The 288,358-nt window shown below is 45.7% G+C and overlaps 4 protein-coding genes and 1 non-coding gene across 20 annotated transcripts; 1 reads left to right on the top strand and 4 right to left on the bottom strand.

Moving 5' to 3' along the window:
* Positions 1-4,879: 4,879 nt before the first annotated feature.
* LOC114701778 (PRAME family member 12-like) lies at positions 4,880-7,680 on the bottom strand. Its single transcript, XM_028881957.1, has 3 exons — positions 7,394-7,680; positions 6,312-6,902; positions 4,880-5,447 (listed from the first exon to the last, which is right to left on the bottom strand). The coding sequence occupies exons 1-3, from the start codon at positions 7,678-7,680 to the stop codon at positions 4,880-4,882; spliced, it is 1,446 nt and encodes a 481-aa protein (XP_028737790.1).
* Positions 7,681-77,748: 70,068 nt separating this feature from the next.
* Ccng2 (cyclin G2) lies at positions 77,749-87,336 on the bottom strand. 2 transcript variants are annotated; one of them, XM_028881946.2, is made up of 8 exons: positions 87,094-87,336; positions 86,137-86,274; positions 85,435-85,572; positions 83,829-84,079; positions 83,589-83,667; positions 83,399-83,497; positions 81,302-81,507; positions 77,749-79,339 (listed from the first exon to the last, which is right to left on the bottom strand). In XM_028881946.2, the coding sequence occupies exons 2-8, from the start codon at positions 86,272-86,274 to the stop codon at positions 79,216-79,218; spliced, it is 1,035 nt and encodes a 344-aa protein (XP_028737779.1). In that variant the 5' UTR covers positions 87,094-87,336; the 3' UTR covers positions 77,749-79,215. The 2 variants fall into 2 exon arrangements, with proteins under 2 accessions (XP_028737779.1, XP_037065079.1); XM_037209184.1 differs by lacking the exon at positions 87,094-87,336 and adding an exon at positions 86,760-86,915.
* A 56,876-nt stretch (positions 87,337-144,212) lies between these two features.
* Ccni (cyclin I) lies at positions 144,213-165,025 on the top strand. Of its 5 annotated transcripts, none has more exons than XM_028881941.2 (7): positions 144,216-144,778; positions 147,418-147,578; positions 158,334-158,462; positions 158,802-158,876; positions 159,917-160,057; positions 160,316-160,546; positions 163,544-163,987. In XM_028881941.2, the coding sequence occupies exons 2-7, from the start codon at positions 147,465-147,467 to the stop codon at positions 163,985-163,987; spliced, it is 1,134 nt and encodes a 377-aa protein (XP_028737774.1). In that variant the 5' UTR covers positions 144,216-144,778; positions 147,418-147,464. The 5 variants fall into 5 exon arrangements, with proteins under 5 accessions (XP_037065078.1, XP_028737774.1, XP_028737773.1 ...); XM_028881940.2 differs by having other exon boundaries at positions 144,478-144,778; positions 147,421-147,578; positions 163,544-165,025; XM_037209182.1 differs by lacking the exon at positions 144,216-144,778 and adding an exon at positions 145,512-145,532 and having other exon boundaries at positions 147,421-147,578.
* A 4,951-nt stretch (positions 165,026-169,976) lies between these two features.
* Septin11 (septin 11) lies at positions 169,977-258,627 on the bottom strand. 11 transcript variants are annotated; one of them, XR_003735872.2, is made up of 12 exons: positions 258,473-258,627; positions 212,335-212,449; positions 201,211-201,406; positions 194,166-194,352; positions 191,689-191,850; positions 187,641-187,737; positions 186,702-186,870; positions 181,363-181,495; positions 178,964-179,151; positions 172,871-172,938; positions 170,652-171,027; positions 169,977-170,413 (listed from the first exon to the last, which is right to left on the bottom strand). XR_003735872.2 is itself a non-coding variant. In XM_028881933.2 (11 exons), exons 1-10 carry the CDS (start codon positions 258,497-258,499, stop codon positions 172,914-172,916), a joined length of 1,299 nt encoding a protein of 432 aa, XP_028737766.1. In that variant the 5' UTR covers positions 258,500-258,627; the 3' UTR covers positions 169,977-170,413; positions 172,871-172,913. The 11 variants fall into 11 exon arrangements, 10 of the variants coding, with proteins under 10 accessions (XP_028737766.1, XP_028737768.1, XP_028737772.1 ...); XM_028881933.2 differs by lacking the exon at positions 170,652-171,027; XM_028881935.2 differs by lacking the exon at positions 170,652-171,027 and having other exon boundaries at positions 172,871-172,935.
* Positions 258,628-277,037: 18,410 nt separating this feature from the next.
* On the bottom strand, positions 277,038-277,171 carry LOC114701784. Its single transcript, XR_003735874.1, has one exon. It is a non-coding gene; the product is annotated as a small nucleolar RNA SNORA70 (small nucleolar RNA).
* Positions 277,172-288,358: the final 11,187 nt, after the last annotated feature.

Genomic DNA, 288,358 nt, shown 5'->3' with positions numbered 1-288,358 from the left:
TTTTGCATCGGGTATCGGCTCGATGGTAGTCTTGCTCCGGCATCTTGGGACATGGGCACACCTATGATCAACGCTAAGAATGCTTGAATAAATATATAAGAGATCATATTATTTTATAACTATGTGAAATTATATGTAACACATCCAAGTATATGGATATATACATATGGATATAGATGAGATGAATTTATACCACTGGGGATGATGACGTGCCACCCAAGAGCCAAAGATACCTAAGCAAACCGCAGTACCAACCATGAGAAACCTCTTCTCAACCTCCTAAGGAAGAGTCAAGAAACCTCTAGAACAGTACAGACTATTGCTATTGTCCTTGTTTCCCCAGGGAAGGTGAAGTTAATTCCCTATTGCTGAAGACACCACAGACATCACAAGAAAACCCACAGAATCAACTAACCTGGACTCATAGGGCCTCACAGAGATTGAACCGACAAGCAGGGAGCCTGCATGGACTGACCTAATCCCTCTGCATATGTGTGACAGTTGTGTGGCTTGGTCTTCTTGATGATAGGCAAGCACTCACAACAATGGGAACAGGGGCTGTGTCTGACTCTTTGGTAGCTTTTACTCCCTATCCTCACACTAGGTTGTCTCATCCAGACTCCATCTTGATATGCCATGTGGTTGATATCTATGGGAGGCCTGTCCTCCTCTGAATAGAAATGGAGGAGTGGATGGAGTGAGTGCTGTGGGGCGGGGGCAGAGGGGCGATGGGGGAGGGACTGGGAGGAGAGGAAAGAGGGGGAACAGAGTCAGGTTGTAACATCAATCAATCAAATACATTTTAAGAACTGCTGAGAGGGACAATCTGTCTGTCCTAGAGGTGAGGACTCTAAATGATTATCCAATACAAAGCACTAAAAGTATACATGCATACATACATTAAATGAACTCAAGAGTGGATTTACATATTTATTTGAATACATATAAAACATTAACAATTAAAAATAAGAGACTACAAATTTGAAACTGATGGAGAAGGGAACGAAAGGGAGGGATTGGTGTGAAGAGAAGTTATGTAATTATATTTTATTAAAAAATTATTTCTGATTCCCAAGAACCTCCATTAGTACAGTAGTTTATTCCATGTGTGTTCAAATTCCAAAAGACTTCCCATATTGTGTGTAATTTTTTTTCCACGAAAAACTAATCACACTTATGGCTTGTTTGGTTTTATGAGACAAGGTTTCTCTGTGTAACTTTGTGCCTTTCCTGGATCTCGCTCTGTAGCCCAGGCTGGCCTTGAACTCATAAAGTTCTTTTTTTTTTTTTAAGATTTATTAATTTATTATGTATACAGTATTCTGCCTGCATGTGTTCCTGCAGGCCAGAAGAGGGCACCAGATCTCATTACAGATGGTTGTGAGCCACCATGTGGTTGCTGGGAATTGAACTCAGGACCTCTGGAAGAGCAGTCGGTGCTCTTAACCTCTGAGCCATCTCTCCAGCTCTATTTTATTTCTGTGTATGTGTGTGCATGTGTATGTGAGCATATGCTGTGTGTTTGTGGGATGGCAGTGGGCAGTGGAGGGCTTAGGATCCACTAGAGCTAGAAATTACAGGTGGTTGTGAGCTGCCAGGCATGGGTTCTGGAAACCAAATTCTCATCCTCTGCAAGAGCAGCAAGTACTCTGTCGGGCTGCGCCATCTCTCCAGCCTAGACAGTGACTTCACACAAACACTTACCACTTAGGGGACTGACTAATTAAACCAGAAGAAAATGGAGAGGTGAGCATAAAACATAGTATCAGAAAGGCAGCCCTTGTGAGGCTACAGGATGTTACTGGACACACAGGATCACTGAAGTCTGCCATTCCTCTCCTGGATCCTGGAAACAGACACCTGGCACTACCCACTGATCTATGTCACCAGACCATTGGTGCTCATGTCACCAGATCTCCAATGAGCTCCCAGCTCGGCCCCAGGGCTGCAGTACAGCACGGCCCCCTGAGGACCTGGGACCACTTGAATCCACATTTTCCGATGCAGGCTCTCCTCTCTGCTCCCCTAGCCTGGACCCAGCTCCGCAGACCAACAGCCACTTTGGAACTGGGTGGCTGTCCTCTCGCTCAGTCTTTGCTCCTGGGTCAGCTCTGTTCTTGCTTTAGGAAGGTCTATTTGAGTTCCTGCAGTGTCTTTAGCTCTTAGTTGTTCAGAGAGGGGATCTCACTTAGTCCAGGCTGAGCTCTAACTACACAGCGAGGAAAACCTTGAACTTGGATCGTTCTTCCTCCTCCACTTTTGTGCTTGGATTAGAGGCATGAGCAACCACAGCTGGTGTCATGTGGTGCCTGGGCATGGGATCACCCAGGGGCTTCTTGATGATAGGCAAGCACTCAACCAACTGAGCTACATCCCCACCTGAGGCAGGAGGATGGCTGAGAGTTTCAGAACAGAATCAACTTCAAAGTGAGTTTCAAACCAATCTGTTCTATAAATTGAAACCATATCTTTAAAAATATAAGCAGCATCACTAACAACCAAAATACCCTCAAATTTTCTAGCGTTCTGGGGCTTGATTCCAAGGTAGAGCATTTGCCTTATATGTAATGATACCTTCGATTTTCAGTTTCTTGATCTCTGAACCAGGCTCTCAGTGTGTGTTTTATAGTATGTGTTGTAAGGAAATCAGAGTATGCCCTGTAAGCTGGTGACCCAGAATCTCCATGTTCTGGGTTGAGGGCCCCAGGATCTCCATGTGCTGGGTTCGGGGCCCCATGTAAACTGGTGACCCAGAATCTCGATGTTCTGGGTTCAGGGTCCCAGGTAAACTGGTGACTCAGAATCTCCATGTTCTTTCTTGGTTCAGGGCTCCATGTAAGCTGGTGACCCATAATCTCGATGTTCTGGGTTCAGGGCCCCAGGTAAGCTGGTGACCCAGAATCTCCATGTTCTGGGGTCAGGGCCCCAGGTCAGCTGATGACCCAGAATCTCCATGTTCTGGGTTCAAGGCCCCAGGTCCGCTGGTGACCCAGAATCTCCATGTTCTGGGTTCGGGGCCCCATCCTGAAATGTATCTAGAGATGAACCAGCAGCAGGAGGCTTCGATCCCCTCTCTGCAGACCTCCACCTCTGTGGCCCCACTGTACCTCACTCCACCATCACGAAGTGTTCTGCATAGGAAGACGGAGTCCCGGGGAGAGTCTGACATGAAGAACACAAGGCAAACATGCAGGAGGTCTAGTGTGCATTCTCCTCTCTAAGATGTGTTGCTCTGTGTAGACTGACTATAGGTAAAATGTAAAACTATTTGGACATGATAAAGCCTTGTGGTCAATGTGCCACTTCTTGTGATGTTCAGCAAGAGTGTGATGTGAAGTGAATTATATCAAACCTTGTTTTCTAGCAAGGGTCAATTCTAAGATTATGTCTCAAATGATACTGCCATGGCAATCACTTCATGTTTTTTTGTTTCCAGGGTGTACTTGATACAAAACCTTACAATTAATTGCTTTATGGAAGTCAGCTAACAACAGTGACCAATATTGAAGAAATTGATCTATATTTTAATAAACACAAATGAAATAAACGAGCGATACTAAATTATCTTGTGGCTGTGAGATTACACCCACAAATAGGAGAATAATTAGGGGCTCAGAAAATTATAAAATTAAAATAAAGATAGACATCATAATTGAATAGTGATAATGTAGTTATCTGGTGTAGTAAGGTCTTCAGGACAGTAGAGGGACTTTCTTTTGTTTTTTGGAAAAGGGTTTCTCTGTGTAGTTTTGGTGCCTGTCCTGAATCTTGCTCTGTAGACCAGGCTGGCCTCCAACTCAGAGATCCGCCTGGCTCTGCCTCCTATGTGCTGGGATTAAAGGTGTGCACCATTACCGCTGGGCAGCAGAGGGACTTTTGACCAAGTACTGGAGACTTATTTACCAGTGGTCACCTAGCTTTTAGGAGCCACGCAGCACGCAGGCTGGATAGGGTGGTCTATATGGGTAATCTCAGCCATTAGGAGGTGGAGACAGACCAGGAGGATTAAGAGTTCAAGGCCAGGATCAGGAGAGATGGCTCAGGACTGCAGAGCGCTTCCTCCTCTTCCAGAGAAGCCAAGTTTGACCTCTAGCATCCATGTCAGGAAACTGATTTAGGGATCCTATGCCTCTGGCACTGGCAGTAGTAGGCATTTACCTCCTCACCACATAAAGATAACTAAAACCAATGAAAAGTAAGTTTCATGAGGGTTCAAGGCTAGCAAGTTACATTCAAATATTTGTTTTGGAGTGACAGAGGAAAGAGCAGCAGAGGGCATACTTAAAACATTTGCTCTGTGGCTGGAGAGACGGCTCAGCGGTTCAGAGCATTGGCTGCTCTTCCAGAGGCCCTGAGTTCAATTCCCTGCACCCACATGGTGGCTCACAACCATCTAGAGTGGGATCTGATGCCCTTCTTCTGGCCTGCAGGCCACATGCAGTGATGCTGCTTATATTTTAGAGATATGGTTTCAATTTATAGAACAGATTGATTTATTATAAATATACTTATTTATAATAAAGAAATCTTTTTAAAAAATAAGTCTGGCTGGGCAATGGTGGCGCATGCCTTTAATGCCAGCACTCAGGAGGTCTACAGAAGTTCCAGGACAAGCTCCAAAGCTACAGAGAAACCCTGTCTCGAAAAAAAAATTTTTTTAAATAAAATAAACATTTGTCTGCATTGCCCTTTCCTCCTGCCATCATTGATATGCACACAGTGCCTCCTACACTGAGGTTCCTGGATTAAAAACCTCTCCAAATCCCCCACCCTCCTTCACAGAAGGTGTCTGCATTGTTCACTCTCTTTAACAGCTCTGCACAAAGCCCTCTGTGTAGCCACCCTGAGAAGGCAAGGACCAAAAGTAACAATCCCCTCTTTACTGCAAGCAGGGACAAACTCTGGCCTCCAGGTCAGACACATGGCCCTTCAAACAACCGTGGCAGAGAACTGTGGCGAAGGAGATGTCCTTGGGCTCCCTTATGGCCCTGAGTGTATCCACGAGCCCAAGGCAAAGTTGGACAACTAACTCTCTGGAGAGGTAACCAAACTCATCAAAGCACTCCAGAGGGATAGGGTACTGCTCCGTGGCCATCTTGGTAAAGTTGGCTGTGTGGCGGAGAAGGTCACTCAAGACATTCACAGAGAAGTCATTAAAATAAAAATTGACCTTAGTGAGCTGCGAGCATTGGCTGAGGGCAGGTAGGAGAACACTGAGTTGGGAGTCCTTTATCCCACACCCCTGAAATCCCAGAGTCTCAAGGGTGTTCGCCACTTTCTCTAGGAGAACTCTGAGAGGCTTCATCCGCAAACGGGACAGAGGAACGCCACACATGTCCAGGTGTTTTAGTTGATGGAGCCGCTCACACCGGGACAGGTGTTTCAAGTGTGACTGGAAAAGCCGGCAGTGAGTGACAGAGAAGGATTCCAAGGGCGTCTTCAGGTTCCTAGGCAGAGACCAGGGGTTAGTTCTGACAAATGATGCTGGAGAGCATGTGAGGTGGGTTTACCCAACAGCACAAGAGGACGTGTGTCCCCGGGGTCACATGGATCAAATGATGGAAGTCAGTATCTACGGTGCTGTCTGTGGGGTTCTGCTCACTCCAGTCACACCCACAGCTGCCACTAGCTCTGTGGGTGGCTCAGGGCACAGCTCTGTGGCAGCTTTTCCTCACTGAGGACAGAATTCCAGGGCAGCCTGCTGCACCCTAGGGCACATGCAGTCAGGACCAACCCATGAGAGCCCTGAGAGCATTTAGGCAGTTAGTTCTCACTGCCCTCTGCTCCTGTCACCTCCCCTGTGGGGATTCACAGTCCCCAACCCTGACACTGACCTTCCACCTCACTGTCAGCCTTTCCCATCCACTCAGCCCCTACTAGTTCAAAGCACTTCCTACATGGGAAATCAGGGCATCATGGTGGCTGTTCACACAATCTGAGCTCAGACCATCTGGGGAACTCTGCAGGCATCTGTTCCTGCACTCTTTCCGTACCCTGCTTTCTCTGTTCACTTGCCATTAGCTTAGCCAGGCTTCTAAGAGAGAAAGCACACCATTCTCACTCAATCTGACCCACACATCTGCGTTCGTGACATACCACACACACACACATTTCCTACCCCAAATCAGGCCCCTGTGTCATGAGGGCCTGGGAGACCTTGATTCAGTTAACATAGAAACAGGCCAAGCTTAGATATGCTAATGACTCACTGTTCACTGTGCTAGGACCAGAAGATACCAGACCCGCTACTCTTTTCCAAATATGGCAAAGTTTTGCTCTGGTAGCAGAGACAGCTCGCTCTCCATCCTTACCTGAGCAGGAGTTTCATGTGCCTACTGGCAAGAGAGAGGCCATTCAAAGAGAGATGCTGGAGACTGCTGAGTGTGGAGAACTGAGAAAGAAAATGCCTGACAGGCTCCTTTTCCTCTGAGCCTGGTAGATCGTCAAGCCCCAATCTGTCCGTGGGAATTTGCACTAGAGAAAGCGTGTGAAGATTTCTCATGTGAGCGAGGTAGGGAGAAAACTGTGCCAGAGTGGGCCAGCTCCAATCTATGCGGAGTTCCAACACCTGGATGTGATCAGGCTGGAAAACTGTCAGAATCGTGCCGACATTATCTAGGGACAAGGACTCAATCTTCATGTTCACACAGCAGAACTGTAGGGAGTCTCCTCTCTGCTGGGCCCACTCTAAGAAGTTTGTTTCTGCTTCATCCAGTTGGAACCGGAAGTAAAGGTCAGTTATCACCTGCAGAGGCTGGGTCAGCTCATATCTGAGAGGGGGCTTCACCTCCTGCTTCTCACTCACAGTCTCTGCTGAGCAGTCCCGATCCTCTGCTCCAGCCCATACAGTCCAGAATCTGTGGTGCACTCTCCGAAAATCGATTTCTCGAAGTTTCCCCCTCCTGTGAGTAAAACAGGTGACGTGTCACAGACAAGAGAAGACCTGACAGACATTCGTCTCCTTTCCACACACCTCTAAGGTCAGCTCTTCCTCTGTCCCGTGTGGATTTTGACAGTGTTTTGTTTGTTTTTCTCCCCAGCACTGAGTGCCCAACCAAGTCCTCATGGTGCCAGGCAACGGCTCTTTCTGAGCTGCATCAGTAGCCCTCTGTCTCACTTCCCTCCATTCAGTTACTCTTGACCTGGTACTAACTCGTGCCTGTGGGAGAGACAGGGACAGGCTCCTTCCACTCGGCCCACATCTTCCCTATTCCTCCCCTACACCCAACTGTCCTTTTCCATCAGAGCTCAGCAGAGGTCAAGGCTTCTGCAGTCTTCCAAGCTGATGCTACCAAAGGCCTCTCATCTACCTCTGACCCCATTCTCTGCACCCCAGATATCTCTTCCCTGTACCCCAGTGTCCTCCATTGGACCCTACATGGGTCTTGCTTACCTGGGGTGAATATTCTGTGTAAGTAGGACATCCAGTCCATCCAGCATCTCCTGGACCATCTCCAGGTTGAAGGTGTTCATCAACGCCCCCACAGGGAGGCAGGGGAAAGGCCAGGCTGCCACCATTGCCTTCACAAGTCTATTTAATCTGCCATGGACGGCCTCCTTGAACAGTGCTGGGAAGAGCATCCAGGGCAGGTCCTCCAGAGCAGAGATGGCCAAGGCCTCATTTCTCAGCAGCGCCTGCCTGGCCAGCTCCTCCAGTGTGGGTAGGGAACGGTTGCTCATCCTGTTGGATCCTGGGGAATCTTCCAAGAAAGACATCCAAGGAAATGTTAATTGATATATCACAAATCAGTGTCCAGGAAGTATCATTAAAAGGTCACAAACTAAGTAAGTTACAAGAAAGCAAAGCCTTTCAGACTTGCTCCAGCCTCATTTGTTTGTTTGTTTGTTTGTTTTCAAGACAGGGTATCTCTGTGTAGCTTTGCGCCTCTCCTGGAACTCACTCTGTAGCCCAGGCTGGCCTCGAACTCACAGAGATCCGCCTGGCTCTGCCTCCCGAGTGCTGGGATTAAAGGCGTGCGCCACCACGGCCTGGTGGCTCCGGCTCCAGCTTCTTGTGTGGATGAAGAACCAGAAGCGGGATACTAGACCAGCTGTGGTACTGGAGCACACCTGAAAACACACACACACACACACACACACACACACACACACACACACACACGCACACACGCACGCACGCACGCACGCACACTTTCAGGTCTGGTGGCATGTGTACTGAGGAAGCAGAAGCAGATAGATTTCTGTGAATTCTAGCCTGCTCCACATAGCAAGTTTCCAGGCCACCTAGGACTTCTTAGTAAACAAACACCAAAGTAAATTCCAATTCAACATCCTTTCTCTGTCAACAGCAACAAAGGAAAACTAAGTCATTTTAATGTTTTTCTCCCTTTAAAATGCTCTCACTCTCCAGAATTTCTCATTTCCCTTAATAGCTTCATTGTAATCACTGTAAATTAAAAAAAATAAAAGAATGGGGGGGGCGGTTTGCTGGTGAGATGGCTCAGCGCTTAGCACTGAGGACCCAGGTTCAATTCCCAGCACCCACAGGGCAGTTCACAACTCCTGTTCCCAGGGATTCAACACTCTCACACAGACATACATGGAGGCAGAACACCAATGTACATAAAATACAAATAAATGTTTTTTTAAAAAAAAAGAAAAGCACAAAACCTGAAAACTAGATACTGTCTAAGCAGGTGAGTTTTTGGAATGCTTGTCCAGCATACATGCGGCTCTGAGTTCTCAATCCCCAGCATCCACCCAGCTCTTAGGGAGACAGAGGGTTCACTATTCAAGGTCATCTAAGGTATGTATGGAGTTTCTAGGCTAGCCTTGGGTATAAAAATCCTTATTTTTATTATTATTGTTGTTGTTTGACACTGGATCTCTTTTACTATGCCTGGCTGTCATGGAAATCACTATGTAGAGCAGGCTGGCCTTGAACTCCAAGAAATCTGCCAACACTGCCTCCCAAATGCAGGAGTTAAAGGCGTGGCCCACCATGCTTGTATAACACTCTGTTTTAAGATTAAAACCAAGCAGGAGGTGGTGGCACACCCCTTTAATCCCAGCACTTGGGAAGAAGAGGCAGGCGGATCTCTGTGAGTTTGAGACCTGCCTGGGCTACATAGGCAGATCTGGGAAGGCCCAAAGCTACACAGAGAAATCCTGTCTTGGAAGAAGAAAAAAAAAAAAGTAAAACCAACTGGCCAGCATGGTGGGGCACGGTGGCGCATGCCTTCAATCCCAGTATTCGGGAGGCAGAGGCAGGCAGATTCCTCTGAGTTCAAGGCTAGCCTGGTCTATACAATGAGTTCCAGGAGAACTCATTACATAGAGAAACCCTGGCTTGAAAAACCATAAAGAAAAAAGAAAAAGAAAAAGAAAAAAACAGAAGATTGGAAGATCTCTGAGTAGCAGCATGCTATATCAGCAACCGGGAGCAGAAGCTGGGTTTCCACCTAGCCTGAGCTACTCAGCCAGTTCAGGACAATCTGGGCAACAGGCAAAACCTTGTCTCAGAAGTTAAAAAAAAAAATCATGAATGAATGTTGCTGGAGGGCTTCTCTCCAGGTTCCCCAAGCCCCGCAGTCCCACAATCCATGTATAAAATAATCACTCAGACGCTTATATCACTTATAAACTGTATGGCCGTGGCAGGCTTTTTGCTAACTGTTCTTTTATCTTAAATTAACCCATTTTTATAAATCTATACCTTGCCACGTGGCTGGTGGCTTACCAGAGTCTTTATGTGCTGCTTGTCCTGGCGGTGGCTGCAGTGTCTCCCTCCTCAACCTTCCGCTTCCCAGAATTCTCCTCTCTCCTTGTCCCACCTACTTCCTGCCTGGCAACCTACTTCCTGCCTGGTCACTGTCCATCAGTGTTTTATTTATATAGAGCAATATCCACAGCAAATGAAGAAGAAAAAAGTGGTGTTTGAGAATAAGGCAAAGCTGCATTTAGAGTCAAACCCAGTCTGCACTCTGCTCATCTGGAGACAGGAATTCCAACTCCCTCGCCATTTGGGGTCTAAAGTGGAGAGTGGCTGGGCTGGGTGAGATGTGGTGTCCTGATGGAGAGGGTGACTTACCAGAGCCTGATACTGGCGATCCTGTTCCTCCTTCCAGCAGGCCAGGCAGAGGCTCCCGACTCCAATACCCGGGTTATCTTCTGTGGCTCCTCTGGAGTTTTGCAGCGCATCCCTCCTCACTCCTCCGATTTGATTGGATGGTTGCAGCTCTACCCTTCTAATAGAATTCAGGATTTCGGGCCTGTGTCTGGCTCAGATCTTCAGCAGGAAAGGAAGGAACTGTGACTATGGTGGAAGGTGATGACCCCACTCTGTATTGACTGCACAAGCGCTACGATCTTTCTCTCTTCCCTCCTTCCTTCATTTCTTTCTTCCTTTTTTTTTTTTTTTTTTTCTTTTCCCTCCTGGTGGAATTCGTTTTCAGATAGGGCTTTTATATAGCCCTGTTAGGCCTAGAACTCACGGTGTAGCAGAAACTAGACTCAACTAATGGCCTTGCTTCTGCGTCATTTCCTGAGTGCTGGATTACGGGAGTGAACCTCAACACTCGTTTTATTTATAGATATTTTCCAGGCAGAGTCAACCCGAGGGGAACGGGTGCTTTGGTGTCCAGACCAGGGGATTAGGCATTCAACACTGGAAGGCACTAAGTGAGAAGAGTGGACCCCAGAGTGGGAATGAAATATGGTCAACATCATGGCCACAGCAATGCCATCTGTTTCCATGTTACTTGCTCTTCCCTAAGCACCGAGGAAGACCCTACCTCCCAAGGAATGAAGTGCCTGGGCAGATTGACACGTATCTTTAATCTGAGCAAACAGGAGGCAGATCCACAGAGAAGTGGATCTCTGTGATTTCAACACCGGCCTCATGGCATAGAGAATTTTGGGCCAGTGGATCTTTCATTTAAAAAAAAAAATCCAAAAAGAAAAGAAAAAAACAGACAAAAAAGAGAAAACACCTGAAGGCTGTAGTTTATTTTTATTTTTATTGGTTTTTCCAAGATAGGGTTTCTCTGTGTAGTTCTGGTGCCTGTCCTGGATCTTACTCAGTAGACCAGGCTGGCCTCAAACTCACAGAGTTCTGCCTGGCTCTGCCTCCCGAGTGCTGGGATTAAAGGCCCGGGCAAGGCTGTGGTTTATTGTTCTTACTCTATTTTATTGATACTGGGGATGAAACCCAGGGATGCACATATGCACAGGACACAATATACCAAGCACCACACAGCCGCCAACCCCTGCTCTCTTCCCTATAGCTTTACTTTTTTTCTTAAGATTTATTTATTTATTATATATACAGTATTCTATCTGCATGTATGTCTGCACACCAGATGAGGGCACCAGATTTCTTTACAGATGGTTGTGAGCCCCCACATAGTTGCTGGGAATTGAACTCAGGACCTCTGGAAGAGCAGTCAGTGGGATTCGTGGGAAGGAAGGTTTCCCTCTGCTGATGCAGAAACACAGCTTTGAGAAACAGTCTTCAAAGGAAATAAGAGATAGCTTCTTCTGGAGAATGACCATGTGCTGGAAACAGGTTCAGGTTACTTCAAAGTCCACATTTCAACATGGCAGCAGGTTCATGAAGTTTTTATGACAACAGAACAAAGAAAATCTTAAATTAATGCACTTTTTAGACACATAGGTAGAAAAGAGATAAATCAAAAATAAGCACATTATTGGAAACATTAATGGGTGGTTTCAGCTCAGCTGAGAAATCTCTTGATAGGCCTCAGGCGGAATCTGGGCACATTCTGAGCCTTTCATTGGTGGAACTTGGGTGTTAATACATTCCAAAAGTTTTATTCCTTAGTCTGTTGTGATGTTAGGTCTGACTGTATCTGTCAGTGACAGGATGTCACTAAGACAGAGGGGACAAGGACTGTCTATTTAGTAGACTAAGGAGAGCCCAGCATAAATCACAATTAGGCCTTGGGCCTGTGACAACCCAATCTCTCCAAATCACTGACCTCCATATTACTCATTTTCTGTCGGTCAATCAACCTCTGCAGATGGAGCTTCCTTCTAGGAATTCCCGTCAGACCTTGTACCATGAGAGGATGTGAAGAATGGAAGCAGTGCAGGAGGGAGCCCTAGGACCATGTACTGTAGTGTGAGAGGAGCACAGACAAGCTGTGAATCCCAGCGGGAACCAGGTGAGGGGCAGACAGACAGTCAGGCTGTCTTTAGATTCAGAGTCAACGGTGGAGGTCCGCAAGCACCATGGAGATACGTGGGTGGGGTCTTTTCTAGTTCCAGCCATTTACCTGGACATGTCATGATTTCCATTTTCTTTCTATCTGGATATTGTTCCATAGTGTATATGTACTACCTTTTCACTATCCACTTGTTGGTTGAGCCATTTAGGTTGCTTCTCTTGAGCATATTCCAGGCATTTTTTAAACCAGAATTGATAAACTAAGGGTGTGGCCAGGCAGCAGCGGTCGTGTAGGCCTTTAATCCCAGTACTCAGGAGGGAAAGCCAGGCAGATCTCTGTGAGTTCAAGGTCAGCCTGGTCTATAGAGCGAGATCTAGGACAGCCACTAAAACTACACAGAGTAACCCAGTCTTGAAAAACCAAAAGCAAAGGGCTGGAGAGATGGCTCAGAGGTCAAGAGCACTGACTGCTCTTCCAGAGGTCCTGAGTTCAATTCCCAGCAACCATGTGGTGGCTCACAACCACCTAATAAGATCTGGTGCCCTCATCTGGTGTGCAGACATACATGCAGATAGAATACTGTATATATAATAAATAAATAAATCTTAAAAAAAAAAAAAAAGTAAAGCTATAGGTGTGTCATTTGTAGTCAAGGCACAGCTAATGTTCTCTGGGGTCAGAGGATTGTTAGTGGAGTTGGTCCCAGGGTGTGTCAGGATGCAATTTCCAGGTTCTTCGTGAACTGCACATGTTAACAGGGAATTGGGGTACCCTTTAACCAACGAGACTAAGAACATTGCAGAAACTTTATAAAGAGACTTGGAAGGAGACTCTGGGCCCATTCTGTTCTAATTTCATAGAAAACCATAGACGAGACAAACTGCAAATCATTTCAGTCTTTGGGACTGAGGTGATGAGGACAAAGGGGCAGAGCTGTGCATTTGATCTAGGGACAGCATTGGGGTAAGCAAGCGCTATAGAAATTATGCATGGGGTCCTCAGAAAACCTACGAGCAACTAAGGAAGGCTGAGAAATGCATACTAAATCACCTCCCCAGGGAAGAGCAAGTCAAAACTAAGTGGAAATCCCTGAAAGGGTTTGTACAATAATATTATACAGGTTAAGTAATGTGTATTCATGTATTAATATCCATACACATATATGCATGTTACAAAAGATGAAGAAAAGAGAGGCCTTGAATTTGAAACATAGTAAGGAAGAATATTTGTGAGTGTTTGGAGTGAGCAAATAGGATGGGAAGTGATTATATTGTAGTCTCAAAATAAAAGAAGGGCTTTTTTTAAAAAGTTCACTTTAATCCCAGCACTCCAGAGGCAGAGGCAGGCGGATCTCTGTGAGTTCAAGGCCAGCCTGGTCTACAGAGTGAGTTCCAGGAAAGGCTCAAAGCTACAAAGGGAAACCCTGTCTCAAAAAACCAAAAAAAAAAAAAAAAAAAAAAAAAAAAAAAAAAAAAAAAAAAAAAAAACCACAAACAAACAAGCAAAAAATTAAAAATAAATAAATAAATAAGTTCAGCTGGGCAGTGTTTGGGCACACCTTTAATCCCAGCACTCGGGAGGAAGAGTCATTTGGATCTCTGTGAGTTCGAGGCCAGCCTGGACTACAGAGTGAGTTCCAGGAAAAGGCACAAAGCCACATATAGAAACTCTGTCTCAATAAATAAATGAATAAATGAATAAATAAATGAATGAATGAATGAACGAATGAACAAACAAATAAATAAATAAATAAAAAATTCCAAAACTGCCTCTTTCCCTGGGCGATTACCCTCACCATAGTATAAATTTCCACACCAAGATGTGGACAGCCCTGCTTGTCCCAGGAGCACAGAGCTAACATCTGTACGTCAACATAGTGTGTGCTCTGACTGGATCGTTTGCTGCCTCCAGAGCTCCTCAAGAGTTAATAGAAAGGGGTGGGAGACATGGCCCAGAGGTCTGAGTTCAGACCCAGCAACCACATGGTGGCTCAGCTTCCTGTAAGGAGATCTGGCACCCTCTTCTGGCCTGCAGGGACACATGCAGGCAGAATACTGTATACATAATAATAAAATAAATCTTTAAAAAAAAATAAAATAAAATAAAGAGTTAATAGAAGCCAGAGACCAATTGGACCATTTTCCTCAGTAGTTCCATTTCTACAAGACATAGATAGACCCATCAAGAAATTCTGAGACAAGGATTCCATTGGCTTGCACAACCTCCCCTAAAATATGACAGTAACCTTAGAATATATGTGTATCCATCTTTGTCTGTGGCCTGAAAGCACACCTGTTGCTCCTTCTCTTTCTCTCACTGGTGACCACAGCAACAGGCTCCTGTAGGTCCAACCTGTCTTGGTGCTCACTTCGTACAGGGCCAGCCAAGTCTAAGAACCCACTCATTCCCCAGCTCCAGCCCTAGACCAGCAAGGCCGTATACTTTCTTACTGCTCCTGTAACTAGGACTTGCCTGACCAGTTTTCTATGCCACATGCTATTCATCAATGTGTCACAGAAGGGAAAACAGCAGATGGACTCCACTTACGGCCTCTGTAACACACAGAAGTCTTCGGGAGCCAAAAGTGTGAGCTCTGCCTCTGAGCAGTTCCTTGACCATAGTCCCTTTGAGTAAGGTCTTGTGGTCATCTGGATACAACCTGCCTTAAGTCCTGAGGGAGCTGACAGATTAAAAGGTATAACGTGTTCCAGAAAACAGCACCCTACACTGTAAAGCACTACCATCAGATCCATTTCTGGAACCTCTAGCATGGGACATAGTTTCCATGCCTCTGATTAGGGACCCTGATCCAAGAGTTCATACGTCTTCCTAGATGGTTTTGTCATGCTGTTCACACAGAGTTCAGTCTAGCAGGACTCTAACCTGAAGAAGTGATTGGTCCATTTCATGAGCCTCCAGCATGTGAAGTCGTTTTCTTGCCTCTCCCTAGGGTTTCTGATGAAGACGCCCCAGCTAGAGAGCTCTTATGTCACCTTGGATGGGCCTGCCATGATGCTCACACGGAGTTCACCCTAGCAGAACACTAACCTGGAGATGTGTTCATCCTGTTTCTCCAACCTGTATCATGTGATACACATAAATTATCATTTCTGATAATTATTTCCATCTCTTTATCTCTATAGATAATAATTGTTTTATCTAAATCTGTGGTGGCCTTCCTGGTTTTGGATCCTCATGGAACCTGATAGAGTTTTTAATCTATCCTGTCCAAACACTTTATCTGAAATGCCTGAAATGCTTTGGCTTCCTAAATCAAAGAGAAATACTAGTGCATTGATAGGGCCATAAGCAGCTAGTGGGCAAGAACATTCTTCATATTCATGTGTCAAAGCAGAGGGCAACGCAGGGTTATCACTTGACACAGAGTATACAGACGTTGATTATTTGTTTGTTTGTTTTTCTATTTTGGCCCAAAATCTAAGACCTGAAGAGGTGGTTTTCTGTTAACATGAACTTGTGTGTAAGAAAAGCAGCAAAAACAGGAAAAAAAAAAAAAAAGCCCAGGAATTAAACTGCACAGCAGGTCAAAGTGTAGATGATAGCTAGGTATCCATGCATTCTCATTAGCACATAGGCCATTCTCTGGGTGAGGCTGTTGTAGGGCTTAAAACATTCTTTTTTTTTCTTTCTTTTTTTTTTTTTTTTTTTTTTTTGGTTTTTTGAGACAGGGTTTTTCTGTGTAGCTTTGCGCCTTTCCTGGAGCTCATTTGGTAGCCCAAGATGGCCTCGAACTCACAGAGATGCTCCTGCCTCTGCCTCCTGAGTGCTGGGATTAAAGGTGTGCGCCACCACTGCCCGGCTAAAACATTCTTTTAACATCTTTTGTTTGTTTTTGTGTTTGTGTTTGGTTTCGTCTTTGTTTTTCGAGACAGGGTTTCTCTGTGTAGCTTTGCACCTTTCCTGGAACTCACTCTGTAACCCAGGCTGGCCTTGAACTCACAGAGATCCACCTGGCTGGCTGCTGCCGCCACTACCACCCAGCTTCTTTTAACATCTTAATTCATTTTAATTAAAATATGAATAGATTACTTACCCCTTCCTTTGCGCCTTCCAGGCCATCTCAAGTCCCTTTCCTCTATCTCCTCCCTTGTCCCCCAAAACTCTCAAACTGACAGCCTCTTCACCCCTGATTATTATCATTACACATATGTATTATATCTATGTATGCACAAATATATAAACACAACCTATTGAAACCAGTTCGCCAATATTTTATAGCACTACGTACCTACATTAAAAAGTAGAGCCTTCGTTGCATGAGTTGGCTGTTTGAAACCTGGAGCTTATGCAGGGACACTTGGCTCAATCTGGGAGGAGGGGACTGGACCTGCCTGGACTGAGTCTATCAGGTCGATCCCAGTCCTCGGGGGAGACCTTGCTCTGGAGGCGGTGGGAATGGGGGGTGGGCTGGGGGAAGGGGAGGGGGGCAGGAAGGGAGAGAACAAGGGAATCTGTGGCTATTATATAGAACTGAATAGTATGGTAAAATAAATTTAAAAAAAAAAAAAAAGTAGAGCCTTAAGCAGGGTGATGGTGGCGCACGCCTTTAATCACAACACTCAGGAGGCAGAGGCAGGCGGATCTCTGTGAGTTCGAGGCCAGCCTGGGCTACCAAGTGAGTTCCAGGAAAGGCGCAAAGCTACACAGAGAAACCTTGTCTCGAAAAACCAAAAAAAAATAAATAAATAAAATAAAAAAATAAAAAGTAGAGCCTTGAACTCAGAGATCCACCTGGCTCTGCCTCCCCAGTGCTGGGATTAAAGGCATGCTCCACCACCACCAGGCTTGAAATCCTGTAGTTTTCAATATGCAACTGATATGATCAGATATTTGGATATCTGCTATGCAACTTTAAAAGGGTCTAGACCCACAGGTTGAGAACCACTGATTTAAGCGCTGGGCTGAAGGAAAGTGGGCAATAGATATGAGACATTTTTAAACAGAAAACCTCAAGGCCTGATTCTAAAGGCTTTTCACCAGAAAGGATTTGTGTCTGGAATGGTATTTTGGTCACACTCTCCTCTATACCTCCCAGGCATCGGCGTTCACACAGGAGATAAGTGACCAGTGCTCCCTCTTGGCATGAACCACAGGAGATAACCAAGGATTTTACTAGAACAGCTGGGCGGGGCCTCTGCCCGTCAACTGCTCAGTCCACGCGTCTCTCATGTCCTGATGAGTACTGCTTGTTTAATTGGCTTGTGGAGGGAGAGTGCTCACATCTGGCTCTGTAGAGCCATGGGTCTCAGGCTCCGACCCTGAGGAACCCCAGCAGCAATAGCTGCCACCGGAAACCTCACAAGAAGCAACTGAAGGGAGAAGGCTTTATCTGGCCCACTGTTCCTGAAGTGCAGCCCAGCATGGCATTGTGGGAAAGAGAGGTGCAAAGCGTGGGAGGGGCCTGGTCCCAGTGTGTGCAAACAGGAGGCAGACAGAAAAGAGCGTGGTGCTCACTTCGATTTCTCTTTTCAATCCGTTCCTGCCCTGTAGTCCAATAGATGGACCACTCCCATTGAGGCTGGTTCACCTTCCTGCTCAGTTTAACTTTTTAGGAAACACCCTCAAGACGAGTTTCCGTAGCAATTCTAAATCCTATCCATACAATTAGCCTTCACACCAAACCTAAATACCAAAGATAGACCAGCGGGTATTTGGTTGGAGGTGGGATGAGGCGCAAGGTCTTGCCAAAAGAGACCCAGTGTCTGCCAACTAGACAGGCTGCAGTCACCTAAGAGAGAAGTCTCTGGGATTTCAGGAGAGTGAGTTTCTGGGCTGCGTTAAGGTAGGATGGTGTGGTTGTTAGAGTCCTTGGACTCTAGAAAATGCAGCTTGCTCTCACTGTGATGACTTCGTCACTGGGCTTGCCAGGGTCTGATAAACAAACACTTGGAGGTTCTTAACGTCTTTGGCCAGAGCCTTGCACCTTACCTCCAACCCCAGTGAAAACACTCTCCGCTGTGTCTGGGTGTTGAGAACCGTTTAGGGAGCTGGGCTTGGTAGAGCACACCTTTAACCCCAGCATTCATAAGGCAGAGACAGGAAGAACTCTGACAGTTCTAGGCTAACCTGGTCTACAGAGTTCCAGGACAGCCAGGGTTACACAGAGAAACCCTGTCTGGAAAAACAGAACAAAAAAACAACAACACTAAACCAAACCCAAGAACATTTGTGTAAGGGTCAGCCTTGTCACCTTGGTGTGCTTTAGGCCCATCGAGGAAACGCCCCTGCTGCTGTTCTGAAAAGAGGAATCAGGCAGGAAGCTCCACTCTGAATGTGAGGTTCTGCCATAGACTGAGGTCCTCACCCCATGTGCTGGGGTCATGAACTAAGAAGAAAGGGAATGCGAACTGAGTACCACCCTGGCTTCCTCTCTGCTCCCTGTTTGTGCACACAGCCTGGCCAGTTGTCTGGCACTCTTGCCACAGCGTCACCCGTGCCGTGATGGACAGAATTCCCTTGAGTTGTCAGACAAAGGACTTTTCTCCACGCCAGTTGCTTCTTTTGGGGTATGTCGTCACAGCAACTGCTGCTGGTGTTATTAAGGATGAGGCAGAGGAATTACAGGTTGTTAAAGCATCATTAAAGGAAAGCTACTTTCTCCTGGCATAAAATAGGATCTGAGGTTGACCTCTGACCCTGGGAGAACACTGTTCTTGTAATCCGTACCAAGGATTAAAACATTATGTTGTATTATCCCGTTACCTTATTTTATGAGTGAATCCAACGGGGCCTGTCAATCACCTGGCCGAGGGAGGAGCCCACCCCTCAGGAAAGCTGGTTCCCTTGAGGCTCCTCTGAGGACATGGGAAGAGTGATTAACCCCTTCCTGAGAAGATGCTCTTACCGGTTGCTTAGTTATCTCCACTGTTAAACGTGCCTGTTGCCTGAGTTCTAACTCAAAATTGTAAATGTCCTTTCTAACCCTTCTCCCTTTGAATACCTGTGGAAATGGAATGTGCCTGCTGACACACCTCTCCGGCTCTTTTGCCCTTCGCCTCTGTAGACCCAACCTGTTATTTCTCTGGTGCTTGCAGACCTCCACAGCTGTACCTAACTCCAAAGACCTGGGTTTCTCTCAGTATCGCCTCCCTCATCTGGTTCCTGCTGGCATGTACAGCTTGCCCTTGTTCCTCTCACACTACAATAAAATGGCAGAGGGGCCTCCTTCTGAATGTCTTCATGAATTCTAGTCAAGGTAGTTCCCCTCAGGGGGAAGGCCGGGGAGGATTCCTGGGAAGAAGCTGTGTCTGCAGAGGCTGAATGGATGAGTCCAAGTGTAGGCATGTGGAGAGGGTGGACATGGCAGGTCCGGAGCTTCACTACAGTTCACCTTGGGCTATCTTCAGTTTACTAGGTAGCCATTCCAGGCCTCTGTCACGTGTCCCACCTACCATCCTGTCACTAACAGAGGAAACATGAAATAATACCCCAATAGATCTCTAAATCTTAGAATGTACCCAATTTTAAAACCCCAGTTCCACCAATCACAGGCTTTAGAATGTTGTCAGGTGGCATCTGAGACCAATAGAAGAGAAATCTCAGCTTTGCAGAAACCACACACTAACGTTTCCAGTAGTCCATGTGTTTTATTTTCTTATTTTAAATCAGTATATCCCCATTGGCATCAGAAGGGGAGAGTTTTTTATGAAGGCCCAATAGGTCTCTGCCACGTTGGGATTCAGCAGCAGCCACAGGGCGCACACAGCACTCAGGAACCCAAAGAGGAACCTCATTGTCCTGAGGAAAGACATAAACAGAACCCCGGGCCCACACCAACACCAGATCAGGTCCCCTCCAAGTGCCAGTAGAAAGATCCTTCCATTGCTCCAGAGGGTGATTTGCAACAGGAGCCCTCCAGTGCTTATCTGTAGCGGATACTCCAGCAGAATCCAATAAAAAATTTAAAATATATAAAACAAGGGAAAGAATAGAATGTGGAGAGGAATGATGAGTCCCTAGTTCCCCCTTTTTACTCTAGCAAAATATGTTTGTTTGATTTTGGGGGTTTTTTTGTTTGTTTGTTTTGTTTTGTTTTTTGAGACAGGGTTTCTCTGTGTAGCTTTGCACTTTTCCTGGAAGCTTGGTAGCCCAGGCTGGCCTGGAACTCACAGAGATCCGCCTGGCTCTGCCTCCTGAGTGCTGGGATTAAAGGCGTGCGCCACCACTGCCCGGCTTTTTTTTTTTTTTAATAGTTCAAATTTTTCTTTTCTTTTTTATATTAATTAATTTATTTTTGTATTATCAGCTTGATACAGTATAAATTCTTATCTTAATAGTGTTTCATTGAGGCCTGCCCAGTGATTGAGTAAAACCAAAACTTAATTATAAGCCACAGTCATCCTAGGGTCCCCCCTGCTATGTAGCCTCCCTGGTCTGTGGGTTAAAGTCTGATTGTTCTTTGCTTTATATCTAGTATCCACTTATGAGTGAGTACATACCACGTTTGTCCTTCTGGGTTTGGGTTACCTCACTCAGGATGATTTTTTTTTTCTAGTTCCATTCATTCGCCTGCAAATTTCATGCTTTCATTGTTTTTCTCTGCTGAGTAGTACTTCATTGTGTATATGTACTACATTTTCTTAATCCATTCTTCAGTTGACGGGCATCTAGGTTGTTCCCAGGTTCTGGCTATTACAAATAATGCTGCTATGAACATAGCTGAGCATGTTTCTTTGTGGTATGATTGAGCATTCCTTAGGTATATGCCCAAGAGTGGTATGGCTGGGTCTTGAGATAGATCGATTCCCAATTTTCTGAGAAACCGCCATACTGATTTCCACAGTGGTTGTACAAGTTTACATTCCCACCAACAGTGGAAGAGTGTTCCCTTTGCTCCACATCCTCTCCAACGTAGACTGTCATTAGTGTTTTTTATCATAGCCATTCTGACAGGTGTAAGGTGGTATCGCAGAGTCGTTTTGATTTGCATTTCTTTGATGATTAAGGATGTTGAGCATTTCTTCCAATGTCTTTCAGCCATTTGTGATTCTTCTTTTGAGAATTCTGTTTAGCTCTTTAGCCCATTTTTTAATTGGATTGTTCAGTATTTTGATGTCTAGTTTGAGTTCTTTATATACTTTGGAGATCAGCCCTCTGTCAGATGTGGAGTTGGTGAAGGTCTTTTCCCATTCTGTAGGCTGTCTTTTTGTCTTATTGACCATGTCTTTTATGCTACAAAAGCTTCTCAGTTTCAAGAGGTCTTTAATCCCAGCACTCGGGAGGCAGAGCCAGGCGGATCTCTGTGAGTTCGAGGCCAGCCTGGGCTACCAAGTGAGCTCCAGGAAAGGCGCAAAGCTATGTAGAGAAACCCTGTCTCGAAAAAAAAAAAAATTAAGAGGTCCCATTTATTAATTGTTGCTCACAGCATCTGTGCTACTGGTGTTATATTTAGGAAGTTATCTCCTGTGCCAATGCGTTCCAGAGTACTTCCTATGGTCACTCCAGTCCTGAGTGGAGGCTGGGCTTGAACCATTCCATTCCTCTAATTCCATCACATGGAGGTAGAGGCAGGAGATCACAGGAACACAGCCATTCTCACTACATAGCAGTTCTAGACCCGACAGGAACACGAGAGAGACTGTCTCCACAGCAACAAAAAGCCCCAAAGGAGCCAGTGCAGAAGCTGACTCCCTGGGTGTGGTCACTGCCAGGCCTCTAGGAGACTGAGAGCTCTGCCAGGCTGGTTCTCACGTGTCCACACAGTGAGCAAATGGGGAAGCACTCCGTCCAGACCTTTAGGCCATCTCTAAAGCTGGCAGACAGCCCTAGGTCACACACTATTGTGAAAGGTGTGTCCCTGAATTTCTCAGTCCATTTGTCATTTGTATATAGGTACGCTACAGACTTTTGTAAGTTAATTTGGTAAGTGCCAGAAACATAGGGGCCTAGAGGCATCAATCCCCAGGGCTGGGAGTGACGGACAGTTAGGAGCTGCCTGATATGGGGCTAGGAATAAAACTTGTCTGTGGGGGCCCACCCACCCCCACTTTCCCCCAGGGTACTCTTGAGCAGGAGCAGCAGGAAATGTTAGATAGAAATTGAGCTAGAGAGAGACAGAAAACACAGGATAGCCTCGGGAGGGCCTGGGTCCTTATCAGTCAGGCCCTGACTGTCTCTGCCAAAGGGCTTTTAAAGGAATACCAAGGGTGGAGCAAAAGACCTCGCCCTAGCACAGCCAAATCCAGATCATCTTAGATACCTGGTGACCATGAACTTGGTCAAGCCATCCCTAATGCAGCCCTGCTGTGTAAAGGAAGCTCAGAGCTAGTTAGGAAAACTTTGTGGGCTCCCATGCTTGACACTTGTCTCCTGGAAAAGAAGCAAGGACTCTTTTTTTTAAGTTATGAAAGCTTGGCCTTTAGCTTCGGCTTGTCTCAACTAGGTTTTGTTTTGTTTTGTTTAATTTAATTTTTTTTAAAATAAACTTTATTATAAACTTGCAAATGAATAAAAACAATCCTATTTAAACTATTTCCAAACCAAGCACAAATGTCCAACTAACCAGGTTACAAAGACTCAATTGGTATATTGTGTTTGATAATAATTGAGGCAAAAATAAACAATGCCAAAAAAAATAGAATAGGCATGATTGTGCCACCGGCATCAGGACAGTGGGCACTCAGGAGAAACTGGGAGAGGACAAGAGAAAGAATAAAGGGCCAATCAGACAGCAGTTATTAAATCTCGAAGAGAAAATCGGGTTTCGTATTTGAGTCCATAATTTCCAGACAGGTGCTTATGCTACCATGGAGCACTTAACATCAAAATGAAATATTCAAATAATACCTACTTTTATTTGCTTTTGTATTTATCCTTTATAAATTATAAAGGTGTCATTATATTTACCTGTTAATAATTACAAACAATGCCCTTAAAAAATTATTATTTATAAGACCTTTTTAAGATTCATGCTACACATGTATATATCTCTACTAATTCTAAGGAGCTATTTCCTGTGATTGCTTACTTTGCCCTGTGTTTTCTTCATAAATATTTGCAGAATGGCTGTCTACTTTTATACAAGAAAGTCACTCTTAAAATATTTTTCAATGAGAAGATTATAACATTGCTAGTTAAATTGAATATCTGCTCTGCTGTTCCTGAGTCACAACATCCAGGGAACTAGGCTATATAAATATATAGGTTAATGATAACAGATCAAATTTGAGGATCAAAATTTATTTTTATTCCCCCTTTTCTTTTTCTTCTGTGCTTCTAATATCATTGTGAAGCCACGTCAGAATAAAAGAACCCCCTAATCACACAGGCTTAATGTTTTCCCCAATTTATCTCAGTCCATAGGAGAAGTCATAATTTTATACTACTTATATATAAGGGCATTGTTTGTTTAATTTTATTTTATTTTTTAATGCTGAATGCTGTTTATTGAAGGAGGGAAGAGGCCTTGAATACAGGCTTACAGCACAATGGGAGAACCCTGGAGGGCAGAAGTTCGCTACCGATGTTTACAATCTAAAGCAAGTTTAGAGTCAAAACCTCTCTACCTCCTCGCCTTGAAGTCTTGCCACCACCACCGTGTGTGTGTGTGTGTGTGTGTGTGTGTGTGTGTGTGTGTGTGTGTAGGGTTGTTTTGTTGTTTTTCTCGAGACAGGGTTTCTCTGTGTAGCTTTGCGCCTTTCCTGGGACTCACTTGGTAGCCCAGGCTGGCCTCGAACTCACAGAGAGCCGCCTGGCTCTGTCTCCCGAGTGCTGGGATTAAAGGCGTGTGCCACCAACGCCCAGCGAAACAATCTTAATGCTTGCCAGAAACCAGAATTTGAGGTTATCTCATACTGTTTTCAAGCTGAGTATCACAGGCAGAGATGCACACTGATCACAAGCTATCTCGGCTCCATGTTTTACATTCCCCCCCCAGCAATCTGTCCTCACAGACCGACATCCTCTCAGGAAGGACAGACAGAATGGACCTATTGAACAGCGTCAACTGCTTTTCTTTTCTTTTTTCTTTTTTCTTTCTTTCTTTCTTTTTTTTTTTTTTTTGGTTTTTCGAGACAGGGTTTCTCTGTGTAGCTTTGCGCCTTTCCTGGGACTCACTTGGTAGTCCAGGCTGTCCTCGAACTCACAAAGATCCGCCTGGCTCTGCCTCCCGAGTGCTGGGATTAAAGGCGTGCGCCACCACCGCCCGGCCATCAACTGCTTTTCTAAGCTATTCATCTACAGATGACCCACAGGCAGGTTCCTCCTGCCAGGCTCTCACGGGGAGCTCAATCTTCATGTGCTGCCCAGTGTAAGATAATGGGGCAACTCAGGGCAGGGTTACGGAGTTCATTCTGGATGGAGGGGCCACATCCCCCCAACCTCTGGTTCTCTAGATCTAGAATTTCTGTGAGGCCCTGGATCCAGAGCATAGAGACCCTTGGTCACTAGCTTGGTCACAGGGGATATATCCCAATTTTCCTTCCATTCACATTTCATTCTTTTTTGATTCAGGGTCTGATGTAGACTAACCCAGCCTGCAGTCAGCTCTGTAGCTGAGGCTAGCTTGAATCCTATCCTGATGGACCACTACACCCAGCAATGAAACAATTTTCCCTGGAACTTCAATCTTTTGTTCCCTATTAAGGGGAAGTTAACATAGTTTTTAGGCTCTTTTGGGTGGGGACCCACCAACCAGCTCCAAAATCACACCTGGAGGATTATTCTTAATTATGAATGCTGGCCTCAGCTTGGCTTAGTTTCTAACCAGCTTTCCTTTATCTTAAATTATCCTGTCTGTCTTTTATCTCTGGGCCTTTCCTTTTCTCTAACTTCTGTAAATCTTACTCTTACTCCATGGCTTGCTGTGTAGCTGGGTGGCGGGCCCCTGGAGTCCTCTTCCTTCTCTGGCTCCTCCATTTTAGATTCCCCCCCCCCCACCCAGTTTTCTCCTTCTGTATCTTCTCTCTGCCTGCCAGCCCCACCTATCCTCTCTCCTACCTTGCTATTGGCCAGTTCTTCATTAGAACATCAGGTGTTTTACACAGGCAAAGTAACACAGCTTCACAGAGTTAAACAAACACAACATGAACTAAAGTGATACTGCTTAAAATATCCTACTACAGGAAGTTGTACAGAGAGCCCTTGGTACTGGAGCTACTGATTGAAATGGGAGGTTATGTTTTCAACCTTCACTCCGGTCCCGAGTGGAGGCTGGGCTTGAACCATTCCTCGATTTCCATCACATGGAGGTAGAGGCAGGAGATCACAGGAACACAGCCGTTCTCACTACATAGCAGTTCTAGACCCGACAGGAACACAAGAGAGACTGTCTCCACAGCAACAAAAAGCCCCAAAGGGGAACTGGCGCCCTCTTCTGGCCTGCAGGGATATGTGCAGACAGAACACTATACATAATAAATAAATAAATCTTTAAAAAAAAAAAGAAGAAGAAGAAGCCTGCCACGGCCATACAGTTTGTAAGCAATATAAGTCTCTGTGTTTACTTGGTTGGGTCTGAGCGGCTGTGGGACTGGTAGGTGACAAAGATTTGTCCTGACTGTGGGCAAGGCAGGAAAACTCTAGCTACATCACACAAAATATTCTTGAGCCTCAGCTACAGAGTCAGACTCTGTAAATACACCAGCTTACAAAAAATGAACAAAACATGCATGAGTTGATCAAGGTGAACTGGAGGTGTATCTCAGTGGTTGGGTGCTTGCTGGACATGTATGAAGCCCTGGGGTGATGTTTCCAGCCTCACACACTGTGAGAAGAATGTGGAGTTTTCAGACTTGATGGTTCAGCTCAGTAGTTGAGCACTAGGATGGCTTACATCTGGTTTCTCATCACCACGGGTAAGCTAAGGATTTGAGGGATTTGTGTATGGAAAGTGCTTGGAGATATAATACAGAACCACAAGACATCAGGTGGTTTGACATCATCAAAACACTGCTTAGGAATCATCTTTAACTTTTAGTTCTCAAGAGACTTTTTGTTTTCCTGTGTGTGTGTGTATGTGTGTGTGTGTGTGCGCGCGCGCGCGCGCACATGTGTATGTGTATGTGTTTTCACTTTCTTCAGAGAGGATCTCACTATGCACAAGCAATACCTACTAAGCACTATGCAGGATCCCAACCTCCCTCCAGAACATGGCTGAGTAACTTCAGTTAAAAGACTTCTCTAACATGCTTGGGTCTCAGGACCATGTGACTCTGGGCATTATAGTGCATCCCTGTAATCCAGTCACTTTGGAGATAGAGGCAGAGACTTACAATTCAAGGTCATCCTAGATACATAGCCAGGCCACCTGAGAACCTGGTTCAAGGATCAAGGAACTGAAAAGGAATAATTATCATTTTTTTAAAGATTTATTAATTTATTATGTATACAGTGTTCTGCCTGCATGTGGCCCTGCAGGCCAGAAGAGGGCACCAGATCTCATTACAGATGGTTGTGAGCCACCATGTGGTTGCTGGGAATTGAACTCAGGACCTCTGGTAGAGCAGTCGGTGCTCTTAACCTCTGAGCCATCTCTCCAGCCCTAATTATCATTTTTACATGCAAGGCAAATGCTCTAAAACCTCAGAGTTAAGCCCTAGCATGTTATAAAATTGGGGAAGGGGGTATTATTGTTACGGCTGCTTCCTGTTCCTTGGTTCTCTTAATAAGCTGGAATGCTTTGTCTCATCTGAGGGCTCCATGCCGGCATAATATGGCCTCTCTCCAGACACATAACGTTGGAACTTCACCTTCTCATGGAAATCTCTCTCTTTGTGAACCTCACTGGCCCCATCAGGAGACTAGATGGGTGGTTGCTTCATGACTGTGCTGGGGGCAGTGTGTTAAGGGAACCTGCCTCCAAACCTGATGACCGGAATTGGATCCCTGGGGCCCACGTGGTGGAAGGAAAGAATCCACTCCTGTGAATTTTTCTCTTAACCTCCACACATAGACCCTCTACAAAGTAAACTATGAAAAAACAGACAAGAAATAAAGAGCCAAAATAAATAACAATAAAACAAAACAAAGAGCACCTGGGCAGCCAGGAAGGCCACTGTTTACACAAAGTGAGGTTTCTCTGATTAAGGCTGAGAATCCCCTTTGTCTAGGGATGTATCAACACACACATAAGGACAGTTCGGTGCTATGTCAGCTTAGCTAAAAAGTTATTTATGTGTGATGTCATGCTCATGTTCTTCTATACTACAATCACTGGTTTTGGCGCTTGTTCCTCCAATCATTTGTACAAATTATAGTATTTGTGTATGTGTATGTCTTTTTCTAAAATATTCAGTACAATCATGATTGTACAAGTTCAATATGTTTTCCCCACCAAACTGTCATGAACAATTTCCAAGTCAGTAAATATGGTTCAATACTTCTTAAAACTGGATGCCATGAATGTCACACAATTAAAAATTATTTCCCATGTAATGAAGTCTTTGGTGCCAGTTTTAGCTCTTGTAACCATTCCAATGAAAGGAGTTACATGCTTATATAATCTTGTAGGTATTTTTGTTGACAGGTTGCATAGCATTAAATCAAGGAACTCAGGTCCAGAGGGCAAAAAACTTATCCAAGGCCAGACTCAAACCATAACTGATGCCAGTGTCAAAATGTCCACGATCCCCATCAGCTGCTGTTCTGCTGGGTCAGTTAGGAAGGATGAAGGACTCTTCCTTTATTAGTAGGATTGATACATTGCTTCAGATTAGTGTTCCAACCAAGACAGCAATTGTCATGGGTTTTCATTCTGTCACTATCCTCATAAATATGGTTCTTAAATGTCAGGGACATTTTTTTGGCAGAATGAACACTTCAAATATTTTTGCAGAATAGAATTGAGCTCCTGGGACTTCAGGCACTTTCTTTCCTCTTCATTTTTAATTCACTCCTCCCATACTCTCCAAAGACATCATTTGAGTGCCCTACCAATCTAGCCCATGACATGGAATGCAATAATACCAAACAATAGGGAAGTGAGGAAATAAATGTTCTGTTATAGAAATGATGCTAAATAAATAACAGCACTACAAGAAATGAATGTCAGGTCCATTTGGAGGTTCACATAGTATGTGATATGGAATTGGACTTGATGGGTGTGTAGCTATTCATCTCGTGAGAAAGGCAGGTATTCAGAGCGCTGTGTGGAGAAAGGCTCCGTGTTCTGAAATGATTGGTGTGCTCAGAAAGAATCTGTACCCAGACTGACAGAAGCTGCGGTGGGGTGTGAGGAGCCCACCACAGAAGGCCTGCCCTCTGTCACATGTGGGGTTCCTGTGCCTCAAACACGTCTTGAGTTACTGTGATAACCTAGATGAGAGATGAGGGCCTCCACGATGTCTCTTTCTGATGTCTTTGAGAGAGAAACAGATGGGACCAGCGCCAGCTGAAACCTATCCAGGGTCCTAGTTCTGTGGAGCCTCAAGCTAAGTGGGAGACAGCTGACAACCAGGAGATGGGAAAGTGGTAGTTATCCAGTCTCTTCTCAGAGTCAAGATTTCCTGAGTTGAAATTAGAATTTAAGTGACCCAGGGGCAATCAAAGATTTTTAAGTGTCCTGCTCATGTTTGTGGGTCTAGGCTCCCATAAATTAGAGCAATAGCATTCATACAATCAAAACATACAAACCACAAATCTAAGGCAATTAAAATAAAATTCAAGAGGCTGAGGAGATGGCTCAGTGGTTAGGAGTGCTCGATGCTCTTGCAGAGGGTCCAAGCTCCATTCCCAGCACCAGGACAGCTCACAATCATCTGTAACTCTAGCTCTGGGGGATCCAACAGGCACCTGGAACCTCTCTCTCTCTCTCCCTATCCCTCTCTCTTTCACACACACACACACACACACACACACACACACAGAGAGAGAGAGAGAGAGAGAGAGAGAGAGAGAGAGAGAGAGAGAGATTATTAAAAGGCTGGGAGGATTCTGCCTGTAATTTGTGTTCCTGCAAACCACCTATATTAAATGATGATTTCTATATTGTTTACAACAATATAGGAACTGAGATGTATTTGTGTTTCAAAGGTACATGGTATAGAGGTCTATTTCCTGAAATTTTCCCATACCTTCTCCTTCTGTAACCTTACCATAATGTAGTGGACTGTCCATACCTGCAGATCTCTGGCTAAATGACTTAGTTTCCTTTCCTGTTGCTGTGATAGCACACCCCAACAAGAGCAGCTTAAGTTTACTCTGGTTCACACTTGAGGTTTCAGTCAGTCATCACGGAGAAATCCCAGCTGGAGGAGCTTGAGGAGCCAGTCACATTTCATCTCTTTTCTATACAGTTCAGAATCCCAGCCTAGAAGTGGTGCCATCTGCAATGGGTGGGTCTTCTCACCTCAATTAACCTAGTCAAATAATTTCCCTCAGACGTACCCAGAGGCTCATCCCAGGTGATTCTAGAACACACAAGTGACAACTGAGATTAACCATCACACACATATCAAAGGATTTCCAAGTGAAGGATTTCCAGTTTCAGAGGGTGGGAGTATGGGCTCGATGGCCCATGTAAACAGAGATAAATGTTCTGTGAGAATATTTCCCAATTCATGGAATTATCAGTAGCAAGCAAAACATCCTTGGGAAATTTTTGAGTAGGAGGATAGACGGTAACTCATGAGACCTGACTAAAGACATCAGCACAAGAACCACACACAGCTGTGACGCCACCATCAAGGTTTGAAGCAAGCAATGTGAAGACACGAGGTGTGGAAAATTTGACTTTCACTACTAGATGCGGTTGCTCTCTAAGTCCTACACTCAAGCATTTGATCAGCTGGTCCTAGGCTTTTGTCCCACATGGACAAGAAGACATTGAAGACATTTTGGGGACTTCCAGGTTTTATGGCAGAAGAATGCCACACATGGGACCCTAGATAGAATGCCGTAAGGAGGACTTCTTACCCAACTAATCCTACATAGAAATGACAAAGACTTAGTAGCTCAAATCAACAACCATTGGGACTGAAGAGGTGGCTCAGGGTTAAGAGCACTGGCTGCTCTTGCAGAATACCTGGGTTTGATTTCCAACACCCACATGGCAGCTCAACCATCTGTTACTTCAGTTCCAGCGGATCTGATGCCCATTTTTTGCATCCACAGGAACCAGGCATATGCACAGACATATGCAGGCAAAACATCAACCAAAGAAAATAATTTTGCCCGGGCATGCCTTTAATCCCAGACTTGGGAGGCAGAGGCAGGCAGATCTCTGTGAGTTTGAGGCTAGTCTGGTCTACATAGTGAGTTCCACACAGGCCCCAAAAGCTACACAGAGAAACTCTGTCTCGAAAAACCGATGATGATAATAATAATAATAATAATAATAATAATAATAATAATAATAAATAATAATAATAATAAATAATAATTTTGGAAACCAATAGTCATCCCATACCAAATGGTCAGCCCTGAAAACATACATACAAGTAACATTATATAGATTGAACAGGTTATGGTTAGGAATATATATATATACACACACACACATATATGCATGTACCAACAGTTAGTGAAAAATAAGGCCATAATTTTGAAAGAGAGCTAGCATGTTGATTTGTGGGAAGGTTTGGAATAAGGAAAGCAAAGTTGATGTATTATTATAATTTCAAAAATAAATCCCAAACATTTATTGTGCTCTTATGATCGCTTCATGGTTCTGCTGAATTCTGCTGATCTTGGCTGGGGTCACCCTTGCAGTCGGCTGGCTAGTGACTAATGTAGGGTCGTCTTGGTTAGGATCACCATCTCCACTCTTTGAGTAACTCATTCCGGTCTGACTCTCTGGGCCCAATTATGATGGCAACACAGGTGTGTAATACCTGGACTTGAAACTGGCTTATTGTTCTGTGCCTGATTAGATTCTAATTGTGATCGATATGAGATCATCATCACCTTCCCTCTTGAGCCTGGACTTTGAAAGTCACTACTGCACAAATAACCTCAGTTCTCTTCCTCTCCTATATCAACATCTGCTTACACTCTGCAAGATGGACAAAGTCTCCTGCCCACCCTTTCACCTAGTTGTTGAACTTATTTTCTATTCTTTTAGTATTATCACTCCTGAAGTGTGGTTTGAAATGTCCTCAAAGGGCCCTGTGTTAAAGGACTGGACTCTAACCACAGTGCTCCTGAGCTCTAGTGGGATCTTTAAGGGGGGCTGTCGAGAGGAGGTTAAGTCATTAGGGTATCCTTTGAAGGGGAGAGTGGGACTTCACCCCCTCCCTACTGGCTCTCATGAAGTACGCAGCCCTTCCTGCTCTCTGGTCCCCCTGTGACGTCTGCGCCATCAGAGACCCAAACTACAGGATCAACAACTACAGATGGGAGTCCTGAGGCTCTTTTAACCCTTTCCTATTCATAATGTTAAGCAGCTTCTTCCCAGCTTCCTTTATCTGCAACAGAGGTGTGGGGAATGCTGAACTCAGCCCAGCACCCTTTGTCTGTCTGCAACATAAGTGTGGGGGATCCTGTGCACAGCCTCTTGGTCTGCACAGCCATAAGGAGGTGGTTTGTTCTGAGATCTGCCTTCCGCCGGTCCAGAGCCATAATGGCCTGCAGCCTAAAGAGAAAGTTATGGTTACTGTGAACCGGGAAACACCAAGCTAGGGTGAGAGAGAGTGTGACATCTTTTGTAAATGGTTTTCTGAAGGACCAAGCTATGCCACTAGGAAATGCAGAAGAGCCAAAAGAAGAAAATTGCTAGGATAAAATTGCTGTAAGGACCAGACAATACGCAAAGACTGAGAGACCTTGGAACACTCAGCCCTAAATGGGATGTCTCCATCAAATCTCTCCCCTCAGGGCTCAGGGAATGCTGTAGAAGAGGAGGAAAGGCTGTAATAGCCAGAGATGATGGAGGGCACCAGGAAACAAGGCCCTCTAAACACAACAAGCCTGGTGGTGCACATGTGAATTCAGAGACTGAGGCGGCATGCACACTGCCTCATGGGTCTGCATCAGAAGGAATCCTAGGGCTGAAAGGAGAAGTGGACACATGCCCCATCCCTAACCCAGAAGTCGTCCCCAGTTGATAACCACGCACGGAAAGAAACTGTAGTTTTCTTCAAGAGAGTCTCACGGGCTGGAGAGCTGGCTCAGAGGTTAAGAGCACTGACTGCTCTTCCAGATGTCCTGAGTTCAATTCCCAGCAACCACATGATGGCTCACAGCCATCTATAGTGGGATCTGGTGCCCTCTTCTGGCATGCAGGCAGGACACTATATACATAATAAATAAATCTTTAGAGAGAGGGAGAGAGAGAGAGAGAGAGAGAGAGAGAGAGAGAGAGAGAGAGAGTCTCACTGGGGAAACAAACTATCCTTAAGGACAGTCCTCTTGCCCAGCAGTAGACGCCAACCCAAAACAAACTCACTGGCATCTTTGGTGGTTTCTTGTCGCATAATGTTTGTTCAGGGCTTTTTCCTTTTCCTTTTTTCCCTTCCTTTTAAAAATTTTATCCTTTTTTACTTTTTACTTTGTTATTTTTTTAATTTTCATTTTCCCCTTTGTTTACCCTACAAATCCTTTGAGTATATATATGGAGTCCAGTTTGTGTTTTCATGGGATTCCTCAGTGTGAGAGCAAATGGGTCTCTGCTTTTAGACCAGTTTCTTGTGCCTTTTCTTGGGCTCTTTTCCTTCTGTTTCTTTGTCTTATCCTATTCATGTGTTTGTTTCTGGGGTGTGTGTGTGTGGTTTTTTTTTTTTTTTTTTTTTTTTTTTTTTTTTTTTTTTTTTTTTTTTTGGTTTTTCAAGACAGGGTTTCTCCATGTAGTTTTGTGCCTTTCCTGGAACTCACTCTGTAGACCAGGTGGTATAGACCACCACCGCCCAGCTTGTTTCTGTTTCATCTTATTTTGTTTTATTATTGTCTCTTAGAAATCTGTTTGTTGCCGGCGGTGGTGGCACACGCCTTTAATCCCAGCACTCCCAAGGCAGAGGCAGGCGGATCTCAGTGAGTTCGAGGCCAGCCTGGTCTACCAAGTGAGTCCCAGGAAAGGCACAAAACTACACGGAGAAACCCTGTCTCAAAAACAAACAAACAAAACAAGGAGGAGGAGGAGGAGGGAGGAGGAGGGAGGAGGAGGGAGGAGGAGGAGGAGGGAGGAGGGGGAGGGAGGAGGAGGGAGGAGGGGGAGGGAGGAGGGAGGAGGGAGGAGGGAGGAGGGAGGAGGGAGGAGAAGAAGAAGAAGAAGAAGAAATCTGTTTGTTTTCTACTGAGTGACAGAAAAGCTTCCCAGTTTAGTCAACAGGGCAACACAGGCCACCTGACCCAAGGACCATGAAACTTGCTGTATGTGTAAGTGCTGCCACCTGTTGGCCATTGTGCTGGTCTCAGTAACAGGGTGCCTTTCCAAACCTCCACCGATGACCAAAGCTAGCTTCCTTTAAGTAAAAAAATAAATAAATAAAAAATAAATAAATAGCCGGGCGGTGGTGGCGCATGCCTTTAATCACAGCACTCGGGAGGCAGAGCCAGGCGGATCTCTGTGAGTTCGAGGCCAGCCTGGGCTACCAAGTGAGTTCCAGGAAAGGCGCAAAGCTACACAGAGAAACCCTGTCTCGAAAAACCAAAAAATAAATAAACCAGCTCAAATGCTTTGCTTTTTGGACTTCAGTTGATCAAATAGACAAGTGACAGCTTCCACAGACACTTTGTAGCATTTGGGCACAGATCAGTCACCATAAGTGACTCTTCTACGGTTAGGTTTGGCCGAGGCTCCTAAGTGACAGCGCTGAAGATGGAGCTTCTGTGTGGAAACTCCCGGTACACACAGCTCTATTGACCCAGTGGGTTGTGATTCCTTCCCCCAAACAACAGAGGGACAGTCACATTTGTACTGCACACCTAGCGTCCTGAGTACATCACAGTCTTGGTCTCATCCACAGTCTCAGGGGATCCATCTGAGGTTAAGTGTGGCAGACATAGCTTTGCACAGAGTGTACATGACAGCATGTCAGTTTCCTGTTTCCTGTAGCACCAGGAATGGATCACTGGCAACTGACCCATGAATGGCTAGGTTATCACAGTTCAGTGACACAAGGCACTTACCACAATTCTGAATCAGAACCTTCTGGGAACCTTGCCTCGCAGGGGATGTTCCCAACTGCAGGGATCAGCACCTGATGCCCAACAGGTTGTGAACATAGATATGTTGTATGTTCAATGTATGTTTTTCAAACACAAGTACACTTGTACATTCCTGCTGTGAGCTTGTCTTGGCCTTGGGGATTTTATTGGAGGATTGGGCAATTGGCATTCATACCAAACTCAGGACAAAGGAAACTTTGTTACGACCTATGAAAACCAGAGATGCAATGTATTGTTACAACTCCTGTCCCATCCTGAAGACAGATGAATTATCAGTGTCCAGGAGGGATTTGAGACTTCTCAACTGAACAAGGAATTTACCTCTCCCATTCCTGACAAATCCCTTACCGATCATAAGAACAGCAGGTCTGCCGGGCAGCAGTGGTGGTGCACGCCTTTAATCCCAGCACTCGGGAGGCAGAGCCAGGCGGATCTCTGTGAGTTCGAGGCCAGCCTGGTCTACAGAGCGAGATCCAGGACAGGCACTTAAACTACACAGAGAAACCCTGTCTCGAAAAACAAAAAACAAAAACAAAAACAAAAAAGTAGGTCTGCCAGTAGGACTAGGTAGTACCAATAACTGTGCCTGATGGGCACATCCTTGCCTAGCAGTATCCAATGGTCTGCTTTCTGATCAGTTGGCTGCATGAAGAAGATCTGAAAATTCTCAGAACAGGACACCTAGAAAAGGGCATAGAAATGTACGTATAGATCTTTATGCCACGTCTGTGACCGTGTTAGGAGGTAGTGCATCCTCTAGAGCTGGTGTCTCTTAGGGTTTCAGTGTAGACTTCAGAAAACAGGAGTGTTAACACAACGTCCTGTAGATGTCTTATTAAATAAGAAACACAGAACCAATGTAAAAGAGAAAGCCAAGAGGTCAGAGCTCAGAGCTAAAACCTTACTCTTCCTCCTGCGGTGCTCCTACTTCTCCGAAAGAGAGCTACTTCCTGTGTATCTGTCTTTACATAGTCTTTCTGTTCTGCCTTCTCATTGGTTGTAAACCCAAACACATGACTGCCTCGTCACTGTCTGAATGTACAGCCCTCCAGGTCTTAAAGGCATATGTCTCCAATGCTGGCTGTATCCCTGAACACACAGAGATCTATGGGATTAAAGGCGTGCACCACCACTGCCACGCTCTTGCTATGGCTCTAATAGCTCTGACCCCCGGGCAACTTTATTTATTAACATAAAATGAAAATCACATTTCAGTACAAATAAAATACCACCATATTTCCCCTTTTCTATTTTAATAAAAAGAAAAAAAGCAAAAGGGTATAACTAACAAAAGAAAAACTATATACAAAAGTACAATAACTATATGCAATATATACAAGTAATAAATACCTAAACAATGTCTAGTCCATTTGTATTAGACAAATCACAGGAAATAATTCCATTATCTATCCTATTTTGGTAAGTCCAAAATGTATCTAATTCACTTTCTATCCTAATTAATCTTCAACTATAACTAACTAATCTTCAACTATAACTAACTAATCTTCAACTATAACTAACTAATCTTCAACTATAACTAACTAATCTTCAACTCCCTCAGAGACCCAAGAAGGGAATAATATTAGCTAAAAAAAATAAAAACAGAAAGTGCATGCAAGCAACTTCCAAAAAATTTGTGAGTTGACAGAAACAGCCAGCTGCCTGGACAGTCACCTGAGGTTTCTCCACAGTGTTGGGGCATCATCTTCAGCTTATAGGCTTAGCGTATCTGACAGACTCATTTGAGAAGTAGGATGTACACAAGGTCAACAGTTCAACCTCACATTGGGTGAGAGCAGTCCATGTACCAGAAACACCTGAATTCCACTAGTGTCATGTCATGATTCAGGATTTTAAATTCCGGAAATTGTTGACAGTTTTTGAATTCAGCTGTCCATTCTTCTTGGCTGTGTATATATGGCTTCATCTCAGCATCCCCTTCTCCACATCCCTCTATTAAATGCCAGTCTACTATCGAGAGGTGTGAGCTTTCAGCTGGTGTTCCATTGCACAACAGAAGCCATCGGCTCACTCCCTGTTCAGCTGCCTTCGAAGAAAAGGACACTGTACCTTTTCCGGATTGGGAAGGCCACTTCAACATCCTGAATGTTTTTTTCTTTTCTTTTTTTTTTTTTAACTTATAAAATGTATGACCATGGCAGGCTTCTTGCTAACTGTTCTTATATCTTAAATCAACCCATTTCTATTAATCTATAATTTGCCACATGGCTCATGGCTTACCAGTTCTTAACATCTTATTGTGGCGGCATCTGATAGCGTCTCTGCCTCAGCCTTCCTGTTCCCAGAATTCTCTTCTCCTTGCTTTTCCTGCCTATACTTCCTGCCTGGCTACTAGCCAATCAACATTTTATTTATACAGAGTGATATCCACAGCATTTCCCCTTTTTTTTCAAAAAGGAAAGTTTTAACTTTCACATAGTAAAATTACATATAACAAAACAATTACCAAGCAAGAGTTACAGTTACAATATTAAAGAAGATATCCTATCTATCCTTATTTGTGTGTCTAAGGTTTCATATCTAAATTATCTTTCATCATAACTAAGATAATTATAACTATCTAGTCTTCAACTACATCAAAGACTTCAGGAGGATATAATGCTACCTGAGAAATGGGAGAAGGATACAAGCAACTTTTGGGAATCTTGCAGGGCAGACAGAGACAGCTGGCAGCCTGGACAGTCACCTAATGTTCCTTTGTAAAGTTGGGGCATCTGTCTTCAGCCCACAGGCCTACATCCTCTCAGTCACTTCTCTCTGTGTCCTGTAGAATGTCTGGCAGTTTCCTCTGCGAAGCAGAAACCTGAAGGACCATTTTGGCAAGCAAAGTTCCTATGGGTCCTGCATGTCCAGTTGATACATTTTTAAAGCAGTCCAGGCAAGATCAGTTTCTTGCCCAAATGGCTATATTTGCCAAGGTGAAGATAAAGCTATATAGAGTGTCTTTGATGCCCATCCTCCTCTCTGAAGTAAATCCAGTGCTGCCAGAAGCAGACATGTCTCACTATCCAGAAAGTCCAAATTTTTAAAACATTTTAAATGTCATATTCTCTAGGTCTTTGAACTGTTTGAAGATTACCTATCTATCTGAAATATATCTATGTATACCTAGAAGACTTAACTAACATGGCTACAAGTATGATTATCATAGATGACTAATTATTAATCTATTTCTTAATTATCCATTACAGTTTTAAATGAGCTGTACAAATATAATACCTTAAACAAGAGTAGAAATATACACAGTATAACAAAATTAACTTTAAATTTGTATCAATAAACTAAAATCTATACCATTGTAAAACATTTCAAACAAGTGTTGCTCTTTAAAAGTAGGTTCATTAATCTACCCTTTCATCCTATCATATCTATATCATATCCCCTTTTTTCTTTAGAAAGGGATTGCATTTATAATCAACTTGATTTAAATAAAAATATTGGTTTTTCTGTCCCACACCAGAGGGCTCTTCTGATATGGGACAAAAGAATCTCTCAACAATTTTTTAAACAATATGTTTGGGTTAGAGAAGGAGTGAGCACATTCCATCTCCAAAGCCAGTTTGGTATATTTGGGAATTTGGGCATAGCTTCTCTTACTACTTCCTGCTGGAGGGGGGCACTGTATCTTATGGGGACACAAAGAAAATTTTAGGATTATGGAGTAGTCCGTGAGGGTGTATCCTCTGAGCCAGTTGCCTTGAAACCATTCTGGATGTTGGATCATCTGAACCATGGTGTCATCTGAGACCTTTGAGGGGGTCTTGGCTGGTCAAACCTCATGTATCTTAATCTAGGACAAATCTATAGCCTCTGGCTTTCTGTGGAAACAAAAGCAGAGCCTCCTTTCCAAAGCAGCATATCCTTAAATTAAATCCAAATTTTGAAGTCATGGTTCCTTTAAATATATATAGGTTTAACTCAACAGCTTTTATAATCAAATGTCTTTCTGCAGTTAAGAATATCAAAGACAACACAATCCAGATTTTTTTGTGTAATATCCATCTTTACATGGCTTATTTTTTATACTACCTTTACTATCTCTTTAAAGACTTTATTTTTTAAAACTATGTATTTCTTTATATATCACCTTTTTTTGTCTCTTTCAAGCCTATTTCTATTTTACACACATTGTAAACTATTCCATCTGAATCTGTCTTATTGTGAACCTATTGCTTTAAACTGCAGCATTCTAAGACTGAAATGGCAATGTGGCTGGTTGCTCCGCCCACCTCACCTTCTCAACATGGCCATTGTCCTTTCACAGCCAACTCTGAGAGCCATCAACTCTTAGAAACAATGGTTCTATGCTTCTATCAAAGCAGCCTGTAGCCCAGAAACCTTTTTTTTTTTTTTTTTTTTTTTTTTTTGTACTAGCAAGCCTAAATCCACCAGGCAGCATCATGTGTGGCTTGGAGACACCTCATTCCTGCCATACTGCCAGTCAAACACTCTCGCCAGGAACCCGCCATAGTAGCTCAAACCCACAGCCTGCTGCTAACTTGAGAGAGACAACTAGGAAGCTATTTTTAATTCCATTTTAGAATCTTTTTTCTCAGGTTTTAGGTGGAAACTCTTGCCAACCCATTGGGCACCATTTGTAGCTAGAGTTTTCTTGGTCCTGCCTACCCCATGGTCAGGACAAATCTCTCTCACCCGCCAGTCCCACAGCTGCTGAGACCCAACCAAGTAAACACACAGAGACTTATATTACTTATAAACTGTATGGCTGTGGCAGGCTTCTTGCTAACTCTTCTTATATCTTATATCAACCCATTTCCATTTATCTGTAAGTTGCCACGTGGCTCGTGGCTTACCGGTATCTTAACATCTTCTCATGGCGGCAGCTGGCAATGTCTCTCTGCCTCAGCCTTCCTGTTACCAGAATTCTCTTCTTGGCTTCTCCGGCCTATACTTCCTGCCTGGCTACTGGCCAATCAGCATTTTATTTATATAGAGTGATATCCACAGCAAGGTGAGACCCCAGGTAAGACACTAGAGGTAGCTGTCACAACTCCCCATTTCCAATCTGACATCGTATAGATAACGACAAAGCATGGCATATCAAATTGTAGTAAGACTGGACACACCTCCCCATGTATTACCTTTGGACAATGGGATGAGGTATGAGGAATAGGGTCCCAAACACCTGTAAAAGAGTGAGAGACAGTCCCTGCTCCTTCTGCTAGCTGTCCAGCAAGAAGACCAAACTACACTAATGTCACACATATGCAGTGAAGCCAAAAGGACTGGGAAAAAAACATGTCAATGTAGTGATGTCTAATGACATCCTGCTGTACTCATAGATTAATACCTGTTCTAAATGTCATCATAGAGGTGTTCTCCATACTCAATGCTAAGCTTTAAGGCAGACAGGTAGGTGGGTCTTCATTCTTCAGATAATGTCCATTGGTTGCTGGTATGTTCAACCCAAACCCTTACCAGATCCCTCAAAACTCCCATCTTCTAGTTGCTTCTCCCAATTCACCCCAGAAATAGTGTCACTGGCTCACCTGGCTACTGCTTGGCTCTTCAGTCTCTGCCGGGTTCTGGCCTGGCCTCTGTTATTTTTGTTGTTGCTTTGTGTTTTTTTTTTTTTTTGTTTTTGTTTTTGTTTTTCGAGACAGGGTTTCTCTGTGTAGCTTTGCACCTTTCCTGGAGCTCACTTGGTAGCCCAGGCTGGCCTCGAACTCACAGCGATCCACCTGGCTCTGCCTCCCGAGTGCTGGGTTGCTTTGTTTTTTAAGAAAGGGTTTCTCTGTGAAGAGTCCTCGCTGTCCTTGAACTCACTCTGTAGACCAGGCTGGCCTCAAACTGACAGAGATCCACCAGCCTCTGCCTCCTGGGTGCTGGAATTAAAGGCATGCGCCACCACATTGAGAGGCTCCTCACTCTCATTTGTGGGGTGTTCCTGGGACAATTCCACATCATCCCATTCATCCTCTGTGGCTTCAGCCTTCTTAACACTTGGATCCTGAAGGAGATATAGTTGTCCTTGGGAGTGGATTATGGACCAATGTTGAGGTTTCCCGCCATCCCTCAGCATCTTCTCTAACTCTTGGCAGCTCTTCACTTCGCTCTCCTTCACTAAGGCCTGCAGTTCTGGAGGCATGGAGATCATGAACTGCTCCAACACCAGCTGATCCAGGATCTCCTCCTTGCTATTCAGGTCTGGTCTCAGCCACTGATAGCATAGCTCACAGATCCTCTTCAGATCCTGGATGGGGTCCGACTGCTCTGAGGGGCTGAAAGCTCTGAACTTCAAGTGCCAAACCTCAGGACTGTATTCTTCTTTTTCTGAATTCCTGTCCTGGGATGTAGGTAATGGTGTCTTCTCTGATGGGAGGCTCTCTGGCGGCAGGTTGGTAGCCATGTCTGCTGGGAATATTCCCTTGGTCTCTGACAAGTGGAGTTCTATATAAGTGACTCCTGTCTCAACAGAGATACCCTGGTATCTTTGAGACCTTGGGTCATGTCCTCAGCACGGCAGAAATAAAGTTAAAAACAAACATCATGCCAGGTGGTGGCGGCGGCGGCGGCGGCGGCGGCGGCGGCGGCGGCGGCGGCGGCGCACGCCTTTAATCCCAGCACTGGGGAGGCAGAGGCAGGTAGATCTCTGTGAGTTTGAGGCCAGTCTGGTCTGCAGAGCGAGGCTCCAAAAGCTACCCAAGAGAAACACTGTCTTGGGAAAACAAAAACAAACAAACAAAAAAAAAACCAAACAAAAACAACAACAAACAACCAAAAACCCAAAAAATAAAAAACCATCCAACAAACAAGAAGGAATAACCGCCAAAACAGGGTGATGTTGGCACACGAAGTAATCCCAGCACTTGGAAGCAGAGACAGCCCTGTCTTTTGTTTGTTTGTTTGTGTTGTTCTTGTTTTTTGTTTCTCTGTGTAGCTTTGCACCTTTCCTGGATCTCACTTTGTAGACCAGGCTGGCCATGAACTTACAGAGATCCACCTGCCTCTGCCTCCGGAGTGCTGGAATTCCGAATGTTTTAACATGTCCCCAGACTGGATGTTGTATGTTGTGTCTTTTTTTTTTTCAAGATTTATTTATTTATTATATATACAGTATTCTGTGTGCATGTATACCTGCAGGCCAGAAGAGGGTACCAGATCTCATTAAAGATGGTTGTGAGCCACCATGTGGTTGCTAGGATTGAACTCAGGACCTCTGGAAGAGCAGTCAGTGCTCTTAACCTCTGAGCCATCTCTCCAGCCCCAGTATGTTGTGTCTTATGTCAACTTGACACAAGTTAAGAGTTGTCTGAAAGGAATGAACCTCAATTGAGAGAATGCCTCCATAAGATCCAACTGTAGGGCATTTTCCTAATTAGTGATCCATGGGGGGAGGAGCCAGCTCATTGTAGGTAGTGCTATCCCTAGGCTTGTGGCCCTGGGTTCTATAAGAAAGCAGGCTGAGCAAGCCATGTGGAGCAAGCCAGTAACACCCTCCATGGCCTCTGCATCCGCTCCTGCCTCCAGGTTCCTGTCCTGTCTTCCTTCAATGATGAATGGCGATATGGAAGTGTAAGCCAAATTAAACTTTTCCCCCACAAATTTCTTTGATCCTGTGTTTCATCACAGCAATAGGAACCCTAACTAAGACATATGTATACTGAGGAAACATCCATATGTTACTATGTGCCCTGTACAGAGGCCACCTGTGTCCAGGAACTAAGGGGTAAGAACAGAAGTGGTCCAATTTTCCCATCATTCTTTGTAAGTCAAGTTGGTTTGTGGAAAACACCGATTAGAAGAACACAGATCTGGGTGTCCTCTAGCTCACCTTCTTGCTGTATGGGTTCCTTCTTCCTTCCTTTTCTTTCTTTCTTTCTTCCTTTGTTTTTGTGTTTGTTCATTTGTTTTTTGTTTTTCGAGACAGGGTTTCTCTGCATAGCTTTCTCTGGAACTCACTCTGTAGCCCAGGCTGGCCTCGAACTCACAGAGGTCCACCTGGCTCTGCCTCTCAAGTGCTGGTATTAAAGGTGTGCGCCACCACTGTCCGGCTGTTTTATTTTTTAAGACAGGGTTTCTCTGTGTAGCCCTGGTCAGCCTGAAACTCAGAGATCCACCTGCTTCTACCTCCCAAGTGCTGGGATTAAAGGTGTGCACCACCACTGCCTAGCTTGGATTTCTTGCTGCTATTGACTAGGACAATTGTATGACTAGATTAACTCATGACTTTCCTGGACCTAGCAATCTGTTCATGACCTCCAATCATGTCTCCATTATTCCTTAAGAGAAGGTTCATCACTAAGCATCCAAGACTCAAGAGACCAGAGAAACCCAAACCAGTGAGGTTGGCTTCACCTTTAGGTTGATGGTTGCCACATTGGATCTATGACCTCAGCAACTCTCTATGACCATTGCTTTGATAACACTAGAGTTCATTGCAGGATATTTGTACACTGTGTGAAGATGGATTGCTTTGATTGATTTAATAAAAAGCCGAATGGCCAACATCTAGGTAGAAGAAAATAGGCGAGACTTCTGGGCAGAGAGGAACCCAGGGTTAGAATCTGGTGGGGGGGGGGGTAGATGCCAGTGAGACAGGGAGCAAGTCAGACGTACAGAATGGAAGAGAGGTAAAAAGCCATGTGACAGAGCGTTGATTAATAAAACAGGTTAATTTCAGTTATAAGAGCTAAGTTAGGAACAAGCCTAAGCTACAGTCCAAGCTTTCATAATAATAAGTCTCTGTGTCATTATTTGAGGGTTGGCAGTCCAAGGAAGTCTGAAAAGAAAGACTCATCACAATAGTTTGTATTAATCAGGGTACTAGACAAACAGGATGGAAAATAAAGGACTATTTCTATAAATTCCTTCTAAACTCCAACAGCTTAGATTTTCCTGGAAATGTCAGAACTCGATCCCAAATCGAGTAAAAAAAGCTCAAACCAAAGCTACAGTAAACCCAGAAAGCCAAGCTTGGAAGAAATGATCCCCTGAGTTAACCAACTACCCCTTCCACCACGAAGGGGTGAAGCCCCGCTGGGTGGATGGCTCTCCCACACAGATCCATGTGCGCCCATAAACTGCTTCCTGCTCATTAACCCGATCTCTGTACTGTCTTGGGATGAGCACAGAAAGCACCAACCACCATCTTACCAGTCTCCAAGCTATACCAGAACCCCAGATCTGCTGAGCGGCAACATCAGCATGCCGGAGGCCAGGTCAGGGGAACGGGACCTTTCTCTTTCCAGAGAGGAGGAAAAGGTCACTCACACAAGACCCTCCCCTGAAGCTCCAGCCACCAAGTTCTTCTGAGATATAAAATCTCGGAAATGCTGGGGTATATAAGGAGTGATTTAAGAAAAAGAAAGAAGGGGAGAAGGTTGGAGGGGTTTTCTGAGATACATCAGCTCATTATTTCAGCCAAGCTAGGCTTGCCAGCATCTGGACTTGGTCTGTCACCCCCCTGTTGTGGGGGGGAGAGGAAAGTTCAGACGTGATTGTTTTTCTTTAAGACTAGCTCAGATTTTCCAGTTCTGTGCTCTTTTTCAAATAGGAAATTAATTCTCGGATGGGCAAGATAGGAGGATGGTTATGGCTAAGTATTGATTCCAGAACCTAAAACCATGACCGCAGAAGAGATGAAAGGAAGCCTGTTTTGTTTGTTTGTTTGTTTGTTTTTTTGTTTTTTGTTTTTTGTTTTTTTTTTAGTTTTTCGAGACAGGGTTTCTCCGTGTAGCTTTGTGGCTTTCCTGGAGCTCACTTGGTAGCCCAGACTGGCCTCGAACTCACAGAGATCCGCCTGCCTCTGCCTCCTGAGTGCTGGGATTAAAGGCGTGTGCCACCACCGCCTGGCGCCTGTTTTTTGTTTGTTTGTTTGTTTGTTTTTTGTTTTGTTTTGTTTTGTTTTTTATTCTTTTATTAGAATAAAACTAAATCTCCCGGCTGCAGTCTCATCAGCTAAAGCTTTAAACACATCTACCAATAGGGGGCACCTGGAAACCACAGGAAAAAAAAAAAGAGCAATGCCTGCCTTGAGAACAGGACTGATTTTACAAATCAATCTCAAAACTGAACCTTGCAAAGTCTTTCAGCCACGCTCTAGTTTTCAAGCGTTAAGACAACAGATAACTAGACTCGTCAGGGCTGCAGCACATCAGAAAGACAGAGTTGTAAGTGCTTACCCGGGCAAAAGTGAAGAGTGTAAAGGTAACACCTGGAAAAGATTACCATCAAGTAAAATGATCAATAGATGGGAATGAAGACAGCAGTCTTAATATGAAGGATGAAAAAAATCAGAACACGTGAGTAAGACAATTGGGCCACTTGGGACGGCAATGCCCAAGGTATTAACCACCTACCAAGAGGAAGTAGAATAGAAAATCCAGACGATAACGTGTGCCAGCAGGTCCTAGGAATCCAGGAGCAAATAACATGCATGTAGACTAAAAATGCCTGTGACGTCCGGGGAAGAGATTCCACAGTGGTTGCTCTCATCTTGTAGTCGAATTCATGTTTTGGCTTCAGAAACAGATCTGGGGTCCGAATCCCAGTACCTTATTCATCCTCTGCAGAGGTGACTCATGTTAAGTAGTTGAGATGTGTGTCCTTATTCCTTCAATGCCACCTCAGACATCAGACACCATGAAGTCTGTTTCAAGTCCTGAGTGACCTACTCCACCCTTTTATGTCTTTATTGGTCATTTAGACTGATGTAAACACAGTCATGATTCAGCTCGTGATGATCTATGATCTTGCCACACCACACACTCGTGTTCGCATAATAGAAACCTTGTGTTCCCAGTTGACGTAAGAGTCAGCATCTGTAATAGTCAGATAAGAGTTTCTGTGCCACAGGAAGTGATTATTTCCCTAATACACCTAGCTTCCTACTGAGCAAGGTAAGAGTCACATCCGCCTGACTGCAGTTAGGGTGTAGCTTGCTATTTAACAGTGATACTTAACCCCTTGCTACCACATGAGGGGAGACAGTCCAACTGGAGAGTAGTTGTAACGGCACTTGAACTGGATACAGAGCTATTTCCAAACAATCTAAAAATGAACATTTTCATGGATGTCGAGAAGAGGGAAGTGACTTGACCTGTGGCTGTGACTTTGTCTCTGCGATAGTAACCAGCTTATATGATCGTTCTAACGAAAATACGGACGCAGTATATTTTCGAGTTCGGATTAAGAGCACGAAGCTCGGCACCTACTATCTATTGTCTTTCCACACACATACACTTTATACCACTAGGCACAACCCTGCTCTGCTTCTCCTATAATCACCAACAGGGCCCTGCATTTTGGAACCAATTAAAACACACATAAACTAAAAATGTCTATGACATCAGGAGAACCAGAAGCATGTAGCCTCAGTATAGTCTAAAGCAAAGTGGCCAGAATAAAATGAGTAGGGACAGGAGCCCTAACCTATCATGACTGGAGCTGGTGAGAGAGAGTGGAATAAAATCAGGCAAGTATGAAAAGCCAACCAGTGGTCCATCCTCCCTCCTGCCATCCACCTGCCAATCAATCGGTGTGGCCCATCTTCCCTCTTCCCATCCGCCTGCCAATCAGTGTGGCCCATCCTCCCTCCTCCCATCCACCTGCCAATCAATCAGTTTGGCCCATCCTCCCTCCTGCCATCCACCTGCCAATCAATCAGTGTGGCCCATCCTCCCTCCTCCTCCCATTCTCCTGTCTCAAGCTCCACAGTCTCTCAAACCCAACTCATTTTAAGGTTTCCCATAAATTCAATGAGATTAGATATTAGCATAAACTAAACATAAAAACAGATCCAGGAGGATGCTGGAGAGAACAGATCCAGGAGGATGCTGGAGAGAACAGAGCCAGGAGAGACCCCAGCCATGGAGTTAGGCTGTTAAAATCTGCTTTGAATTGACCACAAAGGCAAGGAGAGCTGCAAGCACCAGGACTTAGTATAGAGAAAACGGCAGAAAGCAGTTTTCCACACTGGGGGTGGGTGTCTCCTCCGCTGAGTACACTGCATAGAGCAAGATCCTGAAGGGCCCTTTTCAGTGTGTGAACTGTCAGCACCCAGGCTGGGAACATGGCCCCTTCCTTCGTAGACCTCTTGACTAGTTCCTGGGAAGTCCTGGGTCAATCACCAGCATCACAAAAATAAAAATAAATAAGTAACCAAACATCAGAGTTCACTAGTGTGCCTCTGACATGGGATAGCCATTCTACTTCCTAGCTCACTGGGGTACTTGGTTTTGTTTGTTTGTTGAGACAGGGTTTCTCTGTGTAGTTCTGGTGCCTGTCCTGGATCTCACTCTGTAGCCCAGTCTGGCCTCGAACTCACAGAGATCCGCCTGCTTCTGCCTCCCAAGTGCTGGGATTAAAGTGTGGGCCACCACCGCCCGGCATCACCTGGGCACTTGTATCTCCTACTGATTGGTGTAACAAATCGTCCTCACCCCTGGAAGATGTAAAGAAACTTCTGAACATTTTTAAATCCCCAGATCTCACAAATAGTGGATGTTAAAAAAAAAAAAAGACTGGTACACAGAGCTAGCACTCAGCGATAACTGAGCAGACCTAGCTGATAGGGAGTATTACAGACATACCAGCTACTAAGACAGTGAAATGCAGGCAACTGAACCGTTTAGAAGCAAAAGCGTTCCTGTAAAATGATAGTTCATGCACTGTTTTTCCAACTTGGGCCCTGTGACTTGTGGTTGTAATTTTGAGTTATCTATAAAGAACCCAGTCACGCAAGTCTTCCATATTCTCAGATAAAGCAAAACAGTAGTCGACTTATTACCTCGCCAGGTAACAGACGGAGACAGCAGGTTGTATTTCTTTCTTTTCTAAGTGTTGAATTGAGTCAACAGACTCCAAGTAGTGGCCTTTTGTCTACTTCCCAGGTTAGATGTCAAACGTAGCTATTTCCACAGGCAACAGTGCTCACACAAGAGCAAATATAGGCTGGTCTTTATCCGTAGGCCATATGTGAGCAGCCAATCTTTTAGACCGTCTTTCTCAGAAGTGATGTTTGCTTGCCTCAAGAAGTGATGATTGGTTCTGGGCAGTGGTGGCGCACATCTTTAATCCCAGCACTCGGGAAGCAGAGGCAGGCAGATCTCTGAGTTTGAGGCCAGCCTGATCTACAGAATGAGTTCCAGGACAGCCAATGCTACACAGAGAAACCCTATCTCGAAAACATAAACAAATAAGCAAAAAAAAAAAAAAAAAAATTAGAATTTACAGATTCATCTTAAGAATTTTTTATCACTTGAGTAGTAGCTCAAAACCTTAGCTTGGGTAAAACACTGAAAATCTAAAAGTTGAAGGAATTATAGGTTTGTGATCTGGAGGTTTGTAATTCAGAGATTTGAACTCACCCCCCACAAAAGTACCACAAAATTTCTAAGAGTTCTACATATTAGACATAGTAACTTCAGCCGCGTGGTAGTGGCACACACCCCCTTAATCCCAGCACTCGGGCCTGCCAGACTGGTCTACAAAGTAAGTGCTAAGATAGCCAGAGCTGTCTCGGAAAAAAAACAAAACAAACAAACAAACAAACCAAAGCAACTTCAGAATAAGCCTGAATTTACTAAGGTTCAGCCCCCATGACTAGATATGACATTGCGGAGGGTCAATAGTCAAGCTGTGGGCTGCATACTAAGTCTGAACAGATTCTTGGTGGGCAGATACATCATCAGCACAGCAACTTCCAGAACTTTTAGGACCAGTCCTCCTGTCAGAGGGATGAGAACACCACAGGATAGCTAACTCCAACTGTTTGCATTGGTTAGCTGTGAGGAAGCATTCCTTCCTGTGAGCTGCATCCTGCAGGAGTCTCCTGCATCTACCTACTCCTTCAGCCGGGGTAACCGGCGCTTCGGACAATGCTTGGATCTTGGAGAGGCTAAAGCTGAATTTCAAATTTGATTTACTTTCTTTTTTTTTTTCTTTTAAGCTCTGTTTATAGATTTTTATTTATTTATTTATTTTTTGGTTTTTCAAGACAGGGTTTCTCTGTGTAGCTTTTTGCCTTTCCTGGAGCTCACTTGGTAGCCCAGGCTGGCCTCGAACTCACAGAGATCTGCCTGGCTCTGCCTCCCGAGTGCTGGGATTAAAGGCGTGCCCCACCAACGCCCAGCTTGTTTATAGATTTTTGAGTGCTCTGTCTGCACATATACCTGTACACCAGAAGAGGGCATCAGATCTCATTATAGACAGTTGTAAGCCATCACGTGGTTGCTGGGAATTGAACTCGGGACCTCTAGAAGAGCAGCCAGTGCTCTTAACTGCTGAGCCATCAAGCCCCCAAATTGAATTTCTTATATTGAAGTCTTTCCTTTTGGATCAATTACCTTCAAGCTCTTTCCACTTCTGTTTAACGACAAACAACGCTTCAGGCACCCACGCTTCAGGCGGCCAGATCTCATCCTCCAAGAGACTCTACTGCAAGAGAATTGCCAGCCACAACTCATTGGTCTGTAGAGCAGAGCACCTACTGAAGTCCAGGAGGTGACTCTCCACCAAGGGGCAGAGCCGACAATACCACGTAACTCCGCCCGTGTGTCCCTTTAATACCTTCAGGTTTATTAAGTAAAGAGATATCTGGACAGGGAGACACAGGGGCCGAAATACTTAACCTGCAATTTTCTGCATAGTCACTAAGCCACGATCATCTGGATAATGAACATTTCCAACACACAGTATGTTCTTAGCCAGCCCGTCAAATCTCCTAGGACAGATTTCCCATAAAACCAAGGAAATCATGGGCAGTGGTGGCACACGCTTTTAATCCCAGCACTCAGGAGGCACAGTCAGGCGGATCTCTGTGAGTTGGAGGCCAGCCTGGTCTACAGAGGGAGATCCAGGACAGGCACCAAAACTACACAGAGGAACCCTGTCTCAAAAAAAAAAAAAAAAAAAAAGAAGAAGAAGAAGAGGAAGAGGAGGAGGAGGAAGAGGAGGAGGAGGAGGAGGAAATCTTGTCGCACTCGGGCACTCCCAGCTACTCCATTGAGCCAGATGGAACTTCTTCCTCACCATCCAATCCACAAAATCTTCTGGTTCTTCCTCTATGCGAGCACCTCTGTTCAGATGCATTAAACAGGTTAAACAGACCTAGGAGTCTTGGCTGGCAATTCTCTTGCCATAGAATCTCTTGGAGTGTTAGTGCTTGTAGCAGACACTGGTTTCAGATGAGCCGGCCAAGCACCTCACCGCCTAAGAAGAAATAAATACATCTCTACTACCTTCAGCTGGAAGGTGTCAGACAGCAGGTTATGTAATTAGTATTTCCCACCAGGCATTTATTTTCTAAGATTAAAACCTGAACTCCATGAAGGTAGAGGGAAGCTTGAAAGCCACCCGGTGCTTGGAGTTCACATCAGAACCGTTGGTCAGCCATCACAAAGGGCATTAGCTTCCCTCGGGAGAATCTAACTCGGTACATATTTCCTGCCCATGGCATCAGGCTGCTCTCTGAAGGACAGAGGAGCAGTTGGCTTTCAGACACCTACTACCGTCATTCAAGCCGGGTTCTTTAACAAAAGACTGTAGGATTCCAAGTAAGTATCCATGGAAACCCGGCTACAACCTGGTCCAGAACGGAAGATAAAGATTGCTGGAGTTGCTTTCAACATAAAACCTCTAAGCCTGTTTTGCCTTAGAAAACAGAAAAGGGGGGTTGCTGAAGTAGTAATCTGTAGTTAAACCGAAGTAGAAAAAGCTTGCAGGTAATTGCAAAATTACCCGCATAATCAAGGCTTCTGAGTAAAAATTCTAACAGGAAATTCAACGTTAGCTTCTCCAAGAGCCAAGCCCTCTCAGAAGTCCCAGTTACTGGGGATTTTCCTCCATCTGCATTTCCAGGGAAGGGACATGACTTCAGAATGCCTGAAAGAATGACTTCAGGGAGCTGCTGTGACCTCCTCCAGGGTAGTTTCCACAGCCACCCTGATTAATTCCCCTTCTTCTGAGGCCTTGGACTGGCCTGCTAGGCTCCTCTGCCTCTCGGTTGTTTCACTTCTGCAGGAAGCTAGCCAAAGGTTCCCTGGAGACCGCCCAAAGCTCGGTCCATCCCATTCGCTACTCCTAACCAACAAAAGCCCGGTTAAGACAGAGGAGCCTCTAAAAGCTGCGACTATAATCACGATCTCCCAGCCCAGCCCACACCCACACCCACCAGCGTCAGCAATCCAGTTCGCAGGACTGTTTCAGATACCCAAAGGCCCGCCTTCTTACTCAGTCCAGACCAATCAGAATGCCCGGAAGCTACACGAGCTCTACAATTGGCCCCTGGCTGCCAAGGTGAAACCAGGCCTCCAAAAGTGCCAGGTTTTTCTCTGTAGGCTCATGATTTAAAGAGACATTGCTCTCTTTCTGCATTTGCCGCACTGTAAAGACGGCTGAGTTCTTAAAGATGTACTTTAAGGGAATAATTCAGTGACTTTTAAAAGGTTGCTGAATCAAATTTCCCTCCAGTACCTTATTCATTATTTTATTTTATTTTATTTTATTTTATTTTATTTTATTTTATTTTATTTTATTTTATTTTTGGTTTTTCAAAAACAGAGTTTCTTTATGTAGCCATGACTGTCCTGGAACTAGCTCTGTAGACCAGGCTGGCCTCAAACTTACAGAAATCTGCCTGCCTCTGACTCCTGAGTGCTGGGATCAAAGGCCTGAGTATCTATCTCCAGATACTGGTGTTGAGAGTTGAAAGTCCTTAACCTCAGACAATGCCAAAGGACACTGTCACTCACCTGTGTGTCCCTCATTCCTTGATGTATTCAATGGTATTATTGGTTCTTAGGGTTCAACAAGGAAGGAACCTAGTTAAGAACCTGGTCTACAGAGCAAGCTGGTCTTGGGGTCTTGTCTGCGTCTGAGAGTCCCCAGCACACAGGAAAAGGGGATCCCATGTGCACATTTGGAGATGAAAAGCACTTGTTGACACTAAGACACTATTACTCCAAGCCAATATAAAGAAATAATGTAGGGAGCTGGAGAGAAGGCTCAGTGGTGAAGAGCAATGGCTGTTACTGCAGAGGACCAAGGTTCAAATCCTGGCACCTATGTGGTGGCTTACAACTGCCTATAACCCCACTTCAAGGGGATCTGACATCCTCTTTTGGCCTCTGTGGGCACATGTGTGAACAGACAAATATGCAGGCAATACACCCACACCCATAAAATAAAAATTAAGTTTAAAATGTTTTTTAAAGAAAGAATCTTATTAACAAAGAGAATAGATAAATCTTCCTTACAGAGGACTTTCAAACAATAGATCCGATTCAGTATACACAGGTCTTAGTGACTCACAACAAAACATAATAGAAAAAGTGGAGGGGGGGGGACTTACAATGAAGAAACCCAGCAAACACATTAGCCATGTGGACCAGGTCAGCGTCACCATGGCAGGTCTGTTAGGTTCTCCCTGATGTCGCCTGGTAAGAAGAATGCTCACCCTATGGTATGCTTCTCTAACCAACCACGGGGAAAGCAACAGCCCTAACCAAACAGAGGGGCAGTCTACAAGGTCCTAAACCGCTCTCTTAAAAGAAGGCCATTCACACTTGGGTCCAAGGGCACTCCCTCTAATCCCAGCACTGAGGGAGCTTCGGTAGGAAGACGACGGCGACCTCGAAGCCAGACTGGGTCGCATAGTGAGAGCCTGGCTCAAGAAAGAAGTAATTAAGGTCAGGAAAGACAAGGAGAGGGCTGAGTAAATGAAACAAAGCAAAGAGATTGTGCTGGACAGTTTCATGTCAACTTGACACGAGCTAGAGTCATCAGAGGTGGGGGGGGGGGCTCCACTGAGGAAATGTCTAAGATCTGGCTGTAGGTAAGCCATTTTCTTAATTAGTGATCGACACGGGAGGGTCCAGCCCATTGTGGGTGGTGCTGTCTCTGGGTTCTATAAGAAAGCAAGCAGGCTGAGCAAGCTGTGGGAAGCAAGCCAGTAAGCAGCACTCCTTTATGGGCTCTGCATCAGCCCCTGCCTCCAGCTTCCTGTCCTGACTTTTTTCCATGATGAATAGTAATGTGACAGCATAAACCACACAAACCCTGTCCTCCCCAAGTTGCTCGGGTCACCCTACCTGGGACAGAGCGTAAGGAGACATGTTGACTAAAGGCAGTGGAATGCCCTGCCTGGGATCCCCAAACACAACAGCCTATCATTGGGAAACCTGGGGAGACGGAACTAGAATGAGAGTTTAGTTCTTAGTATCAAAGAAGCATAGATTGGGCCAGGCGGTGGTGGCGCATGCCTTTAATCCCAGCACTCGGGAGGCAGAACCAGGAGGATCTCTGTGAGTTCGAGGCCAGCCTGGGCTACCAAGTGAGTTCCAGGAAAGGCGCAAAGCTACACAGAGAAACCCTGTCTTGAAAAACCAAAAAAAAAAAAAAAAAAAAAAAAAAAAAAAAAAAAAAGCCGGACGGTGGTGGCGCACGCCTTTAATCCCAGCACTCGGGAGACACAGTCAGGCGGATCTTTGTGAGTTCGAGGCCAGCCTGGTCTACAGAGCGAGATCCAGGAAAGGCACAAAGCTACACAGAGAAACCCTGTCTTGAAAAAAAAAAAAAGAAGAAGAAGAAGAAGAAGAAGAAGAAGAAGAAGAAGAAGAAGAAGAAGAAGCATAGATGTCTCAGGTTTGCAGATGATCCTGGTGGGGTCAGACGCCAACATTAGGGGGAGCTGGTGAAGGAGGCATGGACGTGCCACCAGCCCTGGAACTTTCCCGTGACTGGAAAATTATCCAGAGTAGTAAACATTTGTTTCAAAAATTAAAGTAAAGAAATACACTTTAGGGACTGGAGAGATGGCTCAGTGGTTAAGAGCACTCGCTGGTCTTACAAAGGACCCCGGTTCGGTTCCCAGTACCCACAGGGTGGCTCACAGCTATCTGCCATGGCAGCTCCAGGAGGTCTGACACTCTCCTCAGACCTCCACGGGCACCAGAATTGCACAGGATGCACACACATGCAGACGAAACACTCACAATCATAACATAAAATAAATACAGAAAACCGCGGGGCAGTGGTGGCACATGGCTTTAATCCCAGCACTCGGGAAGCAGAGCCAGGCGGATCTCTGAGTTCGAGATCAACAGAGCAAGATCCAGGACAGGCACCAAAACTACACAGAGAAACCCTGTCTCGAAAAACCAAAATAAAAAAATAAAAATAGAAATAAATACAGAAAACCAATACGCTACAAAGTTTACATTTAAGCCTTGAATAAGCCTCGTGTGTCTAGAGGACTGCTTTAAACACCATCCCTACCCCACCCCACCCACCCCCACCCCGCGCTGTCCTAGCGTTCCACTCTTAGAATCAATTAAAGCAAAAGTTCAAAAAGCTGCCATTTGAGCTGGGTGAGTCTCCCAGCTGCCTGGAGGACAGAGGCAGGAGGAAAGAGCAGAGGCAAGAGACGAGCTGGAACTCAGTCCAGACCAGCAAACCTTTCGCCTAGATGCCTGGGTGCAAGGGGATCTAGTCTATTCTTGTCACGCCACCGGCACCTTCTGGAAAGCCTCTGATCCCAGCCACTCGCTTTCATCTTGAGTCTTCACCTGTCTGTGCTTGAAGACAGGGGCTCTTTTTTGGAAGCCAGGTGGCATCCACAGGCTTAGCAAAAAATAAAAAATAAAAAATAAAAAAAACCACTGAAGAGGAGGCATGTGTTCAAAATAAAGTCAATGACTTAAAACCACTCACTTCAGGAGACACTGTAAGCAGTGGTCAAAAATATGAGACTTGTAAATGGGGGGCAGGGAAATCTGGGTTTTCTTCTGAGCTCTACTACCTCCTGGCTACCTGACCTCACACCGGTTAGCCTGTCTAAACTTCATTTCCTCCTCTCTACAATGGGAATAAAAACAGGGCTTACTCCTAAGACTGTGGTGAGGCGTGTGGTTGAGGAAGAGCTCAGAGAACAAACAGAGCTCCTGTCATCCAGCTCTGTGTGCAATCCCCACCCTGACTCAAGGCCAAGGACAAGCCAGTGAGTTAGTCCTCGGGCTCCACCTGAAGAACCGGAGTCACGGGAGGAGGAATAATTGGCTCAGGGTGACAGGGCCCAAACCCAAGCAAGCTGGTTCTAGAATTCTTTCCTTAGCCGGCTGCATGGCATGGATTGCAGCTCTTGTTATCAGAAAAGACAAAGAAAACGGAAGTGGGGAAGCTCACAAAGGTTAAAGGTTGAAGGTCAGCTACCGAGAGTTCTAATCAAATACATAGTTTAGAAGTGAGTCTGGGACCATACCACATTCCTGAGCCACCGCCGACAGCGATAGCCTTTGCCTCTGCAGACCAGGCAGCAGCGAGACCTTCACGTCTGAGACCGTGTAACAACTCCCTACGTAAGGGAAGCCCGCTTCCATCACACTTATGGCAGGATTTTCCTGGTTCCGTTCCTAGATAGTAAGCTCAAAGACCAGATAGGCCAGTTCAGAGTAAAACATTGGACAAGCCTCGGCGAAGAGGAGTCAGCCAGCATGCCACGGTTAGTCATCCTTGTTCTTCGAGGCCAAAGGTCGGGGCACTGGAAGAAGCCTGAGGCAACATTCTTGAAGCTTCCACGGCTTCCCAGACTAAGTAGATGATGGCACACACAAGGGACAGACTGGGCTTGGGCTCCACATTGGGCTACCTCATCTCTAGTTTGCTGCTTCAATATGCCAAGATGCTGTTCTTTGAGTGCCTTCTCTCAGGTCCTTCCATTGCTTGTGTTAATGGTTTGATAGCCTTTTGCTGGAAATGAGGAAACTCTGGTCCAACGTGATTAGGTAACGTTTCTCCTTGTAATGGTTCATACTGTCAACTAGATAGAACCTGGAACTACCCACCTATACCCTAGGTTCTCGGGAGTCAAGCTTCTGGCACGCTTGTGGGGATTATCAACACTGGGTTAGGCTCTAGACTTGTTTTCGACGGATTCTCCACATTAGGTAGTTGAGGTGGGGAGACTGTCTTAGTTAGGGTTTCTATTGCTGTGAAGAGACACCATGACCACGACAACTCTTATAAAGAAAACATTTAATTGGGGTGGCTTGCTCACAGTTCCAGAGATTCAGTCCATTATCATCATGAGGGGGAGCATGGGCGTGCAGGCAGATGTGGTGCTAGAGCTGAGAGGCAGGCAACAGGAAGTCAACTGACACACTGGGTGGGTGGTATCCTGAGCACAGGAAACCTCAAAGTCCTCCCCCACACTGACACACTTCCTCCAACAAAGCCACACCTCCTAATAGTGCCACTCACTATGAGATAATGGCCGCCAATTACATTCTAACTACCACAGAGACCCATCCTAAAAGTGGGGGCACCATTCCATGAGCCAGGGTCCTGGGCCGAATGAAAAGCAGATGCTGAGTTCCAGCAGTTGTCACTGTTTCCCAGCTGTGGGTGCAATGAAATCAGCTGCCTCAAGCTCCTGCTGCTGAGACTTCTTCCCATGACCGACCGACCGTACCCTCAGACTGTGAGTCAACTAAACCCTTCCTTAAGTGGCTTTTATCAGGGTATTTTATCACAGCAACAGAGAAAATATCTAATGCTGGCAAGAGGCAGAGTCAGGAGACCAAACCACTGTTTGGCAGCATTCCAAAGCCCACCTGGCGTTGCCAAGAAAGTCAGTTTAGAAGGATGTCCTTGCCCTAGGAGCTACCTCAATTGAGGGATGGAGCCACCACGACATGAGGAAAATCCACACCGCTTTTTTGTTTGTTTGTTTGTTTTTGTTTTTGGAGACAAGGTTTCTCTGTGTAGCTTTGGAGCCTGTCCTGGAACTCACTCTGTAGCCCGGGCTGGCCTCGAACTCACAGAGATCCGCCTGGCTCTGCCTCCCGAGTGCTGGGATTAAAGGCGTGCGCCACCACCGCCCGGCCCACACCGTTTTTTGTTTCATGGCCCGCGCCAAGGCAAACCACTTTAGAATACTAATCTGACCATCTTTTTCCCCCACCAAAATCTGATGCACTGGATCAGATTTTGATCAGAGGCCGGGAGGAGAAATGTGTTTTGCACAGGGACCAGCTGTAACTCCCATTTCTTTAACTGGGTCTGAACTGGACTGATTCTAGGAGTCCACATGGCATTTTGATGGCAGCCTGATCACAGGCCTGCTGGCAGAGAACACAGGAGCCAAGGGACCAGGTGGATGGCAGTCCTGTCCAACACAGCAGGGAAAAAACACTGCCCGGGCTCAGCCCGTTGGAAACGGGAATACTTTATTGTCCAAGTCTCTATTTGGATGAGGCTGGCGGTGCTACATATGCAGATATATAATTATATTTATTCTACCTCACAAGTTAAGAACTGCAGAATGTGTGTGCCTAGTTAGAACACACAGAGTTAGAACTGCCGTGTCCCCCCCCCCCCACGCCCGACTATTTTTTTTTAACTAAGGATGTACTTTTATATCCCTGTTTCAAATGAAAACAGTTGTTGTGTGTTCTACAGCAATGATGCTACCCAACTTGTCTCATGGTCCTTCCTGCCTCAACAATTACTCCGCTGCTGCCCTAGCGATGGACCTGCTTCCCACCAGTCCATCTGCTCCACCCTAATTTGTTTTCACGACCGTCCGGGCCAGCTTTCTAGAGCACTGAGTGTACAGCGTGTCTAGAGAGGCCTTTCAAAAACACAAATCCCTCCCCTGGTCCCCAGCGTGTTCACGATAAAGACAAAATCCCAACCAGGCAAGCCATCAATAAGCAATCAATAGCAATCAATACGCAATCGTTCAGATGGCATCGAGACTCGGAGCTCTTTCAGTTGCTCCTCCTAGCACTTTCTTTTCCCCCCAGCACTCGCTCTTCCATCTACCAGTCCGTCCTTTTCTGTTTATCTTCCCCTTCTCCCTGGCTAATTCCCACTTGTCTGTCAAGGGCCAAAGCAAGCTTTGTGTTCTTTGGGAGTCATTTCTCTACATAGGCTGCGACATCAAACACGCATTCATGACAAGAGGTGGCTTATAGACGGTGTGACTTTATTTGCCACAGTGCCAGAGGAAACCAAGGTCAAGGCACCATCCAGTTCATTTCACAGTGAGGGATGCTCTCTGGTTCACAGATGGCGCCTTATTGTTGTGTCTCCACTTGGACAAGAGAAATACCTTGGGTCCCCTTTAACAGGCCACTGGTTGCATTCATACAGGCTCGGCCCTCATAACCTCAAGGCCCTGCCGCCTAATGTCATCACCTTGGGATGAATATTCAGTATGTGAATTGGGAGGTAGGAAGTCTAAATACCTTCAGACCATGGCTAGCCCCCAAAGAAGGTTAATCTCCCTTGTATGCTCTTGGAACAAAAATGCTAGTGTGACCCTCACACACTGCAATGTCACCATCTGTTTCCTTATTTGTTTCCTTCAGTCCCTGGACTCAAGGACAACAGAATCTTATCTTTGTATCCCATGACCCTCCAAAATTCAGTCCAGGACTGAAGAGATACATAGCCCAGTGGTAGAGGACTTCCCTAGCATGAATAACTAAGGCTCAAAACTCAATCCCTAGTACCCCAAAAAGGTGGAGCTGGGCCTGCCATTGAGATGCACGCCTTTAATCCCAGCACTCAGGAGGCAGAAGCAAGCAGATCTTTGTGAGCTTCAGAACAGCCAGGGCTACATAGTGAGACTTTTTTTTAAGGATTGTGGAGAGCTGGCGATGTCACCCTATTAGTAGAAAAGACACTTGCCTTGTATGCATGAATGAGCCCCTGGGTTCAACTCCCCAAAACCAAATAAGCCAGGTATGAATTAGGCAGCTCTGTAACCCAAGCACTGGGGAGATCAGAAGTTCAAGGTCACCCTTGGCTACACAGAGGTTTGAGGTCAGTCTGTGCTCCATACAATCCTATCTCAAAAAAAAAAAAACCGATACCAAACAAAAGACACTGCAGGCCTGGAGAGATAGCTCCGAGGTCAAGAGCACTTGCCGCTCTTGCAGGCAACCTGGATTTTGTTCCCGGCCCCCACAGGGTGGCTTGTCTGTAGCTCTACTTCCAGAAGATCTAACACCTTCCTCTGATCTCCTCAGGTATTAGGCATGCACACACGAGATATACACACATTCACACAAGCAATCGTACACATAAAATAAAAATAAATATGTGTTAAAAACACCAGCATTAAAAAATAAATTAATTAATTTTAAAAAAAAAACACAAGCAAACCCTCAAATCTCACTTGGAGGAGACGGTTCAGTGATGAAGGTTCTTGCTGTTCAAATGTGAGGGCTCACGGAACCCCTGTCAATGTCGGGTGGGTGTGGCAGCCTGCCTGCAATTCTAGCCTGGGAAGACTGGGAAAGGGGATCCCCGGAGTAGATTGGCTGGCACGACCAGTCCTGTTGGATCAGGGAGCTCTGGGTTTGATTAAAAGACCCTGACTCCATGAACAAGGTGGATCCACCGCACCAAATAAACTGAGTGTGGTGGGAAACACCTGCAATCCCAGCACTCGGGAGGTGGAAGCCAGAAGTCCAGAAGTTCAAGGTCATTTTGGGATACAGCAAATTCTAAGGCAGCTTGGGCTACATTTGACCCTGTCTCAAATTTTTTAAAAATTTAAAAAAGCCAGGCATGGTGGCACAGACCTTTAATCTCAGCACTCAAGAGGCAGAGGCAGGTCTCTTTGAGTTGGAGGCCAACCTGGTCTTTCCAGGGAGGTTCCATACAACCAGGACTAGATGGTGAGCCCTTGTCTCAAAATAAATAAACTCAGAATATGAACAGAGGAACATACTTACCTTTTCAGTAGCTGGGAAGAGGCTTGGTTCTAAGATAAAGACTTTGGTCATTCATCTGTGGCAAAGAAAAGAGCCATGGGCTGGCACACAATTTTCTTGCAGAAGCACACAGCTCAGGATCACGAAGGAAGAAGCGTGAAGGAGAGCAGGGTTGGATGCCCTGCTGGGGTAACAAAGAGTAGGCGGAGGGCAATAGCCGAGGACCAGGAGAAGGACCTGGGAGGGAAAGCTCCGTTAAGTGGGCTTTTTTGTGTGAAGAATGGGTGTTCCTTAGGAGGCGTCTCCCTGTGCCTATCCCAACCCCCAGTAAGAAAGAAAAGACAGTGTGGCTGACTTCTGAACAAAGCTAATGGAGGGACTAAGGCTAGTGTAAGTGCAGGCACAGAGTAACCACTGAACTAGACCACTTTGTGGGTAGAAAGAAGCATTTATTGGGGAATCAAAACTGGCAGGGCTGTGTGTGTGTGTGTGTGTCAGAAAGAACAGCAAAAGGCAGGGAAAGTCTTGTCAGTTTTAAGGGGACATTGTTGTGGCGGGGTGGGGGTGGGGCACATGAGCTGGAACAGCCTGGGAACCGTCATGGGGACTTTGATCTCTCATAGGCTTGTTTGAGTTAATCAGGAACGAGATGCCCATTGCCAGAGGTGGTTGGCAGTAGGGAGCAGGTAAGGGAAGTGATATCTTTTCCTGACAAACAGAAACTCACCTTACAAGATTTCTGAGGAATGCTGAGCTTATCTAGTAGCAATCCTTCTGTTTACCCAGTCAGAGTCCAGCCTGAGCCGAGCCAGACGTGTCATTTAGGCCATTGTCAGCAGCAGCACTGCCCTTTGGGGGAGCCCTCTTTGGACCTGACTGTTGTTACATCAACATTTCTCCTGGGCAGCCAAAGGCAAGGGTCCAACAGGAAGGGTATTAAACAGAAAAGCCACTGGAGTTCAGAGAGGTTAAAGGTTTAACTGAAGTCAAAGACTACGGGGGACAGAGTCCAGCCTGATTATCTGAGGCCAACACAGGGCAGTCCACCCTCAAGCTGCCTCCTGGCGTTGCATCTTTAAAGGAGAGAGACTGGTGAACGTGTGTCTCTGTAAATACACAAACTTCAGTTCTGGAATTCTTGTCTCTCTCTTTTTTTTCTTTCTTTCTTTTTTTGGTTTTTCGAGACAGGGTTTCTCTGTGTAGCTTTGCGCCTTTCCTGGATCTCGCTCTGTAGACCAGGCTGGCCTCGAACTCGCAAAGATCCGCCTGCCTCTGCCTCCCAAGTGCTGGGATTAAAGGCGTGCGCCACCAACGCCCAGCGAATTCTTGTCTCTTATAGGCTCGGACTAATACAAAGTCTACAATCACAGAGCACACACTGCACCACAGGCCTTATGTGTTGTTGTTTCAAACCCCTGACCAATGGCTAAGGTGCCTATTTAAGATATCAACGCAGACCTGGCCACCAGGTTCTCCCAGCATCCCTCAGTCCTGTCCTGTTACTGGGTAGGGCTGACATATCCCACTCTTCACTCTGTCCAGCCCGGCGGCTGGCTGCCCTTCCCCCAGAGGCTCTTCCCTATATAATCCAGACATTTTGGTCACCCACCCCTTTTGTACCTTTGGTCTCCTGGCTGCTGCACCTGGTTCCCCTCTCTCCTCTCCCTGCCCCTCCACCTCTCCCCACACAGCCCAGCTCAGCCTGGTCATGTCCACTCCGGGCTCTCCCGGAGAACTCTGAACCCTGCCTCTGACTATTCTCTACCACATGTCTACAATAAACTTTCTCCTCCACCATACCTAGGAGCAGTCATGTCCTGTCCTGTCCTTTCACTTTTATTTCTTTTTTTCATTCAGGGTGGATCATCTTGTCTAATCAAAGAAACTCCAGATAGCGCCTATTACTCACCCACTTTATAGATGACAAAACTGACCAGAAAGATGAAGCAACTTTCTCACAGTTCTAACTTGTACACTGGAAATCAGAATCCAAACTCAGACAATCTTTCTAGATGATCTCAGCAGCCACTCTGAATACATTTACTTGCTTTAACTATTTTTGTAAAGGGCTTGGGGTTAGGAGCTTTTACCCTCCAACGGTAAAACGTTTGCCGCGTAAGCATGAGGATCAGTGTTTGGGTCCCCAGTGCCAAGTAAGAACAGAACACTAGGCCCACATCTGTAACACCTGCAGGGCACTAATTCCACATCTGTAACACCTGCAGGGCACTAATTCCACATCTGTAACACCTGCAGGGCACTAGGCCCACATCTGTAACACCTGCAGGGCACTAGGCCCACATCTATAACTCCTGAGGAGCACTAGGCCAACATCTGTAACACCTGCAGGGCACTAGGTCCACATCTGTAACACCTGCAGGGCACTGGGCCCACATCTGTAACACCTGCAGGGCACTAGGTCCACATCTGTAACACCTGAGGAGCACTAGGCCCACATCTGTAACTCCTGCAGGGCACTAGGCCCACATCTGTAACTCCTGAGGAGCACTAGGTCCACATCTGTAACTCCTGAGGAGCACAAGGCCCACATCTGTAACTCCTGCAGGGCACTAGGCCCACATCTGTAACACCTGCAGGGCACTAGGCCCACATCTGTAACACCTGCAGGGCACTAGGCCCACATCTGTGACTCGTGAGGAGCACTAGGTCCACATCTGTACCTCCTGCACTGGAGGAGCAGAGACAGGTAGATCACTGGAGTTCAGTCACTCTAACTGTAAGAAAAATGAGGCAGACAGACTTGGTCTCAACAGGCTGAGACTGCTGTATTGGATCAGCGAGGGGCCTCAACCTTTCCTTGGGATGAAGGCTGAGCACTTTCAGCTGGGGATATGTATATATACAAAGCTACCAGGAAGTTATAGCTAGTGTGTGTTTCTGAGTGTGTGTGTGTGTGTGTGTGTGTGTGTGTGTGTGGTGTGTGGTTTGACAATGAGTAGGGTTGGTCATTTTTGATGCCCAGGCCTGTTGTTTCTGCAGATGGAGAGGAACAGTCAGGCTGGGGTTAAGCCATTCTTTATGGCTAGGAGCTATTGCCCAGGACAGCCTGACTCAGTTTCTCATGACCTGAGGCTATTACTCAACACCAGCCAAATAGTGAACTCCAGGTTTATTGAGAGACTCCGCCTAAAAAAATAAGGTGGCCAGTGATACAGAAAAACACCCAACATCAGCCTGTGGCCTCCACACATGTAGGCACACGTGAGCACCCACAAACACATGCACATGTTTGTTGTTGTTTTCAATCTTATCTTTTACTCTTTGGCTGACTCTTTTGAGGGCCCACCACCCAACTCCCAAATAAATCATACATGGAGGCTTATTATTAATTATAAATGCCCAGCCTCAGCTTGGCTTGTTTCTTTTCTTTTCTTTCTTTCTCTTTTTCTTCTTTTTGTTTTGTTTTGTTTGTTTTTCATTTTTTTTCCCCTTTGAGACAGGGTTGCTTTGTGTAGCTTTTTGCCTTTCCTGGATCTCACTCTGTAGACCAGACTGGCCTCAAACTCACAGAGATCCGCCTGACTGTGTCTCCCGAGTGCTGGGATTAAAGGCGTCCGCCACCACTGCCCAGCTAGACAGGATAATTTTGGTGGTGCATGTCTTGAAAAAAAAAAAAATTATCCTGTCTATCTTTTGCCTCTGGGCTTTTACCTTCTCTGTTTTAATATGTCTTTTCTTTCCTTCTTACTCCGTGTCTAGCTGTGATCTTTTCTTGCTTCCCAATCGTTCTTTTTCTGCTCTATTTATTCTCTCTGCCTGCCAGTCCAGCCCATCCTCTCTCCTGCCTTGCTATTGGCTGTTCAGCTCTTTATTAGACCATCAGATGTTTTAGATAGGCAAAGTAACACAGCTTCATAGAGTTAAGCAAATGCAACATAAAAGAAAACAACAGGGGGCTGGAGAGATGGCTCAGCGGTTAAGAACACTGGCTCCTTTTCCAGAGGACCTGGGTTCAATTCCCGGCACCCACATGGCAGCTCACAACTGTCCGTAACTCCAGTTCCAGGGGATCTGACACAATACACAGACGTATATATGCAGCAAAACATCTATACACTAAAAATAAAATGTTAGAAAAACAAGGCAACACATCTTTGCATTATTAAAGCAAATGTTCCACAGCATAAACATGTAACACATCTTAAAATAGTATTCCACAACACATATTAACACATACATACATACCAAAACAAAAATGTTTTTAAGAAAAAAGAGAGGGAGGATTTATTCCTTTAAAATGACCTACAATTGGAAGGCGAGTTTGAAGCAGATTACTTCCGGCTCCAAAACCCAGACGCCTGTCACCATGAGTCTGCCCCACCCCCAGGCCCAGCACACAGCAATTGCTGCTGGAGCTGTGTTTCCCATTTTCTCTTTGGAATGAGACAACCCAAGGCAGCTTTGAAGTCCCGCAGAGTATCCGGTGAACAGCATGTGTTAGCCACAGTCCTCTGCTGTCAGCTCCACAGTCTCTCAGCGGCCCTAGAACCCACCCTTGATCCTCTCAGCGGGACAGCTGCAGGCCCAGGAGCTCCCGAGGAGAGGGCAGGACCCACTAAGGGGGTTGGTTGGTTCTTGTGGTTGGTTCACGTTCCTAACAGTCACTTACCTTTCTGCCTTCATCCAGAATGCTCTTCATGGGCTCCATGTTCTAAAATACTGATTTGACCATCCTCCACTTTCCCTTAAAACACTTTATCCCCAGATATCAAGGCATTTATTTATTTAATTATTTAATTAAATTTTTTTTTTTTTTTTGTTTTTTGTTTTTTGTTTTTTGTTTTTCGAGACAGTGTTTCTCTGTGTAGCTTTGGAGCCTGTCCTGGAACTCACTCTGTAGCCCAGGCTGGCCTCGAACTCACAGAGATCCACCTGCCTCTGCCTCCCGAGTGCTGGGATTAAAGGCGTCCACCACCACCACCCGGCCTCAAGGCATTTATTAACATTGTTACTACATTAATGAGTGTTAACAAGGTTTTGCTATTTCATTTTATGGACAGTAACAAGATATTACCCAGCAAAGTGCTCGACTTATGTCAAGATGGTCCAATCCCCAGTGCTCCTGAATCCAGGTGAAATCAATTCATCTCCCAAAGACAACCTTGTTTCCTTGTCCATAGGGCCACAGCCATCCTTATCTACAAGGTAATCTACTAGTCTTTTAATGCCACCTACCGAGTAAGAAACCAACAATTCGGGCTGGAGAGATGGCTCAGAGGTTAAGAGCACTGACTGCTCTTCCAGAGGTCATGAGTTCAATTCCCAGCAACCACATGGTGGCTCACAACCATCTGTAATGAGATCTGGCGCCCTCTTCTGTATACATAATAAATAAATAAATCTTAAAAAAAAAAAAAAGAAAGAAAGAAAAGAAAAGAAACCAACAATTCCAACCCTATAACTCATGGGGCCCAAAGAGGCCAAGTTGAAATCTCCGTTCTATGTCTCTTCCCGGCAGGATGCTTGGTTAGATGGCTTTATGTCTCTGAGTCTTGGTTCTCCGTAAGATGACAGATGTTCGGGCCCCCTGCCTGGTGTAGCTTCCTTTTCTGTCTCCTATAGCAAACATGACTTGTCTCTGGACATCACATGCCCAGTAGGAATACCTGTCTGTCCAGGCTCTCCGGGCTGTGGCTGTGTCTCCTACCCAACAGGTTAATGAATCAGAGCCTGAGGTTTCTGGAGAGCTTGGCTCCCCTTGTTAGTGTCCACCACCTCCTTTCTCCTTCCAGCTGGCTCCCACTTGCTCCCCCACCCCCTCCAGACATGAATTCCTCTTATATCCCCACTACATTATTTCTCAGAAGTACAGAGCTAGTTGAAATGGGAGGCTGCCTTTCCTTCCTTCTTTCCTTTGTTCCTTCCTTCAAATGCATTCCAAGACTCATGACCCCCCTCAGCACCTCTAGAGGAGCCTGCCCTATCCAATATGTAAGCCTGACGTTTGGTTTGTTCATGCTTTCAGAGTCTCTCTGTGTTTTCTGTGTGACTCGCCATCTGAATATGGTCCAGGCCCAAGTTCCTCATCACTCTCTTCTCTTCGTCCTAGAGATGTTCTGGACCATCTCCACAAGAAGGGTCAGGATGACTAGTCTCTCTTCAGATCCACGCTGCTCACCTGCTGCATTCCAGCTAGGCAGCTGATGATAACCCATGCTGTGCTCTCTAACTTCTAGCGTGTGTGTGTGTATGTGTGTGTGTGTGTGTGTGTGTGTGTGTGTGTGTGTGTAAATGAAGTCACTGTATTTGGTCCCCTGGCTCCCCCTGATGCAAGCTATGTCCTTTCACGTTATCTTCCGTACACAGCTCTTCTGTTTGGGTCCCAGCAACCTCATCCTTCTTTCAAGTCCTTGGGCCTAGTCTGATTATGGGATGGCTGCTTCTAGCCCTGGCTTAACTGTACTATCCCTTGAGACTCCCTACATGCCCTCTGACCTCTGGAAATAGGATAATTCAGAGGCCTTGAGGGCCATCTGAGTATACCATATTTATGGAAATGCTGATATGGATGAGATGATCCAGACAGTCCATTTGTGTTTCTAAATAATGCTCTGCAGATTTCTCAGGATCCAGAGCACATTCCCACACCATACTCTCCTCAACCATGTTTTTAAACTTGCCTATTCTGAGTCATTTCCCCATGATTGTATCTAGTTCTGACAATGACTGAGTGATATTGTGGATGCTGATGTTTTCATGGAAGAAGGCTGGCACATTGATAGTTCCCATAAATAAGTGGTGTCATCTTCCTGGATGACACCATTGGTCCTAATAGTCTAATATTCTGCTACTGTCTCCACAGACTATATTAATCAGAGAAGACTTGCCTGAGAAATACAACCTCAACTTCATTATTCTACTGAAGAAAAAACAAAAAAGATTACAGGATATTGATAGTTAAAAATTACTACCAACCAGGACACATAAATCTTAACTTTGCCTAAGGATTTTAAGTGTTGTACCCAGAGTCCCCCAAAGACCACCAAGAGACTGAATCCCATGCAAAAGCAAAGAGTCTTTGTATTATGAGTTAACCCGGGACTCTTCATCTGTCTGACGTAGTAGCAGAGCAGGAGAGACCCCAGTAGCAATGGGGCAGGGTTTTTAAAGCAAGGGGGGCTTGGGGGTCTACAGACTACACAGGAACAGACTCAGGATTGGTTTATGCAAGTGGCAATCATGTTAATAATTTTTAATTGGCTAGGGTTAGTTGGGGGTTACAGTTACCATTTTTGGGCAGGCCTGGACAAGTCCCAGGCTTTGTCCTTGAGCTGCCATGGAGGATGGCTGGCCTAGCACATACTGACTGTGGGGGTTGACTCAGTGGCCCAGGTTTGCATGCTGACCCATGCACGCAGCTCTAAGTTGGTGAGGAGTCCCAGACAGTAAACAACTGGCTGAACCTTGAGCAGTCAGAGTACGTGCAGAAAGGGAGCTACTGCAAGGACTGTGTCTTTTGTTCACGGCCCTCCCAGAAACTGCTTGCTCAAGTCTCAGGACACCGAAATTGAGGCCCGATCTGTGAGAGAAGACAGAGCAGCCTGTTATGGCGTCTGCTTGGTGCTTTCATTAAGTAAATGAAAAAACTTATTGCTCATATGGGAAAACACAGGTTTATGGAAGGCCCCAAGAGAATACAAATGGTCTGGTGCCACCCTCAGATCCCCTCTGCTGATAGCTGCCTCCTGAGACGGTGACTCTAACCAGAGCTTGAAAACCACGGAGCTACCCAAACAGTGGTTATGCGTACCAGGCACACTTTGTGGCACGTTCACGTCCGTGTTGCGTCTTTACTATCTTCGTAACAGTTTCCGAATGTGTTTGTGCAAAATGTGCTCCCTCCTCTGTACCAGTGCCTGCCGTTCCATTTTCCCACCAGTTATCAATCATGTATCAGCTCTCCTCCTCCAAAGTGAAAATTAACAAGACAGACTTAACGACACCGCAGACTGGATATAATCTTTAGAAGATTACAGCTGGGAATAATGACAGTCCTCTAGTCCGGCATTTAAGAAACCTTTTCCCAGAAGGCAAGCGCCTCAGGTGCTTTAGAAGGTTTTATTCTCTGAGTTTTGAAATGGGAACGGCAAGGCTACAACAGGCCTCGGGTAGTCATTATCCCAAGCCTTTATTTTATACAGAATAAAATGAACTCCACCACAGTGAAGTGATTTTCTTGGGTAAAACAGACCTGGGACTAGATTGCAAGACTCTTCCTGTACCCTGCAAGGACTGATTCCAACAGCTGCTCCCCCCTGGATCGGCCTGTCTCTCTGGCTCCCATAGCTAATTCTGCCCTACCATGTTCTAGTTACCACCAAGTGCCTTCTCTTTCATCCCATCATCCACAGCTTCGTTCTCTTCCCCTTCAGAGAGTTTTTTTTGTTGTTGTTTTTTTTACATTTTTATCAGTCTGAATTGTTTCCCCATTTGTGTGGTTTTCAATTAGCAAAAGAAGAAAACTGGTATTCGTGTCTTTGGTTGCCCATGCTCAGTACTTCAAAAAAATGATTTACATAGAGATTTTGAATGGCTTTTAAAAAAAACCTCAATTCTGTAAATACACCATAGAAGGAGTCATTGTCCAAAATGCTCCGGACTCACAAGTGCTTTGGCCTTGGGTTCTTTTTGTTTATGGTTGGGTGGGGTGGGGTGGGGGGTGGGGGTGGGGCTCTTTAATATTAGCCTGTGCATGATCAGATACCTTGAAGATGGGCTCCAAGTCCAAACATGAGCTTTGTTTAACCTCCATGTACAGCTTATATATATAGCCTGAGGGTGACTTTTATATGAAATTGTTAATGTATATATATTCATTGTATGAAGTGTTCCACGTGTACGATCATGTTGGCCCTTCAAGTTTTTAGACTGTGGAGGGTTCAGGCTTCAGACCTTCTGAAGAGGGATGTTGCATGGGCAGAAGCGCCTCTGGAAAACAGTGCTGATGAATTCCGCAGACTGAGTGCTGAAGCATGCCCAGGGTGGCCAAGTGGGCTTGGGGATGATGGCACAGAGGCCCTCAGGACTTTAAGAAAACATCTAAAGTTTCGGGGCCTTCTCTAGTTTCTTCAAACTGATAAAAATAGCAAGCCCCTGTTGAGCAGAAAGGTATGGCCTTGAATGTAGCAGGCTATTTGTTCTTGGAGCACAGGCAGACCGTCTCATTCACTAGCGTCAGCAAATCTGGAGTCCTGTGTACTAGAACAGCGGAAATGAATGACCAGGTTGAACTTCCCTCACAGCCATCTTCTCAAATGCTCTAAGAGTACCAAGAGAAGACGAGCCAGCAGTGAGCTGGCCCTGGGCGGGCCAGTGCCTGGTTCCCTCTGCTGCTCCTGTCTGCCCGGCAGCCTAGTTTGTTTCTGGGGCACAAAGTGCCGGAAACCACACAAAGGAGCCATGTCACTGATGCCCAGACAGGGATTCTGCCCCAAGTCCAGGCAACAGCTGGTAAACCAGCTGTGCCAACGTGCTTGTATAAGCTGCACAGGCAGGAGAGAAGCGCCCTGAATCCCTGTGGCAAGCATGAACCCTGGAGATAACAGCTGGTGGATACTGTGAAGGCATTTGTGCATCCAAACAGATGCATAGTGGGTGAGATTTAGGACAGCGTTTTAAGGATTTCTCCTATAAACATCCTACACTCGAATCTTTTCTATTAAAAAATTATTTAAAAAGTAGCCGGGCGGTGGTAGCGTACGCCTTTAATCTCAGCACTCGGGAGGCAGAGGCAGGAGGATCTCTGTGAGTTCGAGGCCAGCCTGGGCTACCAAGTGAGTTCCAGGAGAGGCACAAAGCTACACAGAGAAACCCTGTCTCGAAAAAACAAAAAAAAAAAAAAAAAAAAAAAAAATTATTTAGAAAGTAGAAGGAGAAAGGAAAGGACCGTGGTCGCTGGTATAACACGGACAGGAGGGCAGATAAAATGCCCTTTTCAATTCTCACCTCTCTCCCTTCCCTGGATGCCCCATCCAGAAACACCACAAACCGTTTCCCTCAAGCAACCAAGACGAGTATCTGCAGCTGGAGCCAGGCCCCAGGCTCAGGCACAGCTGCTCCACGTGTGAGAGCTGCCGGCGTGGTTGGCCTTTGATCTTTCCTGCAGTCAGCCTCCTGCCTCCAAGAGACAAGACAGGACAAGCGCCCAGGCTGGGCCGGCACAGCTGCAGGTGAGCCTTTCTCCAACGCCAAACCGAAAGGCTTTGGCCTGCCCAGGCCCAAGGGCAGCTGCTGGATCCAGCTGCTTGCCTGCTGCACCCCACAAAGGAGTCTGGGTGTTCTGGTGGCTGAGGATGGATGTTGCCCAACACTGGGCAAGCTGGAACCTGGGACTAAACGGGAGGCAGGCACAGACTGCTTTTTGAGCCCAGCCTCTGGGGGACCTGTGTTTCTTCTCTCGCATCCCTTTCAGTGACATCTTCCTCCGGGCCCTTTAGGAATCTACTGAGCTCCTTGGCTCCTCTGAGTCCTCCTCCCCTACCCCAATCAAAACTGTCTGGCAGGAAAGTAAGGAAACTCACTGACTTGCACTATCAAAAAGGGTGTGGATCTCTACTGCTCCCAGGAGAGCAAGCCAAAACCACATTCATTTTAAATGTGTCTTCTCATAGGCCCAAGGTTTTCACTTGCAGAACTGTATCCTAAAGACACGATTGCACAAGCAAGCAGAAATGCACTTAGAAGAATATTTCCTACTATTGTATTAAAGACACGTAAGAAATGACACAGGCACCCAGTAGGAATGGATCAGTCAAATAATGGTCCCACAAGTATAGGAGGAAACATGCCGTGGCCATTAAAAGTAAAGCTGCATAGTGATACTGACCTGATAGATCCAAACAGTGAAATCGGAGTACAGAATACACAGAGTAGGACCCACTCAAGTAAAGACAGAGGATTCCAGTGTCTATACATGATAGATCCAAACAATGAAATCAGAGTACAGAATACACAGAGTAGGACCCACTCAAGTAAAGACAGGATTCCAGTGTCTATACATGATAGATCCAAACAGTGAAATCAGAATATAGAATACACAGAGTAGGACCCACTCAAGTAAAGACAGGATTCCAGTGTCTATACATACGTTCACACAGACTAAAATGAGAACCAGCAAGATGGCCCGGGGATCAATATGATTGCTGTGCAAGCCAGACCACCTGAGTACAATCCCCAGAACCTATGTGGTGGAAGGAGAGAATTGACTCCTGAATGATGTCATCTTATCTCCACAGGCATGCTGTGGCATGTACACACACACACACACACACACACACACACACACACACACACTACACACACTACATACACACACACTACACACACACACACACACACATACACACACACACACCAATTTCAGTGAAGATAAGCACTCCAGTTGACAGCAGTATCTCTGAGAAGTGGCATTTTAGGCATTATCTTTTTTTCCTAAGTGTTTACATTTTTACAAAGCAGATATATTATCAGAACCATGTATGACATTAGGTAAATTCAATTTCCCTCCCTCCACTCTACCCCTTACATTTCCTGGGAATTTCAAAGCCTACTAACTTTGTTTAAAGACATCTTATTGTCCTGCATCCCTGTGATCTTATCCATGGTAAATCCTGTAAGATGTCCCTTACAAACCACCCTTCCATCTCTTCTCATGTAGTGTCTTCAAGATGGGAGACAATAGCCTCAAAGGCCACCCAAATCGTACACGTGACTATTTTGTAACGACAGTGAACTGAAACTTTCCCTTGAGAAACCCACACCTACACACGGATGTCTTAACACTTTCCTTAGCATCTCCTATTCTTTTTCCCCCCCACATTCTTTTTTTTTAAATATTTATTTATTATGTGTACAGTCTTCTGTCTGCATGTATTCCTGCAGGCCAGAAGAGGGCACCTGATCTCATTACAGGTAGTTGTGAGCCACCATGTGGTTGCTGGGAATTAAACTGAGAACCTCTGGAAGAACAGTCAGTGCTCTTAACTGCTGAGCCATCTCTCCAGCCCCTCCTCCCACAATCCTTTTGCCAGATTTATTTTATGAGTGTGTTTTGCCTGTGTGTATGTGCAACACACGTGTGCAATGCCCACGGAAGTTAGAAGGGAGCATTGCGTCCCCTGGAACTAGAGTTATGCATGGTTGTGAGCCACCATGTGGTGCTGGGAACTGAATCTAGTTTTCTTTTTTTTTTTTTTTTTTTTTTTTTTTTTGACAGATTCATATGAAAACTCCATTATATATATTAACAATGTCCAGTCCAGTAACATCTGATAAACTCAGACCAAAAAATTTTCATTACTTATCTTATTTAAAACAAGTAGTTCCTTTTTAAAAATAGATTCCATAATCTCCCTTTTTATCTTATCATATCCATATTCTTTTTTTTCTTTTCATAATAGATTCAGTAGTCTACCTTTTGTCATTTTTATATCTTCCCCTTTTTCTTCAGTGTAGATTCAATGATCTACCTATTTATCCTATTATTTCTTTATCTTTTTTTTCTCAGAGTAGATTCGATGATCTATCTCATATCTATATTCTCTTTTTCTTTTTGCTTTCTAGGGTGAAGATATCTTTAGGGAATCTTGAAAAGAAAATTTTTGGGTTAATTGTCAAGTCCTGTATCATTTGTCCATTCTCTGCATAAAAGGAAAGTTCAGGGCTTGTTTCAAGTCCTTGTTCGAGTAGTCTGTCAGGCTGTATCATCTCAACTAGTCCTCTCGAAATTGTCCTGACCAGTTTGTAGTCCAAAGTCGATTCTTCCATGGTGTTAATCGGCTTAATGGCTTTATCATAGTCCATGTGGAATCATCGTTGTAGGATCCTGTCATCTTTTTGAAGATTTCAAAGTCACTGTTAGGCATGGTCATGGTTTCCTGCAGACTTTTTTTTTTTTTTTTTTTTTTTTGCCTCCTCTGTGGTTTGGAGCAATCATAGTCTGATAAATGTCTGTCTCTCGGAACCATGAACATTCTTCCCTAGAACAGAAAATCTTCACAATAATTTCTCCCCACCATTTGTCTTGCCAAACTTTTCCAAACTGACCTTTGCCGATGCTTTCTTGTAACACGATGGTCCTGGCAATTCTTCTCTGAACCAGCAGCAGTAAACCCTTTGTTCCAGGTAGCAGCATCGCAGTCACCAACACGATGAGAAGGAGCTGGCAACGTGGAGCAGTAGCCACTGCTTCCATGGTTCCACCGCTGTTTGTGGCTCAGTCCGGGCCAAAGCTTCTCCCAAGCCTCCTAGGCCGGCTCAAACTCGGGATCCTACTGCCTCTGTCTCCTTCAGCACATCTTACCGGTGCGCGCCACCACAACCGGCTGAGTGTAGCTTGGGCCTGAGCTCGGGCTCACAAGGCCACAGGCAAACAGCTTTTTCATGAATTCGTAACACGAACGTTGGGCGCCAGATGTAGTAGGAATCTTAAAAGTTCTTATTAATAAAATCAAACCCGAGGCAAGTTATCGGGGTCCATGCTGGTAGATCAGAGAGACAAACAAGCCACAGCTATCTCACCTTGCCAGTTGCTCAGCTGGTCCTGTTTCCTCAGACTAGAAGCTTCTGTGTCCTCATCCCAATGGCTCTCAGCTGAACTGCTGCTAGAAGCTTAACCAGCCACATGCTTAACCAGCCCAAAATGCCCCTGAATCTAGTTTTCTTAACCAATGAGCCTTCTCTCCAGGTCCGTCTCTTGTTCTTAGCAGCCTCCACCAACTCCCAACACCCATGCTTAATATTTATGTTTAAAATGTCTTTCAAAACTCTGCAGCTCTTCTCTGAGAAGCCCACATCATGCCCTGGGTTATGTCTTATTTTTCTTCTGAGTGTCTTCTTTCTCGTGCTAAAGTCTACATTAAAATACCTTTATTAAACTCCCACTCGGCTTCGTATTGCCAACTTATGCTACAAATCCCAGTTTTGCTTGAGCCAAATCCCTAACAGATTAGGGGAACTCCTGGGGATGCTGCAGGACTGCCTCTTTCCCTGTCCCCCTGGACAGTAGCCACTATAATTAGCCTTGCTATACATAGGAGAAACTGAGGCACCACCACTTTACCTAACACAATGCTTAATCACCCTTCACTCTAGATGCTAGAGTCGGGCACCAGCTGGTGAAATACCTTTGATGTAGTGTGGGGAGGTATCCAGAGCAGTGGCCTGGGACCTCCCACGTGTCCTCTTGAAACCCTGGCTTTGGAGAAGCTGAATTGTCCTAACACGCAGAAAAGTCTACCTTTGCAAATTCTGAATCACTGTAACCAAAAAACGGCAAAGACATGACCAGGCACAATTATCAACACAGGAAAATATTTTTCCCCGGTATTATGCTAGGCATATGGAAGGAGAAAAATGAAACAGAATATATCATTTCTTTTTACAAAAAAAAAAAAAAATTCCCTATTGAGGCAAAAGAATAAACCACATACCTGTGAAATAATTACTGGACATGCTACAGAGGTAATTGCTATGTGGATAATAGCAATATAGGTAAGGAGTAAGCAAGCCCTTAACAAGACCGTCATCCCACAGAGTTCCAGCAAACCCTAAATGGCTCTAGGCGTTGGAGCAGGAAATAATGATACAGCATCAACTGCAAACACAGAGTAAGAACTGGATGGGTACGTGTCTGGGAAGGCTCTTAGGCCTAAGTACCAAAAGATCCAGTGTCAAATTAAAATTCCTAGCTTCGGGGCTGGGGTTGAGCTCAGTGACAGAGGCAGCGTTCAGCCTGTGCAGAGCTCTGTATTCAACCCCAGCACCAACACAGAAATGCCCTGTTTTTGAGACCTGTCTGCTTCTGCCCTGGACCATTCCACTTCTGTTCTTATCTCGTTCCCGAGTAGGCAACGACACCTTTCTCTAAACCCTAACCACATTTCCTTTCAATGAGTGGAGGCGATTAAAAACAGAAGGGGAAAATAGTGCGCTTTCATGTCACCAGTATTTCTAACAGACTGTTCTTCATATGAGTTTCTGCTACCGAGTCAGTGACTGTGTGAATGGTACCCACTTCGGGCCGGCTGTCCGCACTGAGCTTCAGAGCACAGTGTCTGGCGGGTGGATGGGTCTGAACCATAGCCCTGGCACTTCCTACATCTCTGTCAGTGTCGTACCAAGACCTGTCAAATAGCACTGGACGAGGTGAAAACAAGCCATGTCAGGCATGGGCACACCCTAGGTGGTCGTGGAGTTGCTTGTTACCTGTAATGGAGCAAGGCAACAGCTGGAGAGAGTGTGGGCCAGACACCGTACCAAGTGTTGGGCATTCAGCAAAGACAAGACACCAGCGAGCGGCCTCTCCCTCCAGGGAACAGACAGTGAGGAAGGTGGGCAAGGGGGACGGAAAGCTGCTGAGAGAAGAAAAATACCGTTTTATAAAAACAACACACGGCACTGATGAGGAGCAGAAAGTAGGGAAGTTCTGGAGGAATTTCGTGAAAGGAAGCATCATCAAAGGCCTTTAAAAGTACAGGATTTGTAGCAAGTTGTTCCACTTTACCCTACAATTCCCTCAGGATGGGCATATTGTGGGTTGAGTTTGGTGTCACGCAGCAAGCACTTTGTTTGGTTTTGGCACATGGGAACTGTCCCACATCCATCCAGTGAGGGAACAAACAAGTGAATGAAGAGACTCTTCTTCATTAAGTGGGAGTTGTCAGCTGGAGATGGCATGGTGCTTCACCCAGGTGTGTGTGTGTGTGTGTGCGTGTGTGTGTGTGTGTGTGTGTGTGTGTGTGTGTGTGTGTGTGAAGCCACTGAAGGGGGTCGAAGCGTGATGTGGGAAGGAGCCAAAGAGCTGTAGGCCAAAAAGCTCACCCACCCCCCTGACCACCAGGAGGAGGCCGAGAAGGGCGGAGCCACAGGGGTGGGGCTAAGTCCTGTAAGGAGCTTGAACTGGATGCTAAGAGCCTGAGACTCTTAAGGGTTTCACCAAGGGAAGGAGATAATCAGTGTGTGTGTGTGTGTGTGTGTGTGTGTGTGTCCAAGCATTCTGTATCATGTGAAACACCAATGACATAAATCCATTTCAAGAACAAAAACATTTACATTTGTATAATCATCATTTGGTCATGAATGTGTTGTTTCAGTTATTTCTGTGTAACAAACTACCCCAAAGCCTCGTGGCTTTAAACGATGACTTATTTCTCACGAGTCTGTGGGCAGACTGGGACCAGCTGCGGGGGTTCCTCTGAGATCTGTAGGTGAGGATCCAGGGTCCTCATCCAGAAGCACAGAAGGACATCAAGATGATCTTTCTCAAAACCCTTTCCACATGGTCTCTTGTCTTTCAGGCTCAGTGCAAGCTCCTCTGTGGCAAAGCAGAGGACCAACAGGGAAACACACACACACACACACACACACACACACACACACACACACACAGTTTCTCCCACCGCACTTGAGTAGACAGGCAAGGCAACCACGAGAGGAGCCAGAATTCAAGGGTAACAGAGCCCCGTGTGCTAAGGGAGGTTAGACTCGCCGACTGCCCCTCTGGGATACTCTCTCCCAGTCCGGACTCACTGAGCCCAGACAGGAAGTTGTTGGATATTCCTGGTCCTTACAGGAAAACTGCATTCCAAAGAGACAAGCGGGGCTCCAGGATAAAGGGCTTGGCTAGGATCTACAAGATCTTGGAGTCAATTTTCTCTATAAAAGCTGAAGTGGACTGCCTGTATCAAGTGATAGCTCGTCTGTGTGGCGGGAGAGGTAGGATGTCGGGGAAGCACTGTGCTGCGATCTAGTGTTTCAACGATGCAGTGAGCTGAAGGGAAACAGCCCTTAGACTAAGAGAACGGTTTAAGTTGCCATGAGAAGTACACAGCCAGCATCTCTCCAGTTAACTTGAATGTTAACTCCGGAGGGTTTATGAAAACACAGTACTTAGGAAATGTCACAGCCTGGAACAGGAAGGTGGGAGCAGAGGCAGATGGGTGGAGACCCAGCACCCTGTCACACCACCTTACCAGGTACTACAGAAAAGCACACCCAACTTACCCGACAAACCACAGCATCAAAACCGAAACAGCCCAAAGGGGTGGATCACCAATGAGGTCAAAATGGTAACCTCTCCCCCAAGACTGCGGTAATGTGCGAATGATGCCCGAGTCTCAATCTTACTCATCACTGCCTTGAGAAAAGCACTCAATTGAATGGCACCAAGTGAGTCCCCTAGTGATGCCACAAAAAAAAAAAAAAAGAAGAAAGAAAGAAAGAAAAAAAAAAAGATAAAAGCTCCATCCCATCTTCCACATAGCTGCCAGCCTTCTAGTTTTAAAATGTTTTAGCTTCAGGAAATGACAAGAAAAAAAAAAAAAAAAAACAGCAATAGAGCAATAGGTTCAGCGTACCTGATGAGGAGGGACCTTTTGAACAAATTTTCAAGACAATTTTTCATGGGCCAAAACCAATCAAAACTGGAATAAAAGATATTGGGGTCAGCCTTGTAAGCATCCAGACAGAAGGAGTGGGGGTGGGGGTCATCTGAACCAAACCTGTGGTAGACAAAGAGGAGAGCCAGTAAGGAGATACAAACAATGTAAATGGCATCCTCCAAATGAGGCTAGGGACTCTCCAGAACACAAGGAGAGACAAAGAAATCGGCCAAGTTTTCTTCTTGAATGGGTAGAATTCTGATTCAGTGAGATAGCCATACAAGAAGAACAGGTTTAGGAGTAATCAGAAACTTCCTAGTAGAATGGCCAGAGTGAATAAGAAGTTGGGAGCTCAATAAGAAACTCTAGGCTAAATCTATCAAAAGCTAGACATAGAAGAGATGGAGCCTCGGACAGATTCCCCCAGAGAGACCTAGTAAGAAAAGCAATACAATCCGAGGGACCCAAGAGGGTCACAGGATTGGGAAGACTACAAATGACCTTCACATCACAACAGTCAAAATCTGAAGCAGAATATACTAGTTGTCAAAGCTTTTCAAAAAGGGTCATCCTAGAGCAGATTCCTCACTGGGAAGGTAGGAAGCTGTGGCAGTTTCGGTAAGAACGGCCTCTGTGGACTCATAGATTTGAATGCTTGGTCACCATGGAGTGACCCATTAGGAGGTGTGGCCTTGTTGTAGATGTAGCTTTGTTGGAAGAAGTATGTCACTGGGGTTCGGCTTTGAGGTTTCAGATGCTAAAGCCTGGCCCAATATCACTCTCTTCCTGCTGCCTGCCAATCCAGATGTTGAACTCTTGGCTCCTTCTCCAACACCCCATCTGCCCGCACACCACCATGCTTCCCACCATGAATAGTGGACTAAGCCTCTGAACCTGTAAGCCAGCCCCAATTGAGTGTCTTCCTTTATAAGAGTTGCGTGGTCATGGTGTCTCTTCACAGCGATAGAAACCCTAAGACAGAAGTCATGCCTATTACCTCCAGGGCAGAGTCAGCACATAAAAAATTATATTCCATATACACGGTTTGCTGACCAACTAGAAAACAAGTCTACAAAATACAACTAGAATGGGAAACCGACACAAAAAATTTATTTTTAAGATTTGAGAGGCCAGGTATGGTGATACACACCTTTAACTCCAGCACATGGGAGCAGAGGCAGGCAGATCTCTGTAAGTTCTAGGCCAACCCAGGCTATGTAATGAGTTCCAGGACAGTCAGGGCTAAACAGAGAGACTACCATTTCAGATAAGGGGGGAAAAAAAAGTTGAGCTACCAAAAGCAAGACACTAAGAAACTAGTGGGACTCCATCACCAAACACACCATGCAACATTCCAGAGAATGTACAGTGTACCAGCCTGGCATACTTCATACCATATTATTGCCTTTCACAGTGAAGAAACAGACATTTGGATTAGTGTGCCATCTCTGAAAGTTTAATATAAACCCACCCAGAGATAGGTCAATTTTCAAGTGACAGATGCCCTTTGGGTATTTCCAAAACCAAGGGCCAAACTGATGAGAAACCACACAAGAGGACTTGTCAGCAGTTAAAAGACAACGTGGGGACCCTCAACCTCACTTCAAGCCTTTGTGATGAAACTCACCAAAAATCAATTAAAAACTAAACGTAAGGAGAATTCATTAATGTTTTTATTTTGAATTACAACCTATTCTGACTTAAAAAAAAATCTACTTTGGAAAACACCTCAATGGGTGTTGACTTACTAATAAAAAGTAAGTCATCAATGTCTGGGAATATAGAACACACAATAAATTATATTTATATGCACTGACCAGATTACCACACACACAAGGTAAAAAAATACAGTATTTTATGTACATTTTAAAAGATTTACATTTTCACATAGGTTTATAAAGTTAAAAATTCTCTGTACAAATCTTCTGTGTACAGAGTGTACACATCCTCATCCCTATGGCTGTCTCACCACACAGAATCGCTTTAACTAATACTACAAACACTGGAGTTCCTTCACTTCATATTCAAATCTTGGCACCCATACACAATACATTATGAAATGTGAATTACAAAACAATCAGAAAGTTATCATGCAGATTTTTCAATACAAGAAAGTGAGATGAACTAAATCAGTGCTTATCAATTCCATTTCCTGTTCTGTTCATATTTGTTCCATTTCCGGTTCCATTTTCATACAGGTGCATGCAAAACTAGCAGATTATGGATCTTTTAGATAACAATAAAATAATACTACAGTATGAGAATACTTAGGTATTAAGAATGCAACTAACAGCCCTAGCCTGATGACAATTTCTGCTTTAGCAGAAATCTCAAGACATTTAGAAACTAAAATTCACAGATATGTCAATATAACTCTTAATGTATAGGATCTGTATCAGCCAGTATCATCAGAAAACAAAGTTGGTGTTTGACACTCAAGAGTCCTGTACAGTCTGTTCTGAGAACAGGGGAGAAGGAAATCCCAGACGAACCACGGAAGGCTTATCCACTGTCCCTGCTACGGAAGCGCTTGCACCCTCTCACTGTTAGAGAAAGACACCCGAAGGCTCTACAGTTGAAGACAAGCTACACTACCCATCTCTAAAAATCTTGAAAAGTAACAAAGGTATCAGCACCTTCCTTCCTCCCCACAGGTAAAGTCAACTAGAAAATAAAGTGCCAATGTATAAAGTACTGTTAAGAGGCACTAACCCATTTGATGGCTTAGGATTAAATATGAAAATAGGCCAGATCTGACCTGAATAATAAATAGAAGGTAGGTATTCCAGTCTGTCTAATTCCTGTCTAGATGGGGGATGCACTAGAGAACTACCTACTCCCCCATTTATTGCTTTGAAACAGGCGCACATCCTTTAACTCCTGACACAGACCATGCAAATTCTAAGACGGAAAGCAGAGTGTCTGAGCCACTTTGAAGTCAAAAAAGAAGGTGCACTCTTGGTCACTGGGAGGGGAACTGCTGAGACTCTCCTCTCCACAACTCATGTCTTCACCAGAGTCCTCACTGAAAGGAAAGAGACAAAAAAGGGTGTCATTGCTTGAAACAGATGTCTGTAGGCAAAATACAACAGCCTGATCCGTCTACACACCATACTCAAAAGCTAACCATTATTTACACAGCTGAGTTGAGCTTAATGTCTAGTTTGTTCTCATTAAAAGATAGTTTTTCCTTAACAATTGTTCTCATCTATTTATTTATAGACAGGGTCTTTCTACATAGCCATGGCTGTTCTGGAACTCCAGATGTAGACCAGGCTGGCCTTGAACTCAGAGATCCTCCTGCCCTTGCTTCACAAGTGCTGAGATTAAAGGCATGGGCCATCAGGTTCGGTTAACAATTGCTTGTTTTTCCTAGATAGGGTTTCTCTGTGTGTAACCCTGGCTTGTTCTGGAACTCCCTCCACAGACCAGGCTGGACTCAAACTCACAGAGATCCGCCTGCCTCTGTCTCCCAAGTGCTGGGATTAAAGGTCCATGCCGCTACCACCACCCACCCCAATTACTATCTGCCACCTATCATGCCTGTCTCATTCACTGTAGCAGAAGTAACCACAGAATTCTAAGTATCTTCAATGCAGGGGTGAAACTGTGGTCTGCTGAAAGGTCTTCCCTCTACTAGTTACTCCACCAGGGTTCTCTCAAATGCCAAAGCAAGAACACACACTATGAAACTGGAGTGTCTGGTCCTTACCTGACAGCAGACAGCATCAAATTTAGTAAAGTTCATGTTACAAACAAAGTAAGTGGCGGCACTTGGCCAAACTTGAGTGCATCGGTGGAGTCTTGGTAATGGCGGCTCCTGTACCCACCCTCCTCCTACAGCACCATTAGCACACCAACAGTGAAAAGCCCGCGACTGTTCCAACTGCTTTCATTTTAAAAATGGAACTGTGTCTCAGAGTAAGGAGAAGGAAAAGACAAAAATGTGTTTTTTTGAGGTGGGGGTTTACAAGTTGCCTATTTTAAGAAACTACTGGTTAATTTTCTGGCTTGAAAAAATACTGTGAAGAAAGATGTTCTCTTACAACTTTCCACCGATTTTATTTAGTCTTTTTGAGACAGGGTCCCACATGTAACAATGGTCTTTTTTTTTTTTTTTTTAAGATTTATTTATTTATTATGTATACAGTGTTCTGTTTGTATGTATGTCTGCAGGCTAGAAGAGGGCACCAGATCTCATTACAGATGGTTGTGAGTCACCATGTGGTTGTTGGGAATTAACTCGGAACCTCTGAAAGAGCAGTCAGTGCTCTTAACCTCTGAGCCATCTCTCCAGCCCAACAATGGTCTTGAACTCCATACACTGCTAAGAATGATCTCAAATTTTTGGCCCTCCTGCCTCTAACTCCCAGTGCTGGGACTACAGGCACGTGCCACCAGGCCTGGTTTACACAGTGTTAGGGATCACAATCTACGCTTCCTGCACGCTCCGCAAACACCTTCCAACTGAGCTACATCTCCATTCCCAATTCTTTCTTTTGTTTTTTTTGGTTTGTCTGTTTGTTTGTTTTTTGGTTTTTCGAGACAGGGTTTCTCTATATAATAGTCCTGGCTGTCCTGGAACTTACTCTGTAGACCAGGCTGGCCTTGAATTCACGAGACCCACCTGCCTCTGCCTCCCAAGTGCTAGGATTGAAGGCATGCGCCACCACTGCCCGGCTCTTCTTTTCATTTTTAACTATATTTATTTACTTATTTTAGGGAGGGAGGGAAGGAAGGGGGAGGAGAGTGTGGTGTGTGTGCATGTGCGAGCACACCTGTATCACAGCATGCGTGGAGGTAAGAAAAGTAACTTGTAGTGGTTGGTTCTCCTTCCACACTGTGGGCTCTGGGACTCCAACGCCAGCTTGTCAGCAGGTGGCCTTACCTGCTGAGACATCTTGCTGGCCCTTATTTTTTATGGGCCAGTTATTTTTTATGCTCAGAACCCATCACTCTACTTAGTCTGCGGGAGACACCTGCTCACCTTTCGCTGCCATCCGAACAGCCCCCCTCCGGGATGGTCGGTAGCTCGGGCACGCTGTAGTGACTGTTGTGCAGATTTTGCGCTGTGCGCCTTGAAACAATCCACACCAGCTTCTTCAGGTCAGGTTTGCAGCATTCAGGAGAAGAGTACTCTGCTAGGCATTTAGAAACTAATTCCCTCCAGTAAAAGAATTCCGTGTCGCTGATCTGGGTACAAAGATGAATGAAGCTGTTATAACAATGGTTCTCAGGCTCTGCTGCCCCTTGAAATCACAGGTGCTGGGTATTCTGAGTTAACTGATGAGAATATGACCTGGGTGCTAAGACAAATTATGCCTATTCTAAGAAAACACTGACCTAAAACCAAGCCTGTTTTTTTTAAAACAAAAAAGCATCAAGTACATTGTTTAGTAGTGCCAAAGAAAAGAAATTCAGCATCTTTATTTAAAAAAAAAATCCTTTCTTGAACAAATTAGTTTGGATTGCTTATAATATACATCTATATTATGGCATCAGACACAAACTAAAGTCAGCACTATCAGAGAGGAAATGCCCGGGAAGGGCGGTTCCTCCCCAACTGGAGAAGCCCACGTGACTGATGCACACACGAAGATGCTTTCAGGTATCACCATCACGCTCAAGTTCAGAGAAAGAGCTACGACAGAAAAAGCTCACATCTCCAACAACTATCTCACACTGCACACACGTCCACCACAAACAGAAGGCCTGTGTCATGTTCTGACAGCTTCACCCAGCTCAAGAAGTCCGTTCACTATGGAGCCTAAATCGACGTCCAGCTCACAATCCACCTGCCTCAGTCTTCGGGGTGCTGGGATTACAAGTGTATGCCACTACATCTGACTTAAAAATGAATCTTTCAAAGCATCTTGGCCTCTATCTCCACCAAGTCTGCGTATATCTTTAGCTCTTTGTAACCTGGCAACTACCAGTCCTTCTCACTATCCTACACATACATCCTTAAGTGATCTCGTTCAACTTTCAGACTGGCCTTTTCATCAAAACTCAGAACACTTGGTCATCTTTTAGGGAAAAAAAAAAAAAAAAAGTCGTGTGTGTGTGTGTGTGTGTGTGTGTGTGTGTGTGTGTGTGTGTGTGGACAAATTTGTGGAGACAGAGACAGTTCTCTTGCTGTGGATTATGGATATTGAACAAGTGATCAAACTTTAGTACATTAGATCCAAGTCTTGGTCATCCATGATTCCTTGACTCATCTACATACTTGGCTTCTGAAGAACTGCCTTGGATACACTTAGTCCTGTTTGTGACCACAGCCCAGCCATTCCATCTTAAAATGATGTGCGTCGTGTCCCGTGTCGTGTCGTCCCGTCCCCCCCCCCCCCCCCAGGACTGAACCAGGGCCTTGTGCTACCACTGAGCTAAATCCCCAACCCCAATAGCCTACCCATTTCTTAGCCATAAGCCTTTGCTATACAAACCTTCATTCTTGCAGATGATGAATTTTCAGCCAGACTCCTAATCACAGCACCTCCCAAGGATTGCCCATGCCTTTGCTAAGAACCCCAAAGTACTTCTCATATTCACTATTATCTAACACTAAGTCACATTGACAATAAACATCATTTCATGTTAAAATTTGCATTTCTTTAACCAGACTATTAGTTTAAATAAGAAAAAGCACTGTGCTTTTGTTTTTTTTTTTTTTGCCATGACTGCAAAAACTTACAGGCATGGTCCAGCTAAGGGACTTTAAAAAACTGCTGATAATTTTGGTAGTGCTACTGAGGTGTCTCAACCCTCCACATACAGACGTGAGGGGACATCATCTATCACCTTAGGGTATTCAGTGTACTTTACAGTACACAGTTGAGGGCAGGCACTGGGAGTGTGCACAGCTACCCTGCCATAGCAAACAAGTCCCCAGAAGGAACACCTGCATTCAGAAAAAAAGCTGGGTTAAGTCAGAGTTTCTTCTGGCTTAATACTGTCTGGGTCAAAGCGAACTTTGAGAATTAGAACAGCTGACATACAAGAAAAATGAACACACGCTGAGAATTTCACAAAGTGTTACATAAAATATTTAAGACACCACAAGAAAACAAAGCCCAAAGATACTTACCTTCAAATGTTTTTTAACAAGCAGAAGAATTTCCAGCAATTCAACGGATTTTACCGTTTCTATTTCCAAATTGAGAAGGCACAGAGCTAATACAGATGGCTACAAAAAATAAACAAACAAAAACACACACATTAGGGAAAAAAACCACAACGGAAACCATGAGACGTAAATAAGGAAGAAACAGACTCACTTTTGCTTTTGAAAAGACAAGCCGGCAGTTGCAAGCTTTCAGCTGAGCTTCTAGTTTGTCGAGGTTCAGTATTTCCTTCCTGTGCAAAGCAAGGGAAAAAGAGTTATCAAACCTTCGGAGACGTTACATGGGTTTTAAGGACTCAAGTGCACGCTGCACGTTCCGAGGGAGTAAGATTTATGGACAATCTAATTCCCTACTCTATGTTGAGGCGATGTTCAAGGCACGAGTCCCACTCACCTTTCTGAAGTATGACAAAATACAATTGCGTGGTATAAGTGCAAAAAGTTTAAGGCAGTAGTAGCTTCCAACTCATAGTGCAATTTCTCTGAGATTATCTTCTCCATCCGTTTAATGTCAGAGGCCGTGCATTTACACTGACTGATCCGGATCACATCGTGAGTGGGTGGAATGTCGCCTTCCTCTTCCACCATCCTGGCTGCCAGCAAAAAACAACAGACTCCAATGCAAGACAAATGTTTCGGTTTCACCTGAAAACACAGCAAAAGGAATCCCAACAATCACCACTTCGATGTAGCCAGACAGACGCTGAACAAACTTCACGCTGCTTCTCTTAGATGCACTGGCCTTTACCTGCAATTATTTTTACATTTTAGACCATTGTCACCTCTCTTTAAAAAGAAAAAAATGGCTATTTGAGCATTTATTAAATTTAAATGCACGTCAAATAATCCCAAAGCTGGTTCAAAAGCTTGCTTTCTTGCACTTCATATTTCAGAGGTAATAGAATAGTACATCTTCCCTCAAAACAATCCTTTGAACACACCCATGAACATACGTACACCACACAGCATTCGACTGCTTTGGATAAAGGAAAACTATTCTACATCTGCTCTTTTTTATTCAAAACTCTACCGTTACATAATGTAATCTTGCCCAGGAAAAGCACCCCATTAACTGTGCCGTGTAGAGGACTTAGGTGGAGCTGCCGTGAACAGATGGGTGCCCTTTTCTTCTCTGCGCCCTCGAAGGTGACCCAGCAGCTGACAGCGATCCTATTGGCCACAGAATTTGCCTTTTAACAGTTGCTGCTGACTATTAATAAGACCGTGGCTCCCTCCTTTGAAAGGCCTTACAGAAAAGGCAGCAGGTCAACTTTAATATACTGTTACACTCCATTTGTCAGGTTTCATATTAAAAAACATGTAGGCTCCAAGAAAAACATGATGAAAAATGAAAATATTACCCCCCAAGCAGTATTTTACTTTTTTAAAAAAATAAAAAGTCTAGCTTCTTTTATGTCAGATTGGGCAGTTTTATAAATCAGCCTGCAACAGATATCATCATGGCATTTTTTAACAAGGTGAATTTTAATCAATTCTCACCTTCTCTCCCCCTCCCGCCCCCACCCCCAGCCTCCTATAAACACTAAGTACTTAAAACATGCTGGTCTTCCTTTTATAAGGTCTTTCAAGAGAACACATTTAAGAGGTACAACAAAACCTTACTTAAGATCTAGAAATACAATTTTGCAGTCTCTTTGGCAAGAATGAATTCTTATTACTTTAAGTTTATGGATAGGATGCTTTATTACATCCATTTGACAAATATTATTGAGCCCTGTACGTTAGACACTATTGGGCACTGAATATTGAAAAATTGGAGATTTGTCAGATGTGGTAGCACACATCTTTAATTCCAGCACTCAGGAGGGGGAGGCGGAGGCGGAGGCAACCAGGTCTCTGAGTTAGAGGTCAACATAGTCTACAGACCTAGTTCCAGAACAGCCAGAGCTATACTGAGAAACCCTGCCTCAAACAAACAAAAATAAAAATAAAGATACCAAAGGAAAAAAAATGTAGATTTAATAAAAATGATTAAATACCTTCATAAGAGCCAAGAACCTATCCAAAATATTGACAGCCAGAACAAAAGTTTCAGTGCAAGATCCAAAAAAGTTAGTTAAACTTCTTAAATCTTCTACTTTGGCATTTCTCAGTCTTGAACATAAAGTGTTATCATTCTGAAATAAAAAAACCAGGAATCCAAGTTTATTTTCTTAGAATTGAATACATAGGTCCAGAAACTATACTTTCCCGTTTAGTTTTCAACATGTTATGAGTATGAGCTACTTAATACTACCTATATATTTTCAGATACAAGACATAAATCACTGCTTTTAAAAGTTATCGAACACAGAAGAGCTTCACAGTTCAATGTAAGGTGACGTCTTTTTTGCCTAGTTCCAGGCACTTCCGGTACAATTCAATTCCCCTAGAACAGATAGTGTTGGAAAAATTATGTAGTTTTGTATAATTATTATGTATGGTGCTTCTGTTTTCTAGGATTATTTGAGATCCTATCATAAATATTCCCTAGGAAGCCCCCAACTGTCTGAAAAAAACACCTCTACACTACACTTAGTCTAACTTCCACTTAGAACAAAAGCAGACAGCCTTGTGCGGTTTCAGGTTTTTCTTAGTACAGGAAGGCCATTTTTGGATTTAACTTTGCAGCCTTCAGTACTGACTTAACTGGGGAAAACAAAAGTTCCCTTCTCCAAATTCCTACCAATTCTCAAATTTACCTCTGGGGTGTCCTCCATCAAGCTCAGCCCTTTTTCTCGAGGTTGAAATCTCTGTTCTTGCTCCAGGTAGAAGTTCAACAATCCGAGAAGCTGAACCCCCTCGCCACCTGCCAAGTGCTCGGCCCCCAAATCCTTCATCTGCAGCAAACACACCGTACCGTGGCCGGTTAAGAATGTAACCCTCCAGCTTGGGACGCCCCCAGCTCACACAAACCAGACCCGGGGGGGGGGGGGGGCGGTCACGTCTGCGAGCCCCAGGGGAATCCTCCCCAAAAGCCAAGGAGGCGTGGCATGGGACAAGGACCTCGGTCACCTCCGCTGCCCAGGGCTGGGTCAGACCAGCCCTCTGGCTGGCAGTGTCGGGCAAACAGGAAAACTGTCTACGGAGCGTAATGCCCCCAACTGTCCGCATCACCTGGACAGCACAGGAGGGACTTCTGCTTAGAGGAATGCGGGGGGACGGGAAAACTGAGGCCAGCGATTCTGGGGCGGGGCGTTGCACAATGGGAGAGAAGGGAGGGGGAGTCTCGAGACTGAACAAAGAACTGGAAGGAGGCGGCTTCGGAGGCCCGCCCCGCTCCGGGAGCCCCGCCCCAGGGACCCCCCTCTCTCGCGGAGCCCACCTCCAAGCTGCCCCCTCGGCTTCTGCAGCTTCGACGAGCCCACCGTCCAAGACAGGGCGGCCCACCTAGCTGTCTGTGGTGGTGGTGGGGGGGCAGGTGGAGTCCAATCCGCCCTCGCCGAGCACGAACACAAAACCTCGGTTCAGCCACGGTGCAGAGCCCCGGGGCTGTCAACCCCCGGGTGGCTACCCACCCCTCTCCAAACATCCCCGCAGCCCTTGTCAGCCCCGGGGGGCTGCAGCTGGGGGCCCCGAGGCAGCTCTCAGGGGGCTCCACCGCCGCGATCCCGACCCGTCACCACCAAAGCCAGAGCCAGCCGGGAGGCCCCACTCACCGTGCGGGCCCCGGCGTCGCGAACCGGCGCGGCGGGGGCGTCCGGGCTCCGTCTCCGAGGTCGGGGGGCAGCCGCTTCAGCGGTGCTCCGGGACCCGCATCCGACCTCCCCGCCACCGCCCGGCCTTCACAGCCCCGGCCGCATCCTGCTCCTCAGCGGGGCGCAGCGCCCGCCCCGCACCTCCGCGTCCTCCCGGCTCCGCCGCAGCCTCCGGAGCCGAGCAAACCCCTTGTTTTTGTTTTCCGTCGGAGACGCCCCCAAGGGGCGGGGCGCGTGGCTCCGCGCGGAGGGATCCTCTCTCGCGCTCCTCAATGGAGCTGGCAAAAGAGTCCCCGCCCCGAGCCTCCGCGCCCAGCCTCTGCTAGCCGCCTCTGTTCCTCTTCGCCTCGCCGAGCCAGGTTCCGGGGTGGGGAGCGGAATCTGGATCTCAGCCTCCTTCCAGGGTGGACTCGCAAAGCGGGCAAAGATGAGCTAGCCGTTCGGAGGGCGGAAGGAGACCGCGCTTCTGGACGCATCACGCCCTTTAAAGGTCCCCCGATTTGTTTTGTTTTCGCTGTTTTGAAAAGTCCGCCCAAAGTAGCCGGCTCTCTGATTGGATACGGGTGGGGCATGCCGAACGCGGAGGACTTGATTTAATCTCGGTTCTGGATTGGCTGGCTGATTGGCGCTTGCGTCCTCCGATTGGCTCTCGCTATATCCCGAGTCTCTCATCTTCCTCCGGGGCCTTAGCAACTCCAGGGTCTGGAGTGCGCATGCTTGGGTGGGTGGTGTTTGTGGCTCTCGGGTACGTGCCGGGGGTACACGGCTGCCTGACCGGATCTAGCTCAGCCTAGGCCAAAGACTGACAGCTCGGGTCACACCCCCGAAAATCCAGGGTCACGTAACTCTGTTTCCACGAGTGCAGAGGAGCGGTCTGCGCTTCTTATTGGTATCACAGGTGTATTTTTGCAATCAAGCTGTAACATTTCGAAGATGCTTACTGAAATATTCACCAGTAAAATGGTGTGATGGTTTGGCATTTACGTAAAAGATTTCTGGCTCAAGAAAAAAAAGAAGTTAGATTCAACCAGTTGGGCACACAGCTGAACAAGCTGGGCAGTGGGGGGGGGGGGGGTAGAAGATGCGTTACCGAATGGCTAGTGCATTTGTGTACCTTGAAAAAATTTTCCATAATAAAAAGTTCAAAGGAGGGACTTTTCAATAAAAACTGCACATTGATGAGGGCATATAAATATCTAATAATTATTATAGCGTGCTTCCAGAGGTTGTGGTTGGGCTGTTTGTTTTTTTAATGAAAGCTCCCACAGCCATTTGGTCCTTGGTCGCCCATAAATTATCATTTATTGTCTATTATAATTAGCGTTGTTATTAAGGTGACACCTCTCCCGAGGCAGAGCAAAAACCAAACCAACTAGATGCCTTAGGCGGGACAAACTTTCACACGGAGTATCTGTAGGGAGGTAGGAAACGTCTCCAGAACATTTACAGATTTTATACACACACACAAACACACACAATTTCTGTTTCCTCAGAAACATTTCCTACCAAACATGCAAGTCAGTAACCTAGCACCTTCATGAATTCTAAATAACCAGCCCCTGGGAAATTAGTTTTCTGCTCTTATGTGTGTTTTCTGTAAGTCACTTTGGAGCTTGTAAACTATGAGAGGGCACATAACATAGTTTCCACAGCCCGTCCATTCTTTCCGAACAGCTGAAGAGTTACACAAACAGATGGCTTTGTGTGTTAGCTGGGACTAGACTCAGACATCTGTTTGGAGCACAGGGCAATAGGGGAAGAGTCCCCAAAGGGCTAGCACTCCTGTCTCAGAGAGGCGTGGCCTTCTTGGTTTTAGAACCTAAAATAAAACCAGCATACCACTTACAAATGATTTACAGGTTACATAATTTTATTCCAGGTGTGGCTGATCGTTTAAGCGTTATTTAAATTATTACTTTAGAGACATGCATATGGACGAAAGTCCATGCTAGTAAACATGAAGAGCAGCAGGCCGCTCATTTGGAGAGGAGAGCTAAGATTACAGTTCAGACGTCCTGCATCTTACAACAGAGGGAAGCTCAGCTGCCAGAGTTCGCGGAAAGAAGCAACCAAGTGAAAACAGACCAGGAAAGAAAAGTTTAGGAGCAGAGCAGGAAGCAGACTGGGGAGTGCTTTGTTTCTCCAATGGGCGAAAGGTAGAAAAGGAACCTGGGTTAGAAAATAGGCGAAGCGAAAGAGGAAGTGCAGAAGTGTGTGGCTGGGGGTTTTATAAATAACACACTGCAGGAGACAAAAAGGAAGAGAGCCAGCCAAGTGTGATGGCTCACATCTGCAAACCCAGCCCTTGGAAGGCTGAGGCAGGGGGATTGCTGTGAATTCAAGGCTACCCTGGGCTACAGCATAAAACCTAGTTGGGGGGGGGGGAAGCAAAGAAGAAAAAGAAAAGAGAAAGATCTAGAAATTTCCTTTTGCTTAGACCACTAGAGGGTTTAAAGTTATACAAAATGTAAGCTATTTTTCACATGGATGTGAACAGTCCTCTAGAGTAAAACGTTTTAGAAATGGTGAACTCACTGCTCAGCACAAAAGAGAACACTTCCCACTTCCCATGATACTCTCTAATATTAAAAGACAGCAGTCATTAAAAATACTGGCTGAAAAAGTACATTACCTCCTCACCATAACCTCTTCTTTTAAGATACTCCAGGAGTGAGAAGGATTGTTCGGACTTTCTCTTTGCTGAGTTTTGTTTGTTTGTTAGTCTCTCTCTCTCTCTCTCTCTCTCTCTCTCTCTCTCTCTCTCTCTCTCTCTCTTTTTCTCTGATTTACATAGGTCTTTCTGCAGACTGGTTTGTCCTTATCACCTTAGCTAGCTAGCTGCACCAGAGCTGTAGGTACCGGTTATTAAAACAAGACATTCTTGCTATGCAGATCAGGCTTTGCCCATTAGATTCACCTTGGCCTTTCCCAAGCAATTCTTTTGTTTGCTTGTTTTCTCTTTGTTTTTGAGACAGGTTCTCTCCATGTAGCCCTGGCTATCCTGAATTCCCTTTGTAGACCAGGCTGGCCTTGAACTCACAGAGAGATTAAAGGCATGTGCCACCACTGCCCAGCTTCCAGAGCAATTCTTAAAGACCACATTGCTGGGCAGTCATCCATACAAAATAAGGAAGTCAAACTCTTTCAGCACCTACAGAAGATAGAGGGCATTCACTTTATTGTAGGATACAGGGTCTTGTACAGCAAGTGATGGGGTGTGGTACTGATGCTGGAGGAACTTGAGGCAGGACAACTGATGTGAGGAAGGATTTACTAATAAACTCGATTGGAAAATACCAAGTAATAGAAAGTGAATTTATCTAAGGGGACGCCGCCTCCAACATGACTGGAAGTCCGTAATGTACTGACCAGGCTTGTTAAAAACTGAAAGAACGTTTTGTTTCCCGAATGAAGGTTAGGGCTGCTGAGAAAGTTTCTGCTAATGTCTGTTCACCAAGATTGACCTCCAATGAGGCTCCATTTCCACACCAAAAGGAAACAACTCTGACTCTCAACTGGCCCTTAAGACCATCCCCATATCAAAAAACATGCCTCTAATTAGCAGCTGGAGGGGGCAAGGCAGGGTGACAACTACCATTAAGTGCCCTGTGCTCTTATCAGAGAAAGCATAATTCTTCCCAGTAAGCAAGATGAACCTGGGTAACAGCTGTTTGAGAATAACAACACTGGTGTACTTAAATAATTCTGGCAACATCTTTGGCTGTGCAAATCTCCCGTCTGCCCAAATGGCCAGACTTGTGGTCTCCAGTCTCTGTTTAAATTGTTCAGTGTGTAACTTGGACCTGGAAGAGATTTAAGGTGACAGTCTATGTGGAATGCACTAGCCCAAGGTGTATATAAGCTAGTTAAAATCTTCTAGTTGTGGCCGGCTCCTCTTTGAGCATTAGCCAGAGCTGCCCAATTGCTAAATTGTTTTTTTTTTTTTCCTTTATAAATCTTCAAGTGTGTGAAGTGATTTCTCACTGGGGAGGCATATTAATTCTCTAACAGTAAGATTGGGTGACACACTATCTCCAGTGGCCCATCTGAAGACCTGACATAGAACTGACAGATTGAAATTAGATGGGAACCAGATGGGAACCAGCAGCAGCCCCACACAAGAACAATGCCAGCATTCAGCCCACCCTTGGTTCTAAGGTGAGTCCTTCAAACTGCTCGAAGCCTGCTTCTAACCAAAAAGAAAACGGGGTGTCTCAAAGGGCTTATTGAGTCTCTAGACTCAATAAGGGCATCTGAATTCTCACAGCTTCGCATACATCATCTTTCTCCTCAGAAATAATGGCTTGCACCAGTAGCTCATGCCTGTAAGGTGGGGAGGCAGGAAGGTCAGGAGTGCATGATCATCTTTTACCTATACAATGACTCCAAGGCCAGTCTGTGGTCCATGAGACCCTAAGAGCAAATCTCAGCAGACACACTGAAGGTCTTTGGCGATGCTGCTGAAGGTCATGGCTGTGCATGCTGAACTTGGCTAGTGTTCAAACCCCAAGGCCTATCTCCAAACCCTACACTACAAATATTTAATGAATACACGCTAAGTGCTCAGAAATAGAAAAATAAACAAAAGTAGACAGGTGCTACTGTGGCTACATTGAGGCAGAAGTTCTATCCAGGGATCAGGATAGCTTTGAGTTCCAGCTTTCCTACCCAACGACAGATAATTACCTTCAGTAGCTCACTTGGTCCTGAGCTTCAGCTTTCTAATGGTAAAGGTGATAGTTATGACTACTTTGTATGCAATACTTAAATACAAATGTTCATGGAGGCAATTTGCCTGCACAATAAGTTATGAAGATTTTTTTATACTACTTCCCACAGGAGTTATGTTTAACCTCAAGGAAATCGGAGGGGAAACAGCCTTGCAAGGAGAGAGACTCTTAGGACCTTGGTCACATGCTAAAGACTCTGTACTCGTCCAGCGTCTGGCTCTTTCTGGCTCCAGGGCCGGCTCTTTTCTACATTGAAAATGGTTACAGCCCATACTTCCTGTTTAGATTAACTCTGGCTAACCGAAGCCACAAAGGAGACAGGAATGTCTGTCCCAGAAAGAGAGAGAAACAAGGAAAGTATAACCCAAGCCGGGATGCCATCTTGAACTGATTCTGCTTTTTGAACCAAGAGCTCATTTTTTAATCTAAACCTGGAAACACTGAGATAATCTGCATAACAGATCATCCGTGCCTTTCCTCAAGCGATCAGCAGAATTAATCAAGGGGGGGGTTACCTCATAGTGTCTCCTTTCTGACTTTGTTATGGGCAAGAGTCTCTCAGCTCAGCCATCAACAACTTGTCATGTTGATATTCTGTTGCTCAGTTAATCATAGCAGCTGCTGTATCTTTCTGGGGAAGTGTGCATTCACTTTTGGAAGGATTGGTGATAACCCCAACACAGCCAATTCCCAGACGTTGATGAGCCCAGCTCCTGAATTGCTGGAGTCCTCCCCACCTTGGAGACCAGCAGTGAGAGGGCCAGTGTTTCCAGACAGCCGGTTCCGCATTTCCACTTGTGTTAGCTCACAGGTAAGTTAGCCTGAGTGAAACTCATCTGCCACTGGTCAACATGTTTATTATAAGAACTCTGTCCGTCAGGCTACAAGTCAGCTGACAGAAACAAAGTGGCTTTGACATGACATGGAAAACAGGCAGAAAAGACTGAAACAGAATTCAGAGAATCCTGCAATCGGAGCTCATTATCTCAGAACAGTGAATCTATCCAAAGCAAATATTCTTTCTTAGAGACTGAGCCTCAGATGATTCCCAGCTGCTCCCTCAACTACAGTCTCAGCTCTCAGCTAGCTGGAGATCGGCTTCCAAAGTCACATTTTAAGTGACCCAGACTCTATTCTGGGATGCTGCACGTTATAGAACACCTTTTTCTCTCTCTTTCTTTTTTCATTTGTTCTAAGAACCATAACATAAGTCAAATATTTCCAGTCTTGCCTTGACGTCACAGTACTACGTAAAGTTGCCACTTTCGGCAAAGAACTATTTAGGAGCCATCTGTTGAATATATCATCTTATTCCAAAAGGAAGTTTCACTGTCTGTCAAAATAAGAACCTCTTATTTTGATCTCAAATGAGGCAGTTGACATTTAAAGTAATAAGAATAAAGAATATAAGCTTAAATTTTGCTTTTGTTAACATTTTAACATGTTTTCCAAATGAAGGGCTTTTTCAATTTCAAACAAGAAAGATTGCCTTAAAAGATTCACAAATCTGTTAAACTGCATATATTAAGTTTTTCACCACATTATGAATAAGAAATTATGGCTACACGCAGGAGCAAAACCAGAGCTGATGGATGGGGAGAGCTTGATAAGTTAGAGGGGCTTTAAGAAGAAAAAAGAATTTACAAATATAACAGTATATACGTAAGTTAGCATTTACTTAGCATGAGATGAATCTACTAGATAAATTATAAATCTATAAAAGTTGGCATATATTTATTGTTCCCGCTATCTATTACCGAAATGCACAGAACCCCAAACAAATGTTGGGGGTTAAAACACTAGCCACTTTATCCCAGCTCTGGTTAGCTGAGCTCAGCTGGGAGGACCTAGCTCAGGGTTTCTTAGGAACTTGCAGTCAGGTGGTGGCCGGGACTGGGTAATCATGTTAAAGCCCAAAGGCTGCTGTGGGCAGAGCCTCAACTACGTGAGGCTGATGGCCAGAATACTTCCACATTTGGACTCGGCACGTGGTCTTTCCACTTCCGCACGGCTTGGCAATGGCTCTAGAGGAAAGCCAGAGGAGTACTGGATGTGGTGCTTCATGTTGTGGTTGATTAGCTTTGCCTTCTATCATAACTAGTCACCATAAACCATCATCACAAAAAAAAGTGACCAAGAAATTTCTTTTGGTTTTTCGAGACAGGGTTTCTCTGTGTAGCTTTGCGCCTTTCCTGGAACTCGCTTTGGAGACCAGGCTGGCCTCGAACTCACAGAGATCCTCCTGCCTCTGCCTCCCGAGTGCTGGAATTAAAGGCGTGCACCACCACCGCCCGGCAAGAAATTTATTTTTTTCCCCAGATGACTTCTCCTTCTTCTTCATTAACTCCCACATAACCCAAGAGCCTACCATTAATTCCACTAAGAATTTTTCTTTCTTTTTCCCTCTTTTTTTGAGTGCTGAGTTAATGGGGCTCAAAGGCTTGTCCCACCTCAGCCTCCTGAGCACTGGGATTTAGGGAGTGCCTCCCTCATCCAGCTTACTTCTTCTTCTTTTTTTTTTTTTTTTTTTTTTTTTTTTTTTTTTTTTTTTTTTGGTTTTTCAAGACAGGGTTTCTCTGTATAGCTTTGCGCCTTTCTTGGAACTTGCTTTGGAGACCAGGCTGGCCTCGAACTCACAGAGATCCCCCTGCCTCTGCCTCCCAAGTGCTGGGACTAAAGGCATGTGCCACCACCGCCCAGCACTTCTTTCCATTTTTAAAGGGAATAATACTGCTTTAAAAATTAACCTTCATAGGCAGGCGGTGGCACATGCCTTGAATCCCAGCACTTGGGAGGAAGAGGCAGGTGGATCTCTGAGTTTGAGACTAGTCTGGTCTACAGAGTGAGTTCCAGGACAGCGAGGGCTATACAGGGAAATCCTGTCTTGAAAACCCCTTCCCACCCAAAATTACCCTCCACCTTTCCCCAACTTAAAAAAAAAAATCTGTTTCTTGATATCTGAGCACACACATTTTCATCACTTTTATTTCATATCCCATTTTGTGTGGCTTATCCTTTAAGTTCTTTCTTGAAAGCACTTATAGATGAGGAGAGAGGAAAGCTCAGGCATGGGATCCAACTCAGTCAAAGCTTGCTTGTCTAGCATGTGTTCAGTCCAAGAGGAGCCCATAATTTATCAAGTGTGTGTGTGGTATGTGTGTGTGTGTGTGTGTGTGATGTGTATGTGAGGTGTGAGTGTGGTGGGTAGGTGGGTGTACACACGCTCACCTATGCATGCATATAATGGAGGCCGGCAGGTGATGGTAACAGTCTCCCTCTGCCACTCCACCTTATTATTGGGAGACAGTCTCTCACTGACCCTGAAGCTTACTGTTTCAGCTAGACTGACTTTTAAGTGCTCAGCTCAACTCCCCTCCAACTAGATTCACGAAATGGTGATCGATACTCAAACACCTTCGAACAAACGAAAGCTTGAACTTGCAGTGAGAGAGCAGCCTCAAGTACAGCGGTGAAAATCTCTACCTTTTATACAACTCAAAAAATACATGTGTGAGTTATTCCTAGTCTGCCAGAGGAACAGAACCAACAGGCTATGTCTGGAGATAGACACCTAGAAGACTGATTATAAGACAGTGATGGAGTCTGAATCCAAATCCAGACAGTCTAAGCACCCACACTTTTAATTTATTTTACTCAGTTATCCTGATATTCAAGGAGGAAAAAAAATAGATGAAATCTGATTTGGACATAACCTTGATCCATTTGGCTATATTTTACATTAAAGTCACTCAAAATGGTTGCAACAGTTTAGATTACCCAGCCCCCAAATGTCAAGCCTATCTAGATTAACTGCCCTTGATCTGTATTGACAGAGCAAGTCTGTGGTGGCACAATCTTAACCCTCAGAGCTCAGCAAAGCCAGTGGGATAAGAAGGAAGAGAGCCTCTCGCCTTTGCCAGAACGGGATTTCTGAGACATCTTGTAAGAGCATCATATCAGTATTGTGCAAATGTGAGGAAGTTTCTACTGTCCTCCAGTTTGTCCTAATAAGGATTATTTTTGCAGACATTTTGAATGTTTGCGATCTTCTGTCAGGGGAGCATTTTCCAATTCTTCATAACAGAGGGTTGTACTCAGCAAATCTCTGATTGCCCTACAATGGCTGGTTCTGCCGCCATGGTCTCAGAATCTGCATGCCGTGGTCCCACTGAGTCTAAGACCCTCTGATAATTCACTGCTAAAAATAGCAAGCTTGAGTTCTACACACCCACTAAGCGTTAGGAGAGTGGAGCAGACAAAAGTGGCAGACGTAGAGCAGGGGGAAGCCAGAGGTGTCCAGTGCACTGCCGTTGCTGGGTTACGTAATGTTTGTAAGTTAGTGTGTGCGTGTGCGTGTGCATGTGCGTGCATGTGTGCGTGCATGCGTGCGTGTGTGTGTGTGTGTGTGTGTGTGTGTGCGTGCGTGCGTGTGCGTGTGCGTGTGCGTGTGTGTGTGTGTGTGTGTGTGTGTAACACAGCATGCATGTAGAGGTCAGAGAAGATCTTGAGAGAGTTGGTTCTCTCCTCCCACCATTCTACCACATAGGTAGGCCTTGGGCCTTGAACTCCCGTCATCAGACTTAGCAGCACGTGCCTTGTCACGACCTCTGTTTTTGAAGTTTTTGGAGGGCATAGGAATATATTATACTAATATTTTATATTAAATATGATAGAAACTCATGGATTCATCATCCATGAAAATCGAGTTCTTAAGATATTCAGTTGCCCTTGCTGTGTGTTTTTCTGCATTTTAAAATCTTTGTGTGTGTGTGTGTGTGTGTGTGTGTGTGTATGTGTCTTTTGTTCCACTTAACAAGAAACATGTGGACAAAATGTAGCCTATTCTAGGCACAGTGTGTCTCTGGTAGAAACAAAGACGCAAAGTGCCTCTGGTTTCCACCTTTCTCAGCGCTGGCTCAGAGGCCAATGGGAAAGGAGGAGCCAAGAAGCAATAATAGTTCTGTGGGATCTGTACAAAAACAGACATGCCTACAAAGTATGCGAGTGAGACAGGAAGGAAAGAGAGACAGATCAACCTTCAGAAACCTCTAGAGAAGAGTCTCGGCTACTTCTAAAAAGCTGCTTCCACCCTGTGACTTTGTCTTTCCTCTTCAATCAAAATGTACGTTCATTGGAGGTGTGGGCCGCTTCCTCCCCAAACCACACTGGCACTACCCCTGCCACCCAGGCGTCCCCACTGGCAGAACTTCCGCCTTCAGAAAGCTCTCTTCTAGACCTTGTGCTCCCAGACTTATGTAACTCATGATGCTGGATACAGCTAGGCTAAGTCAAAATACTGTCATTTCCTATCAATGAATTACGTACTCAAATTGTGAAAATACTAAAGTTACATTACAAAAATATATGAAAAGAAAAAAGTCACCCGAAAACAATCTGTACAGTTTATGTTATTGTGCTAAAATTTTCTGGTTTCTTTTCTTGTGTGTATGTGTAAGTGTGTATGATTTTTTATTATATTTTTTGAGAATTTCATAGCATGTACACAATATTTTATAATAGCCACTCCCATTGCCCCCATACAACTTTCTCCAGACCCTCCCAACAAGTCTCTCTCCTAATTTCATGTCCTTTCTTTAAAAAAAAAGATTTGTTTTTAATTATACATGTGTGTGTATGAGTATGTTCGTATGTGCGTATGTGCACGTGTGTGTGTGTGTGTGTGTGTGTGTGTGTGTGTGTGTGTGTATGTGTGTGTGTCCCTGCACAGGCCATAAAAGGGTGTGAGAGATCCTGGAGTTGGACAGGAAGTTCTGAGCCCACCCGACATGGGTGTTGGGAACAGAACTTGGGTCCTCTGGAAGAGCAGTACTCACTCTTCACTGCTGGGTCATCTTTCCAGGCAGCCCGCCCCGACACACTGGAGCAAGGGCAACCTACCCGTGGTTACACCCCCACAGAAAACAGGACTCTTCCCCCAGCAGCCATCACCCACCACCTGCTCCTCAGTTAGGGCTGGGGCTTCACGGTCCCTCTTCCAACCCTGCTAGAATGTTGACTGTCTTGACCTTGCACAGGGAACCACAGCTGCTGTGAGCTCATGAGTGCAGACAGGCATGTCAGGTCCAGGAGACAGCGTTGCACAGTTCTCCTGCCCATCCTCCAACGCCCTCCATCTTTCTAGTCCCTCTTCTGGGATGGTCCCCGAGCCTGGGGAGAGGAAGGTGATATGGATGCCCCACAAAGGGCTGAGAACTCAGTCACTCATTCTCAGCACTTTGTTCGACCTGTGCTGAGTCTCTGCATTCACGGCTGCCCCCCGCAGAGAAAGCGTCTCTGACCAAGATTGAGAGCAGCGTTGATCTATGGGTATAAACGTAAACACTTCTATGGCAGTTTGACAACACGTCCATCGAGTAAAACCACAATAGTGGGTTCCCCTCTAGGGCCTGTGGCCTCCCCAGCTGTGGGCCTTTGACTAGGTTTTCAGTACCGGGCATGAACTCCCTCCTGTGGAGCAGGCCTCAGATCCAGTCCGAAAGTGATTGGTTGCTCCTGGGACAGCCATGCTGCTGTTGTGCCAGTGGGTGGGTCTGCTGCGGTGCCTAGCTCTGGTGAGAACACTGATGTCTTATTCCCATTTCTCCTCCAGTGCTGTGAATGCTAATCAGCAGGGAGGAAGTTTATAATACTTAAAAACAACAGATTACAACGGCATATATCTATCTCTGTGTTCTGCTCTTTATACACCCAGAGCTGAAGACAGAAAAGGTCCTCAAGAAACATTTTCCAGCTTGTTGCTTGAGTTAAAGGAAGACATTGCATAAATTCAAAGACAACTATTTTTTTAAGAGACAATTTTTTTATTTAGCCCAGGCTAGCCTCAATCTCACTGCATAGTCAAGGCTGACCTTGAACTCCTAAAACTCTTACCTCTACCTCTGAACTGCCAAGATTATAAGGCATGCACTCTCACACTCAGCTAATACAGCTGTCCTTAAATGTACAATAATTGTTTCTAGAACAGACTTAAAATTTGCTTCATTTTTAGAATAAATGTTATAAATTAAAAAGAATATTTTAATAATAGATATTTATATGGACACATCATAAGGCATACTGCCCATTAACAAGAAGTGGGAGCAAATAGCACTGTGTGCATGTGTGTGTGTGTGTACAAACACATGTGTAACGTGTATGTGAGTGTGCCAGTGCATTCACCCCCCAACGTGCCCTCCCCTGTACACAAAAACGCTGCAAGTCAGATGTCCTCCTCTGTCATGCTCTGCCTCATTGAGACCAGGCTCTCGCTGAGCCAAAGCTTACCATTTTGTGTGTAGGCTGGCTAGCCCGCTCTTAGGATCCTCCTGCCTCCGTCTCCTAGTTCCGGGGTTGCAGGCATGTCCAGCCGTGTCCAGCCATGTCCAGCTTCAATAGCATTTCTTTAGCCAAAAAGACATTCTGAAACTTCATTATCTCATACACATGTGCATTGTGTTATGAATATTTGCACTTCTTTACATTTCTCATGTGAGTAAATGGACTCTACTATCATGTGAACAGAGGAATCCATTTTACATGCTTATCATTGGAACCACTGACTAAAGGCTCTGAATTATAAATTTCTATACAAGTCACATTCAATATGCTTAATTTAAAGTTAAGCTTGAATATGTACCCAGCCAAGACAAAATGATACTTCAGTGGATCATTTGAAAGTCATATGTGTGTGTGTGTGTGTGTGTGTGTATGTATGTATGTGTGTGTGTATGTGTGTGTGTTTTTCCCTATCTACAACAGATTGTCATCCTTCTACTGTCTTGACCAGTTTCAAACCAGCTTTGTTTTAAAATATAAAATGTCTATTTATCTGCCAGGGCAACTTGAAGGCAAACCTTGAGACTTTCAAAAATATTTGTGCAATTTCAACAATCAGCAAGAGATAAATTTAACTTACAGCTCTAAAAAAATGAGAGTCCTTCCTTACTAGTCAAATATGTAATTGTTAAAGATAAAATTGTTACTGCTACAACACAGTGAACAGAGATGATAAGTACATTTGTTACCTAGTAGTTTTGAGGTAGGAAAAAAAAGTACCGTTCGAACACTTCAATTGCCGAGTTTTGCTTCACTGGTTAGAAAATATGATGGAGGGTGGGCTCCGTGGCTCAGTGGATAAAGGCACTGGCCACCAAGTCTGACAACCAGAGTTCAATCCCCAGAACCCACATGGGAAGAAGTGGAAGGAGAGAACCAACTCCTGCACGCTGTCCTCTGACCTCCACATACATGCCACGGCATGCACAAGTACCCATACACGTACATACATGTGTACACACACATGCACACACTGAGTAGTGATTTAAACGATACATGCCGCCCACAGTCTCGACATTCCAAGCTGTACACCATTCCCAGCATCCTATCCCTGCTTCGTGCTTGCTTTAAGCTATGACCTCCCGTACATGCTACCTCCATGCCTTGATGGACTCTTATCCGTCTAGAACCACAAATCCAAATAAAGCCTTCCTTTCCTAATTGGCCTGGGTCATTGTATTCTCTCACAGCAGTGGAAAAGTAACTAATACTTGTACCAAATAAATGTTTTCAAACTTTTAAGAAAAACAACGAAATTAGTAGCAGAGGGTCCTTTTTTTCTAAGATGAGCTTCCTAGAATCAGCCTTGTGATTCTCCGTATGCATTTAATATTTAAGATATTACATTTGCTCTATAGATAATATTTCACCTGTGTTCTTATTTTCATTAAGCAAAAATGAAGTGGCTAAGCTCTGTGTGGCCTGAATAGAAGGGACACTTATGGAACCACCATTTTATTTGTGTTTTATGGGCTTTGGAGTCACAAGAAATACATATACTCCTGATGCTGACTGCCTAATAATGCCTGAAACATCCTGGGACATGGCCTTCATGACTGGCCCCGACACCCAGTCTAGCGACTCCCACCTCCCCTCGTTTGTAACCCTAAGATAACTCCTGACCATCTTGAAGACAGCATGGGAGATGAAGGTCACATGAGCATGTAAATGCAATTAGTTGACCATAAAGTGCTAAACATATTGTATTTAAATTTCAGCTTTATTTGTAATATCTATGTGACTTATGTGGTAAATTACTCAACTCTTGTTCTTTTTTTTTTTAAGACAGGATCTCAAGTATTCCAGTCTGGCTATGAATTCTCTATGTACCTATACAGATAAAGGTGACTTTGAACTCTCATCCTCCTGTGTCCACTTGCCAAATGATGGGATTATACACATGCACTACCACATCCGGTTCATGCAGCACTGGGGTGGAGCCCAGGGTTACAAGTTATGTGCGTGCTAAGCAAGCACTCTACCAATCGAGGTACCTCCATATTTTTCCTTAACATCTCTTGAGCAAGGCTCACTATGCAGGTCAGGCTAGGTTTGAACTCAAGATCCTCCTGCCTCAGCCTCCTAAGTGCTAGATTAAGGGCATGTACCACCACATTTCTTTACCTAAAAATAGTAGTTTCATGAGGACTAAATGAAAAGATTCACAGAAATTGCTAAAGCATAGTGTGTGTGGTTGGAAGGGCTTGGTAATGCTAACTCCTAAATGATTTATGTGATCAGTGACCTGTGCTTGGGAGAGACCCACACTGGATACCAGGTAAACTACAACTCAGAAGCAGATCTTTTTTTCTTTGTACAGAGTCCAGCAGCCAAAATGGAAACTGAGCCTTGCCCTTATTAGGCAACTGGGAGAACCAACCGAGATGCAAACTATACAAACAGATTTCACAGGCCAAGAGTAGTGTTGCAAAGCCCGAGGATCAGCGTCAGTACAATCAGATGAATAACACATTCATGAAGTGTTTGGATAAGAGTTGGCATTGCTTGTTTCTCCTAAGGACACTCCAGGATGACCTAGTTCTTCCTCTTTGTTTTCACATCTGTCGCCTTGTCCTTCCAAATCTGCGCTCTGTACTTCCTCATCAGCCATTTCTACAACCAAGTAGCGTTGGCCAGCATCACCCGTCTTTTTTCCATGCTGTGCTGAAAAGTAGTCTAAGTGGGTCACCATGGAGAAGAGCCAAGGGTTGCCACACACACACACACACACACACTGGGTTCATTTGCCCTCACAACCCTTGAGGCCAGACGTCTCCCAGCTGTTTGTGACTGGAATTTGCCAGAAAAAGCAGACAGCTCTTCTATAGCACAGGTCTGCCCCTGAATGAAGCTACTCCTTTATGTGATTTTGAAATAAAAATAGAAGTGACATTCAATTGAAAAAAAAATACAGAATTTTTTGATTTATTGTAATAGGTGGCACAGAGAACCATAATAATGTAAACCAGGTAGTTATTGTTTTATTTCTCTTCGAGGTCTCAGAAGCCACTGAGTCATGATAACTCTGATCTTATCCCAAGCAGTTGCATAAGTACCTGTTTGGTAGTGTAACTTCAGGAACACGATCATTAGGTTTTAATGGCTACAAAATTTATACCTGTGCTCTATTTTAGGGCAAACATTCTATTTCCTTTCACATATAAGTTTGTTGTTATTACCAATTTCATATTTGAAAAAGCCATGTAATTCATATATTTTTGTCTTGCTGTTGATACATTATTGTTTATAAAATACTCTATGATTATTGTTGGTCAAGTTTTAAGTTTTGGGAGTTGTAAATTTTTATTAATAAATAAAAAATAAGCCGGGTGGCCCAACACTCGGGAGGCAGAGGCAGGCAGATCTCTGTGAGTTCAAGGCCAGCCTGGTCTCCAAAGCAAGTTCCAGGAAAAGACGCAAAGCTACACAGAGAAACCCTGTCTTGGAAAAAAAAAGGAAAATTGTTTAATTAAATAGATAGATAGATAAATGCAGGGCAATTAAATGCATTTATAATCACATCATACCTTAATATAAAAATACAATATTAGCATATGCTCTATAAATTAATTATAGACTCTAACCACTACAATTTTCCCTCAGGAAAGTGTTTTTCCCACTGCTAAAAGATAGCTTTATTGAGATTTATGAGGCACAAAGCCAATGTTCAACCTGGAGTTAATGCTCTCTTAGTCTAACAGATATCACTGAGCATATTCCAGAAGAGTTTTCTGCATGAGGACATTGGCAAAGAGAAAAAACATTCATTTCAGCCTAATGAATTCTTTATGAATAACTGCTGTATGCAAGGTACCACACTGAGTGAAAACACACACACACACACACACACACACACACACACACACACACACACACACAGAGAGTCCTTTATAGTCTGTTCAAAATTCAAGGACATAAATAAACAGGCCATTGAAATGAAACCTAGTAAATGCTATGCCAGAGCCGCAGGAGCGTGGAGGAGGAGTTAGAAACACCTCTCCTGGGTTTTAGAACTCACTAATCCAACACCATTCTGAATAGCATTAACTTTTCAGCGTATTCAAACCAAAATCTAAACCCTCTCTGACCCATGTTAACTATAGTAAACGATGTTGTTCCCAGCCTCCAGAATCTGTTCTGTGTCAGCCTAGGTGGATACATAGCCCGCTTACTTCTCCTTCAGGTGGGATAGCTCACGGGTGGCATGTTCCCCAACTGCCGTCATGAGTCTCCACCCACTAAGGACCATGACCATGAGAGTAACAGTGAGTCAAGCAGAGAGCCCTGGAAACCCTTGCCTAAGATTTTAAAGGTAAGCCATGCCAAGTCTGGCATGGAATGGCAGATATCAGCTCTCCTGTTGAAGATTTGACAGGAGAGACACTGACAAGCACTACAGCTCACCCAGTTTGCCCCTTTGGCCTCTCCAGAGGTCAGATGGTCCTTGGAGAACAGCTCTATGGCTGTGAACCTCAACATTTGACTCGCTGCAGCCACTGTCCGCGTCTTACTTCCTGCACACACTGAGGGCTGCTGTTAACAGTCTATGCTGTTCTTTGTGTGCAGAAGTTTCCTTTTCCACGCCAGTTTGCAAGAACCACCAGTAACAGTTTGCTATGACCTGATGTCGTCTAAGAGTGTGACAAGGCTCCTGTTTTCTCCCATAACATGTCTACAGAGCTTAGGAGATCTTGGCAGGCCCTCATCAAACCACACTGGTCCAGCACAGCGCTCGCTAATGTTGTATCTGTCTGCTCTGATCATGGATAGGAAGCAGTACATAATTTCAGGCCAGTTACTAAGACACCTGAGAATCACAGAAGGAGATAAACCCTAAGAAAGTCCAGGGAGCCCATTACCTGGGTGAAATTTCTGAGAGTCACGTGATACGGGGCATCTCAAGATATCTCTTCCCAAGTCAGAGATAAGTTGTGTGCCTTGCATCCATGGTCTACCTCTAAAGAAGAGGCACTGGGTGAGCCTTTGGGGTTTTTTTTTTTTTTGTATGTTTTGTTTTTCTTTTGGGGGGGGCATACTGGAGATGTAACCCAGAGGCTCTCATATGCTAGCCAGTTCCTCTACCACTGGGCTCCACCCCTAGTCCCCCTTTGGGGCTCCAGAGGCAATGTATCATATTCGCTTCCGATACTTAGATCCTATTGACACAATGTGTAAGGCTGCCAGTTCTAAGGGGAGCTGGAGGAGGTTAGCCCGGAGTCTAACTGTTCTTCTTTGGCACCAGCAGACCAATGGCACTCAAAGCGTCTCTAGGACATAAAATGTTTAATGAAGTCTGACAAGCAGTAAGTAGAGACTGCAGCGTTGAGTTCCGGGCTTTGGAGCACATGTTTCCCCTTTCTGCAGGTAACCATTCTCCCTTCTGGAAACAGCTCTGCCTTGGTCTTGACACCGTGTGTGGAGGTCTAGGTCCCCAGTTCATGATGTTATTTGGGGAAGTACTGGACTCCAGGGTGTATTACCGAGCTGGAGGAAGTAGATGACTGGGGATGGGTCTTTATGAGTGTCGTGTCCCTAGTTCCTTCTTATCTCTTTTTTTGCTTCCTGTCCACGGTGAGATAAGCAGCTTCCTCCTTGTACCACACCACTCAACACTGCTCCGCCTCACCATGGGCTCAGAATCTCTTCTACTTCTCCTTTTCGGGAAGATTCATTTGTCCCTCTTTGGGCTCAGCTTGTTACCTAGGCTGTGGGTTGTAGCATGGTTATCCTTTACAGCTAACATCCACTTATGAGTGAGTACATACCATGTTTGTCTTTCTGGGTCTGGCTTACCTCACTCAGGATGATTTTTTTTTTTTTAGTTCCACCCATTTGCCTGCAAATTTCATGATGTCGTTTTGTTTTGTTTTGTTTTTTACCACTGAGTAATACTCTATTGTGTAAATGTACCATATTTTCTTTACCCATTCTTTGGTTGTTTCCAGGTTCTAGTGTTTATGTATGACATTGCTATGAACATGGTTGAGCAAGCATCCTTGTGGTATGATTGAGCATCCTTTTGGTATATGTCCAAGCCAAACTTAAACTTTTGATCCTTCCATTTCTATTTGCTGAGTTCAGGGATTACAGACATTGTATTCCAATGCTTGGGTTCTGTGGGGCTGGGGATCAAGCCCAGGGCTTTATGCATACCAGATGAGCATTCTTCCACCTGAGCTACATTATGGTCAGGAATTTCTTTTGCGTCGTCAGTTGGTAAAGATGTAGAAGAAGGTCCTGATTTACAGGCAGTATGGTAGTTTAAATGAGAAACGTCTCCCATAGGCTCTGGTATTTGAATACTGGGTCCTCAGTTGGTGATGCTGTTTGGGGAGGTTTAGGAAGTATAGCCTTGCTGGAGGAAGTATGTGTGGTGGTTTGAATAAATGACTCCCACAGGCTCATAATGTGAATGCCCAGTCTCCAGGGAGTGGCTCTTGGAAGTGTGGTATTGTTGGAGTAGGCGTGGCCTTATTGAAGGAAGTGTGTCACTGAGGGTGGGCTTTGGGTTTTTAAATGCTCAAGCCAGGCCCAGTGTCCCTTTCTTCTTGCTGACTGCTGATCTGGATGTAGAACTCTCAGGTACCTTTCCAGCATCATGTCTGCCTACATGCTGTCATGCTTCATGCCATGATGATAATGGACTACATCTCTGAAACTGTAAGCCAACCTCAATTAAATGTTTTCCTTTATAAGAGTTGCTGTGGTCATGGTGTCTCTTCACAGCACTAGAAACCCTAACTAAGACAGAAGTTGGTACCAGAGACTGAGGTATTACTGTGATGGAACACTTTGGAACTTTGGACTAGAAAGGCAATTTGGACACTTTAACTTAATGAGCCTAGGATCATGGAAGACAGTGAGTGATGCTGAGGGTGATTTTAACTGAGGGGGACTGGCTCAAGAGGTTCCAGGGGAGAAGAATATTAGTCCAGGGCCTAGAGACCATTCTTGTGATATTTTGGCAAAGGATGTGGCTGCATTTTGCCCTTGTCCAAAAAGTCTGCCTGAGACTCAGTCTAAGAGTTGTGGATTGTTGGCTTTGGCAGAGGAGATTTAAATGTGTTCCTTGATAAGAGTTGCCGTGGCCGTGGTTGTCTCTTCACAGCAATACAACACTGGCTAAGACAGTATGTCACTGGGGGAGGGCCTTGAGAGCTTAGAGTCGCCCCCCCACTTCTAGTTTGTTCTCCTGCTTCTGGCTCCTGCCACCGTGCCTGTCACTTGCTGTCTTCCTGCCATGATGGACTCTCATCCCCCTGGTACCAAAACAAACTCTGTGGTATTGTATTCCCCCAAACATTGTGCATGCTAATAAACTTATCTGGGGTCAGAGACAGAGCAGCCACAATATTAAACATAGAGGATAGGCAGTGGTAGCACACGCCTTTAATCCTAGTATTCCAGAGGCAGAAATCCTTCTGTTCAAGGGTACAGCCAAGTGTGGTAACTCACGCCTTTAATCCCAGAAAGCAAGCCTTTAATCCCAGGGAGTGGTGGTAGAAAACAGAAAGGTATATAAGGCATGAGGGCCGGAAACTAGAAGCATTTGGCTGGTTAAGCATTTGCCTGGTTAAGCTTTTAGGTTTTGAGCAGCACAGTTCAGCTGAGAGTCATTCAGATATGAGGACACAGAGGCTTCCAGTCTGAGGAAACAAGACCAGCTGAGGATCGGGTGAGGTGAGCTAGCTGTGGCTTGTTCTGTCTCTCTGATCTTCCAGTTCACCCCAATACCTGGCTCAGGTTTGATTTTATTAATAAGAACTTTTAAGATTCATGCTACAAAACTCTTTCTTGCATCAGTCATTTCTGGCTGTGGTATTTTACCCCAGCAACAGAAAAGTAGCTAAGACAGGTGGTAATCCACTGAGTATGGTGTTACAATTGAGTGAACAGTTGCAAATAATTCCACATGGGTGTCTTTGGACAGCGATAAAGCACGCACCCAAGGAGGCATTTAAACAGTGCATTGGGTTGCTCATTTTGCCTTTGTGGATGTGATGTCCATAACTGTGGGCTTTCTCTATTTTGTGGGCAGTGGTCAACCGTTTGGGTGGATGTTGAAGAACTTAATAGGAACATAATTTTCAGAACTCTAGTTAATAACAGGTCTAGGGGAGAGGTATGTGGATGGAGCTCTCTAAATGGGCACACAGCATGATCTATTATTCATGGGAACACTTCTGAAGTCATCCAATGCAGACAAGATAGTCAATAATCAGGCAGAAAAACAGGGCATGCTGTTCATTTTCAATATGTTTCTTTGTCCAGGGTTTGCTTGTGGTCCTACATATAAAGTGGCAACAACAGAGATTATGTGCTGATGTGTGCCTAAGGGGCCAGCAGCAGGAAATCAACACTAGTAACGTGTCCCACAACACCAGCCACGGATTACAGTGGAGCCTCCCGTGATGGAGGAGGCAGACACATGTTCACACTTCAATAAGGACTGCTACAGATTTGTTTACCTTCCTTGGGACATCTGCAAGTATCACTACCATTTGTGGACTTTCAGAATGCCTTACTCACCATCACGGCAGTCTATTTGACATCACCCCTGATAAAAATATCTCATTTCAGAGCACTGGGCTCGTTTCTATGGAATTTGTCTTGGTACATTTTCCTTGGAGCAGTTGGTTAAATGCACACATGGAATCACCTTCTGGATTCACTTACAATTACAGCTGAGGGATGGAGTTCTAATACAAGGTGGATTACTCTTTGAGTCAGCAACCAGGAGGTGGTCCTCTCTTCTGTCACTTGCTATCTTCCTGCCCTGATGGACTCTCATCCCCCTGGTACCAAAGTAAACTCTTTCTTGCATCAGTCATTTCTGGCCGTGGTATTTTACCCCAGCAACAGAAAAGTAGCTAAGACAGGTGGTAATCCACCGAGTATGGTGTTACAATTGAGTGAACAGTTGCAAATAATTCCACATGGGTGTCTTTGGACAGCGATAAAGCATGCACCCAAGGAGGCATTTAAACAGTGCATTGGGTTGCTCATTTTGCCAGAGGTGGAGTCAGTATAGAGGTGGGAATGGATCCCCTTAAAATACCTACGGCCAGTCTTGGTGGCTTTGCCATCTGGCTTGGGAACAAAGGCAGAGTGCATTTGCCAGAAGACCAACAACGGCTCCATTGAATTGGAAGTTGAGATGGCATAATCTTTATTTTGGCTCTTCATACTATGGGCTGGCTGGGATGATTGCTCCCAATGACCGAGGACAAACTGAATTGCGGCCACACAGTAGTGGCAGAGAACACTGTGTCTGAAGCCAGGGGAGTCTTTAGGGGTTTTTTAGTAGTTCAGTATACAATAATGAAATTCAATGGAAAACTACAGCCGTGAAGACACAAAATCAACACAAGCAGATATGTGTATATTTCAGTACAAAAGCTGGGATCACACTGCCAGGCAAAACTTCCCCTGCCGTCCTACCTGCTGCCAAATGAAACGGAAATGGCAAATATCAATGACACTCTCGTGACCAGAAAAAATAAAGGACTGTTGTAGTTTTGTCAGTTCTCAGTTTACTATGTTTCTGTGATTATATAGAGACAGACGCACAGACTATTTTCTTCCCTCTCCTCATCATTCCACACAAGTTCTGCTGAGTGTTCTCTTTACAGTTCGCTTTCCAGTGGGGGAATACGTAGGTGAGACTGTGGCTGAACTCGGATTGATGTGATGCAGAGAGAGTGGGAATGACCACTTTCCAGACACCGACTGCTGACTAGCGCTCCTTATTTTGGAAGAAGATAAAAATACTGAGCATACTGAAATTAAAAAAAATAAAATAAAATCCTACTATGTGGTCCTGTCTGGCCTACAACTCATCATGTAGACTAGGCTGGCCTGGAACTCACAGAGAGCCCTCTGCCTCTGCATGCCCAGTGCTGTGGTTAAAGAGGTGCCCCGCCGTGCCCAGCTTGGATAATAGGATTTTGCTGGACGGTAAGAGTTCTTTTGGTTGGTGGTGAGACCGATGAGTGTAGACTGAGGTTTACTGAGCTATTATCTCTCAGCTTCCAAGATGCCACGATGTTTCCGGATGCTGCCTGGTGACGCCAGTCTGGAACTTTCCACACACGTGCCTGTGGAGTCAGCACTGTTCATGGGGTGTGCTAGAAGGACTCGGAACATGTGCCATTTCTGCCGGTTCTTTGTGGTTTTGAGCATTACTCCGGTATTGTATCTCTTTGAAAATATTTCACTGGGACTGGAGAGATGGCTCAGAGGTTAAGAGCACTGGCTGCTCTTCCAGAGGTCCTGAGTTCAATTCCCAGCAATCACATGGTGGCTCACAACCATCCGTAATGAGATCTGGAGCCCTCTTCTGGCATACGGGCATACATGAAGGCAGAACACCGTATACATAATAAATAAATAAATCTTAAAAAATATTTCACTGACACATGAGTTATACATAATCACTCCCATTATGACATTTTCATACATGTATATAATGCATTTTGATCATTTTCACCCACTATGCTCTTGTCTCCTCCTGATCCTTTTCCTCTTCCCAGCTAACTATCATGCCTTTCCCCCAATGAGTTTCACCAGGGTTGTTGATAGGAGCCTGGGTAGGGATGTGTTGATAGGAACGTGAGCACCTTGCATTTCTACAACCACAGCACTGCCCTCCCCCTCCTATACAGCAGCTGGAGTCAGTTTGTGGTTTTCCCCATGTTTTTAGAACCATCTTCCTTTTGCTCCACTTCAGAGACCACGCCAAGGTGCCATATCTGCTGATGTCTGAATTTCATCTCCATAAAGCCTCTTAACTTTAATTATTGTAATCTTTCTCCTTGTTCTATCCTCAAAGTGGCAGCTGCTTCCTGCAATTGATACCATAACCTGTTGTTTCCCCCTTGGTCTGTTCTGTTACATAGGTAACAATTTTAGACCTTGCAAACAGTTTCCTGTAAATTCTCGGAGGGTGGTCTTGGTCTCTGAGGAGGTGTTGATGGATACAGATACTTAAATAGGCTTCTCTCCTCTGACGGGGCCATAGTCCAGGTTAGTGTATAAACTGAGGACACGGCTCTGCAGGATAGTCAAGGGGAAGCTTTTTATTATAGATGTGAGAGAAAACAGGCAGAGGCATCTGGAAGAGTCCAGAACAGAGAGAGAAGCAGACTGAACATGGCCAGCAGAGTGGACCTGGCCGTGAGAGAAGCAGGGGCAGAGCAGAGAGAGAGGGAGGGGGATGGGGGAGGAGAGGGAGGGGGAGGGGAAGAGAGAGGAGGGAGGGGGAGAGGGAGAGGGAGGAGAGGGAGAAGAGAGAGAGGGAGAGGAAGAGAGAGAAGGAGGAGAGGGAGGAGAGGGAAAGAGAGTGGGAGGAGCGGGAGAGGGAGGGGAAGAGAGAAGGAGGAGAGGGAGGGGAGAGAGAGAGAGAGAGAGAGAGAGAGAGAGAGAGAGAGAGAGAGAGAGAGAGAAATAGCAGGGTTATAAGGAGAATGAGTAGCTGGGGGAGGGAAGCCCATGAGTTAGAGGGAGTTTGTATGGAGGAGGTGAGAAGGGCTAGGAGACCAGCATGGACTCTGAAAAGTGTAACAGGCACTAGTAATAGTGAGGGAGCCTGGGGGCCAGCATGGACTTTGGTATGCTAAAAGACACCACAGGTAGCCATTTGTCCCTTCAGCCAGTGACAAGGGGAATGACTCTTTTTGGTAGAGGGGAACCAGCTTCACAAGTTCCTGAGGGATGCTCACTTTTATCTCATCACCAGAAATCCTCCTATAGTCCAGGTTGAGCCCATTTGTGGAAATTTGAACAGCCTTTTGGAATCTGGGGAAATGGAGTTTCTTTTGGAGCTGACAGTTCAAAGTTTCTCTACACTGTGATACTATTAGCAACTCCTAACACAGCTATCACACATTCCGCCAAGTAGAACATTTTATAATGGTGTGTGTGTGTGTGTGTGTGTGTGTGTGTGTGTGTGTAAAATCCTTTTTTAAATTCTTGTGTGCATGTGTCTGTCCATGTGTACGCACATGAGTGCAGTGCTGGTGGAGGACAGAGAAGGCATCATATCCCCTGGACCTGGAGTTACAGATGGTTATGAGCACGCAATGTTGGTGCTGGCAACCAAACTCAGGTCATCTTGCAGAGCAGCATGTGATCCTAACCACTGGGCCGCCATCTTTCCTGCCCCAGTGAATATATTTCCAAATACCCATCTTGTAAATTCCACAAGTACCCACTAGCCCAGCATTTTGTCAACATTTTGATCTCAGCATCCTGTTATGGAAGATATTTTGATAAGTGTTTTTAGTTAACAGCCTTAAGAAGGTTCAGGTATATAGAGAGCATAGGCTTGTTTTTGTTTTGTAAATATTTCCTCAATGGCCAACTGCACATTGTGATGTCATTAAACACAGAGCTGGATTTCATGAGACAGTGTCTGCTAACTCCAGCACATGTTGCCCTGCATGTCTGGTTTTTTTGTTTGTTTGTTTTATTTTTTTTGGGGGGGGGGCGTTGGGGGGGGTTGAGACAGGGTTTCTCTGTGTAGTCCTGGCTGTCCTGGAACTCACTCTGTAGCCCAGGCTGGCCTCAAACTCACAGAGATCCACCCGCCTCTGCCTCCCGAGTGCTGGGATTAAAGGCGTGCGCCACCATAGCTGGCTTGCACATCTTTTGTTTTGTTTTGTGGTGCTCAGGATTGATCTCTGGACTTCCTCTGTGCTAGGCAAGCACCCCACCACTGGGCCACGTCACTAGTCTTCCTAACTTTTTTTTTTTTTTGAGACAGGATCTCTCTGTGTAGCTTTGGAGCCTGTCCTAGACCAGGCTGGCCTTGAACTCACAGAGATCCGCCTGCCTCTGCCTTTTGAGTGCTGGGATTAATAGCGTGTATTACCACCCGGCCTGCCTGACATTCTTAAGTACTATTAAGGGCCTCAAAGAACTTGAGGGATTATGCTTTATAAGTATTTATAGCATTCAATATTAGAATTGGTATATTCTTAATTTTTTCCTAATTGCATCAGTTAAGGCATTAAGGAAGCGTCAGAGAGGGCACCAAAACATGTTGATGTTGCCTTAAGAATTCAACAGGCGCTTCCTCTTGGAACAGTTGGACTAAGACTGAGCCTACATTTGAATTCCCCACCTCTCTCCGTGTCTTCAGCTGTCTGGCATCTGTGGTTAGCGGCCCTTCTGTTGGGTTTGTCTGACCCGAGTCTGTCCCTTGTGCCTGTGTGTCTGTGACTGTGCCTCTGCCTAACACAGGGCTTTGCTCTGTGTCTTTCGAACAGCACAGAAAACATGGTGTGAGAGCAGAATGAGGGATTCTTTACAGAACACTCTCAGAGTTTTACAAGGGAAGAGGTTACTTTGCTGACCCCAACTGACCCAGAATATCACTCGAAACGTCACACAGATGTTATCGGTCAATATCTACATGTTGTCCCAACATTTATGGGATATTGGTTTTGGTTAAGACTGCTTTCAACTCGTTGGCTGCTTTCAGCAAATGGCTACACACACACACACACACACACACACACACACACACACACACACACACACTACAAGGGTCAAGGACATGGAAGAGTACACAGTTTAATATAAACATTGTGTATTTAGCTTAGGTTGTAAAGGCTTATTGCGTAGGAAATCTAAGGCATAGTAAGGTTGGTTCTATTGTTCTCTTATATTTTTGGTTGTGAGTCTAGCCTTTAACGACTGAGCCATCTCTCCAGCCCCTATTGTTCTCTTAAAAGCAGGTTAAACAGATTGAGTTCGTGCAGGACAGCGGGTTAAGTGTGTAGTAGTAAATGATCTCAAGGCATATTACTAACTTGGCTGCAAGATCCAGCAAAAATTCATGCTTTTCAAAAGCAAGAGCTATTTTGAGAGAACTGTAACACCCCAATTAATTCTATTAAAATAATACATTTACTACTTATTAACATAAGTAACATGTTTTAATAAAACGATATTCTCCAAAACAAAGGGCAGTCTCTCTCTCTCTCTGTCTCTCTGTCTCTCTGTCTCTCTGTCTCTCTCTCTGTCTCTGTCTCTCTCTCTCTCTCTCTCTCTCTCTCTCTCTCTCTCTCTCTCACACACACACACACACACACACACACACTGAAACATAATCCAATCACTAACTACACTTGGTAGTGCTCCAGTGATAAATTAAGTCATTCCAAGCGCACATACACCGGTTGCTCCTGCCTGTGTCGTACTGAGAACCTGGCATCTTAGCACCATTTCTTGATACCACCGTGTCTTAGGGTTTCTATTGTGATGAAACACCATGACCAAAAACAAGTTGGGGAGGAGAGGGTTTATTTCACTTCCATTTCCATAGCATAGTTCATCACTGAAGTCAGGGCAGGAACCTGGAGGCAGGAGCTGATGCAGAGGCCATGGAGGGGTGCTGCTTACTGGCTTGCTCCACATGGCTTGCTCAGCCTGCTTTCTTATAGGACCCAGACTACCAGCCCAGGGATGGCCCCACCCACAAGGGCTGGGCCCTCCCCCATCAATCACTGATTGAGAAAACACCCCCACAGGCTTGCCTACAGCCTGATCTTACACAAGCATTTTCTCCCTCCTCTCAGATGACTCTAGCTCAGGTCAAGTTGACGTAAGACTAGCCAGCACAACTAGTGAAAACGCGTGTCCAGTTAAGTGGGATACGATTCTGCAATGTTGGTCTTACAATAAAGATAACTGTGACGCCATAGAAGAGGCTGGAGCAATAACAAAGCACAGAGACCAGGTGTGGGGGCACCTGCCTGCAATCCCAGCACGTGGGAGGTAGAGGCAGGAGGGTCAGGAGTTCAAGGCCAGCTCTGGATACATAGCAAGTCAGAGGCCAGCTTAAGCTACATAAGAGCCTGTCTTAAAAAGAAAAAAAAAGGGGGGGGAGCACAAGTAGCCATATAATAAGTATAATAACAGAAGCTCAATTATTGTCTGCCACTGTAGCTAAAGGGAAACCTCCAAATCTTCCGCCAGCCACCCAAGTCTCCGCCTAAGCACTCGGCTTTTGACCCTACTTGGGCACAAACCCAGCCTACAATCTATAAATCCTCCCTGCCTCAGCCTGGGCGTGGGACTTCTCTGGCCTGGTTCTCTGAGTCCGGTGAACCCACCTGGGAGTTGCTTTGCTCAATAAACCTGTTGTTACACTTTTTCAATTTGCCTTGATCTGGCTTACTGCATCAGCGGGGAAACTTATTATGGGGGTGGGAGGCAGAAAACCTATTACTTATAATTTCTTGTTGGGATTATAACAGCATCTGCAGGCCAATTTAAGACATGAAAGGAAGGATACATGTAGGTGGACTCCATCACTGCAAGTACTCTTGGCCATACTCTCCTGACATATAACACTTCTGCTTTTATTCCGATGGTACAGCCTTGTTTTCTAGACACACTACAACGTTGTCTTAGAGTTTTCCCATTGGTGTCAATATACTATGGGTTTTTTTGCATAATGAACAATATGATAAGCCAAAGACAAACATGCAGGATCCTAGGGAGTCTACATTTGTGTAACACCTACATGATAAACAATTTCAATTTTTAATATGTTGTAAGGGGGATATTTAAAAATGAGTTTTCAAGATTTTGCAGTTTCTATCCTTTTAAAATGCAAATGTACAAACATCTTATAAAATCCATCCAAGCTTTTTAATAAAAACATTCATATTTACATGCATTTTAGTAAGTATTACCTGCACATCAACTCCCTTTTCATTTAAGAAGCTGCAAATGACTCCAGAAACTGACCTACTTACTCTAGAAGTCCATTACTATGAGTGAGAATCAAGATGATATCAAAAATTGTTCTCTCAGACACTCTAGTTCACTCTGTGTACTGTAAGATCCATATCTGGAAAATCCTAAGCTTTGAATCTCCTTTTCCTGCCACCCCCTAAAAAAAGGCAAGGTGTCTTAATGGTTGGGTTATGGATTCTAACCATATCTCCTGACTCAGAATTCTTTAGTGAAGAGTTGGAAAAGTTAAGGGAAGTTGCTTATTGCTGTGCCTCAGTTTACTCATCTTCAAAGAAGGTATCATTACCCATAGGGCTATTGTGAACACAGAACAATACTACAAGGTCCTCGAATAGCATTGTGCAAAAAGTTGAACATTGCTGTAACTTTGCTTTTTATTTTATTTTTTGTTTGTTTGATTATTTTTGAGGTAAGTTCCCACTTTGAATCTCAGACTGATCTCAAATGGTCAGTCCCCCTGCCTCAGTCGCCCAAGTGCTGGACTATTGGCCCTTGGTGAGCACATAGTCTTGCTTCAAATAATCAATCATCTCTCTTGAGGGGTGGAAGGTGAGAGGTTCTTTTAGGAGACCACTTCCGTAGTTAATCTTGGCTATAACACTTTAACCTAATATATCAATATTTAAGATGTTGGTGGGTTGTTTAGACTTTGACTTATGGGATAGTCAAAGGAGAGAAGATGATTGCTTGGTGAGGACTGGCTTATAATAAAGAGTGAGAAAATGGGCAGCAGGAAAGATGTGTTCACCCATGCTACCCCTTTCCACACAGCCACAGGAGAAGCGGGGATAAATAGTAACTCAGTGGCTGCATACCCCACTTGTTAGAGTTTGCCGATTAGGATGACTTTACAGAAGACTGCCAGGGTCCCCTACATAGCTTTCATTTTATAATTATATAATGAACATGGGGAGACTTTTGATTATTGACTGAAATGACTTTGAAGGACCGCACAGCAATGGAATGTAAATGCAAGTGCTATTACATGTAACTTTTATCAAGATATATGCATGTCCTCATCAGTTATGTTAAAGAACCCCAACAACTACTAACTAAAGGGCTACTGAAAAACTAGTATTTAGTCTTTAAGAGGAATAAAGAGTGGAGAAGAGGGCATGAGGGAGCTCAGGCATGTTGAATGTCTAATCCAATGTTGATGCACTGCATAATGTTACAGATCCTTTTCTGGACGACCAACCTGTCTAAGGTTGCTCTGAACTTACCCCAACACTCGTCTTAGGGTGGTCTTCGTAGATGCAGAGCCTGAGGAAGGGATTCTGATAAATGGTTTTTATGGGGGGGGGGACAATATTCAGGAAAAGTCACAAAGAAGGGAAGGGTCAAAACAGGAGTGAGCTGAGCAAGGGGAAGTGCTTAGGTAAGGGTTAGGGTGGAGGAGGGGACTGTCTTAATTAGGGTTTCCATTGCTGTGAGGAGACACCATGACCACAGCAACTCTTATAAAGGAAAACATTTAATTGTTATAGCTTGCTTACGGTTCAGAGTTTTAGTGCATTATTGTTATGGTGGGAAGCAAGGCTGCATGCAGGCAGACATGGTGCTGGAGAAGGAGCTGAGAGTTCTCACATCTTGACTCACAGGCAACAGGAAGTGGTCTGAGATACTGGGTGTGGCTTGAACATATATAAGACCTCAAAGCCCGCCCCCACAGTGACACACTTCCTCCAACAAGGCCACACCTCCCAGTAGTGCCACTCCCTTTGGGGGTCATTTTCTTCCAAACCAGCACAGGGACCCTGGAAAGAAAAGGGGAACAATGTCTCTAGACTCTCCAGTGGGCAGGTCAGCAAAGACAAAGTCAAATCCCAGGAGAGAGGCACAGCTGTGAAATGTTAGCTGGGGTGGTGAGTAGCTGCAGGATGACCTCCAGGACTGTGCAAAGGATCAGGGATGGGCAGCAACATCTACCACACTGCTCTCGATGATCAGTGGTGATTTTTTTCTTAAAAACATAGAAACGTTCTGTGCATTCTATGTATTCTTGGTACTTATCAAAGTGCCAAGCCAATGGCATCTTTTAAATTTTGATTCATTTATGACAGGGAGGCACAGCCAGAGGCACAAATGTGGAGGCCGGAGGATAACTTTGTGGAGCCATTGCTGTCCTCTCACATTCACCTGGGTTCTAGGGACCCAACTCAGGCAGTCAGGAGTTGTGTGGCAAGCACCTTTACCATCCCAGGGGCCCCCGGTGATTGGTTTTTAATGAACTGCTTCATTTATTCAAATTATGAATTGAGAGATGAATTAAATTTGCAGAGCCATTTCTTCGGGTTTTATTTCATTCCTTTGATACGGAGCGTTGTTTTTTTCCTCTCTGGTCTTCCTCACAACCTCCGTGGCTGTGTACAGTTTATATTCTCTCTGCATCTCAATTGCGAGGAAGGAAGTGTGGTCTTGTGGTCGGAACAGCAGTTTGAGGATCCTGAGATGCAAGCCCTCTCTTTATTTCTGGGTGACTGGGGAAGCCACCAGACCCCAGAGCCTGCCGTGTTGGGGGAATAATCAGCGTATGATACCCATTTTCCTTCAGATTCATGTCTCTTTCCTAATTTTCTTTTTATTATTTTGTAGGAGGCACAGAGGTCCTTGTGTTCACAGATAATCACTGGGGCAATAAGCAATGTTAAACACACACACGTTGTTTCTTCAAAGGGAGAGATGTATAATCTGTTTCTCCCCCCATCTTTTTCCTCCCTGACCCCCCACTCCCCAGGGAAGGCTGGGAGCGGATGCGGTCAATAGCTTGCTGACTGACCTTTATGCTATCTGTGTGGCCCAGATCACACTTGATCCACCCCCAGACTTTTATCTTCAGCTTGCTTATCTCAGCTGATCTATGGAGCTCATGTTTATGGAAGAGATCACTTGTACTTGACGAAGAGTTTTGATGTAGTTGTAGCAGGAATTGTTAGAAGGTCTTATTAATAAAAACAAAAACGAAGCCAGGTATTGGGGTGAACACTGAAAGATCAGAGACAAAACAGGCCACAGCTAACCTCACCTCGCCAGTTCCTCAGCTGATCTCATTTCCTCAAACTGGAAGCCTCTGTGTCCTCATCCAAATGGATCTCAGCAGAACTGCTGCTAAAAGCCTAAAAGCTTAACCAGGCTCTAGTTTCTGGTCCTCACACCTTATATACCTTTCTGTTTCCTGCCACCACTTCCTGGAATTAAAGGCGTGTGTCACCATGTCTGGCTGTTTCCAGTGTGGCTTTGAACTCACAGATATCCGATGGATCTCTGCCTCCAGAATGCTAGGATTAAAGATGTGTGTGTGTGTGTGCCATCATTTTCTGGCCTCTATATCTAATGGCTGTTCTGTTCTCTGACCCCAGATAAGTTTATTGGGGTGCACAATATGTAGTCATCCCCTAAGCTTTGTTGTGCACATGGGATTGAGTTAATATCACCATGAATTTTTTTTCACCAAATTGTTCTGTGCTTCAATATGCCTAAAATAAACTACTTGGGGTCAGACTCTGGAAGTTTGAACCAACACCAGCTGCTGAGATGTGTTGAACCAAACTGCCTTCCTGACTCTGACAACTCTGCTGCCTGTGGTGTCTGCAGAGACCTCCCAAATTATTTTATTTACAATAAATAATTGCAATAAAGACTAAATAATAATATATTTAATAATAACAATAAATAAGATAACAACAATAATATATAATTATAGAAACAATAAATAACTGCTGGAGCTTAAACTCAGGGCCTAAATTGTGCTAGGCAACTGTGTTACATCCTCCAGCTCCATAACTTTCTGTTTTAAAAAAACATTCATCTAGCCAAGCGGTGGTGGCACATGCCTTTAATCCCTGCATTCAGGAGGCAGAGGCAGGTGGATCTCTGTGAGTTCAAGGCCAGCCTGGTCTACAAAGTGAGTTCCAGGACAGCTAGTGATGTTACACAGAGAAACCCTGTCTCGAGAACATTCAAAACATTCATCTATTTATTTTGTGTATATGTGTGAGTACATGTATGCGATGATACATATTTGGCATGTTCAGAAGACAACTTGCTGAAATTCTTTTTCCATTTTCACTCTTTGGGTCCTGGGGGTCAAACTCAGGTCATTAGTCCTGGGAGCAAGCACCTTTACTGGATGATCCAACTTGCTGGCCCTATTTTCTTTTCCTGTAACTTTCTCTTTATATTAAACACTGTGTGGGAAAGCTATCTATGGCACCTGATAGAGATAAGAGCCCAGAGGATGTTTCTAGGATCTTATAATCTAATGTTCTTTTATGTTTCAACAAGCCTTCTAGCTCCGGAGTAGCTGACTGTCTGATATTGCCTCCTGTTTGCAGTCTTCAAACATGTTCACAGAGCATGGGGCTTGGGCTGAGTTATGAACAAGAAACTCTGTTATTTTGAAGTGGTAGAGACTTATTGCCCAAAATACTGTGGTATTAAACTGTATCAGGAGGTACTGAATCATAAGAAAGCACAAAAATATTTTTGCACAGGAAATATAGGCCCCAAACCTCTAATGGAATTAATTGCCTAATTAAAACTTTGCTCATAAATTACATCTAGATTAAATGGTTAACTAATAAATGCTTTTATAACCACAAGTTATGGGAGGCATGTAGCTCATGAATAACCACTGGGCTGCACCAGAACTGAGGAAGGTTTCATGTGGGAAAAAGGAGGTGAAACTTTGGAAACTGATTTAGAGAGTTTCTGAAATCTACTTTGCGTGTAAGTGTGTGCACACTGAATGTCAATAGTGAATGATGTCGGGGGGTGGGGTGGGGGTGGGAGTGGGGGAACCGGAAAGGATGCAGAGCTGAGGTTGAGAATCGGGAACTAAAGCTGCATCAGATATTTGGAAACAATGGGAAGTTCACAGACCTCTGAGGATAAATCTCACGACTTCAGAAAATGTGCTGAGTTGGTCCCCATTCTCTTGATAACCACATAGAACTCAGATTTCCCTCCTTAGAGGAAGCCCAGGGGTGCTATAGCAGAGCGTGAGTATCTACCTAACGTGTGGGGTCTGGGTTCAATCCCCGGGTCTCCCTCCCTCAAGAAAAAGGAAAGAAAGAAAAAGCAATTGAGACTCAAAGGCTAGCATGGTTGATGAGGATGATGATAAAAAGCACACCACGGATGGGAATGTACATGCACCCATTATGGGAAATGTATAGAGATGCCTCAGAAAATATAATAAAATTTAATTACTACGTGGTCCGTCAATCCCACTTCAGGGTGTATATTTAAAGGTAATAAAATCACCATCTTAAAAAAATCATCTCACTTTACTTTTTGTGTGAGCATGTGGGCACAACATGCCATAGTGTGGATGTGGCAGTCAGAGGACAACTTTTGGGGGTTGCAGGTCCCCAGGGGTTGAAGTCAGGTTGCCTCCTTGGTGACAGGTGCCTTTATCCACAGAGCCATCTCACCAGTCATGAAGTCACTGTCTTGAAGAACATCTGCACTCGCATATTCATTTCATCATGGCTCACAATAGCTAAGAATTGACATAACCTAAAAATCCATCAAATGCCGGGCAGTGGTGGCACACGTCTTTAATCCCAGCACTTGGGAGGCAGAGCCAGGTGGATCTCTGTGAGTTCGAGGCCAGCCTGGGCTACAGAGTGAGTTCCAGGACAGGCTCCAAAGCTACATAGAGAAACCCTGTCTCGAAAAACAAAACAAAATCCATCAACAAACAAATGAATACAAAAAAAAATGTCACATACATAAACATACTAAAAGTTTACTTTTCTAAAAACATCTTTTACTTTACCTCCTTTAAAAGGGAGAGAGTCTGGCATGATGCCTCATCCTGCAAGTCTAGATTTGGGGAGGCTGAGGTTCAGGAGGAGTGTGGGTTTGAGGCTAGCCTGGGCTACATATTGAGTCTCAGGACAGCTCAAGATAATGCGGAAAATCTGCCCTTTGCACAACCTGGATAGCTCTGGAGGACATTCTGTTTTATGAAATAAGCGAGTCACAAAAATAAAAATACTGTGTGATGTCATATCTGAAATCTGAAAAATTAGTCTCATGGAAGTACCTCGTAGAAAAACCTTTGTAGGTGGCAACAAAGGCCGGGGTGGGAAAGGGAATATTGTGCAGGCACAGAGGTTCATTCGTGTGGGCTGAGTGAATGATGGGTCTCTAATGCACAGTATGGTGACTATGATTGATAGTGTTTTCAACACACACACACACACACACACACACACACACACACCGCAATGGACATGCTAATTAGCTTGTGGTATCATCTCCCAACATACATGTATGTTACATCATCACATGATAGACCTTCAGAGTAGATAGCTTCTTAGTAATACCCCTGAAAAGGTAAGGGAAATCATACTCATTGAGGAGGACTGCACCATTGCCCTCATTAGGCGGAGGCAGGGCCAGATGGAGAACTCTTCTGCGCCATCTGTCACATCCTGGCACAGCCAGATGGCAAATAGGTTTTGGGAAGGACAGTTGATTTTTGCTGGCTTCTCTCTCAGCAGAAATCTCACCTAACTCCATCCCATACATCATTTCCACTACCCAACCCTCCTCTCTTGGTCTCTAACCTGCCTCAGAGAGCTCATTGCTGGAACAGTCTTCATAACTGAGCAGAGATACCCACAAACAATAAACTGGAAGCATGGGGTCATGACTGCTGGGTGCCTGGGTGCTGGGGAGGAAGGGACATTGAAATATGATAGGTTTTCCCCTAGTGGTCCTCATAACGGTTTATTCTCTCCTTCCAGGGCACAAATGAAGACTCCCAGAGCCTCCTTTAAAGCTAAGCTGGAGCCATTTGATAGGCTCTCGTCAGTGTACCGGAGGCAGAAGTGACGTGTGTCTTTCCTAATCTATGACAGCTGGGGGCATGGGTGAGTTTCTGGCCCTCCATCTACGTTCCCACAAGCCTTGAGTTACTTCACAAAGAGTGGCTGTTAATATGAAAGGAAGGAAGGAGGGCGGGAGGAAGGAAAGAAGAGAATATCATACCAAAAATGCACTGTTAACTTGTAAAAAAAAGGGGGGGGGGTAAACCAGAGAAATTAGATTAATTACAAGTAGTCTATGAGATAACGATTTACTAAACTCTAGTGGAAATTGCCTTTATTGACGCTGTGGGTGGCATGCACAGGTGAACAGGCTTAGGAAATCACTTTCATAAATTTTACTTCACAGCCTTGGCAGCACCATGGGTCCTAAAATACCTGCATAAAAATGCTTCCCATTTGGACCTGCTGATACATGCCTTTAATCCCAGTACTTGGGAGGCAGAGGCAGGTGGACCTCTTTGGGTTAAAGGCTAGTCTGGTCTATGTAGTGAATTCTAGGACAGTCAGTACTACACAGAGAGACCTTGTCTCAAAAAATTAAATTAAATTAAAAAGCCTCCCCCACATTCCTGTTTCACCAAACATGGAAGGTAGAGGTCCCAACAGACAAAAGAGCCCAGGCTTCTCTTCCCTGTCCTGTTTCCCCAGTCTCCTGTGCCTAGATGCCTACACCTGTAGCAAACTTTCTTGTTGGACTATCTTTGGACTGCCACCCCACAAATAATGACCCAGAGACATATTATTAATTAGCTTGGCCTTAGCTTAGGTTTTTCCCCAAAGTAGCTCTTATAACTTAATTAATCCATGTTTTTAATCTACATTCTGCCATGTGGCTTGGTTTCCTCTTCTTAGTATGGCACATCTGAACTTTCCGAGTCTGCTGGGGAAATCGAGAGCCTAGATTCCTCTTCCCAGTTTCTCTCTGCCCGGAAGTCCCGCCTATTCTCTCTTGCCTAACTATTGACCTTTTAGGTATTTATTAAACCAATCAGAAGGTGCCTTAGGCAGAGACATAGCTTTACTGTGCAAAGAAACATTCCGCAACATACATTGCTCTCCTTCTTCCCAAATTGCTGGCAGTTTCTTATCAGTAATTGATTTTCTCTGAGAAACATCCACATTTGGGTACAGTGATGTCCTCTTATTGAATTCCACAAGGAGGACTTTCCTCAGAAAGCTTTGAACTCTAATTGTGGCATTGTGAGTGGTTCGACCCATTAAATGGATGTTTTGGTAGATGGAGGACCTAGGAATTAAGGATTATAATCAGCTTCGCTCGAATTGTGAGGCAGAAGAATTGATCTTTATTCATAGAAAGAATGTCATGCTAGCAGGGGTAGGGTTGGGGTACCAGGGTCTAAAAGCACAGCACCCCCTGTCTCTCCTCTTCAGACAGCACCTGTCCCCTACACATGAAGAGGAGTGGTCACTTGGGAAGGCCCCAGAAATGCTCAGCAGTAGCCAAGCTTTCCCCGAGGCCTGGACATTATCTTGTCATTGCAGAAAACTCTAGAACATTTCTTCTATCCCCTGCCCCCGCCCCTTCTCAGCTAGAGATGGACATCAAGCTCACCTTCCCCATTCTGGATTTTAATATTTTCCTTTCCCTTGCTCTCACGAACTGCAGTTTTAACCAAGGCATGGAAGAAATGCCATCAAACCCATGCTTGTCCACAGGATTGGCCCTCTGTTTGCACGTGCGTCCTTATTTCCTTATGAGGACACCAGTTGCACAGGATCGAGTGCACCAATGATTTCATTTTACCTTCCTAGCTGCTTTCCAGACCCTGTCTCTAATTACAGTCACGTTCTGAGATGCTAGGAGGTAGAGCTTCGGCAGATGAATTTGGGGGAGGGCACAGTTCAGCTCACATCAGAATCTATTTCCAACAAGATGGTGATTACATATCCTGCCCAAGCCACCTGCTGAAAGCCACCAAAATTCCACTTAGAATATGCAAAACATCTTTTTAAAATGCATCACAGAACAGAGAAAAAAACTATATGCATAGGCCCCAAGCTAAACTGAAACGGAGATCCAGAAAAATAATAGGAGCAACGAAACGGACTACATTTGCAGACTCTTAGCAAAACCCACTTAAGAACTGGAGTTTAATTTGGTTTGGTTTGGTTTAGCTGTGTAGTTGGATTTTTCTTTGGGCTGCCAGCTCACAAATAATGACACGGAGGCTTATTACTAATTATGAAAGCTTGCTCTTAGTTTAGGCTTGTTTTTAACTAGCTCTTATAACTTAAATTAACCTATTTTTATTAATCTATGTTCTGTCACATACCGCCCATCCTGCCTCTTCCATGTCTCCTGGTGTCTCTCTGCCCAGAAGCCCTGCCTATACCTCCTGCCTAGATATTTATTAAACCAACCACAGCAACCTATCTTCACACAGTGTACAAAAAGCCCACAGCATGGGTCTACATAGTGAGTTCCAGGCTAGCCATAGCTACATAGTGAGACTTTAAAATAATAAATTTGAAAAGTTAGTGTTTTTAGTTTGCTGTTTTTAATTTTCTGGAAACAGAGGATTTGTAGTTATAAATAAGTCTCAAGCAGGCGTTGGTTCCCCTAAATCAGTGTTCCTCAATCTCTGGGTCATGACCCCTTGGGGGGGGGTCAAACAATCTTTTCACAGGGGTCACCTAAGCCCATTGGAAAACACAGATATTTACATTAAAATTCATAAGGGTAGTAAAATCACAGTTATAAAGTAACAATGAAAATAATTCTATGGTTGAGGTCAGCACAACATGAGGAAATGTACTAAAGGGTCGCAGTGTTAGGAAAGTTCAGAACCACTGCCCTAAACCTTCAGACCTAGAATTTAGTTTAAAGTAATCTATGGTTGGTCTTGCTCCCAGGGAGCCAAGAGACATGCCCTGATTGCCAAATTGCTCTGGGAGAACCATAGGGGAGCTTGTGGAGGTAGGTTCTTTCTAGAAAAGTCACTTGAGTCTCTGCTGTTTTTCCCCCCAGATAAAGTCCCCTAAAATATCAGTGCAAGACCATAAACTATATAAAATTAATAAAGAAAGCATTTTACATAAGAGGCAGCAGAAGCAACTAATAGAATAATTCTGTCACAAAACTTCAAACTCTTTTAACTCAGAAAATAAAGTAAGCAGGCTAATATGTTAACATTACATGACTGAGCTCCAGAAGGGCCCCACTCTGGACCACAGATTGCTGATTTATTATTGTGTCCTCAAATGGTAGGAGTTCTAGGATTCACAAGAGCCTCACTTCCACCAACGAAAGGCTCCACATCTTTTTTGTTTGTTTAGGACAGGGTCTCTCTATGTAGTTCTGATTGCCCTGAAACTCACTATATAGCGCAGGCTAGCCTCACAGATCCACCAGCCTCTGCCTCCCAAGTGCTGTCTTTAAGGGCATGTGCCATCATGCCCAGCAAGGCTCCACCTCTTAACATCATTGCATCAGGTGTTAGGACTTGGAGACACGAACTTGGGAGGAACACATATATTTATTCCATAGCAATGCAAAGCAATAAAAGACGAGTTTAAAACATAGATATGGGGACTAGAGTGATGGCGCAGAAGTTAAAAACATGTTTTCTTTGAGTAATATCACACATAATTTGCACTAATCTGAGATATTATAAACAAAGAAAGCTGAAGAGAAATGTAGAGTTGCTGGAGGAAACTAAATGTATTTAAAACCTAATCTTTCTTATTTATGATAAATATATTCTGAGTGTTCACATCAACAGTATGCTAACAATTTTAGAAATTCTAAAATGTGAATGAACAAAGAAATAGGTAAGTTGTAACCAATAAGCTAAAAATGACCTTAAATAGAAAAATACCCAGCCTTGCAAGCAATCAAAATTTATAAGACAATTTATAAATGAAAAGCTAAAATGGCCTAATAAACAAATAAAAAACTATTCAGTCTCACTAGCTATCAGGACAACAGAAAACAATATTTCATTTTCGTCTAAAAAATTTCTCTTAGAATCAGATATCATACTCAAAGCTAGCCCCCAGAAAAGAGATGCCATGTTTGTTATGTTGCTGGCTGGGCTAAAACCTCAGAGAAGTTGGTTTATAAAATTAGAACCAGTAATTCCATTTCTGGGAATCTACCATGAGAAAAATTCTGAGTGAAGCATACAAATGATTCGGGGACAAAAAGGGAATGTAGCTCAAGAAGACTTTTAAAAAATCAAATATGCTTTTCTTTCTCTTCTTCCTTCCTATGCTCCCTTCCATTCAGTTATTCACTGCCTGGGAAATTCAATAATTAATAATAATAATAATAATAATAATAATAATAATAATAATAATAAGCAACCCTCTAGGCTGGGAACCAGCAAAGCGGGTGTCCCGTGGGATGAGATGGAGGAGAAAGAACTGGTATCCTGTCCAGGATGTAGATGGTGGCTCACACAGAGGCAAGAGCCCTCGCGGGAGGAGAGGATTTATCTGCACATGGTAAGAGGGGCTCCAGCGCCCTGAATGGAGGGGTTTGCAGGGTGCGAAGGTGGTGGCAGTGAGCAGAACTGGTCATATGCGGGGGCACAGATCAAATGAGCGTGGCAGCACTTACACTAACGGTCTAGGGTTTGATCATTAGTAGAGTGTCAAGTGCCACCAAGTCATAGCTTCAGAAGTACCTTAAAACAAATGACCATTTTATCCATTGGAATAGCAACTATCACAATAATAAAATGTGGCTAAGTCAACAGGCTTTTATAATTTAATGATATTATTTGCTGAGCCATGACTTTGAAAATCTCTAATCTAATACTAAGCCTTTGAGGACTTATGCTCATTGTATAGACACTAGACAGTGCTCTCTACCACGTGCCTCTGTGGCTTTTCCAGGCTCATTTCACTAGAAATTCCCCATATTCTTCCCATATTTTTTTTTTTTTTTTTTTTTTTTTTTTGGTTTTTCGAGACAGGGTTTCTCTGTGTAGCTTTGCGCCTTTCCTGGGGCTCACTTGGTAGCCCAGACTGACCTCGAACTCACAGAGATCCGCCTGGCTCTGCCTCCCGAGTGCTGGGATTAAAGGCGTGCGCCACCAACGCCCGGCTCCCCATATTCTTTTTTAAAACACTTTTTTATGTATATGAACATTCTGCCTACATGTATGTATGTGCACTGCACACGTGCCTGATACCAGTGGAGGACAAAAAACAGCATCAGATCCCCTGGAACTGGGGTTATAGGCAGTTGTTGAGTTGCCATGTGGGTGCTGGGACTTGAACTCAGGTCTTCTGCAAGCACAGCAAGTGTTTAACCATTCAGCCATCTCTCCAGCCCTCTATATTCTTTAAAAATATTTTTAAGCTGGCCATGGTGTCACATACCTTTGATCTCAGCACTTGGGACATAGAGGCAGGTGGATTTCTATAAGTTCAAGACCAGCCTGGTCTATACAGAGAGTCCCAGGCCAGCCAAGGCTATCTAGTGAAGCCCTATCTCAAAACAACAAATTAAAACCAAAAAAAGAAAAAAAAAGAACAAAACTAAACAAAGAACTGTTTTTCTTTTTAATTTAAATATGCTGTGTGTCTGTGTGGTAAGGGCACTTGAGTGTAGGTGCTCAAGGAAGCCATTGGGTCCTCCAGCTGGAGATGCAGGCAGTCCTGAGCCTGCCACCCTGAGCTCTGGGAGCTGAACTTGGATCCTCTGCAAGAACAGTAAAGGCTTTTAACCATCTCTCCAGACTCTCTTCCTAGTCTAACCACATCAGATCAGCCTGGCAGACTTCTCCTCACCCTTTAGATTTGCTCAAATCTAACCTTCCCCTAAGGATTCAAATTGACTGAAGACACACACTCCGTTCACTCTGGCTTCCATACTCCACAGAGGAATGCATAGCACACACTTAAGAATTCATAAAAAACCATGTACATGCAGACGCTCCCTTTTAATGGGGAGGGACATAAGATCTACACTCCATCTTAGCTCAAAGGCTGAGATGGTGGGACACTTATTTCTGACACAGCAGACACACTCTAATGACCTCATACATGTCTGATTTTGTTAATCAACGAGACACGATTTCTGTCTACACTTTGCAAATGAGGGAACGGAGTCTCAGGGAGGCCATTTCATCCTCAGTTACTTAGGAGAGAATGGGAAATACTTAGATCTGGGCGACTTCAACACTTGGGCCACATCATTATGCAATACAATTTTTCAGTGTCAGCAATAACCACAGTAGACTATAAAAGCCGAGTTTGTTGCTCTCGAGTTAAATTCTCAGTACGAAGACAAAATCTTAGCTACTTCTGTATTCTTGGCACCTACAGAGTATCTGGTAATAAAAGAACCCTGTGTTTTCTTCTGGGATGAATACAACACAATCGTACATTTAACAGTTCAATAAAAATTCAAAGTACTTTGTGATAGAATGTACAAGTGTGTGGTTCAGATGGTAAGCAATTTTCCAGAGACTTGAGAATTAGAGATCCATGCTCACTGTAACATTTTCTGAAGGTTTTATTGTGGTCTGGAACTACATCTTCCCTTAAAATGAGAATTTGCTTTGATGCTGGGAGCAAACACACGTATAAAGAAACGGAATGAACAGAGTGTGTTTATATACATTAGAGGACTCAGTCTCAATGTATGCAGAGAGAAAGGAAAACTCAAATTTGATCTGAAGGATAGAAGCAGTTTGTGGAGTCACACTGAGGGGTTTTTTGTTTGTTTTGGAGGGTTTCTCTGTGTAGCCCTGGTTGTCCCGAACTCGCTCTGTAGCCCAGGCTGGCCTTGACCTCACAGAGAGCCACCTGCCTCTGCTTCCCAAGTGCTGGGATTAAAGGTTAAAGGTTAAAGGTGCACCACCACTGCTGGCAACACTGAGGGGTTTGTAAAGCAGAGGAAAAGCCTGAAACCATGACTTGAGGTTTCAAGTGAAGTTTCTGTTGTAGCGTGACCAGTACTGAGTGAACTTGAATGCTCATGCCTTGAGTTCTTCCAGCTGTAGAAATGCTTCTTATTGGCATTCTTCCGCTTGATGTGATTAATTCATATGGAGAGAACTTAGCATGCCATCAGCATATAGTAAACACGCAGTGAATATTAGTTATTGATATTGTAATTGTTAATAGTGGGAGCTCTCAGCTAAAATTGCATTGTATTAGAAATGTTCTAGAAGGATTATTCATTCTGTCACATTTGGGAGGATAGAATCTGAAGGCAAGCTAGTGTTGACCTATAGTCTTTAAAGGCATAGGTTAAAACCGTGTAAGAAGGGAAAAGCACTCTGAGACATGAATTGAAGGCAAAAATTCTAGAATTTAGGAGGTGGACTTGTGAGACAGAGAACAGAAATGTGGTCTTAGGCCTGTTTGGTAGACTGATCATGTCGTTGATTTTCCTGTGTCCCACCTCGTCTGGCAGTCACTTGGTCCCAAGTAAACACACAGAGGCTTATATTATTTACAAAATGTATGGCCTATGGGTCAGGCTTCTTCCTAGCTAGCTCTTATAACTTAACTCAACCAATTTCTATTAGTCTACACGTTGCCATGTGGCCATGGCCTTACCTGTCTGCTAGCATCTTGTTGCTCCTTGGGTAGACAGCTGGCATCTCCCCCGACTCTACCCTTCTTCCTCTCAATTCAGTTTGAATGTACCACCTAACCTTAGCCTGCCCTGCCATAGGCCAATGCAGCTTTGTTTATTATCCAGTGGGAGCCACACATATTCACAGCATACAGAAAGATATCCCACAGTACTGGTATCAGTTTTTCCTACATCCATTGATGGTCAGGCCTAGAACAGGGTTGGTACCCAGACTGCACTTAGCCCCAGTAATCACAAAGCACACATCTCCAAGAGCAGAAAGCCATAGATGAAAGGTCTTTAATGCAATGAGCTCAACTGCCATATCCCAAGTGAGTTTTGTAACCTGTGTTTTCAGACAAGCCCCAGCTTGTCCCTGACAACCATCTCCAGGATGACTGGGGGCAGGGGCGGCACTGTAGGCATGGGTCTGAACGCAGCACCTGGGTCTTCCCTGCATTGACCGGAGAGTAGAGTGTCACTTCCAGAGTTGACCCGTGACTGGTTCCTACTGCCTTTCCTGGTGATGTGGAAAATACTTGAAACCACGGAACTTTGTGGTGAACTTTACAAAGTGATTTGGAGTCATGTTCTGATGCTTTTAATGATTAGTTATGAAATCATGAATTGAAAAAAAAAAACACAACTCTTTTTACGTGAGTTAGTGGATATAAAACATGAGATGCGTGTTTGTATTTAGATTCAGTTTTTGAGAATGGCAGGACCTTTCTCAGCCCAGGTGCATTTGGGTCCAGCATCTCAGGATGCTGGGAACTCAGTAGCCACTCAAGGGCAGCCTGGGACAGTGGCTCTTGGGTTAGGTTTCTAATGCTGATGGAGATTAAAGACTGAACATGTGTGGGAGTAGGCAAAGTGAGACAAAGCTTTATTAAGAGAAATTAAGGTAAAGTGAGAGAAACTCTGGAGAGTGTGAGTGGTGCCCGAGAGAGGACAACTCATTGTCGTGGTTTGTCTCTGGGGTTTTATAGGACTCATTACAGAAACTGGACAAAGATTAAGGCTTCTGCTGGATAGCTTAGCTCTCTGGGCTATCATAAACCAAGCAATGGGGGACCCACCAGTGCTATACATGTCCCCCTGGCCCAACCATGACTCATTATCTACCCAGTTAGGGGTGTCTGAGGCCCTCCTTTGTCAACTGCTGACCTTCACAGGCTACTAGCTAGCCCTGGCCACCATTGTAACCCCTGACCTTGCATGTGTCTGGCCGGCTGTTAATTAAACTGGGTTCTCCTGTTCAGGTGGCCAGCCTTTCCGCTTTCCCTTAGGCCTAACTCTGTCATAGCTACCAAAATGAAGCTCTAAAATCCCTTCTCTGCACAGACAGCCTTCAACCCCACTCTGTATGAGGCTGCTGGGTGCTTCAGGCTGTCTCAGAAGACAAATCAGGTCACTCTAGAGCCACGGCTTCAAACCAAGCCTTAAAGTGATAGCAACAAATGTATGGGGCCAAGTGTCTAAAATGTCCAAAAGACGCAAAATTTTGTTGAAGTGCCTAGAACTTTTTACAATACTGTGATGGACTGCAAACACACACGTAGGGTTATGAGCGGTTTAAATAACACATCCATATGTGCTTAGGCCTGCAACTAAGATTAATAAGGCTGTAAATCACACACTGCAGCTTAAAAACCCGTGCAGGAGCCTTTCCAGGAAGCAGAGAGCTATGATTTTGCTTAATGACAGGTACTAAAGCAGGCCTATGAGAGGGTTGCATTCTCTGGGTAGGTACAACAGGCTTTCTGTGTCCCAAGGACTGTCTTGAGACACAGTCACTCACCTGGAGCAGGTGGACAGACTCACCGGAGAACGGGGCCTTGTTTTTGTCTCAAAGCTCAAATCAGAACTGAGAGAGTGGCTTGTTGGTACTGGGCCAGGAAGGCACTGATAGCATTCTAGAGAAAGCTGGCAAATGGGCAGCAGGGCCTCGGGGCTTGGACTCAGTTGCTTCCTAACATTCTGGCAGAAAATGACCTTTCTTTATAAAGTAAAAGAGACCTTTCTTTTTTCCTTTGGGGCTAGAAAGTTTTATGTTTAAAATAAATATAGTTTATGTTCCAAGAATGCTTGGATCTACTGAACGCTATTCTGGGCAGCCTTACACCTCCCCAACCCCTTGGAACATGACCTTCCATTCACAGCCCTGAGATGAAACTCTGCCCTTTATTTCCAAGGTCAGAGAGACCCCAGAAGGGCACTCAGGAGAGGCCAATCTTTGCAATAGAAACCATGAAGCTTATGTCCTAAGGCTCCAGTGATCAGTAAAGTGTGGTAATTCTGTGACTCTCCCATAGGGTTTTGCCACTCTTGAGGTCCCCTAAATTTTTATAATGGTATTTCCCCAAAGCTATAAGGTCAAGCTAACTTCTGTAACTCAAAAATATTTTCATCTCTATATAAATTCTACAGAGCTTTGGCTTGACTACATCATGCTGTTAGGTTAACGCAGTAGTTTAATTCAATAAACTCCCAAATTTGGCCTTGGGTTAAAAATGTGAAGAACTGGGGTGACGGGGTAGGTGGTGGGAGTGGAGGTAGTATACCCCTTTAATCCACTTTAAATGAAGGCCTTTAAGCACTCGGGAGGCAGAGGTAGGCAGATCTCTGTGAGTTCAGGGCCAGCCTGGTCTACAGAGTGAGTCCAGAGAAACAGAGAAACCCTGTCTTGAAAACAACAAACCAACAAAAAAGAAATGAAGAACGAGGCATGGTGGCTGGTGCCTGTAAAATACTAGCATGTAGGAGGCTGTGGAAGGACGGTCATAAGTTCAAGGCCAGCCTGGTCTATACAGAAAGTACTGAGCCAGCCTAGGCCACAGTCAGACTTTGTCTCAAAATCAACAAATAAGAAGGAAGAAGAAAGGAGAGGAGGGGGAGGGGTGGGCGGGAGGGGAGGAAGACTATGATAGCACATATCAGCATCCCCTACCCACAACTCCAGTGTTCGTGCTTCCTGAAGGGAGAGAAAATGTCTGACTCAGGGGGAGTCCATCACATGTTCTCGTGGGAGAATTTGAACTGAAAGGCAGGGCTCAATTGAGGCTGTTTCTACCGTGTACCGTGCACTGTTCTGAGGTATGGGCGCACTGAGATAAACATGGCTACCGTAAATCAAAGCCATATGGGTGAGTGAATCCCCAAAGCCTGGGGAGGTCAAAAAGGATGTGATAAAGGAAGAAGAAGCAGAAATGAGGACCATCTGATCCTCCGAACAGGTAGTTGTCAGATGAGCACATACCCTGAGATTAACACTCTGTGTTTTAAAGTTAGCTTCCCTGATGTGCCCACCTGCACCCATGGAGCTGAGTGGAAATTTTGGTTCCCAGCAACAGCCTAATCAAGATGATGGTGTACTTAACAGCCACAGTTTCTGAGAAGTTAAGGATGGAAGCGCACTTCCTGTGTGTGGACATGCTCAGCTTCCTGTGAACCCAGGTAGTGTTGAAGTTCAAGCCTATAGCATCAGAAAGTAGGAGGTTGAGTCAGTAAGTCAGGATCCCAGGGCAGAGACATTCCAAAAGAGAGGGCTGGGATGTAGGTCACTGGTAGAGTACACACCTGGTACACACAAGGCCCCGGGTTTGATCCCCCGGAGCCGGGGAGTGGGGTGGGGGGGGGAGATACTTCCAGACAGGATAACAGCCTACTGACAGAATAAAGTATAAAATGATGGGCATTCAAAACTACTGAACTTTTGGCTACATAGCAAGGGCTGTGTGTGTGTGTGTGTGTGTGTGTGTGTGTGTGTGTGTGTGTGTGTGATGTGCATGTACATATATATGAATACATATATGTATATATGAATACATACATATGTATATATGAATACATATATACATATATGTATACATATATATTAATTTTCCTAGTCTTACTATTTAATTATAGCTTTAATGTATTATACTGTTCATTTATATTCACTTTTCTTTTGGTTTTTCGAGACAGGGTTTCTCTGTGTAGTTTTGATGCCTGTCCTGGAGCTTACTCTGTAGACCAGGCTGGCCTTGAACTCAGAGATCCGCCTGCCTCTGCCTCCCGAGTGCTGGGATTAAAGGCCTGCACCACCACTTCCCCAGCTGTATATTCACTTTTTGATAGTCAACCAAAATATGGCCAAGGTGATACCTTTCTCAGGGTCTGCGCAGGGACTGAAATGAGATCCAAAATGTCTTATCGTCTCCATCAGGCTCCACTTCACTTCCTCTGTCTCACCGCTCCTAGCCAAGCAGGAGTTCCAAAGGAGCTAGGGCGGAAGCGCTGTGCCGGCCAGAGCACCAACCACCGGCTGCCGCTTTGGAAAGTCCACTTCTAAGAGATACGCAGTATATTAGCAGGTGGTGGAATTTGCTAATGTCCTCTCATAGCTCTGCACCACTAATCAAGAGGAATTCAAGTCTAGCTGGACTGCACAGTCAACAGAAGGTCCACAGAAGAGCGATGATGTATGCAACTTCTCTACCAGGTGCGTCTCTCACGCTTTTCTCTCCGAGTGAGCTGGACTGAGGATGTGCCGGAAGAGCCATCTTGGGGCATAAAAATGAAGCCAGCTCCCTCAGGATGACAAAAGAACAAGGTGAAGGAACTCCGTCCTCTGTTACTCAGCCACCCTTTGGAGGTCTTTGTATTTGTCTTTTTTGATCATAACTTAGTAAGTACCCTAAATAACACCTAATGAACCCTGACCAGCAGGACAGAGAAGGTTCTCTCCACATGTATTTGGAACCTAACAGAAATTTATGAGAAGAGTGCAGATTAGGGAGATGATAGATTCACCACTGTACAGTGAACTTAGACCAGGGGTAGGTGATAAACAAAAGTCCTAAGAGGTAGAGCCCACTAGCTTAAGTGAGATCTTTAAAAAAGGAACGTGCAGCCGGGCAGTGGGAGCACATGCCTTTGATCTCAGCACTGGATCTCTGTGAGTTTGAGGCCAGCCTGGTCTACAGAGCATTCCAGGACAGCCAGGACTACACAGAGAAACCCTGTCTGGGGGAGGGGGGGAATGGAATGTGCTTAAGAATACTCGGGGAAGTAGAAACTTGGTGTGGAGAAAGGAATGAGTTTGAGTTCAATGAAAGGAGAGACTGGAGGAGATACACAAGATAGTGGACAAGAAGCAGTTTCGTAGTGGTGATTGTATTTTGACTTTTTCTTTGCCAGAAATCATTGGGAAAGGGGTTCAGAAACAAAATCTATTAAAACTTAGAAGCTGAAGATCTAGTTTGTAGGGACTGGAAAATCTGAGATCTAGGTGCCAGCTAGACACTGTTCCTGGCTCACAGCCAGAGCCTTTTGGTGGGGTCCTCAAAAGGCTGAGGGTAACATCTTTTCCATGTTCTTCTTATAAGGTACTGGTTTCACTCATGATGGGCCCACTCTCCTGACAAAGTTACTTTTCAAAGGCCACACTTCCAAATATCATTGCTTTGGGGATCTGCCTTTAGCATATGAATTTGAGAGAAACACATTCAGTCAACACTGTGCTACTAGAAAATTGTGGGAATGTATGATTCTACTCTGGCCAGCAATATTTCACACCGGACCACTGCGTAATGGTCAGTTGGCCTATGAGTTTGGGGGCATTTTCTTCCTTTTCTGATCTGGTTAAATTCTGGAGAATATTGAGCACAAACCAATTTGACATTGAAAAAGATTTTTTTTTAAATTATTATGAAAGATTATGAATTAAATGTTCCATGTCTTTACTTATCACTGTTCTATTGCTGTGAAGAGACGCCATGACCAAGGCAACCCTTAAAAAGAGACAGCTTTTAACTGGGGGCTGCTTACAGTTGCAGAGGGTTAGTCTGCTATCATCATGGCGGGGAGCAGGGTGGCGTGCAGGCAGGCATGGTGCTGCTGAAGAAGGAGCTGAGAACTGCATCCTGATCCCCAGACAGCAGGCAGAGAGAGTGAGAGAGAGTGCGCTAGAGCAGGAGGGAGGGAGGGAGAGAGAGAGAGCGCTTTTGAAACCTTAACAGTTCATCAACTGAGGACTAAGCCTGCAAATATATGAGTCTCTGAGGGACAATCTCATTGAAACCACCGTAGACTTCATGGGTAACTTCATTCAAGACAGAGAAGTTTCTAATTTTGTTACACAAAATATTTTCAGTACTTCACAACTTTCCCTTAAAAATACAATCAAGCCGAGCGGTGGTGGTGCACACCATTGACCCCAGCACTTGGGAGGCAGAGCCAGGAGGATCTCTGTGAGTTCGAGGCCAGCCTGGTCTACAGAGTAAGTTCCAGGACAGGCACCAAAACTACACAGAGAAACCCTGTCTCGAAAAAACAAAACAAAAAATACAATCAATGTGCATTTACCAATAAACGTATGAGTGTTTGTGGTGTTACCTCCTCTTTATGGCCCGACATTTAATACATCTCATGATCTCATTCATGGCTGATGTTCAATAACTATTTGGATATTCGTTTATTGAATCACATAGGGTTAAACAGCACCAGCTTTTACCAGAAAATTTGCTTTGTGAAACCAACAGACGCCGGCCCGAACCTGAAGCGCACGGTCCGTTCTGTGTTTAACGAAGAAATGGCTTGGGAACTCCTTTGTACTCTGGGTCTTGAAACTGAAAGGCACTTAAATTGCACTTTGAGAAAAGATGCCCAATCTTGGAAGTCACAGACACAGGGACTGTACTGAAAAGGCATCATTTCATTAACTTGCTGGCACACACAGCACAGAATGACGTTGTTCTGGCAAGGGTGCCTCATTCTGGGAACTCGTCCCTCCCTGCAGTTTCTCTGCAGGTCCTGCTCAGGAAGGAAGCTTGGGAGGAAAAAAGCAAATAGCAGATCATCAAAGTCCAGTGTGCTCTGAAGGGCCGGAAGTTGCGGAGGAAACAGTTTTCCCGACAGGGCAGGCCCCCGGAACACATGAAGTCCCAGCAGCTGTGTCTGCCTGCATAACACAAGACAAGATCAAGACAGTCAAGATTCCAACATGGCGTCGGGGAGGAGCTCACAAAGCTCTCAGCCCCCCAGCTGATGGCGGCAGTTAGCCGCTGCTGGCTGCTGGGGGCGGGGTGTGTCAGTTTTCTTCAGGTAGGTTGTCCGCACTGCAGGGACCGGCCTCACGCAGATGCACATACCCCCAGCACCCACTCTACTCGGCAATTAAAAAGTATATGAAATTGGAGGAAAGACCTGGTGGTGGGGATCAGAGGAACTGGAGGGGAGGGACTATGGGGGTAGGTGGGATTAAAACATGTATGAGGCTCTCAAATAGATGACATATACAAGTGCATCTCAAAGAAATCAATATAGCCTTTGAAAAAGTAACACTGGGGCTGGGGGACTGTCTCGGGGTTAAAGACACTTCTGGTTCTTCTAGAGGACCCACGTTTGGTTCCTGGCGCCCACATCAGGTGGCTCTCTAACTTCAGCTCCAGGGAGCCAATGAGCTCTTCTGGCCTCTTGAGTACCCACACACATGGCACACACACACACACACACACACAATCTGAAAACAAGTTTAAAAAATACTGACATAATTTTTTCCCATACAGATAGGATCCAGTTTCTGTAATCTTAGTTAAGACCTTGTAGTTTGAGGACCATGGCGTATAAGGAATGTGGGAGTAACTGTCAAGCAGTCTGCTCTAAATCTATTCAGTGGTACTCTGGGAGGAAAATAATGACCTGGCATCCAAATCAGTCTTTTAATATTCATTATCTATGTATGCTGCAACTTCCTGAGTTTCAGAGGCCAAGCTTCAGTGGACCAATAAAAATGGATCAGGGGCCATCTCCAAGAGGCACGGTAGAGAATATTTGATATTTGAGGAAGAGGAGAGTTTCTCTTGCATAAAAATTGAGTCCTCTCACTGCCTACCTCTGATGTTACTTTTTCTTATCAATATCCAACATTATCTTCAAGCCTTCAGAAAGCAATTCAGATTCTGGAACAGACATTACCATATACTTTAGAGTAAGGGATTTGGGAATGTGTGTGTGTGTGTGTGTGTGTGTGTGTGTGTGTGTGTGTGTATGTGTGTAATTTTTCCTTCAAAATGCAAGTGGTTATTAATATAAATAAGATTTCAATGCTGAGATTAGATGTTGGCCTCCCACATGCTAGGCAGGTGCTCTACCCTGACCTACACCTCCAGAGGCTTTTTATACTTACTTTGAAATAGGGTCACTAAGTTGTCAGGCAGACCTTGAACTTATGATCATCCTGCCTCGGTTTCCTGTGTCTGCGAAGGTCAGGAGAGGACACCAGAGCTCCTGGAACTGGAGTTGCAGCTTACCGCACTGAGAACCAAACCCAGCTCTCCGTGCCGGGGCTCAACCACCGAGCCATGTCTCCAGCCCCCGTATGGCACTGTCGCTCTGTTTCATTTTGGTTCACTCTCCGCCTCTTCCCCAGCTGCTGGATTTTGACACGCTCCTCTGAACCCTTCCTCCCATTTCAACACGCGTTAAGAGTTCTTCATGTTATTTATTAAATTGGTGCTTCCTCTCTCCTGACGTCATAGTAGTTGGTCTGGGAAGTTTACTCAGACATTCTGTCTCTGGAGAGATGGGTGAAAACAGCAGGTAGATCCTAGAGATAAGTGATTGCAATGGTAGACATGATTTCTTTGGTTCTCACTTACTCTTTCTCCGACAAGACAGTGTCTTCGTAAACTGTCTCATGAAAACTTCATCTGAAAAGCTCAGTTAAGACAAAGGAGACAGGCAATTCCAGCCATTCAAGATCAATAGGCTTGCATTATGGAAACCAGCATGGTAGTTCCTCAAGAAGATGGGAATCGGTTGGAGAGATGGCTCAGAGGTTAAGAGCACTGACTGCTCTTCCAGAGGTCCTGAGTTCAATTCCCAGCACCCACATGGTGGTTCATCAACCATCTATAATGAGATCTGGTGCCCTCTTCTGGTGTGCAAAGTTACATGGTGGCAGAATGTTGTATGCATAATAAATAAATAAGATTTATTAAAAAAAAAAAAAAAAAAAAAAAGCCGGGCGGTGGTGGCGCACGCCTTTAATCCCAGCACTCGGGAGGCAGAGCCAGGCGGATCCCTGTGAGTTCGAGGCCAGCCTGGGCTACCAAGTGAGCTCCAGGAAAGGCGCAAAGCTACGCAGAGAAACCCTGTCTCGAAAATCCAAAAAAAAAAAAAAAAAAAAAAAAAAAAAGATGGGAATCAATTTACCTCAAGATCCAGCTATAACACTCTTGGCCATATACCCGAAGGATATGCCATCCTACCACAGAGACACTTGCTCAACCATGCTCACTGCTGCTCTATTCATAACAGTCAGAAATTGGAAACAACGTGGATGTCCCTCCACAGAAAAATGGACGAAGAAAATGTGGTGCATTTACACAATAGAACATTAATTACTCAGCTGTTAAAAAATGAAATTCATGGATAAATGGATGGCATTAGGAAAAAAATCATCCTGAGTGAGGTAAGTCAGATCCAGAAAGACAAATATGGTATGGATTCAATTATATGTGGATATTAGCCATGAAGTCAATGAAAACAAAGGTACAATCTGAGGTTAGTTAGATACAGAGTAAAGGATGGGACAGGGGGCACAGATAGAGCTCCCCAGTAAATGGAAATAGAACAGATGGGGGGACTGGAATGACATGCAGGAAAGAAGAGGGTGACAGGGGAGGGAATATGGGGAGAGACAGCTAAAATTAAGGGCATTTGAGGGATAGTATGGAAACAATACAGTAGACTCTCCTACAATCTACGCATATATGAAGGTGATCTGAATGGAATTGTCAAATAATGAGGGAGACAGTGCCATTTAGATGTCACTTGTCACCAAGTGAAGCTTCCAGTACCAGGAATGGGTTACATCTAATTGAGTTGTTGGCCAAAGGGGTCCCATGGGAACCCCAGATAGCCGAGGCTGTTGCCAAGACTCTAGGGTGCTCTCCACAAACTGATGGCGGGGTCCCACTGCTGGAGACAACACCCACACAACTCACTGAACACGGAGAAGTTGGCTGGTGCCTACACAGAGCCTACAGCCCAGGGGCTAGCATCTTTGGTACAGGAAGGTACGCTGCATGTTACCAAAGGAGAAACGCCAACACTAACCCAGCTATTAACCCTTCGGTCTACAGTGCTGTCCTACCGGAAGCTATGCTAGGCCAATGGTGGCACCGAGTCTGTGGGAGCAGCCAACCAACGTCTGACCTGACCTAAGACCCACTCCACATGATGGAACCATGATGGAATACGATGCTGCCTGGGGGACCAAGAACCTGAGACTAGATGGCCCAGGACTTAGGGTAAAACCAATTACCACTGTTTTACTAAAAGCATGTAACAGTAAAGTGACTCCTAATGCCAAGCCACTATCCTCATAGAGCAGTGCCTTGCTCAGCCGTCATCAGAGAAGCTTCCTCTTGCCGCAGGTGGGAACAAATGCAGAGACCCACAGCTGGACAATGTGCAGAGAGTGAGGGAGGGACCTTGGAACACTCCGCCCTGCCTGAAATCGATGTCTCCATCGAATCTCACCCGCCCCCCCCAAGGGCTCAGGGAATCCTGCAGAAGAGGAGGTAGAAATAACGTATGAGCCAGAGCAGATGGAGGACACCAAGGAAACAAGGCTCTCTATATCAACAGGATCAATGCATATATGAGATCCCTGAGACTGAGGCGGCATGCACAGGCCTGCACCAGATGGGGTCCTAGAGCTGAAAGGAGAAATGGACACCTGCCCCATCCCTCATCCAGACGTTGTCTCCAATTGACAACCACTTGCAAATGAAAACTTAGTTTTTCCCTAGAGAATCTCAATGGGAAGACAAACTGCTGTTAAGGTAAGTCATGTGCCTAGAAGTAGATGGCCAACAGACATGAACTCAATGGCTTAGAGGTTCCTTGTCTCATAACGTCATGTCAGGGCTTTTCATCTTTTTAATTTTAAATATGTTCTCTCTCTCCCCACCCCCTCTCTGTATGCATGTTATGGCCTGCAGTTTGGTGTTTTTATGGGATTCCTGAGTGTGTGAACGGGTCAGCTTCTGCATCTGTATCCATCTCTTGTGCCTTTGCGGTTTGTTCTGTCCTGTTCCGATATGTTAGTTTTTTTTGGTATCTTATTGTGTTATTATCCCTTAGAAGCTTGTTTGTTTTCTCTTTCTTTCTTTCTTTCTTTCTTTCTTTCTTTCTTTCTTTCTTTCTTTCTTTCTTTCTTTTCCCTCCCCTCCCCTCCCCTCCCCTCCCCTCCCCTCCCCTCCCCTCCCCTCCCCTCCCCTCCCCTCCCCTCCCTTCCCTTCCCTTCCTTTCTTTCTTTTTTATTTTGGCTTTTGGAGACAGGGTTACTCTGTGTAGCCCTAGCTGTCCCGGAACTCACTTTGTAGACCAGGTTGGACTTGAACTCACAGAGATCCACCTACCTCTGCCTCCCGAGTGCTGGAATTAAAGATGTGCGCCATTATGCCCAGCAAGTCTAAAATTTTAATAACCTCTTCTCCAAAACAAGGCAAATGCTTTAGAAACAAAAGTAAAAAAAAAAAAATGCTAAAAAAAAATGTTCTAAGATTAAAGCCAAAAACACAATAGGTTTTTATTCTAAAATTTAAAGAAGCCAGTAATACCCCAGGGACAAATCAGAAATGAGAGCATAGTCAAGCTTTGGAGTGGGTCAAGCTTGGTTGAGTCCCGGCTGTACCTCTGTGTGTGACCAACCTTCGCCAGCTACCGCTTTCCCTTCCGCAGCACTGGGGCAGCAGACAGACAGACACGACGACGACGACGACGAGGAACCCTACAGACTTGGGGACTAAAAAAAAAGGATACAAGGAATATGCTCAGTGCTATGCCCACTGCACAGTGAGCCACAGTCTCAGACACCATGTGGAAGGGTACTATAAAACCTACTATCTGGGAAACACTCCTGGAAATATACCAAAACCCCACAGATTTCTAACCAATGCATCTGTCTTCATAAGGCTTCTTTTCTCAGAGGATTTATAACTTTCCACCGTGCAACCATACTTCACTGCAAAATACAGTCGTTAAAAAAGAAAAGATCTCGAGCCAAAGTGTAACAAATGAATGGTGGGGGCCAGAGAGATGGCTCAGGGGTTAGGAGCACTGACTGCCCTTCCAAAGGACCGGGGTTCAATTCCCAGCACCCACATGGCAGCTCACAACTGTCTGCAACTCCAGTCCCAGGGGATCCGACACAGACATGATGTACAGACCCACAGGTAGGCAGAACACCCATTCACATAACTGAAAAATAAAAGGTTAAAAAAATGTTTAAAAATGGCGAAGAGTAGCCATATTTTTCTTCAGACAACTGAAACTGGGTTCTAGAAGGCACACCATTGCAAAAGGTCTATTTCAATGAATGGTCCAAATACATAAATCTCTCTAGGCAGAAACTTGTGCATGTTGCTTTGCGCTGGGGCGGCCATGAGACTGGCGGGTAAAACCTGACCATGTTGGGTTTATTTTCAAGGTGATGAAAATGTTCTAAAATGGATTGTGATGATGAGTGTTCCAAATACATTCAAAGCTAGTGAACCATACACTTTAAATAGATGGTTCATATGTCAATAAAGCTTTACTTGAAAAAAATTAAAAAAATCTAGTACCTTTTACACATAACCTTCTTTGAGGTTATTCTTGCATACAACAGTATTTACATTTTTATGGCTTTTGATGAATATTTTGCCAAGTTGTTTGACATAAGAATTAAGCCGATTAAACTGTAACCAGGGGTATTTAAGAGCTCTCAATCATAAACTTATTTTTTGAAGTTCATGGTTGCCAGAGGCAATTTAATCCACAGTACTCTAAGCAGAAACACAAGTCATTAATAGGTGGGTGAGGAACCAGTTTCTGTTGCTTCACCTTTTACCTGTTATGAACAATGCTTCTGTGAGCATCTGCATACATCTTCTTTTTAAAATAAGAATTTAATTATGTGGATATGTGTGTGGGGGAGGTATATGCCTGTGTAGTGTAGGTGCCTGTGGGGTCCAGAAGAGGATGCCAGGTCACCAGGAACTGGAGGTGTGGGCAGTTGTGACACACACACACACACACACACACACACACACACACGGTGCTACGAGGGATTGAATCGAAGCCCTTCCACAGGTTAGGAGAGTGGACTACTGCCCAGCTGTACTACTGACTCCTACCCAGCCATTCCTGCAGGAATGAGAGCCAGAAGCGATTCCATGGCCCAACAATAGAGTTGTGCTACACTAAAAGTATGCAGAGACTGCACTCTTGAGAAAATTATCCAGAAAAACGTTGGTCACATAAAATAAAGACCAGGTAACAATACAGAAAAGGACTGCACTGGGCGGGGAAAAGCAAGGCACACACATCCTACTTGAAATCCTTCCAGGGAGTCCCTACTCACCACTGTGTGCTGTGGAACCTCAGCTCCCCCCCACCACCACCCCGCCCCATCTCTCAGAGGAAGGTCAGCCTCAGAGCCTTTGCAAGTAGGTTGCTTCTTTTGCTGGTACTTTCCTTAATCACTTCTTCAAAGAAACCTTCCCCGAGCCCAGCCCAGCTGTGGGTGTTTCCATAGCAGCCTGCAAATTTCCATCGCGGTACCTCGGCTACTGGTACTGGTTTATTCAGCCAGCAGTCAAACATCGGAAGCCTTTCACACACAGAGATGCGGCACAAAACAAAGTAAACAAGATCCCTGCCATCTAGGACCTTAGAGTCTAGGGAGGGGAGGGCTGTACAGTGAAACAGTGATTTCAGATCGTGATAATTAGTTCAGTGGCTATTCACTGTGCTCGTACTGCAAACTCCCCACAGGCAGGGGCCTTCTCTGTCTTCAAGCTAATTCCAGTCTTGTAAGAACCTGGTCTGTATTTTTTCCCCCTGATGTAAAATGAGTATTTGACTACCTAAACGGTTGAGTTCCAGTTTCTCCACCTTGCCCAAAGCTATCTGCTAAGACGGCATCCTGTTCATAATTAGGACCATTATGTGACAAGTAAAATTTACCATCTGGAGTAAAAAGGACTCCAAGTTAATAAAACACATTTCACACTCGTTAAGCACCCACCTGGTGATAAAACGGACCCTGAAATACTAGACACGTTGGTTGGTCGCTTGAATTCCCTTGGCGCACCGCCAAAGCGGCAGTAGTGTAATGCACTGTTTTAAAAAGTGGCCGTAAGCACCCGGGCTAGGACCGTCTTAATTTGTCTGATTTCTGAAGTGCTTCGGAGTCTCCCATCACCCACAGGGCAGTAAAAGAGCCTCACGCCCATACCCGTCGATAGGAAGGGGACAACATAATTTCTTTTGGTGAGGTCAATCAAGAATGTAATCTCTACATAAAAGGTCACCAGCCCCGTTCAAGAAATTCGCTCAGGAGCTCTAGAGACAAGCTGGGCTGGAAAACACCGGGAGACTCCAGGATGGGCGGACGCGCTCTCTCAGAAACCCTTCCCTGGGGCGAGCGCCCGGGGACGCCTTTCTTTGCCGAGGCGCATGCGCAGCACACTCTCCGGCCACTGCACGCCTCCTCGGCTCACCCAGCCGCTGACGTCACCGAGCGGAAGGAGAAGGGTGCCTCCGCCGTCCCAAGAGAAAGGAGTCCGCGCCCCTCTCCTCCTCCTTCGTGCACACCGAACGCCCTTCCTCCTTCCACGGGAGTTCCAGCGCCCTCCCCTAGATCTTCCCCGGAGGCTGAGCTTTTGCTCGGACTCTTCCACGCGCCCGGGAGGAACACCGGGGGGTTGCGGGGAGAGAACACGGGCGTTGTTTACAGACGCGCGCGACCGAGATCCGTCCGCGAGGGCGGGGCTAGGCGGCCGGCGCTCGCTGCTCGCCCCTCCCTCCCTCCCCAGCCTTCCCCGCGAGCGGACGCGCCAGCGCCTCTGTCTCGCTTTTTCTTATTTTCTCCCCCTTTCCCCCTTCCTTTCCTTTTCTTTTCTTTTTTTCCCCTTCCCCCCCTTCCACCATTTCCCCTCGGAGGCGCATCCCCCGGGCAGGGGCAGAGCCGGCCTCACCCCGCGCCTCTCCCCGGCCCCCGCCGCCCTATGGAGAGAGGGCGCCTCCTCCTCACCCGGGCACCAGCGGCGGCGGCGGCGGCGGTCGGAGGAGCGGGACCGGCGGCGGCGGCGGCGGCGGCCTCGGGCCCAGGGTCATCATGGAACTAGTTCGCTGACTGACCCTTCGGCCCGCAGCCGTGCGTCCCGCCCGAGCGCCCGCGCCCGCCGGCCCGGTTCGCCCTCTTCACCCTCCTCGGTCGGCCCGGCCCCCCGGTCCCGCCGCGCGCCCCGCTGCCGCGCGCCGAGGATCATGAGGTGGTAACGGGCCCCCGGATGACCCCGCGTCACCACTGTGAGGCCTACAGTTCTGCCGGGGAGGAGGAGGAGGAAGAAGAGGAGGAGGAGGAGAAGAAGGTGAGGGCGGGGGCGCGGCGCGGCCGCCGTGCGCGCCGCCCGAGTGGGAGCTCGCGGGGGCGCGCGCCGCTGCCCTGGGACCCGTCCCTTCGGCGGTCCTTATCTAGGCACCTTGGGGACGCCTCCATCCCCCCCACCCCACCCCACCCCCGCCGCCTCTGGCCGTGCCGGGTGGGTGTCCTTTGGGCCCGGTGTTCCTGTCCCCAAGTAACTTGGAGCCACCGTGCCGTCACCGACTGGGGTTACCAGTTAACAGGCTCCGCGAGCCAGGCTAATAAAGAAGGGGACACACCCCCACCCTCCGGGGCTACCGATCCCCCGGGGCCACGCGAAGATCATTTACGGGGCAAGGCCGAGTGAATGCCCTGCTAACAGTGCACCCTCCTGCCTGCCTCCCCCCACCCCACCCCACCCCACCCCACCCCACGCCACCCCGCGGTCATTGCGGGAGCGTAACGTTACCCCAGGGCTTGGGCTGGTGGAGGAGAAAGATGAGGGGCCTGAGTGGACTGCATCGTGAAAGACAGAAAAAAAAAAAATGCCCTCGGCCAACCGGCGCCACTGCGGGTCCTTTAGGCAGAAGCTGAACATTGTGGTACATACAGTAGTGGAAGGTGTCAAGTAGATGGATCAACTGAAGATCTTAGGAGAGCAAAGTAAAATACTTGGATTTCCCTCGCCGCGAGGAGCCATTGAGCATTTTGAACAGCAGCCTCGTATACCCAGCGAATTTCTGGACAGCGAGGGCTACATAGTGAGACTCTGTCCTTTTTTTCTTTTCTTTCTTTCTTTTCTTTTTTTTTTTTGAGGGGGAGGCGGAGTCAAGATTAGAAGCGAAGAGTGTTTATTCTGGTCGTGTAATTCTTTAAAATTTCAACTTACCTCTGTGTGCTTGTTCATCTTTTAAGTGGATTTAGAAATTCCACCGTCGTAGTGTTGAGCAAGGATGAAACGGGTTAATAAGAACAGTCGCTGGCCGAATAGCAAAGCATGGGGCGCTATTGCTTGATAAGCACCTGACAGGTGCAATCTGTTATTTTTTGGGCATGGTGCTAAGTCCTGGAAACTGTTGGTGGTCAGGGAACTCGTCAGTTGAAAAAGCAGGTCTGTCAGTGGTCGTGCAGTAGTTAAATGCAAAGGTAGGATTATGCCCAAGTGCATGCAGCTAAAGGAAGGTGGGGTGTTCCTGCACGATTCCAAAAGGGGGTATTACTAGATCGATAGCAAATTTAGTGGGAGGAATTGGGTCTGCAGAAGCACTGCAAGTGGAGAGAACCGTGGATAGCATGGAGATTGAACCCACTGTTTGGAATCACCTATGACCCCCTATTTCTGGTGTGCAAAGTCAAGGAGGGAATAGTAGATAGATATGAGAACCTCAAAGGCTCCCGTTGATAATCCTTGTTCAGAAAAGGACGAGCTGCAAGTCAACAGTCGGTCCTAGATTATTTAATAGAGTTGGTGTTGTGATTACCTTGATAGTGTAAAAATGCTTTTTCCAAGTTTTACTTTTTTCTTTTTTTTGTCTTATGTATGTGGCATATTAGGACATTTTACTCCTAAAATTAAGTATCTCCTATGAATAGGACTATTCTCTTACAGAATTACAGTACATTTTTAAATTTTAGTGAATGGAGGTTTGATGCCTATAGACTATAATAATCTACAGCTAACATTCCATTTATCTCTTTGATCTAGTAATGTCCCTTAAAATATGCCTTACTCTTCCCAGTACAGGAGCCAGTTCAGTTAGAGCTGCATTTAAACTGGATCCTCTTCATGCTAATTCTCAATTTTGTTGTTTCTCCTTTTCATCACATTGTTCCAGCAATTAATTACTTGAAAAGCCCAGGCTGATCTTAAACTTGCAGTGTAGCCAAGAATGACTTTGAACTTCTCATCTTCCTGTTTCTGTCTCCCAAGTTTACAAGTGTGCACCACCAGGCCTGGTTTACAGGTTTTGGGGTTTGTTTTTGTTTTAAGGAAATTTTCTTTTTTTATCCCCGCCCCTCCTGCTTTTTTTTTTTTTAAGACAAGGTCTTGCTGTGTAGCACTACACATGACTTACATTGTCTTTTTAGGTAGAAGTTAAGCAAATGATTTGGGATATTTTAATATAGGCATTTTCAGGAATAAATTTTCTCCTTAGCTCCCACAGGTTTCTTTGCATCTTGTAAGTTTTTGATGTCTTCATTTTTCTTAAAATGTTTTCTAGATTTTTTTTTATTTGATAATATCTGAACATTACATGTAGGAGAACAGAGAATCCCTTAAATCAGTCTAGTTACCCCTTACATGGCTTAAAATAGTTTAATGTAATCATGAAATTAATGTGTTTATATAATAAATAAAAATAATGAACCTTACTGAGTAGTTTTATTTTTAGGGAGAATAGGACAACTATTTCTAATAGAAAAAGTCAGTGGTCTTAGAATTTCATATTTAAAGTGAGGATGCTTTAGATAACATTGTTGCTAGCTTTAATATATGGTATTTTTAAAGAGCTATAAAATCCTATACTGCCTCATAACATTCTTATTTTGTTTTATAAATTGCTTAATAAGTACTAACATTTATAAATGTGTACATTAAACTTATTCTGTAATTAAGTGATGAACATTATTTATATTTGATTTTAATAGGTAGCTACATCAAGCTGGTTGGCAGGCAGATCCAAAGGGATATCATGAAGTTTCCAGGACCTTTGGAAAACCAGAGATTGTCTTTCCTATTGGAAAGGGCAATCTCCAGGGAAGCCCAGATGTGGAAGGTCAATGTGCCGAAAATGCCTACAAATCAGGTAATTTCTCCCTAGAGACAGATGTTTTATTAGAAGTGCACTATTGGCATAATGTATATCCTGATGCTACATTGGGAATATTTGTATTATTAAACGTGTTCTCAGCTGGGTGTGATGATGCATACTTGTAATCCTAGCACTTAAGAGGAGTTCAAGGCCAGTGTTAGTTGGAGGCTCTCCTGAGCTACACAAGACCTTGTCTCAAAAAACCAAGCAAAAAACATTCTTTAAGAAAGTCATCTTTCGGAACAAAGCAAGATAAAACTAGTTTTACTTGAGTTACAGGAAATTACTTCCATTCATTTTCCTTATAGTCTAATTTAGTAGTAAGCTTTTATTTCTAAGAGGGAACATCTTCATACTATTATATTTAGGGAACAACATAAGGACTTCGAGTGAGTTACTAAGGTAATAGCTGTGTTGCAAGTCTTTTGAGAGATAGTTAGCTGAACTCTTTGCTATTGGCTATACACTTTTTCCTTTAGACATTTTCATACTTTAATCATATTCTGGTAGTTAACATTTTTATAAGTTAACTAAAAGTGCATCCACTCTAATAGTTTACTGTGTAAAACTTGTACCTCTTTTTATCCCTAGTACCTAACAAGGTGCTTGGGTGTAGAAGAGTGGCCAAGAAATTTTTAATAAGTACCAGTGATCAAATGGCAATGCTAAAAATAGGTTTTCTTTAGCTTTATAGGCTTTTGAAGTCTGTGTTTTCTGATTCTACTCTTGACTTCCTACAAGCTGAAGAAATGTGTTTTGCATTTACTATTTGTCAGTTTGCTTGTTGAAGACTAGTTGACTTTGAATAAGTACTGTCTGTAGTAGGAACACTTAGCACGATCATTTAGTATTAAATTACTTTGATTCTCTTAAGATGGGTGTAGTCCTGTGATAACTCAAGACTTAATAATCAATAACAGTTATAATTTGAATCTACTTGAGGCAATGCAATCTCTTCTTATACTCTTTCGTTCTATTTTTGTATGAATGTATGGTTTAGATTTTTTTGTAAGTGCTTATTCAGTATTTGCTATTCCGGGTACAACTCTACACATTGGAGATAGCAGTGGAGAAAACTGAATTTTTTGACTGTGTTGGGACTCAAAGCCTCCCAACAGAGTTCTAAGAAGAGCTCTGTCTTTCCCCTTTCTCCTGCCATCCCCTTAAGTCAGTGTGTAGCTAACCGTAGTAACCATAGGCAGCATAGCTGTGAAGGTGGTACTTTACGGCGCTGCGGCAAATTGCTGGATTACCGTGTTACCTGGTCTGTTCTGTAGCCAAGCTAACAAGGATCATTGAGGTAATGGCAGAGAACAATACAGGATCAAAACTTGTAAGGTGGACCTACTTTTTCTTTTTCCTTTTTTGAAACAACTTTTTAAACAGGATAACTACAACATAATTTAAAATATTTGTAATCAGGTCACAAAAAGATAAAGTATGGTGTGGCTTATAGATTTATACAACTAAAGCATTCATCAAATCTTACACTAATGTATAGGTTCCAAATTGAATAGTCATGAGTTACATTAATGGATCTCTTCCCTTTTAACATTTCTATATTATCTCTGATATTGATTCCCTTTTCTTTCTTTTTTTTTTTTTTTTTTTTTTGGTTTTTCGAGACAGGGTTTCTCTGCGTAGCTTTGTGCCTTTCCTGGAGTTCACTTGGTAGCCCAGGCTGGCCTCGAACTCACAGAGATCCACCTGGCTCTGCCTCCCGAGTGCTGGGATTTTGATTCCCTTTTCAAATAGAATCTTACAAACTAAAGGATGTTTAATTTGTTAGAGGATGAATAAAATTCTCCAGCCAAGTAGTTTTAGTTTACAGAAAATTCTAGGACCTGTGAGGTGAAATACTAACACTTATTATTTATGTGTGTGGATGCCACAGTGTTTATGTGGGATCCAACACAGTTTGCGAGATCTGAGATCTGAGCTGCAAAGGCCTCTACCTACTACTAAGCCATACTGCTGGCCCTGACACCAGATACATTCCTAGTAAATTTTGCAAACATTGATCTGAATGCTACAGATAATCCTTGAGATCAAACCCTTAACTAGTTACTCTTAACACCAAGCTTGCTGATGTATGATGGACTTTCCCTGGGGGGACGCAACACAGATATAAGTCTGCTTCTCCCAGATAGTCCACAACAGACCCAAGTATGGACACCACTAAAGTCCAGACTTGGTGAGCTGAGGTTACTTACAGGATTACAAGACTCAAAGACAGCTATACCAAGGCCCACCCCTGCATGGGTAACAACTCAAGTTGAAAATGTGGCGTACACTGCACAGCTTTGAGGCAGCTTAACAGGATGAAGAGTGTCCTTTCCAGGTGGATCAGTGGTCCTGAACCTTTTCCAGGCAGCTCTAACACACGTCACTAGAACACCTATATTTTAGATACCAAATGGGTTATTTTTACAAAAGGAGTTGGTAACAAATTCCTTCATATAACACTACAGTTCCCTAGAAACAAACCTCAATATACAAGGTTTTTTGTTTTGAAAGCAGCAGCTCCAGAAAACAGGAAATAATAACTTGTTACTTTCCCATGCCTTTGTGTCAGTTTGAAAACACTAGAGGCGGCATGAGGTGTTGCATATATTGTCCAAGTACTTGATTTACTAATTTTAACTTCAGATTTTCTTCCCTAATTGCATTTGTTCCTGTAGAAAGATCTTCAAGTGTGTATTGGAATTCCAATGCTGGCATGTTCTTTTTCTTTCTGTTCTGCCTGGTTTTTAGCATCAACTTGACATCAGCATTCATTATTTTGGGTAACAAACTTAAGCCTTGGATACAAAATCCTTTAAGGTCTCCTGGTTAAGGCACCCAGAGTGGGTGAATCATCAGGCCTCCAGTCAGGACGCCTGGACCAGATGATGCAGGCATTTCTGCCCTTCTTGCACACTGATAATGCACTGAGATCAGAGGGCCTATGAACGATCCACATGAGATACTGACAACCACGCTATTCAAACCAATTAAAAGTCTGACCTTTTTATTGATGGCTGCACCAAGAGCAGGCTTATGCTTCTGAAAAGCCTCTTGAAACCCCACCAAGCTCAGGGGTACAGAGTTTTTAAAGACAAAACCCACGAAGACCATAATTTACATCAAAGTTAGATGAGGGTCAGAGTAACCTAGAATGCTCATTACTGGCATAGCACAATCATTATTTTAGATATAACATGCCAGTTATTTTTGACATATATTTTCTAGTAATTTTAGTCTAATTGTTTTGGTTAATACATTTGGACCATGGTCAAGGCCATGGAAATCTCGTGTGTGTTGCCAAGACAGATGTGACTGTTGGGAGGAGAGGGATGGGCAGAGGGCTGAGAACTGTCCAAACAATCACAAAATGGAGTCAGAACAGCTGGGCATTAGTCAAGGCATTTCATCTGTTTAAGGACTTGCTTTAATGCCAAGTAATTCTACTTAATACATTAAACTTAGTGGGCTTGGTCTGATGGGAATAGGAGAGGATATGGGTTTAGGCTTAAAAGAACAGTTCTAATTCCTGGTCAGGACTGGCCTTTCTGCTGTTACACATCTTGAAGTGCTGGTAAAAAGAGAAAAGTGCAGTATTTTAGGGCTTCCCTTTATGCTGCTTGCTTCTGCTTTCTTTTACTTGCCATTCTCACAGTTGTTTTTTCATTTTAGCCCCCGCCCTCAATGTCCACCAAAATGTAGCCAGGCAAGACAGTCCTCCCGTTGCACCAGTGACTCCCTCCCGACCCCACCGAACCCTGTGCTTGTCTTGTGATAACACAGTATCATCTCCTGGTGATTTGACTCCTTTCCTTGGTGGTGATGTTGTGTCACTGTTTTCTGACATGCTGTAGTATGGTTACTTTCTGATGATGTTTGGAGTTGGGGTCTCATGCAGCCTAGGTGGCCTCAGATTTGCTTTGCAGATAAATGCTAGACTTTAACTCCTGATTATTCTATGTCTACCAGTGAGTGCTGGGGTTTCAGGTGTGTGTTAGCACACCCAGTTAAACTTTTAAATGAATGGTTATGGCTTCTTTATAATTTATTCAAGTAGTCTATTGTGTGTTCTTGGTACTTACAGAAAAGTTCTTCTATAGAATAGTTGAAGTTTTTTATAGTTGCATAAATGAATTTAGGGAAAAATTGAAAACAGTGACACTTTCAGATCGTCTACATTTATTTTGCTAAAGTGCTTTCGATTACAAAGAAAGTCCTGTCACAAACTTTTTTCTTTCTTTCTTTCTTTCTTTTTTTTTTTTTTTTTTTTGTATTTTTGAGACAGGGTTTCTCTGTGTTGTTTTTTTTTTTTTTTTTTTTTTTTTTTTTTTTTTTTTTTTTTTTTTTTTTTTTTTTTTTTGGTTTTTCGAGACAGGGTTTCTCTGTGTAGCTTTGCGCCTTTCCTGGAGCTCACTTGGTAGCCCAGGCTGGCCTCGAACTCACAAAGATCCGCCTGGCTCTGCCTCCCGAGTGCTGGGATTAAAGGCGTGCGCCACCAACGCCCGGCTCTCTGTGTTGTTTTGATGCTTGTCCTGGAGCTCACTCTGTAGACCAGGATGTCCTCCAACTCACAGAGATCCACCTGGCTCTGCCTTCCGAGTGCTGGGATTAAAGGCATGCGCCATAGCCGCCCGGCCCTGTCACAAACTTTAAAGTGGTTTTGTTAGGCCATCTGATTATATGGTTTCCTGTGTTTCAACCGTCCTTAGCATGAATCCTGTTTCTGAAACCATATAAACAGGATTCATGCTAAGGACGGTTGAAACACAGGTGTGCATGAACCACTTGGCGACTAGATGGATCAGAATTACCTGAAATTTCTTAAAAATTGGCATTTTCAGCTGGGTGTGGTGGCTCACACCTGTAGTCTCAGTGCTGGTGTGGCAGAGGCAGGAGAATCCCTGGAGTTCAGTGGCCAGCCAGCCTAATTATGAGCTCCAGGTCAGTGGGGAACTGTGTTTTGAAGGAGATGCACAGCATCCACATCCTTAACATCTGTGGTTGTCCTCTGGCCTCCACATGCACACATCTGGATTCACACCAGCATATGCACCCAGACACATGATCATGCACGATCATGCACACTCATGCACACAGAGATAATGCCTTGGCCACTTAGTGGTTTTGGTTCCATCCATGTAAGTAATGTAGAGTAATCTGTATTTTATTTATTTTTTTTAAGATTTATTTATTTATTATGTATACAGAAGAGGGTGCCAGATCTCATTACAGATGGTTGTAAGCCACCATATGGGAACTGGGAATTGAACTCAGGACCTCTGGAAGAACAGTCCTAACCTCTGAGCCATCTCTCCAGCCCCGTAAATCTGTATTTTAAATGATGGTCCTTTCCATACCTAAGCTAGATTTTATTTCCATAATGTCATCTTTTTAGCTGAGTCTCTGCCTGCATGTATGTTTTGCCATTCCAGTGTTTTCTTTCTCTGGAAGGCATAGTGAATTAGACTATAACTTTGACTTACATTGGCTTATTTCATTAGTCTATCCTTAAACTTGGTTTTGTTTAGGCAGCAATATGGTATTGGCTTGTATTTGCTCTTTAGCCGAATGTATATTGTACATGTGTTTGCTTTTTGTTGTGCCAGGCAGTGAACTCCGGGCTCGGCAAGTGCTTATTAACACAGAGCTACAGTCCCAACTCTACTACTTGATCCCCCTTACCAGCAGTTTCCCCCGTGAAATGAATATAGAAGTGTTAGATTGCAACTTAGAGTACATTTATTTCCAATACTGCTTTTTGTTCTCTTTTTTTTATCAGAATTTCATCATTTTGTTATTTGCTGTTTACTTTTTTAAAAATATAACTTACTGTTCTTTAAGAGAGACACTTAAATTATTTTCTAGCATTTTTCTTCTAACTGTAATGTGTTTAGATTTATAAGTTTTCTATTAATCTAATTTAGGTTTTTTACATTTATCTACCTAGGGTATGTGAACACACTTGGGTGTATATATGGCATTCATGTGGGGATCAGAAGACAACTTTGTGGGATTGGTTGTTTTCTTCTACCATATGCATCTTGGGGAGTTTCCAGGGTTGGCAGAATGTGCCTTTACTCTCTGGTTCCTAGACTTAACAAATCTTTTTTCAAGGCTACAAACATAGCTGACTAATCATGTAATTTTGTTAGATGAACACTTCAGATTTTGATTTTTAGTTACTATATTTTTAGTTTTAGCTCTTTGGTTGTATTTGATCTATCTAGCAAAATTCATTTTTGTCTGTTTTTTCCTTGTACTGTAATTTTTATAGTTGTGTACATGTGTGATGTGCTCTCTGAGGCCAGAAGGGGGCTTTGTATGACTCCTTGAAGTTAAAGGAATTCACAAGCCACCTGATAGGGATGCTGAAATCGAACTCAAGTCCTCTAATAGAGCAGTGCCATCTCTCTGGCCCTCTGTACTGAGATTCTTGTGCAATAAACCCTTTGTTCTGATAAAGATCTTCCTTCCAGTTGCCTGGTTTCTTCTCTTGGCTTTTAGTTTGTTTACTTAGGTTTTTGTTGTTTTTGGTCTCCTGATAAATTTTTGATTCAACACTGAACATTCTATTATTTTAAAAATGGTATATAGACTTAGTTGTTTTCTATCTTTGAGGGGTTGGTCAAACCAGGATATTCTGCTTCCCAAGCAAAAACTATGCCTTTGAGCTACATTCTGAGCCTGTCGTGGGGACTTAGAGGTACTTCCCTCTGTAGAGGGTTCAGTCTCCCTCTGGCGGGCAGACTGAATTGGGACTAATCACTTTAGGATTCAAGGAAGGATTAGGCTAAATGAAGGCCAGACTTCAGTTGGATGTGACTTCTTCAGCTATTATTAAAAGTGAAGCTGTGTGTGTGCCTACGTTTTTAGATCTCTACTATCCATCTTTAGGGTTTCATTTGGGAAATGTTTTAGGAGGAAAATCAGTCTTAGAGTTTGAATATAAAACGTCTCCCACAGACTCAATGTATAGAAGCCAAGGTCCCCAACTGGTGGCCCCGTTTTTTCACAGGTGCTGGGAACTTTAGGAGACGGAGCCTCACTGGGGACAGACCTTGGTGGTGTTTTGGCCTCGTCCTTCCTTTTTGTTTGCCTGCTTCCTCTTCCCCCCTTGTCTGCTCTAGGACCCTGTCTTATCCTTTTTATTTACTTCTCTGCCCCCTTCTCTTCCTCTGCTTCCTCCTCCAGTGCTACATACACCACTGAAATCTCTCAACAGTGAGGCAGAGAAAGTCTTCCTCCTTGGGAATCGTCTGCCAGTTACTTGGTCACAGCTCTGAGAAAAGCTAACTAATCCCATCAGCCAAGTAATTGTTTTTTCCCCTTCAGATTTCTGACCACCTACTTCCACTAGTTAGTTCCTTGGTTTTCCAAGTCTCAGATTTTGTCTGTCTGTAACTCGCCTAAATGTTTTACCAGTTTGTTCTTAGCTGCTTGCCCTTATCTCAGAATGTTGACTTATCACTTCATTACTTCCTCTCCAGAATCATGGTTCTTCAGGACCTGGTTGTCACAGCAGTACTGTGACTGAAAAACCATACCCAGTGTTTTGAAATGTATGTGTGTGATGTGATGTGGTGTGTGTGTGTGTGTGTGTGTGTGTGTGTTTGTGTGTTGTAAGTCAAGTGAAATAGAGAAAGGAGTATTTCATTTAGAAGGGATGATTAACCATGGAAGCAGGATGTAAAATAGCATGGTAAGGAAAAATCAGTCTTAAATACTGTTGTACTGTGAAGGTTAAGGCAGAAAGTAACGTGTGTTCCTTTTATTCATCTTTTATAAGTCTCAAGTTTTTATGTTTGCTTAAAGTCAAGTGTACCAGATAAGGATGTAGTCTGCTATTTGGGAATATTATTTCTCCCTCTTGAGTGTATGTCTGACATGACTGTATAGTTAGTGTTGCCCCTGTTTCTTGTGACTCCTGGTCATTGTTCCTTTTCTCTCCTGAGAGCCCCCCAAATGCATCAGATGGTATCACTACCTACCTCTTGTGAATTTGTTTCTTCATTGTTGGTTTATTTGGCTGGCTGAATTTTCCTTAAGTGTTCAACTTCTTTTTTTTTTTTTTTTTTTTTTTTTTTTTGGTTTTTCGAGACAGGGTTTCTCTGTGTAGCTTTGCGCCTTTCCTGGAACTCACTTGGTAGCCCAGGCTGGCCTCGAACTCACAGAGATCCGCCTGGCTCTGCCTCCCGAGTGCTGGGATTAAAGGCGTGCGCCACCACCGCCCGGCTCAACTTCTTATTTAGAAGAGACTGCCTTTACTTCCAGATATCTTTAGGGGACAGAACTAATTTTATTAGTAGTACCTTGGGGCTCTGAAAATACAGAAAATCATGGAATTAAGGACCTTACCAACTGATAGTTACCCATATCTCTTCTGCAAGGCTGTACTGATGTCACTCTCACCTAGACAGTGGTGGTTTTTGTCAAAGGGTTGATCAGTTTAGTTATTGATGGCCTGACTCCAGGCTGGAGGTGTAGCTCTGTGGTTGGAGTGCTTGTCTGCATACGTGAAGCTCGGGGTTTAGTACCCAGCACTGCATAAACCGGGTATGGTGGTGCACACCTGTAGTCCCAGTGGTGGAAGCAGGAGAATCAGAAGTTTAAAGTCGTCCTTGGTGGCGTGGCAAGTTTGAGATGAGCCTGGGCTACATGAGACCCTGTCTCTTAAAGAAAAAAATTTGACTCCATTTTTCAGTCAAACTGGACAATAGTCTGCAGTACATAAATTTTTCTGCGATTCTATTCAATAAGAACCTTCAGGCTGATAGCTTTAGTCTCAAAACTGCCTTAAGTCCTTTTCTTGTTTGATCACAGATTTCTAAGGATTGATTCTCTGGGCAGTGGTCCCCAGTTCTCTACCTACCTACCTTAATCTTGTTTGCTCTTCAGAAGAGCTTAACTGTGTTACTGCCTTGAGTTTCTGAAATTGGTGGGGTTCATTTCTATCCTCTGTCAGAAAGTCCATGGGCTTAAACACCAAGACTCCTGTATCTTGTAGCACAGATGATTCCCCCACCTTGTTTTTTTAAGATTGAGTTAGTTGCTGTTTCTTCTCTGAAGATTTCATTACACTCCCGCACCGGTCCAATTGTCCCTAGAGCACCATCTGTTACTGTGGTTTTGATACCATTTTATGGTCTGCTCGGCTATAAGACTGAAGTTTGGAAGTGTAAACAACTTTCACTCTTTGCCAACTTTGGAGTGAGTTGTGAATAAAACAGATTGTAAATCACTTTTTATCTTACTAGTATTTCTATTCATCATTGTGAAGTTGTTCCAGAAGGGTTGACCAGAAGGTAGGTGTATGTTAACTCTCCACTAAAAATACCAGTTACAACCGAGTTTAGAGCTAGATGTCAGAATTATGTTAGTGTATTAGTTGGTTTGGTCATGTAGAAGAACACTTTGTCATGTCAGAGCTGACAAGAAAAGTGACAGCAAGTCCCGAGGAGGAGGACTGGGAATGCGAAGCCAGCAGATGCAGTGGCCAGGACTTGAATGAGTGTAGCTAGATGTTTTCCATCACCCATCAAATGAGCGGTTGACAACAATCAGGAACAGTGTTTGTACTGTGATCACTATGCTGAACTCCTTAAAGAAAGGTGAGTTAGCAGAGTTCCGGGCTTGGGGAGATTGTGTAGGATGGTCCTTTATTGAAAACATTTCCATTGGCTCCTCCTTGTGTTCCCACTACACAGTCTGTGGTATACAAGGGCTGGGGTGGATGGCTGGGTTGGGAAAGTTGGTCTCCTTGTATGAAGCCCTAGAACCCCAAGCATACAAAAACTGGGTGTGGTGGTGGGCCTCTGGGTCTAGCACTGGAGAGCTGGACGCCGGAGAAGCGGAACTTTAAGGTCACCCTCAACTACAGAGTGAGTTTGGGACACACCTGGGCTCATATGGCCCGTAAGGAGTCTTTAAAAGAACCTCTTTTAGCATCAATAGTACACTCATTGTTTAGTAGTTACTGAAACTCGGATAAAAGTAAAATAATTTTTACCTGCTATTTTAAAGTGTATTTATACCTTTTAAAATGTAAGCTTTTACTCAGAAGTTCAAAATAGTATTTAGGGAAGTTAAAATGATTGTTTTGCTTTTAGTGGACTAATCCTTCGGTTTGATTTGATGGTCCATTTATATTTCCCAAGATAATCTAATGGGTATTTCCTGACTCAGAAATTATATTATTCTCAAGAGTTGAGAAAACTTAAAATTATCAATTAGTAGTGATTTACTTACATTTTAAAATGTTCTGTTTCCTGAATATCTAAACTTAATTCAAACTGTTTCCTGAATATCTAAATTTAATTCAAATAATAGATATTTGGTAAAATGGATAGTGAAGATTTTAATAAAGTAAATTATCAGATAATATTAAATGTGATATAGTATATAAAATTTTCATTTATCTCAGGTGCAATTTTGAATGACCCTAAAATATTTTAACTTATTAGTGCATTTTATCTTGTATTTCCTAATGTTAGAACATGTCACATTTATTCATTTTGTGTGTGTGGGCATGCGTGTGCCACGGTACATGTGGGAGGCTAGAGGACAGCCTGTGGGAGTTGGTTCTCTCCTTTCACTGTGTGAATCTCGGGGGTTGGACTCAGGTCATCAAGCTTGGCAGCAGGTGCCTTGACCTGCTAAGCTGTCTCCTCAGCCCTCTAGTAGAGAACTCTAAATGTACACCTAATGAGAACTGAAACTTTGTAATCCTTTTTTTTAATTCCCTTATAGAATGTTTCTCCATCCCAGAGAGATGAAGTAATTCAGTGGTTGGCCAAACTCAAATACCAGTTCAACCTTTACCCAGAAACATTTGCTCTGGCAAGCAGTCTTTTGGACAGGTTTTTAGCTACGGTCAAAGTAAGTATTGTAAGATATTCTCAAGCACAGCTTCTTGTTCAAGGACTTACGTGTTAAGCCATAGGTCACTAGTAAAAACGCTGTCATGGCAGATGTAGAGATGTCGGGAGGACAGTATTACTTTTGTTTTAAAATTTTGGAAATGACTCGAGTTTAGAGCTTTCCATAGCATTTATTTAACAGTGGGTATGAAAGAACAGAAAAGAAACTTATTTTTGTGCTTAGGGAGATGTAAACTGGGGAAACTGTGAGCTAAATGTATATTTAGGTTTAAAAAACAGAAAAAGCTCAGTTCAGTATAATCACTAATGTTGCTTTTTTTCCTTTTCAAAATTTTAGGCCCATCCAAAATATTTGAATTGTATTGCAATCAGCTGTTTTTTTCTAGCTGCTAAAACTGTTGAAGAAGATGAGGTAATGAATCCTTTCAAGTTTATTCTTTCTATGTTGGTAGGTTTTACTTGGAGCATTTTTTCGTTTGTTTGTAGTTTTGGTTATGAGCCTAGCCTTTAGCGGCCGAGCCATTTCACCGGCCCCCATTTGCTTTTAATGAAACCTTCATTGCTAAACGTGTGCTACACTTCTGAGGGGAGAGGTTTCCCTAGTAACAAGTGTTGCAGCTCTGAGGGGAAAGGTGTCCTTGCAGTTGGGAGCCACGGAATACCACAAAGTCACACTGCACAACAACCCTCACACAAGAGATTTATTGGGAAAGACACAGATGCCTGGCTGCCTCTTCTCTGAAGAGAAACAGCAAAGAACTAAGGAGGAGGCAGGCTTTTTATATAGGGTTTCTTGGGGCTGGGGCTTTCCAGGGTTGTCTGAAATTGGTGGGGTTCTATGGCCTGACCGTGGGGCAAGGTCAGAGGTAAGTGGGTTTCCAGCTCAGGGATTGGTGGGATTCTGTGGCCTGATCTTGGGCTTTTTTTCTCTGTAGGGTGGAACTTGGCCACCCTTGGTCTCCAGGGGCTGCACACAGCCATTAGAGTAGTCTGGGAGCAGGGCCTGGCCGCTTGAGGCCCTAGGGGCTTAAAAAAATGAATGCTGTCTTACATAAATGACAGTTTCAGTTAAGTATTTAGATGTGTTGTCCCTCTAAAATGCTTGCTTTAGAAGATCAGCTTTTTTTTTAAATTTATTTTTATTTTATGTGGATTAGTGTTTTGCCTGAATGTATGTATGTGTACTGTGCCTGGTGCACACAGAGGTCAGAAAAGGAAGGGCATTGGCTTCTCTGGGCCTGGAGTTAGGACGGTTGTAAGTCACAGTGAATTGAACTCAAGTTCAGGAAGAATAGCCACTGCTCTTAACCACTGAGCTACCTCTCCCGTTCATTTTATTTTTTGAATTTTTTTCTCTATTAGTTTATATTTTGTTTGTCAGAACATTCTGTCAGGTTCATTTCTGACCTGAAAATGAGTTCATTTGTTTCCTGTTCCTTTTGCCTTGGATAGAAAATTCCAGTACTAAAGGTATTGGCAAGAGACAGTTTCTGTGGCTGTTCCACATCTGAGATTTTGAGAATGGAGAGAATTATTCTGGATAAGTTGAACTGGGATCTTCACACAGCCACACCATTGGATTTTCTTCATATTGTAAGTATATTCACAATGTTTTAGTTCTTACTGGAACACATAGTTCTGGCCCAGTAACTTGGACAGAAGTTTCCTGTTGATGTATTTTGTATGGATTTGGGGAAACCTATTGAAATTAGTCAAGGAAAAATTAGATTCTGAAAATATATCAAATCACTGAATTACAAACCTGCCCAGTACCCGAGAAGTTATTTCTGTGTATGCTTTCCTAGTTCTTTTCCTTCAGTAACAGTTTTGTGGTTTTTCTCCCCATCCTAGTTCCACGCCATTGTGGTGTCCACTAGGCCTCAGTTACTCTTCAGTTTGCCCAAATTGAGTCCGTCTCAACATTTGGCAGTCTTGACCAAGCAACTACTTCACTGTATGGCCTGCAACCAACTTCTGCAGTTCAAAGGATCCATGCTTGCTCTGGCCATGGTTAGTTTGGAAATGGAGAAACTCATTCCCGATTGGCTTCCTCTTACAATTGAACTGCTTCAGAAAGCACAGGTAGCTATCAGCCTCACTTGTGTTTACTACACTTTTTTTCCTTAATGGAATTGAGAGGATTATTATATATATGTGGTTTTAAAGTAAATCTAAGAGGGATTGGAGATTTAGGTCAGTGGTAGAGAAGGGCCTGGGTTTAGTCCTCAGCTTGAAATAAAAAACCAGTTTGGCCGGGCGGTGGTGGCGCACGCCTTTAATCCCAGCACTCGGGAGGCAGAGCCAGGCGGATCTCTGTGAGTTCGAGGCCAGCCTGGGCTACCAAGTGAGTTCCAGGAAAGGCGCAAAGCTACACAAAGAAACCCTGTCTCGAAAAACCAAAAAAAAAAAAAAAAAAAAACCAGTTTGTAACTGGTATTTTCAAACGGTTTCAAATATTAACCACCTCAGTACAGTGCAAAGTTTAGATGGAGACAGTTCTTCTCACATGTAGGTGAGAGTGCTGTGTGTTAGTAACGGTTGACAAGCCTTGTTCTGCTCATCCCCTGAGAGAATTCAGGGTTAGATTTGCAAACTGGTGTCCATGGAGACTGATGAGTTTTCTTTGTATGTGTTCTGGGACCCAAAGAAATTCCTCATTTAAACTTGTCTTCTCCTTAGCTGACTTGATGGGATCTGAGAACTCACTCTACTCATCAGTTAGAGCTTCAGTTTAGGGTACTGGAGAGTTCATTAGAGTGGCATAGGAAAAGGAGCAGTGGTGGTCTGATTGTTACATATATGTTGTGAGCTACCTGATGGGGGTACTGGAATCCGAACTTTAGTCCTCTGCAGGAGCAGAAGGTGCTCTTCCCCCAGAGCCATTTCCATCCCTTTTTGTTTTGTAACACCCAGATCTTACATAGTCTAGTCCCGGGCTAGAGAGGTGCCTCGGAGGGTGAGGTTCTTATGTGCAAGCACGAGGACATCCTTGGGGACCCAGCATGATGGCTGCTAGTTTTTCTGGGCATAGTTCTGTCCTTGCTGAGTTCGCCTGTCTGTCTGTAGATCAGAATGCAAGGTCTTGTTTCTTTGTAAGTGGACCCATGACAAGACCTAGACTTGACATCAGATCATGTCGGTATTGCCCCTCCCATGTTAAGCAAGTGCTCTGCCATTGAGTTCACCTCGTTCTGTGTGCATTCGTTGTCTTCACTCTGCCTCTGCTCCTTCTCGACTTGGCACACATTCTTGCTTTGAAAGGCAAGCTGCCTCTTGTTCCTCTTAGGCTTCCCCCGACTCAGCCCACTCTAATGCTCCTGTGCCACTGTGGATCTCCATGCTAGGATGGCCACACCTTTATTGTAGTTTATTTATATGACTATGCTCGTGTCCTCCTCTTTCTGAACCTATAGTGACCCACCCTGATGATCAGGTAATCAGGTGTCAATTCTGTTGTGGCCTCTATAGCTGCCTGGTAAGCGGTGGTCAAAGTAGACATTCTTATTTAAACTAAAATTAAATTGCACACTCTCCTACCATAGACTCTTGGTTACTCTTGAAGGTGCCTAATATTCCAACAGGTATTTTCAGTGTTTTGTGTTGCTCACCACTTGTGGGTGCTCTGGGACCTAACACGGTTCGTGCTGTTGTGCTCCCCTCTTTATTGGGAACCTATGTGATTGTTTTATGGCTGCTGGACACATTCTTCTGGTCAGCTAAGTGGTTAGCAATATTTTCTTGTTTTTGACAAGGGATACTTAGAAATGGTCACCATATTGGAATTTGGGCAACATAGTCATAAAAATGGCTAGTAAAGGTTCTCAGAGCGCATAATAGATGGTTTATTTTAAATGCTTAAATTTTAAGAACAAGATCAAGGACTTGTCTGCATCAAGAGTTGGTAATTGTAGTATATGTACTTAAGTACACTTTACTACAAAAGCAGCAGACTGGGGTTGGCTTGTTATTTTAAAAGGACAAATTCATATTGTGCTAGGTTAGGATTTATTTTGATGTGTTATTTTGGACAAGGTTAATTTTGGGACCCCAATGGAAAGTAGAGTTCAAATAGATGGTATTTATTTAAATAATTTCTAACGTCTCACCGTTTTTTGATAGTCTTCACCTCTATAAAATAACTCTTGGGGGCTGGAAAGATGACTCAGTGGTTGAGAGCACTGGTCCCTGTTCCAGAGAACCCAGGTTCACTTCCCAGCACCCACATGGCAGCTCACAGCTGTCTGTAATTCTCATTCCAGGGGATCAAGACAACCCCCCCCACACACACACACACACACAGGTACACATGTAGGCAAAACATCAATGCACATAAAATAAAAATGAATCATTTAAAAAAAATTCACATTTCTCTTCATCAACAGATAATAGTGAGTGTTCCTTTTAAATACATTTTCAGTATCATGACCAGTGTACAAGGGGTTAGACAATCTGTGGCACTTTTACTGTTGAAACAGAAACATTTGACCATGGAAATTGGGGGTATTCAAGAGGTTGAGGGGGTCAAGTGTTTGTTACTCCAGAAGGGATTAATATCTGAACTAACTATACTGAAGGATAAGGGAAAAATACCAATTCCCAAACTATGTAGTGTTCTTAATGAGGTCTTACTATTTTCTACAAAAATATGACTTCTTTAACATTTCTAGTTGTTTTAAAACAATACTTAAATCTTTTTAGCTAAGTGAACTTCCCTATCACCCTAATTTAATGGTTTCCATTGCTTTTGACTCTTCCTTAAATTGTTGACTGCCATGTGCCTGTCTTCAAGAGAGTGGGGTAAAAAAGGCCTTGTAGAAAGACATTGCTAATGCAGCCGTGAACAGGGAAGTTTCTGTTCATAAGTGCCTAGACACAAGTTCAGATTTATGTTTGAATCATGGATATAAACATATTTCAGAAGGACACCCGGTAGGTGGAAGAATCCGTGAGTGAGGTGGAGGGTGTGGTGGGGAGAGAAGAAGCTGAAGGGAGAGAAGACCTAGGCCGGAACAGTGCCTAGTAAAGGTAACAGGTCTGTGTGGATTAATGAGCGACGGCCTTTTGTTTTTCCTGGTCCAGATGGACAGCTCCCAGTTGATCCACTGTCGGGAGCTGGCGGCACATCACCTCTCGGCTCTGCAGTCTTCCCTGCCTCTAAATTCCGTTTATGTCTACCGTCCCCTCAAGCACACCCTGGTGACCTGCGACAGAGGAGCGTTCAAATTACATCCCTCCTCTGTCGCAGGCCCAGATTTCTCCAAGGACAACAGCAAGCCAGAAGTGCCAGTCAGAGGTACCGCAGCCTTCTGCCATCACCTCCCAGCTGCCGGTGGGTGCAAGCAGGCCTCTGCTAAACGCAAGGTGGAGGAGATGGAAGTGGATGACTTCTACGATGGGATCAAGCGGCTCTACAATGAAGACACTGCGCCAGATAACGGGGGCTCTGGGTGTGGCCCTGACTTAGCCAGGCAAGAGGGGCCTGCTTCTCCCTGTCCCCCTTTGCAGCCTGTTTCAGTCATGTAGTTCCCTTCCAGTGCACATGGGCTGACTACCCAGAAGTGCGGCTAGAGACCCAGGAAAGGCTGCAGAGAAGGGCGTGTGCTTTATCAGACTGAAGTGAGCCAGGGCAAAAGAAAACCCCCGTTCCTTTGTGCGGCTACTACAATTCAACACCCTTTAATATAAAGGCCTATATTTATAGACTCAAGATCCAAAATAGATTGAAAAGTAAAGAAAACGTTCTTTGTACTATGACAGTTCCACTTTTTTCTTTGTTAAAATAATAGTTTGTCCCAGGTCCAAAAAAATAAAATAAAAATCCATGTAAGGGGAAAAGTTGCAAAATTTATAGCTAGAGACCTTGTTCCCAGTGTCCTCATTTTTCTCTCACCTTTTCTTGCCTCTCTGTTGGATTCTGAATAAGTTTTGTGCTTGTTGATGTATGTGTTCTGACTTCCACTGAATAGGTAGCCCCCAACTTTTTTTTTTTTTTTTTTACAGCAAATTAGTTTTGTGTGGCAGCCATGTTTAATCCATGGCTCAAGTTCCTTAGTTTGAAAAGGGCACTCTGAAGCTATCCCCATGAATCAGTGGTAATGAAAAAGTTCTTTGTGTGTCTCATTCCAGTTTTTAGTTTAAAAACAAAATTACTGTCCTTTTGTTTACCTTAAAGCTTAAAAATGGCATGTAATTAGGACATTTTGAGCATTTTTGACATTTGTATAAAGAATTTCTTATAAAGTTAATATATCCGGGTGCTCACCAAAGAAACATGTAACATATACTTAGATTTTTGTAAATGATCTGTTTTCATTCATTTAAAATCACTAGGAGCAACTGTCTAGATATTGGGGCAGCCCTGATTGGAGTCTGTAACTTATAATTGAATTCAGTACCCTAGTTTTATATTAAGCTATTAGGATTTTCTTGGTAACAAGTTATTCCCCTTGTTTTTCTGACTTCTGGACCCTGAGCTCCCTTTGCAATCTGAAGAAGGCACACTGCAGTCAGAACCATGTACTGGTGATAAAGCCTCTGGTAGCAATAAAATGTTGTCCTTAACCCTGGTTTCCGTGGGATTTTTTGTTGGTTGGTTTGCTTATGAAGAAGGTACAGTTTCTGACTTCTTGGGCACTTCATTTTCAACTAAGGAAAACCCAAAAACAATCTTTCTTGACTGCTATGGAGATGAAGGGTATGGAGTGTGTGTGAATGGTTACACACAAGGATTGCCCTTGAGTTTCTCCTGCTGCTGGACTGTGGACCTTATAGTTAGCACCTGTGAGGGCAGGCTCAAGCTTACATCATTGATTTTAACAGAGCAAGTGTATCTTCAGGTCAACATCGGACTTAGAAACTGCTTATTTTATATGACCTTAAAAATCCAATTGGGGAAGCATTGTGTGTATAAGGATGGGAGTTGGGAGACAGGAAAAAGTGAAAAAATGGTTTTGTGTGCAAGGGATTAGTCTCACACAGACATTTTTTATAAAATCACATCCCGATTTTCAGCTTTCTCGATTCCAAATTACGGGAGCTCAAGCTTCATAGTGTGTATGATATGAATGGAACCCCCCCCCACACACACACACACTCAGATGGGTATAAAACTCGAGTCAGAGTCTGCATATCTAATTCATAATCCAGAAGCTGCATATCGCAGAACTGGGAGACAGTAAGACTTGGGCTGCTTGATCTCCAGGTCTCCTAATGCTGATGGGAAACGTGCTGGCATGCATCTGTGTCCTAGCTACTAACGACGCTGACAGGACACTGCTTTAGTCTGGGCAGCCTAGGCAATAGTGAGACCTCGTCGTAAAAACCAGTACAGGGAATTTGGAGTATCGTTTCCATGGGACGCTGGTTCAGTGGTAATCGCTGAGAGCTGCTCTCCTTCCAGCTAACCCTAGTGAGTATCGAGAGCCCCCAGCCATCCCTCAAAACCCACTCTTCAGAACTTCAGCCTGAGACTGAAAGCAAACACTGAACACTAGAATTTCTGTGGAGAGCATTCCTGCTGTTCACTTGCTTTTCTAGTCTTCCCTCAGCTACTGGGGTTACTTGCAAACTACCAATGATTCAGAAGCTTGAGCTTCATTATGTTGTGTCTGTCGCCTCCTGGTGGTTAAAAGAGGCATCACCCTTGACTCCTCCAGGAAGGAGGTCAAAGGATGGGCATGGTGTAGCATTTGCAAGTTGAAACTAGAAGCTAGTCACTGCATCCTCTAAAAGACAGGTAAGAAGTTGGTTATCGGTGGAGAGGAAGGGGGGCTGGGACTGAACGTCAGATACAGGTTTTGTTAGTGTTCCTGACACCAGGGTTGGCTCTGAGGGAAGCTGGTGAGAATCCATAGGTTCCCACTTTACTGCTTGCCTGCTGTGCCTTTATGTCGCTTTACCCAGGACCCTGAAGTGAAGCAAGCTGTACTTGAACTTCATCACCTTTAGAAGAAAATGTGGTTCAGCCCCTGCAACATGTTCTCAACGGGAAAGGAAGGTACTGTGCCAAATGTTCTCACCATTCAGAGAAGCAAGTACCCTCAGATCACAACAAATGCAGGGTTGGATGAAGTTCATCTTCAAAGTATCTCAGATCTTCACCTTTTACCTGACAGGAAGTATTAACAGAAATGCTATTTCTGAAAGCTCCCAAGTTCTTGGACCTTTAAGCTATGTTAATGAGGTCTCCTATACCCCTTGTTAATGTTTCGAGTTCTGGCCACTAGATGGTGCTCCCAGGAAAAGACTAAATCACCTTTTTAACTTCATGAGAAATTGTGGTGTTTGGGTTCACTATGGTACTAGCAGATGAATGATCACCTGGTGACTAAGTCCCTCCTGATAGATCCTCATGTTTTGTGGTTATAATTTTACTCCATCTCGGGGTGTGTGTGCGGAGGTCGTAGGACAACTTGAAGCAGGTTTTCCTTCCACCATTGGGGTCCCTTCCACCATTGAGGCTTGTGAGACTGAAGAAATTTGCAGGGAGCAGATAATAGCTTCATACTAAGTCTCAGGCAAACAAAAAACCCAGAACCACTTATATACATCAAGCACCCAGATGAGTGAGTTGTGTGTAGTCCCACAAAGGAGACTAGAAATAAATGAAAAAGGAAAGGCATCCAGATCCCAGAATCTTGCGGCTTTTGGTTTGAGTTGGATTTAACCAATCATTAGGACACGAGAGATAAGTGCATACATTTAAAATAATTGTCATTAGGAATTAGACTGGAAGTTTTCTATTCCTGATTGATTTGTCTTCATGGGGTTTTGCATACACTGATGTGTAAGATGCAGGATAGGACAGAGAGAAACTGTTTGGGCCAGCTCTGTTACTTTTTGTTGAAAAGGTGTAAAGAGGTGACCAAGAATGTCTTGCCTGCTATACAAGTTCTGGGCTAAGGGTGGAAAGAACAACTCTTGACTTCATAGTCTACCAAATGCCAGAACTGTTCAGCTTATTGTGTTACACACAGCTAAGCGGAAAGAAAAAACGAACACCTCTGTGTTCAGTGAACTTGCTGCTCATTTGGTGGAAACAGCTGCAGAGTAGGACACTCCAGAATGAAAACCAACGTTAGCAAATAGCTATGGAATGTGCTCGTAGGAGGATGGAGCCCTACTGCTTTTCAGAACATTTGTCTCAGACGAGTAAGAGACTGGCATCCCTTTCCTTGGCTCCAAACACTGGCTGTGCTTAAGAGGTACACTGAGGAGTAAGTATGAGTGAGCATGTGGCGAATCTCAGCTCCCAAGGTGGGCTGGGCACATGGAAGAGACTACAGCATTCAGAAAGGGGAAGGAATGGATACAGACAGCTACGAGAGCTGTCCCCAAACCCGCCGAGAAGACATGCGGAGCCCGGCTTTTTATGGCATGTTACTCCATTCCTCTCATTCACTAAGTTGTGCTTTGTAGGACAGGGTCAAGCTCAGGGTTTGTGCTTTGTGGGACAGGGTCAAGCTCAGGGTAACAGCCTCTGCTCCACTCATTTGGCAGCCACAGTTTTAAGTTTCTGCAGTGGACTGAAAGGCGGCACCCACCACTGAGGCAGACATGAAATTGCTGCATCTTGCGTGATGTTCTGCAGACATCCACACATGCACTTACAGACCAGTCGGGACCAGGAGGCTGGAGTGGGAGGGAATGGGCATTTAGACTCAAAGCAACACATTCCTTCTTTCCACTAGTCTGGGCACAGCAGTTGCTTGCTAGTGACTGATCTGGAAGCTAGATGGTGGCAGACACTAGGTGTCACTCTAAGCATTCAAGCACTAGGGTCTTTGAAGGAGCTCCAGAGCCCTGTCCATCTCCATGGCAGAAAGATGGCTTTCTGCAGAGCAAAAGGCTTTGTGTAGGTCATTGTATACGGTCACAACTGTATTTCTTAGACATCCGAAACTGTTTGCCCCATAATCTGTGTCAGTGGTGAACAACGAACAGCTAAAGAAAGTTTTGTATGGCTGGTACCACCCATCGATGCTGAAAGGTCTGCATGTTTGGTCAAGCATATTGAGATGTGTGCCTTTTCCCCCCCTAATCACCTCAGCTCAGCATACATTAATTCAGGACATACTTCTCCTTCATAACGTACTGTGCTGGTTTCAAGCAGAACTATACTTGGATAAGCGAGTATCTGAAACCGAGTGGTACTTTTTAAAGTCTGAGTGAAGAACAAAAAGGCTGTTGCCATCAGAAACAGGTTCTAGAGGCTGCGTTCTGTTTGCTCTCCTACAGTCTAGATTAGGATAAGCCAATACATTTCTTATTGCTGGTGACTGTCCTCAGCAAAACTTTACAGGAGGATCTGAGGACTCAGCAGTTCTGTCAACATCTGAGAAAAAGGAGCCACCTGAAGCAACATGCCAGGTGAATGGCAGTCTATCTTAGGAGACAGACCAGGTCTTGGCCAGTGGGTTCCACAAGCGGGGTCCCTATGGTCAGTCACTGAAGACGCTAGCCTGCTTGGACTCCCCGATCCCAGGAGGACGAGCCACTCACACTTCTCACCCAGGGTCTCAGAACAAAGGGAAGAAGCATCAAACTACACACTCTTCTTAGGCAAAACCCTGCTGCCCGACTTGATTTTTAAACATTGCTCAGACTATGACCTGAAACTATGCCTTTTAAAATGAATGAACGATGGTATAAAATTCACACTAAAGGACTGAAAGAAGAATAAAGGGAATAATAGTAATACTTAGTGGTTTCAGCAGGACCTTATGTTTCACACAGCAGTGTAATATTCTGGTGTCAGAGTTGGTACCTACACCCTTTCCACTACTCAGCACAGAACTGCTGCCATTGTGTACTGGGATGGGATGCTTGGGTCGCTTACAAGCTCCAGGGGAAGTGACCTTCCTCACATTTAGAAATACTTTCTAGTGATGCAAGCTGCTTGCCAACAGCATCCCGTGGCTCTGAGTGACCTCTTCCCAGCACTAAGGACCAGTGTCTTCACTGGCCCACAAAAGCACTGTACCTTTCTTACCTAGAGGACCACTCCAAAGGATTCTGACCAAACGCAACTCACTCCAGTGCCATGAGCTACCTCTTATGGAGATGGAAATATTTAAGATGCAAACAAGCAAAGCTATAGACAAGTAGTGAATCTGGATGGTAACTTCATTCTTTCCACTAGAAAGGAATTTGGAAGCTGTCCCTTGACTTTTGTCTGAGAGATGAATAATATGTAAGTGTCCTAGCCCTGAGCCCAATGGACAGGTCTGCACTGGAAATCACAGCTCGCTCAACTGGCACAAGTGTTTCTGGATATGGGTGGATTTTAAGTGATCTTATGCAAATGCTTTCATCCCCAGCAGACCTTTTGCAGATAGTCTGGGGAAAGCCATGTGAGTCCCTCTGCGAAGACATGAACCTTTGTTACCGATGCACTTATTGGGGAGGGGATCCATACATTATCTGGTGTTCATTACATGGTTTAAAATAGAAAAAAAAAGGAAAACCATGGACAGGAGGTGAAGCAGGGCTTCAGAACAGACACAGAGGCAGGGACGGGCCAGAACTTATTTTAAGATATCTTTAAATATAAATTGAGCCCCAGAGGCAGAAAAGTCATTTACCCAACACTGGCACAATTCAAACATAATTAAGACTTGTAGATCAAAACTCTAGTAACAAAAAGGGGCATTTTCAAATTGCATCTAAGATAGGAAGATATTAAACAGAATGTTGAGCCTTAAAAGTAATGGTATTTCCCCCTTGAAGTGAGCTTGAGACCAGCATAATTTTGGATACCCAAAGTAAGTTTAAATAACAAATACAAAAAGCAGGACGGGCTGGTTGGAATCCCCGCCCCCCAAACGAACAGAACTTCCTCTCCAACAGCTAGCTTAGGTAAGGGGCGCAGGCAACAGGGTCAAATAAAAAATGGCTCCTGAACTTAAAGGAAGGATGCCCACTTCTTTCTCTCAAGAGGCAGATGGTCAGCTGAAAAATAAAAACACCGTATCAATAGGACGTTCCAGAGGAAAAACTGCAGCCATCTCTGTACATGCAATAGCAAACACTTTCTCTTTAATCCCAAACCGAAACAACCCACAAAACTAACAGAAGGCAAGGGTTGTCCCACTGATGGCTGAGGATCCTGATGGGCTGGTCAGAGTTGCCCGGGGGAGAGAGATCAAGGGGTACCATGAGCTAAGTTTGCCCCACAGGTGGTGCCCACCTCAAGTGGGGTACATGCTCTCTTCAGTCCACAAGGTCTTAGATCAGGAGGTTCAAGAATATGGCAGCTAGGCAAGAGCATTCCAGCCCGAGACCCGGGGTTTGGACCCAAGTTCTCTATTTCACTCTCAATAATATCGTCACTATTTTTGGTAGCTGAAGTCACTTCAGTAGCCACTGAGGGTGGTGGTTTGTAAACAGACATTGACAAACACAAACAGCAGTGCAATATTTGACCCAGACTGTAAAGGACGGGAGGCGATGGCGGAAATGAGGTAACTCTTCCCCAACTCGTGTGAGCAGACAGCTCCTGCTCTTCTAATGCTGTCCATTAAGAGAGTAGGGCTTGGCAACGGGATGGCTACATAAAGAAGAAGCTACAGAGAGAAAAAAGAAAGGTTCAGATTCAAATTGATTCTTAAAGCCAAAAAATATAAAAAATTAAAAAAAGCACACTTCTCTACAACCAGCTGTGGAGGCAGCGGTGTGTCTGTTAAAGGGCCAGTGTCACGAAGCATGGCCGAGGGGAGGGGTGAGGTGGCAATGTGGACACTGGACACCCGGACCAAGGGAGGGGAGGATGCCTCTGCGGGACACTGAGGGTCATGGATGCACCGAGCAGGCAGGGGCAGGAAGGACTGTGGTGAGGAATGTGTGAGCCACAGGACACCCCAGGGCAAGCGTCTTGGAGAAGCTGGGCCGTCCAGCCAGCAGCGCTGAGGTCCACCACACAAGGCAGGACGGCAGGGGACGGCGGCGTCCCCACTCTTTATGTGAGGTAACAAGCACGCGTGTGTACACAGGCATGTCAGGCAGGGGCTGGAAAGAACTCACAAACGGGCACACAGGACAACGGTTGGGTAAAAATATATTTCCCGTTTTACGTCTTGGCACTAGTGATATATGCATAGGTCACCTGTCACCACACCATGTTAACAGACACTGGAGGGACTCAGCGGGCCGCCGAGTCAGCACTTTCGAACTTGCAGGAACGAGATGCTTCACATCAATCAGTACAGTTATTTTAGTTCTTAGAAAAACATGACAAGTGTCTAACATGCAGCGTACATACATGACAATTCTGCATCAACACTGAAGGATTACACAACAGTTTAGAAAACATCGGTTATCTTCAAACAGCAAAAATGACAGTTCTACAGCTACAGTTTAAGGCATATCAGCATATTTTAAAATCAAGAAATAGACGAAAGTTCTAATGCTGTTCACAGCTTAATTTTCAATTTATTTTTAAAAATTCCCTTCATACCGACACACAAACTAGACTCTGTAGGTCATAATTCAGCTAACAACTCCGTAATAAACATCCTGTCATGGAACTAGGACTTTTGGAAACTGACACCTGACAAGTCCAGACACTTGTGAATGGCAAAGTCAAGGGATTCAAATGGACAGTTCTGGAAGGACCACACACAGACAGTATGATGTGGGTGGGTGGGATGAGGGGGCGCCTGAACACCGACTCTGTGGAACACTTAGGGGTGTGTCAGGAAAGTGAGACAGCCAAGTCCACCCATCAGAGGTGCACAGGATGGAGAGGAGGCAAGAGCTGCTGCTGGTGAGTGGCAAAGTAGAGAGAGAGGAAAAGGAGAAACCCGGGCCCCAAGTCAGGGGGAATGGTTCCCCTGGCTGAGAGATGCCCCTGTGGATGAACTAATACAGAGCCCAAGCTGGGAAAAGTCCTGCACCGCCTCCACATTCTCATGGCAGCCGCCCCGTCACAGCCTGCAGCGTGGAGCACGGTACAGAAGGAGCAAAAGATGCTCAGAGAGGCCAGACACGGCCGTCCAACAAAATAACAAAAAGACGTGGCCACTGCATTTGGCACAGAGGTGAGGCCATCAGACTAAGATCCCCATGGTAAGGGAGCAGGAAGGGCGCAGAGACATTGTTTTCTGATTTTTTTTGTTCAGGGGACAGTGGGAGTTTCTTTCTCCCACTGTCAGAATCAAAGGCCCGCCGCCACAGGATGCCATGCAGAACGATGTCTGCAATGAGTAACCAATACTCTACTTCCACTGAGGCCAAGAGGAAGCTGAAACTGTGGGGCAAAAGAGAAACGTGGCCGGCAGAGATGCATTTAGCTTAAAAAAAAAAACAAAAAAACAAAAAAAAAACAAAACAAAAACCAAACTCATCTGTCCCGTCTGTTTCCCCTAATCTCAGACAGAAAGATCCCAGAGTTCTCACTCCTGTACTTACATGCAAAGGCGAAAGCACATCCAATTAGATTTGAGAGTATCGTTTATTCCGTGCAGAGCCAGGGACTACTGTGAAGAAAGGCATAGATACGGAAAGAAAGGGGCAGCAATAACAGACTCCAGGAGGCTGGGGAGCAGTGGGGAAGAGTTTCAGAAGCAATACAGCTTTTTGTGTTTTCCTTCTTTTTTTAAGCTTTTTTTTTAAGGATTCTCTTGGCTTTTTATTCCCTGACTCTCCATAGGATTTATTTTACTGTGAAAAAAAAAATAAATGTAAAGAAAAAAAATTTCAATCAATAATATCTTGGCATCAAAAAGTCCACTGGATGATTTTAAAAAAAAAAATTGCTGAGCTTATCTTAAAAAGCTTTTAGGGACGTGAGAAACCAAATGCAAAGGGTTATTTTCTATTACAAGGCATAAAACAAAATGCTCACACAAGCAGTGGCTGGAAACAAGCATACGACACAAATGCTCAAGCGCTCACGCGGTGCCCAGCGAAGCAGCAAATGCAGCCACAGTTAGTGAGCATGCATGCCACCAGTGCTGCTGCTCCACAGCTAGCTAGAGAAACGGAAGCCAAGCCAGTGTCTGTCCTGGAGCTCCTCCTCCATCAGCGAGGATGGCGGCGGGGGTGGGGGGTGGGGGTGGCGGCTGCTTCTGTATCTTCTGTCCCAGCCTGGTCTGCACCCCAGTGAAGGCAAGTTCCTTACTTTGCCTAAAGAAGCCTAGATCAGTTTATGAAAGACCCCTGCTTTCTTCATATGGCTGGGAGATGAAGAAAAGGAGAACATAAAAACGTGGCTGGGATCAGATCGGGGCTGGCTGGACAATTCTTTTTTTTTTTTTTTTAAGTGTCACAGAGCGGGAGATGCAGCATTTTTTTTTTTTAAATCCCATTCCTGGGTAACTGGTGATGTTTGAGGGGCAATGCAGAGGCAAGGACTGGGTTCATGAGAAGCGTTAGGACGGCAGGGAAAGCCAGGGGATCTTGTTAGGAGGGGCAGCCGGGCAGATGACAAGAAGGAAAAGTGGACAGGAGAGAGGATGTGCCCTTCTCCCTCACACACAGCAGGCAGACGGGGCATGGGGCAGACGGGGCATGGGGCAGACGGCACAGGAATCAGTGCTGGCCCAGGGGGATGCCCGGTGACTGATGATTCCAAGAGACAGAGCAGGAGGAACTAGTCACAGTGAGGGATGAGTGAGGAAAATTCTTAGAGACGGCTGTGTCTCAACATGAGCAAGGGGCAGAAGCGAAGCTGACCCCCAGCCTCTTCACTCTCTACTCACTCCTGTCCACCCTTCTAGATCTGTGCTACAGGTAATACAGTGAGGCAAGTTTTCTCTCTGAACTACTTATGGCAGTTTTTTTTTCATTGCGACTTGTGAAAATTTCTATTAGAAGTAGCCATATCCTGGAGTCAACCTCCAGGTCTCCCCTCAGCCTGCTTAAGGCAAATGCAGGTGGGTGGGGAGGGTCTGGAGAACAGGGGTGGGGTAAATCCCCTCATTGTAAGTGGGAATCCAGCATCCTTAGTGGAAGATTCTCTAGCTAAGCAACACTTAATGAGCTGGTCTTTGAGATCTGGACCCGTGAAAGCATTAGGGACTCCCTGGTGGAGGTGAACAGAACCACGTTTCTTACACCAGGCCACAGCAGCTCAGCCAGGCTTTGAAGTGGGCATTCAGATGCAGACTCCATCCCTAAGAGGGTCTGAGCGGACCACAAGCATGGGCCAAATAACCAAGTGATTAAATGAAAAGGTCATACAAGCAAACAGCCCGCTAGGATGCCCACTCACCAGGCTGCCGCCGACTTCCAAGCCTGCCTGTGGTTTGTGGCCAGCGTGGAGAAGAAACAATCAGCTCTGGGGCTGGGCAAGCACGAGATGACTAATCAAGACAAGGCGAGTTGTTGACATGGCTACTCGGGGTTTTTAGTTCAGCGGCTGAGGCGGTGAGCTTTCCCGTCAGATGCACAGGTAGCATTTTACCCCACTCTCCTTGGTCCAGAGCGGCACACAAGTGGACAGGCATGCTTCCTGCCGCCACTCGGAACAGGCATACAAGGCAAACCATCGACTTTCCGGAAACAAAGTCCAGCCGCACGAGCGTTTGCTGTTACTCCCCTTGGTCTACGGTTTTCTACCACCCGACAACATTCAGCAAAGTGAGCTAGGAGTGACTGGGATGTGGGAGGGAGGCAACACAAAATCAAAGAGGGCACGGATGACAGAGATGCACTATCACTGCCAGAGCAGGTGAATGCGGGAGCGTCCGTGGCTGGCCCGGCTTTATGTGAAGCTTGCACTGTAAGTTAAAACACAGAACGCAAAAGTTAGAAACGATCACAAATTAAATGAAAAGAAAACCAGGAGCGCCAGCATCAGCATTCAGCAATGGCGAATGCTCATGCAATGATTACGGGACTGACAGAAATCAAGAGGGGGAAAAAAAAATCCGAGTAGGCCATTCTACGGGAAGAGCAAAGCAAACCTTGAACACCGAACAGGGAGCCCGTGCTCCGTTCCCTTTAGCATGGAACTGACATTCCTGAGTGACTTCTTGAAACCAAGGCACAGTCCAGTGGAAGGAGCCACTGTCTGGTTTTGTTTTTCTCAAATAACACAAAACTATGGTCTGTGAGGAGTGAAGCTTTCGTTCACTGGGACTGAACGGAAGTGTCATCTTCCACTTCCGGGCTGTGGTGGGAGCCAGAGAATAAACAGACAACAGGTGTCTTTGTACAGGTGAGTGGGAGATCGAAAGGAGCTTGCAAGCTGGAATAGAGTCGAGGAGGACATGCTACTGGCCCAGCTGGGCAGGGCTGAAAAACACGGTTAGAGCTACAGCAATGCCAGGGTCTCCTCCCTCTTAAGACCAAAGCAACGCCAAACCTGGGATCTGCATGGCTAATTTTAGGCAATTCCAAACATGCACCTTGATTACTTAGCAAAAACCCAAACCAATAATAAAAAATTCGTTTAGAAGAAAAAAAAATAGGGAGAAGTGCGTAGACGTGTGCACAGTGCAGCCATCACGTGCCAGTTGGAAAGGAGGACACTGAGGTCCCCTTTGGGGTCAGATGCAGCTCAGCCAGCAAGTGCCTCCTGGCAAGTGTGTTCGTAGAGAGTTTTCAGGAGAGAGAGAGACTGTCCACTGCAACTTACCCTCGGACAGTCTACCACAGCAGTACAGCCCCGAATGAGCAAAGTGACTCGGTGGCCAGAGAGGGCAGAAGGTGGGGTCCAGCTAGTGGCAGGGCCAGGGTTAGTTCTACTTTGTAATCTTAGGAAATGTTATATGCTCTCATGCCACCTACTTACCTAGGTTAAAAAAGGAGCGTGTTGTTAGAATAGAAAAAAAAACAAAGAGTTTCAGGCTATTAGAAAATGCATTGACTGGCAATGGGTGCACAGCGGCCTTCTGCTGGGCACCGCGGCCTTCTGCTGGGCACCGCGGCCTTCTGCTGGGCACCGCGGCCTTCTGCTGGGCACCGCGGCCTTCTGCTGGGCACAGCGGCCTTCTGCTGGGCACAGCGGCCTTCTGCTGGGCACAGCGGCCTTCTGCTGGGCACAGCGGCCTTCTGCTGGGCACCGCGGCCTTCTGCTGGGCACCGCGGCCTTCTGCTGGGCACCGCGGCCTTCTGCTGGGCACAGCGGCCTTCTGCTGGGCACAGCGGCCTTCTGCTGGGCACAGCGGCCTTCTGCTGGGCACAGCGGCCTTCTGCTCGGCACAGCGGCCTTCTGCTGGGCACAGCGGCCTTCTGCTGGGCACAGCGGCCTTCTGCTCGGCACAGCGGCCTTCTGCTGGGCACAGCGGCCTTCTGCTGGGCACCGCGGCCTTCTGCTGGGCACAGCGGCCTTCTGCTGGGCACCGCGGCCTTCTGCCCGGCACAGCCAGCTCCTCGGGGCATGGGGCAACCTCACACCTGCTGCAGCGATGGCCAGGAGGAAGAACCTTCCTCTTCCTGCTCGAAGCACTGCTCTGGTTCTCTCGGTTACTGTCTTTCTGTGGTCCTCTAGCCAAAACCCTCCACTGTCACTGACAATAAAAGGGGTATTTCCCCCCCTCTTTTGGAATTCAGGCCTCCAACTAGCCTTTGCGTTCATTATACAAGCAGAAGTACGGAAAAGGGTAAGAACCAAGGGACGCCAAAAATCCATGCCTTGTCAGGCACTGGGGATTATTGAGAACCAAGTCTAACACCATCGATAATAAATGAGAATATATAAATAAAGCTAAAATAGATTTTAACACAGACGTCATGTAAACTTTAAAATCATTATACATTGGTAAAGCCCAAGGTGGGAAGAAAATAAGTCAGCGTGTTCCAGAGCAAAAAAATGTCTGTTTCTAGAAGGAGGATTTTAATGGAGGTAAAATAATGGTCAGTTCTTAGGACTTTTATTGCTAAAAGGCACATCCAGTATACATGAAATATTCTTTTTAACATTGCTGGTCTTGTAGAAACATTTTTAGTTTAAAACTTGTACCTCTGCACACTTCAATGCTTCAGGGTAAGAAAGGCTTACCTTTTGGGCTTCCTAAGCTGAGTGAGTGGCCTCTCTCTCTCTCCCTCTCCTCCCCCCTTACACACACACACACACACACACACACACACACACACACACACACACACACACACACACACACACACACTTCTGTAGTTTTTCCCAGATAAACATTTGGATCAGGGTTCAACGCCAAATGGCTTTGCCCCTGGCTTGCTAGGTGGGGATGCCACGAAGCTTTTCCAACACACTGAGTAACAAAGACTTGTACTGAACCAGATTGTCGAGGCAGTGGTTTCTCTGGATTAGCCCACAAGTCTGGCTGCTGGACTCCTTTGATGACTTGGATCTACACCAAGCCCAGTTAAAACCCTACGTTATCCACATGGACCACTCCCGTTATTGCTTGGACCAGTTTCCGGCTCCTTCGTTCCCTGGACACGTTTCCTACTGCCTCAGAGCCTGCCAAAGCAACGTGTGTGCAGAGCACAGCTTTCACCGGCACCATAGTGGTGCAAAGGCTACACACAGGCACACCACAGTTCCTTAGGGGTAAGCCTGGGTGGGGCGTGCGAGCCAGGGCTGAGTGGCGGCAGAACTGGGCGGGCTCAATCGGGACTGCGCAGACTCAGTCCTAAGTGCCACATTTTTCCAAAGAGGGAAAGGCTTGGCTTGCATCGGTCCCACCTTTTTTGTTGTTACTCGGTGCCTGCCTTTCTCCCAGCACCTTAGCATCTAAGGATGAAGGACAGGAACCCGACGGCGGGCTCCAGGGTTGCCTGGATGGCTGCGCTAGCAGGTTCTGGAGTGGGGCGTGGCATCCCAGGCCTCCCTAGCACCATACTCCAAACCCACAGCTACCGTGGCAACGCTGCCCCCGCTGCTCTTGAAGGTGACTCGAGGGGACAGCTACAAATCACACAAGTTCAAGAAGCGCACCTCTCCGCTGGTTTCTGACGGCTGCTGGGGGTGGGGTGGGGGTGTGCCACCGGAAGTGACGACACAAGAGCAGGGGGGGGCCTTTGGCACTTGAAATCAAGGCTGTGTTGAAACTGCTCTGTGTGGGGCTCAGGGGTGCCATGAGGGTTGCTAGGCTATGCTAAACGGGTGGCATTTTGGTTGAGTCTGCACAATTAAGATAATCGTCCAGCTTGTCGAATTTAGAAAAAGCCCAGCGCCCCCTAGCTGCACTTTGGAATAACATTCGGTAGCTGGCTCGCCTTACTAACAGGGCAGAGATTTTACCAAGCGTCAGGAGAACGCCTCCAGAGGCACCCAGAGAAGGCCGCCCGACTTCCCTGAGTCTCCTGGGGTGGGTACTGAAGCTGCTACAAGAAGAGCCGACAGGCTACTCCAGTCCTGACTGCTTGGTGGCCCCAGTGAGGTCTATCAGTCAATCCCTTGTACCCTTCAGAAATACCTCTAAAAACCTCTGCCCTCTTCCCTGCAGCGTCGAGAAAAATACTTGCTTTTATTTCTCTGGCAACAGACCAGTCTCCAGTCTGTAAGTAGGAAAGGTGGACATGCAAGAGAAGAGATTGTTAGCGGTCCCCAGGAGGCGGGCGACACCTGCTTACTTTTTCTTATCCTTGTCCTTCTTGGTCTGCTGGGCCCCAGACTGCTGGGCCTGGGACTGCAGGAGCTGAGCCGCCGCCTTCTTCTTCTGGAAGTTGCTCACCTCCTCCTCAAGCTCCTTCTTCTTGTCTTCCACCTTTTTCTTCTCCTCTTGGTGTGTCCGCTTCAGGAGGTCGAACTTCTCATGAAGCTGGGAGGGATAAAGGAATAAACCGGGCTCGGCGAAAGGCATAAAAGTCTGAGCGACACAGGCTGTGTGGGCCTGTGCAAAACCCCGGCGGGCGGTCCACAGCTGGAGGCGGACTCTCAGCTCCTTCTCCAGCACCATGCCTGGGTAGCACCATGCCTGGGTGCCGCCATGCTTCCTGCCATGATGATAATGGGCAACACCTCTGAGGCTGTAAGCCGGCCCCCAGTTAAATGCCTTTTAACAGAAGAGTTGCTGGGGTCCTGGTGTCTCTTCACAGCCATACAAGAGTGACTAAGACAAGCCTGAAGTATTTAGGTGGCTTATGGAGAGGTAAGGTGAGGCTGTTGAGTCCTGAGCATCTCTTACTTGAGCTCCTAGAGGCTAAACACCTCTTGGGTACTCTCTATGCTAATAAGGTCCTTATTTAATTATTATTTTTGGTATTTTGAGACAAAGTCTCTCTATATAGCCCTGGCTATCTTGGAACTTACTATGCAGACCAGGCTGGCCTCAGATTTGCAGAGATCTGCCTCTGCCTCCTGAGTGCTGGGACTAACAGCATACACTACTATACCCAGAAATAAGGAACATGATGTTTGAAAGCATAAAGACGGGCAGCAAGGTGGCTTACTGGGTAAAGGTGCCTGATACCAAGCCTGACCTGAGCTTGGTCTCTGGAACCTACATGGTAGGTGAAAATGGATTCCTTCAAGTTGTCTTCTGATCCACCCCCCTCCCACACACAATTTTAAATAATGTAATTTCTTTTAAAGCATGAAAAGGGTAAAAATTAACCATGAGCCTAATAACAAAGTCACCCTTTTGATAAAAGTGCGTTCTTGTTTCCGGGCCTTTAGGAGCACATATGAAATTTTTAAGAGATTACAGCCGGGCGGTGGTGGCGCACGCCTTTAATCCCAGCACTCGGGAGGCAGAGCCAGGCGGATCTCTATGAGTTCGAGGCCAGCCTGGGCTACCAAGTGAGTCCCAGGAAAGGCGCAAAGCTACACAGAGAAACCCTGTCTCGAAAAACCAAAAAAAAAAGAGATTACAGTGTTCACACACACATCTATTTTAGCTGTACACACACTAATAGTCTAAATAAGAAGAATAACTTCTAACATTTGACAAAACAAAAACAAAAACAAAAACCCACTCATGGGCCGGGGCACAGCTCAGTGTCTGAAGGTCTACCATGCCAGTGTGCGGCTCTTTCTTGATCTTCAGACCCAAACAAGGAAACCAATCAGAAACAAAAACGGAAAGGGAGGAGTCACTAAAGTCTGACTTTTAGCCCATCATCCACTGGGCTAAGGTCAGCGGATAACACTCAATTCTCCTTTCTCTGCAGTAAAACCATTTTAAGCACCAGCTACGTAAATGGCCTCTAAGCTTCAACAGCTTTGTAAAAAAGATTTATTTATTTTCATGCGTATGTGTGTTTCACCTGCTTATCTGTCTGCATACCACTTGCATGCCTGGTGCCCACAGAGAGGAGAAGGGGGCATCGGATCCCCTGGAACTGGAGCCACGACAGTTGTGAGCCACCATATGGGTGCTGGGAATTGCCACCGCCCGGTCCTCAGGAGAAGGAGCAGTCACTGCTCTTAACAGCTGAGCCATCTCTGCAGCCCCACGTTTCACTAGTCTCTTAAAAAACAAGTCGCCAACATTATTTCGAAGAGTACTGAGCCATAGGGAAGTGTTGTAGTAAAAAGTCATATTAACAGTGAGGTTGGCCTGGGTGGGGACCCAGGTGGAGTCAGTGGGTGCCACAGCAGGAAATGTGCAGGAACAGGAACAGTGGGCACGAGCGTGGGGTGTGGGAAAGACCTGGGCAAGACCACAGAGCAAAGCGCCTGCGCTATTTAGCTCGCTTAGTTGGCTGGGCCCCAAATCTCACATCTGAAGACTTACAAACTGGGGAAACTCAGAACTGAAAAGACCACATGATCAGGGCTAGAGACCTAAGATCTGGCTTTAGCCTTGGGGACTGCAAAAATCACTCAGCTTCATGGCTCTCAATTTACCATCTGCTAAATGGGGGCGAGAATATCTGGGCAGCATTCGCTGCCTGGTGGGGAAGCCGCTCTTGTGATAAAGGGGCAGGAGAACACACCTTGTACCAGTGTGACGTCCCACGAATTACAAAGTACTAATAAAAAGGCTGCCTCCGGTTTCGGCCTCCTGGAGGACAGACAGAGCGCTCACCTCTTTCTCCGCCTCCTTAAGTTCCGCCTCCTTCTCCTTCACTCTCATGACAAACATCTGCCTCATCTCCTCCTCCTTCTTCTGCAGCTCTCCCAGGAACTCGTTCCTTTTTGCTTCATACGTCTCCTGCAGGCTATGAAGACCCACAAACCAAGACGGGGCATGAGACGGCATCAGACGTTTCAGTTCATGTCCCTTCTCCCCTTCTCATTCCAAAAGAGAAACAACTGCCGCTCTACCACACTAAAGCGGCAAACGAAATGAGTTTTCCTCTTCTTTACGCTGAGATTGCAGAGACCAGTATGTGCAAAAGCGTAACGCAGCGCCAGAGGCCTACGGCTCACCAGCCAGGACTTCAGAGCTCTGCAAGATGGCGGGGCCTAGTATCATAGGTGAAAATGCAGGAGTTGGAGTCAGGCAGAGCAGCGCGGTCATTCTGGCCTCACCAACGGGCTGACCTTGGGAGGCACAGCTCGATAGTCCCCTGCACAGGGGTTTCAGACACAGTAGCCCGTACCTCCCTGAGACGAGACTGTGCGAATGAGTTATGAGGAAATCGAGAAAAGCGTCTGGCATACAAGCAGTGCTTACTGAAGACTTCCCTCCCCCGCGCATCTCCCTCCAACCCACGACGAGAGAGACAGCCTTAGTGAGAAGACCGCCTTCTAAACGTGGGACAGGAAACCGGCACTTCTCAAGCCACATTCCAATTTTAAGTGCTGTGGGGAGGAGTCTTAATTTCAACTGGAATCCTGCACTCTCCCTCTCTACAGAACTCAGAGCCTGCGTTTCATACTGAACGTCCTGACGCCGCTGTATCTCCGTCAGAACAAAGACATTGACAGAGAAGCAATGCTTTCGGTATCACGAAGGACCCCCGTCCCCCACGCATGTACCACAAAGAAACAGTAGCTGGTGTTTATATGGCACTGCTTTCTCTGTTGTAGTTTATGTAGGACAGCTGAGAGGTAACAGAGCCCGCAGGTGGAGTCTACCTTTGTCACAGACCAAACTTCCCCGAGGGCATACGATACTACAGACTAGAAAGCACTATGGATACCTCCAGGCACCCTGTAGGGCGGCTCACAGAAGTCACACCTGTCCACTGAGGCGGTTTATAAGGCAGGAAGGCCCAGCGGGAAGCACTCTGCTGGGGGAACAGCAGTAAGTAGACAGCTACAGTCACGATGAACAGTTTCACACTTCTGTAACTGATAACCTCATAGTGCATGAAAAGGAAGTTCTCTACCCTGGAACTACTGCCAACCCTCTGCTGATAAGCAGACACACATTCTGAGTTTCAGACGTTTTTATTTTATGAGACAAAAAGCACATTGGACATATTAGTATTGACTACTTTAGTTTTGTTTTGTTTTTCTGAGACAGGGTTTGTCTGTGTAGCTTTGGTGCCTGTCCTGGATCTCGCTCTGTAGACGAGGCTGGCCTCGAACAGAGTTCTGCGCTCTGGCTGGCAGAACAGAGTTCCAAGGGTACAGAGCCACATGTATAGAGGCAAATGGGAAAGGTGGGCAGAGGCAAGAGCGGCTGGTGCCCAGGTATCCAGGTAATCTGGAGGACTAGACAGGCACACATCTCAATCTAGGTGGGCTCGAGGACACTACCAGGACCACAAGCGAGCTCTGGTACTCTCCCTGGTACTACGGCAGCTCTACTCTATGTGGCCTTATGCTGGCTTCCACTACTAGAATCAGCGACCCAATAAACAAACAGGCATCGGAAGGTCACGGCATGCCCAAAAGGAAGGACCAACTTCATTGTGCAGCTTCACAGGAAACCTCGGCGTGAAGAATTTGGAAAACTTTCTGTCTCTCACTTCTCCGAGTCACCCTGAATTCACCCAGGGAGGGGAGCTCCCAAGCACATCCAGGAGTATTTTCATCTTGAGGGATCTGAGCTCAATATAAGGTGAGTAGGAAGTTATGGTTAAGGTTTTAACGTCAATGAAATTATTACTGGCTGTGAAAGAAACAACACTGAATTACTAAATGAAGACTGTCATAGCTGACTCTGCTGTAGTTCTTTTTCTGGTGGCACAAACCTTTAATCCCAGCCCTAAGAAGGCAGAGGAAGGTGGAGCTCTGTGAGTTCGAGCCCAGCCTGGTCTATATGGCGAGTTACAGGTCAGTGAGGATTGCACAGTGAGACCCTGTTTACAGAAAAGAGCCCGAGAAGACACTGGTGTGGTGTGAAGGTTCAGACTCTGAGGTCCGTCAGCTACTGGGTACTTTTTCTGCTCACTTTGTCCGAGGTAGACTTGAGTGCAATGAGAACATTAAATGTTGGCATTTGAAGAAGGGAAAACATCCGGGAATGGTGCTGTCAATGGTCAACTGCGGTTTCCGCCTGCCTTTAGTTCGGGTACCCTTTGTGACCCTGTTCCCCAGCTCCTCCGTCCCAAGGGCTCAGGAACTGCTGCAGGCCCAAGAGTCCCCAAGGGAGGGGCTGAGCTCCCAAAGCAGTGCTTTCAAGAGAGGATGTCACACTCACTTCACACTGGACCAGTCGGGTCCCTGTGGTGAGCTTTCCCACAGCAAGGGGGACAACCACCTCCATTGTAGATGGAAAACCCTGTCCTAGTTACTGCGGTAATGGAATGAATTTATTTTTGAAAGCTTGACTTCTACCTTTGTTTTCTTAAACGTGGGCCTTGGTCATAATGTATATATGGGCCTTGGTTATAATGTATATGGCCTTAGGTAATAATGTATATGGGCCTTGGTAATAACATAAGTATAAACATTTCCCCATTTCAACATCAAAAAGGAAACTTAGGCCTGCAGAAATGGGATCAAATGGGAGGGAGGTGGGACCCTCACTTCAGTCTCCTACTATTTGAGGCAGGAAAGATGGCGTAGCCTGAGTAGTAGGCTGCCCAAGCCCTGCTGGACCTACCCTGTTGCACCTTCTCCAGGGAGGCCTTTACCTTGGGCTCATAGGAGTTGCCTCAATAAAAATGCCAGCAAGAGTCAGCGGGGTGACGGGGTGATGACCAGACGACGGACAGACGGATGGACTGCTTGCCTGCACAGGCAGGAAGGCAGCCCTGGCCATCTTTTTGATGAAAGGCAGACAGACCACCTGGCTCTTTCTGGTGTCGGCAGGTACAGGTAGCATCCCAGACCCTCAAATCTCTCCAATTCCAGTTCAAAGAACACAGGTGTGCGGAATGGTTTTTAACACCATGAGAGGCAAATTACCTCTAATAACCTAACCTGCCAGGAGTCCAGGCTGTGACCTAGTCCAGGTGTTGGTAGACTGCAGAAACAGATTCAGCCCTCCCCTTCCTGTTATCACTAGTAAGGTTTTCCCGGCTGGAATGCAAACATGCCCATTCAGTTCTTTCCAGTCTAAGGTGTTTTCCAATGAGACAAGCAGAACTGAATGGCCATGATGAGACTTTATGGTCTGTAGAACTGAATCAGTAAAGAGAGTGCTCTTACTAAGTCCAGTTGGTTCCCCGATCGGGCCCAGATGGTTAAGAACATGAGTAGTAGCAAAGCCAAGACTTGAACTCAGGCTCCTGACACACAGTGTTCCTCCACACTGTCTGGAGCTGGCCGCTCGCTGCATTCGACTTTACAGAAGTTGCTTTGTTCCACTTTTGTGCACAGAGACAAATACTCTATACAAAACCCATTTTTCATCGGACTTAATAACCCTCGAATGGGCTTGATTTTCTGGGATTGTTTTCTGGTAAAGACACTGAGAGCACAGAAGGCTGGCTACACCTGCCTTCACGGAGCTATATCCTATCCGCTGACAGTAGTCCTCAAGCCTGTGGGACTGAATTACATGCTGAATGGGTAGAAGTTAGTCCTCCGTGTGGATCTGCATTTGTTCTCACCAGACACAGACATGCTTATGGGAATGCAGCTGCACTGTGAGGGGCCTAGCCCAGCAAGTACTCAAACTTTCTCTAACGTGGATCCAAGAGAGAACGCCTCCCACCAAAGGGGCCGTCCAGAGGACTGGAGACCGCTTCACTGAGCACTCAGGCTCTTTGGCTGGCCATCAGATCTATGGCTTGTAGATTTCAGAGCGTCCTGGTGGCAGCCATAAAGGGTGGAAAACAGGTTGTCCAAAGGTACTGTGGCTTTAACCAGAAGAGGCTCAGAGTCCAGACTTCACGCTGGCTCACTGAGATCAAGAAAAGTGCTCAGGCTCAGACGGGACAATCCCCGCCTCTACCAGGAGGTGGCGACCTGGCCTTGCGCCCCACCCCAGTGACTCAGTCTCCAGTCAACAGGGCTATCCTTCTCCACCACGGGGAGGCAGCTCTGGTGGAAGGCGGCCAGTTGCTGGAGCGCTGAGCCTACCTTCTTTTAAAATTTAAAATGGATTTCTATGTGCAGGGGCGTCTTGCCTAATGTACATATGCATTCACATGTGCCTGGTGCCCAAAGAAGCCAGAGTAGATCTGATCTATTATCAGATCCCTTGGAACTGAAGCTATGGATGGCCACGAGCCTCGATGTGCGCGCTGGGAATCGAACCCAGGTCGCCTGCAAGAGCAGCCAGGGCTCTTAACCGCTGAGCTGTCTCTCCAGCCACAGTCACCTTTGCTTGCTCTCACAAACTGCAAGTTTATCCATCAGTGGCGTGGGAAATACATACGTTTTCTAAGCCTTTTCCTTCCCTACCCTCAGTCAGAACTGCACACCAGTGTGAAAGAAGTGAGTATGAGGGCTGGAGAGATGGCTCAGTGGTTAACCCACTGGCTGCCCTTCAGGAAGACCCGAGTTTGGTTCCCAGCACCCACATCAAGAGGTTCACCTGTAATTCCAGCACCAGGGGATCCGACACCCTCTTTTGGCCTTTGCACGCGCGCGCGCGCGCACACACACACACTTTTTTTTTTTTTTTTGAAAAGAGTAATTGAAAGTTAAGAGCCTTAGGAAGTTGAATCTGCTCCACACGAACGTGGCAAACGTTAGCCAGCAGCCGCACCCCGTGGGGGTGGGGGTCAGGCACTACACCCCACAAGCATAATGAAAAGCTTGGGCTCAGGAGCCGAGGATTCAGAACGACCCCCTTTCCCTAACTGCTAGGACTTTAGGCAGGTTGTATCCATTCTGGGTGCTTTGGACGTTAGTTACCATTTGTAAATGCAGGCAGCAATAACAACGCCCACGTCACTCAGCAGAGATAATGAAAGTGGGTACCGCAGCCCCCGATGACCTGCCCCACTAATCCCTCCCCAGCAAGCCGCTGCAGTAGCAGAGCCTCCGGTCCCACAATCCTTTTTCTGCGGTGCACACCCACGCGCCGCCCGGCCACTGACTGAGACGCCTGTCCGCGGCTGCGGGGGCGGCTCGTACCTGAAGGGCTTGCTGTCGGGGTCCGTGTCCTTGAAGCCCATCTCCTCCAGCTTACAGCGCCGGTACAGCTCATAGTGGCGCGTGTGGGTCTGCTCCCGCAGGTCCTCCATGTTCACGCGGATCAGCATCTCCCGCAGCTTCACGAAGTCACAGTGATTTTCATTCTCAACTACAAGAAAGCAGCAAAAAGAGCAAGGCCATCAGTGTCGAGGTCACTGACAACCAGAGAGACACTCCGGCTGGGGGGCTGTCACTGTCCCTCTGAGGATGCCCTGGCGGCTCCTCCCTCCATTCCTAAGGAAGCGCGCTAACCGCTAACCGGGACGGTAGGGGAGGGCGCTGAGGGAGGGAGGGAGGGAGGGCGGGGCTTCACAAAGCTGTCCTTTACCTTCCCGGCCAGTCACTTTGCAGATATAGGGGTCTAGGTTTGGGGTGCCAGCCGAGGGCCCAACAGGGGTAACATCTGGCTCCAAAGTCAGATCCGTGACTACCCCTCTGCGCCATCCAGACCCAGCAGGGCGGTGTTTAAATACCACTATTCCCGATCACCCGATATTTGCTGAAATAACACTTCTTTGGAAAACAACCTTCCCCGGCGAGGAGGAAGAGACAAGAGGCCTCTTGTTTGAAGACTTTCTCCCAGCTTTCTGACGCTTTGCTGGTGCAAGCAGCTCAAACTCCCCGAGATGAACTTTTTCCTCTTTGGGGAGTCTTGACTAACTCCCCACGCAGCCCGACATCTTGAGGGGCTGCCTCAGGCTCAGGGCTTGCAAGCTGCTCCTCATCCTATCTGCCCTGCCTGAAGACCGTTTCCTTCTTCCTCATTCCCACCTGCACCACGTGGCCGCCTCCCCACACAACACCGGGAGGGAAGGAACGCGGCCATCATTGCTTCATCACGGGCACTAACACGAGGGTCCCTAACGTGACAAGACATACCCTGCACCACACCCCAGGGGTACTGCCTGGCCTTGGCCATCTTGTTGCCAATCTTCACTTCTTCAGTGCTGCCAACCACCGCGAAGGGGAGATGGACCTGTCGGGCAACAGAAGAGGCGAGCGGTTACCTCGGCGCTCCCATCACAGCCTCCCCTAACCCCATCACGCTCCCTGATAGAGAGGAACGTCTTTCCGTAGAGAAAAGGTGGTCACATGAAGGAGGATGGGGGTCCCTGTGGTTGGGCGGATGCCCTTCATGAAGTATACTCGGCAATCAGATACAAACTAGAGTTAAGGACCGACCTGAGCTGCGTGCCGTCTCTCACAGTTGCCACCCATTACCTGTGACCACAGGGTACTTCAAACATGGCTTGTGGAGGACTGGAAAGATGGCTTAGTGGTTAAGAGCACTGGCTGCTCTTCCGGGAAAACTACGTTCAGTTCCCAGCACCCACACGGTAGTGGCTAACAAACCATCTGCAATTCCAGTTCCCGAAGATCTGATGCCCTCTTCTGGTCTCCATGGGCACTGCATGCACATGGTATATATACAAAACACCCATACACACAAAATAAAAATAAGTCAATCTTTTAAAATATATATGGCTTGTGGGATCAAGATGATCACTTTTAAATTTCATTTACTTTTTAATTGATTCATGTTTAAATTAAAAAATGAAAGCAATGCAAACTATCTTCCCATTAAATATTAAATTCATTGATTGGTAGGAGTTTGCATTTCATTTAGCTTTGAGCTCAAATCAAATCTTTAAAAAGAAAAGAGAACAGTTTTATGAAGGCAGTGCAAATTTTAAGAAAAACTATCTTGGGCAACTGTCTTCACATTGAAAAACTTTAAAGCAATTAGGAATAACGAATACATGGTCTGCTTTTTGACTGTAATTTCATGACATGTAAATGCAGATCAGTTTCTGATGAAGGTGAACTCTGACTTGAGGTTTCGGGTCGTCAGACGTATACACTGAAGTGGAAGTGTCACGTTGGTGAGGTCCAAATGGACTGCACCTGGCTTACATTGTCCTTCTATTGAACGCGGCCGTTCTACTTCCTGGCTTTTCAAAACTGGGGTGGGACCCACAGCCCTGCATGTGTTAGGTGTGAGCTGACCGCGGAGCTGAGCCTCCAGCTCCAGGACTAGTTCAGATGGCTCATCAATACACGGAAATCAAGTCAGAAAAACACTTTAGCCCAAAACACTGGCTCCAGCTTCGCCCCCAGGCTTAGCTCAAGCAGAGATGGTATGGTGTCCAAGACAACGGACTCTTCCACACGGGGTTATCTGGTAGTTATGGCTACATCCTGGCTGTGGGGGAGAAGACTGCTTTCCACTAGCACACAGGTGCAAGGAGAGCTGAAGCGGCTGCTTTGAGAATTACGGTTTATGGTTCCCTGTCCACCGTTGAAAGGGATAGAAGGTTCACACGACGAATCTTCTCCCACACAGAATTTGGCAGCATCCACGGCTCAGGATGCACACACGGCATTTTGTGTGATGCACGAGATATCTGAACTTCCTAGTCCAGGGTATATCAAGACAGCTCAGCAGTTACAAATCAGTGCAGTGCTCTTACTGAGGACCAGAGTTCTGTTCCCAGAACCCATTGTTTTTTTTGGCGGGGGGGGGGGGGGGGGGGGGGGGGGGGGGGGCGCGCGGCCCCGGGATGGACATGGACACTCACTCACAACCACTCCAGATCTAAAGCCTCTGCTCTCAAATGCACATACTCACATACAGACACACACTCATACACATAATTAAAAATAATTCTGTTTTGTTTTGAGACGAGGTCTGATTATGTAGCCTTGGCTGGCCGGAAACTTGCTATGTAGACCAGACTGGCCTCAAAATCACAGAGATATGCCTACCTCTGTCTCCCCAAGTGCTGAGATTAAAGGCATGTGCCAACCAGCTTCAGCTAAAAATAAATATTTAATTTTTTCCCTAATCAATCTCTCACAGTATAGGAAGGAGAACACATTCTTTTCTCAAATCCCAAATCTGAAACACTGTAGGCAAGGAGAAAGGGACCTATCCAGACAATATTCTGACATATGAATCCAGGAAATAGTCCCCATTCAATGTGACAGGAACAACTTCCAGGTCTAGATTTAATAATGAATACACAGAGCCTGGCGGTGGTGGAGCACGCCTTTAAGGCAGAGGCAGGCAGATCTCTGTGAGTTCAAGGCCAGCCTGGTCTACAAAGTAAGTTCCAGGAAAGGCGCAAAGCTACACAGAGAAACCCTGTCTCAAAAACCAAAAAAAAAAAAAAAAAAAAAAAGAATACACAGATGTGACAGGAAAAAGGTGCAGGGCCTGTAAACTGGGGAGGAACAGGCTGTGTAGCAAGATAGGGAAGGAGGTAACAAAGTAGCTCACGTTTCCTCTTGTATGGGACCCTAGATGCAAGTGTGTGTGTGTGAGTGAGTGAGAGAGAGAGAGAGAGAGAGAAAGAGAGAGAGAGAGAGAGAGAGAGAGAGAGAGAGGGGGGGGGGGGGGGGGGGGAGATGGAAGCAGAGGAGACTTTGAGGGAAGGAAGAAAACTGCTAAGTTGGTACGGTGTTCAACATGGCTTGGCATCTTGTCCTAACTGGGGCAACGAAAGACTTGAGAAAGGACAGACACACAGAAAAGCACGATGACGGAGCCATGTCCACACCTATATGCTCTGCCGGAACCTCATCCAGCTGACTGTGTCCAGTATGGGGGATGGGGGGGGTCTCAGTAGGAGGTCCCTGTAATGAGCAGTAAACCTCAGAAGTTGCTAGTTTTTGCACACAATAGTCAATTGTTGGGCTGGAGAGATGGCTCAGAGGTTAAGAGCACTGACTGCTCTTCCAGAGGTCCTGAGTTCAATTCCCAGCAACCACATGGTGACTCACAACCATCTGTAATGAGATCTGGCGCCCTCTTCTGGCCTGCAGACATATGTGCAGGCAGAATACTGTATACATAATAAATAAGTAAAATTTCTTAAAAAAAAATAGTCAATTGTTAGTTACACTTGTACACACTGTCCACATTCACACTCAGACTAGAGAAAGGCTTTGCCGTCCCTCTGAGCTTCATGGTTCAGGCAGGGGAGGGGGGTAGAGGGTAGGTGGGGGAGGGGTGGCAACAGCATTGCCATTCTTAGGAACTGAGGCGTAGGTCTTTGATATTGTCACCCCCATGTCAACAATACACATCCCCTCAAGACTTCAATAGCTCCTTGCACACTCACTCTGGGCTTCCTCGGCTCTCCACAAGTAGGGGTTAACATGAGCAAAGTATGATACAGACTTTGAAACCCATTATTTTTGCACACTAAAAATTAATCTAAAAAGAAAAGTACTTGTAACTCCCCAAAATAGGTAACTAAATTATGGGTGGGGTGGGGGGAAACAACTGATCCACTCATGCTGATTTATAGCACTCAAGAGGCTGAGGCAGGAGGATCACAAGTTTGAAGGCAGCCTTGGCTATACTTTGAGTTTGAGGCCAGTTTGGGCTAGAAGAGACCTGGTCCTGAAAACAATGAAAGGGCTGAGACAGCTCATTTATCTCCTGATAGCTACCTCGCTGGCTGCCGTGGGCAGCATCCCTCACTTTCCGGTTCACCTACAGATCCAGGAAAGCGCAGGGAAACAGCACAGAGGAGAAGCCGGCACCGAGGCAAAGGGAGGCAGGCAGCCAGATTTCCATCAACGGGACAGAGTGAGGGCTCCTTCCCTTGAACTGCTTTGTATGAGGTCCTGGACCCATGTCACACTCCCAGAGGACTCCCCATAGAAATCAGAGAGGAGAGAAAGCTGAAATACTCCTGCCTACCCTTCCCACTTGACAGCTGGGGAAACTGAGGCAGCGACTAGTGAAATGACTGGTGGCCACAGCAGAGATGGAGTTCCACTGAAGACCTCAGTGCAGGCTTTTCCAGCCACGCTGCCACGCGGCCACTACGCCAGCTTCCCGGAAGGCCTGCCACGCGGCCACTACACCAGCTTCCCGGAAGGCCTCCCTCCGGTCCCCAGCTGACCGACGACTTACACTCATCGTTGCGTTGATCTCGGCCACCGTCTCCTCGTCTGTGGGGAACTGATAGATCTGGACCCCGTTGCTGACTAGTTCACTCATGATCTTACTCTTGAATTTGTGCAACTCGTTCTTGGCGATGGTGTCAGCTTTTGCAATGATTGGAATGATGTTCACCTGCAAAGCAAGCACGTCCGTGTTCACACAATCCCGCTGCAGGAAAGACAACTAGACGGTGAAAAAGGCGGCCACGAAACCAAAGCTGCAGGGCACCACCGTAAGAGGAGTGAATGCAGGCCGCGCTGACCATCAGGCTGCCTGAGACGTGAGAGTCAGCCGCAGCCTCGGTCTCGGCTCACCCCCTGAACGCTGACTTCCTCGCACCCCACACTGACACTGGTGATTTCCTCTCCGCACCGCCTCCCACGTTACAGAGTAAAAGGGAGTGTCTGCACTCCGAGACAAACAGTGGCAGCAAGAAAGTCAGGCCACTCTTGGGATAGACAGCCGCCCCTTTCAGGGGCTTGACTTCTGCACGCCCACAAAGCACTGGGGAAGCAGAGCATCATCGGTGCTACGCAGGACCCCCTTTCCTGTCTTCTGACGACCCGAAAGTTTCTGGGGGATTCAAGTATTAAACCAAAGTAAAAAAATGATAAAAAGTACAATATTTTTTTAATTACCTATGTTGTAAATTTCCAAACTCAGAGTTAATTCTTTTAATTCTTTTGAAAACCTTTTCAGTCTCAAAATCAAGGCTCGCTTGAGCACACTGGCACACACACATAATCCCAGCCCCAAGGAGGCAGGGCCAGGAGGTGAAGCATCCAAGGCCGTCCTCAGCTACACACTAAGTCTGACGCTGGCATGGGCTACAGGAGACCCTGGCTCAAAAACAGCAAGGCTCGCTTCCTGAGTCTCAGCAGCATAAAGACGGGAGCACTCGGAGTTTGATGTTAATGGCAGACAGCCCAGGGTAAGAGCCCGGGACACCCGGGAAGGCAGGCACAAAGCCCCAAGGTGGGACACTGTTTCCAACTCCCCAACCTTGTCCAAAGGACACAGTTCGCTTGTCTTTTCGAGAGAGGGTCTCACGTAGCCGGCCGCAAACCCACTCTGTGCTCAGGCTGGTTGGGACTCCTGATTCTCCTGTGTCCACCTCCTGAGTGCTGGGATGACAGAAATGGCTTTTTTTTTAGTTCATGATTTAAGATGAACATTCTCCCTCTTCCTCGCAGGGGTTCACAGGGGTTTTAGTGAATGGTACTGACATCTGTATCTAGACCAGACTCTCCGCCCCAGCTCAGGAGCTCACTGTCTCTCACTCACATTTGAATTTTTGGCTGTTCTCCTCCAAGGGCCAAATCAGAAACTCCTGATGAACCAGAGCAAGAGATGTGCTGACAAGGTCTTTGTCTTCACCCCCTCTCCTAACAAACAACCCCCATGGGCTCGGGCTTCCTCCAGGTAAGGGGAGCATCCCTGACGGCAGAGGAAGCGCCTGATCAGACCCTCGGGGCAAAGCCCTCCCTCCGATGTGCCTGCTGACTACCGGTCGGTGGGTGGGTGGTGGTGGTGGGTGGGTGGTAGTAGTAATAGTAATAATATAGTAATAATTATAATAATAATAATAATGCTTTAAGACCAGTAGAGTGTCTTTCTGTAAAGCACCATGCCCTTGGGTGCTGGAAGCCCAAGGAGCCTGGCTGGTCCAGAAAGGAGCCTGGCTGGTCCAGAGAGGAGCCTGGGACAGGTTGATCGCTGCACATTTATTCTCTCTATGCTCCAGTTCTCGGCAGAGAAAGAATCTTTTCAACAGTTGATTTTGGGGGGCTAGGGGTATACCCAATACACTTCCTAAGGCTTTTATCATCCAGTAAGACTCTCCACTGAGTGCAAAAGGGGTTAGAGTCGAGAAGGTACCACGGGGTAGTTTGTGGTTGTTCTTGACGCCCTTTGTATCACCTCATTCAGAACACACTGCTTTCTGTTTATTTCAAAACAGAAAATGAATTAATTACAAAACTGGACATCAGATTTTATCACACCAAAGAGCCCTTCCTTCAAGAGCTGTAATAACAGAGGCTACAAACACGGCAGGCCCAGGGCACAATGAAACACGGACTTTATTTTCTGTTGAGGTGAGTGTCGTGTTAAAATCTGAAAGGCTGAGTGTCCTCAAGTAGGCAAAACGTTAAAATCTGATACTGCTCTAAATTCAAACTAAAGCCAGTGCTTTATAGACCTCCAGGAGGGCAAATAAATGTAGTGCTTGTACTCCCGTCCCCAATTTAAGAACTGAGTGTAGTTTCATGGTTTTATCTTCTCCTAACACTCAGAAGAGGATTTTCGACACTTATCTTATTTGGCCAAACTCGATCTCCATAATCTAGGAGAAAAGAAAGCGTTAACAAAAGCCAGCCACACGCATTCCATAAATAACCTGGGGCCTTAGCGAAAGGCTGACCGAGGGGTGGAGCCACATCCAGTACCTTGCTGTCTAGCTTCTTCATGGTGACCAGGTCCAGGGACTTCAGTGAATGTCCCGTGGGGGCGATGAAGTAAAGGCAGGCGTGAATTCTCGTGTCGTGGTAGTTGAAGAGAGACCGTTTAATTTTCAATTCCTCTTGCAAGTAGGCCTCAAACTGGGCGTCAATGTATTCCACTATAGGTTTATAGCTAGAATGCAGAAGAACGTTTTCTTAAAACACATTTTCAATTTCACGGTTTAGTTTCAAAGCTCCTGCAGGTTGGTACAGTCTTTCAGTAAATGTGATGGGTGATTCACTCTGCCCTCAGAGACAGGACCCAAGTTCTTGACCTTCCGGCCTCAGCTCCCTTTCTGTCCCAGCCGCACACAGCCACTTGTACTGGCCCCTAGGCATCAGCCCTCACACGCCTCTGCTCACAATGTCCTTTAGCTAGAACCTCTAAGACAAGCCATCTCAGGAGAGTGATTCTGACAGCTTTAATGCCTGGTTGGCATTGGTGCAGGGCATGAAAGCAGCTTGTGATTTCAGAACGGGGCATCACTGACCCCAGCTTTTCTCTGGTCCTCTGAACATCCCCCCAGAGGCATGCAGGCTGAGCGCTCTGCATTTCCATAAGCTCATCAAGAAAGACACTGAAGAGCCTGGGCAACTGTGATTCAAGATCCTTCCCAAGGTAAGAACTTCTGGGCCGGGCGGTGGTGGCGCACGCCTTTAATCCCAGCACTCGGGAGGCAGAGTCAGGCGGATCTCTGTGAGTTCGAGGCCAGCCTGGGCTACCAAGTGAGTTCCAGGAAAGGCGCAAAGCTACACAGAGAAACCCTGTCTCAGAAAAAAAAAAAAAAAGAAAAAGAACTTCTGTCCTCTAACCATAAAATTGCCACACCAAGCCACAGTTAACTCTGTTTTGGAAAACTGTGTATGATTCTATTAACTGGCTGTGAAAATTATCAACAGCGTATCAGGAACATATTCTTCAGCAAGTAAGCAGTATGTTGATTATTGTGGAAAAACACATTAATAACCCCTTCAGTCCCCAAGGGAACCAATCAGAGGGACATCGCTTTAGCAGCAGAGAAACAGGAATGCAAAACTCACTTTCTGTTTTAAGTTTGTGAGAACAATTCCGCTGTAAGAAAATGAAAGTCTTTCAACAGCCAGATCCCAGACCCATAAATTAAACTGAAAGCCCCAACAGGGCGCTACAAAACGTCACAATGGGGTGACAGCAGACGTCCTATGTCCTACCTACGGAGAGTGGCAGAGAACAGACTCATGACCAAGACTGAGAAGAATCAGCAAACAGCTTTTGTTTTATTTGGGGGGGGGGGAGTGAGAGCAAGTACATGCATAGAGGCTAGAGGTCAGCTTCAGGCATCGTTCCTCAAGACCCACTCACTCGTTCGTTCGTTCTCTCTCTCTCTCTCTCTCTCTCTCTCTCTCTCTCTCTCTCTGGTTTTTCCTGACAGAGGTTTCTCTGTGAATTTTGTGCCTGTCCTAGAGCCTGTCCTGGATCTCGCTCTGTAGCCCAGGCTGGCCTCGAACTCACAGAGATCGGCCTGCTCTGCCTCCCGAGTGCTGGGATTAAAGGCTTGCTCCACACCACGGCCACCGGGCCCATTCACTTTCTTTTTTAAGACGGGGTCTCTTCCTGGTTTGGGACTTGCCTAGTCGGCTGAGTCAGCTGGCCACTGAGGACCAGGGGTGCTTCGGTCTCTCCTCCCCGAACTAGAATTCCAAGCTGTAGCACCACCCTTGGCTTGTGGATATGTATTTTAGGGGGGAACCCAGGTCCTCACGCCTGCACAGTGCACACTTTACTGAACGAGTGAGCTCTCTCCACATCCCCTTGCTCAGGTGTTTTGAGGCAGAGTCTTGACATGTACGTAGCTGGCCTTGAACTTGCTGTGTTACCTAGGGCAGCCTCTGCTCAAACTCGTGGTATTCCTGCCTCAGTTTCCCAAGTGCCGGGACCACATGCACGTATGTATTCCTACCACCAACTACTAAACAACTGTTCACTGCTTTCCACCGATGACATGTAAACAGTCTCTACGGGCTAAAAGAAAAGGTAGACTATGTCTCAGCAATTAGAATTAGAATCGCAAAACTCTAATGTAAAGGATAGTGACGGATAAGATTCTCTTTCGCTTCTCAATTTTGAAATATAGGCACAGATTACCTAACAATACTCAGGTTTGCTATTTCCAGACAGTTGTGTAAGAGAATTATGGATTCAGGCCAAAGTGCCTGAGCCCCAAATCAAGCATCACAGTCCCCAGCTCCGTGGCCTCAGACAGGTCACTAAATCTTTCTGTGCTTCACTTTCCTCCTAGATAAGACAGGCACCAAAATAACAGCTTGAGTAGATCCTGGTACACACTTCTTATGCCAGTCCTAGGAGGTAGACGAAGGAAGATTAAGAGTTCAAGGCCAGCCTCAGCTACACAACAGTTCCAGACAAGCCTGGGCTACAAGAGACCCTGTCTTTAAAAAAAAAGTTAAACAAATAAAATAAATATGTTTTATTATAAAGTTACAGTAACAAGTGAATGAACTAGTAGATGTAAAGGATGTGCGCCACAAAAGTATTTCATAATATCATAAACACAGAATGCAGTAAATCCAAAGAAAGTGGTTGGAGTTTTTAAAAAGAGGAGGGAGGGAAAAGAGGGAGAGGAAGAGAGAGAGGGAGGGGGAGGGGGAGGGGGAGAGGGGAGAGAGAGAGAGAGAGAGAGAGAGAGAGAGAGAGAGAGAGAGAGAGAGAGAGAGAGAGAGCTCGAGCACGAGCCAGGCGAGAGCCAAGAACTCCACACCCTTTTCAGTACCCACTTCCTTAGTGCTGAGCCCCACCCTGGGGGAAGTCCAGGAGGTCAACCCATCATGTCTGGGGGCTGAGCCAGCAGGGTTTCCTAACAGGGGGCAGGCTGCTCTCCTCAGCAACCCCTTATCCCACGGGGAGGAGAAGACGCTCCCAATGAGTCCTTGCCTCCTTATTTCTGAGTCTGGGCTGTCCCTGCCTTGTCTCAGGAGCCGTCCAAGCTTGTTCCTTTCTGTCTTCTACTAATTTCCCTTCTTGCCTCTTGTCTCTGAGGCACCTCCACGATGGAGTGGGGTGCGGCAGGGGACATGGTGGAGACTGCTGTCAGAGCTGGGGTTTTAAGGCCTTTGTTCTCTGTCCCCCAGGCCTCTCTGGGGCTTCTACCAAACGCCTGCCAGTCCTTCACCCATTTCCTCTGGAGTCCCCCTGGAAAACCACATTTATTCTGACCATCTCTTCGATGACAAGTCACAGCTCTACCTCCAGCCCTCCCCGGCCTTTCTGCTGAGCTTCAGATCCACGCATCCAACTGCTCATGGAACGTTCCCAATTCTCTCTCCTCTCCGCCCCACAGGAGCCTTGCTCCCTACCTGTCATTTTCAGCCTGTGGGTACCAGAAACCTGGAGGTCAACGTGGAGACCCCCCACTCCCCTTCACAGCCAAGAATGAAACCTCTTCCATCTCTGGGAGTGAAGGCCTAGTCCGTGAAAGGTATAACTCTCCCCTACCAACATCTCCAGCAAAATATCCAATCAATAAAAGGAATGTGGCACAAGTATTTTTTTTTTTTTTAAAGCAAAGAGGAGGAGGAAAAAAAAAGACCTAAAAGGAGAAAGGGAGAGGAAATTACATCATTATAAATAAACAAAAGCCACGGACTCTTGGAGAACGATCTCCTTAGGCTAAAGTTTCATTATGGGAACGAAACAATGACGTTTCCTCCAGGGAAACAGGCCGGCTGCGGCCTGTTCTCCCCCAGTGTCCTTGAAACAAGCGGTCCACTGTATCTCGACCCCTTCACTTCTGGTTATCTGTATTCACAGAAAGATAAAGCTTAAACCTAGCTACCCTCTGCTAGTTTCCACTGCTGTGGACAGGACACCGGTCTCTGCTCTGTGTGGCCAACTCCAACTTCTCTGGATTGTGGCCCTACCAAGTGTGGAGGTGGGGAGCACAAAGAAGCTGTTAACGTCATTTCCTTTTAGGGGACTCCTTCCCACTACTCACTTTCTCCATACGTTTCTAGCCATTAAAAAGTACAGTGAAATGAGATGTGTTCGCCCTAAAATTACAGGGAGAAGTTATTTTATGTGATTGTTTTTCTATGATCATTCTTGCAAAATAGTCACTGGTAGTATCTGGACACTGACTCCATTTTCCATGATTAAAATGTCAGCATGTTTTCCCTTTCCTCTTGCTATCTGTTAACCAAAGACCATTTTCCTTACCTCTGGATTCCTCTGCCAGGAAGCTGAATAGAAACTTGGAGTTGAAAGGTCAAACATGCATGTCACTGCAGTTTTATAACTGTGGTGGAGACGGGGATTCTCTCAGTGGACTGGATTGTCCACACTCTTCAGGGCTGGTTACCTTATGTTCATGGTACCTCCCAAAGGTGGGGTAAACTATTCTGGTTCTAGTTAGGGAGCAAGAATTTGCTGGTTCTTGACTCTCCAGACCCCCTTTCCTCATCCATGAGTACAGACAGCCAGAGCAAGGAAGCCCTTAAACAAGACTTAAACATAACAGGAAATCCTCCCGGGCCCCTCTTCCTGCCTCCTTCTAGCTAGCCAGGTCAGAGGCAGATAATGTTTCAAGAATGCCGACACGTCCCAAGTCTATAAACACACTGGGACATTCTTGATGTCCTGAATCCATGGGAGAAAAGCTTGCTTAACAGAAAAAAGATAAGCCTGGCTTTGAGTGCGTGCGTCCCTTCCTATACGGTTACACACTGATGCAAAAATGCATACCCCACTTCCAATATTCTGACGGAAACAGAGACTGTCCAGCAACTATTTTTAGAGAAGTCATTTAAGTTTACAGTCAACTGTCAACAACGCCTTTTGAGGCATGGGCCTAGGGCTCCGAAAGTCATTCAAAAAGGTTATGCAAGAGTTGTCAAGAAATTAAAGAGGAAAAAAAATATTTGGTATCTAGGTTAGGTTAATATCACACTTCCTCTCTTTGAGTCTCCTTGGAAACTATTATTTGACCCAAATGAGTCAGATAATTTCTTAAAGAGGGCTCCAGATGCAGATATGAGGATCTGCCTGGTGCTAGCTTAGCTACTCTGCAGCCGGTTGCTGGCCAGTGAAAACCCACCGGCCTCAGGGGAAGTCTCGCTTAGGGGTGAGAAAAAAGAAAAAAACAGGGGCAGTGTCGAGGCCACCACTGCTAGCTGGAAGAGCACATGCAGCTTCTGCAGCAAGATGCCAGACGCAGGCTGCTCCCCGCTCAACGCTGTGGGAAGCCTGACAGGAATCCAGCCAGGGAATGCATAAACATGACATTCCCTAACTCCCAGAAGAGAGCTATCCATCCCACAAAGAGACCTCAGACAGGCTTTCCTCAGTGCACGGTCCTGGACAGTGCAGGGAACAGAAGCCCCCCACTCCCCCCCCACCCCGCAATCCCGGCTCTGTCGCCTGCTCCCACAATGCACCTGTGCCCTTCTCCGGGTCCCCAGGGTTTTCTCTCATTTACTTCATGTTACAATGGCCTTGAGGCACTGATGATGAGGCCTCCCCATCATGCCTAGGCACTGAAAGTCAGGGGAAGGTCAGAGCCTGGCTGTCCCTTCCCCAGCGAGGGACAGATGGCCCTACTTTGATCCTATGCAAATGAAGTCCCTTTCAATAAAGTAACAGTCGCCTGTGTTATCACAGGACAATGTCTACTGCAGAGTGTCTAAAGTACTCTGAGATAAAACAGACCACACTGCTCCGCTAAAGGACGAATCACACCTTTCTGTCATGAACTGTAGTACTCACTTCCGCTGGGCACTGTTACAATGTATCTAGACGACACACATTCCTACATTAAAGGGTTTCAAACTCCTCTTTACAGAATACATCCACAGAAACACACACACACACACACACCATTTTTGAGGAGATCTTTAAAAACTGTCACAGACGCAGTTTATAAGCAAAACATCCCACAACTATTGACCACTCTAAGGGGGGAGATAGCCCTATAATGCTGTCACTATGCAAAAATGTGTCTCGAGTCATCCTTGGGCCTGAGATAGTTTTAGTCTTCTTAAATCTCTTTTTGTATGAGCACAGCTCCTGAAAGTCTAGCAGGCCTCCACACTGAGAATGCGGGAGACAAGGGAGGCATCCCGGGGCTGAGTACCCGTCTCAGCCCACCCCTACAAGGACCATGAAATCTACAAGGTCTTCTGGCCTTGGTCTTGTGGTTTTCTATAAATTACAAGGCTGCCATAGGCACGGTGGTAGAAATGAGGTTTTCTCTCCTTGGTTTGGCCAAACTGCAAGGAAACCCACTTCCTTTAGACTACAGGGAAACTACAGCCGGGGTTATGGGCCGGAGGTTCAGGTAACAGCTTGAGAACAAGTGGAACATTTTAAACAGTCAAGACATCTGAACCTAAGAACGGAGAACAGGTTCACTGTTCACCTGAGAGGACAGTTAACGTACACATTCCACTCTGGCGAGTTGGAAGAAATAACAGCTTCCCTCAAGGGGAGGCAAACAGCCATTCACGGTGAAGACCCACATTTATGTGGCTTTACAAATGAGCTAGTGTGCCACAAAATAAAGACTCACCGAGGTAATTTTACAATAGAGCTTCAAGCTTATGTGATGAGTCAGGGCTGGATTTTATGACTACACAAGAATCCACTGGTAGCGAGCAGCCTCTACCTGAGCACAAACCACCGTGCCGAAATGTTTTTAAAACATTTTATTTTTTAATTAAGAGTTATTTTCCCATACATACACAGGATTTTGTAGTATAAATTACCTAATTAGACAACCCTCTCCATGTAGAGGAAATTTTAATTCATCCAATTGATCAACATTCCTCATTAGACCCAGCCCGCCCTCCCAGGTGTTATGCAGACACTATTTGGTAATTCTGCCCCCGAAGTCTTCGAGGCCTTCGGATGTACCTGGGCTGGAGCTTCCTTGAGATGGAGCTTCCTTGAGCCGCCCATCCCCTGACCCATTTCTGTAGCCGCAAAACTCCCAAGACATACCTGTCATCTTTATTAATCTGGTCTCCAAATCCCACCGTGTCCACAATGGTGAGCTTCAGCCGGACATTGCTCTCCTGAAGTTCGTAACTTCTGGCTTTCAACCGGACACCTGGTTCGTTGTGAGTAGCCGGGTCACTTTCAAATTTGGTGTTGAATAAAGTGTCCATCAACGTGGACTTGCCAATGCCCGTCTCACCTAGAGAACCAGAAAAGAAAAATCAAAACTAGTTTAAAAGGCGGGGAGGGCAATATTACCGGAAACTGCACCGTGAGTCCCACAGTTCTTTGAAGGATGATCTACGGACCACTTCTGTAGATGTAACCTACCATCTTATTAAATAAGAAACACAGAACCAATGCAAAGAAGAAAGCCAAGAGATCAAATAAAATAAAATACAAATAAAATCACATTTCAGTACAAATAAAATACCACCATACACTTCCTTAGAAAAGCCTCTAAATTCATAAACTACTCAGCAGAAGAGGCTTGACCGTACAGATCAGGCTGTTTCCTAAGTAGCCAGGCCTGCGACCCCAGCAACTCAGGAGGCTGTGGAAGGAGGGTTACACGTTGAACAACTCAGTGAGACACTGTCTCCGAATAAAAAGTCAAAAGGAATGGCTGGGGAGACAGGTCAGTGGCAGAACTGCCTGGCACATATGCGTTCGATCCTCAGTATGGAAAAAAAAAAAGACATTTTTAACCCTGGAGAGTCAGTACCTGTGAGTCTCCCTATGGCCACTTTGTATATCACAAGGATAAAAACTATCTCTTTTTCTCCTAAATCAGTCTGTAAAGTTTATTACATAAGGAAAGATACATTAGTGGATTTAATGTTTAAAAAAAGAATATATTTCAAAACAACTCTTTGATAACAATAATCACCAAAGTTGCCAAGTACTTACTGTGTGCCAGGCCCGAGACAGGAGGTCCCACAGAGTCCCATTTATATTTCCTGTTCCCAACACTCAGTCACTGAAGTACCCTGCACTTGGCACAGAGCAGTAAGGCTCCAAAGCATCTTAAAGTCACCGTGTAAAGCGTCGGAACCAGAGTTTTAACCGAGTGTATACAGTCCTAGTGTTTACATTTACTCCGACTCTCTGGTAGAGCTATGGCTGGGCATCTTTGTCTATCTCTCTGCTCTCCTCCCTCTCCCCCTCCTCTCCCTCTCTCTTCCTCCTCTCTGCTGAGCTAAAGTCAAGATAACACCTACTAGTTTATGGATTTCATGGCCACACCTGTGATGATATTTTAAACAAGGCTTGAAGCAACGGCTTTATTGATTGACAGTGATATTTCCAGCCAAGGGTGTGTCCTGGGCTCCTCATGTGCACCAGGCAGAGGGAAGGACACAAAACAGCTGTCCCAATCAATCAGGGAGGGCCGAATGGGAAGCCGGGAAGAACTGAGGATTCTAAACCTTCAGCTTAGGACAAGCAGAGACCTCCCCGACCTTCAGTTTACCTACTGAGTTTGGAGCTATGGGACAGAGAACCCAGACCGTCACTGGCGATGGCGGTTGAATGTTGACATGATTATCAAGAGGGGATGTAGAAATCAAGATGTACTGGCCACAAAATGCACCTTTCGATTGTAGTCAGTGGACTGTCCTCTTAGACACTCGATTAAATGTGTCAACATTTTATACATATATAAAATGTTCCTGACCCTGACCTGACAACGTTCCTGAAGCCCCTCTCCTGAAGGAAAGCTGCAGTCACTTTTCAGATGCTGAAAGCCCATGGGGGAAGGAGAAATCCTAGAATCTGTAGTCTTAAGGCAACTCTCTCACTATCTGGACAAAACTGAGCAACTGGAACTTTGATGTTATTGTAGCGACTGCTTCTCGACACAATGTAAAACGAAGCGGGAGGGAGGCTTTCTGGTGTGGGCTTTTCTGATGAGCAGCCTGATGTGGCTCGCCACTTAGGCATTGATTCATTTCTTCGGTAAAAAGTTGCTCGAGTGCATTTTCCTTACTTTTTAACCTTTCCCACTGTGTCCCCGACAGATCTAAGATCATAGACTTCCCGCCCTCATCCAGCCAGTATTTTTCCAGTGCCTACTGTGTACCCAGCTCTGTGCCAAGTTCGAGGGATACAACAATGAACTAGGCCGATAGGGTGTTCTCTGATATCTTAGAATCTGGTCGAGAGTGTAACCAAACACCAAGTGGATTCTAAGGGCGTGCTATGGGAACAGCAGCCAAAGTGTGCCTGCCAGTCACAGTTTTCTCCTGAGCAAGACCACACCTTTTACCCTGTGACCTCGTGAGTTGCCACAGACAATAGCTTGGCCTCTGACCCCAAGGCAACCACAGAGGCCTGGCTGCTGCAGTGCCACATTCTAGACCCAGCCGAGTATAAGAGACAATCAGCACGCTGTCACGGCCTGGAAAAGGAAAGGTGGACAGAGAGAAGTCGACAGGCTGAAATGACGAGGGAGGGAAGGAGTGAACACGTGGAAGCCACAGGGGAGACAGAGCATCAGCTGGGAACGTGGGAGAAGAGAGCGGATCGCTACAGAAGGGTGATACACTGGAAACGGAGTTATAAAGCCAGTGTCTGAGTACTTACTAGGCTAATGAGTGGAGGTGCGGGGACAGCAGGGCGAACAGACCAAATGCTGACCGCTTGCACCTCAGGCACTGCCTGGATCTCATTCCAGATGGCTCTGCATCTGGCCGGACAGTATTTGAGACTGAGTTTGGTCTTCCTTACTTTCCTGAATATCCATTTTCTCATGCATAGTAACACGCACGCACACCCCAGTATAAAATAACATAAGCTAATCTGCTTCTTCACAAGGGGCCCTTTCCAAGCCCATGCCCATAATTCTCGTCCTTACAAATTAGCCAAGAGCAAAACAAAATGACTGTGTGTTGGACACAGATAGGAAAGAGCATTCTCCCCTTAAGGGACTTGGACTGTGCTGGGCAGCCTGTTGGTGACGGGCTCACGCCACCGTGAGCATGTGCTGGGCAGCCTGCTGGTGACGGGCTCACGCCACCGTGAGCATGTGCTGGGCAGGGGCTGCTTGGGTCCCAGAAAACTATACTCACAGGACATCAGCAAAGAGGCACTAAGTGCCCCCCACCCATAAGTTTCCACCAGGTCAAAGGTAGTCACAGAGTGACCTACTTCTCTCTCATGTTTCCCTGAGGACAGCAATAAAACTTCCATTTATGAGGCAAGGATTCTTGGCTACCTGAGGCTGCAATTACTTTCTCTCTCTCTCTCTCTCTCTCTCTCTCTCTCTCTCTCTCTCTCTCTCTCTCTCTCTCTCTCTCTCTCCAACTAGCTGAGAATTACTTAAGCACGTGCAAATTGGGAATACCATCCATCACCTTTTTTAAAAAAGACCTGGCATGTTTCATGATCGCCTACATTAAGGGGGAAATTGTGAACAATTAGCGTTCTAGACCGTACTTATAGCACAGAGTCACTGAGATGGCTGAAAAAACCCCCGCTTTCCTCTAAATTTCCGAGTGCTGGGCTTCCCAGGTCTGTGCTCTGCGCTTCTGAGGGCTGTCCTTAGAACCAGCAACACTGGCAGCCACGTGACCACCAAGAGCAGTCAGTGGGAAGCGCAGAGGGAGGAGAGAGGACCACAGAGACGGGGGTGGGGGAGGGGGTGTCTTTCCACAGTCCTGGGGTCCTGTTTGGCTACACAAGGGCTCCATCACTTAGCTGCATCCCAAGCCTTGGTGTGTGTTGTTCAGCTGTCTTTTGTCTATCTTGTGTCTTTGAGACAGGGTCTCACTGTGTAGTCCTAGCTGGCCTTGAACTCACATAGATCTGCAGACCTTTGCCTCCCAGAGTGCTGGGACCCAAGGCATGTACTATGTCTTGTTTTGACAAGGTCCTGCTTTGTAGCCTAGGCTGGTCTTGAACTCACTATATAGCCCAGGTAAGCCTCAAACTTGCTATCTTATGCCTCCATCTTAGAGGCCCACACCACCATGCCTGGCACAGGGGAGATTTTTCAATGCACTGGCCTTTGAACCTTCAAGCTAAACTCTAAATGCAAAGTCCTGTCCACACCTCAAAGTTCCCCTAAAGCAAAAATATGTCTTTTACTTTCCTTCTTTGTAAAAAAGATTTATTTTTATTTGATGTAATTGAGTGTTTTTGCTTAGTTAAGGTGTCTACTGCTGTGAAGAGACACCGTGACCACAGCAACTCTTATAAAGGAAAACATTTAATAGGGCTGGCTTACAGTTCAGAGGTCCAGTCCATTATCATGGTGGGGACATGGTGGCGTGCAGACAGACAGGGTGCTGGAGTAGCAGCTGAGAGCTCTACATCTTGATCCACAGGCAACAGGAAGTGAACTGAATGAACTAGGCACAGCTTGAGCACAGGTGACATCAAAGCCCACCCACAGAGTGACATGCTTCCTCCAACAAGGCCACACCTCCTAATAGTGCCACTCCATAGGAGCCTATGGGGGCAGTTACATCCAAACTACCACACTGATTAACTGACAACCTACGTACAGGACCCAGCTCCCACCAATCACATACCGACATCTTCAGAAATGAGTGACTGACATCAAATATGTAGCATTTCAAAGATCACAGTAGAGCTCCAGGCACAGAGGAGGTTGCATTTGTTAATGCTAACAGAGAGTCAAAATGGTCGTGTGGAAGATCCCTTTACTGAATTGGCCACTTCGGCGGCTTTTCCGTGTGTGGCTGTTCTGGGGTCGACTCATCTGCCTGAGCACGCAATGGCAGAAGTAATGGAAGCGGGTGATGAAGCGCTCTCAGTGGCTCCTGTTTCTGTGGCTCCTGCCAATGATGGGGACTGTGACACCCACATCCCAGGGGGAAGCAGTTCCATGCTTCTGCTCACTCAGGCTCACTTCAGGTGGACATTAAAAACAGCCAGAGTCGCAGGATGAATCACACTGATGCCTGAGTCAGACCCTTCACGCTAACTGCCAAGCCTGGCGAACCAGGGAAACAGCTGTATGCAGAGGTCTGCTTGCCCCGCGCAACGAGGCCAAGAGTTTAGTGGACGGAGCCGGGTAATCAGGCAGCCGAAAGCTATGTTATTACTCCCCACACACTGGCCTTTGACGAAACCTGCTTTGGCATACTAGTGCCAGCCTGCAAGGGGATTAAAAGACCACACCACATGACATGACTGACTGCACTTTGGGGATGCTCCCAAACCCTGAACGGGACATCCACCAGTACCTCTTTTCTGAAAAATCCATATGATTTTTTTCTTGTTTGTTTGTTTAGGTGAGTTTTGTCTGAAGCAATTATTTCTGTTTTTTACTTAATAAATCTCTCACACATCAAACCTTGAACTTGTGTTTGGCACATAATCTGATAACTGTTGCAGACAAGCCTGAAACAGGCTTTGAGCTCGACCCCAACCTGGGCTCCCCCTTATTTTCTGGGGTCGACTTTATCTTCACTCATTTTATCCCATGAGCTGTTTCATAGCCCTTCCTGGAAAAAGGCAGGACCAAGACAGGGAAGATGGGATTGCAAGCGGACACTGCAGACTTGGGAAAGCAATTTTAAATGTGTCTGTGTTCTATTCCTCTCCTCCTCAAAACAATTACGCTGGATTTTTCTTAAATCCATTTTCAAAATACATTACTGGTTGACTCTTCTTTTTTGACTCTTCAGTTCCTCTTCAGACAGGGATGGTGACAGCCTCTCATTCCTCTCCATGTTCCTAAGACCCTACACTCACCCGGTGAGTGTGGACGGGGCCTCCGAGAGAATCAGTGTCACTCTGGAGAATGAATGACAGTTATAGAAATCTAAAACTGTGGCAAGAGGCTGAATAAGAACTGATGATTGTTTGCTAAAATACCTCCCGTATAAAAACGAAAGGCTTTATTGAAAGTGTGGTTTGGGTGGGGGTGACTTAATGTAAGCAGGATGGAGAGGGGAGCCAATACCTCCAGCTCCCATCCTGCATGTGGAATGGAATCTCTCTTCCTTGCACTCCTTCCCAGGATGCGACACTGGTGGATTCTAATGGCAGACAGCTAACACAGATGCTCTGAAACCAGACTAAGTTCATGTCAAGATCAGTTTCAGCCCTGATTTATCTTCTCTGCTTACAACTCACAAAACTAAATAGTGATTCGATAGTCTTTCGATTAAAAAAAAAAGGCTCTTTAATGGAATCATAACATTTGCTAAACCTCAATTCCTGTTTATATTTCTCACAAAAGAGTAAAATGAGGTGGGTGTGGTGGCGCATACTTTTAATCCCAGCGCGCAGGAGGCGGAGGCAGCAGATCTCTGAGTTAGTGGCCAGCCTGGTCTACATAGAGAGTTCCAGGGCATCCAAGTCTCACATGGTGAGACTCGGTCTCAAGAGATCAAAAACAGCCGGGCGGTGGTGGCGCACGCCTTTAATCCCAGCACTTGGGAGGCAGAGCCAGGCGGATCTCTGTGAGTTCGAGGCCAGCCTGGGCTACCAAGTGAGCTCCAGGAAAGGCGCAAAGCTATGCAGAGAAACCCTGTCTCGAAAAACCAAAAAAAAAAAAAAAAAGATCAAAAACAAAAGAAAAATAAAAGAAAAAGTAAAATGATGCTACAAATGGGTGGGTTTGCTGTATAAAAAGTGTAACAGACAGGTTAGGATGAAAAGTAGTGGAGAAATTCCATGGACGCTCAAGTCAATGGCGCCTACTCCTCCATGTGTTCTCCAAATACTTTGATTGGCTAGAGTACTTTCTCCTAAGCTTTTACTTTAAACAATCATTGACTGAGAATGGAGTTTGCTCTTGTTGTTGCTATAAGACACCTGTGGTTGAGAGCTTTGACAAGCCTCACTTCTGATGTGCTGGTATTTATTGCTGACGTGCCTAGCTTCCGGAGAGTTTATGTCGCTCCCGACCAAAGAGTCCTGACTGTCAACTTCTGTGACTAACGACTGCGACTGCCTGAGACAGGGTAGCTTGATGGAGAGGAAGTCTGTGGAGCTCACATTTGTGGAGATTTGAAGGCCTGGTGCCAGCCTCAAGTTGGTGCTAATGAGACCTAACAATGGTGGATGGCGAGGCAACACAGACAAGCTCATGGCCAGACGGGAGGCCAGAGGCTGGGGAACAGCCAGAATAAGCCCCCTCCTCACTGCACTCTATCACTGCATTCTCACTGCCCTCTCCTCACTGCCCTCTCTCACTGCTCTCTCTCTCACTGCCCTCTCCTCACTGCACACTCTCTCACTGCACTCTCTCTCACTGCACTCTCTCTCACTGCCCTCTCTCACTGCACTCTCTCACTGACTCTCTCACTGTCCTCTCTCACCGTCCTCTCACTGCACTCTCACCGTCCTCTCTCACCGCACTCTCTCACCGCACTCTCACCGCACTCTCTCACCGCCCTCTCTCACTGCCCTCTCTCCCTGCACTCTCTCACTGCACTCTCTCACTGCACTCTCTCACTGCACTCTCTCACCGTCCTCTCTCACTGCACTCTCTCACTAGGTCAGGCACGGAGACCCAGGAGAACTCTCCTCCCTCCTGAAGGCAAAACCTAAGTGCCTCTCACAGACACCCATTCTTAAAGGTCCCACAAGGTACTGTCACCAAGGCGGCGTCCCCAGCATGGGAACTCTTGGAAGACAGACTCAAACCACAGCCAAATGGTAGTGAAAGGAAATCTGCAACGTCTGAAGAATTACATACGCTGTCTTGGAAATATGTCCAGATTTATCATGAAGTGAAAAAAAGTTAAAGCACATAAACAGAGTGATCCTTGGGGTAACCCAAACCCCAAACACCTGTGCACTGTGAGGGTCCTCATCTGTGCGGAGTGTGGGTCCCCCACCCACCTCCCTTCTCATAAAGCCTTTCTTTCTCATGGGGAGCCGCTTGGCTCTGGAGCAGACGGAGCTCCACTCCCAGCCAGGCTGGGCACGTGACCCGCACCCAGAATAATCTGTGGTGGTGGGTGATCTGTGTCAGGGAATGGTTTGTTCCTTCCCACAGTGGTCAAGCTGGTAATTGCTGGAAGCCGGACTGCTGGGGGAAAGCATAAACAGGAACCGGCCACCAGGAGCAAGCAACATCGACAAGCGGGCGGTGTTCTGACCGCATCCTTCCATCCCGGGAGGCAGTGTGCGCGTGTGCACTGTGTATACACACATCCGTGTGTGTCAGTGACAGCACCTATGTGTGAAAGCCTTGGGCCTTCCACTTGGTTTGAGACAGCGTATCTGCAGTTTTCTGACGGTCTATGCCAGACTAGCTGGCCCCTGAGCGCCTTGCCCCCATCTCCGTCTCGCAGGGAAACTGGAATTCTGTACCAAGCTTATGCAGGGGTTCTGGGGATTTGAACTCAGGTCCTCACACCTGCGTAGCGAGTGTGCTTGCTCACTGAACCATGTCCCCAGCCCCGGAGCTAGCTGTTCTTAATTCTATCATTTTAACGTGTTATTTTCTGAACCTATATTGGGGGAAGGCAATCGTAGCTACACTTAAATTAGATTTCTCCAATTCTCTGTGAAAAGGAATTTCCCATTCTAAGAACGATGATCAAAGAAAGGCTTTGCTTACACTGGAGACGAGGAAAAGGGTCCAAGAGCCAAGGAGGCAGGCATCCTCTGAAATTATAAAAAGCAAGGGATTCGTTCTCCCTGGGGTTCCTGTAAGTGATGGCACCCACAGACCAATGCGGAACTCTGCCTACACAACGGGAAGGTGTAATAATACATCGGGTGTGTTACAAGCCACCAGACTAGTTTCTTATTAGAGAAAGAGGCAGGAAACTCCTAGAAGCATCCCAGGGTTATCTGTAGGAACACAAATTCAGGTGGGAGTTTTCTAACTTTTCAATAATAAGCACATATTATGTTAATTACTTTGAGAAGCTGCACTTGCAAGCCGAAGCAAACTGCCCACGTACGGAAACAGGGTATCACTACTTATCCAGGAGAGGGGCTTTTTCTAATCTAACAGGGCAGCATTAACATAAGGAAATCCAATCCGTATCAAATTGTGCTGTTTACCATGAGGGAGGGGTCAGTCACAAAGCCACTGCATGCGGCCTCCCCAGTTAGATCCTGCCCTCTAGCAAACCCAATCCCACAGGACAGCTCTCCACGGTAGTGCGGGAGGCACGGCGCAACTCTCAGACCAATTCGTGAAGCCAGTTTTGGAAAGGGAATTTGGGGAGGCTTGGAAGGGAAGTCAGAAAAGTAATTGGCTCAGAATTATAATTTAGTGCACTTTTCAATACAAAACCAGCAAACTGCTACACTAATGAAGAACTGCCCTGCTCCGCAATGGGCATGTCCCAAGAAACAAATCATTTATGCCGCTCTGTAGACCGACCTGTAGCTCAAGAGGGACCCATTCAACACTGAAAGGCTTCCACATGGGGAGAAAAGGGGGCACATGAGTTGGCTGCTCTGGCCATGTCTTTCCTGCCATTCTCTTGCCCATGTTTAAAATACAATGCCAGAGAACAAGCTGGCCCAGAGTGCCGGCCAGTACACATTCTACACCACTGACTCTCCCGCCCGCTGCACACCGGCTCCATGCAGCAGGCTCCCGAAGAAGAAAAGCATTCACTCTCCAAACGCCCTCCCCCAGGGAGCCAGCATGCTTCTCACACTGAAGGCCAGCCTTTCCGAGCTGACCGCGTCCCACGTAGCCAGGAAATCAACCTAACATGTTCTGTCAGTTGAGGGGGGGGGGGGTGTCCACTTGACCACACAGAGAAATGCTTCTGTCTGTCTATCTCAAAGTGATGTCTCAAAGAATCTGCCAAGGAGACTGTGGCCACCAAACTTCACCTACAAACAGGCTCCCTGCTCTCCAGTGAGGGTGTTTCAGGAACAGTTTTCAATCAAGAGAACAGATTTATATTCTGATTTTCTATCTTTCTCTTCTTAGTTTAAAATGGATGTAGCTAGAGGGAGAAAGAACATCTCCCCAGGGCCAGAGGTGAACTGGGTTATGGCCGAGCCCTGGGGTAGGGGTGCTGAGGGCGCCATGTGGGATGTTCTGTATGTCAAATGTGTTGCTCTGAATGGTCAATAAATAAAACACTGATTTGCCAGTAGCCAGGCAGGAAGTATAGGCGGGACTAACAGAGAGGAGAATTGAGAGAACAGGAAGGTGGAGGGAGACACTGCCAGTCGCCGCTATGACAAGCAGCATGTGAAGATGCCGGTAAGCCACGAGCCACATGGCAAGGTATAGATTTATAGAAATGGGTTAATTTAAGATATAAGAACAGTTAGCAAGAAGCCTGCCACGGCCATACAGTTTGGAAGCAATATAAGTCTGTGTGTTTACTTGGTTGGGTCTGAGCGGCTGTGGGACTGGCGGGTGACAGAGATTTGTCCTGACTGTGGGCCAGGCAGGAAAACTCTAGCTACAGGGGTGCCTGTCAGATCTCTTTGGACTTTTCTGTTTGTCTACAAGGAATATAACGAAGGTCAAATTTAGATCTCAATTTAAAGACAGCAGGTCAGATACAAAATAGGATTCTAGATTTTTTTTTTTTGTCCTGAGAGCAAAGCCTACATCAGTCCATTTTAACTCCCCTGACTCAGTGTGTCTTTAGAAGCTTCCAGGGAGGTTACTGTTCACAACAGTCAGGGGAGGCCCCAGGAACGCACTGCTTAGAACAGTGCCTCTCAACCGTCCTAACGCTGCGACCCTTTAACACAGTTCCTCATGTGGTGGGAACCGCCAACCATAAAATTATTTTCATTGCTACTTCATAACTGTAATTTTGCTACTGTTATGAACTATAATGTAAAAATCTGATATGTGACCTCCTCAAAGGGGTCGTGACCCACAGGTTGAGAATCGCTGGCCTTTGGATGTTATTCCAGTACATACCTGAGCTCCTTCAACTTCCTATAGTCTAATTAGGGTCCAGTGCCTCCTCTCCATGAAAAATTACAATAAATGTTTCCATAACAATAAGACTGACCAGTCGCATGACCACATGACAGAAATAAAAGACAATTTGAGGAGCACCAAAAAACTACAAAGCACTTACCAAAATATAGTTCTGAATTTTCACAATGGTGCCACACAGGGCGAGCAATTATTACCCTGCTAAACTGGAAGAAATAGGGAATAAACTATCATCCTCCTGTCCCGGGGACACCTTCACTTACCCACACACAGGATGTTGAAACAGAATCCTTGAGAAGTGGATTTGTTGACCAGCTGGTCAGGGAGACTGTCAAATCCAACATGGCCAGAAAGTGATAAGTTTCGAAGTTCTTCATTCTGGAATTTAAGAGGAGAAATGCTTGAGAAACCGTGAACGACATCACCAGATAGATGTTACTTCCGCGATCCTTGTGACACAGAGAGATGGCCTGGTGTCTACGCCATCCCTGGCTTCTTCACTACCAACTCCAGAACCGCTTCCTTTCTACAGCCTCCCTCCAAGAGCAGACTGCCTCCCCAGGGGCTTCGTCCCTTGCATTCAGTGTTCAGTCCCAGGGAACAGGAGCTCGTAGAAGTGGCTAGTTCATATATGTGATAGGTGCTATTAAAAAACCTTTTAATAGCTTCCACCATTCAAGGGAAGCTTTGTTTATTTTCTACACATGGGAACACTCTTCCAGACACACCAAGGGTCTCTGAGATGCTCACAGCGGAAGATATGGAGGCCTGCAATGAAGGCATGTTACTACAACCACCATAGTTCAATGTACTTAAAACTTCTCAACACACAAAGCAGTCCCATCTCCTCCATCTACTGTGCAGGCTTAGTGGCATTTCTTCACTCAGGGTCTGCACACACTGGACCTCCTCGGAGTGGACTGGTAGAGACTGGGGGGAGGCACAGGAGTTGGGAGACTCATCTGTCCTGGATGACACTCCCCTGACCAGTTCCACAACTTTGAGCACATCTCATGGCTTTAGAGACCCACAGTGAAGGTTTTCTTTCCTGAGAAACAGAACTCGCTGGCAGGCAACCAATTAAAGGATCCTAGTTATGCTTCTCAAGTCCAGAAGCTGAACACGAAACGCCTTCTGGGAGACAAGATTGCTGGTGTTCTAGACACGTCACCAACAGATTTTGTGTTCAAACCACTGAATTTGGGTGAAGAAACAAAGCTCATTGTTGGACTTACTTATTTATGACCCCTCCCCCAACGTACGTGTGTGTGTGTGTGTGTGTGCGCGCGCGCGTGCGCGCGCGCGCGCGCACAGGCCTGAGGTCTGTCTTGATTGGCTTCCTCCGTCACTCTCCACAGTAGTTTTCGAGACAGGGTCTCTCACTGAACCTGGAGCTCATCAAACAGGCGGGGCTGTCTGGCCAGTGAACTTCAGGAACCCAGCTGTCTCCAGCCCCGTACACATCACCACACCTGGATTTCTCCGTGGGTGCTGGGGTTCTGAACCCAGGTCCTCAGGTGTGTTTGACAGACACTTTACCAAGGAAACTATTCCTCCAGCCTCACAGGTTCATTTTTTTTAAGTAAGAAAGAAAAATCTTGGCACCATCAGCCAATGATTTTAAATGGTTTTTTACTTTATTTTTATACTGTGGGATTATGAATGTAATAATAATAACCAATAATAATAATGCTTAATAACCAAAGCATGCTCCATTCTCAAATTTCCATGGTTACTCCATGGGCATAGAAATGTGACTCCATAAAGGCTAGGATTGATAGACTGTGAACACTAGACTGAGTACACACCAGCTCTAAAATTCTTATTTTGTGAAATAAATCGAAAACTCAACCCCTTGCCTGTAATGGTGGCAGCTGCGGGTTTGGAGTCAATGGGACAGAGAACAGATGTCATTCTATGAATAGTTTCCTTGAAACCTGCCAACAGTAAATACAGGACTAGAGAGCAAGCTCTTAGCCTTGAGTGGGACAACATGGGCCACGCACAGCACACAGCTTCGCAGGCAGGCCCAGTGGGCAACGGTCCTGGAGGGTCCAACAGCGCTGGACCGTCCAACAGTGCCTGCCCCTTCCTTTCAGATACCTCCAAAGTTCAGAACATAGGTATTTTTAGGGTGTTTACCACATCCGCCGAGTTGTGGGGGAGGAGCATGTGAAGTCAGCCCTAGATTATATTTAGCAATGTTTCCATAGCAGCTGTGTGGTGGCTGCTGGGCACTCGGCTTGGAGAAGCCACCTCGCCGCCTTCACTTCGGCTCTGTCACACATGTGAACGGTCACAGAGCAGGAAAAGTCAAGGCAGTCCCAGGCCTATGCTCCCTCTACTGCCAGCCACACTTTTAACTTCCAGGGAAAAGCAGGGTGGATGCATGCTATGGATTCTGGCTTGCTGGATGTCTAGATACCCAACATCTACCCGTAAGCCAATCCCAGGAAGGCATTGGTTAGTAATTATAGCTCTGGTCCCAGAACCCAGAGCTCAGCATCTCACCGTTACCCAAACCACGAGAAACACCCACGTACCCACTGAGTATTTTTACACCCATTGAAAACCACACACCAAATGCAGGGTTATGAAACATTTTGGCCTTGAAATTTTTGAAATTTAAAGCCATGTCCTTTGTCCTTAGAGTGTCTTAGGGGAAATATATAAGATTTTAAATGCACCTTTAAATTTTATAATTGATCCCAAAGTCTTCCCAGTGTTAAAGAAAAGTCACTACTCATGAGTGTGCAGTGAGTAAAAAGGAAACAGGAAGTTCTTCACCCAGCTCAAGAACTCAGAGCATCAGAATGACTAAAGGACCAGCTGAGGAACTCACCTGGTGACTCAGACACAGCTAAAATGAAGTCCTCCTCCAGCATGTCCCGACACTCACCTAGAGTTCACTTTCCAAGAAATGCAGTCTCTTTGGGGTCCAGAGGTCCAAGTCAAAGCACTACATGTATTCCCACATGATCAACACTTCCACACATCTGGAAAGGACTCCCGAATTTCATCCACACCACCCCCGTTTGCCTGACTGAACTGGGATGGGGGTAGTTCTCTAGGGTTTTCCTATCTGTCCTGCAAACTGACACAACACTGGAAGCCGATCCTCCCATCCCTAACTCGCCCTTCCCCAGAGTTCCTGTCTCTATCAGTGGATTACCCGACTGAGACCTCTGCTCCTCAATTCTCAAGTGGCATCACTACTGCCCACGTCCTCTCCAACCTTTCTTTCCACCTTCATGCCAAATGGTCTCAGTATCCACCGGTTCCATCCAAACTCCCTGCCATCCCAAGGCTGTCCAAATCTCCATTCTTACTCCATCTCCTGCATCTCACCAGGAAGTACTGGACACCTTGATGAGTCACTTTCTGAGCCTGGAACAAACCAGGTATCTTTCTACTTCCTCTTACCTACAGTGATTCCCATTTCCTCTTACCTACAAGGGCCTCATATCTCTAATACTGACATGGCCATACCTTACAGGCCCCACTGAAATGTTACCACCAAATTTATCTTTATGAGGAAATCCTGGGGAATATTTTGTGTACACATTCCTCTTCCCAATAAGAAGAAACTACTGGTATTCTTTAGCCATTCTAATAACTAACATATACTAGTAGCTAATGTTCCAGAAGTACTTGAAACAGAAACAAACTGATTCATTCTCATTCTCTCTCTCTCTCTCTCTCTCTCTCTCTCTCTCTCTCTCTCTCTCTCTCTCTCTCTCTCCCTCCCTCCCTCCCTCCCTCCCGCCTTCCTTTCTTCTTTTTTCAAGATAGGGTTTCTCCGTATGGCCCTGGCTATCCTGGTACTCACTCTGTAAGCCAGGCTGACTTTGAACTCAAGTCTACCTCCCAAGTGCTGGGATTAAAGGTGTGTGCCACCACTGCTTGGCCTGATGCTGTTTTCTTAACAACTGCATAAAATAGCTGCTATCACCCTAGTTATAAGTGGGGAAACAGAGGCACAGAAATGAGTAATCTTCCCAAGGCTGCACAGCTACGGAAGCTGAGAGGCAGGCGTTTGAACGCAAGAAGTCAGCATCTAGAGCCGGAGGCCTTGCACTTAGCCTTCGATGGCGCGGGCTGATCTGTGATGCTGCCAGGCACCCTTGGACCCGGGAATGCCTTCAGCTACTGTAGACATCCAGTATGTTAAGACAACAACAACAACGACAACAATTCTCTAAAACCCTAGTTCTTCGGCAATCGTAACGGGTGGAAACTGAGGACTGGACTGGGCAGCCTCTTCCAGTGTATTTTCAGCGCCCTGCCAAAGTCAACACACTTTGATTTCTGCAGCCATGGCACATGAAGCCTATAAGAGAAGGCTTAGTTTTAACCATTTTCGAAACAAAAGTAGCAACATGAAGCCACGAAGTAAGCACCTGGAAAGAAGACTTGAATTGATTTAACACACACACACACCCCTTGCTAATCTAGCTGGTGAAGATTTGTTACCAGATGAATTCCACAGCCCATTTCATCCTTAATGGAGCCGTGGCCCAACCTGAACATGCAAAACAGCCAGTTCTTAATTTGACTATTTCATTTCTCTTTTTAGAACATGCCTTCTTGGATATAATTATTGTTTTCCTAAAAATGCTACTAAAATCACTAAAGTCCCAGGTGTAAGAAGTCTTACAATGTAGATAGCTCACACTAATATACTACTATTGAGGATAAAGTGATAAATACCATCTTAACAGAGGGACATGGGGAAGAGAGAAGTAACTTTCAGGGGTAGAAATTTGGGGCACCATGGAGGTTCCCTGAATACATCAGTGAGACAACCCTGCAGCTTGTAGGAGCATTTCGAGGTGAAAGCTACATGTGTCCACAAGGCCAACCGGCAATGGACGCACACCCTTGAGTTTATAATTGGAAAGTTTTTAAGAGATGCCCAGCTGACTTCATTATTGAAACAACTATAAGACAGATTATATGAGTGTCAAAAGCTGGAGAGTGGTGGCACTTAACTTTAATCCCAGCACTTGGGAAGCAGAGGCAGGCAAACCTCTAAGTTCAAGGCCAGCCTGGTCCACAGAGTGAATTCCAGGACAGCCAGGGCTACACAGAAAAACCCTATCTCAAAAAACAACAAACAAACATGAATATGTGTCAACACCCAGTTCTGAGCATCTCTCTAAACTGTGTTCCACACCCCGCCCGCCCTGTGCATCCTTCCATCTGGCTATCAACGCTGGGCTCTGCTTAAGTACACCGTGGACCTGGAACACAGTTCAGAGAGCTGTTCAGAACCAGGTGTTGACACACACTCTTTTTTTTTTTTTTTTTTTTTTTTTTTTGGTTTTATCGAGACAGGGTTTCTCTGTGTAGCTTTGCGCCTTTCCTGGAATTCACTTGGTAGCCCAGGCTGGCCTCGAACTCACAGAGATCCGCCTGGCTCTGCCTCCCGAGTGCTGGGATTAAAGGCGTGCGCCACCACCACCCAGCGACACACACTCTTTTTGGACAGACCTGGACTGGAACCCCAGCTTTTTTTCCTACTTGCTTCCTGTCCTTGCTCTTTCAGCCCTTGGCTGGGCTGCGCTTAATGGTCCTCAGGAAAGAAGAGTTTGCTTTCCCCAAGTGAGGCAGGAGGGGGAGACAACTCCAGTTCCAAAATCTGAGATGAATTAGTTCCGTGACGGCTGTCGGGCATTGCAGGAGAAACTGATCGGCAAAGCTCTCGGATTAGACCATACAGTAAAACCACCCGGGAAGAGGAGAGTGAACAAAAGGAAGGGAGGTAGGAGCGAGGCTGAGGACTCCCGCACGGAGAAGATCCACCTTCAGAGAGGACGCTCCATGGCCAAGCTGGAGGGACAGGGAGGATGCACACGCTGTTTGCAGAATCAGTGTCTGCCGGCATCAGCAGCTCCAAGGCAGGAAGCCATTCCGATTCCCACCCTCACTCCGGCTTCTATTTTAATCCGTCCCAGACTCTCGAAATGAGCACGCTTGATGCGCCCAGATGGACTCTATTCTCCACATTCCAAGTGAAATCCCCTTCCTTTAACACCAAACAGCTGAGCATTGGATGTGGTTAGCAGAACGGTCCATATCCTCTGATCCTTATCAGTGAGCGGAAGCAAGAGAGACTGTTGCCAAGGTGATGTTTTGTTATAATTAAAACAAATGAAAATTATGAAAGCAAGGTCATTTTTACCTGTAAGGTCAAGAAGGGCTTCCTCCTCTTACGTATAATTTTTATTTGTGATATAATTTATGTATGCAGAGAGCATGCTGGAGATTTTCGTGTACAAAAAAAAAAATCTTACCATAACCTCAGTTTGTACACAGTAAATCATAGTGATCCAGCTGTAAGGTTATATGATTTAATTTAGCCAAAAGACCCTCTTAAGTAAAGTCTCGGGCCCCATCTCCCATTCTAAGGTTCTCTTTGTCTGGAAATAAGAGATGCCTAGGTCTGCGGCTGTCACTTGAGGAACGGCAACATAAGAGAAACTCCAGGGAGCACAGTTCTTCTTGCCAGATCAAGACAGCGTCTGTACAAGAGATGGTAGCTGAAGAGTCTATTCGTCATCCTGAGAAACTACAACCAGTGGAGATTGCATGTGTGTGTGTGTGTGTGTGTGTGTGTGTGTGTGTGTGTGTGTATGTGTGTGTGTGTGTGTGTGTGTGTGTGTGTGTGTTTCTCCACCTGAACCTTCCATTTCTGCTTGTTTTCCTCCAATAATTATCAATCAGTCAAAAGTTGTATGGTTAGATCCCAGGCATAGTGGAGAGAGGGGGAAGAAGGAGGAAAGGGGAGGGGGAAGGAAGAGGAGGGGAAGGGAGGAAGGAGAGGGGCAGGGAGGAGGGGGAGAGGAGTAGGGAGGAAGGGGAGAGAACGCCCCTCCCTCTTTCTTCACAACTGTCCTTTCTACCGTTTCCTGTGTCTGCAGTCTTCCACAAAAGTGAGTTGGTGATCTGCTGTCAGGGACCGGAGTGAATCTTGACCGACGGCTTCATTCACTTGCACTATTTACACTGACGAGTAATTTGTGCTAGACCCCACGCCAAACACTAAGTGGAAATGCAAAGCACTCCCAACCTGTGAGGGAGCAGGTGGGCGCTAGTCCGGCAGCCACAAAGGTACCGTCACTCACTGGGTCCTAACGCGCGTGCGCACCTATGCCGTTGCTAAGCGCCAAGGATCTGCTGCTAAGAAAGGAAACAGCACCTGTAATGTGGAGCGCACAGCAGTAGTGGGGGACCCTGTGTTAGTCAAAAAGTTGAAAATGAGGGATGCTTTGCGACGTCATACCTCACGGAATTACTCAGATGTCAAGTAAATCCGCCAGCCCACCTACCATGTGTAGAACCATGTACAAGTACCTAAGTATTTTCAAATACTAATTAAGCAGTTAACTCCAATGGAGTCAAGGGCCCGCTGTATACTTCAGGCTAGATGTTCAGTGAAAACCCGGAGTCTCTCTGGGCAGAGGTATGGCGAGAGGAGGCAGCAATGACCGCCGTAAGTCCTGAGAGGGCAGACGCACAACTTCAAGCGAGGCCCAGACATACCCACAGGACAACATGAGTGAGAGCAGATACGTAGGGCATTCTCCTAATAAGCGTGGACAGAATACTCCTGGGCCGTCTCTCCTCCCCATGAAAACGTGCCTATGGGGGAAGAGGAGAGGAGCCTTTTCTTTTAGGGAGTTACTGTTTGAGGGCTCTGTTTCCGGAGTACAGATGCCACCTGGCTGAAGAGAAAATGCAGATTCTCTTGCAAAAATGTGACTAAGCCACCTCCCAGTACCTGAAGAAATCCTGACCTCGCAAACTGCCCAAGAGCTAAGTTCCCCCCAAGTACTCTACCTGACCATTTCTGTAAACACATCCCCCCCTTATCAACTACAATGCAGAGGGAAGAGAGTGGGTCTCAGCTTCTCTTTCTAAGAGACAGGCGTGAAGATGAGAACCGTGCTCAGTTCCCAACAGAAAGGGAAAGCAGAGGGAAGTGAATTCCTGACCCACACCACAACTATGAAGGCCACACGGAATCCTTTCAAGACAAGGCATTGCTGGGCTGACTTTCAAAATTAAAACAAAAAACGTCTCAAGCTTCTCATTACCAGTGAGGGTCACATTCTTCAAGGATGATTCGGACAAGAGTTGCACATCTGCTTGTCATCTATACCATGAAATCCAAGGCTGGAGCCAAGAAAATTCCCAGGGAAACTGTTCCCCACACACAGCAGCAGAATGAGCCAGAGAGAAGGGGGGAGTTGGGAAGAAAACAGTACTGGTTTCTCTTTGAAGCCCAGCTAGAGCTGGGGCTCAAAAAAGGGCGATCAGGGCCTGCTCCCAGGCCACAGAGCCGGGTGGATCAGTGGTAAGTGTCAGCCCTGGGGGCACCCTAGAAAGCCCTGAGCGATGGCCCCGATTCCAAGTGCTACATCTTTTACTTTGGGTTGTGAGCCTTGAACAGCTGAGCCATCTCTCCAGGCCTAAGGGCTACTTCTAAGTAACTTTTTCTTTTCAAGGATTTTCAGGAAAGGAATGAATTATGTGTTTCCAGATCTTGGGGGCGGGGCGGGGGTGCATCTGATAAAACCTGCACAAAGCTATACAGGTCTCATGGAGAAAAACAGAGTCCACGTCTGGTCCCTTCTAGGCCTTCCCCCATGCTCTGACTTGGTCAGTGGGGGGCTTCCTCAGTCTCCCCTACCGAGCTGGCTTTCCCAGCGGTGGCCAGATGCAATACCTCAAACATTGCCCCCCACCATACTTCATTATTTTTTTCCAAATGTTCCCTGCCTTGCTCTCTGATATCACTGCCGTCAATCCACCAGCCAGTTTCTATTTCTGCACCTGGAAAACCACGCATCCGCAGGTCCTGCCTCCTCCTAACCCTTCTCCAGCTAGACCTCTCCTAAGCCTGCCTCCAACGTGGATGAGAGCTGGGGTGAAACTGGCCTCTTCCCCAGAACAGAACAGAGGCAGAGCCCTGGCAGATCAACGCCCCGGGCTGTGCCTCACCCTTCACCACACACAGACCGGGTGAGAAAGAGCTCAGATGGCTGCTGCTGAAGCCGTCTACAAGGGGACTGAAAACGCCACCACACTAACCTCACTGTCTATACGCCCTACCTTCCGCGAAATGGGTGGACAGTCACCTCTCCGGAGGCCCAGCTGTTTTGTCTAGGGCTAGCATTTCAACTTCATTCCATCCAAGTTAGATTTTCCAGATACCAACTAGAAAAGACACCGCCACGGGAAGGCAGACCCACCACCCAAAGGTACTGCACCCCACAAGAGTGGCTTCCGACCCCAGATCCGGGGGACTAGAACCAGCCAACCTCCATCAATTCTCTATTACTCACAGGCAGCATGGCTGTGAGGCACAGACAGGGGGCCTGGAGGTCTCTGGGAGGCTGGCTACACTATTATCCCAAGAGGGGGAAGCAGCATTCATAAAATAGTCCCCGGGCAAATAACCACCCAGTGTGATGACCCAAAAAAGCAAGCCAGGGGAAGCAAAACTTTCCATACAAACCTAACGATTTTCAAAAAGTCTGTTTCAACTCAAGAGGTCCATGCTGGGCGGTGGTGGTGCATGCCAGTAATCACAGCACTCAAGAGGCAGAGGCAGGTGGATCTCTGTGAGTTAGAGGCCAGCCTGGGCTACAAAGCTAATTCCAGGATAGCCAGAAACCCTGTCTCAAACAAACAAAACAACTCAAAAAGAGGTCCAATCTATCTGGAAGCCAAGAACTAACAACAAAAAGCCATTTCTTACATCTCCAGAGATCACAGCCTTTCTGCTGGAGTCTGGGTGACTAAGGCCTGTAAGAACCACACAAATCCTCAAAAGTGCTGACCGGAACAAAGTCCCACGTTTGGGAATGACAGGATCCATGTGTGCATTCCAGGAATGCTTGCACATTTTATAGCGCTGCTCGGAGGAAGAAGGGCGGGAGGGAAGGGGCATGCTGACAGGCACAGCGGGCGTGGGGCCGAGGCCGCAGCTGTCCCAACCTCCCCATCACAGTCACCTAGGAACGCTGATGCACATGACCCAGGGTATCCATCATTGCAGACCCCTCAGGCTCCCCAAATATAGTACAAAGGTTACACCGTTAGGGGATGGATGTTCACATAGCCAAGTCCCCCCTGGAAGGTGTCAGCTGTGATCAGAGCTTCCCAGTGGGACCCCGACTCCATTTAAGACTTACCAGGTCTCCAGCCACACAACTGCTGTCCAATCCCTCACTGGGATCATGTTGGTCCTTCCTGCCCTGTCTTATGGTAGACTACGTCTTTTAGACACGTTTTCCAAAAGCAGGGGTGAATTCACCATCAGTAGAACCAAGAAGCCGGGGTCAGCTAGAAGTCTTTTCCCCTCAACGTTCACACAGCATTCTACTCCTCAGGTTCATGAATCCACTCCTCAGCACTTCCTGGGGCTTAGTTCCTACGCTCCACTCCCCGAATGCATTAATCAGCAAATAATAAAGCATGGATGGGACACTTCCTTCCCTGGGCCACCATTTCTATCACCGGACATAAATTAGCACTTCCTTTTTCAAAGATACCATTTATTTCTGTCCCTTTCTAAGAGGGGGGTGGGGAGGGCTGATTACGGTAATGAACTCAGACTGGCAGTCTCTCAGAGACAGGAGAAAATGAGTGAGGCCAACTCTAAAATAGTCAGGGGCAAAAGTCCCAGGGTTGGTCTTCAGCCACAACCTGATCACTTTCTCCTTCCAAAGTCGGTTCCTTAAGTGAAGCTGACCTAGTCTTCTCTGACATACTGAAAACCCAAGGACTAGACTCAAAATATCTCACGATATAATAAATATGCTCTTAGGAAATAAACACACAAATGAACATCTGACCTTATTCCACAAATAGCACTCAATGATTATGGCCCCAATTCACAAGCCCTTGATGAAGAGTATCACAGGTCCGAGTGAAACACTACCAGGATGGAACAGAGGTTGTTCACACAAATTTGGGGTGTGTCTTCATTTCTATTGCCACGTAACACATTATCAGAGACTTAGAAACTTGGAACACACTCACTTTTAGCTTTCTTAGTTTCACAGGTTATGAGTCCGGCCATCGCAAGGCTGGGGTCTCTGCTCAGGAGACCCACAAGGCTGGCTCCACATGCTGGCTGAGCTGGGCTGGGCTGGGCTGAGCTTTTACCCACAGGCTCCAGGACAAAGTCTACAAACAAGTGCATTCAGGTGGTTGGCAGATTCAAGACCTTGAAGCTATGAGACTGTATCTGCCTTTCCTTACCGGACGGAGGTAGCTTAGCTTCAAAGGTCCCAGTTTCCAGCCATCTACTTACACGCCACCCCCCACCCCCCCACTTTACAGCCAGCAATGGAAAGTCTCTAGGAGTGCTTCTCTCACTTGGGGTCACCAGGAAGAGTCCGGTCCCTTATAAAGGACAGCCTGGCCACATCAAGTCTATCCAAGATAATCTCCACTTTTAACCGGGCTGCTTTAGAACTAAACCTGCTCCCAGGAATAGAAGACCCACCGTGGTGACAAGTCCTGGGAGACATATCCAGTGTGTCTATCCCAGGCAGCTGGGGCTGTGGGCCATCTCAGGGCTCTGTCAACCTGAGACTGCATCAGAGACAGTGCTTGGATGTGTCTTCATAATGGTTTAGTCCAAGAAGTATTCAGCAAACTAAACTGTGAAGCTGCTCTCCAGTCCCAGGACCTCTCGGCTCATGGGACATAATCGAGAATATTATTTCCTCAACTCAGAAGGGAATACAGTGAAGTTTCTGTGGAGGGGACAGGAATCGGTACTGTCATAGCAAACTAGATGGCCCCAGGTCAGGAGTGTGGTGTGCCCCTCTCATTTAGACTGACTGTGACAATCCTACATGACCAATGGCTGACTGCTGGAGTTTCTCTGCTTGTGAAAGAATCTAGAACAAGAGAACTTTGCAAATAGGAGCTGGTAATGGGTCAGGAATCCTCGGGCCTGAACGATTGATTACTCAGAAGATAAGTCAGTGAGATAAAAGGGAGAGTGACTTCCAAGTGTTTTATGATGAAATAGAGTACAAAGGTTACAGGGTTAGGGGATGGACGTTCACAGAGCCAAGTCCTCCCTGGAAGGGTGTCAGCTGTGATCAGAGGCACAGAAAACAAGTAGAATGGAGTGGTTGCAGAAATGGTTAGAGGAGAGAGAGGTGCTGAGTCTGACCATGAAGGTACCAAGAAAAGAAGTCCAGAGGCACAAGAAGAATGAACTGGAAAAGGAGAACCACCCGGAGCCGAGAGGCCCTGGGACTGGAGAGCAGCTTCACAGTTTAGTTTGCGGAATGCTTCTTGGACTAAACCATCATGAAGACACATCCAAGCACTGGACCTTTATACACCCTGGACCTGCCACTGCATGCTTCAGCACTGTGTGGAAAGATCCAGAAACAACAGTGAGCAGGCGCATTGGGAAGAGTCCTCTGTTTTCCCCCACCCAGCGCACTATGAACTTATCTTCCCAGCCCTCTAGCAGAACGAGGCCTGTCGGGTATAGAACTGTCTTCTAGCCAAGGCTCTAGCCCACATTACCAGTCTGGGCAACCATCCAAATAGTTTGCTATTTGGTGCAAACTTTCCAGAGGGGGGGGGCGCGGGGGGGGGGCAGGGGGGGGAGAGGGGAAGGGAGGGGAAGTGCAGCTTGCAGAGAACCTGACAGAGCAACAGTATTTTATTAGTTACAGCTGTAACCCCTGTCCTTCTAGACACACTGAAGGGTTTCATGTCTGTCTTAGTCTGCTTTCAAATATAGGACCTTCAGAATCCACACTCTAAGTAGCAGAAGGGACAACTTTCTACCTTGCAAGGTTAGCTGCCCATCTCAGAAGCATCCGTCTAGCCGGGAAAGCAAGCTGGCAAAAGGGGTTTCTCACATATGTGTCAGGGTGCTCAGGGAGGCAGACCCCAGAGGCGGCACTGCATTTTCAAAGCGTGCACTTTTCACTGCCGGGTGAGTTTAAATGCTGACTTTCTTGTCTTGATCAGCTAATAGAAAACAAGCCTTGTCCTTCCCAGGCTGCCTGCCTGGATTGCAAGAATGTTCCCACAGTGCCCTCGCCCTCCACCGCCACCTAAACTTACAGAGGCATTTTTATTCTTTTCATTATTATCGGGTTGATGTGCATGAATAACCATGGGGAACCCAGGAGAACACTGGGAAAACTTCTCTACAGACAATAACTCTATAAAAACCCCATCAGCTCTCAAAATCAGTTGCTGGAATACACGTGACATCACAGGTTCCAACTTCGAGCAGGTTATTACACAAGGCACTAAGGGTCGGTCGGGTCAACAACCCAGATGCTCACTGAATGATATGGCGTCCAGTTCCCCTGCAGCGCTCAGATTAACTGATTAAAAGTTAGGGGCTCTATGATGGGGACGATTTCTGACAGCCTCTGATAACATGATTACAGGGAAGGATCACAGGGAAATCAAAACCCAAAAGATGATCCAGCTCAGAGGGGGGGGACCCTTGCTGTACTTCTTACATTCTGAGGAGAGAAAACCTGTGAGAATGTTAACTGACCCAGGATGAACAACAGACCAGAATTCGAATGAGGCTTAGGCACTGGTCCAAGGAGCGGCCATTAAACACTCCCGCTGCTTGTGGTTTATCAGAATAACGATTACCCAACGGACTATTATCCCGGGGGTGAAGTGACAGGCAGGCAGGGGAGCATTCGACCATTAACACTGGCCAAAGCAAGAACCACCCTGGCCGTGTGAACTGGAGAAAAAGCCAAGTCTCAAATCCCCGTCTACACGGACAGAATCAAACCGCCTATCTGCCTGTAATCAGAGCTCCACAGTTAAAAAACCCCCTTTGCCACAACTGTGCCTAATATCCGTGGTGACCAGGAGCAGGGGTAGCACAATGTGGCAGATGCGACCACAAGGTAAGGGAATGAGGCTTGGCAGCTCCTCCCGGGATCCTTCCCAGTCCAACTTCCCGCCCACTCGAACCACATACTAATTCGTGAGACACTGGGGCAGACGTATTCACGGACACCCGGAGAGCACGGTAAAAGCAGATGTATTTGGACAGAGACGCTGGTGACGCCTCAGTCACCGTGGAGGGTGAAACAGTAATAAAGGTGTTGTATCTACTACTCCAGCACCAGGGTGGGAAGTCAGCTCAGAGCTGAAAGAGGCTATCACGAACGCCAGAACACTCACAGAAGAACAAACGAGTCTCCCCCCGCCACCCCACCTCCTCCATCACTTTTTAAGAAGGATTTTTTTTTATGAGTATTTGCCTGTATATATGTATGTGTATCATGTGTGTACCTGGTTCCCAATGAGGCCAGAGGGGGGTGTTGGATCCCCTGAAAATGGAGTTACAGATGATTGTGAGCTGCCATGTGGGTGGTGGGAAGTGAACCCTAGTTTTCTGCAAGAGCAGCTAGTGTTCTTAACAGCTGATACATCTTTCGTAGGACTTTCCTTTTGGGTCACCAGCTCATAAATAATGACATGGAAACTTGTTATTAATTACGAAAGCTTGGCCTTAGCTTAGGCTTTTCCCCAACTAGCTCTTCTAACTTAAATTAACCTGTTTCTATTAATCTACATTATGTGACATGGCTCCCTTACCTCTCCTCAGTACCACGTGTCCAACTTCTTCAGTCTTTCATGCAGCGCCTAGATTCATCCCAAGTTCCTCTTTCTCCACGGAAGTCCCACCCATTCTCTCTTGCCTAGCTATTGGCCATTCAGCTCTTTATTAAACCAATCGTGGTAACACGTCTTCACACAGTATGAAGCAGAAAGAGGTAACATTTCCCTTAGACAATCATCAAACAGCCACAGACCATTACCCGCTGAGCTCAGCACTGAGCATGCACTAGCAAAGCAGACAGGATCCCTGAGGCTGCCACACTCCTCCCCCCACCACCAAGGAGCAGCTACAGCCAGGCACCAGACGCAGCACTTAAGACAGCCTTCCCACTTCTAACCCCGTGAGGCCCATGTTTTCGGCCCCTTTGCACAGACAGGAAAACCAAAACTCAACCAAATAGCAGAGCCAGAGTTTAAACCAGTGTTACAGACTCCAAGTCTATGTCCACTCATCCCTTACACTGCAAAGTTAAAATCAAATCTTCTCAAAGGAGGCCCGCCTTGGCACCACCCCACGTCAAGTCCTGAGCATCCTCGAACTTGTAAGCAAACCGTTGCATTCTTCCTTCAGTGACTGCCTTGGACTTGCTTATATTTTACAAAGATCCACCACCATTTGGGGGCCACTCACCACATCCTGCAACCAGCAGTGCCCTCAGCTTTCAGACTTGCCGGGGCCCCAGAAGAGCCTTTCTTGAGAGCAGGAATCCAGTGTTTCTTATTCCTCTTACTTTGAACTTTACCTACCATAATCCATGCCATCTGGAACAAGGGCTCTCTGCTTACAGACAGTGAACACAAAAACTAAATGGTCACAAAGCCTCTGTGACCTGCTGTGCCCAACAGAAAACAAATGTGACTGAGTGGCGGTGAAGAAGCGACCCACGGCACTCAGCACGGCTGAAACGCCTCAGGCACATTTGATGGAGGCCAAACTTGAGTGAGGCCCTGACAAGTGGGAAAAACTGAGATGGGAACTCTCGGATGCTTCAGTCCGGACTCTTCCAATGCTCAGCCCCCGACAGCGGTAAGGATTCAGTAAAAAGCAGGCTGCAGCCAAAGTCCTTGTCACCATGGTATTAGCAGTCCTAGGGAGTCCATAAAGCTACTTCTTGGTAGCCTTTTATAAGCAAGAATGACATGAATATATATATGCTGACCAGAGCCGGGTACACAAAGCCCCACTGGGGGTATCTATCACTCTGTCTTCTGAGATGGAGAATTGCAAAGGTTCTCCATCAAGGTCTGAAGAGCTCAGGCTGCCATGTGGGAGAAGAACAATATGGAGAGAACAATGGAAGCCAAGGGGGCGGGGTCACAGCAGGCAGGAAGAGGGAGAAGAATCTGAAGAGAGTCCACAGCCACTGCTGGGATGGACTCCTTACTGTTCTCACACTGAAGAGCAGAAAGTCAGGGTCGGGATGATAGTGCACACATATAATTCCAAGCCTCCAGAGGCTGAGGCAAGAGGAATGTGAGTTCAAGGCCAGTCTGCGCTACACATGGCCCCCATCTCCAAACACAAACAAAACCAAAAAAGGAGTAAAAGTTCTAATCTAAAGATCACGGATCAAGGGTAAGCAGCCTACAGCGGCTGGCCGCGCTTCCTCTCGCTATGGAAGATCACCCAGTGGAGCTGGAAGAAGCAGAGGCCCGAAAGGCAGAAGGAGGCGGGGCGCGGTAAGCAGTCCCAGCTGATTCAGACCACATGCCGAAGCCTGGAAATTCCTATTGCCGCCTCCTCCTCCTCGGCTTCTGACAGACCCCTCGCCCAGGAACAAGCACACTTGAGCAGCCAAACCCCCCTGGGCCGCTAAGGGGGAACAACTCTTCTCCACACTCCTACCTCCCACATGCCAGAAGTCATCCACCTCATCAAGTTAACACTAAAAAAAGAAAAGATGGACCTCTGGGGAGAAGAAGCCATCTCCAGAGCCATTCCCACATCCTGTTAGAGGAAACGTGAAGGCTGCTTACTGCTTGAGTATTTAAAGTTAGACATGCACGCACACACATATATTTCTATTATATGATTCTGAGCTTATGTAAAAAAAAAAAAAAAAAAAAAAAAACCTATAGGGCTGGCGAGATGGCTTCTCGGATAAAGACTGACTCTGGAATCACAGACTGTGCACCTCCCACTTCAAAGTCAACCTTTGGGAAATGGAGGGCTTCTCCCACCTAGAGCAGACTGAACAAGAACACAGAGGCTAGGAGTTACTGCCTAAGTGGGCCTCCAAAAGTGGTCAGGAGATCCCTGAGGAACACTTCCCAGGGCACAGGTTCGTCTGTTTCCAACCTCATAGCCTGGCAGACGTGGCTGAGTTGCAGGGCTCTTGCTTACCACGTGTGAGGGCCTGGGTTCAATTCCCTGCACCACCCGAACCCAAGGCAGCTGAGATCATCCATCCTCACATCCACCGGGGGCCGCATCTTCCTGTACTTCAGCCACAACAACATATCACATTAGGGCCAATGGCAAGCTGACCCAAAGACCTGCTGTCTTCCATTAACCAGGCCACTGAGAGGATTTGCAAAAATGTGACGTTGTGCACCAACTCTACATTCTTGGTTTGAAAAAGTTCTTCTTTCATAAAGCAATGTTTATGTTAATGTGTAATAAGTTTACCACTGTTACTTTAAGTGAATCTGGCAAATGCTCTTAAATTTAGGAACAGAAGATTGAAGTTGCAAGAAGCAGCCCTGGGAACGCCCAAAAGACAGGCTTTGTTTTAGCACAGAGTATCAACTAACCAAAGAGTCTCCCAGGCTAACACTATCACAGCACACACTCTGGGTGGTGGAGCAGTCCCAGACAGACCTTGTGTGTCTGTGAGGCATTCGCTGCCCTTCACTGCCTGTGCTGAGGGGCCACACAAGCAACCCGATAGTACGCAAACTCTGTTACACAGCCCTAACAAGGGCTGGCATGGCTTTCCAAGGTGGCTCCCCATGAACACTACACGGCGCTGAGAATCTGAATGAAATCTGATCCACCCCATCTGCAGCCAGCTCCGTCACGCAGACACTGACCAGGCCCTGAACAGGATGGGGACGGCGGCAAGAATTCGCCTCCAGACTATCTAGAACGTCTTACTTCTACTGTCCCTGAATTTCTAGTGTAGGCAAGCCAGGGGACTTGGCTCAGTTCTGGGTCCGCCGGGCTTAAGCAGGTCACTTAGTCTCCTGGGTCTCGGCTTCCTTCTCTGTACAGAAAAGAACTGGAGGACTGAGTTCTTTAAAAGTCCGTCCTGCACTAGCGCACTCTAAAACCCTGAACAACAGAAGCCGACCGGCATTCACTCGCCTCCACGGCAGCTCACACGGACACTGGCAGAGTCTCAATGCCCGACCTCCAGCCAGTCAATGAGTCCCGGAGCTGAGTGTTAAGAAGGGGGAGGCAACAGAAAGAGGCAGGAGAAAAACAAAACCAAACCACCACAACAAAACCAAACCACAACACAGGTGTTTTCATCCTGACACGGGCTCCGGGATAGACCACTTACAAATACCGTACCAGAGGGAAGAGGTCCTAATGGACCACACTTCAGTGAGGGCACAAGAGCTGAGGAAGAATGAATGATGAAAAGGGAAAACCATCCAGATTCAGAAATACACACATTCCCTGCGCAGGCACACACACACACACACACACACACACACACACACACACACACACACACACACGGTGAACTTTGAAAGGAGGAAGAAGGTTTATAGGGAAGGGAAAGGGAACAAGACAGGGTCAGAGAACAGATGTGCTATAAAGGCAGAGACAAATAAAGATATTAATAAGCATCATCATTTATTATATAAGGATACATATATACAAGAAAATGCCAGTGAGACCCATTATTTTTTATCCTAACCAAAAAAGTTAAGAATGAAGGTATAGTGGTCCACACCTGTAACCCCAGCACTGAGAAAGAGGAGACAGAAGAATCAGCAGTTCAAGGCCACCCTCAGCTACCCAGTGAACTGAAGTCTGGTGTGGGCTACATGAGACTCTGTCTCAAAAACAAGTAAAATATCAATGCTGAAAATCACAGTAAAAATTAGAAAATAGTATAATATGTTTAATATCTTGGAATTACTAATAAAAATGGTATTTGACAAACTTAATAAAAAAAAATTAAGGTGAAGGTAGAAATAACCAACTTTTTAAAAAGAACTGGTGAAAAAGACCGGCACGAAGCCAGGGCCATCTGGGGCTCCAACAATGCTTCTCTAGAACCCATGAAGGTGTTTTGATCCACAAGTAGAAGCTTTAAGGGCATCCGCTCACCAGAAGGATCACGGCTTTAAGTGCAGCCTAAGGGCCAATCTCAAGTAAACAAAGCACAGGAGGTTATGCAGAAGTTGTGTGTAAACTCTACTTACTCCATTTCACACGGATCTGGAGCACTCACAGGTTTGGGGATCCTCCACTCTGAGAAGACTCTCTAGAATTTTTATTTTAAAAATATTCCACGATCAGTCAGGCATGGTGGCACTCGCCTTTCATCCTGGCCCTCAAAAGGCAGAGCTGGTGGAGATGAGTGAGTTCCAAACCACCCTTGTCTCCAGGCCAGCCTGAGCTACATAGTGAAACACTGTCTCAAACCGGCAAGAACAAGCATGTAACAACCCAAACCTACAGCTGTAGATGTCTTTCTTTGTAAAAAACTGAGTTCAAAGCCTGGACACAATTGTGTGGCAAACAGGCAAGCTGCCTGTGTGGGCTTCTCTCCTGGTGGCGTCACACAGGGGGCTGCCTGGCAAATGAGATGGTACAGACCAAGTGCTCGGACAGCTTGCCCACCAACGGGAGTGTTCAGTATTACTATGGCTGCTTTGCCCGGTATTACCGACTGCGGCTACTAATGACTTCATTTCCATCTACAAACCACTGAAAGGTGTTAAAATGAGGCCTCTACCCCAGACAGCTAACGTTAAGGGTCTGAAAGACTCTCTTGCTGCCTTCCCAGCTCTCTTCCATTCAGCTCAGCCTCTACCCAAGAGCTAATTATGAGTTACATGCTAATTATCTAGTAAAAGTTTCTTCAAATTACAGAGCTTAAATGGCTGCCCCTGTAGCAGGGCTGGATCCTCCAGCCTCTTCCTTTCATGTCCTGGGATCCAGGCTCTTCGCTTCCTGGCCTCTTTGCCTTGTTTCTAATTTCTTGGGCATCCCCCAGATGAATGGACACTTGGTTCATAACAGACCCTACAACAGTTAACTAACAATTAAATAAACCAGTGAAAAGTGAGCTGGATTTCAAAAGGACTCAAAGGCACAAGCCAAGGAGAAAGGACGGCATGCGTGAGGCTTCTGTGTATGGCAGCAGAGACAAGAGCAGAGACCCGGGTACACAGGAGATATCTGGACTTATCCAAGAACGGTGTCAACAGACAACTTTCGAGAAAGCCCAGCGGTGGAGCTTGGGGAAGGTACCCACAGAAATGGGCTATTCACCAAAAAATGAATATAAATGCCCAGGCAGCCCAGACACTAAACCATGGGAGTTGGTGATCACAGTCACTATGGTAATAGGCACCAGCCATATCTGGTTTAACCTAAAGACTATGAAGGATGGGTAGGGCAAAGGTACTAATGCCAACCACACATAGCCCAGCCTTCCATGGCATAATTCAACTTCTCTTTTTTTCCCTCCAAGACAGGGTTTCTCTGTGTGACCCTGGCTGTCCTGGAACTCAATTCTATAGATCAGGCTGGCCTTGAACTCAAGAGATCATCTGCCTCTGTCTCCCCAGTTCTGGGATTAAAGGCGTGCACCACCCCCACCCAGCCTCAACTGAACTAGAGATCGGAGGTCAACGCTAGTGTCTTCCTCCATCCATTTCTACTGGTACTTTTTGAGATAAGACCTTTCATTAAATCTGGAACTCATCTGTTCAGCTAAGCTGGCTGGCCGAGGAGCTCAGGACACCGCCCGACTTCGCCTCCCAGGCAGTGGTTTTTGCCCTTTCATTGCATGGTGCTGAGGATCTGGGCTCAGTTCCTCACGCTCGGTTCCATCAGGTAGGAGGATCACAGGCACTGTCAGCTGAGGATAGTCCTGACTTTGTGTGTGGGGGCGGGTGGGGGGTTTGCCTGGTCAAAAGGGGGGTACCTATACCTGGTACCTCACAACAGGACCTTCTTTCTGGCCCTGGTCTTCCTTCAATATACAGCATCACCACAGATTATCTCCAAAGTAATGTTCATCTTAAAGTGGTTTCTCTGTCTCACTTTCCCAAGTGAATGTTACCATGTTACGAAGCTCATAAAAGCCCTGGCCTGCTCCTAATGATGATGCCACACCTACACAAATTCAAAGATCATAACTAGGAAGCACTTCGCTAAACCATCTCGGCATTCTGTTCCAGAAAAACATGTAAAAGGATGTCAATTTTTTAAATGATCCATGTTTCCTTTTACCGATAGACACTCAGACAGGTCTGCATGAGACATGCGTTATTCTGAAATCTAGGATCTAAACGTAATATACTAAATGACACACGGGTTTAAAAATTCTCTGTAACTCATAAAAAATGAAGTGGTGTGGAGAGCGTCGTAGCTTTGGGGAGGAGTCAACGGGAGACAAAAACTCCATCGCTGCTACTTTCTGGGCGGAGGGCTTTGCGGTGTGTCTTCGGGTCTCTTTATCTTTAATTAAGTTAAATGTTGAATGGGGTAATAAGTGTGTGCTGTAAGCTGGCTATTGTTTCAGCTGAGATAACGCACACCACCACACAGTCTACCCACAACGAGCAATCCAGACGTGAACAGCGTTCTCTAACAACCCAGCCTCACGTCTGACAGGCGCGATTGTTTACATGAGATCCAGACATGACACCTAAGCCTGTAAAATAGGAGCGGCGGTCTTCCCATGAAGCCCGTGGTCCCCCGCTCTGGAGATCACAGACATCTATTAATAACCACCTCCGACCCTATTATTTCTAGAACATGCATGTTGTGCTGGCAGCTCTCCGGAAGGTAATTAAACAACAAAAGTGAAAATACCACAAGCAACCTGCTAATTTCCATACAAACTAGCGTCAGGGTTCGTGGCTATACATGTAATTTCAATCATTAGGGAGAATATGCCCAGGGGAAGGCCTGGAACACAGCACCAAAGAGAACTAGTCACACCATTTGCGGTGGCTGGCCTCACCCAGGAGTACGTGACATTAAAATGTCAACAGTCCGGGCAACCCAGCACCGACAAGAGAGGCTGGGGGACAAAGAGTTGAAATGAAACATATAAAATCTTAAGCCTGCTGCCCAGGCTCGCTTCTCAGGCCTCAATGCTGCCAGCTGAGACATCCTCAGCCCCTGAGCACTGACGGCTGTGAGGATTTCCCAGAGAAAACTCAGCAGACTGCCAAACTCTTAGTTCCAGAACCTTCTCCAAGCATGCCATACCACAGTATTCTTCCAACCCTAACTCCTTGACACAGGAAGAGAGCTGAGTTGGACCGGCAGTTAATTTTGCAGCACTTACCAAGAAACTCCTTTGTGCCAGCCACTCAGTTCTGAACTTAAAATGCAGAAATGGGGGCTGGAGAAATGGTTCCGCAGTTTGGGGGCACTGGCTGCTCTTCCAGAGGACCCGGGTTCAATTCCCAGCACCCACATGGCGGCTCCCAACTGTCTGTAACTCCAGTTCCAAGAGAACCGACACTCTCACACAGACATACATGCAGACAGAACACCAATGCACAGAAAATAAAAATAAAGAATTTTTTTAATGCAGAAATGAGTAAGACATGAAAACTACTATAGTATAACAAGGTGTCTGCTAGTTACAGGAGCCTAAGTTAAACAAGAACTCAGAAAGCGATCCTGCCTGGGGGAAGGGAAAGCTCACCCAGTCTACACGGAGGAGGACCTGAGAAAGAAGGGACGAGGCAGAGAAGAGGCCCTTAAGGGATGTGTGGAGACAGCCAAGCGTGAGGAAGTGGGCACGGGCCGGGCCTGCAGAGCACAAGGGAGGGGAGCGGAGCCCTTGTACCTCCTGAAGGGAACAGAATATGGAAGGGCATTTTTGCAGAAATCATTTAAGATGGTTAAAAACAGATTCTGCCTCTCGGATAACGGAAATTCCTTTGGGAAGCTTTTTATCCTAACAGAAAGACCGTATAGTTCAACAGTTTATGTAAAAGCATTATAGGATTTTTTTTTTTTTTTTTTTTAAGAACTAGAGGGGAGCCGGGCGGTGGTGGCACACGCCTTTAATCCCAGCACTCGGGAGGCAGAGCCAGGCGGATCTCTGTGAGTTCGAGGCCAGCCTGGGCTACCAAGTGAACTCCAGGAAAGGCGCAAAGTTACGCAGAGAAACCCTGTCTCGAATAACCAAAAAAAAAAAAAAAAAAAAAAAAAAAAAAAAGAACTAGAGGGAAAGCTGGGTAAGGTGGGCTCTGCCTGGAATCCAAGCACTCAGGAAACTGAAGTAGGAGGGTTCCAAGTTCAAGGCAAGTCTGGGCTACAGTTATAGAATAAGTTCCTGACCAGTCTCAAACCACTACTACCATCAACACAAACACACACACACACACACAGAGAGAGAGAGAGAGAGAGAGAGAGAGAGAGAGAGAGAGAGAGAGAGAGAGAGAGAGAGAGAGAGAACACACCAACACCCCTAGCCAGGCATGGTGGCTCACACCTATAATCCCAACACTTATGAGGCTGAGGCAAGAGCTCAGAGGACGTAAGGACAACCTGGGCGACAGTGGGAGACCCTGTTTTAAAAATTCCTAGGATTTGAAATCTTACTGGTCAGAGGGCCTGGGAATGCTAGGAGTGCCTTCCTAAACAACCCCTTGGCTGACTGAATAACACGCAACCCTACTTCCAAGTTGCTGACCATGAAGACTCCACAGCTGCGGTGCATTCAGGTCTTAGGAGCCAGGGACTGGATAGAACTTGGCTCGCATCTATCACTTAAGCGTGGTGGGTTTCTCTGCTCTAATTTCTTGAGAAAAATGAACATGCATGCATTTATTAATTCCCTTGACACCCAAAGTCAAAGATTTGTTTTGTTTGGTCAGGGGCCTGAAATATGATTCGGAGGTCACAACATCTCATTTTTTCCATAACTTCCAATGTTAAGCACTCAAGATGCCTCCTAAGCTTTTTTTTTTATTTCCAAAATGCTAAAATGCCACTTCTTTCACAAAAGTTGTTCAGATAAAGCAAACATTCAACAGACTCCATTTAGAAAAACAGCAGATAAAGAGGTCTGAAGTCTTCGGAGCTGCTTTCTCTAGGCTGATTCATCTCCAAATCCAAATTAAAAGGGCAATTACAGTAACAAGGGACACTTCCAGGAGTACCAGACCTCGGTGTGAGGTGCAGCGTTGGTAACTGCGTATGCACTAAGTCGCTGTGCTCTTAACCAACGCTGAGCACTGCCATTTCCAACTCGCTTCTGTTGGCTGAAAAATGAGACAGAAATCCAGCACCTGACTGGAGTCCTTCCTTCAAGGCAAGGGAGCTGCTTAAAGCCAAACATAACATGAACAGCAGACAGCGCCACATACATAGAGAGCCTTTAACACAGAGCGATGTTTTGGGGTACAGATGTTCCATGGAAATGTTTTAGAGGAGGCATCGAGGGTAGAGGCAAGGCCACACGGAACGCCCTGAATGTCTTTTCAGGCAGGAAAATGTCCTGACACTGCTTATGCCTTTCACTCGAGCTGACATCTGGCATCTCATAAAATTACCATTTTTGCGGTTGTAGAGTGGCTGAATATCAACTATTTCATGAAACTCAATCTTCTAGCAGGATATTTTGCCACTTCTTTTTAAAGTCCTCTTTATGCAAAGCCCAGGCTGTGCTCAAACTTGTGATCCTCCTGCTTCAGTTTCCTGAATAACACAATTACAGGAATGCAGCCCCATGAATAGTTATTGCCCATATTTTTACTATTGATGATCTAACTTTTTTTTCTTTGCATCATAGAAATGTAAGAAAGCAGGCTTTGGGGGAAAGAATATCAAAACAAATATAAAAACAAGAGAAATGTGGTAAGCAAAGTCAACCTTCTAGAAGACATTCCTAGTAACTTACTAAGCAACTCCCTTTCTGGTTCATTCCAGACTCTGCTGTCACCAATAGTACATGGATAATACATTTTTCTATAGGCAGGAAGAAGCAAGAAAAACAAAATGCTGGCCTCCTAGTGCCTGGGAAGGGAGGAGAGCAATTTACAACTCCGCTCAACTCCCAGCCTTCAGCATCCTCACCAAAGGGACAGCCCTGAGTGAGGTGGCTTCTCACCTCTCTGGGTTCCAGCACTAACAATTGATTGGGATTTGGCAATAGACTTTCTTGTACCTATATCCACTTGCATTTTATATCATCATCTTGCCAGATTCATAAGTAATTTATAGACTGTAGGAACAGCCATTAACTGTCATTGGACCTAGCTGGAAAAGAAAAGGTCCAACCCTTCACTATATATAGCACATACTTTACAGAATGTGCATTTGCTCGCCTCCCACATAGCCTAGAATCGCTCTCTGGCTCTCTCTTGATTACCACACTATTCAACTATATCTGAACTCTGTTCCTCTTCTCCAATTGGATGTCAGACTACAGTTCAAGCATTTGTTCACTTCTATTTAAAACACACACACACACAGAGAATGCTTTCGTTCTTCAAATTTTATTCTATTCTAAAAGGCATCTCAGGGCTGGGGATGTATGTAACTCAGTTGGTCAAATGCCTGCCTAGCATGGAGGGAGCCCTGGGCTCCATCTCCAGCATGAAGCCAGGGGTGGTGACACATCCCTGACATCCTAGCACTTGGTGAGGAGAGATGGCAGCCAGCAATTCCTCTTGCATAATGACATAGTGAGTTCAAGGTGAGCCTGGGCTACACGAGACCTGTCGGCATAAATAAACGCCGTTGCATTTATTATTTTTTATTTTATTTATTACTGCATTTACTTTGAAGGGTTTCTTTATTAAAATACAAGAAAAACCAATGAATTTCCTCCAGTGGAAATCAGATTTTGAATTACCAGAGTCAGATTACTAACGTGTTTATGTGTCCCACACAATATTTCCAAATATGTAAGTTTAGCGTTGCCAACATTTTCAGAAGGGAAAATTTCACTTCCAATCTAAATGTCCATCTTCTTTTCCAACACTGGGCTCCGGCCGCCTCCACTTCTCTCCTCCGAGCTGGTGTGGTGTGTGCTTGTGTGGTCACAGCAGTAGAAGAAGCCGAGTCTCGTCCTTCCTGGTACTTTCTCTGCCTCCAATAATGGCACTCGCCTTAGTCAACTATGGGTGCCGAGCCAGACCCCACATTGACCCTTTTGCTATCTGTGTGTGTGGTGGGTGGAGGCCTGAATGTATGTCTGTGCACCACGTGTGTGCAGGGCCCTCAGAGGCCAGAAGAGGGTGTCAGCCAGGGAGTTACAGATGGCTGTGAGCCACCATGTAGGTAGGTGATGCTGGGGATCGAACCTGGGTCCTCTGCAAGAGCAGCCAGTGCCCTTAACCACTAAGCCATGACTTAGCCCCTCCTTTACAACCTTAGCATGTATGCTATCAATGCTGCGATTCAAAAATCACACACATCTACCAGAACCACATGATAAATCACTGAGATGAACTACCTAAAAAAAATAAGTAACTGAGCACGGTGGTGCATGCCTTTAATCCCAGCACTCAGGGAATCAGAAGCAGGCGGATCTCCAATTTTAAGGCCAGCCTGGTCTACAGAGCTAGTTCCCGGACAGCCAGGGCTACAGAGAAACCCTGTCTCAAAAAGCAAAACAAACAAAAAAGTAAATTTTTTATTTTTTTTCTTTCTTTTTTTTTCTCTTTTGGTTTTTCAAGACAGGGTTTCTCTGTGTAGTTTTGGTACCTGTCCTGGATCTTGCTCTATAGACCAGGCTAGCCTCCAACTCACAGAGATCCGCCTGGCTCTGCCTCCCGAGTGCTAGGATTAAAAGCACAGCCCAGCTTTAGTTATTTCTTATTAATGTTATGGCAATATCAAGTTGAGCATTTTACAAACTGTAATAATGTATAACCACTAGATTTGGATTATGCAAATGTATTTTCTTTTTTTTTTTCAGAGCTGAGGACCGAACCCAGGGCCTTGTGCTTGCTGGGCAAGTGCTCTACCACTGAGCTAAATCCCCAGCCCTGTATTTTCTTCTTCAAGAGTTGTTACTGCTAGTTTAAATCCAGACTATATAAAAGCGTTTGGAAATCTAGAAAAATAACATTAAAAAGTCTACTCATAGTAATCTTGTGCCCTCTTTGCTGACATTTATTTACCTCATCAGATCAGTCATTTAAAAAGCCTTAATGGCTTCCTTCCTGGAAAGGAAGGATAGCTGATTTGAGGAAGCATCATCCTAAGTCCCGGGGCTTAGCTCTACCATGGACTTGAAGGCCTCCATCATGTCAAGACAGTATTTGCTTCATGGGAGTATTATATATAAAAGGACAGAGATCTCGATTCAGGAGGCTGCCTTGAAATATTGAACATGCTAGCCTTTGAGCCTTGAATGTCTCCCCAACCATCAGTGCTAAAGGCTTAGTTGACATCTTGGTGCTACTGTGACATGGCAGAAACTCTGAGATGGGACCTACAGGGAGGTCTTATGTCACTGGGGAGCTGGGGACTTGCCCTTGAAGGGGACAGTGGGATCCAAGCTCCATCTCTCCTCCTGCATCCTGGACAGATCACAACCCGGTCCCACTGTGCGATCCCCATCATGCCTTGCCTCGCCGCAGACCCCATCAATCCATCATGGACAGAGACCCCCAGAACTGACAACTACAGCTGCTTCTTCTTGTAGGTGGATTGTCTCAGGTGTCTGCTACGGCAGTGGAGAGTGACTATCTCAGGATGCTATCCGAGTACCCACTATGCCCATGGAACAAAAAACGATGAACTTACACAGAGACCCGTCCCTATCTCCCAGAAACACTTTATGGAGGCAAGAGAACCCGAAGGGCGGGCTCTGCAGGACACAAGGACATGAAAAAGAAACCGCATCCTGAGGCAGCTGAAGGCATGCAGTGCTCCAGAAAGAGCTGACAGCTTCCACACGACCTTCCTCTGCAACATTGTGTCTTCTTCTATCAATAGAACCACTTAGCCGAGACCCGGGAGTGGTTCTGATGATACAAGATTCCCGGTCCCCAGCCATCACAAATCCATCCCTGTAACTCCTGAGAAGATCCAGGTACTGCTTTCCTAATTTAGAATATCCATATCTGCATTCTATCACAAAAAAGAAAATCATTATCAACTCTTAAACTCAACAACAACAGCTCAGCTTCATACCTTGCTTTACGCCGGAGAGAAATCACTCCAATATCTCAAAGCAGGCACTATTTCCCTCACTGTATCCGCAAGACGTCAACGTCCTTGATACCAGGGTTTCTTTTATAAACAGCATTTCCCACAAGAGGCATAAATTCTCCACCTCCCAGATGCAATTTCACAAATGACTCTGTTACAGTTTGTCAATGGTAGAAACATTTCCTCCCCAAAAGTGTCTGCAATACTCCAAGTAGAGCTGGGCCTGATGTCTCTGCCCTCCAGAGGTCACCTAGGCTTTCTAAAAGCCTAGGTGAGGGACTGAGCACTGTGAGGGTTAGCCCAGGGAAGCGGAGCGTCCACTGGGTCAACCCCAGGTCAACAAGCCATTTCTCTGTGGAGCTAAGTTTGCTGAGGAGTCTTGTCTAAAAATGACCCTCGGCCTTTCTGCTCGTTTTAAAGTTCCCATGCTTCAGCACTGCTGCCGTTCGATAAATACCGCACAGGAATAGCGTTTGGGTGCCTTGAATTATGCATAAGCCCAATATCCAATATAAGCCCAGGTAAGAGAGGCTGGCGCACACGACTGTCCCACTGGGGTTGAATCTGTAGATGAATTTGCTTTTGATAGACGATGAAGATAGTGTGGTGGTGATGGGGACGAGGATGATGATGATCACGGTGGTGGTGGTGAAATAGTGAAATTCAAAGATGGTCACACATCTTTGCACTCACTACCTATCACTGTCACGTCATAACCCTCACTACCTATATGCTTTGTCTTGTAAATCACAAAATCCTCTGAAGATTACTGTGTACGTCTCTCTGATGCCACTCACTGCCCTCTCTCTCTCTTCCAGATCACTAGCTTGGCTCTTTAAAAGAGATTGGTCGGTATCTCCAACTTCCTCAAGCCCTTTGAGGAGGGAGGGAGGGAGGAAGGGAGGGAGGGAGGGAGACAGATGGCGGGAGACCGGTCATGCACTAGCGACTGCCCTAGGTAACAGGAGAGAGGGTTTGCCACACCATTCTCAACTCTTGTAGACGTTTGAAATCTTCACTTAACAAAAAAGTTTGGACTGTCATGGTAGCTGAAGCTTATAATCCTCACACTTTCTATAAGAAAAAATCAGAGAGAGAGATCAGATTAAACCATCTTCAGACTATATTCCTAAAGTTGTATTATCATTCTGGGAGCCACTAGCCCCAGGTGGCTGTTTCCATGTGAGTTAATGAAAATGAAGCTGAACTGTGGGTGAAGAGATGGCTCACGGTTAATAGCCTGTGTTGCTCTCGCAGAGGACATGGATTCCATTCCCAGCACCCCCACGGTAGCTCACAATCGTCCGTAACTCCAGCTTCAGGGGTCCAATGCCTCGTCTAACCTCCACTGGTACCAAGTAAGCACATGGTGCACGTATGTGCATGCGGGCAAAACACTCACACATAAAATAAAAATGGATAAATCTAATAAAAAAACAATTTTAATATTAATCTAAATTAAAGCTTTAGTTCTGCAGCTATACTAGACCTGTTTAAGGGAACAATCGCCATCCATACAAGGCTGGTGACTACCATCTTTGACAATGCAGTAGAAGAATACTTCCACCGTCACTAAAAATCCTATCTGCCAGAGCTTTTCTGTAGTTGAGGCTGGTATCCCCACTATGGTAAGAGGGTTTAACCAACACTCAGGACTCGTCCTTGAGAACACAGCTGGTTACGCTGAGCACATCTCCATCCTGATCCATCACAGAGCAGCTGTAGGCACTGGGTTGAGAATAACACCTAATAAACCCACTCACAAAGCTGTTGTGAAGGTAAACATTTACCTACCGAGCTCTAACCACAGGAAAAAGATGTGGGATTACACAACTTCAATTAGGAAATCACTGTGATGTGTACAATGAGTCTAGCGGCAAGGCCCACATGCAAGGTAACAGAAACATTCTCAGAGTGCATGCAAAGACAAAAGATCTGGAAATGGATCCAGTTCAAGTTTGAGAAATGAAGGCATCACACAACTTCCTCCATCTATCTTCTTTACTTTAGAAGATGACAGTAACTTCCTACTTGCTTTTCTTACCACTGTTTTTAAGGTTGTAGTTCAGGCAGGCCTCACAGTTACTACATAGCTGAGGAAAGCCTTGAACTCCTCATGCTCCTGCCCTCCATGCCCCACGTGCCTGGAGCCTGTCACTACATCAGGCTCCTACTTGCACTGGTGTTTGATTTCATTTTGTGTTGTATGCACATTGTGCATGGAACTGTGTTACATGAGGACATTTCCATACAAGTATATACTGTACATTGAGCTACCTGCTTTTTAAAAATTATATATTTATGGCCGGGGGATGGTGGCGCACGCCTTTAATCCCAGCACTTGGGAGGCAGAGGCAGGCGGATCTCTGTGAGTTCGAGGCCAGCCTGGGCTATCAAGTGAGTTCCAGGAAAGGCGCAAAGCTACACAAGAGAAACCCTGTCTCGGGAAAAAAAAAAAGAAAAAGAAAAAAAAATATATATTTATTTATATGTGCATTGGTGTTTTGCCTGCATGTACGTCTGTATGAGGGTGTCAGATCCTTCGGAAGTTACAGACAGTTGTGAACTGCCATGTGGGTGCTGGGAATTGAACCCAGGTCCTTTGGAAGAGCAGTCAGTGCTCTTAACCACTGAGCCATTTCTCCAACCCTGAGCTACTTGCCTTTTTAACCCCTAATTTCCCTATGGTTAAGATTAAGATAATCTTAGTAATAATTAGGAGTTGGAGAGATGGCTCAGCAGTTAATATCATGTACTACTTGTACAGAAGACCAGAGTTCAGTTCCCAGCACCTACATGGGATGGCTCACAACAGCCCCTAACTCCAGCTCCAGGGGATCTGAGGTCTTCTGGCCTCTTACAGAACCTGCACTCAACAGCACATATCTACACACACACACACACACACACACACACACACACACACACACACAATTAGTAATTTTAAAAAATACTCTAAAAGGATGAAGAATTAAATAATGGAGGCTGGCCAGGCTAACAGCTGGTGTGTACCACTTGGGGAAATCCAAGTATTTAAATGAATGAATGCAAAACCCAAGAAGGCTAATAGTTCAGACTGTGGCCCTAGCTTTCATCTAGACACGATGAAACAGCTTCCCCTTCCCAGACAGAGCAGACTATACTGCAGAGATCTAGCCAGGCATGGTACTGGAAGCCTGCAGCTCCAGCACTTGGAGGCAGTGGAACACATGAAGACAGGAGCAGAGGTTAAGACTAGCCTGGGCTACATGATGTTCTATCTCAGAGACAAAACAAAAACACAGAAATAAAATAAAAAGCACTAATGCTGCCTTTACAGATTGAGGTTAGATTTTTCCATCTAGACTCCTAGTTCCCTCTCTTCTAGGCTAATCTAAGAGAAGTCAATCAAACAGGATCCTTTCAGCTCTAAATCTTGTATCAAAAACTACAACAACACAACAAAAGGAACCTAGTAACTATTTGCATCAGGACATAATAACCTAAGTGCATCTGAGCCCAGGACAAACAGTTCATTTATCCTTTTTTAGTAATTTATTTATTTTTACTTTATGCACATTGGTGTTTTGCCTGCGTGTATGTCTGTGTGAGGGTGCTGGATCCTGGAGTTACAAACAGTTGTAGGGTGCTAGATCCCCTGGAACTAGAGTTACAGACAGTTTGTGAGCTGCCATGTGGGTGGGTGCTGGGAATTGAACCCAGGTCCTCTGGAAGAGCAGTCAGTGTTCTTAACTGCTGAGCCATCTCTTCAGACCCCAAAGCCATTCATTTGAAAAGCAAATGTTTTCCCCCATTTAGTCACGTGAGGAGAAGCCGCGCGTGCGCGCACACATACACATACACATACACACACACACACACACACACACACACACACACACACAATGCAGGCTAGCATATGGGAACAGAAGAAGCTGAAAGGGATAGTTCTCTCAAATACAAGTTCCTTTATCCCAAGGAATTGGATTTGGGCAATTTACCTTAAAAGGTTTTTAAAGATAGAGACATTATAAAAATAGTCATAGCCTAAATATTTGATTTCACCTCAAAACATCCAAACATACATTCCTTTGTTAGGTATTTTGTTGTGGTGGTGGTTTTGGTTTGGTTTTTTTGGTGTTTTTGACAAAGGCCAAGGCTTTCTCATCAGAGGAATTTGAACAAGTCTGCCCAGGCTGCACTTCCAGTACAGACACACAGACATTGTTTGTGATTTTGTTTATTTTGCTTTTTAAAAAAATGTATTTTGTTGAGCCTAGTGGTGCACGCCTTTCTTTAATCCCAGCACTAGAGGGGCAGACGCAGGTGAATCTCTGCATGTTCAAAGCCAACCTGGTTTACATAGTGAGTTCCTGAACAGCCAGGACTATGTAGAGAGATCCAGTCTCTCTCTCTCTCTCTCATACACACACACACACACACACACACACACACACACAATACATAGATACATAGATATAAGTTATGTATGTACGTCTGTGAGCGGGTATGTGCCCAGTGTGGGTGCTGGGAACTGAACCTCCAGAAGAGCAGCCAGTGCTATTAACCACTAAGCCATCTCCCTAGCTTCCAGACTCTGCATAAACCCAATCTTTTTCCTCCATCTTTTTTGCAAGTATCCTACCTATATTAAACTCACGAGTTTTATTTTAGCAAAATTCTTACCCTTACTGAATCTTTCTAACACATCTAATTTAGAAGCAAGTCGATTTTGACACTCATGTTTCATGGACTTACTGCACATGAAATTAAGCTGCGCACACGGGATGACTTCTACAATTGGAATGAGCAGGTTTAAGAACAGACAACTGGTCCACTCGGCACACAACTGTAAGTACAGAGCCGCACCTGTTGCCCTCAGCTAAAAACTGCTGCTGGTGTGCTGGTTAAAACCAGTTGGCACATGCTGGGCTGCCAGAGCGCTCTGTGGAGAGGAGAGCCAGCAGGGTCTGAACACATTCCCTTCGGATTCTGCTCCACTCCTGGTCCCTATGTGTGCCACGGCTATCCCAGCCTTAAATCCCAAGAATACTCACGCAAAAGGACAGCCTAAGAGAAAGAAAGCCGCCGGCTAGCTTTCAAGCACTGTTCAAATTCCACAATAAAAGGGAGGAAATAAAATAAGCCCCATTTTTTCTTTCTGATTACGGGAGCCAAATTCCCACATTTATCCAAGAGAAGAGTAAGAGCTGAACACAAGTTACTACAACACAAGACCCTCTGGTCGAGGAAGCTGGGCATCCTTTTGAGTCTCAGCCTTTTCTTGTCAGATGTAAGCTTGCCACAACAGTTCAGAACACAGGGCTAGCTAGCATCACAGAGGGGTCTCAGCTACCACAATGGTTGAGAAAGCCTGTCAGGATGATTAAGACATGAGGTAGGCATGACAGGTCTGTAGAACTCAGTCAGACCTGAAGCCAAAGACGGACCTTGGATCTGGTATGGTCGTAGTAGGAGAGTGGGAAGAAATAGGGTTTGGGCTTCTTTCTTCTGGCCTGGAGTCAGCTGGGGCACAGTGTCTGTTGACTTAAAGAACAGGAAACAGGAAAAGCCAGTGAAGAACAGCTCTTCAAGGAGAAGGATTTCCAGCATGGATGAGGAAGGGACTCATGAGCAAATGTCCTCCTCCCCCACCGGCTGCCTGAGGAGCAGCAGGCTGTTACTGGCTGCTGACGGCCAGTCATTTGTCTTCAGGAGTGGAGCTGATGGAGAGCTGGGCATGCTTCAGCAAATAGTCTCACACCCATGCTCATGCAAGCAACCTTAATTAAACTCAGTAGGGTTTGTTTTTTTAAGGCTTGAAAGCAATAAGGGGAATTGATGAAAAGAATTAGGGGGGTCCACAGGGAGTAGGAGGGGGTGAGAGAGAGTAATGAGAGGGGGTGAATAAACATGATCAACATATTATATAGATTTATGACATCATCAAACAGTACACTTTATTTTTTTTAAAGAGAGAGATCTGACAGTATTTAGCGACGTTGCCAACTCATCCAAATGCCTACCTGAACCCCACTATATAATGTCAAAAGGTCGTCACCATCCACTTCTTTGATTGGGATAGAGAACCCAGCTTACTGTTCACTGTTCGGCTGTGAGTGAGTCATCTGTATTACTCACTGCAAGGCTCAGGGCACATGGTGGAAAGGGGGCTGGAAAGGAGATATAAGCTGGAAGAAGGGCAGGAGAGTGTGGACTGCTATCTGCCACGCTTGGCCACTACAAACATCCACAGCAGCTGTGATTACTGTCACAGACCTGCAGACAACGGGGACCCTCAGCACCCTGCCCTGTAGGGAGGAGGGGCTCAGAAGGCGTCATCTCTGAGGATTTCTAGTCAGCTAGTTGGTGGTAGTGGTGGGGGTGGGGGTCTTCAATAATGTAGCCACAGGTAAGGTGCATAGGCTGCTGTAAGTAACTCTTAATAAAACCCACTGGGTCATCAAAAAAGAACTGGTCGGCCAATACAAAGCGGTCAGTCCTAAAACCATACCAACATACCACCAACAAAAACACACCCAGCAGGTCGTATTTATATGTGTGCATACATAAACACATATATGTTACAATAATAATCAGGGAAGAGGAGGCTATCAATTTGTGGGGAGGCATTTGGAAGTCGATGGAGGAAGGAAAGGGAAAGGGATGCAATCATATTTTAATTAACAATGATATAAAAATTTAAGACTGAAAAAGAACTTTGAGAGAGTAGAAAGAAACGTGAAGGCAGAAGAGAGGAGGTGGAAAGAGAACCGGGTTCGGTGGGCGCTGGAGGAGGGTAAGAAGGGTCACGGGGGTGAATGTGATCAAAGCACATTACATACACCATGGAAATGTCACAGTTCAGCACATTACTATGCACAGTTAACATATGCTAAAGAACACACACCTCCTTTAAAACCCGGTTCAGCTGCGGATCCTCAAGCACGCAGCTCAAAAGCCGGTTTCAAGCTGCAGCTGCAGACAGCAAAGGAATTAGTCATTTCAATGGCGGAAACCTGAACTGCCTTAAAACCATAAGCTACCCAGGAATTTTAGTTTCACAACGAGGCAAATCTGACTACCAACAATTACCAAACTTCCTTAGAGGGTTCCAAGATGAATATGTGCTTCAACTCCGCAAGCCACATTCCCTGGGGGAGAGGTGACTAAGAGGCTGACTTGGGACGGTGTGGGACTAACAGATAGACAAGGGACTGCTGGGGCACACGCATGTCACATCGGAGCGAACGAAGGTGGGTTGGAGGAGAGCTGTTAATTAACGCTGGGGAGACCGTGATGCGCAGATGAATCGGCCTGCTGACGACCTTTCTAAGAATCTCTCCAGGATTTCAGACACAGCCTCTGGCCCAGTAAAGAGATCATTTGAGCAATTATCCTAAAAAGTCTTGGGCAAACAAACTAATCCAGAGCCTTAATATTGCTCAATCTTGAGACCTGCCCCACAGCAAAGAATCCATACCTGGTACTGTACACCTGGTTAAAAGCTCATGACCAGGGCAGTCATAGGCCCAAAAGGACTGGGGCAGGGGGGCAGGGACGGGGATGGGGACAGGGACGGGGACTACTACTGTTGTTTTGCTCAATGGACAGTGTCATACTGCCTTCCAAATGTTTGTTTATACCCAGAGATTAGTGCTGCTCTCAACATTAGTCAGAGCAGCTTTGGTTTGCAGTGAGCAATGGTTAATACAGAGGCTCAGAACTCTTCAACGTGCTAGAATGAGTAACTGTGGAGAGCCCAGCCCTGAAAGGAGACATCTCTATCACTCACTCCAAATCCTGGGAAAGACTGCAGAAGACAAGAGAGAAAGGGGGTAAGAGCTGGAAGATGAAAAGAGATTCTGTCTTCTTAACATGACATGGCTGTTGTACATGAGCTCACAAGCAATCCTGCTACACCTCACAAAGATAAAACCCACAAGTCGGATCTTTCAAGTTGTGCCTTATTCAGCGAGCTGGCGATCAGAGTGGACTGGATTAGAATCCTAAAGATCTGTCTGTTTTCCATCTCATCCTTACTCAGCAAATTACACAGAGGGGAAAACAAAGGTGCTCGATCATTCCACATTGGACTAATAAGAAATGTAATTTCCATAGGTAAATCCAGTTTTAAACGAATGTTATCCACTCGAAAGCAAGCGCATGTAAGCTGAGAACATGAGAGATCCATGCCAAAGATCTACACACGGAAATTATAGAGAACTCTTGGTATACACTCACGTCTTTCCAAAGGCTGGTTTTTACAAAGTTTGATGTCCGGCCCTCCACGAAATGGTGGTAAAAACCTAGTCAATGGTCAATTTGCTTGAGCATTTTCTTTGTTTTCAAGACAGGGTTTCTCCATGTAACAGTCCTGGCTGTCCTGGAACTTGCTCTGTAGACCAGGCTGGGCTCAAACTCACAGAGCCCTGCCTGCCTCTGCCTCCCAAGTGCTGGGATCAAAGGTGTGCGCCACCACCACACAGCACTTGAGCATTGTTTGAACAACCCCGGTAGCCTGCTGCTGCTATAAAACACTCAGATTCCTTTACCGCATGAGGTCTAAGAGCCTCCAAACAAGAAACAACGTGGTATTACCCGGGTTTCCTTAAATGCAAGGACATGAGACAAAGTCTTACATGATGCAGCTGTTGGGTGTCATGAGGTGGAACCAGAGTGACAGACTGGAAAGTGACAGAGAGGAGGAGGAGGAGAAGCTGGTGGACAGTGACTGGGAAGCCAATTACCCCTGCAGCCTGAGGCTCATTATGGAAACCTCAGAAGGTAGGTATCCTGTACCTCAGAACTGCCCAATTTACTGACCCAAGTGAAAGTCTCAAACCACCACCTTCCGTGATGATCCCCTTTGGGATGGTAGTTCTTCGCACATCCAGATATGCTGAGGTCAGAAAAGCTAAGCCTGGGTCATCCACGCAGTTAGAGTCTACACCTACCGGAGGTTCACACAGCGACAGACAGAGGCAAGCCATGTGGAGGCAGGCTCCACACACGGACGGGTTCAATGCCAGTCTTAGACCACACACTTGGAGAATGAGTTTTCACTTCTTCAGCCAGTGTTTATTCTAGGGAAGGCAGGTACACTACAGAGACCCTTCCCTCAAGTCTGACATCCAGACTAAGACGACATGACCAAGCCCAAGAGCTGGTCAAACACACCACCAACGTGATGAGGGTCTCTTTGCTCCTTACCATTCAGATCAATATTTGATAATCCCTTGTTATTTATTTACAGATTTATTTATTTATTTATGAGATTTTTTTTGGGGGGGGGATGGTCTCATTCTGTAGCTCAGGCTAGTCTCTAACTCACAATAATTCCCCTGCCTCATTTTCCAGAGAGCGGGGATTATAGGTACACTACTGTGCCCAACTATTCGTAAGTATCTTTAAAAAAAAAAAGTTAAAGAAATCTAGGAGCACGCACAGACACCATGACAGACTGCAGAGAACTCTAAGTGGGATGCCGACGTGTGGGAATTCAAAGACAGAAAGTGGCCAAAGCCCATACACGATGGGGGTTTCCGAGGAAGCGGGAATGTGAGCGGGGTAGCAGGCCCTCACACAAAGCTGTTACTACTTCATCATTCACTTCCTCCTGCCTACCTCCCCCCAACTGGTTTCACTGTAGACCACCAGGGCATCGCAGTAAGCATGGCTGAGTGAACTAAATCATCTAATCTGTAACTCTTCAGGGAAAGGACTGTTACTCTTCCACAAAGGAGATAAGAACCTGCCTAAGGTCACAGAGCTTGGCAAACCCTGCTGGAGCATCCTGGTTTCACAGCCTGCAGTCTCCCCCCAAAATGCTCCAAGGCTGCCTCTCAGCAGAAGGAGAACAAGGAAAGGAAGTGAGACATCTGCATTTAGGGCAGGCTGGCTGGGAAAGGTCTGCTCGGGAAGCCTCCCAAGGGAAATGAGTCTGTCGAGCAGCTGGAAACCCTAATGGCCTCGCAGCCATTTCCCATAGAGTAAAACCCCAAGCTGGGGCCGCCAGCGAGCAGGACAGAAGGTCTTTAGGAAGGTCACCACATCGCTTGGCGATGATGCCACTGGACGCTCAGCATGGGTGAACAATAGGCACGATCACTCTGTGCTTTCAACTCACTGGGCTGTTCCTCTTTCTTTAGCGTTCCTTATTGCTCTGCCATCACCGCCCCCCCCCCATGACCAGCTGTGATCAGAAGAGGCCTGAGAGAGTGAGAGGAAGATCACTAACAACCTTTTTTTTTTTTTAAAGGCCCTGGTTTTCTTTTTTTTTTTTTTTTTTTTTTTTTTTTTGGTTTTTCGAGACAGGGTTTCTCTGTGTAGCTTTGCGCCTTTCCTGGAACTCACTTGGTAGCCCAGGCTGGCCTCGAACTCACAGAGATCCGCCTGCCTCTGCCTCCCAAGTGCTGGGATTAAAGGCGTGCGCCACCACCGCCCAGCTAAGGCCCTGGATTTCAATTCAAGACTCTTGAAGGAGAAATGAAACTTCGCTGAGTAAATCTCTCTCTCTCTCTCTCTCTCTCTCTCTCTCTCTCTCTCTCTCACACACACACACACACACACACACACACACACACACACACACCCCTACCTAATACTGGCTCCACTGAAGATTCAGTGTATAGGGCAGTATGGTCAATTTGTCATTCAAAATACTAGCTGCTTCTCCCTGGAGGATCAACCTCCCATCTGTGGCTTGCAAGCTTGGCCAAGTAACTTACAGGGCTACTCTTTACCAGACTATTATCCATCCTCATCCTGATGAGTTTGGGATGATCATTCACTACAGCCAATGACATTCAAGGCAAAGTGACCCATCAAAGTCAGCTCAGGATCCAGCATGTCTTTCTCCTCGGCCACCAGAAATGCAAGCCTGGGTTGGGTGCTGGAGTCAAAACAGACCAGCCCTCAAAGATGGAACTGGTAAAAACCTTCAGTAAGAAATAACTCTTTGCACCGGGCGGTGGTGGCACACGCCTTTAATCCCAGCACTCGGGAGGCAGAGGCAGGCGGATCTCTGTGAGTTCGAGGCCAGCCTGGTCTACCAAGTGAGTTCCAGGAAAGGCGCAAAGCTACACAAAGAAACCCTGTCTCAAACCCCCCCCCCCAAAAAAAAGAAAGAAAGAAAGAAAAGAAAAGAAATAACTCCTTGCTATGTAAGCCACCAAAACTTAGTCAATTTATTATCTCAACACAAAGCTTTAACCTGACGGAGACAGATGGTAGGCCTGTGTGCATACTGGTCTAAAAGCACTGTTTTGGGAGGTTGTGTAAGCTTTGGGAGGTGGGGCCTAGCTGGAGGGAGTGGCCTTGAGGGTTCCAGCCTAGCTCCACTTCCCTGCTCAGGCTCTCTGGTTCCTGATCCCCCATGATGTGAAGGAGAAGCCATGGAGCTGGCCGCCGCCACTCCTGCAACAGGATGGTCTATATACTCTCAAACCTTGAGCAATAAAGAAATCCCTTCTCCCTTCAGTCACTTCTTATCCACAGCAATAGAAAAAATAACCGTCATTGTCCCAAAGCTTAACCCACCAATGGGCTGCCTCAAACTAGGTGTGTGATGGCTCACGCCTCACTTTCCTGTGTACATTACTTCTCACTTGTATATCATACACACACTATATATATTATATTACATATATATATTTGGTTTTTTGAGACAGGGTTTCTCTGTGTAGTTGTGGTGCCTGTCCTGGAACTCACTCTCTAGACCAGGCTGGCCTCAAACTCACAGAGATCCACCTGCCTCTGCCTCCCAAGTGCTGGGATTAAAGGCGTGTGCCGCCGCCGCAGCCACACACACACACACACACACACACACACACACCCCGGCCCTATATTGTATATTTTGAGGCCAGTGGCATAACTGTTTCAACAGAAATTTAAATGGAATAAACTTAAAAATCAAGATGCTATCGGACATGGAGACACATACTGTAATATGCCAGGACGTGGAGGCAGAGGCAGGGGGTCATGCATTTTGAGACCACATTGTGCTACTTAGCAGTTACACACCTGGTTCAGGGCTAGTGAGACACACACAGAAAGACCCTGTCTCCAAAAACCAAGTCAAGATTCTGAACAGGTTCCTCGTGCACAAAGATTTTTCATGGCTACTTTTTTCTAAGTTTCCAAATCAGGTCAGAATGAATTTAGTGGACACTCTTAATGAGATTCACCAATGAATATGGCATAAAAATACACACACAAACGAGATGAATGAAACCGGTCTCAAAACTTAAGGAGTCTCTGGTTTCTAATACATATTCCCATTCTCCTAGGATCCAGTGGGCTGGGAATTCCTCTCCCTGGTAATCTTAGTTGCCGCTAGAGATCCCCAGTCCTCAGGTTTCTCCTCCGAGGGCTCAGTGTGAAAGCTGTGTCCTCTCCTGGTCCTCTCACTCCTCCTCTACAGAAACCCACCCTGAAGAATTAGGAGTCTGCGGATTTCCAGTGTCTTCCCTCCACCAATCCCAAGACTCAGAAACAGTTTAGGTCGGGAGTAAGGCATGAAAGGATATAAAGTATTCAGAGGTAACAACAGCGAAGCCATGTCTACATAAAAACATCTGCACCACCCACACCTCTTACCTCAGCCCTGAATGCTCACAGCTGAGCCACACTGCATTCCTCCCAAAGGCTCTCTCTCACTTCCAGAGCTTTTTCTCTCAGCTTACCCACGCTTGTTATTATAACTTATCACAAGTTTACCAACACCTGTCCATGGCCACCTCGGACTTCATTTCCTCATTCGGCCCTGCTGTCGGGAAAGCCACGCCACTGGGGTTCCAGGACAGGGGCCGGGCTCCAGCAGCCCTAAGAGGCCAGGCTCAGCCCCGTGGGTCAATACCTCAATTAAAGGCAGAAATCACAGTGACTACCAGTGATGATTCACCTCAACCATCTCTGCGCTTGCGCACAAAAAGTGAGGGAGCGACCCCTGATAAAATAAGTGTATTACGGAGAAGAATGACTGTTTTCAATTTCTAAGAAAATTATAAATTCCTCCCCAAGTGATACTACTTATCAAGAGAAATAAGTTTCATCTGAATTTCCTTTTGCACAACAGAAAAACAACAGAGTTCTGTTTGTTTTGAACAGAAGTCCTACTCGTGGGGTCCAAAGTTACCTTCTTGGAGGATGGCGCCTTCCTGCTTTTTGAGCCTCCCCCCCCCTCATCACACCCCACCCCACGGGGTCCAGTTCCACAGGTGGACAGACATCGTCTGCACTGACGACTTCCTGTGTCCTCATGCTCTCATTCACTGGCGCTCCCACCAGAAACAAGTTCGCATTTGATTTCGGTCACACCAGGGAACACACCCCGGCTTCCAACTCCGGCCAGGGCTGAAACAATGCAAACTGTACTTCTGGACACCCAGCAAATCCTTTTCAGAGTCCTGCCTCTTGTCACCTTAGTCCGTGTATTGTTTTTACGTTCCACAGAAGCGGCATTGATGGCCTGCCAGCAGCGCTGAGTGGGTCTGGGGAGGTATTGTTTGGTTGGAAGAAAGTTTTCTGCCTATCTAGATTTAAAAGAGGCAGGGAGGAGGGTATTGGTTATATTATAAAGTAGGTCCCCTTGGGGGAAAGGATAAAAGCTTTGGATTGCCTGAGTCTTAAATAATGGCTCCACTTTGCTGACCCCAACTGCGACAGGTGTAGCCAAGTCCACAAAAGACAAATCCCAACCGGGGGGAGGAAAAAAAACCCACATGCAAATGCAGCCTCTCCTCTCCCCCAAACAAATTAAGATCCCATAAAGAAAAAAAAGAAAAAACTGAAGCCCGCTCCAAAGCGGCGTCGTCAATGGGGGGAAAGGCTCGGGGTTTTGCCCATCCATCAAAGCCCGCACTCCAAATCGTGACAACGTGGAGTCCCCCCATCATTCAACCCTTTTGTCCCGACAGAGACACACGGCGGCCCATGCCCAACACTAAGCATCCAGTATAAAAGCGTTGAGACGGTCAGGCGGGGCCAGCCGGGCACACAGTTTGGTTTCTAATTAGCCAGTTTAAGCGAGATGGTCTGCCTGTGCTTGGGGAAGCAAACCTCCAGAAGCTGATGGAAAGCTGTCCCCTGACAATGGTGGGCGTGCTCCCTTCTGACGTCCACTGTCGTGTGGACACACTGCTAAAGGTCATGTAAAAGGTCCTTTTAGGGGCTGGAGAGATGGCTCAGCGGTTAAGAGCACCGGCTGTTCTTCCAGATGGACCCGGGTTCAATTCCCAGCACCCACGTGGCAGCTCACAACTGTCTGTAACTCCACTTCCAGGGGACCTGACACCTTCATACCAATGCACATAGCAGTTAAATACATTATTTTTTTTAAAAAAAGATTCTTTTAAAGAAATTAATTGGTTTTCAAACAGTTTTGAAAGAAGCATCACTGCACATAAATTGTCCATGTGATTCTTAATCGTGACTTTTTGATCCTCAATGTATATAATTTATATCACTGGCTAAAGAGTTATGATTTTTTTAGAAAACACTCCAGCCACAGAATCCATACATTGTATAGATGGCTCTTCCCTGAACTTTTTTCAGCTCCGTTAATCTCTCACCCCACACATCAACCTAGATTCCTCCATCCGCTGTCACATCTTCAAATCACAGAAATGGCAGCTTAGAGCAAAAGAAAACAACAGCACTTGGTTGTCGCGACTTCCTCACACTCGACCCCCGCCTCTTGAAGAAATATCGTATCTTTAAAACTGAAGTAGGCCGGGCGGTGGTGGCGCACGCCTTTAATCCCAGCACTCGGGAGGCAGAGCCAGGCAGATCTCTGTGAGTTCGAGGCCAGCCTGGGCTACCAAGTGAGTTCCAGAAAAGGTGCAAAGCTACACAAGAGAAACCCTGTCTCGAAAAAAAAAAAAAATCTTAAGTGATTCAGAAAAACTGCTATCTGATTCCTGTCCTCAGCAACAGGCACATACTTCCTTTCTCCCCGGCTTACAATTCCACGGAAGTGTGTCACTTTAATACACGGGGATTTTGAACCTTTTAAAAAGGAATACATAAATGACTAACTGCTTCGGGGCAGAAGGGAGTTTACTGTCCACAGCTGCAGCCCTAACTCCAGGGACAGAGACTGGCATGAAGCAGGTACTCAAGAGCAGTATTTAATCGGCAAGCAAGCAACTTGGTTCTCCATTTCGTTCAGTGGAGTGGACGAAAGGGTAATTAGATCTCTTGAAGGATATCATATGCCATTTCCGCCGGAAAAGTTGAAAAGACTTTCAGTTAGGAGAAAAAGGAAGAAATACTTCTGCACTGGGGAAGTAACTAAATCATTTCACTCCTAAAGGTCTTTCTAGTTCCTAGACACTATAACATAGACACCATGCCCCAAGAGAGAGCACATGCCATCTACCTAAGGCCAGATTCCCAGGCAGCGTAATTACCATACATTGTTCAGAATAAACAGCTGCTTTGAGATGTGGATGCAAAAATACTAATCCATCCAAAACGGAGACACATCCACAGGAGAAAAGCACTCTTACTAGACTAGGTGCACTCTGGAAACACCCCATGTGCTTCGGGTCTTCTCGGGGCCATGGCCTGAGGCCAGTGCGGAAACGGTCAGGCTATGAACACAGATTAAAAATGGAATAAACAGCATCACATTAAACTTCAGCTTCTGCTTGGTCACCGACAACACATCTCTCTACCTAAGAAATGTGCGCACTTCGCCTTGAAATTTAAGCAGTTGTAACTGAATATATACATCTCATAATCGAGAAAACACAGCATTTGATGAACGGGGTAGGTAGCTCAGTAGTAGACTGTAAGCACAAGGAACCTGTATTTAATACTCAGAATGTAAAACCATCACAAAAAAACCAGGCATTCATCATCCAAGCGTTTCTGTTCATTAAAACTCATTTGTTATCCACGGCAAATATCACACTCGGATGTCTAAAACTGAGAGCAACTTACCAAAAGTCATTCTTCTTCTCTCTGGACAGGAACGGTGGTTTGTACAGACAGGAGAAAGATTTATGTTTTCCTCAACAACTCTTTTTAAATTTTTTTTTTAAATGAATTCTAAAGAACTAAGGCAACTCCGTTCATGAGTAAGTCCACTTCGGAGTGGCTCTCTCCCTTCCCTTCCCATCCCTTTCCTTTCTTTTGTCCAAACCCCAGGACAGATAAAGGGACTGGAGAGGTAAAAAATTTCAGCGTTATAGATGCGGCACAGAATTCTCAGGAGCAGGGCTTGGGGAATCTTCTGCACTCACTGGAGCTGTTCTGAAGGCCCGAAGTTTCAGAGACCACCCACTTAAAAGATCCACGATCCCAGAGAGTAAACACCCCAACCATCCTATGCAAATGTGATCACACATTCTCAGTTGCCTCCTAAAAGCCTTATTCAGCTCCCTAGTTCACTCCTGATCATGCTTACAACTGGGACTGGGCTGGGGTGTCTTGTCTTTAAGTTTCAAGTAATTTGATCTTAATTCCAGTGACAACAGAGAATATGCAGAAAGAAGCACTCTTTTCTGTATACACATAACTTTAAAAATCTCCTCTATTATCTGAATGAGAGGTCTTACACAAGAACTCTGTAGGATTAAGCTCACATATGGCCAGCAGACCCTACGTTGGACATGATTACAAGTAACACAACTAAATCTTAAACCCACATATTGTTCCTATTTAACTGACATATATGAACCTACTAATTTATTGGAAATGTGCAGCAAATTATTTCTTCCACCTCCCCCAACCCTCAAGAATGCACCCACAATAAGTGTTGCTGAAAAAGACACCCCTACACAGGATACTTGCATTCCCAGACGCTTGCCAATGCAGCTAAAACACATATTGTTATTTTAGTTCTTTGAATCCGTGCCCTGAAAATAAGTGTGGGGAGGGCAAGATTTAACCTTGGTTTCTAAAGAGATCGGCACAGAGACTATGCAAATTCCCTCAGTAATGACAGCCTAGGACCAATTAACAAGAGCACAATTCAGACAAAATTCTTAAGGCTATGTCATATAATAGAGTTCAGAAGGCCTAACAAACTCACAAGAAGACTGAGCGATGACCAGTGCACATTTCCTCACCATGGAAAAAGTCTTTCAAAGCACCTCAAAACAACAGAAAAAACCAAACCCAGTGGTTTGGTTTTGTTGCAAGGGGTGACCCCAAGACTTCCGGGGGGGGCTGAGACTCCTCAGGGGTGCAGAAGGTGTCTGGAGGGGCTAGTAGGAGAAGAGCCAAGAGTCTGAGTATCCGGACTTTCCTAGCTTTCAGCATCTACCTAAGACTTTTCTCTATCTCTGCAAAATGTCAGGCCACCACCTGCAGCCAGCTGCAAAGTTCGAAAGGGATGAAAAAGAAGATGGGGGGACTAGCCAGGGATGGACTCCACCGGAGGCGCCCCAAAGGCAGAACAGGCATAAGTGGGGGCTTTGATCGTCGACAAAGAAAATGAGAAAGAGAAAAGAGGACTCCGCCTTTCCCACTGGGCTTGGCTCCTTTCAATAAAAAGGAAAGGCCGCCGCCACCGCCTCTTCCCTCCTTTTCACCCTAGGCTAGTGAGCAGACCCTGAACTACATCCTCAAAGTCCCACTCGCTCTGGCTGGCTCCGGAGTCGCAAACCCAGAGCCGTATACTCCAAGAGGCGTGGCCCGTGGCGTGTACCCCGACCCAGAGTCGGGATAGGAGCATCCCCTCCGCCTTCGGGAGCTGGGGCACTCCTCCTCCAGGCACCCACCCTCCCTTCCTCTTCCTCGAGCCCCGCATTCAGTACCGCCGCCCCCGGCCTGCCAGCCGCAGAGTATTTCAGTACTTCCACCCACCCCGAAAGAGAGCCCTTTGAAAACTTTGTGTGTGTGTCTAGGGCTTTGTCCACATCCTGGGCAGGGCCGGGTCACCCGGGTGGGCGCCTGAGGGTGTCCGGAATTTCACAATACACCGGGGGTAAGCCACCACGGAAATCCCACCCCTTGGACCCGCTTCTACAGCCGTGTGACACAGCGCTTCGGCTCCCAATTCCCATGCCCCGATCGCCCCCGGGGCGCGGGAGAACCGCGAGGGAACCCTCCGCAGCCGGCGCCTTCCTCCACGATCACCAGCCGAGCGGTGTGCGCGGGGAGAGGAAGGTAGCTGGGGAAAGCAGCGGCTCAAGCTACCCCTTTAAAGGGCGCCTCGCAGAGGGGTCCTTTTTTTCCTCCCGCATCCCCGAAATAGGGGCGCGCCAAGGAGATCTACTGTTGCATCAGGTAGGCTCTGAGCCTGCCGGCTCCCCTAGCTCCCCTCCGCCCCAAACGCGCGCCCAAATGCATGCACACACCCACAGCCCTGGCAGCCACCACCCAGAGCCCCTTCATGGTCCCCGCAAGTCTCCACCCGCACGCGCCCCGAAGCGGAGCCCACCCGGCGCCCCGGGATCAGCGCGCTGGGGAAGCGAGGCCCCGGCACTCACACTCGGTCTCCCCACAGCCACGGCCATCGCGACTGCGGCTCGGGTTGCGCCCGACTGCTCTCCGCCGACACAGGCTGCTGCTGCTGCTGCTGCTGGCGCCCCGGTTCCCGCTGGCCTCCCCCGCGCCTCCCTCGCGGCTGCGCCCTGCTCGCGCCCGGCTCCCGCGCGCCTCCAGCCGCATCTGCTCGCCCGCGCCGCCCCGCCCGCTTTATTCCAGCAACATGGCCTCCCGCCTGGACGCGACCATTGGCTGCCCCGGGACGGGGGTGCATGGAGCGCCCCGGCCCCGGCCAAGCGCTCGAACGCAGTGGGCAGACCATCAGCCCGGTCAGCTGGTAGGATGAGGCTCTCTAGAATCAGCCACCGTCCCTCCTGTGACTTTCTTCCGTGCCACTAAGGCGTCCCGAGCCTGGGCGCTGCCTGCCTCCCCACCCGCTGCAACACATGCTGGAGTCCGCGTAAAAGCCTAGGCGCGGAGGTCCCAACCCCGGGCTGCCACGCGCTGCGCGGAGCCGGCACCTGGAGCTGCTATGGGGTGGGGCGGGCAGGCTAGGGCACTACTGGGCGCAGGGGCTGCATCTCGAGGAAAGTTGCCCTGGTGGCACGCCCTACCCGGAGGAACCCGCTTAGAAGGTGTGGTGGGCAACCCACTAGGGCCGAGCGTGCCCCACAAGCAAAGAATTGCTGGTCTGCTGGGCTTCCCATCAGAAAGGAGACTAAGCTAGCTGCTGGAAGCCGTCGCTGTGGCGTGTCGCCGGGCTGGGGACCGCTTTTGGAGAGGAAGAGGCTGTAGTAGTTGGTGCCGTGGACGAGCCAACCCCCGGCTGCTGGACACAGGAGAAAAACTCCGGTGCCCGCTGGAGAATTTAGGTCGTTGTGGGCTTGCTCCAGAGCGTTTTCCACGGTATCACTGGAGAGGTCACTGGTGCGCAGAGGTCAGCCGACGTCATTAGATCCCCGGAGACAGACCAGATGACCCAGGGGCCGGAGGAGGCGTGCATGCTCAACCCTGGCTGCGGGGTGTGGGGCTAAGGTGAAGGCGCAAAGCGGGCGACAAGTGGGTGCGACTGAACAGCGTGTGGGACTGGGTAGCTCCTCCATCATCGGGAAGGATTCTTCCAACAGATGTTGGAGCATTGGTGTCTGGGTGGCAGGCGAAATGGTGGGGTCCTTGTGCATGCATCTGACCTAGGCTGTCACACTGAGGGGTGTCCCGCGCTGTAGATTCCCACGGGACCTAGGACCACAAGAGGATAGCTACCTGAGTGAGTTGAGGACACCAGGTGGGTTGAAGCACGGGGAAAAGAGGCACTGAAGGGCTGTGTTCAGCCCACGTGAACGCGCCCTCAAGGGAACTAGGTCTATTAACAAACTGCCTGTTTGAACTGGGGCACCTCAGAGTCTGAACTGAGACTTCAAACATCTAAGTTTCTGGGGTCCTTAAGTGTACCTCTCCTGTCCCACCCACGGTGGGCCGCAGGCTTCAGACGCCCTGCCCAGCCTTTGGCTGAGGATGAGTGGCCCTGCATCGCTGATCGGATGCTGGGCTGCTCTGGTAGGTGAATGAGGAGCACGAAGCCTCCCAGGCGAATCCCACCCTTGACGGATTGTGGCGGATGAAGACTGAGAGGGGCTCGGACATAAGGCCTGCACTAACTTTGGCTTTGATCATTTGCTGTTCTATAGACAGCACATCTTTTGAGAATGGGGACCTCATTTATGCCAAACACACACACACACCCTGTCAGGGTCGTGAGATGTCACGTGGGCGGGTGCTGTACAAGAGCTCTCAAAAACAAGAATTCCTTTTCCCTGTGACCCTAATCCAATGCTTTCTTGCTCTTTGGTTGAGGGAGGGTAGCAGGGCAGGTGAATGAAAGGCTGATGTATAATTTCTTGTCCAAACTGAAAACTTTTAAGATTAAAAAGGGAGGCTAGTGCTGTCTATACCTTCAGATGACAACAGGCAGGAACTATGACTTACTGGGCACCCCAGCCATTGTTGCAGATGAACTAGGCAGTTGGGAGGTTGTCATAGTACACACATGAACTCAAGGTAAGAGTGCGCCTTTGTCTTCCGGCTTCTAGCCCACAATGTGCATGTTCTACAGAACCATCCTCTGAGCCAAACAACTGCCATCTTGGGGCCTTCAGCTGTACCTGTTTGCAGAAGATGGTCCCAGCTGTGCTTGTTGACTGTTTACATCCCCTCACAGAGGGCCAGTGAGGCTCAGGAACCTCACGGAGTATCCAGCCAGTCACTACCACGTTTTCTGTGTACCTCTGCCTCAACTGCACTTGGCCTTCAGGAAGGGCTAGCGTGTATAGGCTGGATAGATTAGGAGAGAGGGGATCTATCTATCAGAAAGCCCTCATCCCTGCTGGGTGATGTCCGTTTTCGATGTGGCCTCTAGAAAGGGAGCACCTACCCTCCAGTAAGTAACCCGTTACCTGTGGTCCAGGGAAGCCCAATAAATTCATTGGTTCCCAGAGAACTTTGGTAGAAGGGTGTCTCACTTTGCCTCAGGACCTTAGGAGGAAGGGGAGATGTTGCTAGTGTCTCCCCCTGGGAAGGAACTTAACATTGCAATAAAGCTGAATGATCAATAAATATTTACATAGTCTATAAATGTTGAGTCACATTTGGATGGAGATGGAAGCAGGGCTAAGGCTGTGAACAATCATTATTGCATGGGCAGAATTCAGTACTTGATTCTGAGGGCAGTGAAGAGCCCAAGGGGTTAGTAATTATAGAAGTGACTTCCAATTTTCATTTTAGAAAAGATATGTAATGAATATTTGACATTGTGACTGGTGTAGGATCGATTCTCCTTTTTAGTGGGACCCCTGATTATTTGGAGAGATTTTCAAGTGAATGTTACACCTTGATAGGAAGTCAAAGTCTCTTATAAAACATTCCTGAAGATAAAGCACCCATCAGACCCTTCATTTCATCCCCCTTAGAGCCCATAAGTGATCACCTGATCTAAGCTTGGTGAGTACACACTGTTAAATTTGAATCTGGAGTTAAGTGACATAAGACAACTTATGCATTCTATAGTTTATTCTTATTTTTTAAGTAAGTTATCTAGATTGTTTCTGTAGCTTTCCATTTTCTTTTTTAAAAATCTAATGTAAGAGCACTTTGACCACAGTACAAGAAAGAGATACATTCAGAAAACACCAAGCATAATAAGAAACAAATCGGATACAATGAGAAAGACACAAAACAAATACACCAAGATGGACTATGAAACAGCCTGGTCTATGTAACAGTTCCAAGATACACAGGGCTACATAGTGAGACCCTGTCAAAAAAAAAAAAAGCGTTAGAAATCATCACTACTTCCATTTAGAGAATAAAGTAATAGATCTGGACTCCTGCAATATTATGTTAAGATGTTCAATAAAACATTTAAATGCATGCAAATTAGAGAGGAAAACTTAAAACTTTATTCAAAGATGACATGAACTTATATAGAGGAAATCTTAAGGATATTAAGAATGTATAGGATACAAGATTAATACTCAAAAAGCAATTGTATTTGTACATATTTGCAATGGACAATACAAAAATAGAATTTAGAAAACACTTTCATTTATATTCACAACAAAATGAATAAAGAACTTAAGAGGATGGTTTTAAAGACATGAAAAATATTTCTGGAAACAAATTTTAATGAGATACTGGGAATTGAACCCTGGATCTTGCAGAGGGTTTGCCAGGCAAGCACTTCATAATGAGATAAATCCCATCCTCACCCCAATTTTTGAATCCAAATAAATAGAAAACAACGGAAAAACATGAGGTGACAGACTCTCCACACTGATCTATGGATTCAGCAGTCCTTTTCAGCAACTCAACTAACCTGTTGGTAAAAACCGATGGTTCGATTCCACCATGACTATGGAAGTACTGAGACCCAAAACAGCCACAAGTTCCAAGACTCAAACTTCGGGTTTCAAACTTGACCACAAAACAGGAGCCAGAGTAGCACAGATACAAGATAGACCCATTAATAATGGGATAGAGTTAAGATCCAAAAAACAGATCTCTGCCAGCTGTCAACTGATTTTCAACAAGGGTGGTAAGACCATTCAATGGGGAAAGTGTAAACGCCTAAGCAAATGGACATGCAAGGAGAAACAGTAACTCAGTAACAGTTCACATCCATTGGGACAGCTATAACAACTCAAAGGCATGGTGGTGAATGCCTTTAATCCCAGCACTGCAGAAGCAGTGAGTTCCAGGACAGTCAGGGCTGTGTAGAGAGACCCTGCCTCAAAAATACAAAACAAACAAAACACCCTCAGGCTCTGATAATAGTGTGTTGGCAAAGATTGAGAAAACCTAGAAACCTCATATACTGTTCCTAGGGATGATGTTGCAGCCATGGTGATGGGCAGTTTGACAGATAGTTAAGCACAGTTATGCTATGACCTAGAAATGACCTAGATACCCAAGAGAAATGAAAACACATCCACCCAGCAGTGGGTACAATGACATTCATAGGGTTCAACACTATAGCCAAACAGTGGAAATAACCCCGTCAACTGATGAACAGATAATATACGTTATATCCATACAGTGGAGTATTTATTTTTCCATGAAAGGGGTAAGTACTGATACATGGTACATGAATGGATCATTCAGACATTATGCTATGTGAAAGGGGAAAGTCTCAAAAGAGCACTCATGGTATGACTCCACTTATATGTCTGGATCTAGAGACAGACAGCTCATTGTTAGGGAGGAGGAGGCATGGGAGACCGCTAAGAGGCATGGGGTTTGTTTCTGAGGTGATAATACGCTGGAACTCATTTGGATGCATAAAGTTAACCACTACCCAGCTCTGCGGCCACCATCAGGATACTTGGTCTTTTAAGTTTTAGCCATCCCAGGAGGTGTGCGCTGTTCCCTTGGATGGCTTTAATTTACATTTCCTTCATCCCTGAGGATGTTCAGCATCTGTTTGCCAACCATACACTTTCTTGGATGATGTATCCCTTGCTTCTCACTGTTTTTTTTTTTTGTTTGTTTGTTTGGTTGGTTGGTTGGTTGGTTGGTTGGTTGGTTGGGTTTTGTTTGGTTGTTGGAGACAATGTTTCACTATGTAACCTTGACAGATCTACAACTCACTAATCAGGCCAGACTGGCCTTGAACTTGTGAAAAATCTTCCTCCCTCTGACTCAAGTGCTGAGATTGTAATCATGTGCTGCCATGATTGGCTCTCGTGGGAATTTTTAAATGAGTTTCCCGTTGTTTTGCATTCAATCCAGTTGGCTGTACCTTAGGCAGCTGCTGTCCCGACCACAACTACAACCCAGCAGCTACCAGCCAAGGCTTGGCTGGAAGGGCCACGGCCAGGTGGGAATTCTGTTCCCTCAGGCCCCGGCTCTATTGTGGCCGCTAAAGGAAGCTATCTAAACCTCTATCCCTCTGTAGAACTCAGGATTCTAAGGTTGCGGTGAAATTCTGCTAGCTCAGAGGCTGGACAGTAAGTAGCTGACCTTCTCTCTTTGCTTGCATCTCCCAGAAAAAGGGCCGTCCTTCTGCTCAGCCCGACTAAAGAATTCTCACCACACTTAGCTCCTCCTCACCGCTTCTCTCAGCTAGTTGCTGACTCAGCCTCCTGACCCCAGGTTAGTTTTATTTAATCAAACAAATGTATCACATCTTTCCATGGTTAACAAAGGCAGCAGAAACAAATGTAACACACCTTTCTACCGCTGAAATAGTAGTCCACAACAGTTTCCTGTAAGCTTTGAGAATCTTCATAGGTGCTGGATACAAGCCCTCTACAGGTGTGTCCTTTACAAGTACTTACTCTGGCCAAGGCTTGCCATTTCCTTTTCTTAATAGTCAAAAGCCCAGATTTTTTTTTTTAATGTGACTTTTTTGGTTTATGGATTATGCTTTGGTTTTGGTTCTGTCCTTAAAGAGTCTTTGCCACATTTGTTGCTATTTTCTAGAACATTCCTAGTCTTCAGGATTTTTATGTCGGTTTGGTTATTGTTGTTTATTTGTTGAGACTTAGCCTGGAACTCGAAAACCTCCTGCCTTCACCTCCTGTCTGCTGTGATTACAGGTGTGTTCCACCACGCCGGCTCTATTTCCTGTTAAGTTTTAAGTCTAGGGTTGAGGGGTGGCTCAGCAGATAAAAACACCTGCTGCCAAGCCTGCCCAGCTCAAGTTTGTCCCTCAGCACTGATGTAGGGTAGAGAACCAGCTCCTGCAGGTTGACTTCTGATTTCCTCATGTGGGCTGTAGTGCACACACACACACACACACACACACACACACACACACACAAAATAAACAGATAAATGTAAAATGTAAGTCTCTTTTTTAGTTATTTTGTGGATAATATGAGGTAAGAATTAAGGGGGTTCTGACATTTTCATTTCTTCCATCATCATATGTAGGGAAGTCTCTCCCTCCCTCCCCTGCCCCATCCTTCTTTTCCCACCACTGAATTCCTTTTGTGCCTTTGTCAAAAATTCATTCAGTAGAGGTGAGGGAAATAGCTCAGTGGATAGCTCGCTGCTCAAGCATGAGGCCTCGAGTGGGAATCACTGTTCTGTGGGCTTTTCATCTTGCCAAGGCTACTGTACCTTAATCATGGTAGCTCTAAGTGTTGAACACAGGAAAAATGAATTTTCCAACTCTGTAATCTCCTTTCTAAATTATTTCAGTTACCCCAATCCCCTTGCCTTTCCACATACATTTTTATAATAAGCTCTAAAATTCTGCCCCAAAATGTTGAAATTCTCACTGGAATTGCATTAAATCTATAGTGTAAGGAGAATTAACAAAATTTTAACAGTATCAAATATTCCAGTCATAAAACATACTCTCTGTTGCTTTAAAAAGTAGTTCATGGGCTGTGGAGATGGTCCAGTGGATAAACTGTTTTCCACCCAGCATGAGTACCTGAGCTCACTCCCCAACATCCATATAAGAGCTGGCTATGACAGCATCCAGCTGTAACAGTGGTGCTCAGAAGTAAAGACAGGCAGATTCTGAGGGCTGTCTGGCTAGCCAGTCACGACAGTCAGTGTGCTTGAGGCTCAGTAAGAGACCCTGCCTGAGAGAAGTCGATGTCAACCTCTGGCCTCCACAGGTGCACAGAGTCACAGTACCCATGCGCACACCATACACCATGTACAGACACGCAAAATTGTTTAGCTGGGGATTTACCTCATTGGTAGAACAATTTCCTAGCATACGCGAGTCCCAGGGTTCAATCCACAGCACTGCAAAAATAAAAACAAATAGATAAACACAAGTAAAAATTATTTAAAACTCACTGTCGAGGTGTGCTTGGCTATGTTAGATTAATTCTCAGACTGCTTCTATGGCTTTTATTCTCTATGAAAATCAGGACTGGATTGCTCTTCTCAATCTTCTCATGTCTTAGTTTTCCCAAAGCTGACTAATACTGATCCCCTGATCACTTAGGTGGAGTCTTTTTTGGATAATTCACTTAGGCCCGGACATTTTACTTCATTTAAAACAATTGGTTGCTTGCTTACCGTATTGGACTTCAGTGGCCTGTTAGCCAGGTTTATCATGACATTCGTCATGACATCCTCAGAGGTTTGTCTCTTCACTCGACCCCATTGGCATTCCATCATTAGCATCTAACTTGACTTTCACCCTCGGTCACCCTCTCAAGGCAAGTATGACTTGAAAAAGAAAAGGCAAAATTGCAAAGCTTCTTTGCATTTTTAAAGGTAAAAATGATCTAACCCTATAAGGAAACTTCTGGCATTCTGTGGATTTGTGCTGCTCTTTAGTGCATGTGCTTTAAAATCCGTTCTCATAAAGAATTGCTCTGTGGCGCAGCAGCACACTCCCTGGGGTCTGATGACACAGTCTGCTGACCACTGTCCCTGAGGTCTGATGACACAGTCTGCTGGCCACTGTCCCTGGCAGCCAGCCCTTGAGCTGGATCAGTGACCCCTTAGCTCTGTCATCTCTCATTCCTTGAGAATTCCTCTCTTGCTGGGACCGGTAGTCACAGGATTATTTATTGTGGGCCTAGAAACTTTACATCATTAATCTCCGTGAATACTAAATATTGCTTCTAAATTAAGGTAACCATACATAGCTGTACATTTGGACAGAAATCACTTCAGTCTCACTTTGTCTCTTATTCATTACAATAACCCACGGTTCTGGCCTCATCAATGTCACCAGACGATGAGCTCTGAGGCATGGGGCCACTCTGTAATCTCGTCTCTGCTATCGATGGCCTGTTCCTCTGGTTGAGTAGTAGAAAATGTCCTCTAGTTAGTTCACTCGTGACTCTGGCTCCTTCATCTACCAATACCTGTGGATTATGTTTGTACTTTGTTTATTTATTTCTCCAAATTCATTGTCTTTTGCATTAATTCTACCCCCCCCCCAATCTTAGATTCCTGTGATTATCAACATTTCAAGTCTCCTCTTTCCATCCCATTAGCCTTTCCTGGACCACCTGAAGCAGACATTGACTGGTTGGGATGAGGAATTTTGACAGATTGTGCCTCATATATTATTACCATACCCTGTAATCTCAGCACTTGGGGTATAGAGACCAAATCATCAGGAGTTCAAGACCAGCATATGCTACATGAGAGAGAGAAGAGGACTAAAATGGGACCTGATGTGTGTATGTATAGATAGATAGATAGATAGATAGATAGATAGATAGATAGATAGATAGACATAGTCCCAGTACTTAGGAGGTTGAGTGGGGAGGTTGTATTGTGAATTCAAAATCAGCCTATGTAGTGAAATCCTGTCTCAAAACCATAGCAACAATAGTAATGGTCTGCTTGGAATTTCTACTTGCTAGATTCACTGGAAACCTAAATGAGGGAGGACTGTCTAGATCAGGTAGACTTATGGGTATGTCTTGGGGGGATTTGTTTGGATTATTGATGTAGGAAGACCTAGCCCATTGTGGGCAGCACATTTCCCTAGGCAGGGGCTCCTGAACAATGAAAACAAGGGAAAATTAGATGCAAGAAGCAGGAAGCATCACACATTTCTCTGTGCCCTTGGCTGTGGGTGTGATATGACAGCGGCTTGAGTCCCTGCCTGTGACTTCCCTCAATAAAGGATGGTCACCTGGAATGATAAGCCAAATAAATCCTTTCTCCCCTAAGATGATTTTGGACAGAGTGTTTGCCACAGCAACAAAAGTTCACGTAGGACCATGGGAAGAAAACTAAAGATGCGAACCACAGACTAGGAATAAGAAATACCTGAACCATCTGTAAAGACAAAATCAGTGGGCAAAATATGTGAACACACACATCATAAAAATGATACATGCTTGGCCAAAAGCACATGAAATGAAGGTCAGTATCAGTAGTCTTGGTGGAAATGGAAAATTAGAAAGACTGGCCATGTCCGCTGTTTCTGAGAATGCAATGTGGCCCTGGTGTGTTATTGGTGAGAATATAAAGTGTATCACGCCTTGGAACACAGCTTGGCAACTTCTTATAAAATTAAAAATATACTTCCATATGACTCAACAATTGTACTCAAAGGTAATTATATAAGAGAAAGAAAAGCTTGTTTCTACAAAAAAAAAAACACATCAAAATGATAGCGTTATTCATAATAGTATTCATAACAGCCAAACAATGGAACAGCTGGAGTTCCTCGGGAGGTGGTGGATAAACAAGTTGTGTAGCTATTCCCAGCCGAACTCAGCAATGAAACTCATCTATGGATTTCTGTAAAATGTGGATAAATCTCAAAATATAGAGTATGGTCCTGCTCATAGGAAATTTTAAGAAACAGAAAACTAATCTATAGAAGCAGAAAGCAAACAGTGGTCTTGGGTAGGGGACTGACTTGCAAAGAGCCCCCAACTAGGTCCTTGAGAATGTACTGAGTCAGCATGGTAGTGAATATGTGATGAGTGAATCCCACAAACACATTTATCTTAAAAATGGGTATGGAATATTGTATACAAGTTATATAAAATAAATTGTAGGTACAATTTGTGTTTGTTTTTTTTTAATTGCTCTACTGGTGTTTGGTTTGTTTGCTTGTTTTCTTAGGATGGGGGAGGTTTCATGTACACCAGGCTGGCCTAAGATTTCCTCTCTAACTAGGGGATGACCTGAGCCTCCTGTTCCATCTCCCAAGTGCTGAGATCACAAGTGTGTGCCATCACACCCAGATGTCCAGCCCCTGTGTGTGCCAGGCAAGCACTCTACCAACTAAGCTGAATCCTCACCCTGTAGGTGGACGTTTCTGTCCTGCCTGCCAGCTCCCAAATAACCACACAGAGACTTATTATTAATTATAACTGATCTGCGGATAGCTCAGGCTTGTTGCTAACTGGTTCTTACAGCTTACATTAACCCATATTTCTTATCTATGCTCTACCATATAGCTTGGTGCCTTTTTTCAATATGGGATATGCATCTTGCTTCTCCCTGCATCTCCTCATGAATCCCCCCTCCTCATTCCAACGTTCTCTCAGTCTGGCTCCCCTGCCTAACCATTAGCCAATTAGCTCTTTATTAACCCAATGTGAGTAACACATCCTCACAGTGTACGGAAGGATTATTCCCAGCACCAGCTCTAGTGTTGTTCTGTTATATCAAAACCTCTGAGAGGCGTTATCTTTCTTTAGAAATCACAGACCATCAAATTTTGTTTATATTTCTTGAAAGAAGAGACAAAAAGAGTGCAGGGAAGAGAGGAACAATACTACCAAAAAATCTAGGACTCAAGGGCAAGTGCATTAGAGCCATCACCCAGTTCCTATCACTGTTCTGTGTCACTCACATATTCATGAAGTCTTTTGGAGTTTCACTCAGCAAGTCTAAGAGAATCACGTGTGTGACTAAAACACCAGTAAACATTGGGAGTATGTCAGGGAGAATCTTTAGCTGTGTAAACAGCTGGGCAAGCAAACCCAACTAATTTTTTGGGGGTGGAGGGGAGCATCTCATGATGTAACCTAAGTTGCATTCAAACTCAAAACTCCTGCCTCAGCCTCCTGAGTGCTGAATTACAGATGTGTCTCCACGCCTGGCCTACCTTTGTTCTTGCTGAACATACATCCAGTAATGTTGTGTATATGTGTGTATCTGTATAAAATAAATATTATGAATGAGCATGTGTATAAGATGTACATAGTGTTATTATGTTGTTATTGCTGCTGTTTATGTGGCTTTGGTCTTGGCATTCTTTTTCTTTCTTTTTTCTTTTCTTTTTTTTTCTTTTTTTTTTTTTTTTTGGTTTTTTTGAGACAGGGTTTCTCTGTGTAGCCCTGGCTGTCCTGAATCTCGCTCTGTAGACCAGGCTGGCCTTGAACTCACAGAGATCCGCCTGCCTCTGCCTCCCGAGTGCTGGGATTAAAGGCGTGCGCCACCACCGCCCGGCAGCATTCTTTCTCTTTCTTTCTGATGCCACTGCCAATGGCCAGCCAGGGCTGCTCCACTTTGAAGCCCTAGTCCCATTCCAAACCAAAGCCTCCCTACTTCCCCTTAGCCCAACAAAAATTGCTGGAGCTAAAAAATAATAATAGTAGTAGTAAGACTACCACCAGTGGGACATATAAGACACATAGACAAGATGCACAGTTAGAACATAAACCTACTGAGACTCAAAATACATGTTCTAGTCATGTCACATATTAAGCACTTAACAACAACGGCCTCTTAGAACCCACGTAAGACACTGTGGACCCTGCGCCATCCTTCCTGTCTGTACAAAAGGGACACAAGGAATCTTCTATGGGATACCGTCTGTCAGGTACACAGGAAGCTGGGAATAGCCCTCGCCTCAGTGAAGGGTGCACAGGCAAGTCTGAGGCAAGATGAAGACACTTCAGGTGCCTCCGCCGTCTCCATTTCACCCGGAGGCAACTTGGAAAACTGACCATTTTCTCCAGGGGTGACTCTGGTGGGCTAAGTATGGTTCTGTTCTTTTGAGAGTGGCTTGTTTAGGGATGGCTATGTGACCTAGGTCAGTGAAACAAGAAGAGAGGGCTTGCTGTATGCCTCTGGGATATGCTTTCACACCATGACAGATTCCAGGGAAATCGTGTTCTCCTGTCTTCTATGGAGTCCAACCAAGGGTGCATGAAGCCCAATTTGTTTCCATTTTACAAAAAGGAACCAGCCTTTGACTGGAGCCATACCATACATTAGAGAGCAGAGGAGAAGCCGGGCGGTGGTGGCGCACTCCTTTAATCCCAGCACTCGGGAGGCAGAGCCAGGCAGATCTCTGTGAGTTCAAGGCCAGCCTGGGCTACAGAGTGAGTTCCAGGACAGGCGCAAAGCTACACAGAGAAACCCTGACTCAAAACAAAAATAAAAACAACAACAACAACAAAAAGACAAAAGAGAGCAGAGGAGAAAAGAGAATCGGCCTCTTCACGATGCTGTCAGCCTTCATATCAAAACTATCGTCCCTACCTTTCATAACTGAGTGAATACACTCTCCTGCCACTTAAGCCATGGCTAGGCTTCAAGTTTCTACTATTTGCAGCTAAAACCACTGAAGCAGAAGTTTTTATATACCCTCTGTAGCGCGTGCGTGCGTGCGTGCGTGCATGCGTGCGTGCGTGCGTGCGTGTGTGTGTGTGTGTGTGTGTGTGTGTGTGTGTCTGTGTCTGTGTGTTTGCCACAGCCCATGTGTGGCAGTCAGAGGACAAGGTCCAGGAGTGAGTTTTCTCCTGTCATCTTGTTGAGGCAGGGTCTCTCTGCATTTGGCAGCATATTCCAGTTTAGCTGGCCCATGAGCTTCAGGGTGATTCTCTTGTTTCCACATCCCATCTCTTCAGGAGTCCTGGGATTACAGATGTGCTTACTGCAACCAGCTTTGTCCGTGAGTTCTGGGGATTAAGCTCAGGTTATCAGGATTGCATTGCAAATGTTTTTATCTAATGAACCAGCTCCCCAGCCCTGCTTTTCTTTTACAATCCTGTGAATGTATGCGGGTGGCTGGGTGGCTGGGTGGCTGGGTGGCTGGAGAGAGATGATAGATAGGTAGGTAGATAGATAGATAGATAGATAGATAGATAGATAGATAGATAGATAGATAAGATAGATAGATAGATAGATAGATAAGATAGATAGATAGATGATAGATAGATAGATAGATAGATAGATAGATAGATAGATAGATAGATAGATGATAGATAGATAGATAGATAGATAGATGATAGATAGATAGATAGATAATTAGAAGTGTGTACTGTGTTTTAGGTACTGGAAAACACAGACTGTTCAGGGGGGAAATGCCTTTAATTTTAAAAAAAAAAAAAAAGCCCAAAAGATGTGGTTTCTAAAAAGAGGGACTCCACTGCTATTGGATTTACCCTTACAGAGTTAACATAGGTTGACCTATGCGAAGCTGGCTTTTATGTAAGTCAAAGAGATGAAATATCAGCCAATTCACAATACAAAGAACTAAGCAGGGGCCACTGTGGGAGTGGAGGAAGCCCTGAGTGTGTGAGGTCATGAATGAATGTGTGTGGTTGACATGAGTCCAGAGAGAAACAGCAAAGCCTTCCTCCTGGGGTGAGCTTCAGAGAAGACAGAAAATCCTTCCTCCAGGTCCAAATGTGGGTACTGATAGATAGTGTGTGCAGAAAATGTCCACGTTAGCTTTCTTCCCTCAGATCTTTACAACCTGAAGACCATTTCCCTACGGAGACAGCTCCTTCTGAGATTAGCTAATGTCGTGATCCAGCTGTATACAGTAACTCTGCCTCCTCATTGATGCATACGCAATAACCCTGCCTTCTTATTCAGCTGTATATAATAATTCTGCCTCCTTGTTTATCTCTGTGTAATAACCCCACTTCCTCCTTCAGCAGCATGCAATAACTTCTCCTCTCTTCAGCTCTGGATGATAAACACTCTGCAGAGACGAGGTGCTGTGGTTTCTCCATCAGACAGCCCAGGGCACCGGAACCCACTGCATCCGCATGGCATATTTCTGTCTTTTCTTCACTCCCTCATTGCTCTGAGTCAGGCCAAGTCCCTGGAGTCACACAAAGACTCAGTAGTCAACATAACTATGTCTTCCCTGCCAGCGTCTGGGATAGCCAGGCCACTGCGGAACTTTTTCCTGGGGCTTTCTCCATACGCTGTTTCATCACTTCTGCCCTGGATCACAGGGAATCCACAAACACAAGAGCCAGATGTGCAGATCCTTATACCCCACTGTGTATTTGTAGTGCTGTGTGTGTGTTCTGTCAGTCCCTCTGGCAGCCATTCTATGCTTCCTTCTGACGACAGACACAAAACCTGTATCTTCCCACCATGAGCATCCTTACGTCCCTACATGTACAAAATGATACTTTTGTTTATAGCCTTCAGCATTCCTCCTCTTTCCCAAAAATGTGGCCCCAAGACCCCGCCTTCTCCATCATCGTCTATTGGATCAGCAGCTAAAGAAAGCAAGAAGATCGCATGTATTATAGAGCACCAGTTAGCTACAGCTGCGTAACAGATTGCCCCCAAAATGTAGCGGCTTAAAACAAGCATTGTGGGTGGGTTAGAAGCAGCTGACCCAGGGGGCTTGGCTCAGGATGTCTTGGAGGTAACTGTTATGTTGTCTGGGACAGCAGTCACCTGAAGGTTTGGCGGCAACATGTCTGGGAAGGTGGAACTGGCTGCTGCTGTGCTGAGGAGCCAGGGTTTTTTTTGTTCTTTTTTGTTGTTGTTGTTGTTGTTGTTATCTAGTTTTCACCGAGAGGCTACTGTCCTCGTGATCTGGCAGTTGACTTTTTTTTTTTTTTTTTGAGACAGGCTTTCTCTGTGTAGCTTTGTGCCTTTTTCCTGGAACTCACTTGGTAGTCCAGGCTGGCCTCGAACTCACAGAGATCTGCCTGGCTCTGCCTCCCGAGTGCTGGGATTAAAGGAGTGCGCCACCACCTCCCGGCTGGCAGTTGACTTTCTTAAGACAAATGCTCGAAGATGAAGCAAAAGCAAGGTGAGAACCCCGAGGTATGTTATGGGCTAGCCTTGGAAACCACCTCCTGCCTTTCTACAGTGTCCTGATGCTTATTGCATCGACTCTAATCTGTATAGGAGGTGATTAGAAAAAGGTGTGGGTGCCAGGAGGAAAGACTCACTTGGCACCATCTCGACCAGCACAGAGAGCCATTATGGTCTCCATTTCACAGATGGGAAACATCATGGCATCCATAAGAAGGTGGGAGAGAGTGACAGGAAATGATGCACTTTGACTATTAAGTCCGGCCCTAATACTGTGTCTCCTCCTCTGGTGTGGCAGCATATTAGAGATCATGGCTTTGAATTGTCATGTTACTGTTAAATGAATATTTGAATTTTTGACTATCCATGTGTGGTAGTCATTTTTACTTGTCACCCTGACACAACCTAGAGACCACCTGGGAAGAGTCTCAATGAGAACTCATCTACACTGAGTTCGTCTATGGGCATGTCTCTGGGGGATTGTCTTAATTTCGTTAACCAAAGCGGGAAGACCCATCCCACTATGAGTGGCAGCATTCAGCATTCCCTAGGCCGGGGGTCCTGGGCTGTATAAAGTGGAGCTAAGCACAAGCCTCAAGCAAGACGCAGCAAGCCAGCATGCAGGTTATTTCTCTTTCTGCTTCACTACGGATGTAACCATAGTGACGTAACCATAGTGACATAACCATAGTGACGTAACCAGCTGCATTTAGTGCTTGATGCCTTGGTGCCTCTGCAGTGATGGGCTGTAACCCAGAACTGTGAGCTAAAGTAAACCCTGGCTCCCCAGGTCGCTTTTGTCACAGCAGCAGGAGTGGAACTAGACCACCAAGGTTGGTCCCCACTCACCGGCATTTGCAGTCAGTGGAGGCTTTAGAAGCCCAGTGGACGTCGTCTGGGATTAGGAGGTTGTGGGACCCTGGTCTCTTCCTTCTGATCTTTCTTTTGCTTTTCGACACTGCTTTATCCACCACACGTCCCGGTCACAATAAGCTGCTCACCGAAGGCCTAAAAGCAACGGAGCCAGCCAACCCCGGCCTAAGATCTCCAAAACTGTCTAGGAATTCCTTATAAGTTGATTACGTCGGGTTTTGGTTACAGTGGTGCGAAGTGCCTAGCACAAACACTGTGCGTGTGTTAGACATCTATGAAATAGTGATCCTGAAGGCCACAGGAAGCACCAATTGGCAAAGGGCACTCACAGTGGGAAGGTGTGGCTGTCTCCATTAGTGGGAAGCGTGGTTGCTGGGGGGCTAACATGGCATGCACTTCTATGATCAATTATATTATGCACATTCAATATTATAGTTTCAGCAAAAGACACCTGTACAAACAAGGAATAATTAAAAGCACCAGACAAATGACTGATTGAATCAAACAGGCCCTCAAAGACAGGGTTGGGGAAGTGAACTGAGGTTTAACTCACCAATCATTTTTAGATTTAATCCACAGTAGATTCCCAAATCTGATCCGCTCATACCCCTCCCCTTCCCCCTCCCTCTCTCCTTCCTCCTCCCTCTGGTTTTTATTTCATCATTCTTCCCAATCAGGTCAAGTACCCCAACCAGAAAGGACCTGAATTTAAGTGTGTAGTGAACTCTGTCTTTGCTTACAACAGCAGGGTGTATATTGCTCCTGAGTTTAAATTTGGTTTTGTTTAAATAAATTGCATACGTATGCAATGTTAAAAAAACATGCACACTTACTTATTTATAAGTATCTGAGAATCTTTATTCTAAACTAACAGAAAAGCACATGTAAATAAGGGTCTATTTTCTTCCAAGACAGTGAATATTTTTATAGTATTATAGTGATACTAAAAATAGCACTTTAAAAAAAATTTTCAAGACAGGGTTTCTCTGTGTAGCCTTGGCTGTCCTGGAACAGAGATCCTCCTGCCTCTGCCTCCTGAGTGCAGGCATTAAAGGCATGTACCACCACCACCTGGTGCACTTTCCTATATTACTTTTATATTGTTGAAAATCTTTAAAGAACACTGCTTTTAACTTTTTAAATCTTTAGTCTGAATGGAAGATTGACTCATAAATATAATCGAGGAGAGGCAGGTGTGGTGATATTTTATTTGTGCTCTAACAAATAAAGCTTGCCTGAAAATCAGAAGGAGGAGCTAGCCACTGGTTAACCATAGAGGTCTGTAGGTCTGTACAGACAGACAGGAAGTGATAGAGCTGGGCGCAGAGAGGAGGTGATAAGATGGGGTGGAGAGAGGAGCTCGCTCTCTTTTGGCGGAGGATTTCGTAGGAGTAAGAACTAGTGGCTTGCTACTCTGTCTCTCTGATCTTTCAGTTTTCACCCCAATATCTGGCTCTGGGTTTTTAATTTAAAAGCCCCTTACGGATTTGTGTTACAGGCAGGATTAGGTACAGTGGAAGACTTTAGAAGTGTAGGGCCCACCGCTGGAGGGGACCATGTTTAGGGATATATTTGACCCAGTTCCATTCAGGATGAGCAGTTTCTTGGTGTCTTAGTTACTGTTCTACTGCTGTGAAGAGACACCATGACCAAGGCAACTCTTACAGAAGCCAGCACATTTAATTGGGGCTGGCTTACAGCTTCAGAGGCTCAGTTCATTATCATCATTATCATCGGGTCAGGGAGCATGGCAGGCATGGCAGGCATGGCAGGCATGGTGCTGGAGAAGCAGTAGGAAGCTACATCCTGGTCCACGGGCTAAGAGAAAGAAAAAGAAAAACACTGGGCTGGCTGTGAGCTTTTGAAAACCTCAAAGGAAGAAAAAAGGAAGGAAGGAAGGAAGGAGGGAGGGAGGGAGGGAGGGAGGGAGGGAGGGAGGAGGGAGGGAGGAAGGAAGGAAGGAAGGAAGGAAGGAAGGAAGGAAGGAAGGAAGGAAGGAAGGAAGGAAGGAAGGAAGAGAAAAATCCAAAGCCCACCCCCAGGAACACACTTCCTCTAAAAGGCCACACCTCCTAATTCTTTTTTTTGTTTGTTTGTTTTTTTGTTTTTTGTTTTTCGAGACAGGGTTTCTCTGTGTAGCTTTGCGCCTTTCCTGGGACTCACTTGGTAGTCCAGGCTGGCCTCTGAACTCACAGAGATCTGCCTCCCGAGTGCTGGGATTAAAGGCGTGTGCCACCACAGCCTGGCCTAATTCTTCTAATGCTATCAAAAAGTTCTATTCCCTCACCGGGCGGTGGTGGCGCACGCCTTTAATCCCAGCACTCGGGAGGCAGAGGCAGGTGGATCTTTGTGAGTTCGAGGCCAGCCTGGTATACAGAGCGAGATCCAGGAAAGGCGCAAAGCTACACAGAGAAACCCTGTCTCAAAAAACAAAAAACAAAAAACAAAAAAAAAAAAAAAAAAAAAAAAAGTTCTATTCCCCAGTGACTAAACATTCAAATATACGAGCCTATGGGGGCCATTCTTATTCAAACCACCACACTTGACTAGTGTACTGAGCATCACACTAGGTGAAGCCCACTCCTCTGAATGGAACTCTTCAGTCAGTTGGCCAGGGAACCTAAACTCGGCCACTGTGCCTTGGGCTTCCAAAGGCATCCCACTTACCTGTCTGGAGCCTAAACTGGAGAAAGTGTGAGATCAGATACATGAGTATCCACTAGAAATGGTCTTCAGGGTTCCTTAGGGAATCCATACAAGCAACAGGCTGCGTGCATTCCCAAGGGGACTGCTGCTGGCAGCCGCTGCACACCAGGTCCCCCTGAGAAAAGGAACCTGATGAGTTTAACTGGTTGCAGAGGAATGCTACTTTTTAATAGTTAATTGATTCTCTGATTATAGATTACAGTGAAAGTCTCACGATACTAAAACAGGTTCCCTTCTATTACACTCACCAGTCTTCCATGAGTACTAAACAGCTACAAACCTCCTTACAAACCCTAGAGCTGTGCCTTCTCCAGGATGTCGTGGAAATGGTCATTCCTTATGCAGCCTTTCAGACTGGTGGCTTGAAAGAAAAAGGCCTCCAGAGGGAGTGGCACTATTAGGAGGTGTGGCCTTGTTGGAGTAGGTGTGGTCTTGTTGAAGGAAGTGTGTCACTATGGGGGCGGGTTTTGAGGTCTTTTTCTCAAGCTTCACTCAGTGTTGCAGTCAGTCGACTTCCTGTTGCCTGCAAGATGTAGCAGTCTCAGCTCCAGCACCATGTCTGCCTGCACACCGCCATGCTCCCCACCATGATGATAATGGACTAAACCTCTGATACTATCAGCAAGCCACCCCAGTTAAATGTTTTCTTTATAAGCGTTGCTGTGGTCATGGTGCCTCTTCACAGCAATAAAAACCTGACTAAGGGTATATGTGGCACTTCCTTTCAAATATTTCAATAGCTGACTCACTTGAGATAGAAAGATGATCAGAAAGATGGCTCAGAGGGTAAAGACCCTTTTGGAGCTAAACCTGGTGATCTGAGTTTAATCCCTGGGACCCACAGAGAGGATGGAGAGAACAGATTCATCTCAGTTGTCTTCTGACCTCCACATGCATGCCATGGCACACACACTCACACGTGGATGTAAATAAATACATTCATACATTGTGTAAGAGGAAAAAGAAGTCACTGGGGAGATTGCTCAGCAGTTAAGAGTTCTGAATTGCTCTTGCAGAGGACCTGGGTTCCCTTCCCGACATCCACGTGATGGCTCATGACCACCTGTAACTCCAGTTCCAGGGGACCCAGTGTCCCCTCCTGCCTTATTAGGGTGGTGCACACACACTGTACACATACATACATGCAGGTAAAACACTACTACACATATAATAAAAAATAAAGTATTTTTAAAAGAGCAACTTAAGAATCCTTTATTACCAGTCGACCAGGTAGCTCAGGCTTTGTGCTTGGCAGCTCTGAGTTTATTTATTTATTTATTTATTTATTTATTTATTTATTTATTTATTTATTTATTTTTAATCATTGTCATTTTACAGACAAAAAAAAGATTTCCATTTTGAAGTTTTGAGATGGGGCTGGAGAGATGGCTCAGCCATTACAGGCTAGGCTCACAGACAGAGACAAGGTTTAAGGTGGTTGTTTGGTTGATTTCCTTGATTGCTGTCCACTGTGTTGTTGAAGAGGGTCTCTCGCTGAATCCAGAGCTCACCAGTTCCAGCTAGTCTAATAGCCGGCTTGCTTTTGACATTCCGTGTCTCTGACTCTCAAGTACTGGGATTACAATGGCTTCTATACTTGTCTACTTTTAAGTGGATTCTGGGCATTCAAACTCTGGTCCTCACACTTGTATAGAAAATGCATTTTCTACTGAGCCATCTCTCCAGCCCCATATTTTCTTTGTAAATTCCATGTTTATATCATTTACCTATCTCTGAGGGAGTATTTTACCTCTTTTCTTTTCTTTTCTCTTCTGTTTTTCAAGACAGGGTTTCTCTGTGTAGCTTTGGAGCCTGTCCTGGAACTCCCTCTGTAGATGAGGCTGGCCTCAAACTCACAGAGATCCTCCTGCCTCTGCCTCCCAAGTGCTGGGATTAAAGGCCTGCGCCACTGCCACTACTACTACTACTACTACTACTACTACTACTACTACCACCACCACCACCACCCTGCTAAAATCTATTTTCAGCATTTTGTTTTGTTTTTCAAAACCATTTTACTTCTTTCTTGAGCAACAGAAATTTTTGTGCATGCAGGGTATCAACCATTGCTCTGCATAGAGTGTATTTGTGGAGGCAAACCGTCCATGGCGTGAGGACACTAAAATGTATCTCATTGTTCCATGTTCAATATGAGGCGGGTTCCAGTTCCTTCTTTCTTCTTCCTTCCACCCCTCCTGCCCTTATTACAACCCGGTAAATATCTTTGTACAGAAGCTGTCTCCTACAGCTGCAGTAGGCTAAGGGGCTGTGGAGCAGGTGTCAGCTGCTATCACATTATTAACCCTTAATTAGTTAAAGGAACTGGAACTCAGAAAGGCTGCCTGGCTGGTAAGCAGTGGAACTGGGCATCACTGTCGACGATCCCACCCCACGGTCATCATCACTGTCAGAACACTCAAATGGCCTAGGGCAGTGGATCTCAACCTTCCGAACGCTGTGACCCTTCAGTACAGTTCCTAATGTTGTGGTGACCCCAGCCGTAAAATTAGTTTGTTGCTACTTCATGTCTGTAATTTTGCTACTGTTATGAATTGTTATATAAATATCTGGTATGCAGGCTATCTAATACGTGACCCCAAAAAGGTCATGCCCCACATGTTGGGAGTCATTGTCCTAGACACTCTGGAGAATATGGAATTCATCATGGAAATTTGAGGTCTACACTAAACACTGCTGAGTTTATTCCCTGGGACAAAAAATACTAAGTAGTATTATAAACCCGGTAACTAATGAAATCTTTTTGTTTTTTATGTGTATGGGCATTTTACTTACATGAATGCCTGTGTACCAAGTGTGTACCTGATGCCCAAGGAATCCAGACAGGGATGAATCCTTGGGGACTGGAGTTACAGACAGTTGTAAGCTTTGAGTCCTGGGATTTGAACTCAGGTCCTCTGGAAGAGCAGCCAGTACTCTTAACTCCAGGCCCTCTCTGAATCTAATGGAATCTTAAAGGTTACTATATAGTAGATTTTTTTCCTTCTTGCTGCCTATTACTTTCTCCTATGAAATCATTTCCTAAATAAAATTGTTACTGCAGAAATTAAATTAGCAATTAAAAATAAATGAACTACTTATAGTCTCTAGGAACGTTTTAGAGAACTAAAGTGTTATTCAGTTAGCAAGCTAAAAATTGCATAATTTTATTCATGTTAACAATTTTCTGGAGGTGTTATCAACAGTTTTGTGTAGTTTTAAAATATTAGGAAGGTAATGCATGATACCATCTTTTGCACAAAAGGAAGTCTATAACGAAGACCCATCATGATAAGACTGATTACAATCTTTTGTTTGTTTGTTTGTTTGTTTTTCTGAGACAGGGTTTCTCTGTGTAGCTTTGCACCTTTCCTGGATCTCGCTCTGTAGTCCAGGCTGACCTCAAACTCACAGAGATCCGCCTGTCTCTGCCTCCCGAGTGCTGGGATTAAAGGTGTGCACCACCATCACCCGGCTACAATCTTTTAAGATGAGAAAAAAAAAGTCATATGCCCTTCCCATTATGATTTGATGAAATAAATCAGTGAAGTCATTAATATTCCCATGTGAAATAACCATAAAACAAACTATTGCTTGAATCAGGTGATAAAGCAAGTTTTCTATTAAAAGTTTAGGGTTGGAAATGTGGCTCAGAGGTAGGAACTTTCTTATCTGTACAAGCCCCTGCGTTCAATTCCCAATGCAATGGGCAGAGCATGACCCAAACAAGCAAACTATAAATAAAAAATACCTTAAATAGAGGGGTGTTTTTAACTCCACTTCCACTTTAATAAATATGTCAGACCTCAGAAGGAAGACTCCATCCTCTCACACCTTCACTGTATCTTGTACCTTAGCTACTTCTTTGCTTTTTGTTTTTTTAAGACAGTTTCTCACTATTAACCCTGGCTGACCTGGAACTCAGTATATACCAGGCTGGCCTCGAACTCACAGACCTCTGCCTGCCTCTGCTTCCCAAGTGCTGGGATTAAAGTTGTGTGCCACCACACCTGATTCAGCTTCTTAAAACCTATCTTGGGGGTGGAGCATTTATTAAGAGCAATGGCTGCTCTTCCAGGAGACCTGGGTCCCAATCCCAGCACCCACATGGTGGCTTACAACTGTCAGTCATCTGTAATCCCAGTTCCAGGGGTTCTAACACCCTCTTCTGGCTTCCACAGGTACCAGGCATGCATATGTACACAAAACACCCATACACAGAAAATAAAAAATAAGTAGTTTTAAAAACCTATTTAGGGCTGGAGAGATGGCTCAGTGGCTAAGAGCACTGGCTCCTCTTCCAGAGGTCCTGAATTCAATTCCCAGCAACCACATGGTGGCTCACAACCATCTGTAATGAGATCAGGTGCCCTCTTCTGGCCTGCAGGAATACATGGCAGCAGAACACTGTATGTAAAAAACAAAACAAAACAAAAGAAAAGAAAAACCTATTTAAAGGCCAGATGGTGGTGGCGCAGGCCTTTAATCCCAGCACTTGGGAGGCAAAGCCAGGCGGATCTCTGTGAGTTCGAGGCCAGCCTGGTCTACAGAGCGAGATCCAGGAAAGGCACCAAAACAACATGGAAAAACCCTGTCTCGAAAAACCAAAAAAAAAAAAAAAAAAAACAACAAAAACAAATCTATTTAAAATTGGTCACTTTGCAAATATTTAGTCTATGTTGTGCCTCATGAGTTGGTTTGACTTTTTGTCGTTTTCCAAATCTAAGTGTTGTCCTTCATTTGACTGCTCATGCCCTAAAGATGCAGAATAGTCCTTTCCCCGTGTTCCCAGAGAGATGTAATTTCCTTATAATTAACTATTTATTGTGCCCTTAAAGTCTTTTTAAAGACTTTAAAGTATTTCTGCCACTGTGTTATTCATGGTATGACTTTCTAATGTCCTTCCTTTGTGGGAGTGAAGGATGTCTTAAAGGACAAAATTAAACAGTTTGGCTTGCATATCTTAAATGGTTTGACTTATGATTCTAGAATCTGGTAATTTTTTTTTTTTTTTTTTTTTTTGGTTTTTTCGTGACAGGGTTTCTCTGTGTAGCTTTGCGCCTTTCCTGGATCTCGCTCTGTAGACCAGGCTGGCCTCGAACTCACAAAGATCCGCCTGCCTCTGCCTCCCAAGTGCTGGGATTAAAGGCATGCACCACCACTGCCCAGCCGGTAATTCTTTCATTCCTTAAAGTAGACCACATGGTTCAATATGATGGGCAGAGTAGAGAAGATTAGTTCGTTTTTTAAAGACAGGGTTGTTGTGTATAGCTAGAGTTTTCCTGCCTCGCCCACAGTCAGGACAAATCTTTGTCACCCGCCAGTCCCACAGCCGCTCAGACCCAACCAAATAAACACAGAGACTTATATTGCACACACACTGTATGGCTGTGGCAGGCTTCTTGCTAACTGTTCTTACAGCTTAAATTAAACCATTTCCATAAATCTATACCTTGCCACATGGCTCGTGGCTTACCAGTGTCTTCACATGCTGCTTGTCATGGTGGAGGCTGGCAGTGACTCCTTCTGCCTTCCTGTTCTTTCTTTTCTCCTCTCTGTTAGTCCCGCCTATACTTCCTGCCTAGCCACTGGCCAATCAGTGTTTTATTTATTGACCAATCAGAGCAACAGATTTGACATACAGACCATCCCACAGCAGTTGTGGAATATTATTTTAATTAGGCAAAGATGTGCTACATTTGTTTATGCTGCAGAATATTCCTCTAACAGTGTAGAGGTATGTTACTTTTGTTTATGCTGCATCTGTTTAATTATGTAAAGATGTGTTACTTTTGTGTCCCTTTGTCTGCCTAAGGCACCTGATTGGTCGAATAAAAAAAACTGACCAGTCAATAGCTAGGCAGGAGAAGGACAGGCAGGGCCGGCAGGCAGAGAGAATAAATAGGAGACATCTAGGCTCAGGAAGGAATGAGAAAGGAAGGAGGAAAGAGGGACTCACTGAGGACATGAAGGCGGGCAGCAGCCAGCCAGTCAGACACAAGGAGTAGTGAAAGTAAGGTATACAGAAGGAAAAAGGGAAAAGCTCTGAGGCAAAAAGTAGGTAGAGAGAAACAGGTTAAAAGAGCTAGCCAGAAATGAGCCTAAGCGAGGCCGAGCATTAAAAACTAATAATAAAAGTCTCTGTGTCGTGATTTGGGAGCTGGTTGGTGGCCTAAAAGAAAAAGCCTCTACACAGGGTCTCATAGCTGGCTGGCCTGCATCTCCCAGTGTGGGAGGCTCCAGCTGAGACCGGAGGTTAGTTTCTGATCCCCCTGCCTCCACTCTTTGAATGTTGGGCTTACAGGCATTTGCCAAGAGGCATGGTTTTATGTGGTGCTGGGGATGGAACCAAGGCTTGAGGAGTGCCACTCAAAGTACTCTACCAACCAGCTACAGCCCCAGCTCGGGGTGGGTTATTTTAAAGTTACTGTCCTTTTAACCAGGAACAGGGAAACAAAGTACTAGAAAAACCACCGCCGCCAAGGGATTGCTTCCTATCAGCTTACTTCCCCTCCTTATCAAGGGGAGGGGTGAGGATTGGAGCAGGGGAAATGTGTCAACTGGAATTGGTCTTTTTTTGAGAAACGGCTATTTTTTATGTCTCTCCTGGAATCTCGAAAGGTCTGAGAACAATCTAGTTTCAGTGTGGTGGCACATTCTTTAATAAGAATGCCTCCACTTGGATTTTTAGTTCAACTGGGTGCGGTCCCGAGCCTGGCCTGAAACAAAATTCAGTAAGTTGAATAACAGGCAAGCATGTAGGAGAGGAGGATGGGGCGAGTGTGGAAACAATCAATTCCTCTAAAAGAACCAATGTAAACAAAATTTCTCCTGGAGGAAATATAACTTGCTACTCTCAGAGGGCATCCTAGTCACTCCATAACAGTAGCTATTTGGTTCCAGTTCCCCGGGAGGCTGGGTCCACATGGAAGAAAACCAATTCAAGTGACTAGCAAAGCCTTCAGCCAGATCTACACCTCAACACAATGTTGTGTAAACCAGCTTCATTATCTTTGATGGGTCAGTAGAACAATAAGGAGACAGGTTTTTGTTTGTTTTTATTGTTGTTGTTTATTGTATACCTTGTAGCATTTGTGTAGCAAGAATGACTTAGCTCAGCCTGGCAGTGGTGGCATACACCTTTAATCCCAGCACTTGGAAGGCAGATCTCTGTGAGTTCAAAGCCAGCCTGGGCTACAAAGCAAGTTTCAGGACAGCCAGGACTGTTACACAGAGAAAACCTGTCTCAAAAAAACCAAACAGACAAAAAGGACAACTCTAAATAATTGTCAAGGTCAGGAGAGATGGCTCAGTAGGCAAAGATAACCTGTTGCCAACCCTGAGGACCTGAGTTTGATCCCCGGGAATGGAGGAAGGAGAAAATGGACTCCTCTCACACACACCCTGCACACAAAATAAATAAATAATTTTTAATGTCACTACTGGGGCTGGAGAGATGGCTCAGAGGGTAAGAGCACTTACTGCTCATGCAGAGGACTTGGGTTCAGTTCCCAGCAACCAGAGTGGCTCACAGCCCATCTATAATTCCAGTTCCAGGGGATCGGACATCCTCTTCAGACTGTAGGTTGAGGTTTGCACATGGTACACCAACAAGTGTGCAGGCCAGACACTCATACACATAAAATAAATACACCGTTTAAAAAGTCAATACTTTAATCCAGTGGCTCTCAACCTTCCTAATGCTGAGGCCCTTTAATATGGTTCCTCATGTTGTGGTGACCGCCAACCATATAATTATTTGTGTTGCCACTTCATAACTGTAATTTTGCTACTGTTATGAGTAGTAATGTAATATCTGATATGCAGGCTATTGCTGTGGATATCGCTCTATATAAATAAAACACTGATGGCCAGTGACCAGACAGGAAGTATAGGTGGGACAAGGAAAGAGGAAAATTGGGAAACAGGAAGAAGGAGGGAGAGACACTGCAGCCACTGCCAGGACAGGCAGCATGTAAAGACGCCGGTAAGCCACCAGCCACGTGGCAAGGTATAAATTTATAGAAATGGGTTAATTTAAAATAAAAAAACAGTTAGCAAGAAGCCTGCCACGGTCATACAGTTTATAAGTTATATAAGTGTCTGAGTGATTATTTTATATGTGGATTGTGGGACTGCGGGGCTTGGGGAACCTGGAGAGAAGGCCTCCAGCAACAGGCTATCTGATATATAACCCCTGTGAAAGGGTTCTTCAATTCCCAAAGGGGTCGCAACCCCGTAGGTTAGAAGCACTGCGTTAATCTCCCTTGACAACGATGTGTTCTAGTAACACAACTGCTTCTATTTGGTATTCAAGGTCTACGGTCTTGCTGGCAGTATTCACAATGTTTTCACACAATGTGAGAGTGCTCCCTGCCCCCCAGGGTGTTTCAGCACTTCCTCGGCACCAGCTGGGCGCCCAGCAGTCACACTGGGTTCTCACAGTACCTGCAGTTTGCACCCGCAGATCTGGAACTCGGCCCACAGCACACCAGCATGGGTAATCCCAGGGGTTTACCCAGGGCTCTTACTAACCAGTGTGGCTGTCAGTTCAGGGTTCCCAAGACCCCCGCTTCAGAACTGAGGACTTGCTCCAACTCACAGAACCCAGCAAAGGCTTAGCGCCATCCTATTGTAAATGGTACACGTTAGGAACAGCCGCACGTTTGTTTTGTGGGGTTGTGTTGGTTTTTCTTATTGTTGTCTTCTTATTGTTGTTACTATTTGAGATAGGGTCTCTTGAAGCCCAGGCTAGACTTAAACATGTTATATAGAGGAGGCTAGCCCTGAGCTCTTGATTCCTGGGCCTTTGCTGGGATAACAGGTCCGTGCACGGTGCCCAGCTTTAGAAACAGTCTTAGTAGAGACAATCTGGGTGAAGTCTGAAGGAGAGGTGGCCGCTCTGTCCCTGGGTGTGTGACATGACCCCTCTCACATTGTGTGCCATCGACTGGGAAGCTCAATGGAGTTCACTACTAAGCATGGGACTGGACTCATTCTTCGGCCCCGCTTCCCTCCCTGGAGGTGGAAGTGGGTGCTATGATGCCACTGTGAAATGCCACCCACAGGCTCATGTTTGGGGGCATTTGGTCTGTGGCTGGAAGTGCTTGCTGTTTGGGAGGTTATGGAACCTCTGGGGCTAAGAACCCTGCTGTGGACTTAGGCCCTGGAGCTGGGTCTTGGACTTGGCTCTGCTTCCGGTCCATTTCTTTGCTTTCTGGTCTGCTAAAGTGTGAGGAGGAGATGTCACCTGCGGCTCTCAGAACTACTGACAGATATGCCCCATCTACTGACAGATACACCCCATCTACTGACAGATACACCCCATCTACTGACTGACAGATACACCCCATCTACTGACTGACAGATACACCCCATCTACTGACTGACAGACACACCCCATCTACTGACAGACACACCCCATCTACTGACAGACACACCCCATCTACTGACAGACACACCCCATCTCTACTGACAGATACACCCCATCTACTGACTGATGCACCCCATCTACTGACTGATACACCCCATCTACTGACAGATACACCCCATCTACTGACAGATACACCCCATCTACTGACTGATACACCCCATCTACTGACAGATACACCCCATCTACTGACTGATACACCCCATCTACTGACTGATGCACCCCATCTACTGACTGATACACCCCATCTACTGACAGATACACCCCATCTACTGACTGATACACCCCATCTACTGACAGATACACCCCATCTACTGACTGACAGATACACCCCATCTACTGACTGACAGACACACCCCATCTACTGACAGACACACCCCATCTACTGACAGACACACCCCATCTACTGACAGACACACCCCATCTCTACTGACAGATACACCCCATCTACTGACTGATGCACCCCATCTACTGACTGATACACCCCATCTACTGACAGATACACCCCATCTACTGACAGATACACCCCATCTACTGACTGATACACCCCATCTACTGACAGATACACCCCATCTACTGACTGATACACCCCATCTACTGACTGATGCACCCCATCTACTGACTGATACACCCCATCTACTGACAGATACACCCCATCTACTGACTGATACACCCCATCTACTGACAGATACACCCCATCTACTGACTGATACACCCCATCTACTGACTGACTGATACACCCCATCTACTGACTGATACACCCCATCTACTGACAGATACACCCCACTCTACTGACTGACAGACACACCCCATCTACTGACAGATACACCCCATCTACTGACTGACTGATACACCCCATCTACTGACTGATACACCCCATCTACTGACTGATGCACCCCATCTACTGACAGACTGATACACCCCATCTACTGACAGATACACCCCACTCTACTGACTGACAGACACACCCCATCTACTGACAGACAGATACACCCCATCTACTGACAGACTGATACACCCCATCTACTGACAGATACACCCCATCTACTGACTGATACACCCCATCTACTGACAGACTGATACACCCCATCTACTGACAGATACACCCCATCTACTGACTGATACACCCCACTCTACTGACTGATACACCCCATCTACTGACTGATACACCCCATCTACTGACTGATACACCCCATCTACTGACAGATACACCCCATCTACTGACTGATACACCCCATCTACTGACTGATACACCCCATCTACTGACAGATACACCCCATCTACTGACTGATACACCCCATCTACTGACAGATACACCCCATCTACTGACTGATACACCCCATCTACTGACTGATACACCCCATCTACTGACAGATACACCCCATCTACTGACTGATACACCCCATCTACTGACTGATACACCCCACTCTACTGACTGACTGATACACCCCACTCTACTGACTGACTGATACACCCCACTCTACTGACTGACAGATACACCCCACTCTACTGACTGACAGATACACCCCATCTACTGACTGACAGATACATCCCCACTCTACTGACTGACAGATACATCCATTCACCTGAGGAGCAGTATCCCCTGAAACCATCACAGAATAAGTCCTCTCTCCCTTAAGTCGTTGGTGTTTCGCCGCAGTGACAAGGGAAGCAGCTAGTTCTCGGCAGCCGACGGCTCCAGCCCTCCAGTTACGTTCTCAGCCCTCCTGGTGTGGCAGCTCCTCTTTGAGTCCATCTAAAGTCTGTTCTGAGTCACTGTTGGCACAAGGTCAGACAAGGCGGAAGGACTTAGTGGGAATGATAAAGGACACACCTGTTGACTCCAGAGGTCACAGAGGAATGACGAGACTCCAGAGTTTCCAAGGTTTTTAGGAGGAACCAGAGACAAGGA

This window comes from Peromyscus leucopus, chromosome 10 (genome assembly GCF_004664715.2).
Source record: "Peromyscus leucopus breed LL Stock chromosome 10, UCI_PerLeu_2.1, whole genome shotgun sequence".
NCBI lineage: Eukaryota > Metazoa > Chordata > Mammalia > Rodentia > Cricetidae > Peromyscus > Peromyscus leucopus.
Note: the sequence above shows the minus strand (reverse complement) of the source record. Positions and strands in the feature narration are given on the sequence as shown.

Excerpts from the sequence above, each read along its gene's own strand:
- LOC114701778 (XM_028881957.1), bottom strand. The coding sequence starts at position 7,680 with ATGAGCAACCGTTCCCTACCCACACTGGAGGAGCTGGCCAGGCAGGCG. Across the intron at positions 6,903-7,393 it reads ACACAGAATATTCACCCCAG|GAGGGGGAAACTTCGAGAAA; the intron begins GTAAGCAAGACC and ends TTTTACTCACAG. Across the intron at positions 5,448-6,311 it reads CACATGAAACTCCTGCTCAG|GAACCTGAAGACGCCCTTGG; the intron begins GTAAGGATGGAG and ends GTCTCTGCCTAG.
- Ccng2 (XM_028881946.2), bottom strand. The coding sequence starts at position 86,274 with ATGAAGGATTTGGGGGCCGAGCACTTGGCAGGTGGCGAGGGGGTTCAG. Across the intron at positions 83,498-83,588 it reads TTGTCTTTTCAAAAGCAAAA|CCATCTGTATTAGCTCTGTG; the intron begins GTGAGTCTGTTT and ends TATTTTTTGTAG. Across the intron at positions 81,508-83,398 it reads TTGTTAAAAAACATTTGAAG|ATCAGCGACACGGAATTCTT; the intron begins GTAAGTATCTTT and ends CTTTGTACCCAG.
- Ccni (XM_028881940.2), top strand. The coding sequence starts at position 147,465 with ATGAAGTTTCCAGGACCTTTGGAAAACCAGAGATTGTCTTTCCTATTG. Across the intron at positions 158,463-158,801 it reads GGTTTTTAGCTACGGTCAAA|GCCCATCCAAAATATTTGAA; the intron begins GTAAGTATTGTA and ends TCAAAATTTTAG. Across the intron at positions 160,547-163,543 it reads AACTGCTTCAGAAAGCACAG|ATGGACAGCTCCCAGTTGAT; the intron begins GTAGCTATCAGC and ends TTCCTGGTCCAG.
- Septin11 (XM_028881933.2), bottom strand. The coding sequence starts at position 258,499 with ATGGCCGTGGCTGTGGGGAGACCGAGT. Across the intron at positions 201,407-212,334 it reads TTTCAACATCCTGTGTGTGG|GTGAGACGGGCATTGGCAAG; the intron begins GTAAGTGAAGGT and ends CTGGTTCTCTAG. Across the intron at positions 179,152-181,362 it reads TTAAGGAGGCGGAGAAAGAG|CTTCATGAGAAGTTCGACCT; the intron begins GTGAGCGCTCTG and ends TATCCCTCCCAG.